This window comes from Oncorhynchus mykiss, chromosome 2 (assembly GCF_057628025.1).
Source record: "Oncorhynchus mykiss isolate SJ-2025 chromosome 2, ASM5762802v1, whole genome shotgun sequence".
NCBI lineage: Eukaryota > Metazoa > Chordata > Actinopteri > Salmoniformes > Salmonidae > Oncorhynchus > Oncorhynchus mykiss.
This window is the reverse complement of record NC_143023.1, coordinates 40,473,804-40,732,500: the sequence shown is the minus strand read 5'-3', so window position 1 is coordinate 40,732,500 and position 258,697 is coordinate 40,473,804. Positions and strand designations below refer to the sequence as shown.

General features: G+C 42.5%; 3 protein-coding genes across 3 annotated transcripts; 2 read left to right on the top strand and 1 right to left on the bottom strand.

Moving 5' to 3' along the window:
* Positions 1 to 59,792: 59,792 nt before the first annotated feature.
* Positions 59,793 to 121,237, bottom strand: emc2 (ER membrane protein complex subunit 2). The gene is made up of 11 exons (XM_036948451.2): positions 121,136 to 121,237; positions 117,251 to 117,364; positions 107,532 to 107,596; positions 98,657 to 98,742; positions 90,048 to 90,105; positions 80,187 to 80,272; positions 79,760 to 79,819; positions 76,760 to 76,841; positions 76,397 to 76,507; positions 71,541 to 71,645; positions 59,793 to 60,314 (listed from the first exon to the last, which is right to left on the bottom strand). The coding sequence occupies exons 1-11, from the start codon at positions 121,173 to 121,175 to the stop codon at positions 60,234 to 60,236; spliced, it is 888 nt and encodes a 295-aa protein (XP_036804346.1). The 5' UTR covers positions 121,176 to 121,237; the 3' UTR covers positions 59,793 to 60,233.
* A 9,063-nt stretch (positions 121,238 to 130,300) lies between these two features.
* Positions 130,301 to 176,765, top strand: LOC110489806 (eukaryotic translation initiation factor 3 subunit E). The gene is made up of 13 exons (XM_021562732.3): positions 130,301 to 130,539; positions 135,212 to 135,329; positions 135,621 to 135,738; positions 142,463 to 142,505; positions 143,930 to 144,034; positions 150,059 to 150,184; positions 150,553 to 150,677; positions 161,267 to 161,393; positions 162,133 to 162,234; positions 169,409 to 169,518; positions 174,652 to 174,754; positions 175,281 to 175,415; positions 176,555 to 176,765. The coding sequence occupies exons 1-13, from the start codon at positions 130,450 to 130,452 to the stop codon at positions 176,588 to 176,590; spliced, it is 1,338 nt and encodes a 445-aa protein (XP_021418407.1). The 5' UTR covers positions 130,301 to 130,449; the 3' UTR covers positions 176,591 to 176,765.
* A 2,472-nt stretch (positions 176,766 to 179,237) lies between these two features.
* LOC110489798 (R-spondin-2) lies at positions 179,238 to 258,460 on the top strand. Its single transcript, XM_021562721.3, has 6 exons — positions 179,238 to 179,758; positions 180,057 to 180,350; positions 217,789 to 217,977; positions 225,784 to 225,927; positions 226,320 to 226,508; positions 257,184 to 258,460. Exons 2-6 carry the CDS (start codon positions 180,251 to 180,253, stop codon positions 257,297 to 257,299), a joined length of 738 nt encoding a protein of 245 aa, XP_021418396.1. The 5' UTR covers positions 179,238 to 179,758; positions 180,057 to 180,250; the 3' UTR covers positions 257,300 to 258,460.
* Positions 258,461 to 258,697: the final 237 nt, after the last annotated feature.

Sequence of the window (258,697 nt, the reverse complement as noted above, 5' to 3'; positions counted from 1 at the left end):
GAAAGTTCAAAATGTATTTTCCCAGTCGTAGATAGTTTTTCTCGAGTTCCAAGTTGTCTTGAACTCACTAAAGTCAGATTTTGCAGTTCCGAGTTAACAGTTGTTTCATGCGTGGCACAAATCTTGCTTCTTTGACAGCATGGCCAATGTTGAATGTTTATAATTTTAAACTAGGAAAAGAGACCCTTCATTTTAGACTTGTGACCACACAACCACGGCCACTCCACTGAATAGCAGGCTAATGATTGCTTTGCAATGTTTGCAGTTAGCCACTAATTCCTTCCAAGCCACTTATTGTTGAATTTGCGATCTCTAACTTGTTGTATAATGTTTATGTAAACTGGCCAATGAGCATCGTTACGTTTTATCGATCATTTCTTCATATGACAAGGATTAAAAAGAATTTGCCAGTAGATTGTCGAACTTGTTTCATGATGATGACTGCTAGCTAAGATTTTGAAAGTATGATGTTGAGTCCAATCAAAGCTTCTGTAGATAAAACGTGATTTGATGTAATTTTATCTGTGGACAATGACCTTGAGCCTTCTTGGATGGGCACTTCTAATGTAACTCTATGGCAGCACCCAAAGGGCTAGAATTTTTGATGTATACCCTTAGACTTAGCGGTGAAGTCGTGTCCCCAAGAGTGACAGAACACTGAGCCAATCAAGGCTCAACGCTCCATATTTTATGCTGGCTTGCCCCACCACCACAGAAAGCACTATGCTAGGCTGAAACACCTGCATTTTGGATTATTATTATTATTTTTTGCTAACAATGTGAGGCTCAAAACAGGTGTTGCCACTGTGTACTGTACAAGCATATGCTCTAGATTAAAGAAGACATTGACACAATAAAGCAGTCGAGAGGTCTTTGTGAAGATGCCTTTGTCCTGACATCATCGTTAAACTACTCGATATTGTATTCTGTCCCTTACCCCCGAACAATAAAAAACATCTGGGTCTGGAGCTGGAACTGCTCTCCCAGACTTTGCGCTGCCAAGATTTCATGCATAGAGTGTTGGTGTGCACTGTGACTAGCTTCTAAAGTCAATACCTCCCAAAAATAGATCCATGTTAAGTGAAGGGGCTGGCTATTAGAAAGGTTTTAGAGAGGGCCCCAACTAGCACACATGGAAGTTGTGGGAATGTACATTTTTGGTTTCCCGTTGCTTCTGGGAACGAAGCAACACATTTTAAAAAATGTTCTGAGAACAAAAGTAAATATTTTCCCTGTTCCAACTGTGCTGTGATGTTTCACAAACATTCTGAACCTTTCTATTCTCATAGTTTCTACAGATTGTAAATTAAAGATAACATTTTTTGGTAAGTGTATTATTATATTATTGGATCGATTAACTATGACTTTTCAGATCACCCAGCAGTGCTATTTGCAGAGTTACCTCCAAGTAAATGTTGCAATTCTTCAGCCATTCCTGAACCTGCGACCAAAAACAAGCTATATATGGACAGTGCCAAAATAAATTATTAGTGGAGGCTCCACAGAGGAGGAAGGGGAGGACCATCCTCCTCAGTGAATGTCATAAAAATGTAAATGGTAAAACATTTAAAAAGTTATCCTTTTTAGATAAAACTATACTAAATATAATTGCATCACCAAATAATTGATTAAAACACCCTATTTTGCTAAGAATGTCTACAGTAGCCTCAACAGCACTCTGTAGGATAGCACCATGGTGTAGCCGGAGGACAGCTAGCTGCCGTCCAATACAGTGCCTTGCGAAAGTATTCGGCCCCCTTGAACTTTGCGACCTTTTGCCACATTTCAGGCTTCAAACATAAAGATATAAAACTGTATTTTTTTGTGAAGAATCAACAACAAGTGGGACACAATCATGAAGTGGAACGACATTTATTGGATATTTCAAACTTTTTTAACAAATCAAAAACTGAAAAATTGGGCGTGCAAATTATTCAGCTTCCTTAAGTTAATACTTTGTAGCGCCACCTTTTGCTGCGATTACAACTGTAAGTCGCTTGGGGTATGTCTCTATCAGTTTTGCACATCGAGAGACTGACATTTTTTCCCATTCCTCCTTGCAAAACAGCTCGAGCTCAGTGAGGTTGGATGGAGAGCATTTGTGAACAGCAGTTTTCAGTTCTTTCCACAGATTCTCGATTGGATTCAGGTCTGGACTTTGACTTGGCCATTCTAACACCTGGATATGTTTATTTTTGAACCATTCCATTGTAGATTTTGCTTTATGTTTTGGATCATTGTTTTGTTGGAAGACAAATCTTCGTCCCAGTCTCAGGTCTTTTGCAGACTTCTTCCAGAATGGTCCTGTATTTGGCTCCATCCATCTTCCCATCAATTTTAACCATCTTCCCTGTCCCTGCTGAAGAAAAGCAGGCCCAAACCATGATGCTGCCACCACCATGTTTGACAGTGGGGATGGTGTGTTCAGCTGTGTTGCTTTTACGCCAAACATAACGTTTTGCATTGTTGCCAAAAAGTTCAATTTTGGTTTCATCTGACCAGAGCACCTTCTTCCACATGTTTGGTGTGTCTCCCAGGTGGCTTGTGGCAAACTTTAAACAACACTTTTTATGGATATCTTTAAGATATGGCTTTCTTCTTGCCACTCTTCCATTAAGGCCAGATTTGTGCAATATACGACTGATTGTTGTCCTATGGACAGAGTCTCCCACCTCAGCTGTAGATCTCTGCAGTTCATCCAGAGTGATCATGGGCCTCTTGGCTGCATCTCTGATCAGTCTTCTCCTTGTATGAGCTGAAAGTTTAGAGGGACGACCAGGTCTTGGTAGATTTGCAGTGGTCTGATACTCCTTCCATTTCAATATTATCGCTTGCAGAGTGCTCCTTGGGATGTTTAAAGCTTGGGAAATCTTTTTGTATCCAAATCCGGCTTTAAACTTCTTCACAACAGTATCTCGGACCTGCCTGGTGTGTTCCTTGTTCTTCATGATGCTCTCTGCGCTTTTAACGGACCTCTGAGACTATCACAGTGCAGGTGCTTTTATACGGAGACTTGATTACACACAGGTGGATTGTATTTATCATCATTAGTCATTTAGGTCAACATTGGATCATTCAGAGATCCTCACTGAACTTCTGGAGAGAGTTTGCTGCACTGAAAGTAAAGGGGCTGAATAATTTTGCACGCCCAATTTTTCAGTTTTTGATTTGTTAAAAAAGTTTGAAATATCCAATAAATGTCGTTCCACTTCATGATTGTGTCCCACTTGTTATTGAGTCTTCACAAAAAAATACAGTTTTATATCTTTATGTTTGAAGCCTGAAATGTGGCAAGAGGTCGCAAAGTTCAAGGGGGCCGAATACTTTCGCAAGGCACTGTACAAAACCTAGGAGGCTCATGGTTCTCACCCCCTTCCATAGACTTACACAGTAATTATGACAAATTCTGGAGGATGTCCTCCAGCCTATCAGAGATCTTTCAGCATGAACTGACTTGTTGTCCACCCAATCAAAGGATCAGATAAGTAATCTAGTGTTGAAAGCGTAAACTACAGCTAGCTAGCACTGCAGTGTATAAAATGTGGTGAGAAGTTGACTCAAAGAGAGAAAGACAATAGTTAAACAGTTTTGAACTAATTCATTTATTCCAAAATGAAGAAGAAGCAAGAGAGAAATAGAGAGAGTGATTTAGTATTTTTTTTCCACTTTCAGCTTCACTTACTTAGCTAGCAAGTGCAGCTAGCTAGTTTAGCCTACTGAAACACCCTGCTCAAAGTAACAGGGGGATGCTATGTTAGCTAGCTGGCTATGACTTTCCAACACAACAATGGAACTCTTCCAAGTCAAGGTAAGGTTTTGGTATTACTAATATATTGCCACCAGGGCCCGCCGGTGTAACTGCTTACTGACTGTACACTGTAACGTTACTGCATAATTGCATGTGTGTATCGGCTGATGTGTTGTGTATTGAAGTCCACAAGCGAAGGGAAGAGGTGAGAGGAGGAGAGATGCGAGAAGGAATACAACGTGGCTGCTATGAAAGTGAACTGTTTTAACGCGTGATCAGGGGTGTATTCATTCCAGCAATTCTGTTGAAAATTGTTTCATAAATGGAAGCAAACGGAACAAAACAGGGATAAACATACCTGAATTTGTCCAATACAAACAAACTCTCGTTTGCAACTGTTGGACTAATGATTACAACCTATATCAGGTACATGCAGGCAAGAGTGTGCAAGGCGATATTGAATGTCACTGTTTGATGATCTAATGTTTCTGTCTCTTCACAGCAAAATCTGCAGAGCTGGGATGGTTGAATCCCCATATATATATAACATTCTAATGGTTGCAAGAATTGTGTGTAATCATTTTAATTGAAAATCTATGTTTTGAATCCGGCGCCGTTTTGTGTATCGGTTCATAAACCATGTGCCATGGAATCGGTACATCAAAAATCTCTTTCCAACTATTTTGCAATCTGGATGTCACAGCTGTACATTTTTTGGTCCTTAAATGAAACTGGTATACTTTCTAACTTGACAATTTTCTTTAACAAATATTGGTCTTTAATGCAGGGCCAACATACAAGTTCCTTACTTTCTCCCCATCCCACTTGCATCTTCCATTTTTTAAAAATAAATTTGTATATTTGAGTTTAACCTTATTATTTGTTGTAATACTTGTTATGTCTTTTCTGGTGGATTAAAATTAAATTGCAACCAACCTTCTATGGCTTGTTCTAAAATTAGCAACATTTTGGAGATTATTTCATTTTTGAAATAACCTAAAGAGAGAGGTGGTAATCTGAATAAAGGGGGAAAAAGCCATTCTTGAACATGGGTGAGCCATTCTTACTAATATGCTAGAGAACCAGTTCGGATTTATGTATAGCTTTTGTATGGCTGAAGCCTTTAGTGAGAGGTCTAATGCTTTACTATGTAAACATTTATGCCCTCCGAATGCATATTCATTATTTAAATAGGCCCGTTAAATTCTGTCTGGCTTGCTCTTCCAAAAAATGTTTTTATATTTTTTGCTCATATAATTTAAAAAACAAGTCGTTAGGTGTAGTTAGGGCCATAAGCAAATAGGTAAACTGGGATATGACTAAAGAGAAGATTTGTCTTTCCATGGTAGAAGATTATTTTTAGTAACTTTCTATTAAAATGTTGTGTAGTGAGATAATTTCTTTCTTTTGGGATATGAAATCTGAGAATGTCCACTTCACCGTCAGACCATTTTATTGGTAAACTACAAGGTATTTTAAAAGTTTGATTATTTTGTGATCAAATAAGTAATATAGTACAATTATCATAATTTGGTTGTAATCCAGAGAGGCTAGAAAACGTATCTAGATCCTCTATGAGGCTGTGGAGGGATCCAAATTGTGGATTAAAGAAAACATGAATGATCAGCGTACAATGACACCTTTGTTTTTAATCCCCGGATTTCTAGCCCCTTGATATTATTGTTGGATCTGATTTTAATAGCTGATACTTCGATGGCCATAATAAATAGATATGCCGATAGTGGACAACCTTTTTTGCTCCTCTTGACAGTTTAATACTTTCTGAGAAGTAGCCATTATTTACTATTTTACACCTAGGGTTGCTCCTCTTGACAGTTTAATACTTTTTGAGAAGTAGCCATTATTTACTATTTTACACCTAGGGTTACTACAGTACATTTGGAACGTATTCAGACCACTTCCCTTTTTCCACATTTTGTTAACGTTACAGCCTTATTCTAAAATGTATTAAATACACTTTATTCCACATCAATCTATACACAATACCCCATAATGACAAAGCAAAAACAAGTTTTTAGAAATGTTTGCAAATTTAGTACGAATTTAAACAGAAATGCCTAATTTACATAGATATCCAGAACCTTTGCTATGAGACTCGAAATTGAGCTCAGGTGCATCCTGATTCCAGTTATCATCCTTGAGATGTTTCCACAACTTGATTCAAGTCCACCTATGCTAAATTCAATTGATTAAAAACTATCAAAATAATGAAAGTCGCACACTCCATGTATAATCTCCCAGCAATTTAATGGATATTTACCAACATTTCAGCGTCACTGTGCCTTCCTCAGGGTAATGTCATGAATACTTGAACCAGGTTATGTAAACACACAGTGCAATTAGTGTAACCAATGACAGTAGTGAGGGGTGTGTCATAATGATGAAGTTAATTCAAATTAATTAGTGAAACTGTTAAAAAAAATAGTATATGGCATTTTCAATATATTACGCTATTGTTATCATATAGAAACATAATGGAATATTGTACATCATATTAGCAACAACATACATTATTGTTTCATTCAATTTCAAATTTCAATTTTCATTCAATTTTGTATTTCATTTCATTTTTGTTACATGTAATCTTTTGGTTCAATCTTAATATATAATGAGCATCATCAACAGGGGGAACATATGTGTATGCTAATAAGCTGTAAAAAAAATAATTGTTCAATTTATAAGAGTTTCTTTGCACATGGGAGAAGTATATTTAGCCACACCAGTCCCTTTTCCACACAACTTAATCTAAAATTGTTGAAAGAGTTTCCTGTAAACCAAATATATTATATTAATTTGAGACCTTTATTTGCAGGGAGGTTCTGAGATCATTTAACTATGGTTCCCTGAAAGTTTTCCTGGGAGGTTGTATTAACATTTTGAGAACGGAAAGTGTACTGTAGGTTATTTGTTAATAATTAAATAACGTTCTGAGAACATTCTCTAAATGTTGTGAATGTTTTCTACAACATGTCAAGGTTATTTGGAGGTTTTTGAATAACTTCCTTAGACTGTCACTGAATGTTTCAATAAGATTTTTAATAACACTGCTAGCTTAGTTTGGGTTAACTGTTTTGAACTCCAAGCACAGATAGGTCAGATAGAAATGAATTTGCTTAGGCAATTTGCTTAATGCAAACACGTTTCTGTTTTATTGTGTCACTGTAACGGTTTTCTTTAGGTGAAGGACAGTCGGACCAAAATGCAGCGTGGTATTCTTGATACATATTTAATAAAGAAGAAACCACGAACAATACAAAAACAACAAACGTAACGTGACGTGAAAACCTATACAGCCTATCTGGTGACAACAAACACAGAGACAGGAACAATCACCCACGAAACACTCAAAGAATATGGCTGCCTAAATATGGTTTCCAATCAGAGACAACGATAAACACCTGCCTCTGATTGAGAACCACTCCAGATAGCCATAGACTTACCTAGAAAACCCCACTAAGCCACAATCCCAATACGTACGAAAAAACCCTAAGACAAAACACACCACATACAAAACCCATGTCACACCCTGGCCTGACCAAATAAATAAAGAAAACACAAATATACTAAGACCAGGACGTGACAGAACCCCCCCCCCCAAGGTGCGGACTCCCGACCGCACAACTAAACCCATAGGGGAGGGTCCGGGTGGGCGTCTGTCCACGGTGGCGGCTCCGGCGCGGGACGTGGACCCCACTCTAACAAAGTCTTAGTCCCTTTGCCCCGCGTCCTTAGATAGGCGACCCTCGCCGCCGACCTTGGCCTAGTAGTCCTCACCAAGGGCCCCACTGGACTGAGGGGCAGCTCGGGACTGAGGGGTAGCTCGGGACTGAGGGGTAGCTCGGGACTGAGGGATAGCTCGGGACTGAGAGGAAGCTGGTTCTGGCAGATCCTGGCTGACTGGCGGATCCTGGCTGAATGGCGGATCCTGGCTGAATGGCGGATCTGGAAGATCCTGGCTGACTGGCAGCTCTGGCTGCTCCATGCTGACTGGCAGCTCTGGCTGCTCCATGCTGACTGGCAGCTCCATGCTGACTGGCTGCTCCATGCTGACTGGCTGCTCCATGCTGACTGGCGGCTCTGGCTGCTCCATGCTGACTGGCGGCTCTGGCTGCTCCATGCTGACTGGCGGCTCTGGCTGCTCCATGCTGACTGGCGGCTCTGGCTGCTCCATGCTGACTGGCGGCTCTGGCTGCTCCATGCTGACTGGCGGCTCTGGCTGCTCCATGCTGACTGGCGGCTCTGGCGGCTCCATACAGACTGGCAGCTCTGGCGGCTCCTTGCAGACTGGCAGCTCCTTGCAGACTGGCAGCTCTGGCAGCATCCTGCAGACTGGCAGCTCTGGCAGCTCCTTGCAGACTGGCAGCTCCTTGCAGACTGGCAGCTCCTTGCAGACTGGCAGCTCCTTGCAGACTGGCAGCTCTGAACAGGCGGGAGACTCCGGCAGCGCTGTAGAGGAGGAAGGCTCTGGCAGCGCTGGACAGGCGAGGCGCACTGTAGGCCTGGTGCGTGGTGCTGGCACTGGTGGTACTGGGCCGAGAACACGCACAGGAAGCCTGGTGCGGGGAGCTGCCACCGGAGGACTGGTGTGTGGAGGTGGCACAGGATGGACCGAACCATGAAGGCGTACTGGAGAGCTTGAGAGCAGGGCTGGCGCAGGACGTGCAAGGCAAGGGAGGTGCACAGGAGGCCTGGTGCGTGAGGCTGGCACAATCTTCACCAGCCGACTAACACGCACCTCAGAACGAGTATGGAGCGCTGACCCAGGTGCCATCAAATCCCCGACACGCGGGGCGAATTCCGTACCTAAAGCACCAACACAGCAACTCCCTCATAACTCTCTCCTCCAATTTCCCCATTAACTCCTTCACAGTCTCTGCTTCGCTCACCTCCAACACCAGCTCTGGGCTCCTCCTTGGCTCATCACGATAAACAGGGGGAGTTGGCTCAGGTCTGACTCTGCCACACTCTCCCTGAGCCCCCCTCCAATACATTTTTGGGGCTGACTCTCGGGCCTCCGTCCGCGCCGCCGTGCTTGTCTCTCCAACTCCATTCTCCTATACCCCTCTTCGCACTGCTCCAGCGAATCCCAGGCGGGCTCCGGCACTCTCCCTGGGTCGACCTGTCTATTTCCTCCCAAGTCGTATACTCCAAACTTTGTCGCTCCTGCTGCCGCTGCCTGTCACCACGCCACTTGGTCCTGTTGTGGTGGGTGATTCTGTAACGGTTTTCTTTAGGTGAAGGAGAGTCGGACCAAAATGCAGCGTGGTATTCTTGATACATATTTAATAAAGAAGAAACCACAAACAATACAAAAACAACAAACGTGCCGTGAAAACCTATACAGCCTATCTGGTGACAACAAACATAGAGACAGGAGCAATCACCCACGAAACACTCAAAGAATATGGCTGCCTAAATATGGTTCCCAATCAGAGACAACGATAAACACCTGCCTCTGATTGAGAACCACTCCAGACAGCCATAGACTTACCTAGAAAACCCCACTAAGCCACAATCCCAATACGTACGAAAAAACCCCAAGACAAAACACACCACATACAAAACTCATGTCACACCCTGGCCTGACCAAATAAATAAAGAAAACACAAAAATACTAAGACCAGGGCGTGACAGTCACGGCATCAGTGAGATTCTTGATCTTCTTCTGTTCTCTATTCATGGAATTAGTCCACTGCGCCACCAGGATACAGCTAGCTAATACAATTGTTTTTATTTTAGTCTGTTCAAACAGCGCATTTCAATGGAAACAAGCACTGATTTAGATCAAGTGTGGCCAACACACCTGAACACACTTAACAAGATAGAGGATAGAGATTGTTTTATTGATGCTGAGAACGGAATGCATATCTTTATAAAAAAAACATTCTTAGAATGTTATTTGAACATTTCTAATGTTTCCTTGTAGTTTATATGGAAAGTTTTCTTATTGTTCTGAGAACATTACTTTAAATAGAATCATAAGGAAACCTGTAGATACGTTATGCTGAACTATTGAAATTCCCACAGAATAATGTTGTTTCTTAAATTGCCAACAGCATACCACCCTGTATCCCACTGCTGGCTTACCTCTGAAGCTAAGCAGAGTCGGTCCTGGTTGGTTCCTGGAAAGGAGATTAAACGCTTCTGGAAGTGGTGTTGGAGGGCCAGTAGGAGGCACTCTTTCCTCTGGTCTAAAAAGATATATTGCAATGCCCCAAGGCAGTGATTTGGGACATTGCCCTGTGTCGGGTGCCATCTTTCAGATGGGATGTTAAACGGGTGTCCTGACTCTCTTTGGTCAGTAAAGATCCTGTGGCACTTGTTGTAAGAGTAGGGGTGTTATCCCCTGTGTCCTGGCTAAATTCCCAATATGGCCACCGAAACATCCACAGCTTCCAATTGTTTCATTCTATTCCCCTGGGCATTGCTGTAAATGAGAATGTGTTCTCAGTCAACGTACCTGGTAAAATAAGGGTTCAATTAAGAAAACATTCTCTGCATGTTTTGAGAACACAACTTTAAATAGAACCATGAGGAAACCTGCATAAAATATTTATACTGAAATTACCACAGAAGAATGTTGTTTCTGATCTATTTGAGAACATTCCCAATGTCAAACCAGTTGCAGAACTTTCCTAGAACGTTATCAAAATTAGATGTAACCAGGTTTTAACTTGTTTGAAAAATTCAGTTAACCTTTTCATATGTGAGTTCCAAATATGTCCAACAGTTGCCCCAGAGTTGTTTTATGCACGTGATGTCAGAATGCACTCTGTTCCAAAATGTGATTGTTAATTATCTACAGGCTATGTTTCAACTTTTCAATAAATAAAAAATTCTAACAAGTTGTATTTTCTAACCATTTGAATTGAGGTGTGTTCACATAGAAGTAGCACATTTCAGTGTTGCGGACAATTTATGCTTTACTTTTAACGCTTTACTGAGCGGACAAAACTTTCCTCTTCGAGGAGTGCCCTTTTCCTTTCTAGCTGGCGCTCGCATCATTGCATTGTTGTTTTCCTTACAAATTATAACTTTGGACATGTGTGCGTTCCTATCAAAGTAAGTGCCTTATTTTCTGTATATCGTGTTAAAAATGTGCCGTTTCCAGCTACAATAGTCATTTACAACATTAACAATGTCTACACTGTATTTCTGATCAATTTGATGTTATTTTAATGGACAAAAAAAATGTATCTTTCAAAAACAAGGACATTTCTAAGTGACCCCAAACTTTTGAACGGTAGTGTATGCGTAGAGCATAAAGTATTTACAGTTTATTCACATGTTTTCAAGTACTGGTGACAAATCATGCATTCCGATTATTGCATAGATTGTAATGGACACCTATGATGTATGTAAAATAGTTTTGGGGTATTTTGTTGTACTGATTTTAATGAGTTAATGCTAAGCTATTCGCCAGCTATGTGTGACACCATGTTTGTCATTCTGGGTATCACGTAAACATCTGTCAGACCAAAAATGTTATAATGAGGTGAAGGAATTGGTCACTTATGTTTTGAATGAACTTCCAGAACTGAATGAAGGGAAGTGAATGATCATAGGTGACACACCCCCTTCAACATGCATACTGCAAACATACCAAACTCATCTCGTCTCCTCTTATTCTCTTTGGTTGACACGAAAAAACAAACATGGCGGCATGCACAAACTACCCATCATCAGAATACTTTTGATTTCTAGAAAGGTGTTTAACTCGATTATTTTGATCAATGTTGAGCTCAACCGTGATGTGAGGAATTATGATGAATTATAAATAATGTGGTTTCTCCAAATATGACTGCTTGCTGCCAATCTTTCATCAGTTAGCACTAGGGCTAACGTAGCCTACATTTTCCAATTTGGATGATTACGTATGCTGTCGCTACTTCTGTGAATGTCTGAACATTGCATCCAAAAATATACTGGACACATTCAGGACATAATTTTGTAAGGACTGTGTTTGTGAAAAAAGATAATCTGAAAAAAATCTATGTGGCTTGCTCAAATGCTGACTGTTGCGTCAATCGAAACTGGACTTTCTAAATAATCACTCTAATCACACCGGCTTGATCGTACGCTGCAGGGACCACTGTAGAATGACCACACCTGTTTGTTGGTATGTGTGAAAAGGTTCAAGTAATGAAATACCAAGAAATAAACTTTTTTTTTATCAAGTTCCTTAAACGTGCTAAGAATGTTCCTAAGCCAAGCAACAATCCTGCACTGTTCACAGTTGTGGGAAGGAAGTTCTCGGTGCCTGAGGCTTGCACCGAGGGTCAGGATAAAGATGAGTCTTTGACAGTATGAGTGAAGTTTTTGGAAAAAGTGGGCCCTTGCCTTTTGGCTGATCCATTTGTGGTTTCAGGGTGGGTGAAAACAGAGTTGGATGCTGTAGAATCGGTGAGGGTAACCAGAAGTGGTCTTGTGATAATTGTTGGCATTTCTGCTCGTCAGAGGGAGAAGACACCGCATTAAACGAATGGGGCAAGAGATGTGAATTGTTTTGCTCACAAGAAAAGGGTGCCATTAATAGGAGTGATTACTGGTGTAGCGGTAAATGTGAAAGTTGACCAACTGAAGGTGTTTGTGATGCTCGTCATTTGGTGCAACACAGACAGGGTGGCATGAGTGGTGAAACAGTTTTGATGTTGAGTCTTTGCCCGACAAAGTGATGTTAGGATATACAAGTTATCCTGTACAAGCTTTGTGCCGAATACATTACGTTGTTACAGGTGTTAAGCTTATGAGCAGGTGGCAGCAGTGTGTAGGAGGGAGGTTCCTAGGTGTGAGAAGTGAGCAGAAGGGTCAAAGGAATGTGTAGCAATGGGGAAAGTAATGATATAGAGTTGAAGTCAGAAGTTTACATACACTTTCGTTGGAGTCATTAAAACTCGTTTTTCAATCACTCCACAAATTTCCTGTTAACAAACTATGGTTTTGGAAAGTCAGTTAGGATATCTACTTTGTGCATGACACAACACATTTTTCCATTAATTGTTTACAGATAGATTATTTCACATATAATTCACTGTATCACAATTCCAGTGGGTCAGAAGTTTACATACGCCAAGTTGACTGTGCCTTTTTAAACAGCTGGGAAAAATCCCGAAAATTACGTCATGGCTATAGAAGCTTCTGATAGGCTAATTGACATCATTTGAGTCAATTGGAGGTGTACCTGTTGATGTATTTCAAGGCCTACCTTCAAACAGTGCCTCTTTGCTTGACATCATCGGAAAATAAAATAAATCAGCCAAGACCTCAGAATTTTTTTTTTAGACATCCACAAGTCTGGTTCATCCTTTGGAGCAATTTCCAAACACCTGAAGGTACCACGTTCATCGGTACAAACAATAGTACGCAAGTATAAACACCATGGGACCACACAGCCGTCATAGCGCTCAGGAAGGAGATGTGTTCTGTATGTTAGAGATGAACGTACTTTGGTGCGAAAAGTGCATAATCAATCCCAGAAGAACAGCAAATGACCTTGTGAAGATGCTAGAGGAAACAGGTACAAAAGTATCTATATTCACAGTAAAATGAGTCCTATATCGACATAACCTAAGCCACTCAGGAAGGAGGAAGCCACTGCTCCAAAACCACCATAAAAAAACCCAGACTACAGTTTGCAACTGCACATGAGAACAAATATCGTACTTTTTGAAGAAATGTCCTCTGGTCTGATGAAACAAAAATATAACTGTTTGGCCATAATGAGCATTGTTATGTTTGGAGGAAAATGGGGGAGGCTTGCAAGCCGAAGAAAACCATCCCAACCATGAAGCACGGGGTGGCAGCATCATGTTGTGGGGGTGCTTTGCTGCTGGTGCACTTCACGAAATAGATGGCATCATGAGGAGGAAAATTATGTGGATATATTTAAGAAACATCTCAAGACATCAGTCAGGAAGTTATGACCCCAAGCATACTTCCAGAATTGTGGCAAAATGGCTTAAGGACACCAAAGTCAAGGTATTGGAATGGCCATCACAAAGCCCTGACCTCAATCCTATAGAAAATTTGTGGGCAGAACTGAAAAAGTGTGTGCGAGCAAGGAGGCCCAAAAACCTGGCCAAAATGTATTCAACTTATTGTGGGAAGCTTGTGGATGGAAACATTTGACCCAAGTTAAGCAATTTAAAGTCAACGCTACAAAATACTATTTGAGTGTATGTAAACTTCTGATCTACTGGGAATGTGATGAAAGAAATAAAAGCTGAAATGAAACATTCTCTCTACTATTATTCTGACATTTCACATTCTTAAATTAAAGTGGTGATCCTAACTGACCTAAAACAGGGAATTTTTACTGGGAATAAATGTTAGGAATTGTGAAAAACTGAGTTTAAATGTATTTGGCTAAGGTGTATGTAAACTTGTATGTTAAAACTAAAGCAGGAAGTACCAGTGTCTCACTCAATATGGAAGCGGTCAGATGACGCAGATGGTACGCTACAGGACTGTTTGACTAGCACAGACTGGAATATGCTTCTAGATTCATCCCATGGCAATGAGGAGTATAACACCTCAGTCCTCAGCTTCATCAATATGTGCATCGGCGACATCCGCCCCACAGTGACCGTACGTACATATCCCAACCAGAAGCCATGGATTACAGGCAATATCCACACTGAGCTAATGGCTAGAGCTGCCTATTTCAAGGAGCGGAACACTAATCAGGACACTTATAAGAAATGCCGCTATGCCCTCAGAAGATTGAATCCATCTCTGAAGCTCGTCGGATGTGACAGGGCTTGCAAACTATTTTGGACTACAAAAGGGCGAGCTGTCCAGTGACGCAAGCCTACCAGATGAGCTAACTGCCTTTTATCAAATCAAATCAAATATATTTATATCGCCCTTCTTACATCAGCTGATATATCAAAGTGCTGTACAGAATCCCAGCCTAAAACCCCAAACAGCAAGCAATGCAGGTGTAGAAGCATGGTGGTTAGGAAATATTCCCTAGAAAGGCCTAAACCTAGGAAGAAACCTAGAGAGGAACCAGGCTATGAGGGGAATAATAAAAATAATAATCACAGTAGTTGTCGAGGGTGCAAGCAAGTCTGCACCTCAGGAGTAAATGTCAGTTGGCTTTTCATAGCCGATCATTGAGAGTATCTCTACCGCTCCTGCTGTCTCTAGAGAGTTGAAAACAGCAGATCTGGGACAGGTAGCATGTCCGGTGAACAGGTCAGGGTTCCATAGCCGCAGGCAGAAAAGTTTAAACTGGAGCAGCAGCATGGCCAGGTGGACTGGGGACAGCAAGGAGTCATCATGCCAGGTAGTCCTGAGTCATGGTCCTAGGGTTCAAGTCCTCCGAGAGAGAGAGAGAGAGAGAGAGAGAGAGAGAGAGAGAGAAAGAAAGAAAGAAAGAAAGAAAGCTAGAGAGAAAGAGAGAATTAGAGAGAGCATACTTAAATTCACACAGGACACCGGATAAGACACGAGAAATACTCCAGATATAACAGACTGACACTAGCCCCCCGACACATAATCTACTACAGCATAAATATTGGAGGCTGAGACAGGAGGGGTCAGGAGACACTGTGGCCCCATCCTATGATACCCCCGGACAGGGCCAAGCAGGCAGGATATAACCACACCCACTTTGCCAAAGCACAGCCCCCACACCACTAGAGGGATATCTTCAACCACCAACTTACCATCCTGAGACAAGGCCGAGTATAGCCCACAAAGATCTCCGCCACGGCACAACCCAAGGGGGAGCGCCAACACAGACAGGAAGACCACGTCAGCGACTCAACCCACTCAAGTGATGCACCCCTCCTAGGGACGGCATGGAAGAGCACCAGTAAACCAGTGACTCAGCCCCTGTAATAGGGTTAGAGGCAGAGAATCCCAGTGGAGAGAGGGGAACCGGCCAGCCAGAGACAGCAAGGGCTGTTCGTTGCTCCAGTGCCTTTCCGTTCACCTTCACACTCCTGGGCCAGACTACACTCAATCATAGGACCTACTGAAGAGATGAGTCTTCAATAAAGACTTAAAGGTTGAGACCGAGTCCACGTCTCTCACATGGGTAGGCAGACCATTCCATAAAAATGGAGCTCTATGGGAGAAAGCCCTGCCTCCAGCTGTTTGCTTAGAAATTCTAGGGACAATTAGGAGGCCTGCGTCTTGTGACCGTAGTGTACATGTAGGCATGTACGGCAGTACCAAATTGGAAAGATAGGTAGGAGCAAGCCCATGTAATACTTTGTAGGATAGCAGTAAAACCTTGTAATCAGCCCTTGCCTTAACAGGAAGCCAGTGTAGGGAGGCAAGCACTGGAGTAATATGATCAATTTTTGGGGTTCTAGTCAGGATTCTAGCAGCCGTATTTAGCACTAACTGAAGTTTATTTAGTGCTTTATCCGGGTAGCCGGAAAGTAGAGCATTGCAGTAGTCTAACCTAGAAGTAACAAAAGCATGGATGAATTGTTCTGCATAATTTTTGGACAGAAAGTTTCTGATTTTAGCAATGTTACGTAGATGGAAAAAAGCTGTCCTTGAAACAGTCTTGATATGTTCGTCATAAGAGAGATCGGGGTCCAGAGTAACGCCGAGGTCCTTCACAGTTGTATTTGAGACGACTGTACAACCATTAAGATTAATTGTCAGATTCAACAGAAGATCTCTTTGTTTCTTGGGACCTAGAACAATAATCTCTGTTTTGTCCGAGTTTAAAAGTAGAACGTTTGCAGCCATCCACTTCCTTATGTCTGAAACACAGGCTTCCAGCAAAGGCATTTTTGGGGCTTCACCATGTTTCATTGAAATGTACAGCTGTGTGTCATCTGTATAGCAGTGAAAGTTAACATTATGTTTTCGAATGACATCCCCAAGAGGTAAAATATACAGTGAAAACAATAGTGGTCCTAAAACGGAACCTTGAGGAACACCGACATTTACAGTTGATTTGTCAGAGGACAAACCATTCACAGAGACAAATTGATATCTTTCCGACAGATAAGATCTAAACCAGGCCAGAACTTGTCCGTGTAGACCAAGGAAGGCAGTGATTTGCGCAACACCTTTTTCTAGCATTTTAGAGAGGAATGAAAGATTCAATATAGGCCGATATTTTTTTATATTTTCTGGGTCAACGTTTGGCATTTTCAAGAGAGGCTTTATTACTGCCACTTTTAGTGAGTTTGGTACACATCCGGTGGATAGAGAGCCGTTTATTATGTTCAACATAGGAGGGCCAAGCACAGGAAGCAGCTCTTTCAGTAGTTTAGTTGGAATAGGGTCCAGTATGCAGCTTGAAGGTTTAGAGGCCATGATTATTTTCATCATTGTGTCAAGAGATATAGTACTAAAACACTTGAGTGTCTCCCTTGATCCTAGGCCCTGGCAGAGTTGTACAGACTCTGAGCATTGGAGAAATACGCAGATTTAAAGAGGAGTCCGTAATTAGCTTTCTAATGATCATGATTTTTCCTCAAAGAAGTTCATGAATTTATTACTGCTGAAGTGAAAGCCATCCTCTCATGGGGAATGTTGCTTTTTAGTTAGCTTTGCAGTATCAAAAATACATTTTGGATTGTTCTTATTTTCCTCAATTAACCTCTCTGGGATATGTGGGACGCTAGCGTCCCACCTGGCCAGAGGCCAGGGAAAATGCAGAGCGCCAAATTCAAATAAATTACTACAAAAATCAAACTTTCATTAAATCACACATGCAACATAGTAAATTAAAGCTACAGGTGTTGTGAATCCAAAACATAATTCATGCCTTACCTTTGACAAGCTTCTTTTGTTGGCACTCCAATATGTCCCATAAACATCACATCATGGTCCTTTTGTTCGATTAATTCTGTCGATATATATCCAAAATGTTCATTTATTTGGCGCATTTGATCCAGAAAAACACCGGTTCCAACTTGCTCAACGTGACTCCAAAATATCTCAAAAGTTACCTGTAAACTTTGCCAAAACATTTCAAACTATTTTTGTAATACAACTTTAGGAATTTTTTAACATAAATAATAGATAACATTGAAGACGGGATGATCTGTATTCAATACAGAAAGAAAACAAACTGAAGCATGATTTCTGGTGACGCGCCTCTATCTAACAGTACACTTCAAGTGACCCTCGTTCAAGATGGCCGTACTTCTTCATTACACAAAGGAATAACCTCAACCAATTTCTAAAGACTGTTGACATAGGAACTGGAAGCGATAGGAACTGCAAGAAGGTACCTTAGAAATCTGGATTGCCAATGAAAATCCATTGAAAAGAGAGTGACCTCAACAACAACAAAAAATCTGAATGGTTTGTCCTCAGGGTTTTGCCTGCTAAATAAGTTCTGTTATACTCACAGACATGATTCAAACAGTTTTAGAAACTTCAGAGTGTTTTCCATCCAAATCTAATCTAATAATATGCATAACTTATCTTCTGGGGATGAGTAGCAGGCAGTTGAATTTGGGCATGCATTTCATCCGGATGTGAAAATACTGCCCCCTGTCACCAAGAAGTTTTAAATTGGAAAAATAGGACAATCGAGCAGCAGTGAGGCCTCTTCGATACTGCACGGTACTGTCTTTCCAAGCTAATTGGAAGACTTCCAGTTTGGTGTGGTGCCATTTCCGTTCCAATTTTCTGAATGCTTGCTTCAGTATTTTCTGTATACCAGGGAACTAGTTTCTTATGACAAATGCTTTTAATTTTTAGGGGTGCAACTGCATCTAGGGTATTGCGCAAGGTTAAAGTGAGTTCCTCAGTTAGGTGGTTAACTGATTTTTGTCCTCTGACGACCTTGGGTAGGCAGAGGGAGTCTGGAAGGGCATCAAGGAATCTTTGGGTTGTCTGAGAAATTATAGCATGACTTTTGATGCTCCTTGGTTGGGGTCTGAGCAGATTATTTGTTGCGATTGCAAACGCAATAAAATGGTGGTCCGATAGTCCAGGGTTATGAGGAAAAACATTAAGATCCACAACATTTATTCCATGGGACAAAACTAGGTCCAGAGTATGACTGTGGCAGTGAGTAGGTCCAGAGACATGTTGGACAAAACCCACAGAGTCGATGATGGCTCCGAAAGCCTTTTGGAGTGGGTCTGTGGACATTTCCATGTGAATATTAAAGTCACCACTGCTGCTACTCAACTAACTTGTATCCCCGCACTTTGACTTGGTACCTACCCCCTGTGTATAGCCTCATTATTGTTATTTTATTGTGTTACATTTTGGAACTCGTGGACACCATTGTTTTGTCTCTGAGTTCAGTTTAAATTAAGTTGCCAACTAGCAACTTTGCTGGCTAGCATTAGCACAATGACTGGAAGTATATGGGAACAGCTAGCATGCAATCTTGTAGTCTATGGGAACAGCTACAGTGCCTTGCAAATAATTCCTATTTTGTTGCATTACAATCTAAAATTTAAATAGATTTTTTGGGGGATGTCATGTAAGGGAAGACCCACCTGAAATGGAGAAAAATGAATGGGAACATATTGGCACTGTACGAAACATATACACGATATCCAATACCACTCAAATGGACGGCATTTCATTCAAAGCTTATGGCAAATGTCTTATGGCAAATGCCAAGTGTCACACAACATAAATCCAATAGATGGCGAGCGCGCTCCACAGTAAATTTTCATATTGCAAATGCACACCAAGTCAAAACCCAAATTTGGAAAATTTGATTTTTTTTCCAAAAACTTATCACCCCCTTAAAAAAGTGCTTTCTGGACACTTTTTTTGAAATTCTTTCGATTTCTTTTGTCAAGTATATATGTATAAGAACTGTATGAACATACTTTTGTCATATTTTATTGTCATGTTTTTTTTTACTTGTCCATAAAGCATATGTAATGTCCATTTGCAAAATTGTATCATAGGAAGTCACTGGGGCACTGCTTTGGCGGACTCAAAAGCATAGTTACAGTCCTGGGACCACTTAAATGGTACTTTGGGACTAAGCAGAGATGTAAGGGGAGCTACTACCATCCAAAGATTCTTACAGAACATACAATAGTAACCTACCATCCCCAGGAATCTGCGCAACTGGCGGCGAGTTGTGGGAGCAGGAAATGCAACAATTGCTTCCACTTTACCAGTTACTGGGCGCACTTTACCTCTTCCCTAAGTCAGTCACAGTAGTCTTCCCAAACTCACACTTGGCCAAATTGAGGGTTAACCTGTTGCGTCGAGCAATCCCGTATCCGGGAGCGTAATTATAGCCTCAAGCTCATTACCATAACACAAGGTTAACTATTCATGAAAATCGCAAATGAAATGAAATAAATATATTGGCTCACAAGCTTAGCCTTTTGTTAACAACACTGTCATCTCAGATTTTCAAAATATGCTTTTCAACCATAGCTACACAAGCATTTGTGTAAGAGTATAGCTAGCATAGCATTAAGCCTAGCATTCAGCAAGCAACATTTTCACAAAAACAAGAAAAGCATTCAAATAAAATAATTAACCTTTGAAGAACTTTGGATGTTTTCAATGAGGAGACTCTCAGTTAGATAGCAAATGTTCAGTTTTTCCAAAAATATTATTTGTGTAGGGGAAATCGCTCCGTTTTGTTCATCACATTTGGCTAAGAAAAAAACCCGAAAATTCAGTCAGTACAACGCCAAACTTTTTTCCAAATTAACTCCATAATATCGACAGAAACATGGCAAAGGTTGTTTAGAATCAATCCTCAAGGTGTTTTTCACATATCTATTCGATGATAAGTCATTCGTGGCAGTTTGGTTTCTCCTCTGAAGCAAATGGTAAAATACACGCAGCTGGAGATTATACAATAATTGCAACAGAAGACACCAAGCGGAGCACCTGGTAAATGTAGTCTCTTATGGTCAATCTTCCAATGATATGCCTACAAATATGTCACAATGTTGCAGACACCTTGGGGAAATGACAGAAAGTGTAAGCTCATTCCTGGCGCATTCACAGCCATATAAGGAGACATTGGAACAAAGCGCATTCAAAATCTGGGGCATTTCCTGTTTGAAATTTCATCTTGGTTTCGCCTGTAGCATCAGTTCTGTGGCACTCACAGATAATATCTTTGCAGATTTGGAAACGTCAGAGTGTTTTCTTTCCAAAGCTGTCAATTATATGCATAGTCGAGCATCTTTTCGTGACAAAATATCTTGTTTAAAACGGGAAAGTTTTTTTATCCAAAAATTAAAAGAACCCCTGTATCGAAGAAGTTAAAGAAGCATTCTTCAACCGCTGAAACACTTTAAGGTGGTGAGATGATCAGACCAAGTAGACGAATGAATCACCACATCGTCAAGTTAAGCAATACAATTTGGCACATCCGCGAACACAATGTTAAGCCATGAATCAACCTAGATGGTCTATTTGTCATGTATGATGAGGGAGAAGTGGGACTGTTGTTTTTTAAAGATTTGTAGAAAAATGGCCAAAATGACCAGGGGCTATGGGTGGGGGGTGCTCTCTACCCAACCGTAGACCCCTTGCTCCCCCCTAAAGGCATTTAAAAAAAAAAATGTGCTCCTGGTAACCCATTCCAATGACCAGGTGCACGGCTGTCCATTTTTCCAGGCGTTGCTACGGGGTCCTTGAAAGAGCTATCGGACAGAAACATTAGGGTCTGTTTCTATAGGCCAAGGCGGTTTCAATGCACCTAGTCTTGCGACTCTGGGACTTTTCAAAATGTCGTCATTTTCGTGATGGTCAAAATTAATTTAAGTTATTGCAAATGTACGAGGCTGTTTCTCGGCCTGAGAACCTTCTAGTGCCACATAACTCACCATGCACTATCGAATTGAGCTCTAGAACAGGTTTCTAAAGTTTCAGAGCTCTAGGTCTGACGGTTCTTTGATAGTTCGAACAAAGGTAACTATTGCAGGCTCTGTGTGTCTCTAAGCCCCACACTGTGTCACTCCGTCCTTGCTGTGTGTGTGTGTGTGTGTGTGAGCTTTTCTTGGAAACCTGACGAGAGAAATGGCTGATTTACAGTTCATGAGGATTGCCTAATCACACATATTAAGTTTTGGAAAGATCTGACTTTTTTAAGCCTTCGAAGCAGCCCCTATGACCCCAATTAAAGGGACTTCCGGTTGGCACAGGAAGCTGAAAGTAAACACATATCCTCATTGGGCTAGGCTTTTACACAATCCTGAGTTTAAAGTCTTTAAGTTAAGAATTGACTGATTTACACAGGGCTGAATGCAGTGTTTTCACAAACCTTAGGTTGGGTATATCAAAACAACTTTAGGGTGAATTTAACCACTTCCGGTTGCTCCAGGAAGGTCAGAATCAACACAGGTTGAGCTCATAGTGGCTTGATGAACTGTCATTGAAGACAGGCTAATAAGACATTCATAACCCACATAGGCTTCAGGTTGAATTTAGGGGAGCGGGCAATGTATTCCTATGGGGAGAGATGTGATTGCAAACTGATTGATGAAAACACCCTGTTTTCACTGTTAAGGGTTAATGCTACACGGTCATAGTTAGGCTTGCACAGATCAGGAAGACCTTAGCAACGTTTCAATGGTTGAATTTTCCTTCTAACCCCAACGGTTCTGCCGCTGTCCCCTATAAGCATCTGAAATTTAGGGCTATACTTCATTTTGGGCCTACTTTTTTGAACGGTCGCTGCCCTCAGACCGAGTGGGATACGGTCAAGTGGGGCGTCTCGTTGAACTCGGCACGGCCTTGAGATTATGGTAATGCCATTGCAGGCTCTGTGTGTCTTTAAGACCAGCACTGTGTCACTCCATCCTTTATGTGTGTGTGTGAGAGTTTTTTCTTTGACATCTGTTGGGAGAAATGACTGATTTACAGTTCATGAGGGTTGCCTAATCACACATACAGTGAGGGAAAAAATTATTTGATCCCCTTCTGATTTTGTACGTTTGCCCACTGACAAAGAAATGACCTGTCTATAATTTTAATGGTAGGTTAATTTGAACAGTGAGAGACAGAATAACAACAAATAAATCCAAAAAAAATGCATGTAAAAAATTTAATGAATTGATTTGCATTTTAATGAGGGAAATAAGTATTTGACCCCTCTGCTAAACATGACTTAGTACTTGGTGGCAAAACCCTTGTTGGCAATCACAGAGGTCAGACGTTTCTTGTAGTTGGCCACCAGGTTTGCACACATCTCAGGAGGGATTTTGTCCCACTCCTCTTTGCAGATCTTCTCCAAGTCATTAAGGTTTCGAGGCTGACGTTTGGCAACTCGAACCTTCAGCTCCCTCCACAGATTTTAGGCCACTCCAGGACCTTAATGTGCTTCTTCTTGAGCCACTCCTTTGTTGCCTTGGCCGTGTGTTTTGGGTCATTGTCATGCTGGAATACCCATCCACGACCCATTTTCAAAGCCCTGGCTGAGGGAAGGAGGTTCTCACCCAAGATTTGACGGTACATGGCCCCGTCCATCGTCCCTTTGATGCGGTGAAGTTGTCCTGTCCCCTTAGCAGAAAAACACCCCCAAAGCATAATGTTTCCACCTCCATGTTTGACGGTGGGGATGGTGTTCTTGGGGACATAGGCAGCATTCCTCCTCCTCCAAACACGGAGAGTTGAGTTGATGCCAAAGAGCTCCATTTTGGTCTTATCTGACCACAACACTTTCACCCAGTTGTCCTCTGAATCATTCAGATGTTCATTGGTAAACTTCAGACGGGCATGTATATGTGCTTTCTTGAGCAGGGGGACCTTGTGGGCGCTGCAGGATTTCAGTCCTTCACGGCGTAGTGTGTTACCAATTGTTTTCTTGGTGACTATGGTCCCAGCTGCCTTGAGATCATTGACAAGGCTGGGCTGATTCCTCACCGTTCTCATGATCATTGCAACTCCACGAGGTGAGATCTTGCATGGAGCCCCAGGCCGAGGGAGATTGACAGTTCTTTTGTGTTTCTTCCGTTTGCGAATAATCACACCAACTGTTGTCACCTTCTCACCAAGCTGCTTGGCGATGGTCTTGTTGCCCATTCCAGCCTTGTGTAGGTCTACAATCTTGTGCCTGACATCCTTGGAGAGCTCTTTCGTCTTGGCCATGGTGGAGAGTTTGGAATCTGATTGATTGATTGCTTCTGTGGACAGGTGTCTTTTATACAGGTAACAAACTGAGATTAGGAGCACTCCCTTTAAGATTGTGCTCCTAATCTCAGCTCGTTACCTGTATAAAAGACACGTGGGAGCCAGAAATCTTTCTGATTGAGAGGGGGTCAAATTCTTATTTCCCTCATTAAAATGCAATTTATGACATTTTTGATATGCGTTTTTCTGGATTCTGTCTGTCGCTGTTCAAATAAACCTACCATTAAAAACCTACCATCAAAGATTATGGATATACTGACAAGACAGACACCTCTCTCCACTGTAACAATGGGAGTTGTTGTCCACAAAGTGGCACGGCGGGCTGTCTAGCTCCCACTCATTTCTTTGGATTGGTGGATACCTCTCATTACTGTAATCCTTTTTTAAATATTCAATGAGGGTTGTTGACGTCAACTGCCTGTATTCAACGTAGAGAGATGATATGCTACTAGCCTCATTCCAGGAATATGCATAGCCATCTCGAGATTAATCCGATATAAAGTGGGTTTTTTTCAAGTTGCCAGGGCTTATATCAGTACACCCATAACAACTTAAGCATTACAAAACTTCCATTCGATCAAATAAACTTGACATAGGCAAAACAATGAAAAATCGCCACCTACTGGAGGGAGCTGGATTTTCCGTCGAGTTGGCCCTCTCTTCCTCTTCCTCTCTGTTTAGAGTTTCTCTTTTCATTTATCCATTGAGCTGTAGGTTGATGATGATTAAGAAGTTCTTTGTTGCATCTTTAGTCTGCACCTGTGGCTAGATTCGCGGGATGCTCTTAAATGGGTACACAAAAATTAACCATCATGAGTAAGGAACTATAAAAACGCTGAAATAAAATAAATAAACCCTGTTTAATAATAAAAAATTTGAAATATAAATACATTAATAGGAACATTTTAGCCTAAACAGTGGTACAACTTGATGGGATATAAAATTCTGCGGCACTTCTAAAATATCCACATAAATGTATTTATTTAAGCTCTTTTTATTTATTAAATATGTTGATTCCATTCGTTTTTACCCTGTGGGGAGTCACTCCCCTTCTCTCTGTCCTCTCCCTCGATCCTCCCGCCTCCTCTCTCCTACCCAGCGCTGGAGTCTTTTAAAACAATGGATCTCTCTCTCTCTCTCTCTCTCTCTCTCTCTCTCGTTTCTCTCTCTCTCTCTCGCACACTCTCTGTCTCTCTCTCTCTCTCTCTCTCTCACGCGCGCACTTTCTGTCTCCAATGCCCAAGGTTAGAGTGGCGCGAGGGAGACATTCGGGGGGGGGGGGGGGGTGATGTAATGGGGGGGTCTAAATAAATCTGTGTCCTGCAGGACGTCCTCCTGCCAAGGTTTGTCTGGGGGGGATGACGTGATCCCCTTTATCCCAGCCAATAAAAGAGAGTGGCCAGTAAGATCCGGAGCAGTACGTGCCGTCAAATTCAATAAGGTAGTGCTTTAATGTTTTATTTTAATCAATTCAATTGCATTATACACCCAGTGCTACCTCCCGCTGCAAGGCTCCCTGGCAGGAAAGCAGCAGGGGAGTGTCTGACTGTGCCAGGCAGAAGGGTCCAACCGGACGCTCCCCCAAAAATTGTGTAACTGTGACATGTTGAACGTATGTCATATCCGAGTCCCATACCATACAGACGGGTGGCTACGTCATCTTGATTATGAATGCCAACTCCAGAGGATCAGCGCAGAGTGCATGTACACACACACATGGGCACACACACATGCAAGCGCAATGAGTCAATCACAACCCGTCCTGCTCCTACTCCTACTGTGGAAAGTATCACAATGTACTGTAAACCAGAGAGGATTGCATTTCTGGATCTTGTAATTGCCACTTGGAATAGCATCACGCATTCTGAGTTATTTGGATTTTAATTTGGATGTAGGTTTTGTTGTTGGATGTTTCATCCACCTGCATCAAGCAGCGCTGCTGTAGCTCATAGTTTATACCCATTCATCCACATTATATTATTATAATGATATAATAAAAGCCTACTTCATCAAATGTAATCCAATGAGGAATGAGGAGTTTACCCATTGCCTAAGGCAAAATTCACAATGGAATATTTACCAATAATGACTACACCTCAAACCTGGGTTTTCTTTTAAATACTTTAGGTGTGCTTGATTTTCAGTAGCTTGCCTGGCAACACAGAGAGTGGCTAGCCTTAGCTAGTGCCTGTCGCTCCCTGGAAAATCTATGACTTCAGCTGCAAAGTCACTTCAGCTCAGCGAATCAGGAATCAGGTAAGGGGGGGGGGGGGGGGGCATGTGATGCAATTTGTGTCCTATACCGAATTCTGTGTGTGTCTGTGAGCCGGTTGACTTCTATTATCACTGACGTGGAGGTTTCGGTTCACATGCTCGTAGTCTGGTAGGATGAGGGAGGTTACACTCAACCTCTCTTGTCAGGTTAAACATATTTACTGTATCTAGTGGGGTTCTCTGTTAGGCCTCAGCCTGGCCTTCTCCGACCCAGGCCCGGAGGGGCCCTGCACCCTTAATGGTTTCCATCCATCAGGCCCTTCCCCCCTGGCCTCTGGCCTCCCTGGCTCCAGAACTGCAGCTCTGCCTGGGCTGCCCTCCCCTTGAAATTCTGCGGCCAGCTGGGCGTCCTGGAGGACGAGGGACTGACTGGACCCAACTTCACAACCCTGCAAACACACCTCGGGAACCTTTCAAAAAGAAGGATGAGAAAAAGAGGAAGGCAATGAGAGGAGGACAGGAAAAATGAGGGGGAGAAGTAAATGAGAAAAACACAGGGAGAAATAAAGGCAGGGAGTGAGAAATAGTAATGAGAAAAAGGTCATAATTCTATACAGTTTTCAGTTGGAAAGGTCTCCCTCAATTACATGCTGTACTGGCAATGGGGTATAAGCGCTTCAAAATGACCAGAAAATCCATGATTTACAGCACGGTAAAATTGATCAATGTGTCCCCAACATGCAATGAATCAGGTTTCAAACAGATTTACACCTCATATCGCATTACAGGATTGAAGATGTGTCTGTTGTGCAACAGAAGCAAAGACTATATCTGTATTTGTCGATGGCTCTCACTTGTGGGGTTATCAATTATGCTAAAAGGAATGAAAAACAAGGCCATTTTTATTTATGTGCAATATGAGGTACTGGCCATTGGGAACACAGTAAATCTTCGATAATGCTTACTGAGAAGTCCTATCCAATGAGAGGGCACTTTTCAACAATGAGGTCATCTTACCCAAAGAAAGAATGGTCAAATCTTACAGTGAGATAAAATTGTAATCTGTATATCAAAAGATGAGGCCGTCTGTTGTCTGTTGTCTTTGTAGGGTGGGGCATCTAGGAGCTCCCTTATTGGAGTCATGGTAAACCAATTGTTTTATACCACAGACACTGTTCTAAGCATTCCATTTCCCAAGAAGCACTTGTTCTCCATTTTGGTTTCTAATTTCACGCCCCGTCTCAGTACTCTCCCCATCAGTCACATCTGGAAGCACGTCATGACCCTCTTTCTGCTATAGGTGTTATATCAAGTCTGACACCAAATAGCTCATAATGATAGAAACGTGGCAGCAGGGTGCAACTGAGCAACTAGCCTTGTGTTTTTCTCACATTCAACTATTTTACCGATATTTACACTGTATTTACACTATATTTACAGATAGTATTTAAGTTAAATGTCCTGTAGTGTATACACTGAAACCTTATATGAACAGAGTATTATAAATCATACTCCCTGTCGGATGTCTCCAGGTAAGCCAGTCTCTCGTTTAGGAAATTAGCTTTCCTGTGTCAACAGTCTAATGTTCATAAAAACTGTAGCGCACATTTAGATATCAGGCTGTAAAAGAATCACCTGCAGCCTTTTGGAACTCCTCTCCCTCCTTACAGTATATCAATCAAGTGCAAAGTTTAGTTCTCACACAGGACGGATTTTAATTTCTCTCTAAGCTTTATTGGAATTTGATTTGCAAAGATAAAGCTTGAGCTATTAATCATTTTTTTCCCCACTCCTCACTCATCCCTTCCAATAAACTCAATGAAATGGGCATAAACGTCTCTGTGCTATGCATTTCTGAGGAGGGAATGAGAAGGTCTTTTTTGACGACAGAAGTTTGTGTGTTATTAAAATGTATACTGCCAATATTGAGCAGTGAATAAAACTCTTGCAGACATTTGAAACATGGACAAAACCATGACAGTAATCACTTTCACCGTTTGCAATGTAACCGCAAAGCCTCTGGCTATATAACACAGCCCTACTCAGCCTAGACTAGACTCAACACGGGTGCTCTAGCTCTACCTTATACATATTTAATCCAGAATCGGTGAGATTGGAAAAGTGAACCCTCGATATTCTGTCAAACGATATTTCAAGATTGACCCAATACTCCACTCCTTGCAGACTGTGTCATCTCAGAGCGTGATCTCACTCATTCCTTTATATGTATAGAACAAAAAAAACGCTTCCCTTTTTGATTAACGAAAAGTGCACTGGGTTCATGTCTATGAAAACTCTGCTTGCTCTGCTCTTTAATTGTTTTTCTTAGCATCTTGGATGAGCAAGCCGATTCCACATCTGTCAACATCAATTACCCCTGGATTAACCCTGCCTCTACACAACGACTTCCTCCACTTCCCCGATACACAAACACATACACACACGCTTATATAATTGGTCATAATTCTCCAGTGCTGTCTCAACATGGCCAGAGCTCAGTCGGGACTGCCACACAAGTTGCCATTGAAAGTGCAGCAAGGACCGAGGCCCGCTGGATCGCACCGCTCACCTCTGTCTTGTTACCCGCACATTTCTCAAACAAATTCTCCCAAACTAGATTGTCTAGATTCCTGCAGCAATTAAAGAATTTCTCCCATTCCCTGCTTCTTTCTTCTCTGTCCCTTTGGCAGCAGAGGCAACCACGTTGGTCAAGTCGTCTCGGTGTTCCTGGGCCAAAGCTGACACAAACAATTTGCGGAGGCAACTGTGATTTTGACAAACAAAAGGAACAGAGGAGTACGGCTCGAAGGACGTCTGGGCTTTGAGGAGCAGTGAGAATCTCACAGGGCGTGCCATTGTTTCCCAACCACAGAGAGTTTTTGGCAGCCACCCGCCCTTTTCTATTCCTAAACTCGAGGAGTCGGCCTGCTCTGGCAAAAGCCTCATGAAAGAGACATACAGAGGTTGCAGTGAAAATGAGAAGCACTTGTGGGCTTAGAAGCTGTTGGCGTTTCAATGGAATGTCAAATCCTTTTCTGGGGGTGAAAGGGTGAGGGGGAGGGAAGGGAGAGGAGTTCTGACATATGCTAAGGCTGCTCTTCACAAAAAATGATGAGTCACTTAGACTTGAATGTACATGACAAAAACAATGTTTAACAACATCAAATACCGTATTGCTGATAGGGTGATTGGTTGCAATAACAGTGCATGTCTGTATATGTGTGTTTTCACTGTGACCCTCTGCCCTTCAAAGTTGATTGAGGCGAGTGATAGTAATATTTGAACCTATGTTTCGGAAGAAGGCTGCTCCGTGTTGCCCTCTGGCCCGTCTGGTGAGACAGTAATGACAGACTATGTCAAAAATATACCCTACCCAACAAGGATATGATGGAGCGAGATGGAGGCAGCCAGGGATAATGCAAACGGTCGACGTCAGACTATCTTTAATATCGTTAACTGCTTGTCCATTTCAAATGTCACGTGCGCCGAGTACAACCACTTACAGTGCAATACTTACTTACAGGCTCTAACCAATAGTGCAAAAAAAGGTATTAGGTGAACAAAAGGTAAGTAAAGAAATAAAACAACAGTAAAAAGACAGGCTATATACAGTAGCGAGGCTATAAAAGTAGCAAGGCTAAATACAGACACCGGTTAGTCAGGCTGATTGAGGTAGTATGTACATGTAGATATGGTTCAAGTGACTATGCATATATGATGAACAGAGAGTAGCAGCAGCGTAAAAAAGGGGTTAGCGGGTGGTGGGTGGCGGGACACAATGCAGATAGCACGGTTAGCCAATGTGCGGGAGCACTGGTTGGCCGGCCCAATTGAGGTAGTATGTACATTAATGTATTGGAAGGAAGGCAGAGGGAGGAGGGCAAGGAGGGCAAGGAGGAGAGAGGGGGAGAGTGACAGAGGACAGGACAGGAGAAGACAAATATGGCTGCCATTTTTCAGAGTGAAGATTCCTGTCTCCTGCAAGACTGCATATACAGTATAGGCCGAAATCAACGCTGGGTACTTAACTATTTTCATTACAATATCCTGTCTTATAACTTCATAAACAATTCCAAAATGATGTATTATTATTTATAGAGCCAGGTGGTAGGGTGTGTGTATGGGCATACCAGTGAAATAATATTCAATATCCTGGTAATAAACCGGTAAGGGTTTTGACGACGTGCAGGTTGGAAACTCCAAAATATTCCCACCTCATTCAGGTCAATAAAGTTCATCATAAAAGGCTATTTATTTTTGGGTTCCTGTGTTTGGATTATGTTTCTGTTTCTTGTGTGAAAGGTTTACTCTTGAAAAACACAAACCGACTTCCACTTAACGCTTGAATGCAAATTGTCTGAATGATGTTATGCCGTTTTTTTTTATGGACCTTTCGAGCGGAAATTGAAACGGACTAATGTTACCTTTTGAAAAGGATGGACACGAGTTGATCACTCATGCTCTGGAGTGGATCCTCTGAGACGTCCGTGTAAATGGACGCTGGGAGACAGGTTGTGTGGAATTGGGGAGAAATACTTTCAGCGGCAGAGCTTGCTGTGCTGACGTAACAGAACGCTCATCAGTTCGACGTCCGCGAACGGCAATATGAAAAACATCTGTTTCAATCTCCCTCTTCCCAACAGCTTGAGTGGATTGTGGCACCCTCTGACCTTGATGGCGTTTCGTTTTTTTATCCGGGCCTCTGGGCTCAGTTTCAATGGACAGCTATTTCTGCAGAAATAGGACTGTGGGGTCTCACTATCGCTATGCTATGACTGCTAACTATGGTTACAGTCATTGGATCATTTATTTTTACATTGTCGTTAAAAGCACAGTTCCAGCAAATATTTATCTGTTATTTCACCAGGTAAGTTGACTGAGAACACATTCTCATTTGCAGCAACTACCTGGGGAATAGTTACAGGGGAGAGGAGGGGGATGAATGAGCCAATTGTAAACTGGGGATTATTAGGTGACCGTGAATTTAGCCAGGACACCGGGGTTAACACCCCTACTCTTACGATAAGTGACATGGGATCTTGAATGACCTCAGAGAGTCAGGACACCCATTTAAAGTCCCATCCAAAAGACAGCACCCTACACAGGGCAGTGTCCCCAATCACTGCCACGGGGGATTGGGATATTTTTTTAGACCAGAGGAAAGAGTGCCTCCTACTGGCCCTCCAACACCACTTCCAGCAGCATCTGGTCTCCCATCCAGGAACTGACCAGGACCAACCCTGCTTAGCTTCAGAAGCAAGCCAGCAGTGGTATGCAGGGTGGTATGCTGCTGGCAAAATATTGTGGATGAATATCCATAACTGCTCAGTACAGCTTGGTTTGACTTGACTTGGTTCTGGCTCATTAGTGTGAAAAGCCCTTAACACAGACCTGTTGAGAAATGACACAGGAAGGGAGAATCTGGGATCGACTGTGCAGTTTCCTGTATGAGTCTGATGGACAGGCGGTTGAGCACGCTCGCCCCCAGACGCCACGTCCAATTCAATCTGTAGGACGAGACGTGAATGCCTAAGACTGGCTGATCACATCTACTGTATAAGAGGCTTATAGTAAACCCCCTTTCCGCCATGTTCCCGACTTTGCTACTGTATAAGTGGTTCCATCGATAACATTTTGGTGCCATCCTGCCTACCTCCACTGGATTCTCCTCATGCACGTCTTTTAGAGAAGCATAAAAGGAGGACATTCACTTCAGCAAAGTTTACTTGAGAGACTGCTTTGAGAGACATATCACTTTTTCTTTGAAACCATATTCAAATGAAAAAATGAGACATTATGAAGACACAGTATTTAGATTATTCTTCAGTAACTTCCCTCAATATCAACTAAAGTAGGTTTCCTAGGCTGTATCCAAATTACGAGTCTTTGTGAACCTAGGGTAGGGTTACGTGAGGATATATTACAACTGGCACACTCTGTTAGCTGTGCTGTACGTCAGACCTCTTAGCCTAATGAGATATGGTAGAGGGGAAGCAGGAGTAATGCCCAAGGGGATGGTCATACTTTCTTAAACGCTGTTGCATCCTATTCTCCATTTTCACACGCTGCTTCTCTGGGATTCTGGGCCCAATGAACCATCTGTACAGAATCTTGGGTCGGGCAGGAGTCACCAGGAAGTCAAATATTATTGCAGCGAAATCCAATATGTGGGCACGACTATGACAGTTAATAACATGGCCCCCGCACTCCCCTTCACTCTGCCTGCACCACCCACAGAGAGACGGCCATGAGCAGCCCTACAGCTCCCAGCCTCTGACTGACTGACTGAATGACCTCACACCTTACAGGGTACACAAGGGTTCTTCTCGGTTGGGGCCCAAGAATTCACCCCATAACTCCCAAACAATGTTCTGTTCATTTGTCTCCCCCACTCTTTTACAATACAAACAGCACACAATACAGTTGCAACATTTTCAGTACAGGGTGCTCAGTTGTCTGAAAATACTGTTCTAGGTGTGTCCAGATTAGTTTATGCCGCGGCTGCCGGCGCCTGCATTGTTCCTTCTTTGTTATTTTAGAATTTAAAAACCCATGAAAGATGGTTTTCTCTGGCCACTGGGCGAGGGTCGTGTGAGCTCGTCTCCAGAGGCACCCACACCACACCGCCCCTCTTACGGTCATCTGTCTGGTCTGGCCTCCGGCTTCCTGGAGAGGCTCTAACTCTCTGGCCACACGAAGATATACCCATCGCCAACGATGTGTCATCGCGCTCTGTCAGCCGTAATTACAATGTCCACCCGTTTCAAAACGCAGCCTTATGAGAATGCTAGGGCCCTATTACTGCTCCGTCCCGTGCGCTAGGGGCCCATGGGACCATAAAGCGCTCATCTGTAACCAGCAAAAAAGCAGCAGCAGAGAAAAAAAATCTAATAAATCTTGGCTCTGTTACAAGATGGTATTTATTGCAATAATAATCATACCCCTTTTTGCTTTTATTGCATGTAAGCTTGATTGATTCATTGTCTTGGAAGGAGCACAGGGGAATGTATTTTTCAGAGTGTTTTGTGACCCTAGTAGCACTGTTTCCAGGGACCACGAACAGCCATGCAGTGTTTGTCTGTGTCCATGCATCTGGGATGAGAACCATAGGAGGTGAGACAGCTAGCCACATTACTGATGAAGGGGTCTACTCTACAGAACACCAAGCAGTCCTATGGTATTTCGTTTTTTTTTTTTTTAAGTCCCCATTGGCCTCATGGTGAAATCCCTGAACGGTTTCCTTCCTTTCCGGCAACTGAGTTAGGAAGGATGCCTGTATCTTTGTTGTGACTGGGTGTATTGACACACCATCCAAAGTGTAATGAATAACTTCAACCATGCTCAAAGATATATTAAATGTCCGATTTCTTTCTACCAATAGATGCACTTCTGTGAGAATCTGTGTTTGAAATTCACAGCTTGACTGAGGGACCTTACAGGTGTGTAGGGTAGAAAAATGAGGTAGTCGTGAAAAAAATAATGTTAAACACTATTATTGAACACAACGTGAGCCTTAACAAAGGGGTTGAATATTTATTGACTTTCATTTCTAATGAATTCGTAAAAATGTCAAAAAACATGATTTCAGTTTGACTTTATGGGTTAATGTGGGTAGGCCAGTGACAAAAAAATTGAATAAATTCAGGCTGTAACACAACAAAATGTGGAATAAGTCAATGGGTATGAATACTTTCTGAAAGCACTGAAACTAGATCCAACCATATGGTAGCTACAGTTAGCTAGCAATTTAACCAGATTGTTAGAACATTTTCATAAATACTTTGTGACTTTATTGTCACTAATACACTGAGTGTACAAAACATCAGGAACACCTTCCTAATATTGAGTTGCACCCCCCTTTTGCCCTCAGAACAGCCTCAATTAATTGGGGCATGGACTATACAAGGTTTCGAAAGCCTTCCTCAGGGATGCTGGCCCATGTTGACTCCAATGCTTCCCACAGTTGTGTCAAGTTGGCTGGATGTGCTTTGGGTGGTGAACATTTCTCGATACACACGGGAATCTGTTGGGCTTGAGAAATCCAGCAGCGTTGCAGTTCTTGACACTTTCAAACCAGTGCACCTAGCACTTACTACCATACACCCTTCCAAGGCACTTGAATCTTTTGTCTTGCCCATTCACTCTCTGAATGGCACACATACACAATCCATGTCTCAATTGTCTCAAAGTTTTAAAAATCCTTCTTTAACCCGTCGCCTCCCCATAATCTACATGGATTGAAGTGGATTTAATAAGTGACATCAATAAGGGATCATATTTGACCTGGATTCACCTGGTCAGTCTATGTCATGGAAAGAGCAGGTGTTCCTGGTGTTTTGTACACTCAGTAGTTTCAAAATTCCACCTCTTCTTTGGAGCACCACCTATACAAAATATTCGATTTTTGAAAGTGTCAACTTTTCTCCCATTTTTTGAGAATTTGGTTCTCCAAATTCCAACGGAGATGTGAGTAAACCTGGAACCGAGGTTATGTCAAAAGTAGCACAATATGGACTTTAATAAGACTCCTGCTTTTTTTCACAGTATATTTTACTTGATCTAAAATGTGAGGATCCTGTGTCTCTAATATTAGTAAATTAGACTAAGGACAGCTAGTCAATATTAGTCATTTTACATGATTTGTTTACCTTTCTCTGTCTTTAATGTCTATCATATAAGAACCAAATTAGACCCTCATGACCATTTCCATGACTAGCTGCCACACCCTGATCTGTTTTACCTGTCCTTGTGATTGTCTCCTCCCCCTCCAGGTGTCGCTTATTATTCCAGGTGTATATATCCATGTGTTTCCTGTCTCTCTGTGCTAGTTCGTCTTTTATGTTTTTCAAGTCAACCAGCGTGTTTTCCCGGACTCTATTCTCTTTTTGCTAGTCCTCCTGGTTTTGACCCTTGCCTGTTTTCTGGACTCCATTCCCGCCTACCTGACCATTCTGCCAGCCCTGACCTCGAGCCTGCCTGCCCTTCGGTACCTCCTGGACTCTGTACTGGTTTTGACCTTTTGCCTGTACACGACCATTCTTTTGCCTACCCCTGTTTGGATTATTAATAAACTTCAAAGACTCTAACCATCTGCCTCCTGTGTCTGCATCTGAGTCTCGCCTTGTGCCCTTATACTAGCTGCCAAAATCATTTTTATCCTGTTAAACGACTGAGGCTAAAGATGGACAAAGCGCAGGAATAATCACTCAGCAATCAGCTCATCCCCAACCTGTCTTTGGCAACTTAAACGTGACTTTATGGATATGGGGGCATGGCTCAATGAAAAGGCCAAGTTTTTGGATCTAAACACCAAGCCAACACAACATAGATCCTCACCGCAAACAACAGCCAATATGACAAAGAAACCCTTACCAAATCTATTCTTAACCACCCCAGCCAGACATACTTTTTCTATTTTCTATCCTGGGCCTGGAGAGCCTTATTTGATGAGTGACTTAGTGAATATCCCTCTGATTAGATGAAAACTCAGATGGCCCCTCCAGTAAACATGGAGTCTCTGTGCGCTCAGTCCATGCAGGCCTCCATGGGAGAGAAAGAGCGAGGCTCTGATGCAGTGGAGATGGCGTGGAGTGGTGTGTAGCGGTCACTGAAGCCTCAGAGTGGAATTGTTTAACGGGCGGAAGGATGAGCATCAGCCTGATGACCAACATAGATGGCCGACAGGATACACAGCTAAATTGAGAAGGGCACCCAGTATCGATGACGCACAAAATGCCATTCCAAGTGATGGAAATAACCCAGAGATTTCCCCTGAGAAGACAATATTCAAGGTTGACTTCATGTTTGTCATTTGTTTTCACTGAAAGGGATGGATTTTCACAGATGGATTACGGTGAACCGACGCATAGAAGTGTCAATGTTTCAGAGGCTAAATGTTTCTATGTCATCAATCCAAGTAACCAACCAATGTTGTGACTCGTCTCACATCAGTTCTACGTCATTTATGAGGAATAGCCTCAAAGTTCGAGTCATTGGTCTGAATCATCACTCAAAGTGGATTTATCAACAATTCTATTTAACAACAATGAACATAAATAAAGGAAACAGGCCAGATGAAAAGCAAGTACAGAGACATGCACGTTAACGCGCATTCTAGCATAAATCATGCATTCATATCAATGGGAGATTTGCACACAAAAATACGTTCCTTTCTAATGTTAGAATTGGACCCTAACAAATATACATTTTTACGTCTCCTCTTACACGTATGTGTATGCACAAGCATTTCGCTACACTCGCATTAACATCTGCTAACCATGTGTATGTGACAAATAAAATTTGATTTGATTTGATTTGATTTGAGTTGTAATATTGACATCCTGACTTAGCAACATAATTGAGATAATACCTACATTATTATTGTGACATTGTTATTGCACTGCTATTATTTTGTAGACAGCAGACAGACAGAAAACAGGCAGATAATTGTATTAATGGCAAAGTCATTCAATTCAGTGGAGAAAGAACTCATGCCTGTTTATCAAAATGACATTGCTAGCTACACAGTATGTCAATATTTATGATGCCTTCATAGTCAATCTCCATCATACACTGTAAAATCTAAAAAATATTGTATTTCTTGCTGAATACCACATGAAAATACATAAACTATTTGACCTTGTGTGTTCTTCGGTTCATGTCGGGATATGTGAAAACATCCCAGCAACTGAGGATTTGATCACCGCACCAGTCCAAGCTGAACTGAATCAATAAAAGAACCATGGTAGACATCCGAGATTTCTGGAGAAGCATTGAATGTAATTTTTCCTGCTCGCTCTGCTCTGTGCGAACAAATCAAAGGTTTGGGCTGAATAAGGCCCCTCTTTCACTCTCTCTTCAGTTTTTTTGACTGGATTCCACGAGAGAAGGCCTAGGCAGAAAAACAGGTCAATACCGACTGTTAAAAGCCCATGATTGGATGTTCTGTGGTCTAACCATTTAGACTGCGTACAATAACATTTTACTGGGTTCATAAACCTCTGGTGGATGTAAGAATGGCCCCTCCATAAATCCCAAAGTGTTAAAGGCGAGACAGTAAAGCCGAAGCTAAAGGAGAACAGAGAATGTATGGAGAAGCTGAACTCCACTCTCCACTCTCAGCCAGAACAGCTCACATTTTGTTATGTGATCTTAAGATGATGGTGGGACCATGAGTGCTAGGCAATCATCACAGAAAAAAAATATGTCTATGGAGACAGCCAGTGTCGGTTTACAAGTGTGCCCGGCCGGTGTGAATATGATTGTTTGATTGGCGTTGCATTGCATGGTAATGACTAATTAGATGTTACATAAACACTGTTAACCAGGCTAACAGGCCACTGGCAGTATTAGGATGGATAAAGTATCATTGCATCGTTATACTGGCTGTTGGATTGAATTCACCGTACCATGGCATCATTTGATTTGATTTGGAACGGTGGTCTCTTATGAAGGACAATATTATGGAAAAACCAATACGCTCTCAATGAACCGTCTAAGTGACAGTTCAAAGTAGACGCTCAGAGATCATTTTGGCAATAGTTATGAAATATGACTCAGTGCAGTATTCTGGATGGATATACAGCCATTTCCACTCTTTTTCCTTTTATTCCCTTTAAAGAAAACAGGTCATTTGGTTTGACCTAGGTCATGATCACAGTCTCGTGTTGTGAGGGGGCTCTCCGTCCTCTTTTTTTAACGTAACACATAACACCTGCTAATCTCTCTTCTTCCCTCTAGGTAGAAGTAACAGAAGTTAACACGCACATGTGGAATCTAGCCCCATAGTGGTTGTTGGAGGCCATCCTCTCAGGAGTTGTGGCCCAAAATGGGAGGCCCCGCTGGGACCAATATACAACCCAGCGTGAGTCATCCTGCTCTGCACCCGGAGGTTCTGGTGTCCCCTCTGTATGGCTGGTTCAGACGGGCCTCCGTGCGAGGCGCGAGCATACACCCTCTCTGATCGAGTTCAGATGTTCCACTCGCCAGGGATGTGGAGACGAGGAGCATCAATCACTAACCCGGATGTCCTGGATGTCCCAGTTTCACGTTCTTCTGAACTACTGGCCCTCTCGGATATGTTTGGGTTTGCTGGAAGACACTGGCAAAACAATACAATGAATACAATACCACAATGAATCATTTGGCATAAATGGTGAATGTATGTGTGTGCATGCAACTGTATGTAAGTGTGTTTTTATGAATACAAAAACATAAATGCAACATACATTTTTTTTTACTGAGTTACAGTTCATATAAAGAAATCAGTCAATTGAAATACATTCATTAGACCCTAATAGACTAGGAATACAGATATGTATCTGTTGGTTACAGATACCTTAAAAAGAGGCAGTGGCGTGGATCAGAAAACCAGTCAGTACCTGGTGTGACCACAATTTGCCTCATGCAGTAGCTGTGCCTGGGTAAAACCCCCGAGGAAGCCAATCCTGTCACACCCTGACCATAGTTTGCTTTGTATGTTTCTATGTTTTGTTTGGTCAGGGTGTGATCTGAGTGGGCATTCTATGTTGTGTGTCTAGTTTGTCTGTTTCTGTGTTTGGCCTGATATGGTTCTCAATCAGAGGCAGGTGTTAGTCTCTGATTGGGAACCATATTTAGGTAGCCTGTTTGGTGTTGGGTTTTGTGGGTGATTGTTCCTGTCTTTGTGTTTGTTACACCAGATAGGGCTGTTTTCGGTTTTTCACTTTTCTTGTATTTGTATATTGTTCATTTTATCATCTTCATTAAAGATGTATCTAAATAACCACGCTGCGTTTTGGTCCGCCTCTCCTTCAACAGAAGAAAGCCGTGACAAATCCAGAAAAAAAGCCATATTAAAACCTATGTGTTGTGATAATTGCGTTGTTTGCTCTGTAACCTGCTAGTTCATATGCCTTGAGACCATGATATATAGGCCTAACATGCTGACCACACCGCTCGTGTCGCGTACGCAAAATAAATGTAAACATATATGTTATTCAATAATTGCACCCACACTGCTTGCGCACGCCAACGAGCGTGGGCTAAAATAGAAGTCAGTTCTATTTGTGACGCTGATCGCCTGGCAAGTTCTGCCTCTCCCATCTCCTCATTGGTTTATAGAAGCAGATACCCACGTGCCATCTCCTCATTGGTTATACCCACGGGGGTGATTGAAAGATTAAATGAGTTCAGTCGGTCATCGTGGTATGCCAATCGCCATATAAAGTCCAAAGAAGAAAAAGCCTAGAAGGAGGAGAGATGACTAGAAACGATTCGGTTGACCAGTATATGTGTGGATTAATTGTCGGAATAGAGGACCTTGTGCATTTTCAGATAAAATAACAACTCAACGTTTTTATCAAAGAAAAGATTAGCTAGCAGCAGCAAGCTAGCTAAATAGGACAACTTAGCTAGCAACTGCAAGCTAGTTAGCTAAATTGAAATAAATGTTTAATGCTTTTCGACCTGTCCCCAAATTAATATAATTGGTTCAGAGTTTGTTTTGATATTTTAACCTGCGTGTCATGATCACGTTTGGTGTGGGTGGACAAAATCAATTTGCGCACGATGACGCACACGCGCAGTCGGTTTGAGTACGGTGTAAGGCCAAGAAAATAAGAAGACACAGTGGCAGAATAAATTCAACCACACATTTGTTTCATTACAAAACCGGAGAGCAACACCTGTCCGCAAGTCCACAAAACATATTGCATGTAACAAGCAAGGTAATGTTTCTGACATTTTCGGACTACTTTATAACTATTGATTTAGAACCACAGGGAGTTACCACAAGGCACAAAGAAAACATGAGCTGCCCACACTATTCCAACACCATTTCAACTAATCACCCATGCTTAGTCTAATACAGTAACAACTAAAAGATACCAAAATCTATTTAGTCCAATTAACGTAAGCTACATATGATGTGACTGTCCATGGTACTGATTTGTGTGTGTGTGTGTGTGTGTGTGTGTGTGTGTGTGTGTGTGTGTGTGTGTGTGTGTGTGTGTGTGTGTGTGTGTGTGTGTGTGTGTGTGTGTGTGTGTGTGTGTGTGTGTGTGTGTGTGTGTGTGTGTGTGTGAGAGAGAGAAAAACGCCAATGCCATCCTCCTCTCTTTCATGTTGCCGAAACGGTTATGTCATACAGTACACATTTTAATTTTTGTTGTTGTCATGACTTCTGCTGAAATCGGTCCCTCTCAAGGTTTTCACACACTGTTGCTGGTATTTTGGCCCATTCCTCCATGCAGATCTCCTCTAGAGCAGTGATGTTGTGGGGCTGTTGCTGGGCAACATGGACTTTCAACTCCCTCCAAAGATTTTCTATGGGGTTGAGATCTGGAGACTGGCTAGGCAACTCGAGGACCTTGAAATGTTTCTTACGAAGCCACTCCTTCGTTGCCCAGGCGGTGTGTTTGGGATCATTGTCATGCTGAAAGACCCAGCCACGTTTCATCTTCAATGCCCTTGCTGATGGAAGGAGGTTTTCACTCAAAATCTCATGACACATGGCCCTATTCATTCTTTCCTTTACACGGATCAGTCGTCCTGGTCCCTTTGCAGAAAAACAGCCCAAAAGCATGATGTTTCCACCCCCCATGTTTCACAGTAGGTATGGTGTTCTTTGGATGCAACTCAGCATTCTTTGTACTCAAAACACGACGAGTTGAGTTTTTACCAAAAATGTTTATTTTGGATTCATCTGACCATATGACATTCTCCCAATCTTCTTCTGGATCATCCAAATGCTCTCTAGCAAACTTCAGACGGGCCTGGACATGTACTGGCTTAAGCAGGGGGACACGTCTGGCACTGCAGGATTTGAGTCCCTGGCGGCGTAGTGTGTTACTGATGGTAGGCTTTGTTACTTTGGTCCCAGCTCTCTGCAGGTCATTCACTAGGTCCCCCCCGTGTGGTTCTGGGATTTTTGCTCACCGTTCTTGTGATCATTTTGACCCCACAGGGTGAGATCTTGCGTGGAGCCCCAGATCGAGAGAGATTATCAGTGGTCTTGTATGTCTTCCATTTCCTATTAATTGCTCCCACAGTTGATTTCTTCAAACCAAGCTGCTTACCTATTGCAGATTCAGTCTTCCCAGCCTGGTGCAGGTCTACAATTTTGTTTCTGGTGTCCTTTGACAGCTCTTTGGTCTTGGCCATAGTGGAGTTTGGAGTGTGACTGTTTGAGGTTGTGGACAGGTGTCTTTTATACTGATAACAAGTTCAAACAGGTGCCATTAATACGAGTGGAGGACAGAGGAGCCTCTTAAAGAAGAAGTAACAGGTCTGTGAGAGCCAGAAATCTTGCTTGTTTGTAGGTGACCAAATACTCATTTTCCACCATAATTATTATTATTTTTTTTTAATTTTACCCCTTTTTCTCCCCAATTTCGTGGTATCCAATTGTTGTAGTAGCTACTATCTTGTCTCATCGCTACAACTCCCGTACGGGCTCGGGAGAGACGAAGGTTGAAAGTCATGCGTCCTCCGATACACAACCAACCAAGCCGCTGCTTCTTTAACACAGCGCACATCCAACCCGGAAGCCAGCCGCACCAATGCGCCGGAGGAAACACCGTGCACCTGGCCACCTTGGCTAGCGTACACTGCGCCCAGCCCGCCACAGGAGTCGCTGGTGCGCGATGAGACAAGGACACCCCTACCGACCAAGCCCTCCCTAACCCGGGCGACGCTAGGCCAATTGTGCGTCGCCCCACGGACCTCCCGGTCGCGGCCGGTTACGACAGAGCCTGGGCGCGAACCCAGCTGGCGCTGCAGTACAGCGCCCTTAACCACTGCGCCACCCGGGAGGCCCCTTTTCCACCATAATTTGCAAATAAATTCATTAAGAACCCTACAATGTGATTTTCTGGATTTTTTTTCTAATTTTGTCTGTCATAGTTGAAGTGTACCTATGATGAAAATTACAGGCCTCTCTCATCTTTTTAAGTGGGAGAACTTGCACAATTGGTGGCTGACTAAATACTTTTTTGCCCCACTGTATGTGCAGATGAGGATGTGCAGGTAGAAATACTGGTTTGCAAAAGAGCAGAAAATCCAAAACAAATATGGAGATGAGGTAGGTAGTTGGTTGGAAGGGCTATTTACAGATGGGCTTGTGTACAGCTGCAGCAATCGGTAAGCTGCTCTGTAAGCTGCTCTGACTTAGCAAACTCTCTTAAAGTTGGAGAGTTTGCTAAGTAGAGTGTTGGAGGCTATTTTGTAAATGACATCTCCGAAGTCAAGGATCAGTAGGATAGACAGTTTTACTAGGGTATGTTTGACAGCATGAGTGAAGGAGGCTTTGTTGCGAAATAGGACGCCAATTCTCAATTTAACTTTGGATTGGAGATGCTTAATGTGAGTCTGGAAGGAGAGTTTACAGTCTAGCCAGACACCTAGGTATTTATAGTTGTCCACATATTTTTTTGTCCCACTCCTCTTCAATGACTGTGCGAAGTTGTTGGATATTGGCAGGAACTGGAACGTGTTGTCGATCAAGAGCATCCTAAACATGCCCAATGGGTGACATCTCTGGTGAGTATGCATGCCATGGAAGAACTTAGACATTTTCAGCTTCCAGCAATTGTGTACAGATCCTTGCGACATGGGGTCATGCATTATCGTGCTGAAACATGAGGTGATGGTGGCGGATGAATGGCATGACAATGGGGAACTCTGTTAACAATGTTGACATCAGCAAACCGCTCACCCACACGTTGCAATACACTATGTCTGCCATCTGCCCAGTACTGTTGAAACCGGGATTCATTCGTGAAGAGCACACTTCTCCAGCGTGCCAGTGGCCATCGAAGGTGAGCATTTGCCGCTGTAGTCAGTTACAACACCGAACTGCAGTCAGGTTAAGCCCGTGATGAGGATGACGAGCACACAGATTAGCTTCCCTAAGATGGTTTCAGACAGTTTGTGCAGAATTCTTTTGGTTGTGCAAACCCACAGATTTTCATCAACTGTGCGGGTGGCTGGTCTCAGATGATCCCGCAGGTTAAGAAGCCAGATATGGGGGTCCTGGGCTGCCAGGGTTACACATAATCTGCTGTTGTGAGGCCGGTTGGACAAACTGCCAAATTCTCTAAAACAACATTGGAGGCGTCTTATGGTAGCGACATTCCTGCAGTCAGCATGCCAATTGCACGATCCCTCAAAACTTGAGACATCTGTGGCATTGTGTTGTGTGACAAAACTGCACATTTTAGAGTTGCCTTTTATTGTCCCCTGCACAAGGTGCACCTGTGCAAAGATAATGTCATTTAATAATCTTCTTGATATGCCATACCTGTCAAATGGATGGATTATCTTGGCAAATGAGAAATGCTCACTAACAGGGATGTAAACAAAATCTGGAACATTTCTGGGATATTTTCTTTCAGCTCATGAATCATGGGACTAACACTTTACATGTTGTGTTTATATTTTTGTTCAGTATCTATGGTTGGGTTGTCGTGAGTCAAATACACACAGGTGAACGACTAAGGAGACAGCGTACCCAAAATGCACTGTGATGACTGCAGAGCCAAGTGGAGCAGAAAGAATACATCCATTTGAGTGTTTTTCCTGTACATGGTTGGGTCTGTCATTAGTCAGATACACACAGATGTCTCATATACAAAGCATGTACTGTATTACTTGAGGATTAATGTCTGTTGACGTGCAGGGATCGATGCTAACAGAGGTCGTATGTTTTTGATTCATCTATATGTGAAGTGGACAAGTCACTGCCCCCAACATAATGGGTTTCAGAGATAGCACTTATCACTGTGGATATTCAGAATCACAATACCAGATTGACTCAGCCCTTTGTGTTATTTCATAGCAGTCCAGCCCTTCATGGGCTCGGTTCGCCCACATGGGAGTGATTGCTGGACCTGAAGCTCTTTTCAATTCCAGGCCCGTGAGTGGTGCTAACCCCGTGCCTCCCAAAAGTCCCTGGCAGGCGCCAGTAGCTCCCCAAACACATGAAAGAGAAGTAGAGCTGTTGAAAGTAAACAAATGAACCATTGGCTTTTTTACGTGGAGCAGTTTTGCATGCATTTCATTTTTTTTTTTGGAAGCAAAAGCACCTGTGGGCATAACCCACCTGGATACAAAGAGCATTCAGTATGTGTTTAAAGTGATTTCCATTAGACCAATACGGCGCTGGGTTAGAAAAAAATACCTGCAGAGTGGCTAGAATGTGTTATTGCAGGAGTTCACAGGAGAAATCATTTAAAGAGGTTTTTAAATTTGTCTGTAAAATGAAGTACCGCCCGCAAGACTTATGCATACGATACTTATCTGAGGTCGTCTCAAACGACTCAAACATCAACTGCAGTAGCACTACTAAGTTTTGTATGTGTTGTTTTTCCAATGAAATACAATCATGTCCACAGTTCAAGTGCATGTAATAACAATGCCATGTGCGGTAGACTGAAGATGTACTGTACGTTGTCCCCTGTGTAATGATTAGACCCAGTGACTGGATCAAACACATGCAATTCACCCGCTCCTATGGACTGATGGTGCGATTTGCTTTGGTAATTTCCTGTCGAAAGACTAAACCGTGCAATGCATACCTACATTATCATCCTCCATTTCTCTCCTATACATCTGGAAACACACACATATATATTTATTGCTCTCATAAGACGTTGTCTCAGTTGTATAGCTGTTACAGTGCAGAGGGACTGTGAGGGGGAAAGAAATAGAGAACAAGAGAGAAAGAAAGAGAGGCCTAAAGAGAGAGACTGAGAAAAAGAGTCAGCCTAAACAAATTCAGTTGAAAAGGTCAGAGATATTCAAGACAGAGACAGAAACACAGGTATGTGATGTATCTAGAACACGCACATGTTTTCACAGCCTTCCCTTTCTTTCTCCTGCATGTTATCGTGTGGAGTGCGGATGGCCATGTGTCCTGAGCTTCACGCTCTCCCAGACTCCCGCCAACCCATACTGACCCCCCTCCGGCCCCCCTTGGAAGCCCATTGCTCACTGCTGTCCTGAGACCTGTCCCCCGGCCCTAATGAGCCTTTTTAGCCTTTTCACCTATCATGTCGAGCCAAGCGCTCTCCAGGAGACAAATCGGACACAGAAACCATATACACATTCCCACAGACTCCTCAACCAGAGGGCGGTTAATAGGCGCCACCCCCATTGCTCAAACCTCCTTTCCCCACGCCCAGAAAAATTGTCACAAGGAGATTTCAGGAATGTGCTGATTTTTAAATGGATAGACTGTGGGATCTATGACCTGCTGGGATCAGTATGGGAACTGACCACTGCATGGGAACAGTCACAACATTTTTCCATAAGCAAGGATGCAACAACGCAAAGATAAAACACCATAGAATCTAAAGGCCAGATAGAACATACCAAAAACATCATAATGTTTGAAAAGTATATGGTTCCAAGAGCATGTGTTTAGTGTTCTCATGAGCAGCCTTTTCCATGTGATCGGGTTTGTCGGATTGTGTGAACAACTCAACCCAAAAATGGAGTCCTGTCAATCATGCTCTGTTTTGGATGTTCTCGATCCAGAACCTCCGTTCTCCCGTTATTGAGCCATCACATTTATTGGAAAACCATGAGAGGGGCTTATTTGGAGACAGACGACTTGTGTTAATCACGATTTCACAATGTGGTTCAGGACATGACTCTAGCACGTTTCCGACCTGACTGGGCTCCACGGATGAGATCCTCTAGTAGGCGCTCCACTGGGCCCCGGTCCACGGGTATCTAAATATATCCTCATCAAGCATTCATCCATCAGAAAGCCTTGGCTCTCCACTTCACTGGCTGACATCTGAGTGACATATGAGTGCCCCCCGCCCCCAGGACTTCAAAGCAGGCTAAGATGTCAGGGAGAGCTGCGGGGAGCATGCCATAAATGAGTGTATTAAGGTTGGAAATTGGCAGGGACATACCACATCTCCTCTCCTCACATCTCCTATGGAGTACACTATCTCTCCTCATCCTCACCTTGTTCTGTTGTGAGAGAGAGAGAGAGAGAGAGAGAGAGAGAGAGAGAGAGAGAGAGAGAGATCACCTACAAGAGACTCAGGTCACAGGGTCGTTGACATGCACAGGGGAGTTGGTGGTGGCTATGACGTTAATGTCTGTTCTGCACCAAGTAGCCTTGGTCTCTTAGAGAGTTAAGTGTTAACATAAAATATGCCAAAAATGCCAAGCCTTGATCTGTCAGTGTGAAAAATGGCCGACCTGTCTGCGGGACGTTGTGGTTTATGGAGGCCGCCTCATTAATCTCCTTTGACTGATTCCCAGGCTGTGCACCGCTCTTATACCCAAACCCAACACACATGTACCAGGGCAGGGTTCTTCCAGGGGAGAGGGGAGAAGGAGAAATGGGAAGGAGAAATGGGAGAAGGGGAAGGAGAGAAAGGATAGGAGAGAAGGGGAAGTTGAGGCTTGCCTTTACTGTGCTCCCACTCTCCATTTCTGCCTCTCTACCTCTCTCACCAACCGACCCCCACCAAAAATACTTTGGCATCCACATATTCCCTTGAAATAAAAAAATAAGGACCCATATGGAGCTGACTTGAGAGGCAGATTTGAACACACTAGTTCTCCAACTTTCTGTTCTCTCGAGTTTGAACTGTGATTCGAATGTGAGAGGTTGAAGCATTTTGACTTCTCAAATCAAATTTTATTTGTCACATACACATGATTAGCAGATGTTAATGTGAGTGTGGAGTGCTTCTAGTTCCGACCATACAGTAATATCTAACAAGTAATCTAACAATTTCACAACAACTACCTTATACACACAAGTGTAAAGGAATGAATAAGAATATGTACATAAAAATATATGGATGAGCGATGGCCGAACAGCATAGGCAAGATGCAGTAGAAGGTATAAAGTACAGTATATACATATGAGATGAGTAATATAGGGTATATTATACACTGCTCAAAAAAATAAAGGGAACACTAAAATAACACATCCTAGATCTGAATGAATGAAATATTCTTATTAAATACTTTTTGCTCTACATAGTTGAATGTGCTGACAACAAAATCACACAAAAATTATCAATGGAAATCAAATGTATTAACCCATGGAGGTCTGGATTTGGAGTCACACTCAAAATTAAAGTGGAAAACCACACTACAGGCTGATCCAACTTTGATGTAATGTCCTTAAAACAAGTCAAAATGAGGCTCAGTAGTGTGTGTGGCCTCCACGTGCCTGTATGACCTCCCTACAACGCCTGGGCATGCTCCTGATGAGGTGGCGGATAGTCTCCTGAGGGATCTCCTCCCAGACCTGGACTAAAGCATCAGCCAACTCTTGGACAGTCTGTGGTGCAACGTGGCGTTGGTGGATGGAGCGAGACATGATGTCCCAGATTTGCTCAATTGGATTCAGGTCTGGGGAACGGGCGGGCCAGTCCATAGCATCAATGCCTTCCTCTTGCAGGAACCTCTGCCACACACTGCCACATGAGGTCTAGCATTGTCTTGCATTAGGAGGAACCCAGGGCCAACCGCACCAGCATATGGTCTCACAAGGGGTCTGAGGATCTCATCTCGGTACCTAATGGCAGTCAGGCTACCTCTGGCGAGCACATGGAGGGCTGTGTGGCCCCCCAAAGAAATGCCACCCCACACCATGACTGACCCACTGCCAAACCGGTCATGCTGGAGGAACGTTCTCCACTGCGTCTCCAGACTCTGTCACGTCTGTCACATGTGCTCAGTGTGAACCTGCTTTCATCTGTGAAGAGCACAGGGCACCAGTGGCGAATTTGCCAATCTTGGTGTTCTCTGGCAAATGCCAAACGTCCTGCACGGTGTTGGGCTGTCAGCAGAACCCCCACCTGTGGCCCTCATACCACCCTCATGGAGTCTGTTTCTGACCGTTTGAGCAGACACATGCACATTTGTGGCCTGCTGGAGGTCATTTTGCAGGGCTCTGGCAGTGCTCCTCCTGCTCCTCCTTGCACAAAGGCAGAGGTAGCGGTCCTGCTGCTGGGTTGTTGCCCTCCTACGGCCTCCACGTCTCCTGATGTACTGGCCTGTCTCCTGGTAGCGCCTCCATGCGCTGGACCCTACGCTGACAGACACAGCAAACCTTCTTGCCACAGCTCGCATTGATGTGCCATCCTGGATGAGCTGCACTACCTGAGCCACTTGTGTGGGTTGTAGACTCCGTCTCATGCTAGCACTAGAGTGAAAGCACCGCCAGCATTCAAAAGTGACCAAAACATCAGCCAGGAAGCATAGGAACTGAGAAGTGGTCTGTGGTCCCCACCTGCAGAACCACTCCTTTATTGGGGGTGTCTTGCTAATTGCCTATAATTTCCACCAGTTGTCTATTCCATTTGCACAACAGCATGTGAAATTTATTGTCAATCAGTGTTTCTTCCTAAGTGGACAGTTTGATTTCACTGAAGTGTGATTGACTTGGAGTTACATTGTGTTGTTTAAGTGTTCCCTTTATTTTTTTGAGCAGTGTATAAAGTGGCATTGTTTAAAGTGGCTAGTGATACATTTATTCCATCAACATATTAATTATTACAGTGGCTAGAGATTTGAGTCAGTATGTTGGCAGCAGCCACTCAATGTTAGTGATGGCTGTTTAATTAACAGTCTGATGGCCTTGAGATAGAAGCTGTTTCTGAGTCTCAGTCCCAGCTTTGATGCACCTGTACTGACCGCACCTTCTGGATGATAGCAGGGTGAACAGTCAGTGGCTCGGGTGGTTGTTGTCCTTGATTATCTTTTTGTCCTTCCTGTGACATCGGGTGGTGTAAGTGTCCTGGAAGGCAGGTAGTTTGCCCCCGGTGATGCTTTGTGCAGACCTCACTACCCTCTGGAGAGCCTTACGGTTGTGGGTAGAGCAGTTGCCGTACCAGGCGGTGATACAGCCCAAAAGGATGCTCTCGATTGTGCATCTGTAAAAGTTTGTGAGTGTTTTTGGTGACAAGTCAAATTTCTTCAGCCTCTTGAGGTTGAAGAGGCGCTGCTGCGCCTTCTTCACCACGCTGTCTGTGTGGGTGGACCATTTCAGTTTGTCCGTGATGTGTACGCCGAGGAACTTAAAACCTTCCACCTCTCCACTACTGACCCGTCGATGTGGATAGTGGGGTGCTCCCTCTGCTGTTTCCTGAAGTCCACGATCATCTCCTTCGTTTTGTTGACGTTGAGTGTGAGGTTATTTTCCTGACACCACACTCCAAGGGCCCTCACCTCCTCCCTGTAGGCCATCTCGTCATTGTTGGTAATCAAGCCTATCACTGTAGTGTCGTCTGCAAACTTGATGATTGAGTTAGAGGCGTGTATGGCCACGCAGTCATGGGTGAACAGGGAGTACAGGAGACAGCTGAGAACGCACTCGTGTGGGGCCCCAGTGTTGAGGATCAGCCGGATGGAGATGTTGTTTCCTACCCTCACCACCTGGGGGCGGCCCGTCAGGAAGTCCATGGGTCAAAACTATGTGGATTATACTTAAAGGTAACATATACACTCATGGGCTCAAGTCCTTGATAATACTCCATGAGAGAAGCAAAACTAAACACAAAGAAGCTCAACTGTGGTGATGCACAAGGTTAAAGCAAGCAGTAATGGTCTCAGAGTACTTAATAACCTCTATGGGATCGGTGTCCCTAAACCGGGACAGTTGTTGCTAATGTGTGCTAATGTGACTAGAATGATGTGGTAAACAACAGCCAACGTTCCGGGACATAGACATGTATAGAAATCTTAAATTCTTGTTAATCTAACTGCAGTGTCCAATTTACAGTAGATATTACAGTGATAAAATACCATTCTATTTTTTGAGGAGAGTGCACAACAACAAAACACTTTTAGCATGGCAACTGGTTTGATACATTCACCTCTGAAGGGATATAATGTACTTACATTCAGTAATATTTCTCTGATTTGTCATCCTGAGAGATAAAATGTAGCATAGTTTTGTTTGATAAAATCTATTTTTATATTGTAGGAACTGGGTTCTACAGTTTGAACCCCAGCTGTCTCTGAAAAAAAGGGTCCGGTCCTTTTAAATGCCAGAATCTCACAGTCTCTCTTTAAGAGTGACACTACAGTGTTTCCTCATGTGCAAGGGCTTAGGTGATGGGGGGACAAGGGGGACATGTCCCTCCCAAATAATAATAATTTGTTCGACTTTTATTTTGAAAAACTAGTTGCTAGATTCGCTGAAGTACTTTTCCCCCGCCCGTACTGACTGCTTCAATTGGACTCTCGGTTGTTACAAGCAGTGTGGCAGTGTGTGAGTGAGAGAAAATGCACTGTACAGCACCACCATCATTACTCACTGCACTGGGGAAAGTAATTGTTGTTGGCAACAGCAAAGTAAGTTCAACTACAAAGTGTATGAATGTGAATAAACTTTGATGTCAGAACATACGTCAGCAACTATGTGCAACCATATGCTTTCTCCTGTAGCTTTACATTTTTAGCTGTGCCAGGTTTTTATCTCTGGTTAATGCTGGGTGGGTAGTTCTGGCCCTGTGAAAACTGATAGTGAATGTTACAGCAGTCAAGAAGAGGAGAAGAAGAGGTCGTAAGAGTTGTTTCAAAGGAGGGCAAAGGGCTGTAAGTAAGGTACAACCCACACACCACCCCTGGCAAACTGGACGGCAAATTTTTTTTCAAGTCTTTCATTTCATTTAATCTCCGTCATGGGTCATGACGGTGTGTTCCATGTGTTAAGACTTTGTTTGGTGCTTTCATGATCATGGCAGGGGAGTGACAGCCATGAACAGACAGACAGGCAGCGAGGGAGAGAGAGGCCACAAACCAACAGGTAAGCTCATGAGAAGTGCCTCTCCAAGCTCATAGATTTCATAGACTGATGATCTGTCATAATATAGGATCTCTGATGAAATGATAGCAGCTTATGTCTAGAGGGTGTATTGCACGTGTTAACTTCATGTAGGAGAAAGGCAGCCGAGATATTTTATTTTTGATAATTGTGTAGTGGAGATAGATTTTCAGTTTGACGTTTCGTGCCCTTTTTTTCAACGTGTAATAACTGTATTATAAATTGGAAATATGAAGTTACATTTCAAACCATACAGTATGTACAGAAGCAGTAGTAACAACCTGACATAGCGGAAGTAAAACAAAATACTATCGGTAGCAGAGAACAAGGACAATTATGGTTGTTTAATTGAACGTACGGTCCCCCTTGGCCTTTGCAGATTTTGTCTGTATCATTTTGTCAACAGTCTAGCCCCCCCCCCCCCCTTATGGAGAACTCAATCGCCTCTTCAAATTCATTGTGGTGACATTGAAGCTCCACTGGATATGCTGAATGCACAACTTCTCCAACCAGAGCGCTTTCAGTCGTGTAATATTATCTCAAGACCGCGTGATGATATTACTTAAAAATATGACATTGAATTTACATTTTCTATGACTCATTGCCACTTTATGTTTTGAATCATAATTAATGATTGCTTAAGGGGATGGAATGGCCACCACAGTAAATGTGAGGCATTATACAATGCTTCGATTTTGGTGTTTTTCCAATGTTCCATGTTCCAATTAAATGTTTCCTGAGATTTTTTAATTATCATTTAATTTCAATGTTCCGTGTTTCACCCAGAGATACCCCTTGTGAAAATAATATATAATACATACATTAATTAAAGCTAATGAGAAATTCTGTAATATGATAACAAATGATCAACTAAATAGTCACCTCAAACGTCCCACAAACAAGTATTGAAGGCCAACTCTGAATGATATTCTAATAACTCAGCTGCATACTTGCATAGCATCCACTTGTTTAAAAAAAAATATATTTCTGCTAATTTCAACTCCATTTAAGTATCATTAGTGCCATTAAGAATATGCCTGGATATATATTTTGTAGTGTCTGTGCATGATTAGTATTCGTTATGTGAGCCTACAGAGTCTGGTTGAACACAATTGTGTCTATAAAAGGGTGCCATTGATAATGACTTTGAACAGTTTTTATATTCATTTTCAGACCAATGATTTAAAGTGTTCATTTGGTAGAGGACCCAACTCATAAAAAGAAGTTATTTCATTTCATTTTTCTAATGCCTTTCTATTATTGGCTCAGCATATGGCTAACCTTTCTCTTTGGACCTGCTATATTCTTTTTCTCTCTATAAATATGTTATTTTTCTCCCCTTATATTTCCCAAGACTAAAATATCCTTTCCAGACAGAACATTCCCGATCAGCAGTTCATAAAAAGTAATTGGAAATAGGAGGGAAAAAGGAAAAATATTTTGTGAAGACAACACATGCATAAAAGATCTTGCACACCCAGTCGGCACAATCACAGACAACAAATAAAATAAAATAAAATTGTATTTGTCACATGGGCCGAATACAACCTTACCTTGAAATGCTTACTTACAAGCCCTTAACCAATAATGCAGTTTTAAGAAAATAGAGTTAAGAAAATATTCACTAAATAAACAAAACTTTTTTTGAAGTAACACAACAAAATAACAATGAGGCTATATCAAATCACATTTTATTTGTCACATGCACAGAATACAACACCTTACCGTGAAATGCTTACTTACAAGACCTTAACCAACAATGCAGTTCAAGAAATATTTACTAAATAAAGTAAAGTAAATTTTTTTATCAAGAGTAACACAACAAAATACATAACAATAGTGAGGCTATGTGCAGGGGGTAGAAGGTGTTAAGGAGATAGGTGTGAGCCATGACCAGCCTTTCAAAGCACTTCATGGCTACCGACGTGAGTGCTACGGGGCAGTAGTGATTTAGGCAGATTACCTTCACTTTCTTGGGCACAGGGACTATGGTGGTCTGCTTAAAACATGTAGGTCTTACAGACTCAGTCTGAGAGAGGTTGAAAATGTCAGTGAAGACACTTGCAAGTTGGTCCACGCATGCTCTGAGTACACATCCTGGTAATCCGTCTGGCCCCGCGGCCTTGTGAATGTTGAACTGTTTAAAGGTCTTGCTCACATCGGCTACAGAGAGCGAGATCACACAGACATCCAGAACAGCTGGTGCTCTCATGCATGCTTCGGTGTTGCTTGCCATCTTAGTGAGCATAAAAAGCATTTAGCCCATCTGGTAGGCTCGCATATCTGGGCAGCTGGGCAACAATAGTATGATGGAGGTTTTAGAGTAGTATGAGTGTGTTATTGATAAGAACAAGCTTCTTAAATAATATACCATCAGTCAACATATCGTAAATTAAGAGCCAATGTGACAACAAGCACATCATCAACTAAATAAATCTTATTTAAAATCATAAAATGCTAGACAACAACAAGCTGTGAAGTTTCCAGCATAATAATTAGGGCCCTTGCTTTCATTAGTAATTGCAGCATCAGCCTGCCCCAGTGCGTAATTCTGTTCAAGGAATGAAGAGAAGAGTCCCTGCTACTGTCTCGGAGATAGAGACTAAGTTGAACCCATCACGATCACCTCGACTCTCCCCACAAACAGATGGTAGCATTTACCTCCTGCCAAGTTTACTGGGAGGAGAATGTGTGTGTGTGTGTTTGCGTAAGCGTGTGTATGTGCACCCACGCGTACACACACAGCACTAACAAAACTTTTAAAATCTCATCACTCGTCGCTCTGCTATTCATCTTGTCAGCCCAAAAAATAAATATGATTGTATGTCACCTCAATCAGAGGAACTCATCCTCTCTCAGAAGCAGATATCAGAGAGAGCGAGAGAGGAATGTTAGTTGCTATTTTTGCTACTTCTTATACACTCCCTGCCAAATATGTATCCAACAGAATATGTTTGGCAACCTTAGCATGCCATACAGTAACAGAGTGAATCAAATGCACACCATACACTGACAGAGAGTGGGGGAATTCATCACAGTCGAAGCAACCAACCGCTCTGTCATCCTAAGCTCTCCACAGTTTGTCCTGCAAATGTACAGTGAGCACAGTTGTTCGTCAATCTCGATCTTCAATTTCAACCCGATGAACAAATCACACAAAAGAGTAGCGGGTCCCGTCTGCTCAGACGAGATCTTTGGGGTTTGTCTTAAACTTTGTTGGGAATTAGCAGTGGCCAATTACCCCAAGAGACAGTGGAGGAGTTTGAATCTCTTCCACGGGGCGAGGTCTATAACCAGACTACTGATAAGTCAAACCATGCGTGTCCACAGATCCTCACGAGCCCATGTGGACGCCGTCAATAACGCTGTTGTTGGTTTTAGAGATTCGGAAAAAGAAGAAACACGTTATTGTAATGAAAAACAACAATACTCACATTTCCAGAGATGGGTGAGGGTTACTTCAGTGTGCTATTGAGGCCCCCAAAAAAGAGGTTAAAAAGATGATAAAGAAAAGCAGTCATGATGGAGGCAGGCAGGCGAGGCCTGCGACGTGTGGGTCCTGAGTGCAGCTGTCACAGTGAAATCAAAGCCTTGGGGAAGAAGTGTTCACATCAAAGGAGAAATTGGGGAAATATGGAGAAGAATTCCTGTCGTGTCCCATTGTTGCCATAAGGAATGAGGTCTGGCACACGGCCCTGGAACTCTTTTGACTCAAGCATTGTTGAAGCAGTGAAAGATATGTTACCCATACCTACCTACCTGGCTATGTTGTGTTGCGTTCTGTTGTGAGTTAAAATACTGACAAGGTGTCTGAAAAACAAAACACCCACCATGTTGGCGAGCAAACGTGTAACGGCTTGATGGCGCCATTCATAAAAGTGTTCTAGGTTACAGAAACCTCTCTCTCTATCCCCAACTCTCTTGACTATTCCATCCTCCCAGTATTTTTCTTATATCCAGCTCCGGGTACAACATATCCCTGTGGTTGCCGGCAACATTCACCCAGGAAGCTCAATCAGTAGCCGATCCTGCTTTTTCCTTATTTTTTGTAATTAGGTCTTAGGCCTTTTGTGGGGTAAGCCGCATGCCTTCTGGCCGAGAAGACGCTCTGAGAGAGGATTTGTGGTCTGCGAAGCCTGGGCTGGAAAGAACAACTGTCTACTGAAGCCAGCAGCCTGCCCCTTTCTATCTCTCTAATTCGGCACATGCCATGTGCTGTGACGGAGTGTGCAGACAGGATGCTGCTTGGGCATGGCATGTGGATGGCCAACCCATCACCACGGCCATGTGGAGCCCAACGCAGGGTCCAGCGACCAGACCAGAGCAGAGACAGGCCTCTAGAGGCCACAGAATATCTCCTGGCTGGAAGGATATGGCAGCCGTCTGGAGCCTCATGGTCAAGTGGCCTGGGAGACGAGCTGCGTTCAGAGCCAGTCTCATTTCCCAATGCAAAGCTCACAGTATCTCAGAAATGACCACACACACGCACAAAGAGATACACAAGCGCACACACATACACACTGGCTGTGAGTTGTCCTTTGGCTTTGAGAGAAAACTATTTCCCAGCATCATTGCCCTTTGAGAGTAAACTCAGTTTATTCAGAATCTGTGAATTGGCAGGGTTCTGAAAGGAGACATTGTGCAGCAACAGAGAAAGGTTAGCATTTAGTAATTTGCCAATTGACCTCACAGTTTCATTTTTGCAATGTTGCCATTTTATTATGCAATAGCGATCTCTTATTTTCCAATGTGGAAAGTTATGTGATACCTATCTTTTATACTGAAATAACCATACTCGCTACTAATGTCAAAACGCTGCGGTGTGGCATAGATTCCGTCTCAACTAGTTGAATGAGAAATTTACTCAATTCTAAACCCAACTCTGTGTTTTTCATGGCATGAAACTGGAGGGTCACTGGTTGTCAAAACAGATTTTCCGTCATATGTATTTCACCCTGGAAAACAAAGTTACTTGAAATCACAATAAGTTACTGACTTTTCAAGTGTATCTCTGTGTAAACAGATGCGCATAAATTGGGGGTAAATTTATTGTTGTGGAGCTAATATTCATAGATTCATGGCTCAGAACAATAGATTGAAAGCAGTCCTTTTTGTTGAGTTTTTGGGAGCAACATGCTGATCTTCTATGCTCTTTTCAAACGGGGTTTAAGCCTTTTCGTGTAGGTAAAACATGAATCTGATCACATCAGTAGACCAGGACCTCAAGATAAAATACTGCTTTTGATCCTCATGATAGGCCTGATTTAGACACGCAAGCCTGTGGAATCTTGGTCCGTACTGATAAGTCATTGAATAGCTTTATAGGAAAAAGTAATTCATGAATTGCGATGGCATTTGGGCATGTTTAAAAAAATATATATTTAAATGTATTTGGGTCCATCTTCCGTCTCTGAACTAATACCTTAATGACTTTACATAAAATGTACCATCATGATAACACTGTGCCACCAATAGGACTAGTAACACTAAAGACGGAAACATCAATGACACATTTTAGGTAATTGAGAAATTTCATAGGCCACAAATGGTCAAATCTGAGATCATTAACCCTTTAAAAATGATTTACTAAAGTGATATGATTAATAACTTTGCTCACATTTAAATTGAGTAACACCGATGACACTTCTTATTTAGACAGCATCTGCATCTGTGGGCATGTATGTTTCTGACAGACGAGCCCCTGACATCTCTCCACTTTGTCAGGTGTTATTTGAGCAATCCGTACTCGTTGGTCCCGGGGGTCTCCGTTCCTATCCAAACACTTTCATCACCTCGCTCTCACTCTGTGACTGGACAAGGCAGGATATAGCACCGCATGCCTCATCCATCTTTAGCAGTCCCAGCCTGCCCCCCCCCCCCCCCCCCCCCAAAAAAAACATAAAGAGGCGGATGGGCTCCCCGTTCCCCCGTTCACCCACCCCACTCCCTCACCTTGAGAAACTTCTCTCCAGACCTTACCATGGATGGCTGCTCATCCTCCACACCCTCGCCCGGCCCTCGCCTCGGTCCCAGAATCAACACGTTTCACTGCCCCGACAGATGGTTCACACAAAGCTACTCGAGAACATCCACTCATACTCATAGTTCACATTAATGATGACATCCTATTTTTTTCCTTCTCTTCAAGCCTGGCAGAAATATAATTTAGTATATGGATTTCTTTGGTTAAAAAAAAATAGATATGTATAGCATGGTTCAGGATTTTTTTTCTGAAGGTCTTCCAATCGTGTCTCTAGCTCCCGATCAAGACGTCCAATCCGTGGCTAGCGGAGTTCAGATATCATCCCGATCTTGACTGATGTTCTGGCCGAGGACGGCTAAGTCACAGTGTAAGCTCATCACAGAGCATTATCCACTTCAGCTGACCTGACCACCGTGGAGCCTGGATCCAATAGAGCCTCTAGACACTAGCAAGCCCTCTTCAAGCTAATCTCTTTGGGAATAAGGGATTACAGGCAACACTAATGGCTAATCCACTGCACTTTGTAACCCGCTGAGCAGAGCCAACAGTTTAGGGCAGACTGGGTTTCCCTTCCTGCTGCTGGTCTGTCTGGGAATCTTCACATTGCTGTGTGTGTGTGGTGCATAGCGGTGGACTGAACCTGACTCTACAGTACATGTAGAGTACAAAAAAACAAACAGAACAGGACTGTATAAGGCTGCATTTACACAGGCAGACCAAATCCAATCTTTTTCCACTAATTGGTCTTTTGACCAATCAGAACAGCTCTTTTGCACATGATCAGAATTGGGCTGCCAGTGGAAACACTTCCAAAAAAATACTTTCCGCGTTCACGTGCTAGTAGGAACTAGGAAACTCGTACATTTCTGAATTGCTATCTGGTTGTAGTTATACACGTTCAACCAGTTAGCAAGTCGTACATTTCAGTTTCCTAGTTCCGACTAGTGTGTGAACGCGGCAGCTGACTTGGTGGGAGTGCATTTATACAGGATTAGGCATTTCCTTTATGCGTCATGTAATTTCTACCTTTTGACAGACTTATTAATTAGACCATTTTCATATCCATGGGTCTGTAATTGATCTTGATCCTTACATATAAGATGTTTATCAAGATAGGCTAACACTTCAAATGTATTATAATGTGTAGGAAAGAACTTCTGATGAGAGTGTAACCTTGCATTCCGACACTCATATTCATTACTCCATATTCTCTGAACTTCTTCCTTGAACTCCCAGAAGTTCTTTAAGTTCTACCTCCAGACTACAGATGGCACTATTGCATCAGTCACTATTGGACAGTGTCTCCGTGTCAATACATTGAGGTGATCATTCACACATTACTAGGATTGACAATGAGCCTTTATGGACCATTTACAGGCATTTAATTACCCTCACCACAAGAACAGACCTAGTTGCCTGGGTCAGCAAGTAAATTACATCCTCTCTCAAATTAAACATCCCTTTAGCTCTTCAAAGGTGTCATTTACCTTCAGGGAATCCTGTAAAAGTGACCACTATCAGTTTATGCTCAGAAAAAGTCCCTTGGCTTTCATTGGTTCTGCCAGATTCGTGTTCAAAATCAAAGGCAGACACGTCATACACTGACCAGGGTATTAAAAACTGGGGGGAAAATGGCTTTCTCCACGTCGGCTTAGAGCGCCGCGACCTCTTTAAATCCCAAAGCTGTCCAAGAAAGGCAATAAACTCAACGCTCAACTTTTCCATCAGTCTGCGAGTTGAAATTATGAGACAATTGCTGCGACTTAATAAACAAAAAGCGATGGAAGTACCAGCTGACCCTGCACGGGTGAGCGAGAAACAAGACATTCATTTGGACCAGCCCGGGTCCGACAATCACAAATGAGTGTGGTATAGGAAACCAGACCTCCTTTTCACAGCATTAATATCTATTTTTTCCCCTTCAGTTATAAACGTTCCCAGTGGTGTAAAGTACTTAAGTAAAAATACTTTTAAGTACTCCTTAAGTAGTTTTTTGGTGGTATCTGTACTTTACTATTTATATTTGACAACTTTTACATTTCCCCTGACACCCAAAAGTACTCGTTACATTTTTAATGCTTAGCAGGACAAGACAATTGTCTAATTCACACACATCAAGAGAACATCCCTGGTCATCCTAACTGCCTCAGAATTGGCAGACTCATGAAACACAATTGCTTCATTTGTAAATTATGTCCGAGTGTTGAACTGTGACCCTGGCTATCCGTAAAGAAATTAAAAAACAAGAAAAGGGTGTCGTCTGGTTTGCTTAATATGACATTTTAAATTATTATTATTTTTGATACTTAAGTACATTTAAACCCAAATACTTTTGGACTTTACCTCAAGTAGTATTTCACTGGGTGACTTTTACTTGAGTCATTTTATTTCAAGGTATCTTTACTTTTACTCAAGTATGAAAATTGGGTACTTTTTTCCACTACTGAACGTTCTCAGATTCATGAATTTGATTTGTCTGTGTTTTTTAATTACTGGCAGCCAGTCCGTGTGCTCTGGGTCTCCCTAAACTGAAATGACAGAGGTGTTCTCCCGCGCCACTGAGCATTGCAGTTACAGAGCCCTTATGGTGTCTGGGTAATTGAAGGGCGGGATTCACAGCTGGATCCAGTGTGAGAAGCAAAGGCCTTTAGCCTCGCTGCTGCCCGTTTAATGACACCTCTCCCGCTCACTGGAAAATGGTTTAAGCAGACTGCTCTAGTGGTGCTGATTGCTCTGCTGTTGCTACTGGTGGGGTAGAGTGGTTAGAGTGGATGGGGCTCAATCACCATAAGTTCAGAGAAAGCTTACAGAGGATTTTATCATTATTATCATCATAAAAGTAACGAATCCGCCGTTATCATTAACAGTTGAGCCAATGTACTGATAAGATTGGTCCTATACACAAAACCTAATAGGACCCAGGAAAAACCAAAAAGACCAACCCACTGAAATGAGAAAATTTGCTCCAGACAACAAACAATTCAAACCTTTATTAAGACATCTGGATGGACTGACAGAGAAAAAAAAAAAACTATAGTTTAGATAAAAAACATTTGATTTTATTTCATTTACAGACGAGGGCCTAGCTGCATACAGACGGACCTGTCTCAGCCCTCTCATTAGCATTTATTACAGCCTCTTCTCTACTCACATCTCAGTCCCTGATCACAATGCGGGAGCATCCTCTACCTGTCGTACATCTCAAATGTCACCCTATATCTCATATAGTGCACAATATTTGCACTATATAGGGCTCCAGTCCTGCTTTAAATCATCTAATAACAGGGGGAGGGGAGGTGGTGGTCGAGTCTGGAGGGGGGGGGGGGTGCACAGCAATGAGCCAACAGAGCTGCCTTGTTGAGCCATGTAGAACAGGGAGGGGGGGGGGGGGGGGGTGTAAGAGTTGGGGGTGGGGCCTAGGACATGGTGATGGACTCCAGCATCTCCTCCACGGCCTTCACGGAGCATTTGTTCTCCTTTGTCCCGCGACCGGCCAGCTGCATGACAGAGAGAAGAGAAAAAAACATCAGCTCATCACATCTTTAAAGAGACCAAAGCACGGGGCTGGCTGAAGGAGAGCCAGCCAAGCCAAAACACTAGCGCACACTTAGTGTCACGATAACCTCATAGCCCCATATCACGCTCCACCACATCAGGTTGAAACAGACTAAACAAAACAGAGTATACCACACATTGGGAACACCTTCCTAATATCGAGTTGCCCTCAGAACAGCCTCAATTCGTCGGGGTATGGACTCTACAAGTTGTTGAAAGCGTTCCAAAGGGATGCTGGCCCATGTTGACTCCAATGCTTCCCACAGTTGTCAAGTTGGCTGGATGTCCTTTGGACAATTCTTGATTCACACGAGAAACTGATGAGCATGAAAAACCCAGCAGCGTAACAGTTCTTGACACAGACCGGTGCGGCTGGCACCTACTACCGTACCCCGTTCATAGTCACTTAAATCTTGTCTTGCACATTTATCCTCAATGACACACACACAATCCATGTCTCAATTATCTCAAGGCTTAAAAAACATTCTTTAACCTGTCTCCTCCCTATCATCTACACAGATTGAAGTCGATTTAACAGGTGACCTCAATAAGAGATCATAGCCTTCACCTGGATTCACCTGGTCAGTCTGTCATGGAAAGCAGGTGTTCTTAATGTTTTGTATACTCAGTGTATATAACTCCACAGCATAAATGGGGAAACGTTGGAATGTCACACCAGCAGCCTGACAAACCTAGAATGATAACTTGACAGAAACAAATGAAGCACCATGATGAATAAAGATTGGTCATGTGCAATTCCAGAGTGACTAACGGGGCCAAGAGAAGAGAAGCCCCACCTGGAGTCAGGGATGTTCCTGGCCTGTTGCAAAAAAGCCGGGTGTCTGTGTGTGAGGAGGGGGAGAGGTGAGAGAGAGGGAGGGCCAGGACATCCTGATGACTCATTGTCTCACGGCCCCTCGCCTGGACAGCCCCAAACAAACCCATAAAGCATTGCTACTAATCTCTGCCTCCCTCTCTCCGTGTGTGTGTGTGTGTGGCCAGACTGGACTTCCTCTGTGACTCACACACACAGCCCCTCAATCGCCCAATTAAACCACAATCAGCCCTGCTATTATCGGGACTCAGGAGGGGGTCCTCTCCTCTCAGCCCTGTCCCCAAACTACAGAGACTAAGAGAACCTAATTTAGCCACACTAGGCTAGGACATGTCCCCTGCAACAACACCCACAGGGACTTGGCATTAGTGAGTTGTGCGGTAGACTACACCTCTGTTCTCATTATAATAACTGCTACTTGGGCACAGGGACAGCAGCGTCTGTGTGTGTCTTGTGTGTGAGTGTAAGGCCACATCTGCTGCTGGGCGGAGAGCACACAGACAAGTCAGAGCAACGCATCGGAGGACATCTTTGGCCTTTTCTCAATAAAATCATTATGAAAACCACACTATAAACTGGGTGGTTCGATCCCTGAATGCTGATTGGCTGAAAAGCAGTGGTATATGACAAAACATTTATTTTTACTGCTCTAATTATGTTGGTAACCAGTTTATAACCGCAATAAGGCACCTGGGGGGGGGGGGGTGATATATGGCCAATATACCACAACTAAATGTTGTTAATAAACCCTACAGGAAACCCCTACAGTTCAGGCTATAAAATAATGTGTGTCATTTCGTACTTGCTGCCCATACGAGTCCTATGATTCAACAAAGACGCTCTCCGGATGCACTGTGTGTCGAGACAGCACATTTTAGAAGCAGGCTGAATTAATTCCGCAATCATGTCATTCATTGCTGATCAGAGATAGTTACTCCATCATTGCTAAATATCGGTTACATTTTCTTATAAATCTTTACATAGTGGCACAGCACCCCTCTTGTTTGGAGAGAACCCTGGCATACTGACCATACCTTGGTTAATATCCTGGGACTCTATTTGTTACGTTCCCCTGCAAGAAAACCAAAAATGTCACTCAAACAGAAGGGTGAACTGACAAAGAGTCACTGACAACAACTAAAACGAAACAGGTGGAGTTTTAGGAGGGGTTCTAAAAGACACTCATTGGGGTGTCCACTGAAAGTTGCATATCAACAACTGGGACCTAAAAGACACTCACCATGAGTTCCCCACTAAATTTGCCCACTAAGTGTCAAAAAAAAAGATTAACCCACACCAAAATTAAAGACAGGAAGCAAACCAAAAAGGTGGAGCAAAACGAAAATCAGGGAATTCAGATAGAGGATTGTTTGCTTCGAAATCAAAATAGGGAGAGCCAACTAAAGGTGTTAACCGTCCACATCTATCAAGACAACTGGAGCACTGGGCCAGCCACTCTTAAATAGCATCTGGGCCAGCACAGGTGAAATACCTTCCAACTAACAAGATGGCAACCAGCACAGGTGTAACAATGGCGGCAATCGATGCGCCCTGCGTGCGAACAAGCTAAAGACCAACCTCATAACATAAATGGGAAAATCAAAACCTGTAACACCTTCCCCCTTCAGACTACAAATATATCCTATAGTTGCTCACCACCAACAGAAAACAACTTCTATTGCACAACATAACCAACATAAAGGCATCACTACTAAAAATGAGTCGCCTTCTCCAATATAAACATGGCGTCTACTGACTGTCAATTAAATACAAGACAAAACAGCCCCCTCAATTTTATTTCCTATAGTTGCCTAACACACAAGTGTTTTCGAAAAACTCACATATGCTTCTATAACTCTCATCCCCTTCGAACGAGCACAACCAAAACAAAACTGGTCTCCAAAACGGCAAAATGTGCAGTCAAAATCAATTGTGAGCCGGGGCTACACACGGTCTAAACACAAAACGTATCGACTGCCCATCCTTGAAAACCAAATCAGCAACCAAGTTGTCCTGACCACGGACATTTCAAAGGGAAAGTCCTGTAATATACATACCAACTTTCCTCTCTTGATGTTCCTTAGTGGAATGGAAAAGTGTGTCAGCACACATGATCAAATCAAAATGGATTTGTCACATGCGCCGTATACAACAGTGAAATGCTTACTTTACAAGCCCTTAACCAACAATGCAGTTCAAGAAATAGATGGTTAAGAGAAACTGGTTACCAGTTGGGGCAAAAGACCAACAAAATCCACCAGAACCCTGCTGAAAGGTGAGTCAAAAGCAAGAATAGCTTGCAACCGGTACAGCTTGGTTCGGTTTACCCGTCCACTGGAAAACGCAACAGGATTTACAGTAAGAAAAAAACATCCTGTTTCAGACCAGATGTTCTTATCCAAAATACAGTCACACATCTTGTTGACCCCAAAATGGCCTGCCATACTACCATCATGAGCAGAGGGCTGCCTTAATCGAAGTTCATGTCAGAATTTGTTTTTCCGAACAAAAGGGCTTTACTACAGACAAAAATACTCCTCACTTTCATCAGCTGTCTGATTGGCTGGTCTCAGACGATCCTGCAGGTGAAGAAGCCAAATGTGGAGGTCCTCGGCTGGCAAGGTTTCACGTGTTCTGCGGTTTTGAGGCCGGTTGGACGTACTGCCTAATTCTCTTAAACGATGTTGGAGGCGACTTATGGTAGAGACATTAACATTTAATTCTCTGGCAACAGCTTTGGTGGACATTCCTATAGTCAGCATGACAATTGCACTCCCCCAAAACTTCCGACATTTGTGGCATTGTGTTGTGTGACAAACCTGCACATTTTAGAGTGTCCTTTCATTCTCCTCAGCACAAGGTACACCTGTGTAATGATCGTGCAGTTTAATCAGTTTCTTGATATGCAACACCTGTCAGGTGGATCGATTATCTTGGCAAAGGAGAAATGCTCATTGACAGGGATGTAAAACAAACTTGTGCACAACATTTGAAAGAAATAAGCTTTCTGGGATCTTTGATTTCAGCTTATGAAACCAACATTTTACGTTGCATTTATATTTTCATTCAGTATAGTTTAGGTGTAGTTTGGATGGGCCATCAGCTGTGCACTTTGACTGGCAGTGAATGACTGGGCAGGGTGGATAAAAATGACATGTCCTTTTAAAACACAAATTCTGTTTGTGATATTAAGATTCTAACAACGACAGAGTAATTAAAAAAGTTTATTTGTTTTCACTACCTCCCGGGTGGCGCAGTGGTAAAGGGCGCTGTACTGCAGCGCCAGTTGCACCACCAGAGACTCTGGGTTTGCGCCCAAGCTCTGTCGTGGCCTAGCGTCGTCCGGGTTAGGGAGGGTTTGGCTGGTAGGGATATCCTTGTCTCATCGCGCACCAGCGACTCCCGTGGCGGGCCGGGCGCAATGCGCGCTAACCAAGATGCCAGGTGCACGGTGTTTCCTCCGACACATTGGTGCGGCTGGCTTCCGGGTTGGAGGGCATTGTGTTAAGAAGCAGCGCAGCTTGGTTTGGTTGTGTATCGGAGGACGCATGACTTTCAACCTTTGTCTCTCCCGAGCCCGTACGGGAGTTGTAGCGATGAGACAAGATAGTACCGTAATTGCTGGACTATTAAGCGCACCTGAATATAAACCGCACCCACTGAATTATAAAAAAATATGTATTTTAGCCGCACATAAGCCACAGGTGCCTACCGGTACATTGAAACAAATGAACTTGGTCACTATCTTCCTCCTCCTGTGCACTGAAACCACTGAAGTCATCTCCTTCGGTGTCGGAGTTGAATAGCCTCAGAATTGCTTCATCCGATGTTGGATCGTTTTCATTGTCGCCCTCGTCACTTTCATCCAGAGGCAAATACCCCGCTGAGCTCATGCTGCCCCTTCAACATGCAGCAGTCCAGCCTTTCGAAACCCGTTGATGATAGTGGATTTTTTGACAATGCTCCACGCTGTCAGGACCCACTGGCAGACTTGACCATAAGTTGCTCTTCGCATGCGGCCCGTTTTAGTGAAGGATTTCTCCCCACTTGTCATCCAAGCCTCCCACTGAACAAGGAGCGCCACCTTAAATGCACGATTTACACTGATGTCGAGTGGCTGCAAATACTTTGGGCCATCTGCTTTTCTTCCCTCTGAAAGCTTTTATTGTCTTTTTGCACTGAGTCAGTTCCTCACGCTGCTGTTTCCAACGTCTTATCATCGACTCATTAAGGCCAAGCTCCCGTGCAGCAGCTCTATTTCCTTTTCCAACAGCCAGATTGATCGCCTTCAACTTGAAAGCTGCATCATATGCATATCTCCGTGTCTTTGCCATGATGAGGGTGACAAAATTACTAGCGTAATCAGAATGATGGGAAGTTTGAGCGCGCTCGATTTACGTCACATTATGTGACGGTGCTCAGTTTTTTGGCGGCATGAATCTTGTGAAAGCGGGAAAAATCCATAAATTAGCCGCGTCATTGTATAAACTGCGAGGTTCAAAGCGTGGGAATAAAGTAGCGGCTTATAGTCCGGAAATTACGGTAGCTAAACAATTGGATACCACGAAATTGGGGAGAAAAAGGGGTAAAAAAAAATAATAAATATGACGCTATCAGGACTTCTCTCCTCTGGGTTCTTTACATGTCAAAGCCGGACCCTTTCAGTTTTCAGTAATAAAATGTTTAACGGCCTTGCCCCAGTCGCTTTGACCCCATTGTGGCGTTTGCTTCCACAACACCACTCACTTGCCGCCTTTCTTCGCACTGTGGTATGACAATCACCAGGTACAGTGAGTGGGTAATAAAAACGGCTGACACGAGTAACCCTTTAAAGCCCCCATCAAATCAGTCAGCACAAACAGTCAGGCCAGCCCTGCGGAGGCCCACAACGTTCCACAGCGGCTCCCTTTCAAATAGCCCAGTGCCCATTTAAAAAGGAGGAGAAAAAAAACACTCAGAGTTGGAGTTAAGAGTCAAGTCAACCTTGCGCCTTGTCATTTTTCCTCTCACACGCAGGGTGGGGTCCCGCTGCTCTGCTGCCCCTGCCATTACCAGCCAACTTAAAACAAAACACAGCCCAACCGGTTGCTAGCCGGGCCCCTCTTCCTGTTCCCTGGCTGATAAGGGTGTGGCTCTGGCTCAGAGTGGAGACCAAACACACATATGGTATTTTCCCTTGTGCATTTACTCAAAAAACCAAATAGAAACACTTAAAATGTTAATACACTGCTCAAAAAAAGGGAACACTTAAACAACACAATGTAACTCCAAGTCAATCACACTTCTGTGAAATCAAACTGTCCACTTAGGAAGCAACACTGATTGACAATAAATTTCACATGCTGTTGTGCAAATGGAATAGACAACAGGTAAATTATAGGCAATTAGCAAGACACCCCCAATAAAGGAGTGGTTCTGCAGGTGGGGACCACAGACCACTTCTCAGTTCCTATGCTTCCTGGCTGATGTTTTGGTCACTTTTGAATGCTGGCGGTGCTTTCACTCTAGTGCTAGCATGAGACGGAGTCTACAACCCACACAAGTGGCTCAGGTAGTGCCAGAGAACACCAAAATTGGCAAATTCGCCACTGGCCCCCTGTGCTCTTCACATATGAAAGCAGGTTCACACTGAGCACACGTGACAGAGTCTGGAGATGCCGTGGAGAACGTTCTGCTGCCTGCAACATCCTCCAGCATGACCGGTTTGGCGGTGGGTCAGTCATGGTGTGGGGTACCATTTCTTTGGGGGGCCACACAGCCCTCCATGTGCTCGCCAGAGGTAGCCTGACTGCCATTAGGTACCGAGATGAGCTCCTCAGACCCCTTGTGAGACCATATGCTGGTGCGGTTGGCCCTGGGTTCCTCCTAATGCAAGACAATGCTCGACCTCATGTGGCTGGAGTGTGTCAGCAGTTCCTGCAAGAGGAAGGCATTGATGCTATGGACTGGCCCGCCCGTTCCCCAGACCTGAATCCAATTGAGCACATCTGGGACATCATGTCTCGCTCCATCCACCAACACCACAGACTGTCCAGGAGTTGGCGGATGCTTTAGTCCAGGTCTGGGAGGAGATCCCTCAGGAGACGATCCGCCACCTCATCAGGAGCATGCCCAGGCATTGTAGGGAGGTCATACAGGCACGTGGAGGCCACACACACTACTGAGCTTCATTTTGACTTGTTTTAAGGACATCACATCAAAGTTGGATCAGCCTGTAGTGTGGTTTTCCACTTTAATTTTGAGTGTGACTCCAAAACCAGACCTCCATGGGTTGATAAATTTGATTTCCATTGATCATTTTTGTGTGATTTTGTTGTCAGCACATTCAACTATGTAAAGAAAAAAGTATTTAATAAGAATATTTCATTCATTCAGATCTAGGATGTGTTATTTTAGTGTTCCCTTTATTTTTTTGAGCAGTGTACATTTTCCACACCCACGATGTTGAGCTTAATATTGTAAAGTGTGCCTGATTGATTGATTGACAACACTTAGTGTTAGAAAACCAACACAGTTAAGTGTTCTTGATTAATCAACACCCCAAGTGTTAGATACTAGTGATGCACCGATTACATTTTTGTCTGATAGCGATATCCAATATTTTCCTTGCCAAAAGAAAAACGATACCAACACCCGATATTTAAAATTATAGCGGCCTTATAAGCATTCTAGTACAGTTAAATAGTTAACATACACACATGGACACAGCGGTCTAAAGCACTGCATCTCAGTGCAAGAGGTGTCACTACAGTCACTATCTGGCCGTGATTGGAAGTCCCATAGTGCGGCGCACAATTAGTCCAGCGTCGTCCGGGGTAGGCTGTCATTGTAAATAAGAATTTGTTCTTAACTGATTTGCCTAGTTAAATAAAGATTAAACACACACTGACCAAAATGTTATTTTGTTGGCATTTACACATGTCCCCATTACCAGTGAAACATAATCAAAACCTATTTCTTTCACTTACTTGCTGTGCTGTTTCGTTGTTCATTTGTTCAGTCCTTTCATTCTCAACCAGGATTTCTATGGAACGTCGTTTGGGTCTTTGCGTGTCAAAAAATATACTATCTAACACTAATTGACATGTCAAATAAGCCTGTTGACCGATCAGGACCTGAATATGACTGTACGTCACATTTAATGAGTTCATATATTTTTTACATAGTTATTACACTATCACTCATATCACAACAATTCATCGATACGCATGTTATGATGCTGGTATGATCTTCCCCAAAAACATAGCAAAACCACAATCTGTTTCATTAGCTATATAATAAGCTAAGTGCCACCTAAAATAACCCTAATTTATAAGACTGTTCTTATTTGATTAATGGTGGTCGGACCCATCTATGTGAAGCTAGCCAAAATAGTGGACTTAGCAGTTAGCCTTCAAAATAAAAGCACGACATAATTCTACTATTTGTATTCATTTGCATCACTGTCAATGACATACTTTTATATTGAAGGCAAACCGCACATTCCACTATTGTGCCTAATCCTGTGGCTAGCTTCACAACACATAACCCGGTCTGGTCGAGCCTCACTAGCCAGATTAAGCTAGCTGGCTGCTTATAATGTTAGCTTGAGACAACAGAGTTAAGTAGCTGGCTAGCTATTTATTTTCATGAACTGAAGTACAATTTCAATAGCCGAAACAACAAGTGGCAACCTAGTTAATACTTACTCACAAGGATTCCTAAATCATTGCTAATAATAATAATAATGACTTTTACTGGTCATTTAAGTTCCACTCAAATCTTACATGATTCAACACAGGCACAGTAACAAAAAAAGATATCAGAGCGGGCCTTGTGGTCTTAAGTCAACACATTAGCTGAAATCTACCCAAACAGTAAGAGACTGAATTGAGGTGCAGTGTCTGCCCCCCCCCCCCCCCCCCCCCCCCCGGTCAAAACCATTCTCAGTACAGCCGTGGCCTCAGAGGGTAAGTAGGGTGGTTCGCATAGACCAAGGGGAGGATACAGTAAGGACTCAAGGGTATGCAAGGGATTAAGTTATTGCATAGCATGGGTAGGTAAACCTGGTCCTGAAGTGCCACTGCAGGATTCCGTCCCAAACAGTCATGCACCACTAGGGCTGTGGTGGTCATGACATTTTGGCAGCTGGTTATTGTCAAGACTGCTGGTCTCAAGGTAAATTACCGTTAATTAACAAACATGTTAGGCATCCTCCAGGACTCCATGCATACAAGCCGCTGACCTTTGGAACATCTACATTCTACAAAAAGTCAAATCAATCCATTTAATATACCCCAACACAAATCCATTATTTATTTTTGGCAGGTCTAAAGAAACATTATGATATGAACAAAATGTATTTCAGAAGAACCGAATATGAGTCGGCCTACTGTATGTTATCTGGCTGTACGATGTTATGATTTTATTGTAAGTATAATATAATTGAACTAAAATAGAAAGGACAGTGCGCATATGAAGTGGCTATGTTGGGCGTAAAAGTGATAATTGAAACAGGTCCTAAACTCTATATTTAGAGTTAGTTGTGAATGATTCAAACCTTAGAAATCAAAACATCTATGGGCTGCATGATGAAACTACAGGCTATTGAATATATATATATATATATATATATATATATATATATATAAATTTATTTTATTGCTAAAAAAACTTTGCCATTCCTTGCCTCAGGCTGAACACCCTGTTCTCTCATCAAGTGATCATATATCACCCATCAGACTTTTCTCAATTAAATCTTCACTAATATGTCAAATTGGTTTTGACTTAGAATGGCCCATTATCAAATGGGTAGTGGAAGGGGGGAAAAAAGACAAGTCACCCATATGCACTTGGATAGCGAATGGAGGCCGCTTTCCCGCAGTTAAATCATGCCGGGTAGGCTACTCCAGTTTAATAGTGGAGCAGCTGAGCAATGCGCCTAAATACAGTAGCAGCTGGGATCCTCCTCTTTTTAGTGGCAACCATCAAAACTCTGCTTTCACATGGGATTGCATATAGAAATGTCTGGACTTATAAGAACACGCATCAACCATTGTTTGAGGAACATACAGCCTCTCACTGCGTGACAGGTAATACTCCGCCCAAACCCTGTATGCCATGGGATCTCCAACTTGTGTTCCTGCAGTTACTAAGTGTTCATTTGGGAAAACAAGTGAAATCAGTTCGAGAACATCGATAGTAACATGTTTTCACAACGAAACATATTTAATTAAACTGTTGACAGCTCCCCATTTCTGCTCGTTCGAGAAAGGAATGAAGGAGAGAAGAGGACATGGAAATGCACAGTGGTGAGATATTCTGTAGCTAAAAAAGGTAAATGTACCAGCCAATTGATTATGAAAATAGAAGAAAAAAAAAATCAAATTCACGATAATTGTAGGCTAACTCTGTAAGCCGCCCTGCACAATCAATGAACCAACACCATCGCCTAAGCCTATACACTCTCTCCCAGACTCATGGATAGAACGTTTGGAGCACCGCAATGGTAACCAGTCCATCCAGTATGCATAATAATACAGTCCACACTCAGTGGATTTGTTTCAATTTGGGAAGAATCGGCTAGAAAAATGTACAAAAGACATAAAATCCTATGCTTTTCATTTTTTAAAATTCTGCCTTGCATAATATGCGGTAGGCTATGTCTTGTATAATGGCACAATCATTATTTTAATTCAGGTTTCTTTTTCGGGCATAGGCTCATACATAGGCAAATGTTTATGCATAAGCTGTAATATATGTATGGGTGTCTTACATGTGACCTCTTAATGCTTTGAATTAATCATCACCTTAGAAAGCGCTGTCCATTTCGTTGTGTTTGGCTTTGAAACAACATCCACAACGACCATGTTTTCACTCAGTTTCAACCTGTTGTTAAACTTCTTTCTTCAAATTGACCATCACAGAGGTGAAATATTTTTCCTAACAGTGCGTTTTAAAAGCATGACTGTTTTGATGAATATGGTCTCCGCAACAGCCCTAGGCACCACACCTAATTCTGCCAATAACCTCACCAACAGTGATTGGCTAGATTAATCTCAATCAAATACATGAAGTGCCTGTGGCAGTACAGAACCAAGATTGACTACCCTTGTGGTATAAGAACAGTAAAGTGGTAAAGGCAAGTGGGAAAGGTCCCATGTGGCTCAATCGGTATAGCATGGCGCTTGCAACACCAGGGTTCTGGGTTCGATTACCACGGGGGACCAGTATGGGGGAAAAAAAGTAGGAAAATGTATGCACTTTACTGTAAATCGCTCTGAATAAGAGCTAAATGACTAAAATGTAAATAGTGTAGCTTTCATTATTAAAGTAGACACCTGGCATAACTCACCTGATAGGCTCGGTTGATTTGATTGGTGGCCCAAGTAGCATACTTCACATTGGCCTTTTTCACCGTGGCGTTCACTTTGGGGCTGGCAGCAATGTGGCTTGCTGACTACACAGGGGAAGAAGAAGGGAGTGGAAAGCAAGGGAGAGAGGAAAGAGGAGAGGAAAGAAAGAAAGGTGTCGTCATATCAAAATCGCAATAAAAGCATAATTGAGATGAATGTGCAACCAATTCCACCGTGGGCAGGACGAGAAAAAATTGGCCCGACGACACGTAAAAAACGTGAACAGAAGAGGAAAAAGTGAGTGCTTTATTTAATTCCCCAGCCCCCAAGGGCAGTATCACCTAATGGGCCCTAATTTCTCCAACACCATAGATAGCCGGTGATGACAGGGCCCGGCATGTCTTCAGTATGTCTTCAGAACCCGCGGTGCTGTGGCGAGCGAAGCGCGATGTGAATCATGCTCTCTGCCCGCCCTAGCTCCCCTCAGAACCACAAAACCCATGTCTTTCCCATGCTACTGCCATCGTCTCCGAAGTGCAAACCCCACTAGGCTTGAACGGGCAGCACTTCAAAGGAGTCCCCATGGTCATACTGAAACTTTAACTACACCCCAAATCAACCTTGCTCCCCCCCTTTTATTTTTTAAAAACGCTTTTGCTTCTGGATTTCTTCCTAACCTCCGGCTTACGATGTCAGCTCCGACAGACTACCCCAGAATGATGTCGTCCTCCGTGTGAAGATCCCCGCTAGTGCAGAGACACAGCACTGGCTAACACTAACCTCACAGTGGTCACGACTACCAACGACTCAGGTGTAATCAGGTGCTCTGAACGACTAAGCTGAACCAATCAAATAGCTCTTCGGTGAGGAGCTGCCCTTCGGTGGTGTTCACGAATCTTCACTGTCAGCCAGAATCAGATGAAATGGTCAGAAAGTCATTGCCTTGGCACAATCCCATGTCAGGAACTAACTTGCACTTGTCAAGGATTTCAACTCTGGACCTTGTGGACACTAACTTTTTTTATGATCAAATTTAAACCTGAAACCAGCGTTAGGCCAAAATAGTGGCAGTGGATGATTTGACAGAGGAACATAAAGTCCTCTGCGTAACTATGTATGCCTTTCCTATGCACTTCAGTAGTTGGCATTCAGACTTACCTTATACAGGTGCATAACGGGCTTTGCAGGCGTGGTTCCCTTGCACGCACTGAATACATTTAATTCAAACCTTCCCACTTGCTGGACAACAGATTTTCTCGTGGAGTTTTCAGTACATTTATCTAAAGCCATCCCTTTAAATGTGGTGTACCTTTATCCTGAATTGTCTCGACAGATTCACTAAAATATATAGAGAGAGAACGGTTCAGAATATTAGGGATCAATGAAAGAAAGCATTGTAGGCCTAAATACATGCATATTTGTCGCATTTTCAACACCAATTGCTAGATTTAAAAAATATTCTGATCTTGTATATTATTTACGGTTAGGAAAGTATTTATGAATCATTTTTAAAAACCACACGCACAAACTATATTGGTGAATCAAAAATACAGTGGTTCGATTCATCTTGAACGCTGACATATTCAAATGGTTCAATCCATAAAATATTGGAAGGTAAGAAAAGTGTACCGCAGTGGTTGAACAGTAGTCATTAAGTCCACCCTAATAATCCACACTAATCATGGAACTGTGTTGAGAACAGTCCAGTCGTTGCGAACCGTGCATGTCCCAAATGAGTGCGCAACTTGCAATACGTTAGCCCAATATGATCCACAACTACTAGCGATCCTCAGGAACTACCACACAAATGTGACAGAGGAAAGAAAGCTAAACTAACTATGGAATAATGAAAAATCTAAGGAAAGGAACACTAGAGTGACAATTCTAAATGTGGGTAAAACTGAGTGGCATGGTGAAATAGATCTAAAACAATTGTCATTTTTATTTACAATCCCCTTATCCGAATGGCTTACTCATCTACCTAGCGCTTACCAACGTGTCGAGAGAAAAGTGCATACAAAGATAATTACGTTCCATTTACGTGCGCCTAACTCGGGTCGGAATTCCCCCATAGGTGAACAGGAGGAATACATTTGGAGGTTAAGGGATCTGAAGGTCTTGAATTGATGCTGCTTTTTTAAGCATGTTCTGCGGCTAGCTAGCACCTTGAAGACCTTTTTTAGACCTACCTCTTTCTCCATTTACCCTGAAAGTAGTCTATGGGCCTGGAGAGAGTCATTTACAGTTTGAATTTGTTTAACCTCTTGAACCTAGGGGCGCTGTGTCATTATTGGATAAAAAGACGTGCCCGTTTTAAGCGCAATATTTTGTCACGAAAAGATGCTTGACTATGCATGGAATTGACAGCCTTGGAAAGACACAACTCTGACGTCTCCAAAACTGCAAAGATATTATCTGTGCGTGCCCCAGAACTAATGCAACAGGCGAAAACAAGATGATGTTTCATACAGGAAATGCCCCGGATTCTGAAGGCGCTGTGTTCCAATGTCTCCTTATATGGCTGTGAATGCGCCAGGAATGAGCCTGCACTTTCTGTATATTCCCCGAGGTGTCTGCAGCATTGTGACGTGTTTGTAGGCATATCATTGGAAGATTGACCATAAGAGACTACATTTACCTGGTGTCCCGCCCGGTGTCCTGTGTGCGTAGTCAGTAAGTCCATGCGCGATCCATTTCTTCAGAATTGAAAGTAAACTGCCACGATGGATTTTATCGTCGATAGATATGTGAAAAACACCTTGAGGATTGATTCTAAACATCGTTTGCCATGTTTCTGTCGATATTATGGAGTTAATTTGGAAAAAAGTTCGCGTTTTAATGACTTTTTTTTTTCTTTTTTTTTTTTTCTTACCCAAACGTGATGAACAAAACGGAGTGATTAGTCGACACAAATAATATTTTTTGTAAAAACGGAACATTTGCTATCTAACAGAGTCTCCTCATTGAAAACATCTGAAGTTCTTCAAAGGTAAATTATTTTATTTTAATGCTTTTATGGTTTTTTGTGGAAAATGTTGCATGCTGAATGCTAGGCTTAATACAATGCTAGGCTATCAATACTCTTACACAAATGCTTGTTTAGCTATGGTTCAAAAGCATATTTTGAAAATCTGAGATGACAGTGTTGTTAACAAAAGGCTAAGCTTGAGAGCAAATAGATTAATTTCATTTCATTAGCCATTTCCATGAATAATTAACGTTGTGTTATGCTAATGAGCTTGCTGATAGATTTACACAATCCTGGATACAGGGTTTTTTTCGTAGCTAAACGTGACGCAGAAAACGGAGCGATTTGTCCTAAACAAATAATCTTTCAGGAAAAACTGAACATTTGCTATCTGAGAGTCTCCTCATTGAAAACATCTGAAGTTCTTCAAAGGTAAATTATTTTATTTGAATGCTTTTCTGTTTTTTTGTGTAAATGTTGCCTGCTGAATGCTAACGCTAAATGCTACGCTAAATGCTACGTTAGCCATCAATACTGTTACACAAATGCTTGTTTTGCAATGGTTGAGAAGCATATTTTGAAAATCTGAGATGACAGTGTTGTTAACAAAAGGCTAAGCTTGAGAGCAAATAGATTAATTTCATTTCATTAGCCATTTCCATGAATAATTAACGTTGTGTTATGCTAATGAGCTTGCTGATAGATTTACACAATCCTGGATACAGGGGTTTTTTCGTAGCTAAACGTGACGCAGAAAACGGAGCGATTTGTCCTAAACAAATAATCTTTCAGGAAAAACTGAACATTTGCTATCTGAGAGTCTCCTCATTGAAAACATCTGAAGTTCTTCAAAGGTAAATTATTTTATTTGAAGGCTTTTCTGTTTTTTTGTGTAAATGTTGCCTGCTGAATGCTAAGGCTAAATGCTACGCTAAATGCTACGTTAGCCATCAATACTGTTACACAAATGCTTGTTTTGCAATGGTTGAGAAGCATATTTTGAAAATCTGAGATGACAGTGTTGTTAACAAAAGGCTAAGCTTGAGAGCTAGCATATTTTTTTCATTTCATTTGCGATTTTCATGAATAGTTAACGTTGCGTTATGGTAATGAGCTTGAGTCTGTATTCACGATCCCGGATCCGGGATGGGGAGATCAGAAAGGTTAAATAACATTAGCTAACTTTAACCCCATTGACTACTTTCAGAAAAATGAAAGGGTAGTCTATAAAAGTGAAGCTATCCCTTCAAAGACCATGAACGGATCCAGTGGTTGTGCCCCTTTCCGGATATGAGATGTTTTACCTGCTTGAACCCCTGTTGCAATAGAGAGAAAACACTGGAAGGCCTGTGTCGCTGCTTCTCTCTGCTCTGGCCATCCACCCACCCTTATTCCTGCACTCTCTGTTTGTGTTCTTATGTCAGGACTCACTTACATATGATGCATTGGTGCTAACGGACAACTTCCTGTTTAAATAAATATGGAGATGAAAGGGGGGCATTTGGCTCAGACGAAATCAAAACGTTAACCTGGGCCGGGGGCTGCCGGGACTGACAGAGCGTGGGAGGGAGGCAGTCGCCCTCTCTTTCCTTTTTTTCATCCTGCCACTGATCTTTATTTATTTTTGTCATTTTTGGTCATAAACATGAAAAAAGTCCCGTACGAAAGCTTAGAGGGGTAATATTACCAAAAATAGAGAGCTTGAAGGGGCAGACTTTTCCAAGCATTGACCTGACCTATCTGAAAGCTGGGCTCTATGGTCGCTACACAAAGGCAGTAGCAAGCCTGCACAGTTTGACAAACAACAGGAGAAAAAGGATGAGTTGTTGCTCTTTCACCCCCCTCCCTCACGTCTCTATCATGCGACGGTTAGATGTGCAAACTCACCATATACAGACCGAACAAGGCCCTCATGTTTCTGTTGTTCAGCTTCAGAGCCTGGGCAAAATACTTTCTGGACAGCTCCAGGTTTTCCAGCCCCCCCTGGGTGTACTTCACCTGTGAGACAAGGCATTCAAATATGGGTATGAGGCGTGCCGGCCGGGGGTCTTACGCAATGCCTACACGGCATCTGAATAAGCATGACGACATGACAAGCCGTGTAAACATTGTGACATTCATGAGCGTGTATTCCTGCTGACCGTTAAGTGCAGCGGCCGGCTCCTCCATGTGAGAGAGAGCATGGGCTGGGAGAAAACCTTATTCCATCGTTAGGCCGCTTGATGACGGACATGCAGAAGTCATACCTACCTCAGCGTACTGCTCACAGTACAAGTGATTGTGAGGGTTAGTCATCATCAGCTCCTCCAGACAGAAAGCTGCTTTTCCATAGCTGTGGAAACAAGGGAACAATGAATAGATTGATGACCACTAGCGATGGACATTTAATCTTTGAGCTTTTAAATAGTAAGGGGGGAAATGTGCTCTATTTCATCTCTGATGTAGTTTACCTATTCCAATCTAAGTGTAAATTTGTTCGGCAGAAAGTTATACTGCTGCCTTGGTTTACTGTCCATTTTGGCAAGTTTGAGTCTAGGAAGATGCATCCAACAAACTAAGTTTATTTGCAGACTAAGGGGATCTGGTGGCCTATGTGGTTATGTCTATATTGGTGAAACTCTTCAGTTTTGGAAAGTGGAACATTGAAAAGGAGAGGAGCGGGGGTCTCCAGACACACAGGATCAATCTGTCTGTCTGGCGATGTGTTTTTCACTCTGGTAATGTCTAGTTAAATACCTTCCTGAGGTCAGCGCTACAGTAGAAACTGGCACACTGTGCCCTACTCAGATGAGATCACTTCTCAGCAGACTGCTGAGCTGTTGACCTCACGCTAATCTACAACCATTACACATCTAATACACAGTTTCTCCTTCAGGGGACCCATCCAAGGGAATGCAAGTTTATCTCTCCAGCACACACTCAGAATTACACAGTCCACACACACACACAATTTCCCACGCCTTGACAGACTATATGAACCCAGTAAAACAGGGCTATTAAACCAAAATCGGACAAAACACAAAACCCAGCACTCAATTGTAGTGTAGAGAGAGACTGTACGTGATCCAGCATATGCTGTATGTGCTTGGAAATGTGCAGAAAAACCAAAAATGGTGCTTGTGGTGGTGGGATCATAAATGACGCAAGATAAGGATGCAAATTTGTAGCCATTTTACTGACAGAGGGAGAAGTGGAGGGGAGGGATACACGCTCTGACGCACGCTGGGTGTATTGGCGGGAACAGAAACGCCCAAATGCTGCCCTAGCACGACATGAAGAGACTATCGGCCCATTTAGAATCTGTCTAAAGGACTTCAAAAGCCAGAGAGCAGCAGCATTAGAGTGGTAGGGGAGAGTGCGGGGCAAGTTCGAATGAGAGGGAGAGAATGGGGCGGGGTGGGGGGCGAGGGAGATCGGGCTATTTGGAAGGTTGGGGGGCTGTTTACAATTACCACTTCCTCCCCATAAAGACTTTCAGATGTGCTCCTGAAGTGGCCCCAGCCTGCAGCGGCGAGAGGAGAGGCAGCCTCCATCACCAGGCAGAGCCCTGGCTGACTGCAGTACCGCACCCTCCAATCTTCACCCTCCGACCATCATCACCACCACTCAGCTCCAACTCCCTAAGCCTGGGCTCAGAGACCACGCTGCTAGCTTGTGGTGGTGGCACTTTTAGTTTGACTCGCACATTGGCTTTGTTTTCTTTGAACACCAAACAATGGTTGGTTTTTGGTGCTACCAACTGTAATACCAGTTTGACTGAATTCCAGCCCAAAGCTTTTTCCCAACTAGACTGGGCAAACGGATCAAGATTCCTCCATTAGACTGTGCAAACTCACCACAGAAAGTCATCATGCGCCATTGGATGACCAGGCAAATCTGAACCGATAGACAGTAGTTAAATAAAGACTAATTCAACAGCACTACAAGCTCAGATGATTCCCAATGAGTCGAAGCGTCTCAGCGGTTCAATGCAACAATAACAGAAAGGCACAATCTCAACGTTTGAATATCACTCAGCGGTATGAGGATTATTTTTAAAAAAGGTTCCCACTGTGTTGGGCTATTAATTACTGTCAATGTTTGAACACTGATGCCTGTAGAGCCATGTAACAATGTCAGGTGAGAAACCATGAGTGATTTGTATATTTTTAGCTTGCGGTGCGCTACACAGTGAGGGCAGAGGCGTTTATTTCTCTTCCCCATCAGCCTCTGTTTTTTTCTGTCTCTGGAAAGAAAGTGCCATCAACTTCTCCTGGGAATCTCTCTGCAGCCACTCTCCCTCCCTCTCCCTCTGTGGAAAATAGAGGCGATAATGCGATGCTGTCCGGAAGAGGGTGAGGGAAAAAAGGGAGTTTGTAACCCAAAATAAAGAAAAGAAAGAAAAGAAATGGACACGCCTGTAGATAAGGGGCTCGGGAAGTGAATGGGGTGATATTACAAAAGTTTGGCTAAGCTGGGAGATAATCCGCTCACCCCTGGATGTCCTCCCTCTACTACAGCAATAAAGTCCCTCGGGACAAAAACATGAAATATCCAATAAGAAGCTCTCTCACTGCGCTAAACATTCCTGCAGACACTGCCCTCCTGCCAGGGTGACCACAGAGCTGGTGTGCTGCTTACACACAAACACACCTCCGTGAAAGACGGCTGCTTCCCTGACTCCTAATTCCCCAAGACAACTAAGGAGGGATAAAAAGTGACACAAAAAAATATATATATATTGCAATGCTCTTGTCTTGGGAGGCTGACAATTACCCCTGGCAACAGAGATATCAGTAGGGGGTTGACTTCACCCCATATGTATGAGTGGGGGGCTTAGGGTCAAAATCCTATTACCCTCCTCTCCATGTGACAAACATAGACAGGGGCCCAATGCGGACCCCTGGCTGAGTTAGGTATTTCAACGCCCCCCTCCATTGTGCCCATCCTAATATATCCCCTCTGGGATCCAGCCGTCAGTTCAGCCACCGAGACTGGGAGAGGAGAGGAGTTACTGCTTACAGACACTCCCCACTCTCGTCTCTCCCCCCCTGAATCTGTTAGAAGCTGACAGATGCCCCTGGGAGATATGATAAGGTGCTGCCTCAAGGTCTTGACACCAGGGAGTGCTGGCACAGCACTAGAGTGAGAACACACTCAAAATCTGGAACGATCACAGGTTCTTCTCACCACTGGAGTAAGTCAGTCAAAACGTCACAAGTCATGTAGATAATGAGTTAAACGAATGCGATAAGGAAATGCCATGCTCACTCGTGCTCGTTGATGTAGAGTTCCGACAGCTCGTGCCACGCTTCCTGGTCACCGACGAACCTGTAAAACAGTGAGAAATTTAGGGAGTCTCCCATTGAGGAAGCTTTTCAGCACCATCACACCATGCTATTTAGAACCCTTCTTTAGCAAAATGATCATCAACAATAACCACTCTAATGTAAAGTACAATAGCTGAAATCGCCATGTTTCAAATCAATCCAAATCGTGGCATTGTATAACTAGGCTAACATAGACAGACAGGCAGAGCTCCCAAGATGGGGGGCTAAGTAGACTTGAGGGGGTCTCATGGACAGGTTGTGGCCCAGCCTGGCTCAAATCGAATGCAAACCCCCTTTTAATTAAAAAGACCAGGGGAGGTGTGCGTGAGGAGGAGGGCGTCCAAATCTCCTTGTAAAACACTACTCACTGCTCCAGATACTCGTTGAGCTCGCGGATGGCCTCGGCACTCTTCCCCTGGGCCTTCAGAATCGAGATCTTCCTCTTCCTCGCCGCCTGTGGAGATCAGCATCCACAGAGGATTAGTAAGGTCTTAGCTCCTCAAGTGTTTGACCGAGGAGAGGCGGTCTCATCAGAGCTCACACAAATAAAAGGGAGAGGAGAGAAAGGAGGAGGGTACGTGTTAAATGAGTTTGGGAGTCTTGAAACTGTGCTCAGGTGGAAGTTGGGGAGGGGGGGGGGGGTTTGGGATGTTGGTCAAAGCCACCCCCCTCTGCTCCTAGCCAAGCCGCCTGGGGATAGGGATCATGAGCTACGGAAACATCAGCCAACAGCGTTGGTGGTGATGTGGTGATGTTCAGTATCAAATCATAACATTTCAGTTAAGAGATATCTTCAAATTAGGAGAGAGATATTGACTGCATGAACCAACCTAACTGAGCACTTTTCTGTTACAGTTTTTACACAGCGGTGAGAAGCCTCGCTACTTAAAATGCTGATGTCCCTACTATTATTGATATTGTTATGGGGCAACTTTAAAATTGATGTGCCAGCATCTCTTAAGAGGTAATGGTTAGCTAGGCTATATCTGTGGAAGGAAGAACACAAATTATGAGTCAACATTCAAGAGTCGGCGTGTGAGCTTAGAGTCTGAGATATAGTGGTGAGTCATCCACTAAGTGGGGAAAACAGCGCCTTAGCCCAAATCCAATGGCTAGCGCATTCAGAATGAGCTTCTGAAGCCTAGCTAACTTACTTCAGCCTCCAATTGCCTTTTCTTTCATTTCGATGTTGAAGTGACCTTAAAGTGGATTGGATTCTCATCAATCTGAATCAGAAAGTATTACGTCCCCTCTGACTTTTCCAGGCTGCATTTTGGAGGGTGTGTGTGTGTGTGTGTGTGTGTCTGTCTAACGGCGGGCTGCTGTTGCCATTAGAATGGTGCTGCCCTGCCTGCCACGGACCACTTTATTTATGGACTGGCATTTGATTGAGTGGGGCTTCCTTTCTCCCACACTCAAAACCAAAGCCATTGTGGGCTGTGCATGAGTCATGTCTGAGCTGCCATAAATCTGGGAATACACTGACACCACCGTCACAATAAATCCACTTATTCATCACCCTGGGACAGGGACCTGCACTACAGCCTGGCTATGGTGCTTACATAGCCCACACACACAGGACACACACTCACCTAAAGTCAGCAAACTTTGATAAATATCTAGATCATTCTTGACCTGTCTTATTGTTTGCCTTTGTTCTAAAATAAAGACATACCATGTGAATTTCTGTTTGAGAGTGGTCCTCACACAATTAAACACAAGCATTGTCAAGAAAATATTATTCAAAAGGATTAGGATTCATTTACAGAGCAATCTGAGTGAGTAGGGGAAGGGGGGTGACACCAACTACTTCTTCTCTTCCCCCTCTGCTCATAAAACACATATCTCCTCAAAAGATCAAACTATTCTACATGGACCATATTCTACTGGGGCTTGATGCTATGTGAGATTAAGGAATTTATACTCACTTCTAACCAAATTGCTAACATATGTATTTTTCCCCGTCCGATACCAAAACTATGTCAGAACACCAACTTTCAGTGTGGATGTTGCAATTGTTGGCCTACCCCACACCACCTCTCTTTCCCCCTTCCTCTCTTTCTCTCCCAGTCCTTTCTTTCCCGATAAAGAACCACTTGGGGCTCACTCAGAACATATGGAAGTTGGTAGCCCCGAAGGAGTCACACCCCGAAGGAGTCACACAGATCTTTATTAAATGCGGAGCTCTTCCAAACCGCCCCCCCTCCTCCAAACTAATGATCCAGACGAACCTGGCAGCAGGGATAATCCTGCTGTTGTCATGATTCTTTTTTAATTAGGGTTCTCGAGGAGCACAGGATTGTTTAAATCACCCCTGGCTCTCGCTGAGAAGGACTGACCACAACCCAGGCTCTGACTGTGAGGACTACACTGGACACCTAGATAGCCTGTGTTATAATAATGTTACATAACATACATGGGAGAGATGGAGGGGTCGAGAATGGAGGGAGGAGATGGAGAGAGAGAAGAATACAGAGACAAAAGGGAGGGACCATGAACGACGCTCTGTGCCACTGTTGTGAAATAGCTAGTAGGTGAAGGTATTAATATATTAAAAGCAACAATAATACTAAATTCAGAGTAAAACATTTGTGTACAGTAAACGAATAAGCTATTACAGATGTTTCAAATGCCTAAGAGCTTAGGGAGTTTTACTTGTAATCAAAGTATACTAAGGCATCCAGAAATCAAATACAGAAGCATTGTCTAAATAGTGCCTAAATCATATGGTTGCAAAAAGCCAATATTTTCAATTTCAACCGGATCTAGTTTCAGCTCGGTAGAAAACTGAGTGCATCTTGACCTCCGTAAAAACTATCTTGTTCTACACTCTAATTGCATACAATTCCCATTCAACCTCAGTAAGGGATTCTCAGTGACCTCAATTGCTTTCTCAATAAATACTAGCTATGTTTCTACACACCAATTAGGATGAAATGAGGGCCGGAATTCCATATATCAGATGAATCATCCACAGTGTCATTTGGACTCCGAATGAATAATAAATGAAGTTATCTTTTGTATGAAAATGTGGTAGACAGACACTAGGCTAGGCTATAGCCTTTTAGTCAAAGTTCTCAAAGAAAAAGAAAAAAAAGATGAGAGAAGCACAAAAATGCATTTACGCAAGCAAATTAGAATTTCGCCAGATCATTGCTGTAGGTATTGGAACACAATAAAACTATAGAAGGGCTAAGAGTTCGACACATTCTTTGGACACCGCCATGGCAGAGAAACCTTGAGCAATTTCTGTTGATTCAACAATTTTGGTTAATGGGTACCACATCTATTCCACAGCCTGTAATTACAACAGCTCAGTTTCCAATCTCCAGCTCGGCATGCTGGGATGCCTCACAAGTCCTTGCTGTGGTCGCCAATTTTCCGCCATTTCTTTTGAGCTCCATCCCCTCCCTCATCGTACAGAACATGTTAGAGAACATGCTGGACTGGGAGCAGTAGAGATCCTTCATTCAAAGACAGGTGACCTAAATGATGTCAGCCCCCGTCCACACCACACCCTCACCAGCCAGGACGGGTTGGTGGGAGAAAAAAAAACTGGTCTGGAAGACACCAGGGGACAGTCCGTATCTGTTTCCATTCCCGCCTTCAGGTTTAACAAAAGGGCGCTGGTGTTATGGGTGACATCCATCCTGCCAGGAAACAGACCGATCACATCCCCAGGACATTGCCTGGGTGGTGCTCTGATTGACTAGCGAGTACTAGTACCCACCAATCCCTCAAGGATACAATTCCCAAGGCACCTCCCATTTCCCATTGGAGAAGATTTCACTACCCAAAGAATGAAAAGGGCAATGCATATTTTAACTAGTTTACCCATTAAGTAAACTATTATGTGTCATAGGTAGAGCTCCTAGAAAGCCTTTGATAATTCAGGACCTGATAGACTTTCAGTGAAGTCTGCCTAAAACATTGTCCTTTGCGAAGGCTGATTTTACTCTGCCCTTCCAAGTTCAGTTTAGGTTTAAATGTTTTACGGTATACCAGGGTATTTGGAAAAGGACACGTTTTTTTAATACATTTAAATATTTGTAGTTTCATTTTAAGTAAATACTTGCAGTCAACTTGTGTAATACATTAGAAGAAAAAAAAGATTGTGTTCTTCATTTCACCTACCACATCATTGTTCCATTATGGAGCTTACCGGTAGACCCCAGTCACATGGTTTGTTAACAAGCAGACAACAATGAGAGTTGTCTGAGTCACTCACTGTTGTTGTGCAGCACGTGCCAGGTGATCTAGTTACAGGAATTCACAACTAAATGTTTGCCTGCTAGATATCTTATAATTATTAAGTTAACTGTCTAGAATGCGCTAAATGCTCTGCAGTTGTGCATGTGGTTATGCCTCTATTTTGTCAACAAAAAAAATGATTATTCTCCTTTTTGATTGTGCATTTTCAGTTTAAATTGCAGTTCTTACTTTGGCCACTAGGGTTAGTCAGTGATTTCAGGCAGTCGAAGTCATTGACTTGCGTGCTAGCAAGTTAGCGATTAGTTCTCAGCTGTTAGTAGTTTCTTACTATTAATAAATACAGATGATTACCATAATTACTTTGAGTCATTACTAAATTATACGTAAAAATACCGTTATAAAAATCCAAAACTGGACAATGAATGGATACTGGTATATAACGTAAGTCTCTTACGAGTCACCCCCCCAGCCTTAGTTCAGTTTGCAGCCATAATACTCAAATATAGTAAATGGCACGAACAACTAAGCACAATTAGGCTAATTGACAGAACTATCAATGCTAATGCTAGCTAGCTAGCTAATGGGCTTACAAAAATACTGGGTGAGAGATACAAATTTGATGTCCCTTTTTAATGTATCCATTAGTTAATCTGACTGGGGAAATAGATAAAAGGGCTTCATTGCCAAAAACCCAAAGTATTCATTTAAAAAGAGTTCAGTGTTTCCCAACTGGAAAACAACTATCTAAAGTTAGCTTGAAAGATTAAATCTAGCTACCATTATTACTTTTGTAAATATAAACCAGATGGTGGAAACATACTGAAATCTCACTTCCACCGGTCACAGACACTTGTGGATTGGAGTTCGCCAGAGGAGTTCAGCAAAATATGTAGGCTGGGCAATCCACGATTGAACACATTTGACAAACACCTGACTTGATTTTTATGCCATTTTGTTGTTTAAAGCCAGCGAACAAAACCATTTCTAAAACTTTAGACCCTAGGGAAATCAGTCAATTGAAATAAATTCATTAGGCCCTAATCTATGGATTTGACATAACTGGGAGGGCATATGCCCACCCACTGGGGAGCAAGGATCAGCCAATCACCATGAGTTTTTTTCCTCACAAAAGGGCTTTATTACAGACAAAATACTCCTGTTTCATCAGCTGCCCGGGATGGCTGGTCTCAGACCATCCCGCAGGTGAAGAAGCCGGATGTGGAGGTCCTGGGCTGGTGTGGTTACAAGTGTTCTGCGGTTGTGAGGCCAGTTGGTATGGAATGCCGTTTGGGTCGCGTTAAATAACATTTTAATTTGACATGTCAAATAACACAATTCTAATATAGAATGTTGTCTGTGCTGAATTTGCACATGCAAGCCAAGCGCTACCACTACTATCAGTAGCACTGTCAAAGCTGTACAAAAAAGTCTGCAAACTCCGGCCACGAACGATGAGTTTACAATACCGCGTTGGTAATAAGGTAATAAGGCATTATATTTGTTCGACCGCTACATCTGTGGTAGCTTGGTACCTAGCTAGCACCAATACAACCAGCTTTGCGAGTAAGTATTAGCTAGGTAGCCACTTGTTCACGTATTGAAATTGAACTGAAGTTCATGAAAATAAATAGCAACTACTTAACCCTGTTGCCCAAAGCTAACGTTAGAAACAGCCAGCTAACTTAATCTGGCTAGTGAGGCTCGACCGGACCGGGTTGTTGTGAAGCTAGCCACAGTAAGGATTAGGCACAACAGTGGAATTTGCGTTTTGCCTTCAAAATAAAAGTACCTATTTGAATGTGATGCAGAAGGTTACAATTGGTGGAATCATGCCATATTTAGACTAGACAACGTTAAACAAGGTTGGAAGGTGTATCAGTCTACTCGGTGACACCCACAGAACACAACTGTGAAGAGTTTACGCAAATATTAGCGTTGTAGCTCTTATCGTGGGACTGTGACTGTGAAATCACCTACCCAGTCATCCTATTGTGTGTATTGACATTCAAATTGCACTGAACAGCTTTACCTAAGGATTGGGGATCAATGAAATGGGGTATCAGTCTACTCAATCCTCAATTTTATGAGAGTTTTCAGACTCCAAAACATCCATGCAGTATTGTTTCTCCTCTGGAATAATGTTTAATACACATAGTAGGTTGACAATAAACGTGGCTCAATTCAGTTGTTTCAGAGTCCCGCAAGAAGAGCTACAACACTAATGTTCTCTGGGTGTCACTGTGTAGACTGATACCCCGTGTCATTGATCCACAATCCATAGGTAAGGCTGTACAGTGAAATAAGTATGCCCCTAATGCAATTCTAAAGTCTAATACATCCAGTGTGATTTAAACAGATTTTTGTCAAATTAACAAATTGTCTTTTGTTGATTTCATATAACATTGTAACCTTGATTATTATGATCTATTCAATTATGGCATAATTCTACTATTTGTACACATTTGCATCACTGTCAATGCCAAAAAAAAAATGTTTGAAGGCTAACCGCAAAGACCACTATTGTGGCTAATCCTTATTGTGGCTAGCTTCACATAGATGGGTCCGACCACCATTAATCAAATAAGAACTTTTAGAAATTAGGGTTATTTTAGATGACGATACCTAGCTATATAGTTAGCTAGCTCTACTATAGCTACTGAAACAGATTGTCATTGTGCTATGTTTTTAAGGAAGAACATTGTTTGCATCCATTAGCTTTTTTTCTGACCAGCACTGTAGGTGAGCGAGGCAACTTTACCATCATCATAGCATACGTAAATGGATGAATCATTGTGACATATGAAATACGAGTGATAGTGTAATCAAAGTATAATAACTACGTAAAAAAATGTATGAACGCGTTAAATTGTTGTGAAGTGCAGTCATATTCAGGTCCTGATTGGTCAACAAAGTGTTATTTGACGTGTATCTTTTTTGACACGCAAAGACCCAGAGTTCCATAGGTTGGACGCTTGCCAAAAACTAAAACATTGGAGGCGGCTTATGGTAGAGAAATTAACATTCAATGACATGTCAATTGCACGCTCCCTCAAAACTTCAGACATCTGTGGCATTGTGTTGTGTGACAAAACTGCACAATGTAGAGTGCAGGACAAGGTGTACGTGTCATGATCATGCTGTTTAATCAGCTTCTTGATATGCCACACCTGTCAGGTGGATGGATTATCTTGGCAATGGAGAAATGCTCACTAACAGGGATGTAAACACATTGGAGAGAAATACGCTTTTTGTGCATATGGAAAAAAATGTTGATCTTTTATTTCAGCTCATGAAACGAACACTTTACATGTCGTGTTAGCAATAAATATACTGAACAAAAATGTTGAGGTTGTGGAAGTGCCTGCACTGGTAACTTGACGACCAAAAGCAGTTGCTCTGGAGGCATCACGGCCTATACAAACTAACTTGAGCTTCCCTTCCCACCACCTGTCTTGTCTTCCATGACAGAGTATTCAATGTGCTTATAATTGAAATAGGACATGGTGGATCTAACCTGTGTAAAACAAATAGAACTCTCATTTTAATAGAAGAACGGTGACTGGTTTGGTCCAACAGAAACAGAGAAAAATAAAGAATGACTGTAAATGACAAAGTGAAGGTGAAAAGGGGTCTGAACGAGGGGGAGAAGACCGTTACACTCCAGGGAACCGATAGAGATGAGGGGGCAATTCTTCCACACCAGAAAGAAGGGGAGGTGACTGCATCAGAGCATACCCAAGTTTATTGATTTTGTCAGCAAGGCCTCCGTTTGTTTGAAACAGACAGTCGATGAGGTGCAGAATCCTCACAAGGTGTCCAAAAAACAAAATGTTTACGCTTCGTTTCTCGCACTTTGCCAGCCAAGAGAAAATGTTTAAGCAAGACCATGTGTCGGTGCAATGCAGAAACTTGTTGAATGTCTACAGGAGGACTGCCAAAACAAATAAGGTCATAGTTTCTTTTGAAAACCCTTTAAAACATGTATTTTCTTGCGTGGCCACATGTCCTTATGGAAACAATTAACAGCAGGTACAATGTGTTTTGGGTTGGTGGTCGGGGATTGGCAGAACACTGGATAGACATGGTCTTGCAAGTCATTCAGCTGAAATTCAATATAAATTGAGAGAAGATTGTATGGAATTTAAGGCAACAATAGTGCATATCTAAAGGCTATACTCGTTTATAATATGACGGACTCAAATGGTAAACTGCTGCGTAAACCAGAGGGTTGCATTTGTTGGAATTGTTTTGTGTTAACAGTTTTGCTACATCACTATGATAATGCAGCCTAATTGGCAGATAGACAGAAATACAGATGACAGACAAAAGACAACATGTGGATAGAACTGACGATCAAGATAGTGGGAAAGTAGCAGCCTTGTCAGAGCCCAGATACTCTACAAATCTCACAGTGCATAGTGCATGGGCTTAAGATATAATATAACAAGAACACAAGTAAATACCAAAAACGGCTTCCTATATCTGTTTCTACTGTTCAGAAGTGAACGCTGGGCTTTACACCTGAAGAGATGCACATATCAATGTCGACTAACCGACCCTCATTAACCGGTCAACAAACTGTAAAAAATAAATTTAAAAAAATTTAAAAAATCCAGACAGTAAAATTGTGTGACTAACAGAAAATACTATGCATGCATACAAGAAATATACAACCTTCTTTAAGAGAACCATGCAACAATAGCAAGCCTATCATCTTTCAGTCAAAAGGTTTTAGCCTTATGGAACATGGAACTCCTGTAATGAAGCAGCTCATTTTCAAAAATCAATTTGCAGGAAAATCCTGTTCTAAAACAGCACACCTAATGCAAGCAGTTCCATGTGACAGATGAAAATCTCAGTTAGAAACATAGAACGAGGGGGACTCGAATAGCAACAACTAAGATGGCCACTGGCTTCTGGACAATGAAATAAAGTTGATATGAATAATAATAATGAATAAATCAGGAGAGAAATGCTGGTTAACGGCATGATGAAGTCAAAATAATTGCCTCCACGTTTCTATGGATGGATTTTGGCTACTGGGCTACTTTGAAGCAAGGTAAGACATGCCTCATTATTTGAGGTAAAGTAAAACTTTCAGGTTTCATACAATCATAATGCCTCATGCGTACATTGCAAAGTGGTGTGTGACACACTGATACCCTACCTACCGTTGCACTCAAATGATGAAAGGGAGGTGCATTTTAATAACGAGTTGAGATTGAGAAGCAAAAATATTAGCACTTTTTAATGGGCTTACAAAAGCATGTTTCACTCAAGCTCTCGCAGTCTCACACGAGTCGTGGGATTAGGCACATCCTCCATCCTCGTCCACAAAGCCCTAACAAAACAAAAACTTGGTAATAGCGCTTACTGTTGCCCCTAGTGGCCGGTTTTGAAGGTATTTCCCGACATCCCCAGTACATTGATAGACGTCCAATTTCAAAGTCAATCTTGAACGATCTCCCTGGTTTCACTCAAGTACCAGCTTTGAGGAGCTACTCTCACGCTGTTTTTAAAGGTGATTGGCTATTCCGCTCCTCCAACAAGGTTATGTATGCTGTGCACGTGTAATAAATAATATGCATAATGACTAACAAAAATACACAAGTGCCAATTTAATACCACTAAACTATGAAAATGTACTCATAGAGACTGATAAGCATGAGCGGTAAAATGCCTTTTCATTAACACCCCTAACCTGAAGCCAGGAGAGGTCTAAGGACTACCTATATATCACCGTCTTCAAAGAGCAGGCCTTAGTTCCACCACACATGTCCAACACTGCCTAAGACCATGAACCACTCCCCCCTCTCCCACTCCCTCAAACACTTGTCATTTGTGTGGGTGAGAGCTTGATCAGCAATGTGGTTGAGGTCAAAAAGGCCAAGGGGAGTTTAACTATGCAAACTCGCACCACTAATACCAAAGCTTTTCAGCAGATTCAACGCTGTCCAAAATGTTTGGACCACAACTGTAACAAAATAAGAATTAAGTGTGTGTTTTTCCTCTCTTACCGTATTGGTGGGATCGTCTTGCAGTATTGAATCATACTGCTTGTTGGCATCCTCGTACCTTCAAAGGCAGAAGAAGAAAGAAAAAAAGACTGACCAGTCAAGACAAATTAGGTGGTGTTGAAATCAAACAGAGTTCAAGGCAATCAAGTTTCTGTACACAATGCAGCCGGTCTCTATGGTTACACAGTGAACCCTTGCCGAAATCAGCAGCGATCTAAAAAGAGGAAATAAACAGTCATTACTGTTGCTGCTCAAATAGCCTGCATTGTGAGAGGCTTACACCACTTCACAATGAGTCAAGAAACCAACACAAAGAGTAGGGAAGCACACTGATTTGAAGAGTGTATAGACAATTATTGCCTGTGATTTGCTCAAAAGGTGATTCAAATCAATCTGTTTAGTTGCGTTTTAAAAGGCCTTTCTTTTGAGCCGTGTAGAATAATAGGCTACCTTCTATTACATACAAGTCTGATCAGAGCTATATTCAATACAATGTGTGTTTTAAAGTTACGGAGCAAAGGGGGAATCCATACGATTCTGTTTAATATTAGTGAGTTATGAGCTGTAAATATCAAACCATGCAGAAATTTCCTGGCAACAGGGAGGTGGGGAGGCGTGTTCACTTCACTTGTCATGTCAAATCATGGGTCTGCAGGGATGATTTTGAACTTTTTTTTTTATTAGAGGTGAAATGCAATGCTAACGGTTTAGCAGCCAAAAAGCCAGGGCTCCATGATCAAAACCTGTTCTGCTCACCACAACCTACAACAGAAGCAACTCTGTTTCCCATTAGCAGTGAGCAGCCCCACTTCCAGTGCCACTCCTTCCCTCACATCCACTTTATTACTCAACTGCACTCTGGGAGATTTCAGATGGAACCAGGCAACCACTCACGAGCCACTTTAATATGCTTTATTTACTGGGGGGGCTCAACGAAACACAGTGTATGTGTGTCGGGGGTGAGGGATAGTTAGTTGTTTGAAGCTGTGTCATTCCAGTGTACCTCCGCCTGAAGCCAATTAGAGGCCAGTGTGTGCCATTTATTTAATCTGACAGTGCAGGAATTCAATTATCACATCAACTCCGACATAACCGATAAACGAGTCATGGTGATCAGGGGTGGTAAACAAATTGAATTACCCTTACTCCAGTTCCAGTCAAAAATACTGCGGTTATCTTGTTCCCTTACATTCACTCCCTTTCGGTTTTTATTAATCACAATTGCAGATGTACAAATAAACAGTGCTGAGAAGAAACAAAGCTGAAACTGTGGTGACATGCAAATATTTACAGCCAGGCAAGACCTCGTCTCTCAGCTCAGAGACGAAAAGCACAACAAGATAATATATATATTTTTTTTAAACAGAAGATTGAGGGACCCCCAGAATAGCAGTGGGAGCAAACCACTCCCTTCCTGGGGAATCCCTCGCTCAGGCTAAAAGGGCCGAGCACTGAAGCATTCACTTATTTTTTCTCCCCCTTTTTGCCAGCGGAATGGTTGTTTCCAACCCAAACAGAGCCCACCACACACACTCACACACTCACCCAGACCATCGTACCACTTAGGATCTACAGTACACCCCCCTTTACCTCAGGCCTATAGGGTAAATTCAGTTTAAGTCAATCACTTTTTGACAGCATCCCTTTTGCTTTAAACTAAACTTTCCATATGTTCACCCATGGAAAAAGTGGTCGGAAAGTGACTTGGACCTGAATGCCAAAACATTCAGGAGATAGAGGTGCTCAAAGTGCAACCATTTCCCATTCCCTACCATGCGACATCCATGCCTTCATCACTGGAAAATATAAACTGTTGAGTTATAGACAATTTAAAAGCTTCCAAAAAGTGGTCAAACTTGTATTATTTATTGGAAGAAAAAAAGGTTCCATAATAAATAAAAACTTTAATGTCAATTATCTAAAAACACACATTTTTTTCCATATTCGCATGTGTTGTAGCTTAGACCCTATTTCACATTGTTAAAATTGTTAAAAATTGAAGGCACACAAGACACCTGTCTGATTTGTGCAAGTCTCAGTGGACTAATCCATTGCGGAGACCGTTGGGATGGCACAGTCCATCACCTTAAGACAGTAGTTCCCAACCAGGGGTACTAGGATCCCTGGGGGGTACTTGGCCTATCCACAGGGGGCACTTGATTAGAAACATGAGACCATAGGCGCTACTGATAAAATGCTCATAGGGGGAGTGCCTCAGGGGTACTCCAGGAAGAGAAACATGCAATTGTTGGTTCAGTAAATGAAAAAGGTTTGGAAACATTGCTGTAAGACATACAATGCCTTCGGAAATACCAATTCAGACCCTTTACTCAGTACTTTGTTGAAGCACCTTCGGCAGCGATTACAGCCTTGTCTTCTTGGGTATGACGCTACAAGCTTGGCACACCTGTATTTGGGGAGTTTCTAACCTTTTCTGTATATCCTCTCAAGCTCTGTCAGGTTGGATGGGGATCGTCAATGCACAGCTATTTTCAGGTCTCTCCAGAGATGTTCGATCGGGTTCAAGTCAGGGCTCTGGCTGGGCCACTCAACAACATTCAGAGACTTGTCCCGAAGCCACTCCTGCGTTGTGTTGGCTGTGAGCTTAGGGTCGTTGTGCTGTTGGAAGGTGAACATTCTCCCCAGTTTAAGGTCCTGAACAGGTTTCATCAAATATCACTGTACTTTTCTCCTTTCATCTTTCCCTCTATCCTGACTAGTCTCCCAGTTCCCTGCCACTGAAAAACATCCACACAGCATGCTGCTGACACCACGCTTCACCGTTGGGATGATAATTGTCCAGGTGATGAGTGGTGCCTGGTTTCCTACAGATGTGACACTTGGCATGCAGGCCAAAGAGTTCAATCTTGGTGTCATCAGACCAGAGAATCTTGTTTCTCATGGACAGAGATCTTTAGGTGCCTTTTGGCAAACTCCACGCAGGCTGTCATGTGCCTTTTACTGAGGAGTGGCTTCTGTTTGGCTTAATTGGTGGAGGGCTGCATAGATGGTTGTCCTTCTAGAACGTTCTCCCATCTCCACAGAGCAACTCTGGAGCTCTGATAGAGTGACCACTGCGTTCTAGGTCAAATTCATGGCCAAGGCCCTTCTCCCCCGATTGCTCAGTTTGGCTGGGCGGCCAGCTGATGGAAGAGTCTTGGTGGTTCCAAACTTCTTCCATTTAATAATGATGGAGGCCACTGTGTTCTTTGGGACCTTCAATGCTGCAGAGGTGGTACCATTCCCCAGATCTGTGCCTCGACACAATCCTGTCTCTGAGCTCTACGGACAATTAATTTGACCTCATGGCTTGATTTTTGCTCTGACCTGCACTGTCAACCGTGGGACCTTATATAGACAGGAATGTGCCTTTCCAAATCATGTACAAACAATTGAATTCACCACGGGTGGACTCCAATCAAAATTGTAGAAACATCTCAAGAATGATCAATCGAAACCGGATGCACCGGAGCTCAATTTCGAGTCTCATAGCAAGGGTCTGAATACTTATGTAAATAAGTATTATTCTTTTTTATTGTTAATTTGCAAAAGTTTCTAAAAAAAACAAACCTTTTTGCTTCGTCATATTGGGGTAGTGTGTAGATTGATGAGAATAAATTATAATTTTATCCAGCTTAGAATGTGGCCACTGTAATGTAACAAAATATAGGGAAAAAGGGAAGGGGTCTGAATACTTTAAATGCACTGTAGGGTACAGAACAGATTAATACAAAAGAATGCCCTACCCTATTCTAAATTCACAATTGGTGATTACATAATTATGCATGGCATGCTAATTAGCAGCTTATGTGGCTATCATAAAGAACCACAAAATGTCATGATGATCTGGACGAGACTGACAAATCGAGGCAAAGTTAAGCATCTCTGGATTAACCATTACATTTTAGCAAAATTTAGGAATGAATAAATAGGCAACATTTCTTTAAATTGGACAATTCTGTGAACTGTTGACATAATATCTATTAGCAAAGGTATCAGCTAGAGATGACGTGCAGGACCTTGAAAGGATTTGTAGTCTTGCATGATGTCTACTTTGTGGCTAATTAGCATTTTTTAAATAATAAATAGAGCTGAATATATTGATAAATAGTCAACTTGTCCGAGAGAGATTTACACGGCTCACCAAGGTAAGCCTATACTAAACACAGCCCTTATTTCAGTGTTCCAAAAAATTCCCTATGGGAAAAATGTATGGTGGAAACCATTTCCCCAAATGACCGCTAGGTTTTATGGGTATTATGACACATGGGGCGGCAGGGTAGCCTAGTGGTTAGAGAGTTGCAAGTTACCGAAAGGTTGCAAGTTCAAATCCCCGAGCTGACAAGGTACAAATCTGTCGTTCTGCCCCTGAACAGGCAGTTAAACCCACTGTTCGTAGGCCGTCATTGAAAATAAGAATTTGTTCTTAACCCACTTGCCTAGTTAAATAAAGGTAAAATAAAAATAAAATAAAAAACATCCACTGTGGGGCTCTTTTAAGCCTAACTTAAGACAAAATAACGAACAAGTCTGCAGTACGGCAGCATTTCATTGTAGTAAAGGATGTCGGCAAAAAAAAGAGTTGCTTACCATAGTTGGACAATAAACAAGACACAATACTTGAAAACAGTAAATTAGTCTACTGTTTTTTGAGTTGCAGATTCTAGTTGACAGATTGAAAATGCTTGACAGAGGCCGCTGCAGTGGATGGAGCTCTCCAAGGTGATGAACTGACTCTTTAGTGAGCGCTTTCTCCTTCATTGGATAGCAGTCGCTCTCCTCCATTCTGAAACAATCTTCGGTGCGCTGTTGAATTGGCGCAATGCTGGTTTGCATGTTAACTTCTTGATGCACCCATCCCATTAGCGGGATCATTTTTGTCAACACCCGCTGAATTGCAGAGCGCCAAATTCAAATTAAATTACTAAAAATATTACATTTTCATGAAATCACAAGTGCAATATAGCAAAACACAGCTTAGCTTGTTGTTAATCCAGCTGGCGTGTCAGATTTCATAAAAGCTTTTCAGCGAAAGCATACCAAGCGTTTATGTAAGGACATCTCTCAGCAGACAAACATTACAAACAGCTAGCAGCCAAGTAGATTGGTCACGAATGTCAGAAAAGCAAAATGAATCACTTACCTTCGATGATCTTCGGATGTTTGCACTCAGGAGACTCCGTTACACAATAAATGTTCCTTTTGTTCCATAAATATTATTTTTATATCCAAAATACCTCCATTTGGTTGGCACGTTATGTTCAGAAATCCACAGGCTCAAGCGGTCACGACCGAGCAGACACATTCCAAATAGTATCCATAAAGTTCGTAGAAACATGTCAAACGTTTTTTATAATCAATCCTCACGTTGTTTTTACAATATATAATCGATAATATTTCATCCAGACTGTACCTTCTTCAATAGGAGAGAGAGAGAAAATGTCTGCTCCAAACTGTTGCGCATGCAAAACACTGCTGGCACCCAGCCATACAATGACGCGATCTTTCTCGCTCATTTTTCAAAATAAAAGCCTGGAACTATGTCTAAAGACTGTTCACAACATGTGGATGCCATCGGAAAATGAATCTGGTTGATATCCCTTTAAATGGAGCGAAGGCAGGCAATGGAACAGAAAGCTTTCAGGAAAAACAGCACTTCTGGGTTGGATTTTCTTCAGGTTTTCGCCTGCATTATCAGTTCTGTTATACTCAGACAATATTTTTACAGTTTGGAAACTTTAGAGTGTTTTCTATCCTAATCTGACAATTATATGCATATTCTAGACACTGGGCCTGAGAAATAGGCAGTTTCAGTTGGGTACGTTTTTCATCCAAACATCAAAATACTGCCTCCTACACTCAACCTCTTGAAGCTAGGGGGCACTATTTTATTTTTTGGGAAAAATAACGTTCCCAAAGTAAACGGCCTATTTCTCAGGACCAGATGCTAGAATATGCATATAATTGACAGCTTAGGATAGAAAACACCAAAGTTTCCAAAACTGTAAAAATATGGTCTGTGAGTATAACATAATTGATATTGCAGGCAAAAACCTAAAGAAAATTCCAATCAGGAAGTGACTCATATTTTGAAACCGTTGTGTTCCTATGCATCCCTATTGGCCATTGAAAGGGATATCAACCAGATTCCTTTTTCTACGTATTCCCTAAGGTGTCTACAGCCTTTAGACGTAGTTTCACGCCTTTATGTTGAAGAATGAGCGTAAAGGACCACATTGCGTAAGTGGCCAGCTGAGACCTCTCAGAGTGATTCTTGCGTAAAAGACAGAGGTAGCCATTTTTCCTCTCGGTCCTACTGAAAAGCCAATTGTCCTGGTTGATATATTATCGAATAGATATTTGAAAAACACCTTGATGATTGATTATAAAAAAACGTTTGCCATGTTTGTCGATATAATGGATATAAATTTAGATTTTTTTTCCCCCGGCGTTGTCGTGACCGCTATTTCCGGTGGATTTCTCAACATAACATGACAAACAAACGGAGGTATTTTGGGTATAAAAATTATCTTTATGGAACAAAAGGAACATTTGCTGTCTAACTGGGAGTCTCGTCAGTGAAAACATCCAAAGATCATCAAAGGTAAACTATTAATTTGATTGCTTTTCTGATTTTCGTGACCAAGCTTCCTGCTGCTAGCTGGACATAATGCTATGCTAGGCTAGCGATAAACTTACACAAACACGTGTCTTGCTTTGGCTGTAAAGCATAATTTCAAAATCTGAGACAACAGGGTGATTAACAAAAGGCTAAGCTGTGTTTTGCTATATTTCACTTGTAATTTCATGAATATTTTCTAGTAAGATTATTTGGTCGTTGCGCTATGCTAATTAGTGTAGTTGATGACAATTCTCCCGGATCCAGGATGGGTAGTTCCAAGAGGTTAACCTAGTAATAACCATGTGTAGTTAACTAGTGAGTATGTGAAGATTAATTGTTATTTATAAGATAAGTGTAATGCTAGCTAGCAACTTACCCTGGCTCCTTGCAGCCACAAGGTGCTTTTGACGCTGCACTCGGTAACAGGTGGTCAGCCTGCCACGCAGTTTCCTCGTAGATTGCAATGTAATGGGAATCCAAAAAGGCTGAAAACCGATTATGAAAACTCGAAATCGGCCACGCGATTAAATCGGTCAACCTCTACGTGTAACCCCACATCAAACATAATGATCACACATTTTGACACTGTTTATGACAGGAGTTTTGAGTTTGGAAATGTGAAGTACACATTTGGACTGACGGGTGTTTGGCTAGCTTGTATGACATCAATGTGGTATTTATTATAATTTTGAATGTCTCATGTTTCAAAATGCATCGAGTCATCTTAAATTTACAGCATTTCCCTCCCTCAACACAACACATTTTTTTTGCAAAAGTTGCCCAATTACTGGGAGGGAAGAGGCAACTAATTGTCGTGCGAGGTGCTCAAATTCAGAATGGCTATCAGTCAGAGCTCTAGCTAGTACAGCCACTAGGTTCCAATTTAGGCACTTATTAGTGCCCAAATCTTCAATTTTAAACCTGTATACATACGGGTACGAGTGTAAAGGTTTAAAGCATTAGACAAGCTCAGTACATATAGTTGATTTGATTAAAAACACATAGGGTGTGTCTATATGGGAAAATACACATTTAAAAATTATGACCAATCTTTTTGTAGTGGACAGCCCTAGTGTTATTTCAATCACAGCAATATAATTCATATAATGGACAAATCCCTTCTGACCACTGCAATTTAGGCAGTACATCATTGAAATGTAAAATGAATTTACATTTGTATTTCTAATTACAACCACAAATATGACCGCCGGTCTACCCACCAGCGAATTTCAACTTAAAAATGGTCATGCCTTTTCTATTACAGTCTCTACATTTCTATGATTTCAATAGGTTTCCTATGAAGGATTGACAGTATCATTTAAAATAACATATTCCAATTCAAGTCAATATTCTGTGATGTGTGGACCTCCAACCATCTTTGTGGTACCATTTGAAATGTCATTCCCATTTTAGTACATTTATCAGCCAAAACATGACAACCAACCTGTGTTCAAGAGAAAGTTGTCTCTCAACTGATGGCGTGCACAACACAAAAACCTTAGATAATGTAAAATAGGGCCTAAGCTACGACATGATTCATTCTTTTTAACTAGGCAAGTCAGTTCAGAACAAATTCTTATTTACAATGACGGCCTACACCGGTCAAACCCAGAAGACGCTGGGCCAATTGTGTACCGCCCTACGATTTTTAAAATAGTTTGACAATCCTGTTTGTAAACTTTGAAATTATATAAATCTCAACTGTTTTTATTTTCCAGTGATGAAGACATGTCTCAATGGGTCAACTTTGAAAGGGAAAGGGGATACCAAGGCAGTTGCACAACTGAATGCATTCAACCGAGCACCTTCATCTCTTGAATGTTTGGCATTCAGGCCATAGTCACTTTCTGAGCACCTCTGCAATGGGCAAATATTTATGGAAGGTTTCGTTCAAATCAAATGGGGTGCTGTCAAAAACTGATTAAAGGGTAAAGCCATTTGAATTCAGTCTTTCAGCCATGTTACAGTGAGAGACTCTGAAGCTTACTTTTCTAAAGCCTCCAGCCGCATGCCCGCTAATCGCTTCACTCGTTGGCTACCTGGAAACTGCCTCTTCAGTTCCTGTAGACAAGTCTGCAAGGGAAGTGGGCAGAGGGAAGGTGCAATTAGAGTTGACTGGGTGCAACATGCTACAAACAGTCAGGACACATACACTTTCTTTTACTTAAAGCCCCCATGCAGTCTTTGTAATTGTATTTTTTAAATCACTGCAAATGATCACTCTTAATTTCATGAAAATAACATTTTGCATTTACATTCTAGTCATTTAGCAGACACTCTTAATCCAGAGAGACTTACACAGTTAGTGCATTCATTTTAGAGATTCTCCGCTACTTTTGTAAACCTTTTTGCCAGTAGTTCTGAAACTAGCACTCACGAACCAAAAGTGGTCCCCTGAAAATTGCGTACTTCATCACATATGTGCACCACGTCATTGCTCGCTCTATAAATCGGTCTCTGCGGCTTCCACTGTGCCATTGGGTCCGCCCTGCAGATAACGCTGGGCAGGCCTCCTGATAGCTGTCACTCAAATATGAGGGGCTAAAGCTCTGACAAGAACTCTAACTGTTAAGGGATTGGACAACGTGGGGGGGAAATGTAGGGAAAATGACACAATGGCACAAACTAGGGATTTCATGACCACCCCTACGTAAAATGTATTTTTTTATTTAACCGTAAAATGTATGCACGTATTACTTTGGATAAAAGCATCTGCTAAATGGCATATATATTATTATATTATAGCTAATTGAGGTAAAACAGTAATTCTGCTCATAGATTATGCATATATGAACTACACATTGACACATCCAGCCCTTAGTCACCAAAGTGCCAAAGCATGTCTTACAGCTAGTTAGGTGAGAAATGAAATGTACATTTTAGTCATTTAGCAGATGCTCTTATCCAGAACGACTTACAGGAGTAGGGCACTTTAAAATCTGTTATATTTTGTGCCTGATTCCAATACATTTTTTCCAAAATTCCATTTTCTCCTTTCTGTTTTTCCAGGTTTCAGTTTCCATGTTTATCACACTTAAAAACAAAAACAAGTCCACAACAATGCTTAAACCACATCAGGACACCACTTTTGAGGTTTGGGGGAAGAAATGTAGCATTTTGGGTGTAGTTACCCTTTATTACAAGTGTGATTGCAGAGTTTGCAAAACAAATGGCCTCTGAATTGATGCAAATAATGATGTAATTCTGCCAGGTAGGCATAAGCTACTTTGTAGTTAACATTCAGTTTAAAAAGGTTTTGGGGAAAGCCTTTCATTTATCAGCAGACGATTATCATTATCATTACCGCTAAGGGCTACACAAAGTGCAGACTAGACATACTGCGCAAACATGGGCATTCCTGTGCCCATGGTTGCAGGAAAATAAGTATCACTGATGTATATTCATATCTTATGATTCACTTCAACAAATTAATACATTTTCTAATACCTTTAGTTGATTTCCTACTAAGTTAAATAAATATTTGAATATTTCTGAATTACTTTAGACAATCTGGATTCCGTGATTCCGTCTGCGTTTTCCGTAACACAGATTTTATATGCCCTACAGAAGAAATTAGGGCTAAGACCTTCCGGTTACCGGCCCAACACTTAACCGCTAGGCTTCCTGCCGCCCAATATATTTTTTTATAATTTATTTCCCTGAGCCTCCTTTCGCCATTGAAATACTCCGCCTGATCGTCTGGGCATGTTGATGCAAATTTGAATATATTAACATACACAGCCCGAGTGACATGCGTGCGGTCAGGGTAAGCAGGGCCTACTCTGTGAAATTAATAAAAATAGAACTAATGAAAAATAAATATGTTTGATCAATAATCATTTTGGTCGTGCTTTTTATGCATGATATAATCGATTTCTGAACATGTACTTACTTCACAAATTTGCGCAAGGAGGCCTGGGGAAAGGCAGCCTCGCTGTGCCTTTCTCCCGCCCTTCAAACTCATTGACATGACTTGTGCATCGGAGTTATTTTTTTTATTTCACCAGGTAGGCTAGTTGAGAACAAGTTCTCATTTACAACTGCATCCTGGCCAAGAAAGTAAAGCAGTGCGACACAAACACAGAGTTACACATGGAATAAACAAGCGTACAGTCAATAACACAATAGAAAAAAAGAAAGTCTATATACAGTGTATGCAAATGGCGTGAGGAGGTAAGGCAATAAATAGGCCATAGTAACAAGTAATTACATTTTAGTAAATTAACACTGGAGATGTGCAGATGATGATGTGCAAGTACTGGTGTGCAAAAGAGCAGAAAAGTAAACAAAAACTATATGGGGATGAGGTAGGTAGATTGGGTGGGATATTTACAGATGGGCTATATACAGCTGCAGCAATCGGTAAGCTGCTTGGATAGCTGATGTTTAAAGTTAGAGTGAGATAAGACTCCAGCTTCAGCGATTTTTGCAACTCGTTCCAGTCATTGGCAGCTTGAAACTTTAAGGAAAGGCAGCCAAAGGAGGTGTTAGCTTTGGGGATGCCCGGTGAGATATACCTGCTGGAGCGTGTGCTACGGTGTTGTTATCGTGACCAGTGAGCTGAGATAAGGCGGAGCTTTACCTAGCAAAGACTTATAGATGACCTGGAGCCAGTGGGTCTGGCGACGAATATGTAGCAAGTTCCAGCCGATTAGAGCATACAGGTCGCAGTGGTGGGTGGTATATGGGGCTTTGGTGACAAAACGGACGTCGGACGGGCGGGTGCGGGCAGTAAACGGTTGAAAAGCATGCATTTAGTTTTACTAGTATTAAAGAGCAGTTGGAGGCCACGGAAGGAGTGTTGTATGGCATCGAAGCTTGTTTGGAGGTTTGTTAACAGTGTCCAAAGAAGGGCCAGATGTATACAGAATGGTGTTGTCTGCATAGAGGTGGATCAGAGAAACACCCGCAGCAAGAGCAACATCGATGATATATACAGAGAAAAGAGTCAGCCCGAACATTTAACCCTGTGGCACCCCCATAGAGACGGCCAGAGGTCCGGATAAAATTGTCCCTCCGATTTGACACACTGAACTCTGTCGGAGAAGTAGTTGTTGAACCAGGCAAGGCAGTCAATTGAGAAACCAAGGCTGTTGAGTCTGCCGATAAGAATACGGTGATTGACAGAGTCGATGAAGACGGCTGCACAGTACAATCTTTATCGATGGCGGTTACGATATCGTTTAGTACCTTGAGTGTGGCTGAGGTACACCCGTGACCAGTTCGGAAACCAGATTGCACAGCGGAGAAGGTACGGTGGGATTCGAAATGGTCAGTGATCTGTTTGTTCACTTGGCTTTCGAAGACTTTAGAAAGGCAGGGCATTTTGCCTCCCGGTTGGGGCAGTGGTCTAGGGCACTGCATCACAGTGCAAGCTGTGCCACCAGAGACTCTGGGTTTGCTCCCAGGCTCTGTCACAGCCGGACGCGAGCGGGAGGTCTATGGGGCGACGCACAATTGGCCTAGCATCGTCAGGGTTAGGGAGGGTTTGGCCGGTAGGGATATCCTTGTCTCATTGCGCACTAGCGACTCCTGTTGCGGGCCGGGCGCAGTGCACGCTAATCAGGTGCACAGTGTTTCCTCCGACACATTGGTGCATCTGGCTTCCGGGTTGGATGTGTGCTGTGTTAAGAAGCAGTGCGGCTTGGTTGGGTTGTATTTCGGAGGACGCATGGCTTTCAACCTTCGTCTCTCCCGAGCCCGTATGGGAGTTGTAGCGATGAGACAAGATAGTAACTACTAACAATTGGATACCACGAAATTTGGGAGAAAAAAAATCACAAAAAAATAAGAAAAAGGCAGGGCAGGATAGATATAAGTCTATAACAGTTTGGGTCTAGAATGTCTCCCCCTTTGAAAATGGGGATGACCGCCGCAGCGTTCTAATCTTAAGGGATCTCAGACGATATGAAAGAGGTTGAACAGACTGGTAATAGGGGTTGCAACAATGGTGGTGGCTAATTTTAGAAAGAGATGGTCCAGATTTTCAAGCCCAGCTGATTTGTACGGGTCCAGGTTTTGCAGCTCTTTCAGAACATGTGCCATCTGGATTTGGGTGAAGGAGAAGCTGGGGAGACTTGGGCAAGTTGCTGCTGGGAGTGCGAAGCTGTTGGCCGGGGTAGGGGTAGCCAGGTGGAAAGCGTGGCCAGCCATAGAAAATGATAGTTGAAATTATAGATGGTCGTAGATTTATCGGTGGTGAAAGTGTTTCCTAGCCTCAGTGCAGTGGGCAGCTGGGAGGAGGTGCTCACTTGACAGTGTCCCAAAACTTTTGGGAGTTAGAGCTACAGGATGCACATTTTTGTTTGAAAAAGCTAGCCTTTGCTTTCCTGACTGACTGACTGACTGTGTGTATTGGTTCCTGACGTCCCCTGAACAGTTGCATATCGTGGGGACTATTCAATGATATTGCAGTACGCCACAGGATGTTTTTTTTTAGGCAGGAAGGATTCTGCCTGTGGATGTCACATGTCATCTTCCGCCTTTTGGCAGTTGCATTCGTTTATGAAGGCGCTGTACATATTCTGCTTCTACTTTAAAATCGCTCTGAATTACATAGTATCTGATCAGGATGGCTAACATACTGCATCTGAAACGGTTTTCAAAATGGATTTTCTAGCAAAATGGGATATTAATGGATGGAAGACCAACACCTGCGCTTAGGGACTTACATCAAAGCTAGGGAGAAAATAACATGATCATTTCAACCTGAATGGTATCAAAAGAAAGACTGGCTCTGTGGCTGCGATGCTATCAGCCGACTACTGCTTCCCCTGCCTGCTGTTCTCCACCAGCGACAGCGTATTACATGCACTGCATCTTTAAACACAAACAAATATACTGTATCCATGTAAAACATGAATGGTTTTGAGATGTCATATGCAGTGTTGTGTTTTTTTTTGATGACGCATTCCTGTCCGCCCAGACAATTGAGAGCAGGGCATGAGGGATAGTTGATGGTTTCCATTCATGGGATCCATGATAAAAGATAAACAACACAGTCCTGAAGAACTTATGTGAAAATCGGCAGTTTACGTGGTTGAAGACCATGTTGTCTTGTGTTCACCAGTTCACCACTTTTTACTATAAAAAGGAGAGGCAGGATGCTCTTTATGGTGAGTTAGTTTTTTTCCTCTATGGAGGGAACTGTAGTTTGTTTTTTCACACACTCATGACAGAGGTGAGGAATCGTTATCGTCATGTCCAACGATATCCTGGATGAGATGGAAAGTCTGTCCTGCAGCCCGGATCTTTTGACCTGTCCAACAACAGTCATGGTATTTCTCACTGGGAGCAGGTGATTGGACAACTTTCCGTAATCTAGTTGTCTTAGCCAATATTCTTTGCAATGCATAGGGAATCGTTGCAAAACATCCTCATATACTATTCCCATCACCCCAAAAATTATTTGTTTATGTAATCACTCAATTTTAAGCAGATATGAGCAAAACTGACAGGACATTAACTAGGCTTCAATAGTACATTTAGCCAGATTCAAATCAGTCTAGAAGAGTGGGGAATGCATGTTTTGATTTAAATCAAACTAAGCAGGAACAATGTTATATTTCCACAATGCGGATTTGATTGAATTCCAATCCAAATGTCTACGGTAATGCCATTGGTTCCTGCTCTTTGCAGTGAACATGCACCCTTCAATTTAAATCAAACTGAGCAGGAACAAATGTTATATTCAACAACGCAAATTTGATTGAGGGACAGAAGATGGCCCTAAGTGATGCCTCAACAGGAATAGGCCCCATCTGCTCTCCTAGCATGCTTCTTTTCAACTGTGGGCATTCACTTCAAACGTTTCACTTGCGTTTGCATATGAGAATATCTTGAATAGGAAAAAATGATGAATTTCTGCTATCTAGGCATGGTTTCTTATCAACCCAGAAACTCATAACCCGCTCAACCACCATTTGGTACTAAAATAATGTCTGTTTGCTATCTAGGCATGATTCGTCATCAACCCAGAAACCCATAAATTACGATTCAGTACTAAAATGAGTAAAACAGAATAATCTCATTTTATCATGTGCTGGATTTGCAAATAATCAGATCTTAAAAATAAACTGGATAAAAACACTCATTAGAAATAACTTTGGTTTTAAATTCCCAATGTTATATTAGAAAAGTGTGGTGGTCTTAACTTTTGCTCTCGTCATATTAAAATGTAAAACATTTTCATAAAGCCCTTGAATCCTGAGAAATTGCTTTCAAGTACAATTTCTGTAATCAAGCCTGACACTTGTATTATTAACAATAATCAATATGTGCTGTTTAGAAATAAAACCATGTACAGTGCCTTGCGAAAGTATTCGGCCCCCTTGAACTTTGCGACCTTTTGCCACATTTCAGGCTTCAAACATAAAGATATAAAACTGTATTTTTTTTGTGAAGAATCAACAACAAGTGGGACACAATCATGAAGTGGAACGACATTTATTGGATATTTCAAACTTTTTTAACAAATCAAAAACTGAAAAATTGGGCGTGCAAAATTATTCAGCCCCCTTAAGTTAATACTTTGTAGCGCCACCTTTTGCTGCGATTACAGCTGTAAGTCGCTTGGGGTATGTCTCTATCAGTTTTGCACATCGAGAGGCTAAAATGTTTTCCCATTCCTCCTTGCAAAACAGCTCGAGCTCAGTGAGGTTGGATGGAGAGCATTTGTGAACAGCAGTTTTCAGTTCTTTCCACAGATTCTCGATTGGATTCAGGTCTGGACTTTGACTTGGCCATTCTAACACCTGGATATGTTTATTTTTGAACCATTTCATTGTAGATTTTGCTTTATGTTTTGGATCATTGTCTTGTTGGAAGACAAATCTCTGTCCCAGTCTCAGGTGTTTTGCAGACTCCATCAGGTTTTCTTCCAGAATGGTCCTGTATTTGGCTCCATCCATCTTCCCATCAATTTTAACCATCTTCCCTGTCCCTGCTGAAGAAAAGCAGGCCCAAACCATGGGATGGTGTGTTCAGGGTGAGTTGCTTTTAAGCCAAACATAACGTTTTGCATTATTGCCAAAAAGTTCGATTTTGGTTTCATCTGACCAGAGCACCTTCTTCCACATGTTTGGTGTGTCTCCCAGGTGGCTTGTGGCAAACTTTAAACAACACTTTTTATGGATATCTTTAAGAAATGGCTTTCTTCTTGCCACTCTTCCATAAAGGCCAGATTTGTGCAATATATGACTGATTGTTGTCCTATGGACAGAGTCTCCCACCTCAGCTGTAGATTTCTGCAGTTCATCCAGAGTGATCATGGGCCTCTTGGCTGCATCTCTGATCAGTCTTCTCCTTGTATGAGCTGAAAGTTTAGAGGGACGGCCAGGTCTTGGTAGATTTGCAGTGGTCTGATACTCCTTCCATTTCAATATTATCGCTTGCACAGTGCTCCTTGGGATGTTTAAAGCTTGGGAAATCTTTTTGTATCCAAATCCGGCTTTAAACTTCTTCACAACAGTATCTCGGACCTGCCTGGTGTGTTCCTTGTTCTTCATGATGCTCTCTGCGCTTTTAACGGACCTCTGAGACTATCACAGTGCAGGTGCATTTATACGGAGACTTGATTACACACAGGTGGATTGTATTTATCATCATTAGTCATTTAGGTCAACATTGGATCATTCAGAGATCCTCACTGAACTTCTGGAGAGAGTTTGCTGCACTGAAAGTAAAGGGGCTGAATAATTTTGCACGCCCAATTTTTCAGTTTTTGATTTGTTAAAAAAGTTTGAAATATCCAATAAATGTCGTTCCACTTCATGATTGTGTCCCACTTGTTGTTGATTCTTCACAAAAAAATACAGTTTTATATCTTTATGTTTGAAGCCTGAAATGTGGCAAAAGGTCGCAAAGTTCAAGGGGGCCGAATACTTTCGCAAGGCACTGTATTTAACGGACTGGATGGACAAGGTCATTTGTATCAATCTCTCCCCTTGTTCAATCAACAAAATATATGGGAGGAAAAATCATGGTGCCTTCAGAAACTATTCACACCCCTTTCTCTGACGACGACCTCATGTCTGAAGGAGACGACACCGGCGAGGGTAAAAAAACACACGCCCTGTTAAGAACTCTTTTTTTATATATATATTGACTTTCAATTAAACTATTCACACCCCTTGAAATCTACACTGGAATTGCTTACCAAGACGACACTGAATGTTCCTGAGTGGCCTAGTCTAGCAATGATTTTTAATTTTTTTATTCTCTCAAGTTGTTTGTGTTTTTATAATAATGTGCAAATACTGTACAATCCAGCTGTGCAAAGCTCTTAGAGACTTACCCATTAAGACTCTTTTTAAAATCACTGCCTAAGGTGATTCTAACATGTATTGACTCTGGTGGATGGATACTCATGTAATCAAGCTATATTAGTGTTCTATTATTCATAATTATTTTACAAATTTACACATTGTTCTTCCACTGACATTACAGATTACTTTGTGTAGATAATTGGCAAAAATTACAATTAAATACATTTGAATCCCACCTTGTAACAACAAAATGTGTAAAAAGTCAAGGGGTGTGAATACTTTCTGAAGGCACTTTCAGTAACATATCTATTAGTTAACTCTGTGATGGCAGATGACTCAACAAGGAAAGGGGGAGTTAAACTCCATAAAGGTTTACAGCTAACACTGTGTTCATCTATAGTGAGTTTTTTTACCCTCCATTATTCCAACACTGCTCAGCAAATGTTTTTTTTCCAAAGTACAGACAAATGGGATAATATTTTTGGCCAAATAAAAATATTTTCACATTTGGCAATGGGGGGTGACGACGTAGAAATGACTGTGGGAGATGGGTTGAGGTCGCTGGGTGTGTGTGGCAGCTGTCGGTAGTTCACTTACCCAAGCCAAATCATCCCGACTGCAGTCCAGCGCAGCGATCATCACCTGCTCATAAATTATCCATACTGGGCACAGGAGAAAAAGCACTGTTTTAATATTCCAGTACAGTGTCAGGCGGGAACATCAAAACATGATCAATTGACATAGAACTAATACTGTATTAACAGTCTGACTAACAAAGTGCTTTCGTATTTTTCTACTGGATCATAGGAAGGACAGGAGCTGGCCCTAAGTGATGCCTCAACAGGAATAGGGATTTAGGCCCAATCTGCTCTCCAAAAGCATGCTTCTTTTGGGGCACTGTGGGCATTCACTTCAAACTTTTCACTTTCATTTGCATATCACAATATCTTGAACAGGGAAAATGTCTGCCTGCTATCTAGTCATGGTTTCCTATCAACCCAGACACTCATAACACCACTCAGTCCTAAAATAATGTCTGCTATCTAGCCCTTGAATCCTGGGGAATTGCTTTCAAGTAGAGGTCGACCGATTAAATCGGAATGGCCGATAAATTAGGGCCGATTTCAAGCTTTCATAACAATCGGTAATCTGCATTTTTGGACACCGATTGTGGCCGACTACATTGCACTCCACAAGGAGAATGCGTGGCAGGCTGACTATCTGTTAAGCGTGTGCAGCAAGAAGCCAAGGTAAGTTGCTAGCTAGCATTAACCTTATCTTGTAAAAAACAATCAATCTTAACATAATCACTAGTTAAACTAGTAATATCATCAACCATGTGTAGTTATCTTGTCCTGTGTTGGATATAGTCGATGCGGTGCCTGTTAATTTCTAATCGAATCACAGCCTACTTCGCCAAACGGGTGATGATTTAACAAGCACATTCGCGAAAAAAAGCCATGTATACAGTGCCTTGCGAAAGTATTCGGCCCCCTTGAACTTTGCAACCTTTTGCCACATTTCAGGCTTCAAACATAAAGATATAAAACTGTATTTTTTTGTGAAGAATCAACAACAAGTGGGACACAATCATGAAGTGGAACGACATTTATTGGATATTTCAAACTTTTTTAACAAATCAAAAACTGAAAAATTGGGCGTGCAAAATTATTCAGCCCCATTTACTTTCAGTGCAGCAAACTCTCTCCAGAAGTTCAGTGAGGATCTCTGAATGATCCAATGTTGACCTAAATGACTAATGATGATAAATACAATCCACCTGTGTGTAATCAAGTCTCCGTATAAATGCACCTGCACTGTGATAGTCTCAGAGGTCCGTTAAAAGCGCAGAGAGCATCATGAAGAACAAGGAACACACCAGGCAGGTCCGAGATACTGTTGTGAAGAAGTTTAAAGCCGGATTTGGATACAAAAAGATTTCCCAAGCTTTAAACATCCCAAGGAGCACTGTGCAAGCGATAATATTGAAATGGAAGGAGTATCAGACCACTGCAAATCTACCAAGACCTGGCCGTCCCTCTAAACTTTAAGCTCATACAAGGAGAAGACTGATCAGAGATGCAGCCAAGAGGCCCATGATCACTCTGGATGAACTGCAGAGATCTACAGCTGAGGTGGGAGACTCTGTCCATAGGACAACAATCAGTCGTATATTGCACAAATCTGGCCTTTATGGAAGAGTGGCAAGAAGAAAGCCATTTCTTAAAGATATCCATAAAAAGTGTTGTTTAAAGTTTGCCACAAGCCACCTGGGAGACACACCAAACATGTGGAAGAAGGTGCTCTGGTCAGATGAAACCAAAATTGAACTTTTTTGGCAACAATGCAAAACGTTATCTTTGGCGTAAAAGCAACACAGCTCATCACCCTGAACACACCATCCCCACTGTCAAACATGGTGGTGGCAGCATCATGGTTTGGGCCTGCTTTTCTTCAGCAGGGACAGGGAAGATGGTTAAAATTGATGGGAAGATGGATGGAGCCAAATACAGGACCATTCTGGAAGAAAACCTGATGGAGTCTACAAAAGACCTGAGACTGGGACGGAGATTTGTCTTCCAACAAGACAATGATCCAAAACATAAAGCAAAATCTACAATGGAATGGTTCAAAAATAAACATATCCAGGTGTTAGAATGGCCAAGTCAAAGTCCAGACCTGAATCCAATCGAGAATCTGTGGAAAGAACTGAAAACTGCTGTTCACAAATGCTCTCCATCCAACCTCACTGATCTCGAGCTGTTTTGCAAGGAGGAATGGGAAAAAATGTCAGTCTCTCGATGTGCAAAACTGATAGAGACATACCCCAAGCGACTTACAGCTGTAATCGCAGCAAAAGGTGGCGCTACAAAGTATTAACTTAAGGGGGCTGAATAATTTTGCACGCCCAATTTTTCAGTTTTTGATTTATTAAAAAAGTTTGAAATATCCAATAAATGTCGTTCCACTTCATGATTGTGTCCCACTTGTTGTTGATTCTTCACAAAAAAATACAGTTGTATATCTTTATGTTTGAAGCCTGAAATGTGGCAAAAGGTCGCAAAGTTCAAGGGGGCTGAATACTTTCGCAAGGCACTGTACCTAACCATAAACATCAATGCCTTTCTTTAAAATCAATAGACAAGTATATATTTTTAAACCTGCCTATTTAGTTAATATTGCCTGCTCACATGAATTTATTTTAACTAGGGAAATTGTGTCACTTCTCTTGCGTTCAGTGCAAGCAGAGTCAGGGTACATGCAGCAGTTTGGGCCACCTGGCTAGTTGCGAACTGTGTGAAGACCATTTCTTCCTAACAAAGACCGTAATTAATTTGCCAGAATTGTACATAATTATGACATACCATTGAAGGTTGTGCAATGTAACAGCAATATTTAGACTTAGGGATGCCACCCTTTAAAAAATATATATCTTTATTTAACCAGGTAGGCAAGTTGAGAACAAGTTCTCATTTACAATTGCGACCTGGCCAAGATAAAGCAAAGCAGTTCGACACATACTCCATGTGTAACTCTGTGCTGTTGTAAAACAAACATACAGTCAATAATACAGTAGAAACAAGTCTATATACGATGTGAGCAAATTAGGTGAGATAAGGGAGGTAAAGGCAACAAAAAAAAGGCCATGTGTCAAAGTAAATACAATATAGCAAGTAAAACACTAGAATGGTAGATTTACAGTGGAAGAATGTGCAAAGTAGAAATAAAAATAATGGGGTGCAAAGGAGCAAAATAAATAAATAAAATAAATACAGTAGGGAAAGAGGTAGTTGTTTGGGCTAAATTATAGGTGGGCTATGTACAGGTGCAGTAATCTGTGAGCTGCTCTGACAGTTGGTGCTTAAAACTAGTGAGGGATAAAATTCAATAAAAAATACGGAACGGTTCCGGATTTCACTGAAAGAATAAACGTTTTATTTTCAAATTGATAGTTTCCGGATTTTACCATATTAATGACCTAAGGCTCGTATTTCTGTGTGTTTGTTATATTATAATTAAGTCTATGATTTGATATTTGATAGAGCAGTCTGACTGAGCGATGGTAGGCAGCAGCAGGCTCGTAAGCATTCATTCAAACAGCACTTTCCTGCATTTGCCAGCAGCTCTTCGCTGTGCTTCAAGCATTGAGCTGTTTATGACTTCAAGCCTATCAACTCCCGAAATTAGGCTGGTGTAGCCGATGTGAAATGGCTAGCTAGTTAGCGGGAGGCGTGCTAATAGTGTTTCAATCGGTGACATCACTCGCTGAGACCTTGAAGTAGTTGTTCCCCTTGCTCTGCAAGGGCCGCGGCTTTTGCGGAGCAATGGGTAACGATGCTTCGAGGGTGGCTGTTGTCGATGTGTCCCTGGTTCGAGCCCAGGTAGGGGCGAGGAGAGGGACGGAAGATATACTGTTACACTGGCAATACTAAAGTGCCTATAAGAACATCCAATAGTCAAAGGTATATGAAATACAAATGGTAGAGAGAGAAATAGTCCTATAATTCCTATAATAACTACAACCTAAAACCTGGGAATATTGACTCATGTGAAAAGGAACCACCGCTTTAATATGTTCTTAAGTTCTGAGCAAGGAACTTAAACGTCAACTTTCTTACATGGCAAATATTGCACTTTTACTTTCTTCTCCAACACTTTGTTTTTGCATTATTTAAACCAAATTGAACATGTTTCATCATTTATTTGAGGCTAAATTTTTTTTTTTTAGGTATTATATTAAGTTAAAAATAAATGTGTTCATTCAGTATTCTTGTATTTGTCATTATTGCAAATAAATAAATGTAAAATTTTAAAAAATTGACCGATTAATTGGTATCTGCTTTTTTTGGTTCTCCAATAATCGGTGTCGGCGTTGAAAAATCATAATCGGTCGACCTCTAGAATTTCTCTCAATCCTCACTCGTTTTTATTAATAATCAACAATATGTGCAGCATATAAATAAAACCATGTATTTACAGGACTGGATGGAGAAGGGAAAATCTCTCCCGTGTATGTTATATGCAGTTCAAAACAACAACAACAAAAAGTTATATTAAGCTTAATTTAGAGAATCAATCATGGTGAAAGACCACTGACCATCTTAAGGCTTTATAGAGCAAATTCTGCTGGTATTCTAAGATTTCGTTCTTCATAGAAAATGTTCTAAACATCATAAGATGTCCATATAAAAGACAATGTTACGCAGCCCTTTCCTAAAACACAGAGAAAGAAAGCTTACACAGCTGTTATCCAGGGCAACAGAATATTATGTCATTTCCCCCCCACTTCGCTGTGATACCCCTAACCAGTTACGGTGCGACGCCTTATTCACAACGGTTATCAACATTGCCCGATACATTTCATCCAGTGGTTTTAAAATAAAGAGGAAATGTTTATTGAAGTGCTTATTCAATCAATCAACTGTAACAGTAAAAGACAGTGATTAATAATAGGCTTGGCTAATGGATCCAATTAATGGAATTAATGCTAAATGTCTGTTTTGACAAGCACGCCAGACGTCCTCTGCCAAATGCTGTCTAACTGTAAACTGAGAAAGGACAATAAAACCCAACAAGAACACTGATATGCCAAAACAAACAAAACGCCTGAAGTTTCTTGCCTTTTTATGATTCCAACTCTTGTTTGATAATTGCCATCTTGTTTCACAGCCAATTTAAGAACTGGTTTCAATAAAACCGGGGCATGTTAAGTGTTTACCCTGCTCTATAAAGACTAATGAATGAATCATAATGAGTACAAGGAAAATAGACTTTCACAGAGTCGTTCAGCAAGACTACATAGAGAGATACTAGCAGGCTTTCACATAGCCAAAATGCAAACCTGAGTGCACCGCTACCAACCATCACATATGGGTTATTTTTTTAATCAAGAAAAGGCTTACCAAGCTTCTGCATCCTTCAATTTAAAAAAAGTTGAGTCACATTGGTAAGCCTACTAAAAATACTGAATAGGCCTAGACTTCTGAGAACTGAGACACATTAAAGCTGGAGGTGAATAAGGTGAAACACCACTGTTCGACCCAGCGTCTTATCATTTTTGTTTTGTTGATGAAACGGAGGAATGTTCATCATCATCGCAAAAAAAAAAAAAAAAAAAAAAAAACGCAGTACATATTCTGCAGAGGGGTATACTACAAAGTAGGATCAAGGAGTTAGCTAACTAGCCTAAATATTTGGATAACTTAACATTTTTAGAAAGAAACTTAAAAATGGGCATGGTCTAATTGATTCAATGGACAAAAACACAAGTTTGGCTTTTTTAATGAACAAGAAATGTGTCATTTTTGGTTGCTTTTCAATGATAGCTGGCTCACTTATTGATCCTGCTTTGCAGTATACCCCTCTGTTCTAACAGTGTCTCAAGTGACTATTTGTTGTTATAACCCAAACGAATGTGGCGGTTTCAAACGGATTACAGCTTTAAAGATACTAGCCTATACTGTTTGCCTTGAGGTGGAAATTTATTATTTTGGATTAAAAACAACAACTTGAGGCTACACTAGTGCCTTCTAAGTAGTCATACCCCTTGAATTACACATTTTATTAGTCTGAATTCAAAATGGACTAAATAGATTTTTCTCCTCACCTATCTACACACAATACCCCATAATGACAAAGTGAAAACATGTTTTTAGAAATTCTTGAAATGTATTGAAAAATAAATACAGAAAGCGCTATAGGCTACAGTCAAAGACAGCAGAATGATTTTTTTTGACAGGGGGTGCAGAATTTTGTTTTGCCTGATTTTCAACATTTTGGTTGGCCATTTGTTAGTCAACTTGTCTATAATTAGATACATGTAGCTTCTCCTTTGTCATTTTATGTTGCCCGAGAAGACTAAATAAACCCTTGCTCAACAGAATAATGTAATAGATCGATAGAATTAATGCTTCAATCTAGTTGACATCAGTCAAGTTCTCTCTGTCATTCACGGAACAAATACATTTCGGGACTGGGGAGAAAATAGAATAATGTTAAAAAAATAAAACTAACGCTAAATGTCCAAATGACATCAGTTTGACTGGATTTAAGGAAAAAGAAAGCTGTGAAAAAGACTTAAGATTTCAGTTCAGCTTTGGTGCATATTTTATGTGATTGAAATACTATCAGCTTTTATGATAAAGACAGCACCTCTACAGATGGTATATAATTGAGCATTGCATTCTCTCAAGACAGAGAAATAAATAAATCATATTTCTCACTCCTGTTCCCAAGTTCAAATTTTGCCTACATTTGGTGTATAATTGTACAGCAAGAAATGCTTAATTCTGTACGCGTTATTAATAAGGTTATGTGGTGAGGTTATAGACTTACAGTCAGTGTCCAGATTTCAGTTTCCATTCAACACATTTAAACAGTAGACCACAGTTTCCTTGACATGCCATAGGCCTATTTGAACTCCCATCTTGTGTTGAATTTATGTAGTGCTTCAAAATCCTCACAACATAGCTGGCACTGCTATCATCCTGTTACCACTTTACCAAATATTTTCCAAACATTACATTTCTAGCCCTCCCTTCTCTTCATTTTAAACTTCGACAACATTCTTTTTGCCTCTGTAGAAAGAGCACCCGGATGTTCCACAGCACTACTGGTAAAATATTCTGTGGACAGATGAAACTAAAGTAGAATTGTTTGGAAGGAGAAAAACAATGGCACAGCACACCAACATCAAAACCTCATCCCAACTGTAAAGTATGGTGGAGGAAGCATCATGGTTTGGGGCAGTCTTGCTGCATTCTTTTTGCATTCTTTTTACAACACCCCTTTTTCTCCCCCAATTTCGTGGTATCCAAGTGGTATTAGTGGTGCTTGGTCTTGTCTCATCACTGCAACTCCCGCACTGACTCAGGAGAGGTGAAGGTCGAGAGGCATGCGTCCTCCGAAACACAACCCAACATAGCCGCACTGCTCCTTGACACAACGCACATCCAACCCGGAAGCCAGCCTCACCAATGTGTCGGAGGAAACACCGTACACCTGCGACCTGGTCATCGTGCACTGCGCCCGGCCCACCACAGGAGTCACTAGTGCGAGATGAGACAAGGATATCCCTGCCAGCTAAACCTTCCCTAACCCTGACGACGCTGGGATAATTGTGCGTTGCCCCATGGACCTCCCGGTTGCGGCCGGCTGCGACAGAGCCTGGGCTCGAACCCAGACTCTCTGGTGTCACAGCTAGCACTGCCATAGACCACTGCGCCACCTGGGAGGCCCCAGCTTGCTATCATTGACAGAAAAATGAACTCCCAAGTTTATCAAGACATTTTGCAGGAGAACGTAGTGCTATCTGTCCGACAATTGAAGCTCAACAGAAGTTGGGTGATGCAACAGGACAACGACCCAAAACAGAATGGCTTCAAAAGAAAATATGCCTTCTGGAGTGGCCCAACACGATTGAGACGCTGCGGCATGACCTCAAGAAAGCGGTTCACACCAGACACCCCAAGAATATTGCTGAACTGAAACAGTTTTGCAAAGAGGAATGGTCCAAAATTCCTCCTGACCATTGTGCAGGTCTGATCCACAACTACAGAAAACATTTGGTTGAGGTTATTGCTGCCATAGGAGGGTCAACCCGTTATTAAATCCAAGGGTTGACATACTTTTCCCACCCTACACTGTGAATGTTTACACGGTGTGTTCAATAAAGACATGAAAACGTATAATTGTTGGTGTGTTCTTAGTCTAAGCAGACTGTGTTTGGATTGTTATGAATTAGATGATCAGATCAAATTCTATGACCAATGGTTCACATACTTTTCCTTGCCACTGAATGTGACTTGTTAAGCAAACTTGTATTCCTGAACTTATTTAGGCTTGCCATAGCAAAGGGGCTGAATACTTATTGACTCAAGGCATTTCAGCCTTTTTTGAAAAACATAATTCCACTTTCACATTTTGGGTTACTATGTGTAGGCCAGTGACCAAAAATCTCATTTGATTCCATTTTAAATTCAGACTGTAAAACAACAAAAAGTGGAAAAAGTCAAGGGGTGTGAATACTTTCTGAAGCCACTGTATTGAGGCACCAACTGCCCCATTTCTGGACCACAAATTGATTTTCACAAACAAATCGATCAAATTACATGAGAAATGTATCAATATTGTGGCATTTTGGGTGGGAAGTATAAGCTTTCCGAGGTGAGAACTAGGCATTCAAAGTGCCAGAGACAGACACGTTACCAATGCTCCAAAAAGAGCTACAAGAAGAAGTGCATGACTCCAACACCATCATTACGTTTGCTGATGAAAACAGTGGCGCAGTGGTTAAGGGCGCTGTACTGCCGCGCCAGCTGTGCCATCAGAGACTCTGGGTTCGCGCCCAGGCTCTGTTGTAACCGGCAGCGACCGGGAGGTCCGTGGGGCGACGCACAATTGGCCTAGCGTCGTCCGGGTTAGGGAGGGCTTGGCCGGTAGGGATGTCCTTGTCTCATCGCGCACCAGACACCTGTGGCGGGCCGGGCGCAGTGCGCGCTAACCAAGGTTGCCAGGTGCGCGGTGTTTCCTCCGACACATTGGTGCAGCTGGCTTCCGGGTTGGATGCGCGCTGTGTTAATAAACAGTGCGGCTTGGTTGGGTTGTGTATCGGAGGACGCATGACTTTCAACCTTAGTCTCTCCCGAGCCCGTACGGAAGATGTAGCGATGAGACAAGATAGTAGCTACTAAAAACAATTGGATACCACGAAATCGGGGAGAAAAATAGGTAAAAATTCAACAACAAAAAATAAAACAGTGGTAGGCCTGATCACCGTACTCCTTGATTCCATACTGAATTAATCAATCATTGGACAACCAGTCACTTCCTTGCTTTCATGAGCAGAGAACTGTGACAAGACCAAATCAGTCATAGGCCTACTGTACAACCTGTTCTAGCAATCATGTTGCAGTGAAACCTCAATATTAAAACTAGATTGCAGTATTTGCATGTTTTCTGCCAGACTGAGAATACAGTCTATTAATTAATTTCCCCTTCTGCCACTAAATGTTGTCTATATTGAACATGCTGCCTGACTGTAAATGTTGGCTTTGTGTATGTCTTTGATGCCTGAAAACACTATACGTCTAGGCTACATCAAAGTTTAAATCCTTCCTATTATAATCCTCCTTTTTCTTCAATTAATAAAATAAATGAAGAATGAAACCAAATTGACAAATCAAGTCCTTGTCTCCCAAACATCTTGTGATGGATGGCTAGTGTTGTGGATCATTGTGTACAAACAGATTCTGCCTACTACAACAGCACTATAAATTGTTCTGCTGTGACTCTTGATTTAATGCATATGTACTTACTGTCATCTCCAAGTTTGGACGCATGCTCATTTATCAATTCTTCACCAACATCCACGATTTGCTCACTGTTTCTGTGGTTATCCTCCCTCCACTTCCGCAGCTTGTCTCTCATTTCTGTGAACACAATTATCAAAACGTTTCTCAGGATTCAGGCAATATAAAAATGACATGCTTTCCTATAACATCATATTGAATCAGGTAGAGAGCGCGCACACACACACGAGAGTGAGCAGCACACCATCAGCCCCTGGAGCAATTGGGTTAACTTGCTCAATAGCACAAAGGTAGTGGATGGTAATGATCCTGACCCAGCAGCCTTCTACTCTAGTATGCAGTTCAGTGCACACTTTTTCTGGTTACTGGTCCACCTCTCTAAAAATCTGGGCTACCTACTGGTTCCTGACATACAGTGTCATCAGAAAGTATTTCATGAGTTTCATGAGTGTTTCTGGGTAAGCCTATAGAGCTTTGCACACCTGGACTGTTCAATTAGTTTGGCTGAGATAATGGATGGGCTGGACATGCCGGGAGATGAGTTTGGATTGGTCGGCCATGTAGCATGCTTCTGTCTATAACGTGAGCTGTGACAGTCCTCTCTACCGTGCCGTTTTTGAAAGATATAACATTTGCCATCGAGAACTACAAAAGTTTTGCTACTTTTCTCAACAACATTGATGACCCAAATTTAGCAGGCGCTATCGACAGATCAGTTGGATACTTTCTGCACACGCCAGTCAGTTTGAACCGGAGTGACTTGACACAACGCTGACCGAACAAGGGGTGTGTTCGTAAATTTACTCTGGCTATCCATTCCGACAGAATAACTGATGAATTTACGAACGCTCAACACCCGTTGAATATGGCCGGTGTCAGTAAACGTTGGTAAAACGTCAGTAAACGCTGGTGAAGCACAATTAAAATTGTTGCCAGCAGCACAGTTACCAACGCTTTCGATAACATCCAAACCAGGTCTGCTAGGGCAAGTAAAATGGTCAGAGTGAGATTCTCATTTGTGTCTGGAAGTAGCCAACGTTAGCTTGGGTGCTTGACTGCCGTTGTGAGGTCAGAACGCTCGGAGCAACCCTACTCAGTCAGAGTGTCCAGTGTACGCCCTGAACGTTCCAATAGCGAAACGCTCTGAAATTACAAACAGAAATTCTGACAACGCTTTAGCTCCATTCTGTTTCTTTTTATCCTGAAAAACTACCCAGTCCTTAACGATTACAAGCATACTCATAACATGCTGCTGCACAACAATGCTTTAAAGTATGGTTCGTGGTACTCAGTAATCTGTTGTATTGGATTTGCCTCAAACATAACACTTTGAATTCAGGACAAGAAGTTAATTACTGTGCCACATTTATTGCAGTATTACTTTACATTAGTTTTTTTTCTGTGAGCTCAATGCGCACATCGCACAGTTTCTCTAGAGATACATCGGATCATGCCCGAACTGTGTGATGTAGTAGGAAGTTGTAGTTTCCAACAGGCCCATATTCTACATAGTTTAGCGTATTAAAAGTGGTAATTAACAACAATGACCATAATCCATTGTGCATCTACTTGTCCGGTTAGTTTATTTTTTGCCTGCTACGGAAGACAGAAGAATGTGCGATTGTGATAAAGCGCAGTTGCTCCTTTGTGAGTTCTCTAACTGATAATACATGATCTAAGTGATTGATAGCTGGTATTCAGCTGTCATAAAAGTATGCCTTATTTACTTTGAAGTACAAAAAAACATATTTTGTCAGACAGCATAGGCAGCAGCTCTATAAAGATGAGATGAATTGAAAATAAATAAAGTCATCAAATAAAACAAATGTAAAATACACAACTGAAATATTTTAAGTAATGTAATGTGAATAAATAGTTCATATGTGGTAAGCAGTAATGGGCAGTCACTACCATCATGGGAGTTGTATTAATTGTTTTATTCTGTGTTACAGAATTCAACCCACATAATGCATAATGATTTTAAAGTCTAAAACAAACAAAACCGGAATGTGATCATTTTTTAATAATCAAACTCAAAAAGCCCTAATCGTTCAGCACTACGAACAGGATGGATGTTTTGGAATATTTTTGTCATTCTGTACAGGCTTCCTTCTTTTCACTGTCAATTAGGTTAGTATTGTGGAGTAATTAAAATGTTATTGATCCATCCTGTTCTCTCCTATCACAGCCATTAAACTCTGTTTTAAAGTCACCATGCTCAAATGGATATTCAATATCTGCTTTTTACCCATCAACCAATAGGATCCCTTCTTTGCGAGGCATTGGGAAACCTCCCAGGTCTTTGTGGTTGAATCTGTAAGACAATTGTATGTGTGGGGTACAGAGATGAGGTAGTAATTAAATTTTTTTTAAATCCTGAGGTATTGTGTGAATTTTAAATTCAGGCTGTAACAAAATGTGGAGAAAGTCATATACTTTCTGAAGGCACTGTATATACATGTAAAACAAAGCTCATTAGCAATGTATATAAATATCTACCTAGCAAGCAAGCTTAAGTAAACTCTGGAAAACTTGCATAACAATGCCCTGTCCTTCCGTGTCAACACGCAGGCTTTGATTTTAGCTAGCTAGTAATAGTAGTAGCTATCTATTAGTAGTAGGGACATCACACTTCCAGCCTGCTGCACAGACCCTATGGACACAGTGGCTGGTTAAATTGTGCTTAGGAGCATTTTTTTACATAAAAAAATGGTAGTGAGAAATGTGATTTTTTTTAATCTGAGTTTCCATGATGTGGACAGTATGCATTACTGCTAGGGGTAATCAAGGAACAGAAACCGGAAAATAACTACATTTAGTTAAGTGCGGATGTTGCCTGTAATCCATGGCTTCTTGTTGGGGTATGTACTAGGGATGCACGATATATCGTAAGCATTTCGGTATCGGCCCAATGTCTAGTTTAACATCGATGTGCATACCTATATAACGTAGGTAGATGAGGGCCTTGTCGGGTGTCAGGAGTAAATCCCTCACGTCCGACTTGTTAAATAAAAAAGTATTTATATACACAAGGTGAGTAATCGCTGTCCTGATTTCTAGAAGCCCTTTTCGTCATGAGACAGTGGCAGAGACAGTAAGTACAAAATAAGTTACAAATAACGCACGTCAAGGATAATTAATACTTTCCAAAGGCAACTTAACACTGTTCCTGCATATTGATTTGGACACTTTAAAGCAGTATTTTGGCAAAGTACTAATTATCAATATCTCTAGTCAACAGGAAGCAGGTACAGCATAATTGTAAATGTCATTTTTAGTTACACAAATTACATTTACAACATTAATTTCCAATGGCATTGTACTTAGCTTATCAGTTAACTGTTGAAAGATTACAAAAACGTGCTGTGATTTACTTTGATGATGGACAAGAATCACCAAAACAGGTTTTCCCTGCATATTAGTAGTATCCATTGCAAGACCGTGTATTTTAGCAAGCCATCTAATGAGGCAGAACCATGACAGCAGGTAGCTAGCTAGCTAACTTAGTTATAATCAGCTGACAGACGTTAGGTACCTAGGCTGGCTAGCTAACTTAGCCTGCTGTGCAATCCTTGTAAACTCACACATGCTGTGGACTGTTAGCTACGACAATGGGATACAACATGACAACAATAACAGATTAATCAATGCTTAACGTTAGCTATCTAACGTTGCTAAAAAAATAAAAAATAGGCAGAAATAATGTGCTAGCCAAGTGGCTCTCGTGTTAGCAAGCTGCGCTAACAAGTTAGCAGTTGGCTTGATGAGATGGACATACACAGCTACATCCCTTGAACGATAGTTAAAATGCACTACGTCGAATTATACAAGGATTTAACAGTACACTTTCAGTCATACAGTACATTAAAACGTTTAATCGTCTGTGTTTACCTTCCCAGGTTACATCGTACATTTCTGATACCGACGCCATCTTTCTTGGCAGCACAGGTTCAGCGTCATTGAACTGGGTGTGGCTTGTTTATTTTGCTCACTGAACCTTTACTCTAAATAGTGTAAAAACAATTGATCATTCAATCTACGTACAAGCTCGAGAATAGTCAAACATATTTTTGAGACATGTTCAATGTATTTTATTCATTTCTATGGACTTTAATATTTCTGCTGTTTCTATTGTTTTGTCTGCTATTAACATGAGTGTAATGTGATTGAGTGGTGGGGTGTAAACTGTCAGTTTTTATTGAAATGAGTAGATTCATGAAAGTCAAATAATTTATGATGAAGGGGAATGGTAAGAGAGAAGGACAAAATGTTACTTTATGCATGTCTTGCTCACATGCCATCTTCAAACTGCTGTGTGTAATTGAGCAGGCAAGGCTATCATGGATGTTTCCTTTGAGGCAACTGTTCAATCATTGGGGTAATTGAATCCTACTATCTGATGCATAGATACATCAGGTCCCTGTCTATTTAATTTAACAATTGACACTCAGAATCAGACCACAGTTTCAACACTTCCAAAATATCACTTTAATCCCTGTGGAGAGGATCATAACAGACTGTTTAGCATAAGAGTTATTACAGAGCTGGATGTAGGACCAGATGTAAACAAAAGCAATGTATGCACTTGCTCTGACCCTTTCCCCCATCATACACAGGTACTAGATCTGACAGCGCTGATTAACACACTGCCTCCAGTTATTATTTATGTAACTGGGCCTAAAATTACCTTGTTTTAACTGACCACAAAACAGGGCCTGAACCGTAACGCTAGCCCTCTCCAGAGGTTTAGGGCTCCGAGCTCTGCAATGCTGCTCACGCTAAATTTATATTCATCTTACACCTAGCTTTCATGAGGCCTGGTTAGATTTGTGGTTGTTACCAGGGAGGACTGGAAAGGGGTTTTGAGATGCTGTGTTGTCCCTTTCCTTTCTTGATTTCCCTCTCAAGGGGCCTCTGACTGTCGATCCCATGTCTCTGACTTTGTTAGTTACATGCCACACTCCTCTATCACATTAGGCACTTGTTGAGGTGGACTCAACACAAACTCACTTACAGAAACATTTCAGAATCCTGATGTCATCCCCAATACCGATCACTGCAATGTAGATACTTTGTTAATGTTGTATTGTCTGAGATCAACAGGACTATGTTTTGTTACAGGACACTGCCATTGTATAAAGGCAGAGCATGGTCGTTATTGGGCAAGTACAAGTGCACAAGAGGACTATAAAATGTCATCATCTCTGTCAGGGATACAAAAAATAACATTATGTGCGGTTGAACTTACGTTCAGCTCAAACGATCCGTGGACTTGTAATTTTCAAGTCTGCACATGGCAGTCAGTTGATATATGGTCGGGTTTTTGCTGGAAACCAAAATACTGAGGCGACCACATTAAAACAAGCAAACACTGTCCTTCTGGGTAAAGGGCCTTCCCTTCTCTGCCAGGGTGCTGTTAAAGGCCAGGGCCCTGCTCTCTTCCCGACCCGCACCAACGACCAGAAAAGACGGTGGGGCCTGACTCAGAGGATGAGGCCAGGATGGTAAAGGCCCTCTGTACTGTGCACAGGTTTAACAAGCTGTCTTTAACGTTGTCAGCATGAGATGCAGGTGTATCTGGAGGTAGTGAAAGAAAAATTATTAAATCTCAATATATGGCTGATGTTTACTTTGGAGAGGGTCACTCAGCTAGAATGTCACGATGAAGAGAGCTCAATAGCAACCGTTCTGAAAACCCAAATTGTGCTCCTTGACTGCTGCTTACGTAGGTTTTCATGCTCCGAGAGCCCCACATACGGCACATGGGACAGTCAATACACTGAGTGTCAAAAACATTAAAAACAACATCCTAATATTGAGTTGCACCCCATCCCCCACTTTTGCCCTCAGAACAGCCTCAATTCGTCAGAGCATGTACTCTACACAGTGTTGAAAGCGTTCTACAGGGATGCTGGCCCATACTGACTCCAATGCTTCGCACAGTTGTGTCAAGTTGGCTGGATGTCCTTTGGTGGTGGACCATTCGTGAGACACACAGGAAATTGTTGAGCATGGTAAACCCAGCAGCGTTGCAGTTCTTGACACAAACCGATGTGCCTGGCACCTACTACCATTCCCATTCACCATCTGAATGGCAAACATACACAATCCAAGTCTCAATTGTCTCAAGGCTTAAAAACCCCTCTTAAATCTGTCTCCTCCCCTTCGTCTACACTGATTTGAAGTGGATTTAACAAGAGACATCAATAAGGGATCGTAGCTTTCACCTGGTCAGTCCATGTCATGGAAAGAACATGTTCATAATGTTTTATCCGCTGTACATATTATTTTCCTTTCAGTCGCCTTTCCTTGTCTTCAAAAAGACAGGCTTACAGTAGAAACACTGCACAGGCATTATATTCTGATTTCTGACAGAAGCAATCAGAGTTGACAATCACTAAAATGAACAGTTACGGCCTGAACATTGATGTGGCGTTTAGGTGCTCTGCGGTTTTGAGAAGGTTCCTGTTAGTTTCCAGCCTTTTTCTTTATTTTTCACCGGTGTCATACAGTTGTCGGGAAATGAAGACAGACGCAATTAGCAACGACGTTTGGGCTTAACCCTCTGGAGCCAGCTGTGCTGTGTCTGCTTTGAAAGCTGACTACGACCCCTGTCTGACCAAGTTGCTTTCATCTCACTGAGAATCACTCTCTACAGATGACTTCAGCACACGTTGCCGCTGATGATCTCCTCTCCGTAGCACCCTTTGACCTCACCCTTAGCCTGCGTGAGAGGCCCAGAGCAGGAAAACTGTGGCCCATCACCTCACTCTCTCACTCCCTCTCCTTAGGTTTCAATGCCAAGAACAATATTCAGCTCAATGTCAGCCCCCGCACAAGTAATTGACATTACTCACACAGTTAGAAGCTCAGGATCTATGGTTCCCCTGACACCTAGTATAGTAGCGTGATTGCTCACAGTAGAGTAGTGTATTACCACATGCAGTACATTATGTGTTGCTGGATTGAATTTAATGTCACCGTTCTTTCTCATTCAATTCATTTTAAACAAGTTTAACATCACCAGGCAAGAGAAGACTCTCAAAAGACTCATTCCCCGTGTGTCCAGGCGTGTTCACCCACAAGTAACCCACTGCAATTTAGGCAGGTATGAAATGTCCCATCAAGATATGGGTTGATTTTAAAGGTACAAAATCAACTAAATCCCTGATTAAGTATGAGGCTTGAAGGTGTCCATTTTAATTCAACAATAGTGTGAGAGAAATGTTTCATTATCTTTCAATGCCAACCTTTGTTAGCAATAACAAAAAAAAGGTGCTTGATATTATGCCGCAATATGGAACATTATTTCTTCTTTATCAATGACTGTATTCTTAACGAAAGGATACAGATTCACTTTGAATGTTGACTCCTCACGCACAAATGATACCCCATACAGTGACCAATCTGTCATCTACTGTAGAGAGCCTCTCATGTTTGGATGTTGATTTCCTCATATAACTTTATACTGGAACTGATTAAGATTAGGAAAAAAAGTTTACTCTGAGTAGAGCCTAAATTGGAGTATCCTTAAAGAGGATACTTCTCGGTAACGGTATCCTGAGCAGTAGCGGTCTGACCTTTAGCCCAAAGCTATTGTTACAGCTTGAAACATGGATCACTTCCACCTCCTCCCAGGGGTCTGAGTTGAGGTTTACCATTTAGAGAAGTTATGACTCTTGTTCACTCTCATAACTACTTTCCTCCAATTGTTTTCTGACTGGTTTTCTTCTGAGCCTTCAACTAACTTACATAAATATATGCAACTGCAATCATTCCAGAAATTCTGAATCCAGATGAAGAAGTATAAATGAATCCTATCCCTTCTTTGGCGGAAGCCATTGCTAAATGGCATGATCATGGAGTTATTGGATTTCACATTTCTTTTCCAGTAAGAATATCCATGACCACACATTTGGAGATAACTGCATTCCCTGTAATGTCATGTTTTCAGAGATAATTCTAAATGGTAAATCAAGCTATGCATATCATGAGGACTGAGCATGGGAACAGGGTTTGGTGAGGTACTGTAGGGTTGGGGCCGAGGGGGTGAAATATTCTCTACTAACTACAGGATTTCAGCATCATATGAACATACATCCTTACAACACACACACACACACACAACTTCTCCTCTGTTTCCTAAGACATAATGACACATGGCCATGTGAGGATTCTTTGGGGTTAGAAAAGTATTTACATGTTATTCTTGGTGTAAAAAGTGGACATGTGCTGTGCAGATGTTCTGCCATGCTTGGTGCAACTGGGTGCCTTGCCTGTGAGTTTGTGTTGTTTTCTGGCCCCCTGGCTCGGTGGATAACCCCGATCCCACTGCCATCGAATTGGACTCTGCTGATGTCAGCATTGGGCTCTGGATTAGGAGTGTGGGCTGCTGATTTATAACCTGACACAGACTGCGCGCGAGGTGATGCATATCTAAAAGAATAATTGAAATTCATATGAGATACTGGCATTCAGATTGAGAGGAGATGCTTGGCTTTGCAACATCCAGCACAGAGGCATTTGTCTTCAGATCGTTTTGATTTATTTTTTGACAGATAATAGAGAGAAGAGAGGCTGGCGGTGGGTGTCTTTGGCACTGTCTGCCTTTATCCCTCTCTTGGAATCGTTGACTGAGGAGGCGTTCAGAGAACTACAGAGCTGAGGTTTTTCATGGAATCCCTAGCTTATCACTATTGGCCCTTTAAGTTGATCCAGTTAGGAAAAGCTGAAAAGTATTTTTCCTCTGAAAGACACACACATCAAGAGATGGATAATTTATCTGCATGCAGGAATATATTGTTGTTTCTGACAGCATCCTTTTATTTGACTGGGATATACTGACGGATGGATCATGTGTGGCCACAAACCCACACAGTCTCCAAAGGCGTTCACAACCTTTTAATTTTAATTGAAGGAAACAGAAATGAGCAAGTGGGTCTGTGTATTTACGTCAGTTATTCGTGTAGTGTTTTACAAGGCTCCACTCTGGATCCCTTTCTTCATTAGCATGCATGTGTGATATTTCTGTGTCTTGTTGGGATCTCCTCATTAGTTATGTGTTTTTTCTTTTCCTACATGGTTTGGTTGACCGAGAAGCACCTTAGCAGGGGTCGACTAGACTGAGGTACAGTCAGAAATATAGCCCAGCCGCCATCACTAATTTGGAGACCACCCTGCCTCCCCCACAGAGATTGAGTGTGATGCAGAACAATGGGGGAGGGGGAGGTTCAACTTTGTGCTTCAACAGTAACTCCCCACAGCTACAAGCTGAACTGAGGCGCATGCAGCAGGGCCTTGCAATACACAGACAGAGTGTGTGGTGTCAGGCCCTCCAGCTGGAAAGGTCTGCTTTGGGTTGACCCCAACCTCCTGGTGCGGTCTCCAGAGTCTGGCACCAAGGTTTCAGTTTCTATTCTAATCTGTCAAGAACTTGGACTAGGCCCTCCAGTTCTGGACGGTCCAGACTGGAACCCATCTAATAAGAGAACAAAATGTAATAAATTAGAGGTAAATAATGATGTGTGCACGTTATGTATGCTAACACTTCTCGGGGTCAAAAAGGGGCAGAGTGCGTAGGTGTGCATTTTGCATTCACAAAGTACACTCTGAGGAATCCGCATCAAAGTTTCCAGACAGAAGAAGTAGTAAAAAAAGTAGCAACATTCGGTACTACTAGGGCTACTATTGAAAATAGTTCTACCTTCCGCAGTCACGTTACCACCCATTTCCATACACAGTGAGTAAACACAACATTCAAGAAGATTCCAATGTGATAGGCAAGACCACCTTAGTTTTGGGCAGTATAGCACTTTAAACCTTTGTCGCAGCCAGCCCGCCATTGAGGGCATATATCTTTGTATGTCAACTGTGCACCCATGAGCATGGGCTGTGAGCTATGAGCTCACTCGGTGCATTAGTAAAGTACAGTAGCCCTATAAAAGAACAACATTCAAAATGTGGTCTGCCCTGAAGTCTATAGACCTCAGAGCAGTGTTCAGGTCCAAGAAAGGCTCCGGTTCAGTAACCTCAAATGACTAACGCGGGCAGGTCCCCTATTTGCTGTGTAAGTGTTTCCCTCTAGTTGGAACCTCGATGTGTTAATCACCTTAGCTCTCACAGTTTCCTAAAACTTCCACCAAGCCACAATTGGGTATGATTCACTGTAAAACACATAGGCCTAATTCTGCTTTTCAGAGTAGGGAAGTAACCCTCTGAAAGGGTCCAGCAAGGGAAGGTGATCACAGCTTTTAGTGTGACTCTGAAACCTGATAGATGTTTATTTGGGGTAAATTGTGTAGTTTGTATGATGACTTTTATGAAATGAAATGTGCATGCCACATAATTCAAATCCAGCACAGTATCCCCTTAGTGTTCTACTACGGGGAAATGTAAAAAGCTTCTGAAATAAAATGTTTTCCCTTCAACAGAAAACTGATGCAATCTTAAGAGGAGCGAGTATTCCCTTACCTTGATTTTTTCAACATACTTCCAAGGGCACCTTCATTAAAAACAGTGGCTGGTTGAATTAAGAGAAAACAAAACAATTTAGTGTTTGAATCACTTTCAAACACAAGATTTTTTGTAAATTATAATCTAGCTTGTGGTATTTAACCTATGGTTGAAACATATTTATTGGCTGTTGTTCGCAAATGTTAGGTTTTGCCTTCTCCAGATTAATTTGTACATTTCTGAACCATGGTGTGTTTTGTTGGGTATGTTAACAAAATAGGTCAAATATAAAATCTGCTGTCAAAGCACCAATCGTATCAGGGTTGGTTGTCATAATATTTACACGTTCACTTGGCAAAATATCTCTATATCTTATGATTAAAAAAACTGAGAAAGACAAATCTTAACATAAAAAATATAAAAGACTAAACAGTCCACTTCTTCTGATAAAACCAAACCACTTAGTAATAGCTGGTAATTTCTTCATAATAATCCATTAATAATAATTTCACAGGCATTTTCATGGACGGACTCCCAAGTAGTAAAACTGGCAAATACGTGAATAGGCAGAATTTGTCAAAGCAGTAAGCAAAAGTCATTTTGCCATTTTCACAAAAGGAACGCTGTTCAGTCAGTGGTGATCCAAATGCTAAAAAGGTTAGGCTATATCATAAAACAAAAAAAGCAATTTTCATAGTGAAGTCACTGCTAGGCCTACAAGTACGTGAGCCAAATGGAGGCGCGTGGCTGCCAAATGGAGGCATGTTTGTCTTTTTGAAAGATGGATCTATTCTTTGGCAAATGTTTTATCCACCTCAGAACTGGCTGGGTAAATATAGTTTACCATTGGCCAAAATAATGCAAAATGATCTGTGTGTCAGTTATTGATGATTGTGAGAGCTCAACATAAAATATTGAAGGAAATTTAAGGTTTAAATCACTCCCTGGACAAAATAACAAACTAGAGAGCATCTAGAGATCAAATTACAGGGACATTAGTGAAATTAGCGCAAAAACAATACAATTAACAATACAATTAAAATATCTGAAAGATCCTTCACTGAAACAAAAGCCTCACTCAAAACTCTTGGGCAGAGGACACAAAGGAGCAGTGCTATTGTTTTGCTGAATTTTTTCTTCTTCATCTTCTTCTTCGAGTTTTAAAGAGTACTGGATTTATGCCAGGGCTGGCTGTGTCTGAAGCCTCGGTGAAATAACATCGGCCATGGTGAGTGGTGTCTGTTTATGACTAATTTCTACCTGCAGTCGGAGGGCAGAGAGAGAGAGAGCGAGAGAACTTCTGAGTAACAAGGGGACAATTGTTTGGTGCTATAAAACAGTGCCATGTGGTTGTCAAGCAAACAAGGTTGTAGTGGAACCTATTAGAGATGTGCCCTGTAGTATCTGATATTGGCTCTTCACTGCTAGGTATGGCCAACACATGAGCATCTTTATGAGGCATCTGCTGAAGTGAGGGGAAAAAGGGTTTGCTTTTCAAATCAAATCAAATCTGGTTTGCTTTTAAAGGCTCGTCAAGACAACCAATAACTTTTTAGACAGACAGAAAAACAAAATGTTTAATTTGCCTTATTATTATTATTATTTAATCATGTCTATGTTTATTTGAATCTCTGTGTTTTCCCATGTGCTTTATTTCCTTGTGAAGAGTCAGTCTTTGAGCTTGGTGAACTCTATTAGATACTTCTCTGTTGGAGAAATACTGGTGGGTTCTGGGGAGGCCCAATGTTTTCACTTGGCAAAGAACTCTCTCTTCATAAATGAAATGTTTCATTGTATCAACACTACAGTGAAATGATGGTAGTCTTGAATGGTTTACTACATAGTCATGCTTTCTTTTGAGTGGGCCTATGCAGGAGAAAAGCTGAATACACATTTCCATATGAACAGACCACATTATACAACATCTTCATGAGACAGCCCTGCGAGTCACAAGAGAAGGAGGTGTACATGTAACAGATGTGAAACGGCTAGCTTAGTTAGCGTGGGCGCTAAATAGCGTTTCAATCAGTGACGTCACTTGCTCTGAGACCTTGAAGTAGTAGTTCCCCTTGCTCTGCAAGGGCCGCGGCTTTTGTGGCGCGATGGGTAACGATGCTTCGAGGGTGACTGTTGATGTGTGCAGAAGGTCCCTAGTTCGCGCCCGGGTATGGGCGAGGGGACGGTCTAAATTTGTACTGTTACATACACTCACAACAAAAGTGAAGCAATATTAACAAATTGGTTGCCAAAGGGATGACTTAATAATACGCTGATTGCAAGGTCCAATTAGGAGAAAATGCTTTCATGCACATGCCATTATCAGGAACAATTCAAAATAAATAGACTAAATTAGGACTTGAAAATTGTGAGACAAATGTGTTTGCACTGACCCGCGAGGTACTTTATCAGTGTTGGACATTTGTTTTATCAGTTGAAGGCTACTTAATCCACTCATTTGTTTTATCTTGTCTACAAAACTGTCTAAGAAAAAAAAAACATCTTGAATGTGAATCTTGAACGCTACAATTAATCTTGAATGCTACCAATATGCCTCCAATTCGCTTTGTTGGAACCGCCAGGTCAGATAATGTACAGTATAATTAGACATGGTCATAATCGTCGTTATGCTCATTAAAATAGTAGAATTGTTATCAATATGGCCAATCCGTGCAGGTACTGAAGCTTAAAGTGACGCTGATTGGCCATTTACGTAACACGTTCTCGAATCTACTTCCTCCTCTCTCGCAGTGAAAATGGCGGAGTACGACCTCACCACCAAAATTGCCCATTTTTTGGACAGACATCTCGTCTTTCCTTTGCTGGAATTCCTTTCTGTCAAAGAGGTAAATGCGTGTGTTGTGTTAGGTTGCACATACAATCTAGATTTTCGGTAGAAGTGTGTAAATAACCCATGTAAATGCCACGTGTGTGAAAGAGTCGCCCATGAATTGGGGCCTCGCGCTGTTTCAGGTCCAGCAGCACAGACAATAGCACGAGCTAGCTTGCTAACTAGCATATGCTTCTTCTGTTAGCTATATATGTGATCTAGTAAACGCTTTGTTGGGTGTCAGTTTGCTTTATATTAACGTATGGCATAGCGTTAACTGCAGCGCGCTACATAAACTAGCTAACGTTAGCTAACTTTATTTTAAAACCTAGGCTAACAGTAGTTAGTTGCCAAACGTTAACCGGGTTTACTGTCGGCTGCTGCATCTTAAATTAAACGTTATCTGGCTAGTCTAGTGAACAAACATTTGCTACATGTATTGAGCTTTTACTTTTCAACATTGAGAGATATATATATATATATATATATATATATATATATATATATATATATATATATATATATATATATATATATATATATATATATATGAAGATCTTAGTTACATGACTCCTAGATGCTAGCTAGATCCTCGCCTCGAGAATGTATTTAACTAGTGTCCTTTTCAACTAGCTAACGCATTAACTCTTATTGTTAGTTAGCTAGTAACGTTAACGTTACCTAGAAAGGTTGATGACTAGTTAACTATAAACACTAGATATGCCTTAAAGTAATGTCACCACAAGGCAATAACAGAAATTCACGATGCCCAGAGCTTACCCATGACGTTGCACAACGATTGAAGTCAATAAAGGGCTATTCACACCAATAACTATAAATTATACATAGCTATAAACCTTGGCGAGCATCCACACTAGAACGAGTCAAAATAATCCCAATGCTGAAAAATGGGCGAAGAACGTTGGCTAAACTGGAACACTTTCGCGAGTTCATAGCAAATGAACGTTCGCGGAGTCTGTTTTAACTGGAGTGACGTTTAGAATTCCGTTACGCCTAAATGGATCCCTTTTTATATTACCACAATCTGTTTTTAGGACTAAACTGAAAAATAATAACTCGTGTAGAAGGTAAACATCATGTTATTAGTCACATGCTCCGAATGTAGTCGACCTTACAGTGAAATGCTGACTTAGGAGCCCCTAACCAACAATGCAGTTTTAAAAAATACAGTTAAGAATAAGAGGTAAAAGTAAGACGTGATTAAAGAGCATCAGTGAAATAACAATAGCAAGACTATATACAGGGGGGTACAGAAACGGGTGTACCGGTTATTTGAGGTAGTATGTTCATGTAGGTAGAGTTATTAAAGTGACTCTGCATCGGTAATAACAGAGCGTAGAAGTGGGGTGGGGGGTGCACAGCAAATGGTCTGGGTAGCCATTTGACTAGATGTACAGGAATCTTATGGCTTGGGGGTAGAAGCTGTTTCGAAGCCTATTGGACCTAGACTTGGCGCTCCTTTAAACATCCACACCTCGATTGTGCCAAGTGAGCTTATATCTGCATTCTTTATTTGACCTTTATTTAACTAGGCAAGTCGGTTAAGAACAAATTCTTATTTTCAATGACATGACAGCCTGCAAAAGGCCTCCTGCTGGGATGGGGGTGGTATTATAAATAGGACCAAACACATCACGGCAAAAGCGACAACACTACATAGAGACCTGAGACAACATAGCAAGGCAGCAACACATGACAACACAACATGGTAGCAGCACAATACATGATACAAACGTTATTGGGCACAGACAACAGGACAAAGGGCAAGAAAGTTTAACGAAATATACCGGCATCCTTTCCATAGGAAAACAATGGGGGGAGCTCAGCGTTCCAAGGGCAAAAGGTATTTTTTTGCTAGCATTTGATGACAGCGGAGTATGCTGCACAGCCTTAAATAATCAGAAAGAGATTCTCATGTTTAAAATGGTGTACAATTTTGAAAATATCCAATATCCAAATATCCATACACATTGCAAGATATTTGGCTAAATAGAAAGACATGTATATATTTCCCTATAGGAAACAATGGGACAACCTCAGAGTTCCACAAGTAATTTTTTGTTTACATTTTAACAACCAGCAGGTTCCATTGTCAACAATGGCAAAGCAGGCATTGGGACGTAGAACATTAGGCTGGGAATAGAACGTTCGGAAGGCGAGTTGGTACTCAATAGAACTAATAGGAGCTGGCAGGGTGAAAATGCCCAAAAATTAGGCCTGCTTTTTTTGTGTGTGATTACTTCAAAACTATGGCAATGTAAGGTGTCCAACCTAACAGCAGATCATTTATCATTCTGCAGGACACCTGCCAATCAATCAATGCATCCTACAGCACCCTGTAGGCCTATTAACAAGACTTTTCAGTGCTTCAGGGTGTGTTCTTAGTCACTGCACAAAATACACATAATACTTCAATGTACATGTTATATAGAAACTCATATTTAAATTTAGTAATGGGGCAAACAGTTTAGCCACTAAAGCGTGGTTTGCAAGTGAATTCCATTTTTCGAATGACTGTCCATTTGTTTGGCTTTTTTTCGCTGTGCTCATGTCTGACCATGGCGACAGTTCATTTGGCCTAGGACTATTTTACATTTAGCAAGGGCAAGCCTCCTTCACTCAAGAGAAAGGCTGTTAGGCTTAGTATAAACAATTAAATAAATAAATATCCTATGGCTTTTCCTGAGATTTCACACGAAGAGGAATGGCGGAGAGGCTTGAATAGCCTATCGCGCACAGAAACAGCTGGAAGAGAGGCTAGAGATGTGTAGCTGAAGTAAGAAGCTAGATATTTTGAGAGTTTACCAGGTCCAGAAAGGCATATTAGCAGGACAGTCATAATGTGTATTTTGTCAGGATGTATCGGCGTTAACAGGTGGGGTTATCATCGGAAAATATGGCCTTCTGTTTGTTGTGGCTCAGTCTCCCAAATCGTACTAGAATTAATGTGGCCACAAATATGCTCAGTTATTCAGGAAAGCATACGGTGCGCTCTGCTTCATCTCCTCTCCGGGCAGCCTCGTGCACCAAGAACGCTTCGATTTTATGCTTTATCTTGGCCAGGTCGCAGGTCGTTGTAAATGAGAACTTGTTCTCAGCTAGCTTACCTGGTTAAATAAAGGTGAAATATAATTTAAAAAATAGAAGCCGTTTTTGATTGTTTTGTCATTGGATGGACAGGGAAAAATTAGCTCTGAAAGTGGATCCAAATGATAGCTATCATTATCGTTCTCAACTCTTTTTGTAGTTGTAGTGTGAACTCTCCTGTTCATTTGAATTATTATAACAAAAAATAATATAATTATGGTCCTTGGTGTGGACAGCTCTTAAAATTGAAGTTATTGTTTTTAGTCAAAGTATGATGTATTTGGGCTTGAAGTGGGAAATCCAAAGTGGGGACATAGGATTTTTTTTTCTGTGTTTCTCCTATGATATGATATGCTAATATTTTTCAGTCCATGTTAATTTTCTGATCTTGGCTTTTATTTGAATGTTACCACCCACCAGCATGGCATTGTTTTTATTAATCAGCAACACCTGCAAGTTCTTAATCTTCAAGTTGCAACTGAGCAAAATGCTTTTTGAAGTAGCATGCACTTGGCTGCCTTAGCCATGGAGCAATAAGGGGTGTAAACTTGTTTGGTAAAGTATCCATTTATTTTTTTGCTGCTCTGTATTCCTCAAACATATATGACCATTTTATAAATGCGTGATATGATTTCATTTTACAACCCTGCTCCCCTGGTCGCCCCAAGATGAATGGTTTTAACCACTAAACTATTGCTTCACGACATGCTTCGCCACTTTGATTGGTGCAGCTAAACCACAAGTGTCTATACTATAATGAACAGGCACCCGCAAAATAAATTCAAGGAACTTGTATCTATTTTGTTGGCCTGTTAAATCTGTATTGGTGTTTCGTGTCCGATGCTCCTCAAGGTATTTGCGATGTGCATCAGTCATTGTTGCCTATCAGTTCACTTCCCCTTTGAGAACCATGAGCTGATTTTGATCTGCTGTCCTGCAACCTACCTACCAAAGGTTGCACCGTGTGCAGTGTAATGTAAAAAAAAATATGCATGTCTCTTATTGAAGAGGCCAAGAGAATCACAATTGATGGTGAAGTCAAAGATGCTAGTTTCCATCTGTGGCAAAGATTTCAGCCTAGACAGCTGGTTAATCTTTTGAATACGGTGTAGTTAACTTTTTTTTTTAAAGTGTTTTTTTTAAACGAGCAACCGATAATGTTAGCTAGCTAGATAAGATTAGCAAGATGTCTAGCTATGGTTAGCATGCTAGCTAGCTACACTAACAGTGATCTATTTGTTAATGTTTCTCCACTCCGTGTGGAAATCACCACAGCGTTCTTTCCCAGCTCCAATTCGTGAATATGTACAGGTAGCTTTTAACCAAAACAAGCATTTTACCCTCTAGGGCAGGAATTGCTTCAAAATGAGGGTGGCATTGCCCTCTGGTGGCTGCCTTTTAACAACCAGGCATCCATTACAGCTAAACATGTTTTCTAACTTTGTTAGTCAGCTTGGTAGCTGAACTCCTGAACTTGTCATTGTCAGCAGTTCTCTTTAACTGGGTAGGTAAAGTTAAGAATTTGAAACTGTACATGACAAAATAACCCCATTTACCCCTTTAACTATTTCCACTTTCAGATCTACAATGAGAAGGAACTGCTTCATGGAAAATTGGATCTCCTTAGCGAGACCAACATGGTGGACTTTGCCATGGATGTTCACAAAAACCTCTTCCCTGAGAAAGAGATCCCCGCCAGTAAGTAGACTGCACACTGCGTAGTCTACCTCCTAACATTTTTGTTAAAGAAAGCTGTACAGTAATAATGATTATGTATTGTTCAGTGTTTACACTGTTTCAGCAATAAATCACAAGATGGCGGTGAAACTGATTGCACACCATCCCCCTCACATTTTAGTCATGCTTAATACAACACTGTTCCAAAAACTAGCATAAACAGACACAAATCTTTAATGTTGCATGTAATGGTATTCTCCCGGGTATTGCCTTGGTCAAAGCCTCTAATGGTTTCTCTCTGTCCATGTGAAGCCCTAAAGGAGAAGAGGATCACTGTGGTGGCTCAGCTGAAGCAGCTGCAGGGTGAGACGGAGCCCATTGTGAAGATGTTTGAGGACCCAGAGACCACAAAACAGATGCAGTCAACCAGGTGAGTTTGATCCTCCTGTCCCACCATTTAACCAATGGATGGTTTTGGAGTTGTCGTTTGCATTTTATAGATGGTCAATCATGGACAATGCCTTTTTTATTTTTTGCAATTCATGATTTCCCAGAGTAGTGGTCTTGCTGTCTGACTTTGCAGGCTTAATGAATGACGTTCAAGTGGTGTTAAATTGAGATGGTAATCCAAAAAATAGATATGCCTACTTTTTGGATCAATTTCCCTGGAGTTGCTTTAGGGTTACATTAACTCAGCAGATGAGGAGACCGATACACAATGCTGCGGTGAATGTTAAGGATGGCGCTGACTTTGCCGTAATTAAAATAGTTTGGTTAAATTCAAGTCCTCATTCTTTACTTGGCTTATTGGCAGGAGTGAGTTCAGTACATCAAATGACACTTTTCATCCACTTGCCAATCTTGAATTGTTTATTAAAGGTTTGGTTTTGAGACATGTTTGTTTATCAAAGCAGGCATTTTATACTGACCATTGTAATGGGAGTTTGAAGCCTTGTGAATGTAACTTCAAACTTTTTGTGCTACAGCTATTTTCTATTCCGAATCGGGGCGGCAGGGTAGCCTAGTGGTTAGAGCGTTGGACTAGTAACCGGAAGGTTGCAAGTTCAAACCCCCGAGCTGACAAGGTACAAATCTGTCGTTCTGCCCCTGAACAGGCAGTTAACCCACTAGGCCGTCATTGAAAATAAGAATTTGTTCTTAACTGACTTGCCTAGTTAAATAAAGGTAAAATTAAAAAAAATTAGGTGCACTGTTTGCCAACATGCTTAATAGGAGGCCTGCCCTCAACTTAATATCTCCAGGAAGCAAATATAATTTAGGCCTAGCCAAATTCTGTCACTCACTTTCTGGATTATTGCCTTGTTTCTGATGATAGGTTAAGGAAATTAAACAATTCAATGGGTCTTGAGTTTTTCAATTTCCTTTGCTTCTTTGCTCTTTTTGGTCCCAAAGTTGGTGCTAGTAATATAATGCTGTGTCTCTTTTGAAAGGGTTTAAGGCACAATGTAGATCTTTACATTTGAATATGTGGGGTTTCTTGCCATTGTTCCTGTATCTTGCAAGGCAGTTGTGGATGTGAGAACCTGGGGTAGGTCTTGGTGAAGACTAGGGCTGTTACGGTGACCATATTACCACCACACCGGCAGTCATGAAGGCAGTCAAATTCCATGTGACCGCTTAGTCACAGTAATTACGCTTCTCCAAGCTCTGATGCTGCTGATGGTCATTAGTAGCCTACCAAACTTGCTAATTGCCTGGTACTCGGCACTCTATTGCCTCATCACTCTGACATCTAATCGAACACTTCATGAGGGCTCATGTTGCTCAACATTTCTATAGGCTATGCAATTGTGAGAAAACAGTGATGGCTTCTATAAAAAAGGATCCCACCAGCTTTCTATAGGCTAAGCCTATTTATTTCTCAACTTTCCTATTATTAAGCACATTACTTCGCTTTACAACAGGTGTATTACCTGGCTGGGATGAAAATGAACCACAGGAAAAGCGTTCGCTATTTAAGTGCATAGATGACATGTATTTTTTTTGCCCCTGTTTTAAGTCGGGTGCACGATAATGGTCCATTCTAAATCAAAACAAATTTCAAACAATTAAAAAAAAAAAAACTTTTTAACTAGGAAAGTCATTTATATGTATAGATAAGATTAAATCAAAATAGTATGATGGGTGAAAATATTAGCCTTTTTCTTGTGAATTATACATACTTTTGAATGATGCCCAGGTTAAGGCAAGAAACAATGCATACTTTTTCAAATCAGTCACACGCACACCATGTTTTTAAGGTTTGTAATCACAACTAAGGTGGCCAAATAACTTCTTAAAATTAAGCACATCAATTGGATAAGGACGCGTTCAGTTACGTCCCCAATGTGTCTGTTTTCACTTGTAGCCTGTGAGAAAGACCCAATCAGTGACAGTGGTCCATGAGAGGTTCTTCGGAGCAAGCAGGGAGAACGGGATTATTGTTATTATGTTCACCCCGAGGCCACAATGGCTGCAAACGGCATGACATTTTTTTGGTGGGGTGTGGGCAATACGACTACACGGGTTGCTGTCGGGAAATTCGAGGCATTAAGTGCTTGTCAAATTATGAATGATAGACTGATGAAGTGTGTAGCTCCTACAGAAAAGAAAAGAGGCAGAGCTCATACCTTTTTATGTAACTTTTTCCAAATCATAATTAGTTGCATCATGTAGCCAGAGAATGTATTAACAAGCCAAACGTGTATATAGCCCAACCTTTATCATAACTAAAGTTACATAAATAACTCTAAGCATATAGGATTAGCTGTTTCTTTGTTAACCGCTCATAACAGAACAGCCTCGTGTGCACTCCTTCATCGTTTGGAGAAAATATCCTTTCTATTGTATTCCTCATACTATAAAATAATGCCATGGACTTCTAAGCGAATCTTGCCTGAAATGATCTACTGTAGCCTACAGCCATATAGCACAGCCAGATCAGTACCTAACATAAGGACAAATCGGAGTATGCTATTCTGTTTTGAAATACATTTTATTCATCTTGTTTAGACCCGTATAACATAATGGCTTTATTGTGAAGGTGTAAGGTAAATTACATGGATTTATAAGACTTGTTAAATTGTAGAGGTTCCAAAGGTCTGCATCAGTGGCTTGTAAGCTGTGTGGAAGCCAGAAGATGTTAAATGTTTGTTAATTAACGGTCAATTACCGTGATATCAGCAGTTATTTGCTTGACCATCACTGGCTGACAAAGTGCTCTGGAGCAGGTTTTCATCAAGGATCTCCTATATTTCTCTGTTCATCTTTCCCTCGATCCTGACTAGTCTCACATTCCTTGTCGGTGAAAAACATCCCCACCGCATGATGCTGCCACCGTGCTTCTCTGTAGGGATGGTGCCAGGTTTCCTCCAGATGTGATGCTTGACATTCAGGCCAAAGATTTCAATCTTGGTTTCATCACACCAGAGAATCTTGTTCCTCATGGTCTGAAAGTCATTTAGGTGCCTTTTGGCAAACTCAGTGGGCTTTCATGTGCCTTTTACTGAGGAGTGGCTTCCATCTGGCCACTCTACCATGAAGGCCTGATTGGTAGAGTTCTGCATAGATGGTTGTCCTCCTGGAAGATTCTCCCATCTGCACAGAGGAACACTGGACTTCTGTCAGAATGACCATCGGGTTCTTGGTCAGTTCCCTGACTAAGGCTTTTCTACTTCGATTGGGCAGCCAGCTCTAGGAATAGTCTTGGTGCTTCCAAACTTCTATAATTTAAGAACGATGGAGGCTAGTGATGCATATATCGGTGAGCATATCGGAAGATATTAGCTAAAAATGCCAACATCGTCCCGATGTCTAGTTTAACGCCGATGTGCAAAACTGATATGAAAGCTGACATGCCTACCTATATAAATATATGTACCTACGGGTAGATGTAATGACGCCACAAAAAATACAGCGCTACACAGAACAAAAGCTGAAAAATACTAAGCGCACACTTCCAAAAACTAAACAAATTCGGGTCGAGCAGTCATTTGAAAGATCAAGAAAATGTCAGTGTGACAATTCAAAGGCGAAATCCGTTAATGCCAAGATAATGGAATTCTTTGCCCTTGACGTTCAACCTTTCTGTTGTGGATTGTGGCTTTCGCCAACTGGTCGAGCACCGGTGCACATTACCAAGTTGGCGCTATTTTTCAGCTGTTGCCCTACCGGAGTTGCACAGTATTGTTGAAACTCATCCATGAGCTACTTGCTATGGGTGCCATTGCTATTAGCTTCACGACTGACATTTGGACCAGCGACTTCAGCACCATGAGCAAGCTGAGTTTGACAGCACAGTGGGTCGACAAGATTTCATACTGAGGAAAGTCGTATTGCATGCTTGAATGTGCTGGTTCTCATCCTGCTGCTGCCATTTTCAATGGCATTTGAGAACTTGTTTGAAACATGAACACACTCCAAGCGCCATTTGTAAAACTGACTCAAAATAAGCTAATCAACTGGGTCTGCAGCCAAAGTGATACCCTGCCATGGCATTGAAATGCCTGCTCAACATAACCCCACAGTATGTCTGCAATAAACTTGGAAAAGTACTCAAGGCTGTGAACAAGCGATTCGGTGTCATTCTCTCTGAGCCTCTTTACTGTTGCCACCATGCTCAATGCTATCTACAAGGACCACTACTTCGATGCAGACAAAGGGTTTACGTGAAATGTTACATACACCGCTGGACAAGATAGAAACTGACACGGTGACCATGCGCACCGAGGAAGAGGGGCCACAGACAGACAGAGCTGGAACTTCACTGTTTCACATGTATGATGAAATCCTGGCTGAGAATGAAACGACTGAACGAACAAATGGGTTTTGATTATGTTTTACTGGTAATGGGGACATGTAAATGCCAACAAAATAACTTTTTGTGTAATATTTAACTACGCAAGTCAGTTAAGAACATATTCTTATTTACAACGATGGCCAAACCCGGACAATGCTGGGCCAATTGTGCGCCGCCCTATGGGACCCCCAATCACGTCCGGATGTGATACTTGCTGGATTTGAACCAAGGACTGTAGTGACATCACTTGCACTGAAATGCAGTGCCTTAGACCGCTGTGTGTGTTAACTATTTAACTGCACTACAATGCTTATAAGGATACATTTTTTTTATTTTAATATTGGTGTTTTTGGGCACGGAAAATACTGGATATTGGTATCGACTAAAACATGTCGGTACATCCCTAATGGAGGACACTGTTCTTGTGAATCTTCATTGTTAGACACTTTTTGGTACCCGTCCCCAGATTTGTGCCTCGACACAATCCTGTCTCGGAGCTCTACGGACATTTCCTTCGAACTCATGGCTTGGTTTTTGCTCTGACGTGCACTGTCAACTGTGGGACATTATATAGACAGGTGTGCCTTTCCAAATCATGCCAATCAATTGAATATACCACAGGTAGACTCCAATTTGTAGGAACATCTCAAGGATGATCAATGGAAACAGGATGCACCTGAGCTCAATTTCGAGTCTTATAGCAAAGGGTCTTAATACCTATGTAAATAAGCTATTTTTTTAAAATTACTTTTGCAAAAAAGTCAACCTGTTTTCGCTTTGTTATTATGGGGTATTTAAGATTAAGGCTGTAATGAAACGGTGTCAAGGGGTCTGAGTACTTTCTGTGGGGGGTGTATACATATATCTGAGCACCCCTTCAAATTACTGGGTTCGGCTAGTTCACCCCACCCTTTGCTGACAGGTGTATAAAATCGAATGCACAGCCATGTAATCTCCATAGACAAACATTTGCAGTAGACTGGCCTTACTGAAGAGCTCTGTGACTTTGAACGTGGCACCATCATAGGATGACACCTTTCCAACAAGGATGTTACATTTCTGCCCTGCTACAGCTGCCCTGGTCAACTAAGTGCTGTTATTGTGAAGTGGAAATGTCTAGGTGCAACAACTGCTCAGCCACAAAATGGTAGGGCTCACAGAACAGGACCGCCAAGTGCTGAAGCATGTAGTGCGTAAAAATGGTCGGTCCTCGGTTGCAACACTCATTACTGAGTTCCAAACTGCCTCGAAGTCTGCACAAGAACTGTTCGTGAGGGGTTTCCATGGCCGCAAGCCTAAGATCACCACGAGCAATACCAAGCGTTGAATGGAGTGGGTGAAGCTTGCCAGCATTGGACTCCGGAGCAGTGGAAATGCGTTCTCTGGAGTGATGAATCGCGCTTACCATTAAGCAGTTCGATGGATAAATCTGGGTTTGGCGGATGCCAAGAGAACAGCTAGCTAGCTACCTGCCCGACTTGCCTAGTGCCAACTGTCAAGTTTGTTGGAGGAGTAATATGGTATAATGGTCTGGGGCTGTTTTACATGGTTCGGGCTAGGCCCCTTAGTTTCAGTGAAGGGAGTTCTTAACTCTACAGCATACTGACATTCTAGAAGATTCTGTGCTTCTAAGTTTGGGGAAGACCCTTTCCTGTTTCAGCGTGACAATGCACCTGTGGAAAAAGCCAGGTCCATACAGAAATGGGTTGTCTAGTTCAGTGTGGAAGAACTTAACTGGCCTGCTCAGTGCACAGACTTCAACCCCATCAAATACCTTTGGGATGAATTGGAACATCAAGTGTGTGACTGGCCTAATTGCCCAACATCAGTGCCCGACCTCACCAATGCTCTTGTGGCTGAACATTAAGTGGAAAGCCTTCCCAGAACAGTGGAGGCTGTTGTAGCAGCAAATGGGGGACCAACTCCTATATATGCCTGTGATTTTAGAATGAGATGTTTGTTGAGCATGTTTCCACATAATTATAGTCATGTAGTGTGTTTTTGAACACCATAGATTATGACTAAATAAGACTGCATTTCCAGTTTTGTAAAGTCAGATTGATTTCTCCCCCCCCCCCCTGAGTTTAATGGTGTCAGTGTTGAAGATGAATGTTTTAAACAGCCTGTGAATGTTCACACAAAATAAAAGTACTTTTGCTTCCCTGTCAGACTCTTGAAGGCCAAAAGGTGCAGCTCAAAGCTTGAAAATGAAAGGCCCTTGATTTGCCCTGAACTCTAGACCTGCTACATTCCAGAAATTGAAAAAGTACATCTGAATGGGGCTCAAAACACCCAACCTGCATCAGCCAACTCTAATGAAACAAGGCCACTAACTGTGAAATAATTTTTCTTTCAGGGATGGACAGGCCCTTTTTAACTATCTGGCGGAGAAACACAGCGTAAGTTTGGACCACTTTGCTGACATTTCACTTCTAAACTGCGTTTCTCATGACTCCTGTGTGAACCTGCTATTTAGGGAAGGGGGGGCGGGAAGGCCCAAGCAGGGAGACATGTAATGACTTCCCAAACGTTAACTTTTTTTTTTAGGGGCTTTACAGCTTGCAGAAAAATCTGTGGACATTTTACAGTCTGTGGTGAATTGTTAAGAATATACAGAACAGCTCGAGACACATTGGTCTACCCGCAGAAATGCTGGTTGTCTAGATTTGGCGTGACCCCCCCCCCCCCCCCCGGAATCCTCCCACCCTGGCATCCCGCTGACCTGCACTCTGTCCTCAATGCACCTCTGCAGCGCGAAGGCCACTCGGCTGTTGGAAAGGGCGGTCTCCCTCCGCTTCGCAGTGGCTCGCAACCACTGCCTGTCAAAGCCACACTGCATCTGAGACTGGCCTCGGTTCCCAAACTGACGGCAGCACGCTGTGATATGTCCTGAGTTAGCAGGAGTGTACCGTTCAGAGATATTCTACCCCCCATGAACATGTACCCGGCCCCCACCCACCTAATGGACATTTATCATTGTTACGGCGTAAAGATGGGGATGACTCTTTGCGAGGGTATCTGATTTCATTGGTCCTCAATTAGTGGCTCACACTAGATTCAGGATAAATGGAGTTGGCTCTGAGTTAGCCTGCCCCAGAGTAGGTTCGTTCTGAAGGATTTGTACTCATAGAAATTTTTCTTGGCTAAAAGGTTAGCCACTTAACTCAAGTTGAACTCAGACTTGACCAAAGTTGACTCCTCATACCTTATCCGTAGTATAGGGCTCAGGTCGGTTGTTGAAGACTTTTCCCAAATAGCCACAGGTGACAAAAGTAAATAGGCCTACGTATGGTAATGTTGTGACAGTCCGTATGGGATGTTGACATGGAGCTCCTTGTACACACAATTACACAGTGAAATTGCTCAAGTGCAGCAGATAACGGTATCAAGGATGTTACCAGCAAACCTCTGGTTGACCGTGCACTCTGCACCATATTTTACTGTCTGAGCAGGGATTCGAACCAGCAACACTCCCACTTGTGTAAATGGTCTAGGCAGCAGCTAATGGGGATCCATAATAAATACAGATATGAACTGCTCGGCTACATGCTGACCCCAATAATTAGTGATGGTAATCAAACAGAATGGGCGCTGAAATCGAACATGATTCTAGAATTGCCCTCCTTAGTTCAGCCATTCTGTTCCCTGTGGGGTGGTCTGGCATTGACTGGATGTAACACCATGGCTCTCATCTTGGACTAATCTTACATGAGGCCTGTGAGAAAGCTGACAATATGGTCATCATAAACAATTGCTGGTGTCATGTGTATATGCTCTAAATAGTTATCGGACGAAACCATTGATCAGCCCTCTTCTCTTCCAGTTCCGTCAGGAGTACCTGGACACTCTGTACAGATATGCCAAGTTCCAGTACGAGTGTGGAAACTACTCTGGGGCTGCCGAGTACCTCTACTTCTTCCGTGTCCTGGTAAGTCTAGTACCCCTTATTTCAGTGTACTCTTATGAAATATCAAACTGGCGACCTTGGATACTAGATGTTCACAGCAAGTTAATAGATCTAGAGACATTTTCTTTATTTGATATTACAGATTTGTACCCTTGAAACTTCATCAGTAGTTTTTGGAATAATAACTGGACCACTGACAAATGGACCCTACTGGGCAGTGCTATATATTAGCAAGCTCTTTAAGGGCAAACAGACAATGATTGAAGCTTCATTAAGAAGTATTAGTTTCTCAGGAACGACTCCCATTTTGTGCATTAATCACTTGTTCATGTGATTTGTATTTTTTTCCCCAGCAGTGGACAGTGTCAAACGCCATAAATTATGAGCAGTATACATCCACTTAACATTGCATTTTTGGAATTACACAATGTTTCCGTTGATGTATACTTTTTTGGCTCGACTCGTGTTATGAAAAATTGAATTTCCTACTTCACTGCTCGGTTGTTTGGCCAGGTTCTTTAATTTTTCAAAGGGCTAGCAGGTGGAAGAGAACACCCTCCGTTAATTGCATGTGAAAAGCTGCCGTCATTCCCTCATTCAATTCTCCACACGTCTTCAGTATTAGGATGAGTTGACGTTCAAGGACAAGGGTAGGATTTTTTTTTTTTTTTTTTACTGTGCCAAGTGTTCAGCAGCAGACTTCATAATCTTTCTTTGGTCCTCTCGCTGGGCGGGCTGCAGTGGACGACTTATTGATTTTATAACACTGATAGCCAGAACTCCTTGTTAGGCTTATGAGTTACGTAACGTGTTCTGGTGGGCTTTGAAAAAGTGTGTACATGCGTACATACAATAGGCACACTCAAAAATAATCAACTGACTGAGAGAACAGGTTTACTAAACAAAGAACTGGCCTACCAGTTAGGCTATACATTTACAAAGTCCACTCATTTAGGCCTATCTTGTTTGAATTAGGGATGTACATTTTTTTTTGCCTACTAACTAACCCCGGTTAATTAGTTCCAAACAGTAAAATTGACGTGACCAACAGAAACTACGATGCTGTTTAAGTGACTCAACTCTGTTTTCACTCTAATGTACAATTCTAAATGCAAAGGTCTGAATTTTGCTTCAAGCGGCAACCAGCTGTCTGGGGAGCTGCTAGGTAATATTCCTCTCTAACTATACTTTATATGCGGTGCCAATTTAATTCCACTAAATTCTGAAAAAGAACCCATAAACCGAGCTTGACCGGTCAAATGTATTTTCGGTTAACTGATAACATTGCTGGTTTTTTAATGTTTTGCAGCTAATTCCATTGCGTTCCTCAACCTGTGAGGCTATACACAGTATTTCCTTTTTGTTGTTTTGGCTAACATACGAGAGTCCGTGGTGCATGGAGGAGGGATTAAATCATTTTCACCAGCAGTAAAATGCTTTGGAAATCAGATAATACCAAATAGGGTTGGGGTGGATAGTAATTACAGTTCACTGAAAGTACTGGCAGTATTCTCGTTACACATGCGTACATCTTATTTCCTCTAAACAAAGGGATCATTGCGCTGGTGTTTGTGGCTTCTCTCCCGCTGCCCTCAGAAATCAGTGAAAGATGAACTACACAGAGAATGGGAAAGGTGCAGTAGGACTGTGTGCACTGCTGTAAAGAGTTGGAAACCTCTTAGGCCAAGAGAGGTGGTAACCTGACTGAGAGGGGAGGCCAGAGGAGTGTTTTGTGTCACAATAGAGTGGTGTAACACTAGATAAGTCCTGGGAATGGACATCCTGTGACCTCAGTGGAAGGTGCCACCAGATCTTCAGTGCTGCCTTTGTTAGTCTCTCTCCAGGACCAGTGGCATCTAAGGGCTACTCATTGTCTGAATGCTCGGCTGACCTTTTGCGCTATCGTTGACTTTAACGAGTTAAGTCGCCTAATGTTCTTCAGAAAGCCTTGGCGTCAAACCTAATTTCCAAACAAAAAATAATCTGTTGGCCAATGAGGTTAATTTCTACTGTAGGAACCACCAGACCCAGTGTTGGTGCTTTTAGTCTGAGGTATGTTTTTATGGTCACACTGACCATGCACCATCACTACTATTACCTTGTGTTTCCCCTTTCAGAAGCCAATGTTGTTTTTTGTGAAGCTGTTTGCAAATTTGACGATAGAACTCGCCTACGTTTTTGGTGGTAGATTTCACCATTGTTACTCCAAAGCCAGGGTTTACCATTTCGTTTCTACTATCAGTGTCCTGTAATTCCTTCAACCAAATGAGCACAACCAGTGTTTTCCAAGTTTTATTCAATTGTTTTATTTTTGGGGGGTTGCGTCTGTCATTTGAGGTCTGGGGTATAGCAAAGACCTTGTGCCAAAGCCAGTCTCGAAAAAATGCAAAGAATAAAATCAACACTTTACATGTTCATCAGAATGACAAATATTACAACCAACTTAGGTTTCCCATTGTAATTGACATTTGATACTCTCTCCCTCTGTCGTGAAGATGTCTGTGACTGGTCATGCACATTGGTGATGCTGGTGTCCTCTCCTGATAAACAGGCTTAGCAGGAACTCTGAGCAACGAGCTCTACTTTCTGTGAAACACCCTCTTAACCCAAAGCAGTTGGGCTCTTCTTTTTTTTGTTTTGTTGATTGATTCTATGTGATGCACTCACATTTAAGTATGCTAGTGAGAGACATTGAAGACCAGATGATGGCGGCTCTTGATTAAACATGAGCAACCCCCCCCCCCCACACACACATCAAAAGCATGCAATCGATGCGCTCCCTCTCCGCACAGTTCTTTATGGTTTTTAGCTCAGTCTAAATAAGTTATGTAGATTATTTTCCAGTTTTGAATTTACTCCTCAAATCATTAGCCATTCATTTTCAATTTCAGCCAGGGCAGTTATTGTTACCAGATAGCCGCTGCCTCCTCTTGACAATCCAAAGGCTCATTTATTTAAAAAAATATATATTTTTTTTTACAAAAAATGCCTACATGTCCGTCTTTATACTTCATACCTGCTGCCCTATTTCCCCCCCCCCCCCTATTGTTGTGGACCTCCCATTTTCTCAGACTGCCCCATGGTATGTGCACAAGTATTCAGGCTCCGTAAGTCATCAAACGTGGGAAAGCCAGTCAATTAAACAGAGGAAGCCAGGCTTGCAAAATCCAGGCCTCGGGTTCTGTTACAGTGTGGCGTAGCGCGAAAAGAGCAACTTATTCATAGCATCAGTGAATGTAGGTATTGGATGTTGCGAATAAAGATTGAGTGTCCCGACGGCTCTTCAGCACAGTAAATTTATTGTTGCTGGTCAGTAAGTGAAAATGTGCCTCTTTTCGCCAACAAATGGTTTGAAACTATTGAAACTATTGTTGCGTGGCCACCAGTGAATGTCAGGGAGTGTGTAGAAAGCTGCCATAATGACATGGAGATCGGCCAAACCTAGCAGGCAGGGACTTCCAAGGCAGAAAAAACAAACAAACTTTTTTTATATATATAATTTTTTTTGACAGATGAAACAACAAGCTTTAAATTGGCACCGTGGTTGGCTTTTCTCCTAAATTATAATGCTTAATCTTTCTTATGAGGTCTCTTTTTTAATTTTTTTTATATATATAAAAAAAAAAAGTAATTTAAAGCAGTCCCAAGTTTTGTTTTATGATCAAAGGACTCTACTGTTGTGAGTGGATGAATGGGCTTCTGCTCCTCTTTGTGTGTTTTACTCTGGAAGACTACCTTGCTGCTGACTTTCCCCACTTGTTTTTTCCTTACCAGTATTCTTTTCCACCGATCACCCTTTTTATGTCGCAGTTCATTTGAAAAGTTACTGTGTAGCCTAATAGTCTTCATGTAGCCTAGCAGGTAGCCTAGCAGGTAACCTAGCGGTTAGAGCGATGGGCCGCTAACTGGAAGGTTGCTCGTTCGAATACCCGACCCGATGAATTGAAAATCTGTTTGCCCTTGAGCAAGGCACCATAATTTGCTCGGGGGCGCTGTACTGCTATGTCTGACCTTGTAAAACAACACTTAGGTGAAATTATCTGTTGTATGTAATATAAATATGTATTAATCCTTTCTTGATTATGTTTTTCTTAATCACTAAGAGATCCCAGCTGGTTTCCTTCTCCATCCATGGATCATTTGTGTCTCACAGTCCACTCTGGCCTTAAAGCAGGCACCCGCCCTCACTTCCTGGTTGACTCTTGTCACTGACTGCGTTTGGTGTTTATCATAAGCTACTGTGGGCCGGTGGTTCCCATGAGCCATAGGGTGGAGGCCTAGCTTTGATTAAGCACAATTGGTCCAGGTTTTGCCGGTGTAGGCCGTCATTCTAAATAAGAATTTGTTCTTAACTGACTTGCCTAGTTAAAGGTAAAAACAAATTAAACTGGAACTCATGACTTTGAGGATGGCTATCCCTTCAACTGTTTCTTGTTAGCATCATTTCATATATCAATACATTTAGCCTGTGATAATGGAAGAGTTGTATTAAGACTATAGATGGCATGATTCAACATGAGGTTTTCCTTTTGTGTTAATGGTAGGAGGTTATCGCAATTATATTTTAACATGCTTGAAAAGCTGTAGAAGTTATTGAAACATTCCTCAAGACATGCAGTTTGTACAGCTAAACGAAATTAAGTGTCCTGGCAATGTACCAGGCATAGACTTTGGAAAAGCATTTTATCTGGTTAGGACTTTTTTTGAAAAGCTTGATAGCCAATCGGGGACATTTTCTAAGGGCATTAACAGATTTGTCTTCGATGCCCTTTTCCATCAAATTAAGCATCCAAACGCTGTCATTTATCTAGATGGATTACCCTGGCTCGGCATAAATTATGAACACCTCCCAGATGGTGTTGAGAAACCCAGGCTGTTGCTGGTCACAGTGCATCAAGGTTTCTGTGGCTGGAGCAGGACCTCTGTTGGTGAACTCCAAGTGATAGACATTTTGGTAACTCTGCCTCTACTGCATGCTTCTCCTTGTAGCCTTGTTGATCAAAGTTATCAGATGTTGCACAAACCACCACCAGAAGTAGTAGCACCATACACACTTCATTAATGTCCATTCAGAGAGGGGCTGAAGGCAAGAGGGGATTGACCGGAGGTCTGAGAAACAGCGATGGAGTTTTCCCTCAAAGATGCTAGATGTGCCCTCCATTCCATCTACTCTCATTTTGCGTGTATATCTTCAATGTTCTCTCCAATTGCAACTGCTAATTTAAATATCCAATTGAGTTATTTTAAGGGATTAATATCTGAACCCAGTTGTGAACTCAAGGTTTCTTCAACCATTTCCTTTTAGATAGAATCTGAACCATGTAATTGTGGTATGGAGATGTTACCGACAAGCTGACCTTTGACCTGCAGACCCTGCCCCAGAAACGTCACAACCACAGGGACCAAGGTGGTAGCTTGAACTAGGCAGAGCTAAATTTAAATGACACATTCCTTTCTTGACTACAGAGTAGGGCCAAAGCTGAAATGCCCTATGTCCATCTTTAGTGATGTGTGTTGTCTTCCCAAGGCTGTGTGCCACCCTGCACATTTTTCAAGAGTTGCAGCATTAATTAAATAACAGTAACAATGTTTTGGCACATTGTACGGAGAAGCTCACATATGCTTCAAATGTGCTTCTAGTTAGGGTGGTAATCTGAAAGGATTGCGGAACATCTGCAATGCAGCGGTTATCGTATCACAAAGTGCAGCAAATTAGGTTTTATAAAAAGCTAAACATTCATTTCTCTTTCTGTCAAGTCCCATTCCCTCAGGATGACATAATTTAATCAGTTTATCCAGTATAAATAAGAAAAGTAACTCCACCGAACAGTTTTGCTTGCCAAAGCCAAGCGGCGGTGGCAACAGCCACTACTTCACTGACTGTCCCTGAGCGTGCGTGTGTGCGAGCACACGGTTTGTACACTGAGGCATTTATCGGGATTAGATCTGCCAGTGCCTGGTCATTTTGCAGGTGGGTTGAGTTCTGCTGCTGTGTGAGGTGATGCTTTGTTTATGTTCTAACAAGTATGACATGTCTTTTCCCAGGTCCCGGCCACAGACAGGAATGCCCTGAACTCCCTGTGGGGGAAGCTGGCCTCTGAGATCCTGATGCAGAACTGGGAGGCTGCGATGGAAGACCTCACCCGCCTGAGGGAGACTATCGATAACAATGTAAATGCCCCACTTCTCAGAATTTGACACTGCACTCTGATTCCCTTATGTAGATTCGACTCCCTTATTGACCGCTTCGTGTTTTAACAAAGCGCTGTTGCGGCTTGATGCCCCACCCCATTTCAGTCCTGACTCCAGAGGATCTGGAAATGGGGCAGTTATGTGGATCTAGTTTTTAAAATTGTATTTTTTGGATGGATAGCTGGGAAGGATGCAGGTGTGCGGCCTCTGGCTTACAAGGAAAACGTTTGAAAGGGAACTGAGACCTCACGTTCTTAAAGTACTCTGAACTTTTTAATTGTCTTCAAGTATACTGTATTGTCACCTCAATCAGAACTAGTAAATAATGACAACTCTCTCCTGTCCAGTCGGTGAGCTCCCCCCTCCAGTCTCTTCAGCAGAGGACCTGGCTGATCCACTGGTCCCTATTCGTCTTCTTTAACCACCCCAAAGGCAGAGACAACATCATTGAGCTCTTCCTGTATCAGCCACAGTAAGTATTTTCATCTCTGACACACTGGAGTTCTGTAAAACACTGTTGGCTCATTTAGACCTGATGACTAACCCTCCTTAACATATTGCTCTGTAGAAGCTGCCATCTCTACAGTCTGAGGCGCAGTGTCTTCACTGATCCACACTAAACCCTTGAGTGACCCAAGAGGTGATTGTTAAAATGTGGCCTGCTGGTCGTCCTTGGTAGGGATAATTTCCTTCCATTCTCCCCAAAGAAGAGGCACAGTAGAGGGCTGAACCTTGGGCCCCAGGGTTTGCTCCTGGCCCAGGAGAGACAAAAAGTGGTTCAGCTGGCAGCCGCCTGGGTCAGGTCCTTCTAACTGTGGAGAAAGTACACGTTTTTATTAGACTAACTTGATTTTGAAAAGGAAGCCATTTACTCTTAACTTTGGGAAGGGGGCTGCTTCAAAAACCTACTTGGGGTATTTTTTTAAAAAGTAGTTTCAGTCCGTTTGTTTTTGTGTGGTCTCTTTACTCTCGAAGCTGCAAGTTAGTCCATGTGTATTGCAGATCAGAAAAACTCAGAACTGTGTAAAATGTATACACAAACTATTATAATGCATCCCCTCATTCTGATTGCCGGTTTGTGTAATTGAACCGATGATTGTAGTCAACTGAAGGTATGACATGCCACCACAACATAGCAGATATGGAAGTCTGGTTCTGAGTTTTACTTAGTTTTTACATTTATTTTTTAAATTAAATTATTTAACAAGGTTGGCAAGTTGAGAACAAGTTCTCATTTACAATTGCAACCTGGCCAAGATAAAGCAAAGCAGTTCGACACATACAACAGCACAGAGTTACACATGGAGTAAAACCAACATAGTCAATAATACAGTAGAAACAAGTCTATATACGATGTGAGCAAATGAGGTGAGAAGGGAGGTAAAGGCAAAAAAAGGCCATGGTGACAAAGTAAATACAATATAGCAAGTAAAACACTGGAATGGTAGATTTGCAGTGGAAGAATGTGCAAAGTAGAACTAAAAATAATGGGGTGCAAAGGAGCTAAATAAATAAATAAAATAAATACAGTAGGGAAAGAGGTAGTTGTTTGGGCTAAATTATAGATGGGCTATGTACAGGTGCAGTAATCTGACCTGCTCTGACAGCTGGTGCTTTAAGCTAGTGAGGGAGATAAGCGTTTCCAGTTTCAGAGATTTTTGTAGTTTGTTCCAGTCATTGGCAGCAGAGAACTGGAAGGAGAGGCGGCCAAAGAAAGAATTGGTTTTGGGGGTGACCAGAGAGATATACCTGCTGGAGCGCGTGCTACAGGTGGGTGATGCTATGGTGACCAGCGAGCTGAGATCGGGGGGGACTTTACCTAGCAGGGTCTTGTAGATGACATGGAGCCAGTGGGTTTGGCGACGAGTATGAAGCGAGGGCCAGCCAATGAGAGCGTAGCGGTCGCAATGGTGGGTAGTATATGGGGCTTTGGTGACAAAACGGATGGCACTGATTGACTGCATCCAATTTGTTGAGTAGGGTATTGGAGGCTATTTTGTAAATGACATCGCCGAAGTCGAGGATTGGTGGGATGGTCAGTTTTACAAGGGTATGTTTGGCAGCATGAGTGAATGATGCTTTGTTGCAAAATAGGAAGCCAATTCTAGATTTAACTTTGGATTGGAGATGTTTGACGTGGGTCTGGAAGGAGAGTTTACAGTCTAACCAGACACCTAGGTATTTGTAGTTGTCCACGTATTCTAAGTCAGAACCGTCCAGAGTAGTGATGTTGGACAGGCGGGCAGGTGCAGGCAGCGATCGGTTGAAGAGCATGCATTTAGTTTTACTTGTTTTTAAGAGCAATTGGAGGCCACGGAAGGAGAGTTGTATGGCATTGAAGCTTGCCTGGAGGGTTGTTAACAGTGTCCAAAGAAGGGCCAGAAGTATACAGAATGGTGTCGTCTGCGTAGAGGTGGATCAGAGACTCACCAGCAGCAAGAGCGACATCATTGATGTATACAGAGAAGAGAGTCGGTCCAAGAATTTAACCCTGTGGCACCCCCATAGAGACTGCCAGAGGTCCGGACAACAGACCCTCTGATTTGACACACTGAACTCTATCAGAGAAGTAGTTGGTGAACCAGGCTAGGCAATCATTTGAGAAACCAAGTCTGCCGATGAGAACGTGGTGATTGACAGTCGAAAGACTTGGCCAGATCAATGAATACGGCTGCACAGTAATGTTTCTTATCGATGGCGGGTAAGATATTGTTTAGGACCTTGAGCGTGGCTGAGGTGCACCCATGACCAGCTCTGAAACCAGATTGCATAGCAGAGAGGGTATGGTGAGATTCAAAATGGTCTGTAATCTGTTTGTTGACTTGGCTTTCGAAGACCTTAGAAAGGCAGGGTAGGATAGATATAGGTCTGTAGCAGTTTGGGTCAAGAGTGTTGACCTTTGACGAGGGGGATGACTGCAGCTGCTTTCCAATCTTTGGGAATCTCAGACGACACGAGAGGTTGAATAGGCTAGTAATAGCGGTGGCAACAATTTCGGCAGATAATTTTAGAAGGAAGAAAGGGTCCAGATTGTCTAGCCCGGCTGATTTGTAGGGGTCCAGATTTTGCAGCTCTTTCAGAACGTCAGCTGACTGGATTTGGGAGAAGGAGAAATGGGGAAGGCTTGGGCGAGTTGCCGTGGAGGATGCAGTACTGTTGACCGGGGTAAGGGTAGCCAGGTGGAAAGCATGGCCAGCTGTAGAAAAATGCTTATTGAAATTCTCAATTATAGTGGATTTATCAGTGGCGACAGTGTTTCCTATCTTCAGTGCAGTGGGCAGCTGGGAGGTGTTATTTTTCTTGCTAAAAGCAATGAGAATTGGTCGTCTAGAACGTCTGGAACAGAGAGTAAAAGGTTTCTGGGGGCGATAAAATAGCTTCAAGGTATGATGTACAGACAAAGATATGGTAGGATGTGAATACATTGGAGGTAAACCTAGGTATTGAGTGATGATGAGAGAGATATTGCCTCTAGAAACATCATTGAAACCAGGAGATGTCATCGCATGTGTGGGTGGTGGAACTAATAGGTTGGATAAGGTATAGTGAGCAGGACTAGAGGCTCTACAGTGAAATAAGCCAATAAACACTAACCAGAACAGCAATGGACAAGGCATATTGACATTAAGGAGAGGCATGCTTAGTCGTGATCAAAAGGGTCCAGTGAGTAGTGAGGTTCTTTGGGGTCACGGCGGTTCAGACAGCTAGCATTGGATGGAGGTCTGTTTTTAGCCACCTTGTGCGTTTCCGTCGGTAGGATTAGTGGGGTTCCGTGTGCTAGAGGGGATCAATCCAATTCGAAGAAAGAAAAAAAATAGATATAGAGCAGCCAATAAGACAGCTAGCGATTAGCGGACCGCAGATGGGCGTTCAGGTAACCTCGCGACGGAGGAGCCAGCTGGATAACTCCCTCGGGCAGATAACGTCGGTAGTCCAGTTGTGAAGGCCCGGTGGGGCTCCGTGTTGGCAGTAAAACGGGTCCGGATAGGTGATTGTAGCCCAGGAGTGACTGATGGAACTCTTCAGCTGGCTAGCTCCGCAATAGTTGATGTTTGCTCCGAAATCGACGTAAGCCGATAGTCACACGGATAGCAGCTAGCTAGCTGCGAGATCCAAGTATAAATGTACAGAGCTTGCGGTTGAAATCCGGGGACATGGAGAGAAAAATAGGTCCGGTATGTTCCGGTCCAAGCCGCACAAAACTGCCGATAGATTTTCGAGTTAAAGGATAGCTGATGACCACAAACCGTGGTTAGCTGAATACTAACGATTAGCCAGTAAAGAAGCTGGCTAGGGAACACTTAACCTGTTAGAGCTCTAGGGGCACTATTTCATTTTTGGATAAAAAACGTTCCCGTTTTAAGCGCGATATTTTGTCACGAAAAGATGCTCGACTATGCATATTCTTGACAGTTTTGGAAAGAAAACACTCTGAAGTTTCAGAATCTGCAAAGATTTTGTCTGTAAGTGCCCCAGAACTCATTCTACAGGCGAAACCAAGATGATGCATCACCCAGGAATTAGCAGAATTTCTGAAGCTCTGTTTTCCATTCTCTCCTTATATGGCTGTGATTGCGCAACGAATGAGCCTACACTTTCTGTCGTTCGCCCAAGGTCTTAGCAGCATTGTGACGTATTTGTAGGCATATCATTGGAAGATTGACCATAAGAGACTACATTTTCCAAGTGTCCGCCTGGTGTCCTGCGTCGAATTCGGTGCGCAATTGCCAGCTGCTTCTACTTTACCATTTGATTCAGGGGAGAAAGCATGTGTCCAAGAACGATGTATCAATGAAGAGATATGTGAAAAACACCTTGATGATTGATTCTAAACAACGTTTGCCATGTTTTCAGTCGATATTATGGAGTTAATTTGGAAAAAAGTTTGCGTTTTGAGGACTGAATTTATGGATTTTTTTTGGTAGCCAAATGTGATGTATAAAACGGAGCTCTTTCTAATACACAAGGAATCTTTTTGGAAAAACTGAGCATCTGCTATCTAACTGAGAGTATCCTCATTGAAAACATCAGAAGTTCTTCAAAGGTAAATGATTTTATTTGAAGGCTTTTATGTTTTTGTTAATGTTGCGTGCTGGATGCTAACGCTAATGCTAACGCTAATGCTAACGCTAAATGCTAACGCGAAATGCTAACTCTAGCTAGCTACTTTTACACAAATTATTGTTTTCCTATGGTTGAGAAGCATATTTTGAAAATCTGAGATGACAGTGTTGTTTACAAAAGGCTAAGCTTGAGAGATGGCATATTTATTTCATTTCATTTGCGATTTTCATAAATAGTTAACGTTGTGTTATGCTAATGAGCTTGCTGATAGATTTACACAATCCTGGATACAGGGGTTTTTTCATAGCTAAACGTGACGCAGAAAACGGAGCGATTTGTCCTAAACAAATAATCTTTCAGGAAAAACTGAACATTTGCTATCTGAGTCTCCTCATTGAAAACATCTGAAGTTCTTCAAAGGTAAATGATTTTTTTGAATGCTTTTCTGTTTTTTTGTGTAAATGTTGCCAGCTGAATGCTAATGCTAAATGCTACGTTAGCCATCAATACTGTTACACAAATGCTTGTTTTGCAATGGTTGAGAAGCATATTTTGAAAATCTGAGATGACAGTGTTGTTAACAAAAGGCTAAGCTTGAGAGCTAGCATATTTATTTCATTTCATTTGCGATTTTCATGAATAGTTAACGTTGCGTTATGGTAATGAGCTTGAGTCTGTATTCACGAACCCGGATCCGGGATGGGGAGATCAGAAAGGTTAAACAGCACAATGTTTATTTTATTTATTTTATTTTACCTTTATTTAACTAGGCAAGTCAGTTAAGAACAAATTCTTATTTTCAATGACGGCCTAGGAACAGTGGGTTAACTGCCTGTTCAAGGGCAGAGTGACAGATTTGTATCTTGTCAGCTCAGGGGATTTGCAACCTTCCGGTCACTAGTCCAACGCTCTAACCACTAGGCTACCCTGCCGCCCCAATGTAACTCCAAGTCAATCACACTTCTCTGAAATCAAACTGTCCACTTAGGAAGCAACACTGATTGACAATAAATTTCACATGCTGTTGTGCAAATGGAATAGACAACCGGTGGAAATTCTAGGCAATTAGCAAGACCCAGCAGCAGGACCGCTACCTTCGCCTTTGTGCAAGGAGGAGCAGGAGGAGCACTGCCAGAACCCTGCAAAATGACCTCCAGCAGGCCACAAATGTGCATGTCTGCTCAAACAGTCAGAAACAGACTCCATGAGGGTGGTATGAGGGCCCGACGTCCACAGGTGGGGGTTGTGCTTACAGCCCAACACGGTGCAGGATGTTTTTCTTTTGCCAGAGAACACCAAGATTGGCAAATTCGTCACTGGCGCCCTGTGCTCCTCACAGATGAAAGCAGGTTCACACTGAGCACATGTGACAGACGTGACAGTCTGGAGACGCCGTGGAGAACGTTCTGCTGCCTGCAACATCCTCCAGCATGACCGGTTTGGTGGTGGGTCAGTCGTGGTGTGGGGTGGCATTTCTTTGGGGGGCCGCACAGCCCTCCATGTGCTCGCCAGAGGTAGCCTGACTGCCATTAGGTACCGAGATGAGCTCCTCAGACCCCTTGTGAGACCATATGCTAGTGCGGTTGGCCCTGGGTTCCTCCTAATGCAAGACAATGCTCGACCTCATGTGGCTGGAGTGTGTCAGCAGTTCCTGCAAGAGGAAGGCATTGATGCTATGGACTGGCCCGCCCGTTCCCCAGACCTGAATCCAATTGAGCACATCTGGGACATCATGTCTCGCTCCATCCACCAACGCCACGTTGCACCACAGACTGTCCAGGAGTTGGCGAATGCTATAGTCCAGGTCTGGGAGGAGATCCCTCAAGAGACCATCCGTCACCTCATCAGGAGCATGCCCAGGCGTTGTAGGGAGGTCATACAGGCACGTGGAGGCCACACACACTACTGAGCCTCATTTTGACTTGTTTTAAGGACATTACATCAAAGTTGGATCAGCCTGTAGTGTGGTTTTCCACTTTAATTTTGAGTGACTCCAAATCCAGACCTCCCAAGGGTTGATAAATTGGATTTCCATTGATAATTTGTGATTTTTGTTGTCAGCACATTCAACTATGTAAAGAAAAAAGTATTTAAGAATATTTCATTCATTCAGATCTAGGGTGTTATTTTAGTGTTCCCTTTTATTTTTTTGAGCAGTGTATGTATAAAAAGGTATTTGAAGAAAGTTGGATATATATATATATCACACACACAACAAGACGAGGACAAAAGACGTCTGACTGCTATGCCATCTTGGTGACACATGAATGAAAGGCTGCCCAATAATTAGTCATGAAAAGCTCACACAAACATCTGTTTGGACAAACTTGACTGAAATTGCAACGCAAACACTCCCTCAAGACACCACTTAATTCCACAGTGAGGCTTGGCCTCATTCCCTCACCCCTTGACCATTACTTCCTTTGGCCAAAGTTGGTGGCTAGGCCTTAGTTTAATGTTTGACCTCTGTTATCCACAGTCAGCAAAAGTTGCATCAGGCCTTCCTAGTTTGTGTTATTGAAAACCTCTACTGAGTTCAAGGGCACTCACGGTGAGAATATTATCATGAGGTGATCTATGATGTAGGTGCAAAGGGGGAAACTAATACTTTAGTAATGCTATCCAAGCTCTCACCATTGGTTTACATTGTTCTATCAATCTCAGGTGGTTAATGAAATCTCGCTCTCTACCCCTCATCTCCACTCTCCTATCCCGTCTCTCTCCTCATTATTCACGCTCACTCACACGCACTGGGTTGAAATCCTTCCTTTTTGACTCTGTTGTGGAAAGGTAAACCCTAATTGTTTCAAGCTAACGTTAGCGAACATAAGATGGACATTCAGTGGGCTCTAAAGTGCCAGCAGTTCACTCGCATTTGCCAGTGAAATACATTAAATGCAAATACGAAACTAACTGGTCGCATTTGCGAGTGTGATACTTTTAATTCTGCGTCTCGTTAGTTCTATTTTCCATGTAACATTACGAGGATCACACAACCTGATGCACTGTAATTAGTATGTACAGTGGGGCAAAAAAGTATTTAGTCAGCCACCAATTGCGCAAGTTCTCCCACTTAAAAAGATGAGGCCTGTAATTTTCATCATAGGTACACTTCAACTATGACAGACAAAATGAGAAAAATAATCCAGAAAATCACATTGTAGGATTTTTAATGAATTTATTTGCAAATGATGGTGGAAAAAAATATTTGGTCACCTACAAACAAGCAAGATTTCTGGCTCTCACAGACCTGTAACTTCTTCTTTAAGAGGCTCCTCTGTCCTCCACTTGTTACCTGTATTAATGGCACCTGTTTAAACTTGTTATCAGTATAAAAGACACCTGTTCACAACCTGTCACACTCCAAACTCCACTATGGCCAAGACCAAAGAGCTGTCAAAGGACACCAGAAACAAAATTGTAGACCTGCACCAGGCTGGGAAGACTGAATCTGCAATAGGTAAGCAGCTTGGTTTGAAGAAATCAACTGTGGGAGCAATTATTAGGAAATGGAAGACATACAAGACCACTATCTCTCGATCTGGGGCTCCACGCAAGATCTCACCATGTGGGGTCAAAATGATCACAAGAACGGTGAGCAAAAATCCCAGAACCACACGGTGGGACCTAGTGAATGACCTGCAGAGAGCTGGGACCAAAGTAACAAAGCCTACCATCAGTAACACTACGCCGCCAGGGACTCAAATCCTGCAGTGCCAGACGTGTCCCCCTGCTTAAACCAGTACATGTCCAGGCCCGTCTGAAGTTTGCTAGAGAGCATTTGGATGATCTAGAAGAAGATTGGGAGAATGTCATATGGTCAGATTAAATCAAAATATAACTTTTTGGTAAAAACTCAACTCGTCGTGTTTGGAGGACAAAGAATGCTGAGTTGCATCCAAAGAACACCATACCTACTGTGAAGCATGGGGGTGGAAACATCATGCTTTGGGGCTGTTTTTCTGCAAAGGGACCGGACGACTGATCCGTGTTAAAGGAAAGAATGAATGGGGCCATGTATCGTGAGATTTTGAGTGAAAACCTTCCACCCGCAAGGGCATTGAAGATGAAACGTGGCTGGGTCTTTCAGCATGACAATGATACCAAGCTCACCGCCCGGGCAACGAAGGAGTGGCTTCGTAAGAAGCATTTCAAGGTCCTGGAGTGACCTAGCCAGTCTCCAGATCACAACCCCATAGAAAATCTTTGGAGGGAGTTAAAAGTCTGTTGCCCAGCAACAGCCTCAAAACATCACTGCTCTAGAGGAGATCTGCATGGAGGAATGGGCCAAAATACCAGCAACGGTGTGTGTGAAGACTTACAGAAAACATTTGACCTCTGTCATTGCCAACAAAGAGTATATAACAAATTATTGAGAAACTGTTATTGACTAAACACTTATTTTCCACCATAATTTGCAAATAAATTCATTGTAGGATTTTTGATGTGATTTTCTGGATTTTTTTTCCCTTCTCATTTTGTCTGTCATAGTTGAAGTGAACCTATGATAAATTACAGGCCTCATCTTTTTAAGTGGGAGAACTTGCACAATTGGTGGCTGACTAAATACTTTTTTGCCCCACTATGTCACAAAAAGCATTACAAAAGTATTATCAAAAATAAGTATCTTGGCATTAAATGGAGTCAGGAGTTTAGAAGACTGCGCAATGAAGAATGAATCAGTGTCCGGTATTAGCTATAGAGGAAATGCTTCTAAAATCCCTCTGCACTAGATTTGAGATTTTATCAATTTTGAAAATGTGAAACTGCTAATAGATCTTGTTTGTGACTTTTACCATATGTGTAAATGGAATGCTGTCAAAGTATTCCAACCTTTTTTATAGACTTGAGTTGGAGTCTGATCGCAATTATAGAACTTTACCAACTGCACGCACTAGCTTGCGGGGGTCCAATTCGGCACACAAGTTGAATCTCCCAATTTGCCCTGCGCGTCTGGTACTCTAAAAAGTTGGACAGGGTTGGCAGGTCTAGAATTGCTCTCTATTGGAGACCCCCTTGAGAGAGAGTAGGCATATGTTCATCGGGAACAGAGCATGGGGTGTTGTGGTCTGCCACGAAGTCCGACAACTACAAAAGGAGAGGAAAGGGGGCTTCTCCAACCAGGTGGAGGATCGCTCACCGCCTAGCCCGCCTGCTTACTGCTGATTTTAGACCCCAGCATCACAAGTGCCACAGGCCCACTTGTCCCTGTAATTGTTTCAACTAATTTAACTGTCGTCTGCGGTGTTCCCTCCCTCTGAAAAACACGTTTCTCCATCCTAATCTATCAGAGCTGAAGGAGCCGGAAGTGGCAGGGAAACCCCACTTCCTCTTTAGAAATGTAATTTGGTCTGTGGATTGAATGGGGGGGGGTCAATGGTAGCTATTCAGATAAGGATGAAGAGGAGTTATACAATTAACTCATGTTGAACACTGTATGTGTGCAAGTTTTTTGTACGGAAGTGTGTTGGGAAAGGACTTGTAACACTGTCTGCAGAGTAAGAATGTTGTCTAGGGTTCTAATTGGCTTCTAACAAGGCCCCCTCTCGTGCTCAGCCCTTAGCAAGTTGACCTGTGGCTGAAAAACAAGGCCCTGAAGGATAGGGTTTCAGCTACTGGGCAGATCCCCTGCTCGGTGATCTGTGTCTACTGCGGAGGCCAGGGTTTCCTTTCCTCCCCTCTGCCTATACAGGGGGTAATGAAAAGGAGTGCTTAAACCCATGTCATGCAGAGAATGCGCTATTACAATGCACATGTCTGTTTGGTTGATAAGGTCAGAAGTCCTAAATGCATGGGCCTAATTGCTTAGTTAATTGTGTACCAAAAATAGACCTTTATGCCCTTCAACCTATGCATACACCAACAGTTTATCAACTTCGTATAGCCTTCACCTCCATAAATATCAACTTGCTTTTTTTTGTTGCCATGTAGTTCCTCCAGTCCTTAAGACCCCTGATTATTTGTTCTTGTCATAACCTTTTTGTTTTGTGATTTCAGGTACCTCAACGCCATTCAGACCATGTGCCCACACATCCTGCGTTACCTGACCACTGCTGTCATCACAAACAAAGACGTTCGCAAGCGGCGGCAGGTCCTGAAAGATCTGGTCAAGGTCATACAGCAGGTATAAACAATCTGAACACATTCCTTACCCCAATTTCTCAAAACACATTTCTTACAAATTTTCTATCACAGTAACATGTTAGCCAACCTCAGTGTAGGATTGGCCATTTTGATACACGATGTCACCAACTATTAGGGAAAGGGGTTGTACAACTGAATGCATTCAACTGAAAAGTCTTCTGCATTTAACCCAACCCCATTAAAGGCCAGAATCCACACATCTATGAGCAGTGTAAGGCCTTGGCTGATAAACATGCTTCTCTTAGAGTATACTCTATCAGAGATCTGGTCCTGGCTAGAGGTCTTGAACCCATTACATTTGATAAATAGCAGCAGACGGTCTGATTGTAGAGTACCGATTTCTTCCCAAACCCAACATCGGTAGCTTCTTCAGAGATCAATGGCTCTGAAAGCTAAATAAGCGCCGTCTCGGTGGGCTCTGTGTAATCACTAAAACATGTGCTCTATGCTTGTTCTGTCTTTTTGGTCTTCTTGGGTCTCTCCCCCTAGCATTGGTTTGGAATTGTTTAGGGGACTTTTTGAATCTGCTTTTATTCACTGCCTTGTAAATTCTACTGTTTGGTTAGCCATGGTTCTCCACATTTGACTTTTGTTTTTAGTAATGGGTTGGAGGCATGCTGCCTTGCCTAGTCGAACCTGTGCTATGTCCACTGCTGAACAATAAAGAGAGCACACACCGGCATGTGCAAATTGTTAGAAATCTTCTTTTCCATTTCCAGGAGTCCTACACCTACAAAGATCCCATCACAGAGTTTGTGGAGTGCCTGTATGTAAACTTTGACTTTGACAGCGCTCAGAAGAAACTGAGGGAGTGTGAGTCGGTAAGTCCCAGCTTTCCCCCGGCACGCACCCACTCATCAATGTGCAATAGATTTTGAGTAATTTATCCTTTTCAGAATGGTTGTTCTGTGTCCCGCTCTCTATATAGTCCTTGATTTGGATTGGCCAACCAGTCCTTCCAACGTTCCCATGTAGCTAGCACAGACGTAAACGCCGCTAGTTATCATGCAAGATTAGCCAACCTCTCATGCTTTCTCACAGCGTTGGGCTTTTTTAAAATGTATTTTTAAACATGGGCTTATACATATTGTCCGATGGTAGAATTGTATTAGGTCACTTGGGTGATACAGAAGTCCTCTGGGAAACCCTATGACTCATTGGTCTGGACAGATTTTTATGATGGCGTGTAATTGTCCATCAGCCTGGTAGTTAACAGTAAAAGCTTTATAAGCAAAGGTCTATGCAGAGGCGTTCAGACACTCAAGAGATGTGTGTCATAGACAGCCATTGGGATAATTTATTTTCGTTTTGGTGTGTAATGGCTTGATGTGTACTACCATTGAAGTGACTGTAGTGCATCAGCTAAAAATAAAGGCTGCACTTTACTTCCAGCAACGCCTTTGTCCATCTAGGCCTGGTCCTCAGTGCCAAAAATGTGGTAATAATAACGAGCCAGCTATTCGTCAGAGGTGTTGGCTCGCGGTGGACTGTGAAGAGGACATTTTTCAAAATGTACAAAAAAGACTCTGGGCAACGCCAACCACCATTTTGTGATGGGTCAAATTGAATGGTGGGAGGGTTACCGGTGGTTGTTGCCTTGGCTGCTTCTAGCAGAACTCTTCACTCGTGCAGACTGTAGTAGGTGGTGAACTTAGTTAATCTCTGCATACCAATCTGAACTAATGACCTATCTCTGGTTTATGTTCACACAGTTAGTTTCCATAGTGATTGTTAGTGTGCTTTTATGCTAGCTAGGTATAGCTAGCTAACAAATCCAGTTAATTTCTAAGAGTTACGTGCTGACCAGACCGCTCGTTCATGTGCCGTTACGCACATGTTGATAAAAAGGGTAAACCGAGTTTGTTTCTAGTAATCTCTCCTCGATGCTTCTTCTTTGGACTTTATATGGCGGTTGGCAACCAACTTTGCTTGAATAAAATGTGTAATTTTATTTTGCGCGGCTCCCGATGCGAGTGGTGTGGTCAGCGTGTTAGTTTAACAAAACCAAACATGCATACAGACACACTGAACAAAAATATAAACTCAACAATTTCAATATTTTTACTGAGTTAAAGTTCTTATAAGGAAATTGAAATGCATTCATTTAGGCCCTTTTCTCTATGGCTTTCACATGGGTGGGCCTGGGAGGGCATAGGCCACCCAATTGGGAACCAGGCCAAGCCAATCAGAATTAGTTTATCCCCACAAGGGCTTTATTACAGACAGAAACAATCCTCAGTTTCATCAGCTGTCTGGGTGTCTGTTCTCAGACGATCCCGCAGGTGAAGAAACCAAAAGTGGATGTCCTGGGCTTGTGTGGTTACACGTGGTCTGCGGTTGTGAGGCTGGTTAGACGTACTGCCAGATTCTATAAAATGTCGTTGGAGGGGGCTTATGGTAGAGAAATTAACATTACATTTTCTGGTAACAGCTTTGGGGGACATTCCTGCAATCACCATGCCAAGTGCACACTCCCTCAATTTGAGACATCTGTGGTGTTGTGACAAAACTGCACATCTTAGTGGCCTTTATTGTCCCCAGGACAAAGTGCACCTGTGTAATGATCATGCTGTTTAATCATCTTCTTGATATGCCATACCTGTCAGTTGGATGGATTATCTTGGCAAAAGAGAAATGGTCACTAACAGTGACGTAAACAAATGTGTGCTCATAATTTGAGAAGCCTTTTGTGTGTATGGAACATTTCTGGAATCCTTTTATTCCAGTTTATGAAACAAGACAGACATTTTACAGGAAGGCTGTTTCGTTTGTGTGGACTAGCCAGAGACTTGATTTGAATTGAAGCCCCTCATTAAGAGTAGATTAGTACTACAAAATAACGTGAGGTACAAGGGAAGACCCTTCGGCAAGAGGAATTACTTCTCTAGTACATGTGGATGGCAAGATAGAAATGATATACTTAGTCTGTTCCCACCATGGCTGATTTTTTTTTTTTAAGCCCTTCGGCTCAAAATGTTTCACCTTTTATTTGAAGTACGTTGTGGCGCACCAGCAGAAGGATGGATCCTTGCATCTACAGAAGGCTTCTGTTGTGAAAGCAATTTTAGAAAGGTTGCAGTTTGTAGACAAAAAGCTGTATGCATGGGAATGGATTGTCTCTCCTTTTGTAGCAAAACTCAAATAAGTGTTCATGCTAACACTTGAAGATATTACATTTAGGCATAATTGTTCATAGCTTGAGGAGACTGAGTTAGACAACTGTGGTCAAACAAGGGAAAAAGCATCCAAGGTAATGTTGAAATGTTAGTATTTGTTTTATTTTAATCAGACGCTAGCTGCCCATTTAGGTCATTTCTGGGAGTAGTTCTGTCCAACGTATCACTCAGTTCAGAATCTTCGAGTGTAGGTCGAAGACTAAACCACTCAGATTGAAATGCTGTGGAATAACACTATGAACTAGTAATACACCATTGGTATTAAGATTTCCTAGGTGTGAGTGTTGATAATGTCCCTGTGAACATATTTACAGATTGTGGTTTGTTTCATCCACTCCTAACATAGGTCAGAAGTTCATAATTGTGTGAATTTGTCAATCATTTAGGGTCAATTATGTGGTGCTTTGATTTAATATTCCCAGGAGATTGCTCATTTACTGAAGAGGGGCTGGACATGTTCTGGAGACCGAGCAGGTGTGCTAATTGGTGCAGTGCTCTGTGTGGATTTCAGAGAATATAATCTCCCAGCCTCATTCTGTGCATACAAGGGTATAATTGAGATTTCCCAAATTATTTGTTAATTTCGACTTGCAGATATATCAAAGGCTAAACTTTGGGCTATTCTGCCCCCTTTGCTTCTTGATGATAAACGCTCAATGGAAAAACATCTGGCCTGATCAAATGGCTCTTTCACAGAAGTAAATTGTCTAGGCTTTACTGAAGGTCCCATTTCATCTTATTTTCAGCTAATATTAAGAGCCTCTAGCTCCCCCAGTCTGATTCTTAACGAATGAGGAACCCATACCTAAACTAACTTGTATAGATATATTTGTTTTATTTGATCGTTTTTCTCTGACAAATTTGTGCTCTGACAGTATCCAAAGCACTGCCTCCAAAAATGAGATCTTTCTATCTTTCCTGTGCAAATGCCTCGGTGGGTGGGGGCGGCAGCAAGATGACGTACAACCAACAATATTGGAACTGTATCCCATTTCAGCGAAGACTTTACACATGCCCTCAATCACCAAGCTCGTTGAACACTCGCACACTTTTAAAGAGCCCTCTAGGTTGTTCTCAACTTCCCTGCTTGGGGTCTTGTTTAGAGACTTCATGTGGTTGGAGCAGATGCTGCTCCCTGTTACTCCTCAGGTTGGAGACCAGTTCTCCTTAAGGTGCTTCAGCAGCATTGCCTTGGGAGTAGTGTCCTGTCAGTCTTCTCAGAGCAGGCCCAGCACACACACACAAGCCTTCATCTTTTTCGCCCATGAGTTCCAAATATCTGTAAAAGTCGCCCCAGCGCAAGTTTTTTTTGTCAATGTACTGATTTGTTACGCAGCAGGACAGTTAACCCCCGCTGCCTTCAAACCAAGGCATGCTGCCTGCTAATTATCTATAGGCTATGGTTGAACTTGTCAATTGCAAATTATTTTCGAGAAGTTTGAGTTAGTGTGTAAATTAATTCACACATGAAGTAGCCCATTTCACTGTTGCGCACAATTTGAGGTTTTACTGAGTCAGATAGTGCCCAAGCACTTCCCCAGTGTTTTCCCAGATCAAGTATGAAGACATTGCGCATCTCTAGTGAGAACAGGCCTTGCACGGCCTCCCGAGTAGTGCAGTGGTCTACGGCATTGCGGCGCTTGAGGAGTCAATACAGACCCGGGTTCGATCCCATGCTGTCACAGCTGTCCTTGACTGGGAGACCCATAAGCCGGCACACAATTGGTCCAGTTTTGTCCGGGTTAGGCTAGGGTTTGGCCGGCCGGGACTTCCTTGTCCCGTCGCGCTCTAGTGACTTCTTGTGGCTGTCAGGGTGTCTGCAAGATGACGCTGTTGCCAGCTGGACAGTGTTTCCTCTTACACATTGGTGTGGCTGGCTTCCTGGCTAAGCTAGCGGTTGATCAAAAAGCAGTGCGGCTTGGCAGGGTCTTGTTTCGGAGAACGCATCTCTCCTGATCTTTGTCCATAGGGGAGTTGCAGCGATGGGACAAGATTGTAACTGCCAATTGAGGCGAAAAAGGGGTAAAAAAAATAAAATAAAAATAGACCAGGCCCAACTTTTTTTTCCCTCTGGCACCTTTTCTGGTTGTCCTATGCATTGCCTTCATTGTTTTCCTTACCAATAATAACTTTGGACATGTGTGCCTTCCTATCAAAGTAAGTGCCTTATGTTCTGTATTTCGTCTTGTCGTTTCTACTGCAGCATACCGTATGTATGGAGCCTAATGTGTTCACATGTTTTTAAGTACTGCCGACAAATCATGCATTCCAAATCTTGCAAGTCCTCAGTTGTCTGGGGAAGCTCAGAAGCTGCAAATTTCCAAGTTCCCAGTTGTTTTTGATGCGGTATCAGAATGATATCTATGGTATTCCATTTCCAGGAGTTATATTTTAATTCTTGCATCTACTTGTGTTTGCCCCCCCCGCTAAAGTTAGGCTTGGCGGTAGGCTTGTATTTGGTGATCTATTTGCTTTGTGTTTTGTCAAAAGGTTAAAAGTAATGTGCTTCGGTCCTTGAATACACTAACAAGTACATAAAAGATTTGTAATATGCTAAAAAGTGGCCAAACTAAGTTTTTCATGCAATGGGCACAGCCATATTTGTCTGTAATTTATTTGTCTTACAGTGAATGGGATTGGAGTTTTCGCTTGTCAAATATAAACAAATATGGCTGCCATCAAAGAATTTAGCTGCTGTTAGCTAGCTGACACGTATCTTGTTTTCAAACTATATTTCATTTTTCCCTTGTAACCCCTCTGAGCAAATTTTAAACAAATCCAGCTGTTAGGTAGTTTTTTTTGGGGGGGGGGTGAAATCTGTTATTTAGACTGGTTTATGGAATGAGTTTGGATGTGTTCTGTGTGATGTTTGGATGATGACGTTAGCATTTCTTACAATAAAAGGGGAATTTGAGGAATACGATTGAAGACCTTTATTTCCCATCAGTACATGTTGTTTAGATGCTTTACAGACCATGCTGTTTTAGCATCATATGTTATGTTGCTACTGTTCCAATCACATTTTTGGGATGGTTTGCTGCAGGGACCACTCAACAATTATCGCAAATATGTGGTTGTACACGCCAAAGGGTTAATCAGAGCGCGCTCCGTTCACATGCAGGACCACCTGTCTGTCGAGGTGGGTGGCTGTGCAACAGTTAAGCTGCTGCACTCCACCTTTAAGTGCATTAAGTGTGGTGGGTCTGCAAACATTTTCACGAACTGGCCTCATTTGAAAGCAATAAAGGCAGGGGGGTTTTGCAGACAGAGACACACGCCACAAAAAAGAACATCCAGTCAAATTTGTGGAGTGATGGTTGCATGTGTAATGCATCAGTTTGGTGTCATTGAAGAGAACAAAAGGGATACATTACTGGGTGATACTGATTGCTGTAATAGTCAGATACCGGTACTGTTTCCCAACTTCCCTGTCTTCACTGCAACCTTCAACAGTGAGTGGCAATTGATTTGAAAAGTGAAGTGGAGAGACCAGTCTTATTTGAATCCGCCCCCTGTCATGTAAGTAAGCGCCCGGTGTTTTTTCTCCTAGCAGCAGCCCCCCCCCCCCCCCCCCCCCCCCGACTGGAATCGCTGTCAGATGTTGGTGACTTTTGCATGTTGAAAGCGGAGGGGGAACCTACCTCCAAGTTGAGCTCATCAGATTAGGCATAAAAGGCCACTTCTAGCCCTTTCAAAACTTGTTTGAGGATCTTGGGCCGAAATCCCAGATGACAGTGATTAGGACACTTAGCTGTTCAAAGTTTATCATGCTTAGATAAGCATTGTCATAGCTGAAATGTGGTGTTGCCTGATAGTGCTGTGTAATTGAGTTTTCTTCAAGCAGAAATGGAGGGTGGAAACAGCTCTAAGCTTTAGGCAAACAGAGTTTTGAGTTCTTGGAGAACTTATGAAGACTGAGGTCTGTGATGTGAACTAGTACTCAAAGACAGTAGGAACGCAGTAATGACCACAAAGGAATGTATGCCTTTTGAAGCAATGTTTGAATGCACAATGGGTTCATGAACACTTAAAGTAGCTCTCTGACTGCTATTTTATGGCGGTGTAAACTTTGCAATTTTTCTGTAGCCCGTCTGTCAGTGCAGCTAGACCTGGAAGTGCCCCTAGCCCATGTGTTCTAATGTTGAGCAGAGGGTGTTCTTGCCCCTATGGTGGCTGTAGAACCCCTGAGAGTTTGGTGTATAAATTGGTTTCTCCCGCACTGCACAATTGACCCTGCACCCCTGGGCACAGATGAACGGTGCAGTGGCTGTGGTCATTCTTGTTTCCCGTTTTCATGTGGAGGCAGCTGAATTAAAAGATTTGTGGTTGATTTTTGGAGCACCCCGAGTGGCCTGGGCTTTAAAAAAAAAACATTTAACAGATGGGGGTTTCTCCTTTTTGAGACTTTTGCCAAAGTAAATCGCTTGGTTACTTAAATGTGGCTAGAGCAAGACCCCCCCCCAACCCTCCCTGCATGTATGGAGAAAAAAAAAAGCTTTCTTCTGCTCCATTTTAATTTGACGGTGACTTGGGTTTTCCCACAATTTAAATTGAGGCTTCAATCCCAAATATGGACTGCAGGGGGGAAACCTGTTGCTCCTGCACTTTTATGGCTCTCCAGGGCCACTCAGTCAGAACCCAGTCTTGATTGCAGTAATGAGTTTACAAATTAGCTTACCTGTCATTTAACTCTGTCCTCAATTTAACTGCTTTACTTTCCTGAACACCTGCAGTGGTATTTTATAGAAATGCATACACAGACAAATACTCACTAATATTTGTGTTACTGTTAACTTTTATTTCCCTCCATCTCTTCCAGGTGCTTGTGAATGACTTCTTCCTGGTGGCTTGCCTGGAGGACTTCATTGAGAATGCCCGTCTGTTCATCTTTGAGACTTTCTGCAGGATCCACCAGTGCATCAGCATCAGGTGAGACCAAGGGAGTGACGTAAAGCACCAGTTGGGGAACTGACAGAAAGGAAAGGTGCTGCAGGACTTAAGTATGGTGAACATTGCAAGAGATCAGTCTTTGCTGTACCGTTATTCGCCATCACTGTCCAAATGCTAAGATGTGCACCATGCACTGCAGTGGTCAGCTTAGACTAGCTAAAGACTTACACAGGAAGGTCATCACCAGCCAATGAGCTTGCTAAGCAGACCAACTGCAGGAAGAGGGTGGATATGTGGAGTGATTACAGGAATGCCCCCCACAGAAGTGTTTATTGCCCCCTTCCCCAGTCAAATACTCATCTCCACATATACATTTTATGGATTAGGCAATCGAGCGTTAACTGCTTCCTGGTTGTTCTGCTCACTAAACTTTAAAGACCACCTGAGTGAGAGACCAAACCAAGGACAAGTTTTTCTCAGGGAGAGGTCAGGTTCTTGATGGCTTCAGATTTTGCCAGCTGCTGATGGAGAGGAACCGCGAAGCTCCACTTCTGAGTCTTGCTGGGTCAGGGTGGCTGGTGTTCAGAGGGTTCTGAAGTTCTTCTTTTCATTTGCTTCCTAAGCCTTGTCACATCCAGTATAATAAATTTGCCTTGGATAGTCCTCAAAACAATACATTTAGTCAATGCTAATTATGGTGAGCATTAGGGGGAAAAGATAATGGTCCACAATTAAGGATTTGGCTACCTCTTGTGCATCAATTCTAGAAAATAACGATTTATTTTTTACCTCGATGCTTTTAGTCTACACTGGACATTTGTGCTTATGGAAATGCGTTCAGAAAGATATAGTAACAGTACTAAGGCAAAAATGGTTAGACTCAAACTTTGAATGGAATATTTGGAATTTGCTGTAATGGACATTGAATGGAAAGGGTGAATGAATTGTAACTTTTGACAAATGATTGCACTGCCTGTTATATTGAGCTGTGGGGGTCTGTAGTCAAGGTTGAACCATGGAACACGATAGGGCTCTGTCAATCTCCAGATTGTCTGGAATTGATTAGGAGTCCCGGCTCTTTTTTTTTTTTTTTTTTTGGCAGACTTGCTGCAATTGGATATATTTACTTGTTAAAGACCACAAAGGTTAGTGGTAACAGTAGGAAGTCGAATTGTGACTTTTCCCAAAAAATTTCTCCTGTGTTTGTAGGTCTTTGTTAGCTGAGGTAACAAGCTGAGTTGAGGTGCAAACACAGCGGCGATCGGCAGTGTCAGGGATTTCCGTGTTTATTTAAAATCGTTGCGATGACGATGGACAGAACACGTAGTTTATTTTTGACAAACGCTCAAATTCCATGTCATTAGTCGGCTACCCAGAAGCTCTCTGCATCCAAGCATGGACTCAAGTGAATCTGATGCCTGATTTTAATGAGACATTTTTACAGCTGTTGGCTATGAAGGTTTCACAGATTTAGCTTGCTTTTTTTGCCCATGGCATGGGACAAAAGTAGACCAGAAGTGCGGGTAATTTAGTTACTTTATGCAGAAAGGCTCATGTAAAAAAGGAGGCAGTGAAAATTTGACCCCACGATTTGATCTTATGCTCCGTAATTGCATCCACATATCCTTTTGTCTAGACTTGGGTATGTTTTTACAATTTGGTTTTCATTTTTTGAAGTCACAAACTTAATATTACCATATTTGACTTCCTTTGAATGTTGATAGCCAGTCGTATTTCATTGACCCCAATTGGTACACTGTCCAGTGACTTTGTCAGTACGTACATAAGACGGTCTGTCAGCTGACATTGAAATGTGGCACATGGAAAGGTAGTGGATGTCTTTTCCCATCACCCATCACTGTTTTCCTAACACTTAAGTTCTCTGATAGTTGGAGTAGTATTGTTGTGGACTTGGATGTAAACTGGAAGATCTTTCCACTTCACAATTGAGTCATTAGAAAGACCACACGGTCATTTTCCGTTTCCCGAAAAATTTATTTTACCCCAACAAGCTGAAATCGGGGGTCGTTCCAAATGGCTCGGATTTACTTAATGCTATCATATGGTAGTGTTTAACAATGCATTCGTCTGAGCCCAGCCACTTTAAGAAGGGGGGCACTTCTATGGGAGTTTTCCCTCTCTAATACAGTTATCCCCCCCCATGCCTAACCTCTCCCCGAGTGTGAGGGTGGTTGAGAGACTCACAGGAGTATTTCCGTCTCCCCAGCCCCAGCCTGAAATTGAATGCTGAGAAGCCAGAGTGAGTAAGAGGTTGTAATGAAAGCGAGACCCCCCCCCCCCCCCCAAGGAACAGGGCTATGGCTGTGTAAAACAAAACCAGTCAAGTAGGCTGTCTAGTTGGCTTAAGGGCCAAGGGATATGCCTGTAGTTGAGTTTGTAGGTCTGCCCCCCCCCCCCCCCTCTTCCATTCATATCCCCTTCCCCATCTTCTGGAGCTCCAGGTTAAGATAAAAGTTAAGACCTGGGGCACTGCGTGTTGCTGGGGAGATCACATTCTGCAGGGAGTTAGGGCCAAGGTGAACTCCCTGTGAGGAAACAGGATCATGTTTGTCTTGATCTCGGATCTGAGTCTGGTTTGACTGACATGTGCCCTCCACTTGATGGAATTGCCAAACAAACACTCTATTCGTACCCCTCTGCGGCAATCGCAAATCTCTGGGGTTACATTTTGAAACAGATCATTTAATTAAATTGTGTCGAGTGTCAGGACTAGGGTGTAGACTCAGTTTGTCCACCTACCCTGTTTCTTGGCTGACTGTTTTGTACAGTCTTCAACGGAATTAAAAGTTGGATAACGCCTACTACCGTTAGACTTTGTTAAACACAGATTGTCTGTTAAATGAATTTGCTTTTGCTGTGAAAATTGCTGTAATTATCAATCAATGCCGAGTTTACACTTCATGAACATTTATTATAGACCTACACCAGAGTCTTTTTGCCCCGACTGGCGCGGCCTGTCTCTCCTTAGTGTTTGTGTCACTCCTGAATGGCAGACACATGTTAGCCATCACAACCTAAACTCATGTGAGTGGACAACTGATAGTGTTCCTGCTTGCTAGGTCCTTCATAATGAGCCGTAAGTGCAATTTTGCTTTCCACAGCATTTTGCCGTAATCGGCTGTCCGGCCGAGGCATTCGGGGGGGGCAGATTTAGTTATTTGGGTGTGAGTGACAGGTTGATCGTGCCCCACCAGCCCGTGGGGATTCAACGTTAATCAATGCTTAACTGGTGTTTTTCTCTTCTGGTATCCCACCTCCTTCAACACTGCTGTGGTGAAAGTGGTGATGGATCATCACGCTCTTGTTACTTGGAATGCCCCGAGGCAGTGCCTCTTTATGCTGAGGTAATGCTGTTTATTATTTGTTGGGGGTTTTTTATGCCCCTTACAGACGTTGATGTAATTTCAACCCCCTCTGTACGTGGTTTTGCTACGTTTTTCAAAAAAGATGCCAAGCTGGGTCAGAGTGACGAGAATGTGTTTTTGCTGTCGGGCCTTGAGGAAAGGCAAACATTATCCCAAATGAGGTTATTTCCAAATGGGAATTTACGAGGGAGAAAGTCTTTAAAGAAGTCAGCATTTGGGAAGTGACCGTTGAAACGGGCCTGCTGGTATTGGCGACTATTGTGGACTGGGTCTGAACCCATAGCGTGAGAGGTGGTTTGGGGCAGCGAGGATCTGGCTTACTCACAGGTCTGTCTCTCTGATCTCCTCCGTGGGGGAGAAGGAACTTGATTAATGGAGCATGAAATTATATTTAGTGGGGTGCACTTTTCAAACAGAACTCACGGTCTCTCGCACACTAGTATCTGTTGTTAAACGAGCGTATTGATGAGGTTCATTCAAAGCGGAGTGTGTTCCATTTGTGTGTTAGGTGACTGGGTTTTGGGATGAGAATGAACTGTACTGCTTGTGGTGGTGGAAGAAATGGGTATATTTATAGGCCCCTAATATGAAATGGGGGACCAGCAGGAAATGTGGAAGGCAGGAAAGAGTGGGTCTAGGTGGTGGTGGTGGTGGTAGTATCAAGGGGGTTTAGTTATTTTCAAAGCCGCAAGGGAGGCCAGCTGCACTGGAAGAGGCTTTGGTTCAAAGAGCGCCAGGCGCCCCCCCACCTCTCTCTCTCGGTGACACATCCATGTCCCACCGCTCTATCAAAGAGCACCCCGGCAGCAACCTGGCTTTCATTTGGGGGACAGTAGCAGGTCCCGCTCTGTCATGGCAGGCTCTGGGCCAGGTGGGGAGAATGTAAGTGTGTGTGTCCAGGAGAGAACATCAAAGAGTAAAGTGACTGGGGGAGAGAAACCCGGGATTCCAACGGACTCCTAATTGAGTTAGCCTGGGGAGTCATTACATCCTCTATTCTAGTTCACGTAAGACTATTTGCTATGTTCCCCTGATCCCGTTGCTTTGACATGTCATTATTTTACTTTATATGCCTTTTAGCCTAAGAATGTGTATGACTTAGTATTGTATTAGCGTTGTCCTGTTAGCTTTGTTACGGTCCTAATGCAGCCCATTCATCATATTGGGTAGTGTAGCAAATGTGGAGGTATGGCATCAGACATCCACTGAAAAGGATTGTCATATACACCGAGTGCACAAAACATTAGGAACACCTTCCTAATATACAGTTGCACCCCCTTTTTACCCCCAGAACAGCCTCAATTCATCGGGGCATGGACTCCACAAGGTGGCAAGTGTTCCACAGGGAATGCTGACTCAACATGCCGCCCCTTAATCTACACTGATTTGAAGTGGATTTAACAAGTGACTTCAATTATAGATCATAGCTTTCACCTGGATTTACCTGATCAGTCTCATGGAAAGAGCATGTTTTGTACACTGTTAATCTTGGCTTTTTTTTCCTTGAGTGGATGAGTGGACTTTTCTACGGTCTGCTTCAGTACATTAGAGGCTGTACTGAACTTTATTCCCCTAAAGGGACAAATATTGCCCAGAAATGGCCTCATTGGACAGAGGGGTACACCTTTCCACGGCCCAATTGATTAATGTGACGTCTTATGTGTGTATATTAACTTTTCTTTAAACAATTAGCAACTAAACGTCTGTACCACCTATTTAATCGGCGAACACGTGTATTGTTCCACTCGGCTTCTAAAAACCCAGTTTCTCCTCTGCTCTTCCTCAGCATGCTGGCAGACAAGCTGAACATGACCCCCGAGGAGGCGGAGAGGTGGATTGTCAACCTTATCCGCAACGCCAGGCTGGATGCCAAGATAGACTCCAAACTGGTAAGACTGACACCCTGCATCTTCCTCGTCAATCAATGACCTCGGCTCCCACGCAATTGATTAGTATATATTTAAAAAAAAAATTAAACTCCTTCCTAATCGGGGAGCTTATTCTGCGGTGTACCTCAAGATGCAGTATACGTGCATAACTGTAGAATGATTTTAGACTAGAGTACCAAGGCATGGGATTTGTCTGCCATTAGCATAATAGGAGGGAAATCAACACAGTATGAAGTAAGCGACCACAATACCGTAACCTTTTTATGTCCTTGTTTTCCTCCACATTGGGTTTTGCATGTTTTGGCATACCCGTCACGGCGCAGAGTTTTCTGTAATCATCAAATCATACCCTAGCCACTCAGTCTGGAATGACAGAATTACCTTGATGTGTACTGAGATTTACATAAATGTGTCCCGAGAGGCTGGCGGTTGGTGGTACGGTGTCTGAGACCAGATGTGATTGGCTCTCCCCGCTGTGTGTTTAGGCCTAACTGTGCGCGCCTCACCCTGTCCTGTTCTTATCCAGGGTCACGTGGTGATGGGGAACAACGCTGTGTCGCCGTACCAGCAGGTGATTGAGAAGACAAAGAGCCTGTCCTTCAGGAGCCAGATGCTGGCCATGAACATCGAGAAGAAGATGGCCCATGCCAGCAGGAACGAGGTAAGCGAGTTGTCACCACTACCCATCCCTTGTCAAAGACTAGACTACCTATTCCCTTTTCCAGCTGACTGTGTCTCTTACGTGGGTGACAGAGTTCAAAGCCCTCTTGAAATGATCAGCTCAGAGAACGGGGCTAGAAGAATGTTGACGAACCAGCTTCAACAAAACGTTCCACTTGACACGGAATCAGCCAGTAAGAGCAGTTTTTAACGGAGCTAGTGGGCACTTTCATCATCCCTTTGATCTTCATAGGCCTAATGACAAGGTAGATGTCAACACCGCTGTAAAACAGGGCTGTGACTCAGCTACCTCTGTGTAAATAAGGTTGATTCTCACACTAGCCTCACTGAACATTACTCAAGACTACGGAGTTCCCTCCACTTAGTACAGGTCCCCACAGATGTTTGGCTTGGGGTCCAAATTTCGGTCTGTTTTGATCTTGACTGTGTATGAATGGTATGTAAGACTATTCCACGAAGGCAATCTTCATTGATCGCGCACATCCCTGAGCCCAACCCTCTCCCCATGCCAGCAGTGCTCCTTGAAGTTGGGGAGAGAAGGACATGTATGTAAAACCACAGTCAAACAGATTCTTAACCTTTTTTAAATGAGTCAGTCCACCGCCTCATCGACCCTCTCAGATTATATTTATAATAACTATCTAATCACGACGGGGCCAACTAGTGTGCTTTAAATGTCCCCCCTTTTAAATGTCCAGTTCTGAGTAGGTATCTTTTGATGTGTTTAGTTACCACCTCCCTTTTGTTTGAATATCTGCAGTAAGAGAGCTGCTATAACTCTGTTCAGTAAAAGCAGAGGCCCTCATTAAGTGATTTCTGCAATTAGACAAGAGACCGCAAACAACAGTGTCATTACATCCTCAGGGCTACAAATCACTTCTAATACATTTACTGCCTGCTGTCTGGATGGGCTGTTTGGGGGTTCGGCATGCATTCCATTTTAAGTCCACTTCAAGTGTACAACTACATACACTCATGGGGATTTCTATGTTTCTAATTCGTCACATAATTTATTTGTAATGTGGACACAGAATTCATTAAATCTCAAACAAAATAATGTATGTCTGTCAACTGGTAGTCTAACCTCTCCTCCCTTTTCTCTAACTTTTTCCCCCCTAGACACCCAACTGGGCAGGTCAAGAGACTGGCTTTTAGCAAGACACCACCGAGAATGTTTTTATTCCTGTTTCTACACAGCATTCCCATCCAGCAACAACATCCTGTTTTTTTTTCTGTTTTTTTCTGCTTGTCCCTCAAGGAGCAGAGGATTTTTTCCCCCCCCCTTGGTTCAAGTCATCAGTGATTCAATAAAACAGACGTGCAAAAACCATTTCCACCAATGATTGCTTTATTTCTGGACATTACAGATGGCGGTTGAGGCCTAAGTGGTCTGACTTTGCATTGGTAATACTTGGAAGTTTTAATGTGCGCATTAAGTCACTGAGTGGGACAGTTAATACTGTTTTGGGTGATACGGCTCATGTATGCGCTGTAATGATGAATGACTGTTTAGTCTATTGGGTTTTATGGTGTTTTAGTGGCCCAGTTCACCATGGCAGTCACACAGCAGGGGAAGTGGGAGGAGGGGGCAGACAGAGGTGATGTACAGTTAATAGTGGTCATATTCTCTGCCAGTCATCTTTCCCTCCGAGGACATGAGGGACTCGTAAACCTCCATTAGCCAGACGAATCAGTTTAATGTGCCTCTAGCGCTCCTCACCTCCTGCTCTCACCAACTCTTCCTTCAGCTTCTGTGTTCTCATGTAACTTTCTTTCCCTTTACCTCAACTTTACCTTGTTCTCGACGGGGAGATGGTTTCAGGTAGGTGACTACTCTTGTGTGTGACTGGTGGTCCTTCGGTAGACTGAAACTTCCATAGGCTGCTGCATCTCTGGAGAGAAAGGAAGAGGTGCTTCCTGCTTCCATGGCACTCGGGGCTCGGAGCCAGACGATTCAAACACTGACGTCACCTTGGACCAGGCCAGCGGGGAGGATAAAGTGATTGGTTTACCGGTCCTTCGCCATGACTCATCATGAAAATAAGTTATCCTAGCCCTTAATTATCGTTCACCTTACCAGTGCACTCTCCTGTGTTGTTTTAGTCGGATGTCCAGACCAATACCAGACTTGCCGCAAACAACCCTTTGACCACAATGTCTGTCACTGCACGAGAATAAAGTAATAAACAGGCAGAAGTTCACTATTGGTTTTGGCAGGGATGCTTCCACGATTTTGTTTTTACATATTGTCTGAGGTTTTCCTCCCACAAAAGGTTTGCAAGCGGATCCTCTGCTGAAATGGAAAACGTGTATTGTGTTATTGCTTGAGGTTAGAACACTCTCCCCTTTTCTCCTGTGTCTTGTATAAAACCAGTGTGACAATGTGTAAAAATGGTAAATGTCATGGAAGGTCTCTGGTTTTGTCTGTGGGTTGATATTCCTATATGACACAGCTCCTCCCTCCATTGTCTACAATAAATCATTTTTAATCGTGCTCTGTTTGAATGTTTGTTATATAACTCGAGCAGGGTATTGTAAATACAAATCATTAATGGTTTTCACTACAAAGCCTTTGGTAGTGATTTAAAACATTCATTCCAATTTTTTTTACGGACCTTACTGTTCATTTTCTTGTTGACTGGTCAGACTGAATTGACCTCTGGCTTTTCAGAAAACATCCAAGGTTTAGACGTGTGCTTTCTATACAAGGACTACGTATTGAGCGTAGCAAATGCTTTACACCAATCTGTAACCCCTGGGCCTCAGTCATTTCCTAAAACACTTTATTTTGAGTAGGATATTGCTTCCCATTTGGTAGCAGACAGTTGTCCTGATAAGCACCTGACAAACTAATTTCCTAGAATAAATAAAAGATTAAGTGCCACACCTAGTGGTCCAAACGGGGTACAGCATTTACATCCCATTTCTACCAGAACAGGAGGTGAACACTGGACCTTGTGGGTATCAGGAAATCTGAAGTAAGGCCTAACCTGAGATTTTTTTTTTTTTTTTTTTTCAGGACCGGTAGTAGGCCTATCCTAAGGTATTTTGAGGTGATGCTAATGGTTTGTTAATTATTTTTAGTTTTGTGTCAATTGATTAGGTAGATTGTTTAACCGTTAAAGTTACTAACGTTATCACATTCATTAGTGGAGCAAATAGTTGTCCAATCACATGACATTCTCCCAGAGTAAGGCCTTTGCAGCTTTTGAAGTTCATGCATTCTTGTTTCTTGGGAGCAAATGGCAATGACGGCAACGACGATGAAGGTAAAACATTGATGATGATCAGTCTTCCCAATTTATCCATTCAAATTAGACTATTAAATACATCCGAGTCAAAGCCATACAGCAATATGTTTTCTTTGAAATCCTAAAATGAGAATAACTTGCACTGCAATTCACTAGCTTTTTGAGGCATGAATAGACATATTTGTCATATGGTGGAAATAACAGTTTAACCATGCAGGTACTACTCCCGACAAGATATATCGTTGAGAAGACGTTTCCTGTTGGTGTTAAATGTGAAAGAAAGGGTGCACACATGTCGGTGATAGGCCCATTTTGAGCAAGACCACTTCTCATTGGTCAATGGTTCATAATTGAACGACCAAACAAACTCCGTTTCCGAACCACATAGAAAAAAACGTAAAGTTTCATTTGGAATTTGAGAGAGAGTGCCTATAGGTCATTCAACTTCCAAACTAGGGGTGATGATAGCTTACAACAATACCCCACTCAAACGTCACGTGTTGTGCCTCATTTCACACGAGAATCAAAACGGCTGCGTTTATTTATTTCCTGCACTAGGACCCTGAGGGAGCCTCGGTGTTGTGTGAGAGGACCTAGGCAGCTAAATAGCATGTGTCATCTTCATTATCTAAAATAATAAGAAAAAATACTTCACTCTGGTCAAGGGGCTTCTAATTCTGAGCAGCCCCACAGATCTAGAGATCTCCACGTGACAGGAGCAGCTATATGAGAAAGCAACCCAAGCATCAGGACCAGTAGTAACCTACCACTTCACCTCGGCTCGAAGCGCAGATGCAGACAATCTAGAGGAGAATCTACTGGGTTTATATCCTTTGCTTTAAACCCCAAGGTAAAACGAGACGTCTGAATGGTGTAGACAAGTTTGTTGAAGTGAAGAAGGACACGCTTTCACCGGGGAAGCAGGTATTATCGGAATAAAACTCGCGTGCATCTCAGGGAGATCACTCGGACCTCTGTTCTCTTCAGAATAACTTTTCATACAAGAGGTGATGCTGTATGCTCCAAATCCACTGTGGCTTTCTGAAGTGGATTTAGACTGTCACATATGCAGGTATGTTTCATGTTGTGTTCATTGTTAAACGCAGCTTCTTGCGCTCATTATATTGGAAGGTTATTGCTTGTTTGAGAAGCGTTACAATGTTATGCATTAATTTCATACCAAGCTCTTTTGTCGAGAATTGAGAATAAATTAACACGTGGGGCAGAATTTTTTTTCATTATTGCAGTGTATTTAAATACAATAGGCTTAGCCTCCTAAACTCCATAGATCAAGTATTCTTCCCGTGTTTGGATAGATGTTGATATTGTCACATTTGTTATCACAATAACCCATATCTTTATTTTTACAGCACTCAAAGGGACACTTGTGAATGAAGGGTAAACTTCATAAAATGATATTATTCAGTGGTGAGATATTATGTTGTCGCTGCTCGTTTAATGTGTGACAAATTGGAATCATTCAAGAAACTGGAGGACACGAACCAGATAATTCATCCCAACACCACTGGCACTTCTTATTCGAGTCGGAACACCAGCCGTCCAGATGCAGTTTCGACTTTTCTCATTGGCTTTAATCGTGTTGCACTGTATGGAGTACAGCAACTGTCAAACGCAGTCAAATCGCTGGAGGAGGAACAAAAGAGGTAAGTGAAAAATCGTCTATATATGCATATATCATCCTTGCCAATGTGACAGTTCAGAGCGAGAAGTTTTGGATAGTTTCTGAGCCAGCAACATTATAAAAATAAAAATAGACATGGTCGAACAGCTAATATGAAACATTTTGAGACCAAGAGTTGACTCAACATTTGTTGCCATTGTATATCCGGTTCTGCTTATTGATTAGATTGCCAGTTTATTCAGACATAACACGTCGCCTACAAGTTGACACTATCATCGCCCTGAGCGTAGTTTATTGATCAGGATACAGTGACCGTCCAGCATCCTGTAGACTAGGTCTGGGGTATTTGATTGAGGTGATGCATTTCTGGTAAGTGCGTTCCTGGATGAGTTTTATGCACTCTGATATTATCAACCAACTGCCACTAGAAGATTAAAAGCGCAGAAAAAAATGGATTCGAGCCACCTAATATATCCATCCTGCCAAACGGATAGTGAAACCAGTAGCCGAGTCTGCCCAGACTGTGGGCATATTTTACAAGGCAACTGTTCGCGACTTCATGAGTTCAACGTGGAAAATATTTTACTAAATTGTAACAAATTGGCTAGACTTCACCACTCAAAGACATAGTTAGTTGTATTACTAGATTACAGGTAATTCTTGAAGTTATGTTTTGGGGACATTTTGGCAAATGCGCAAAATGTGCGTTTTGGACACATAACGGTCATTGTTTGCTGCCAACCCAAGTATGCCTGATAAGATTTGTGATATTGTTATCTGCTTCGCGTTTCTTACATAGTTGCGGTTGGTGAGTCGTTTGGTCAAATAGCCTAGGCTACCCCACATTGCTTCGGGCTCTCTGTGCTTTTACCTGTCCGACTGTCCGTGCCAACAAAGAGAGGTCTGTGTCTTTAATTAAATGTGGTACTGCTTAGTAGGCTACAGCGACTAGACGGTGAAAAGATGGCAGTGCGGCTCTGTATCTATTGTCGAGCGCAGCGGCTTAGGGGGGCGTATTGTGGGAGTTTTAATGAATAGATGCGGAACCCCCTTCCCCTGTCATGAATTCGTCCTCTTCAACCTCCTAAGCTGGATTTAATTGATCTCATAACCGCAGAGTTATCTTTGAACAGTTGGTACACGCATAACAATCGCCTCTGGGGATTTAGCCCATTGGTAAAAACAGCAAGGTGGAATGAATGAGCAGACTGTGACATCAGTGTGCCTGCTGTTAGCAGCAGCACCCCCCCCCCCCCCCCCCCCATAAGCAAGGTCCTTACTCCAGTGGTGGCAAGGGAGAGTGGGAACACTGCTTAATCTGAAGTGTGTGTGCTGTTTCTTACTGACCCCTGGTTATAGCACAAATGCCCTAAACTGAACATGTTAGGTCTATACGGTGTGGTGTGGAGTACAGTACTCTTCTCAATGCATGTTTTTTGGGGGTTGTAAATTGTAAGGCAATCACACATTTAATCATATGCAAGGCATGCCAGGGGGAACCTCCACTCCTGGCTGCAAGCCTTCCACTGCCCATCTGCAAATAATCAAGCAATCACTGTAGGGTACTGGCACACACACTTTTCTCCGCTCCTCTATTTTTCTCCTAGGATTGGTGATCTCAGATGCTCCATACTATAATGTTCTTAATGGGATCAAACCTTTTGGCACGGAGTGGAACTGGTTAAGTTTGAGATGCTTGTAGGGAGAGAGGAAAATTGATAATGGCATAGGTGTGTGTGTTTGTTTGTGTTTCTGTGTTTGTTGTTGATAGAAGTGGCTGAAATGCTTTCGGCTAGCAGGCTAGAGAGGTTTAACCCTTGTGTGTGTGTGCAAGAGAGAGAGAGAGGGAGGGAGGGGGTGGTGGCTGAAGGTGAGAGCAAAAGGTTAATTTATACATTTGACCCTGAGGGTGGGATTAGGCTGAGCTGTACACACATTACCGTAAACTCTCTGAACATCTCAAACTGGATGCTCCAGCCCTCAGCAATGTATGGGTTTTGTACAGATAGTTCTTTGGCGGGAGGTGGAGGATTGGTTCCTGTTGTTTTGGAATGGAATGGCCCAACTGAGGCCAAAAGCGACATTTAGCACACTGGCAGGCAGCAAAGCTTTAGGTTTTCACTTCCTTCCTTTATTTATTATGGTTATTGAGAGAAGCATGTGAGAGAGAGATCACTGTTCAATGTGCTCTTAGAGGGCTGAATATTTGTGCCTTGCCCTCGAGGTTCACTATGACAGCTCTACATACAGTATGTCTGGCAAGCAGCAGTAACATAGTGAGGTTTCCAAATCAGTCTGGAATGTTCTGTCCCAGACACATTTTAAAAACTGAATATGGAATTGGTCACGTTAAGCTCCCCAGGCATATATATTTTATGGGTAAAGAAAAATATCCTGTGTGTAGAGGAACAAATGTCTTTACCTTTCAGGCTGAAATAAATTCAAATAAGTTGGCTGAAATAAGTAGTAGAGCCTTTGCCGTTGACATAGAGTATATGATTGGATTAGCTAGGGAAGTGTATGGGAATGCAAGGGTGAAAAGCAGGACAGTTCTCGTCGGCAACAGTCTGTGTTCAAAGGCAAACTGTAAGAGAGTCAGGCTAAGGCTAAATTAAGGGAATCTGTGGTGTAAATGGTTTGATCATGTCTTGCAAGCAACTCCTATACTCTACTACATGACTCAATCCCCTGTTCCACTGTAGTTATTGTTTTTTCTCTTCATATTAAACCAATGATTTACACCTCCTTACTCCTCTACCCCGCCCACTAAAAAAGGGGAACTCATGCCAATGAAGCCTCCTATGATATCATTGCTACACTCAAGGATATTGGTTTTCATTTTTATTCTCTGGCTAATGATGCCACCTGCTGACTACATAAAAACAGACTCAAGTACCAATGTTGCCTGGAGGAAGAGATGCACCATGGGTCAGGGGAGTTTGTAAATCCACTACTAGGAAATGGCTATAGTAGTGAAAGACTGTACAGCACTAGGGTTGCACATTTTGGGGAATATTCAGAGTTGGAAACTTTCCGTGGGAATTAACGGGAATATATGGGAATGAACGGAAAGATATGCAAATTAATATTAATACCATTTAAATGTAGATGTTTTTTGCATTGAATATATTTACCATATATGGAGACAGAAACATAAACCTTTTACCTTATCATAAGTAGACATAATTGCAAATGATTAAATCTTTCCAATAGAAATGTAAAAAAACAATTTAGTTACGAATTGAACTTGAATTAAATGAGTTCTCTTCACATGGGATGATTTCACTGAACAACAAAAGAAAGGGAATATTGAATGATCCCCAATGATCCATCACATCTCCCAAAACCGTTTTCAACATACATCTGTAAAATGATAGTCTAGAAACTAAAGCTTTGGTTGTCTTCCTCTCAGGCTTCCATGTCTTCTCCCTGGACCTCCTCAATGTCCACCTCTTGAACATCAGACTCTGAGGCCTCATCTACACTGTCACTTTTCAACCTTGTTGAGGATGGCTCATTGTCAGGCTTAAAAAGCCAAAAAAAATTCCGGATTGCCACCAATTTTTCAACTGTTGTATTGGTCAGCCTGTTGCGTGCTTTGGTGTGTGTGTTCCCAAACAAGGACCAGTTGCGCTCTGAGGAGGCTGATATTGGTGGGATTTGGAAGATGATGGAGGCAACAGGGGAAATAGCCTCAGATCCACAAAGTCCCTTCCACCAGGTGGCTGATGAGATATGCTGGCACTACTGCCATATTGCATCTCCATCCCAAAGCCCTTGCTTGGAGGTGTACTTCGCCAGACTGCTAAGAACCTTACCCTCATCCAGGCCAAGGTGGCAAGACACGGCAATTATATCACATTATAGGCCTTGTTGATCTCTGCACCAGACAGGATGTTCTTGCCAACATACTTGGGGTCCAACGTGTACGCTGTAGTGTGTATGGGCTTCAGGCAGAAGTCTTCACGCTTTTTGATGTATTTCATAACTGCAGTTTCCTCTGCTTGGAGCAACAGTGAAGTGGGCAGGGCAGTACGACTTTCTTCTCTTACATCTGCAAGCGGCGTCGAACATCAGACAGGATGGCATTGTCTCCCTTAATCCGTGCAATGGCTACTGCTATAGGTTTCAGGAGATTCAGGCTGCTTACCACTCTCTCCCAAAATACAGTGCCTTGCGAAAGTATTCGGCCCCCTTGAATTTTGCGACCTTTTGCCACATTTCAGGCTTCAAACATAAAGATATAAAACTGTATTTTTTTGTGAAGAATCAACAACAACAACTGGGACACAATCATGAAGTGGAACGACATTTATTGGATATTTCAAACTTTTTTAACAAATCAAAAACTGAAAAATTGGGCGTGCAAAATACAATCCACCTGTGTGTAATCAAGTCTCCGTATAAATGCACCTGCACTGTGATAGTCTCAGAGGTCCGTTAAAAGCGCAGAGAGCATCATGAAGAACAAGGAACACACCAGGCAGGTCCGAGATACTGTTGTGAAGAAGTTTAAAGCCGGATTTGGATACAAAAAGATTTCCCAAGCTTTAAACATCCCAAGGAGCACTGTGCAAGCGATAATATTGAAATGGAAGGAGTATCAGATCACTGCAAATCTACCAAGACCTGGCCGTCCCTCTAAACTTTCAGCTCATACAAGGAGAAGACTGATCAGAGATGCAGCCAAGAGGCCCATGATCACTCTGGATGAACTGCAGAGATCTACAGCTGAGGTGGGAGACTCTGTCCATAGGACAACAATCAGTCGTATATTGCACAAATCTGGCCTTAATGGAAGAGTGGCAAGAAGAAAGCCATTTCTTAAAGATATCCATAAAAAGTGTCGTTTAAAGTTTGCCACAAGCCACCTGGGAGACACACCAAACATGTGGAAGAAGGTGCTCTGGTCAGATGAAACCAAAATTGAACTTTTTGGCAACAATGCAAAACGTTATGTTTGGCGTAAAAGCAACACAGCTGAACACACCATCCCCACTGTCAAACATGGTGGTGGCAGCATCATGGTTTGGGCCTGCTTTTCTTCAGCAGGGACAGGGAAGATGGTTAAAATTGATGGGAAGATGGATGGAGCCAAATACAGGAAACCTGATGGAGTCTGCAAAAGACCTGAGACTGGGACGGAGATTTGTCTTCCAACAAGACAATGATCCAAAACATAAAGCAAAATCTACAATGGAATGGTTCAAAAATAAACATATCCAGGTGTTAGAATGGCCAAGTCAAAGTCCAGACCTGAATCCAATCGAGAATCTGTGGAAAGAACTGAAAACTGCTGTTCACAAATGCTCTCCATCCAACCTCACTGAGCTCAAGCTGTTTTGCAAGGAGGAATGGGAAAAATGTTCAGTCTCTCGATGTGCAAAACTGATAGAGACATACCCCAAGCGACTTACAGCTGTAATCGCAGCAAAAGGTGGCGCTACAAAGTATTAACTTAAGGGGGCTGAATAATTTTGCACGCCCAATTTTTCAGTTTTTGATTTGTTAAAAAAGTTTGAAATATCCAATAAATGTCGTTCCACTTCATGATTGTGTCCCAGTTGTTGTTGTTGATTCTTCACAAAAAAATACAGTTTTATATCTTTATGTTTGAAGCCTGAAATGTGGCAAAAGGTCGCAAAGTTCAAGAGGGCCGAATACTTTCGCAAGGCACTGTATATAATCCAGTAGGATCCTCTTGATATGAGATCCTCTTGACTGTGATATGGCCATTTCCAGGAGACTGTCAAACATGATGACAACACCCCCCCAAAGGGTGATGCTGGGCAGCTTCAATGTGGTGCTCTTATTCTTCTCACTTTGCTTGGTGAGGTAGATTGCTGCTGTAACTTGATGACCATTCACATACCTAACCATTTCCTTGGCTCTCTTGTAGAGTGTATCCATTGTTTTCAGTGCCATGCTGTCCGTGAGGAGCAGATTCAATGCATGAGCAGCACCGCCAATGGGTGTGATGTGAAGGTAGGACTCCTCCACTTTAGACCAAGCAGCCTTCATGTTCGCAGCATTGTCTGTCACCAGTGCAAATACCTTCTGTGTGTCCAAGGTCATTGATGACTGCCTGCAGCTCATCTGCAATGTAGAGACTGGTATGTCTCAGACACAAGAGCACTTGTGTCTGTGCTCTTGTAGAATACTGGTTGAGGGGTGGAGATGATGTAGTTAATTATTCCTTGTCCACGAACATTCGACCACCCATCAGATATGATTGCAATACAGTCTGCTTACAGTCTGCTTTCTCTATGATTTGCTTGACCTTCACTTGAACTCTGTATCCAGTAAATGAGTAGATAAAGCATGTCTGGTTGGAGGGGTGTATGCTGGGCGAAGAACATTCAGAAAACTCTTCCAATACACATTGCCTGTGAGCATCAGATGTGAACCAGTTGCATACACAGCTTGAGCAAGACAGTCATCAGCATTTCTTTGACTACGTTCCTCCATTGAGTCAAAAAAACATCTGATTACAGGAGGACCATGAGCTGTTGCTATTGATAAGGTGTCTGATTCATCATTTTCACCTCGAATAGAAGTAGAGGGACTTTTGTCAGAGGTTGCTTGTTGTGAGCGCTGAGGGAAGTTTAAGCACTTGGCCAGATGATTCTGCATCTTTGTTGCATTCGTCACATGATTTGGCATAGTATTTGCAAATGTACATAGTTCACTGCAGCTAACGTAGAAGGAAAAGCCACACATCAGATAGTGCCCGTGGCATTTTCCTGTAAAGATTAAATGAGAAAAAATAAAATAAAAATACAATTCTATGGACATATACATAGTTAAGCAGTTACATTAAACAACTCCTTTGTAAGATAAATGTTTTAAAATGAAACATGTATGGAAACAGGTGAATTAACACTCCTCAGTTAGCAGGCTCAAGCAAGCTAAAACCCACATGGTAGCTAACTAGCAGAAATTGTTAAATTATAAATGATTTAAAACACACTTTGCTGTAGGCTACTATTTACTATTTAACAAAAAAATAATGTATGTCATAAAATATATTCACCCCACCCATTATTGTAATCAAAACTTAACAGAAAGCAGGTAGTCCTTTGCTCAGACATTGTAGTTGTGTGGGCTCAATAGCATCTCATTGGTGTGCAAGATCTTGAGAATCAGCTGTACATGTGACGGAAGAGTGCACTGCACATGTGATGCACATGCAGAGGGATGCAATTCCATTAAATTGGGGATAGTTTAACCAAAATATGCCACAAGACCTAGAATTGCCTTGTGTATCCCACATTAAAGGTTTACTATTATAAGCTAACTTTTTTTAAATGAATTTAAGCAACATTCCCCAAATTCCAGGGATTAACTTCCCATTGAAAATTTTCCCGAAATTCTCATCAGCCACCTGGTGGAATTGACTTTATGGATCCGAGGCTCTTTCCCATGTTACCTCCATCTTCCAAATCCCACCAACGTCAGCCACCTCAGAGCGCAACTGGTCCTTGTTTGGGAACACACACAACAAAGCACGCAACAGGCTGACCAATACAACAGTTGAAAAATTGGTGGCCATCCGGGAAAATTTTAGGCTTTTGAGCCTGACAATGAGACATCCTCAACAAGCTTGGAAAGTGACAGTGTAGATAAGGCCTCAGAGTCTGATGACATGTTGAAAAGGGTTTTGGGAGATGCGATGGATCATTGGGGATCATTCGATATACCCTTTATTTTGTTGTTCAGTGAAATCATCCCATGTGAAGAGTCAACTCATTTAATTCAAGTTCAATTCGTAACTAAATCGTTTTTTAAATTGGAAGGATTTAATCGTTTGCAGTTATGTCTACTTATGATAAGGTAAAAGATTTATGTTTCTGTCTCCATATATGGTAAATATATCCAATGCAAAAAACATCTACATTTAAATGGTATTAATATTAATTTGCATATATTTCCGTTAATTCCCATATTCCCGTTAATTCCCACGGATAGTTTCCACCTCTGAAAATTCCCAAAATGTGCAACCCTACTTAGAAGGATATGCCTTACATTTACATTTGAGAAATTTAGCAGACACTCATTCAAAGCCCTAATTGCTCCTTTAAGTAGCTAAGTGCCTTGGTCAAGGGCACATCAGCTGATTTTTCACCTAGCCGGGTACTGGCCCAACACTCTTAACCGCTAGACTACCTGCCGCCCTGAAAGCACTCAGACCGCACTTGCTAATTCTCTGTATTTTCTGTGAGAGAAATGGATACAAATAGCATGACTGTAAGTCGCTTTGGATGAAAGCATCTGCTAAATGTCATATTATTATATATAAATAGTATGACTGTCTATTAAATAGCTTATTGTCCCTCTTATTGTTTGGTGGACATGAAGCCATTTTAAACCGACTCCACGAGGCCACTCTTAAAGCAGCTTTGCCACTCTGTCTTTGGAAAAAGTGAAAAGGGGCCCGCAGACGGCATGTCTTTTAACAAGGCCTTTTCACATAATGCCACTCTAATCCACGGGATGGGCGCCCTGTATCCTGTTTGTGTGCACGCTCTCTCCTAAGCCAGGAGCACTGTGTGACTTTTTTATTCCACAGCAGCAGTGCGTTTCTCCTGGCTGGTTATGAAGGAGCCCTGTACGTTGTGCACCGACGTGTCTGCGCAAAGCGGCACATGGAACGATCACTTTACAGAAACGCTGAAAAGCAATCCGGGGTTCGTGGTGTGGAATAGCAGTAACCCCCATCCTCCTAAATGTTGCTCCTTGCCGAGGGGGTTTTTAAAGATGAGAGGGGGTGGAGGGACAGGAGAGAACATATTTAAGCAGATCAGCTAGATGTGGCTGAATGTGAGCAGCATCACCTGAGAGGGATTACTGCTCGCCAAGTCTTGACCTGAGCCCCGGCTGCAGCGTGGAGGAACCGTGTTCCCTTTCTCTTCCCAGGACCCATCAGCCAAGCAGTTAATGTGGGTGTGTGTGTGTGCATGCATGCAAGTGTTTATGCAGGTGTGTTTTTGTGTTTGGACAGTGCCAATTTTGTGGAAAATCATGGCAGGTAATTCAAGTTTTCAGCATTGACAAATAAATTCAGTAACTTTTGCGGCGAGGTCAGTCTGGTGGGACCCACTAACCCAAGCATGTCCATCCTGTCTGTAGTGTAGCAGACCTACTAGGTCTCATTCACAGCCGTATCAAATGAAGCCGGTGAAAGGGTCCTCAGTCCTCAGTGCACCGATGCCATGCTACACTGGTGGAAATCCCCCAGAGGAAAAAAACAACACAGGTGTCATGAACTTGTAGTCAGGCTCAGAGAGATTCCTCAGGACCCACGTGACAAGCTGTGGGTTATCTGTTTCTGTTTTGTCTTCATTTTCTCTCACCACAAAAAAAAAACATTGTCTATTCACCATCTGCCTATTCACCCTCTGCCTATTCACCCTCTGCCTAGGCCCCTTCACCCTATAAACTCAATAAGCCCTAATTCATTTAAATGGGCACCGACACGTAGCTTTCTGATTTCGATGGTGGTGTAGTAAGTTTGCGAACTAGAGGGCTTAGGTTTTTCCACTTTCTCTCTTCTTTTTTTTTGTGCGCTGTTTCGTGTCTGAGCGAAGACTGAGGAAGATCCATTTCACACAGAGGAGAAGGCTGGTTTTATACACTTCTACACGTTTCCATTTATCAGGTCACTGCAGAGAAACAGTCATTGTGTGTAGATTTGGTTCCTGTTTTTTTTTTTTTTTTTTTTTTCTCTCTGGGAAATACACAAGATCTTCTCTTCCACCCTCAATCATTGTCATCAGAGGATCCCATATGTTGGCAACACTAAATGCCAAACAGATGTTTTTCTTTCGGGCTACATTTTACCACACTGTGAAAGTTAATTTTCGGAAATGTGAAGTAAAATGGACTTATTATATGAATCTTGTAATACAGTCCATATTTCCCAGTGGTGATTGGAAACTCCAGAGCTGGAGACAAAAGGTCCAGTGTCCCTTTCGAGTGCGAGGGAAATTTTGCAACCCTCACCTATGTTATTCTCACAATAGCACGCCTGCCTAAAGCAATTATACCTTAATACGTTTTCCTATAAAGCTACTAAATATGGCCAGCCAGTTTGGTTCGATACTCTTTGAGTTTATTGGGCCATAAAAGTCATCATGTGGGGATCGTTTCTAAGTGGTGCGAATAAAATAACAAAAAATAAGCATTTAAACACAAAAGTGAGTCATGCGAGGGCTTCGGAGGTAGGTGAGAGGACCAGAGACAGAGAGAGGGAGGCCCTCGTCAACTAACCTCTCACTATACTCATGTGAAGACACTCAAGCATTTACTCAGCATTTACTCAGAACAGTGCATTGATAATATGGTCATAATTGGTGTGATTCTTAAGTAATACTATAAGCATTTTATAATTGTCATAGACTCCAGCCACCCCAGTCATAGACTATTCACTCTGCTACCGCACAGCAAGCGGTACCGAAGCGCCAAGTCTAGGTCCAAGAGGATTCTAAACAGCTTATATCCCACACTCCTGAACATCTAATAAAATGGATACCCTATTTGCTTTGCCCCCCCCTCTTTTACACCGCTGCTACTCTCTGTGTTGTTATCATCTTTGCACAGTCACTTTAACAACTCTACCTACATGTAGATATTACCTCAACTAACCGGTGCCCCCACACATAGACTCTGTACCAGTACCCCCCTGTATATAGACTCACTGTTGTTATTTTACTGCTGCGCTTGAATTACTTGTTACGTTTCTAATTGCTTATTCTTTAAACTGCATTGTTGGTCAGGGGCTCGTAAGTAAGCATTTCACTGTTGTATTCGGCACATGTGACTAACATTTTGATTTGAAGTATGGGGGATCACTATAAAAAATTAGGGCATATGTTAAGAGGTTGAAAGCTGGAACTTGATTGGCCAGCAGTTTAGCAGCCGTTGGGCTGCAGGTGATTAACATCACCACTCCTAGGGACATAGGCAGGGAGGGAATAGGGATGGTCCAGTGTTGTACTACTGCAGTGAGACACATATCTGACTCTTGTTTGCCATGTCTGTGTGTGTTTGTCTCCGTGTGCCTGCAGACTAGTACCTACTTTGGATCGATCTCTGCAAGGCCCTGGTAACTTGAGATCAGGAGCCCCCCCTCCCCCTGACAAATACAGAGGCAGGCAGACAAGCGTGTGGGGTTGGCCTTTGGCTCTGCAGAGTATTTACATCCACGCCTGCTCTAATGGCTGCTACAACAACAGACAGGGAGGCATGGTGGAGCTGAGCAGGGCTCTCTCTACCCCCTCCCCACCCTTTATTAAGACTCGACAGAGGACATGCCTCCTTTTTCCCTCCTCTCTGCTTTTATTGGACCTCCTAATTATGCTTACACGCCACATCAAAATAAGGCCCAGCATGCAATGCCTTTGGTATGGGGAGGAAGTGAGCCGGTCAGATGCAATAAACCGTCTCACTGCTTGGAACTTGCCTGTAATTTAGGAATTTAGGAATCCGCCGGACATGATGTACTGTACTGGAGTTGATGGTGATGGTGGTGGTGCTCCCGAACCCACCAACTGTGTGAGGCTGCTGGATGGATGAATGCAGCTGGGGGTAGGGCTGGGGCTGGACCTGCGGCTTGACTGAGGCTAGGCTGGGGGTAGGGCTGGGGCTGGACCTGCGGCTTGACTGAGGCTAGGCTGGGGTTAGGGCTGGGGCTGGACCTGCGGCTTGACTGGGGCTGGACTTGCTGCTTAACTGGGGCTGGGCTGGGGCTGGACCTACGGCTTGACTGGGGCTGGGCTGGGGACAGACCTGTGGCATGGCTGGGGCTGGACCTGCTGCTTGACTGGGGCTGGACCTGTGGCTTGACTGAGGCTGGGGGTAGGGCAGGGCTTGGATCTGAAGCTAGAGCTATAGGACATGGACAGGGGCATGACTTGGGTTGAAGCTTAGGCTGGGATATTGGACTTGTGCTGTTTGGGGCTGGGACTACTCAGCTGGGGCTGGAACCGGGGCTGTATTTGTATTTATTAAGGATCTGTGCACTAGGTTGGATCTAGGATTAGGTCTCGGGCTGGGGCCAAGTGCTGGTAGTCATTACAGGGCCCTGATGCTGAGTTTAGAGAGAGAGAGCGAGAGAGAGATTGTCGAGACGAACCAATGAGATGCCTCATCAATCATCTAATTAGGCTACCTATGTTGCTTCTATTAACAATGTTGACAGTTGACAGTCCCATACTGAAAAGGACTGTCAACACAGCACCGCCATTCTGCTCTAACAGAAGTGAACAGAGCACTTTAGCCATGCCATGCACAAAACCACATGGGTGATACTGGCAGTATATACAGTATGTAGTTACAAAGTTGTAGATAGAGAGTGAACAGTGATATATTCTCACCAAGTGCTGAATATGAAATGTCCCATTTAGATGCACTAAGTTACTTTCTCTGGATGATTACCCTGGCAAGACCCAAATACGGTGAAGGCAGAGCTAGTAAAAACCATGGTTCCTAATCCTGTGTACGTGGGGCGTCTGATGCATTCTGCTGGGTGGAAGGCATCCGAACAACCGTTCTCCTCTCCCTCAGACCTTGTCAGAGATGGAATGCATCCCGAGTCATTCCACATGGGCCCAGACATAAGACTGTCTGTAATATAGCTTACTGCATGGTTGGGTTTTGGTCAGTGTGTGGTTGTGGTCATTGTTGTTGCTTGTCTTGTTGTTGTCTGTGTTGACTCAAAGTCCATGTTCATTTGTGTGCTTTGCTCTGGCTTTATGCCACACAGCCGGGACAAACAGAACAGACAGAGATGTGGAGAGAGATAGAAGGAGAAATAAACCATGTTTAAGTGTAATCTAGGGAAATTTACAAGCCGCGTTAAGATTTTAATGTCGCGTGTGGCTACCTCACATTTCCAGCTTGTTTGGTTACTGAGTATGCTTTGTTGTGGTACTTTTATGCATTCGACTCCATTCAGTTTTTTTTTTTTTTTGCTAACTTGGTTTAGGGACCAGACAGTGGAGCAAAACTGCGGTAGGGATGATTGGTGAAGAAAATGTGAAAGGAGAAAAAAAAGAAAAAACTGATTTCACATTCTTCAAATTCCTGTCTTTTTCTTACAGCTATTTGTATTACATCTTGGATGACTTCTCCTTAACTCAATATGATTTTTTTGGAACGGCAGCCAGGTCTCATGAGCACACTGTGTAAACAACTTTCACAGACAGGAGCCCTAACTAATAGGTGTAAGTAGGCAGGGGTCACATGTAGTTTACATACTAATTGGTTTCGAGATGGCAGGGCCATGATGGGGTAAGGGACAGTAGCTGGATAGGGCTGGATATCATCATTACAGCACAGTCGCTTGTACATGCGCACACTCACACACTGTACAGTATGTGTATGGTTTTAGTAAGCAGTGTTTGGTTGAAAACAACTAACACAATTTAAATGTAAGAGCCAGGAGAAGGATTATACCTAAAACCCATCAGCTTTTAAGGATGTAGAGAAGATAGCACCTTTTTTTCTAAGAGTGTATCTGGAACCTAAAAGGGTTCTTTGGCTGTCCCCAAAGGAGAACCCTTTGCAGAACCCTTTTTGGTTCCAGGTTAGGGTTGCAAACCTACCGGTAAGATAAAGGAAACTTGAGTAATTAACAGAAAATGTATGGCAATCTTGAGTAACTTTGGTCATTTATAAAAATGTATTCATATACAACATTTATTTATTATATCTGTGTCCATATTTTCCATGAGTTTCTAATAGATAGACCATATGGTTCAAGAGAAAATAGCCAAATGAATGAAAAAAAGCATTAACTCTTCCAAATCTTCCACATATTGAATCCACCAGTTTGATACCTAAACATTGACAACAAATACATATTGACATAGTCAAATAATTAAAAAGAATATAAATAATATTTCATGCTGAAACCCTCATATTTAACATCAATGGTATTCACTAAATTGATGGTTTGTATTTAGGATAATGCTTTTTCAGCTTTGTCATTATTTTTTATTTTAAAATTCTTATTTCATATGTTTTACATGTGATAAGGCCACACAGGGACAGAGATTATTACAGACACCTGTGATAATCTGAAGTACTCAAAAGGGCCACTAGATGTCTTGTGGTAGATTACATAAAAACCTTGAAAGATACCAAAATTCTAGAAGTTTACTGGTAAACTTACAAAGCTTCCAGTAGTATGCCCCCCCCTTTGGAACTCTATTCCATGTAGATCCCTTACAGAGGGTTTACATGGTCTATCCACTTGAAACTCAAAGAAAATATGGAAACAAAAAGGGTTCTAAATGGAACCATAAAGGGTTCTCCTATGGGGACAGCAGAAGAACTGTTTTGGAACCCTTATTGTTAAGAGTATAGTTTTCTAAGGATGTATGGTAACCCTACCACAACAGGGCTAGGAATTCCATCAGGCAGGATTGTTTAGACAAGAGAAGAGACTCCTGTGGTTTGAGTTATCATAACTCCTTAGCACAACCAGTGGCTTGGGTAATAGCAGCGGCTCTTGCATGAAAAAACAATTTGTTGTTAATTTGTAATAGTAATTAGTGTGGCATGTTGACACCTGCCAGGTAGGGACTTAGCCTACTCTAGGCCATTGACTTCATTGTAGTAAGACACTAAGGTCTTACATGCCACCCATGTCTTTGGATGGAAGCCACCCCCTAATTCACACGTATCGCATTATTTATCCTATCTAACACGTTTTGTTTGTTCGTTTTTTTAGGAACTCGGTCCGGGTCTCAACTTACTTTTGAGTTAGAATAGTAGAATACACAAGGTGCAATTTCTAAATTTGGTCGTGCATCAGCAGTTTTGTTCTTGTCATGTCAGTCACTGACAGTCACTCACCTGTCAGCAAAAAAAAAAAAAAAAGATTGATAAGTTAGTCTAGCCAGCTATCTAAACTAATCATGGTCGAATTACTGACCGAGTGGTCCCCATTGGTTTTGTTAGTCACTCTCACTCAGATATCATATTCAAAGCTGCAAATATTTCTCTCCAAAATATGGCAAAATGTGATAAATTGCTGGAAATTATAGCTGTAAAACTGCAAATGTTTCAAATTTTTTTCACTTAGGGCCCTCAAAAGGCATGACTGCATGTGTGGGAATGCAGACCCGCTAGCCACTGCGGCCCCTCATGATTAGTTCCTATTTTTTGTGGCCCCCAACCCCATCAAATTTGCCCATCCCACCCATCCATGTGAATTAGACATATGGTTCACTATCCTAATTTGAACACCTATTGCCCCAAGAGGTGCAGTGTTTAAAAATGTTTCTCTACTTTGCCATCCGATTTCATTACTTCTATCGGAAATGCTCTCTAATAGTCTTATACACCTTTCAAACCAATATGTTTTCCCTCCAACTTTAGCATCCCACCAAGTTTTTTGCTCAATTTTCTTTATATGTGAAAGGTATTGCCAGCAATAAAGCCTCTACTTTTATTTTCCGCCAACCGACCTAGTCATGATTGCAGTAAAGTTCTGCCTACGGTATGAAATGTAGCCGTAATGCTGAGGCGTCATTGACACGCACTATGCTCTTAATGTTTGCTCGGCAGCGCCGGTTACTACCATTCTCCTGCCAGTTTTAAACTTTGCGAGGCATGTCACTTCACCCATCTTTTCTCATAGCCCACCGCATGCAGTGTTTTTCTTAACCACAACAGGATGTATCCATAAAGAATTACTGTTCCACTAAATAACGGAAATATTGGAATAAAGTAGGCTAATGCAATTTAAATCATCACATTTTTTGCTGACTGAAACTCAGGATGAGAGTCATCCAATTGTTAGAATACATTTGAAGCAACAGCCTACCCGCCAGCGTGTGTTCAGGATGAGAGTCATCCAATTGTTAGAATACATTTGAAGCAACAGCCTACCCGCCAGCGTGTGTTCACTATTTCAGCACCGTTTCACGCTTTTTTTTTTGAGACAAGCGTGGAGACTCGTGTTGATAAATCCACATTTGAATGTTGGTTAGGCTACAATTAGGCTGTAGAAATGTTAGCTATGTTGAGGTCAACGCTGCTGATGATCATCTTGTCTAGTTGGCTCATGTATTAGCACTGGCGAACATTGGCCAGCATGTTATGTAGCTTAACAAGTGGATTATGTTGCTCTTCACTCGCAGTTGCTTAGTAGCCTACTCCCGACCAAAAGCCTATGACTCGTCTTAATCAATCAATGTGATTTTGTTTCATTGAATCAGCGTCTGTGTTGACTGTGATCAGGGTAGCCTAAGTGTCTTGTCTGTTTTAATTAACACAATAACTATTGATTTCATGTGCATGGCACAGCCATGTAGCATATAGGCTGCACAGACAAGCAACATAATTCAACTCAAAATATGTCATTTCTATTCTTTCGAAAATAAATTATTAGTCTTATGTTTCTTAGGACCTGCCTAAAACAAATTAATAATGGATTTCGTTGTGATGGTATATATTCAATGGATTTATTAAAATAGAAGGTCGCCCACATTGGCAAACGACTACTCAAACTCATGTGCACGGAGAGATAAAACGCTTATCTCAACAAGAATGTGGTAGAAATGGGACATATTTATTTTTATTTTTTACAGGTAACATACCATGAAGTCTATCTGTTCTGCCCCTGAACAGGCAGTTAACCCACTGTTCCTAGGCCGTCATTGAAAATAAGAATTTGTTCTTGCCTAGTTAAATAAAGGTTAAATAAATACATTTAAAAAAGGGTAAGAAACAGTCCTCAATTACTAAAGTTTGAAAACCCAAGGCAGTGCAATTCTCTCTCTCTCTCTCTCTCTCGCTCTCTCTCGTGAAAGGTGGTGGTAGGATTGGCGATATTGGAGCCGGGGAACAATGCTTTGAAGTTGGCTTTTTGTGGCGTGGACCATGTGTGAAAGTAAGACCGTGTCTCAGCCCCCCCCCCCCCCCCCCCCCCCTGTGGAGCGCTCCACTTTTGACCCTGTGGATCACCTCAGATCTCCCTCCAGGCCGCAGGGCCGAGCGGGGGTGTGAGGTTGTATCTTGTTAAAGGGTTAATGAGGTAAAACTGTGTGGCACGGTTCATGTTCACCCAGTGGAGAGAGGGAGGGCCGTAGTGATAGTCAGTGTGACTATGTATACAGTGTGCGTGCAAGGCTCTAAAGTGCAACCATTTTGGTCGCATATGCTCCTAAATATTTTGCACAAAAAATGTTTACCAGAATAATTGTTATGATTAGGCTTTGATGTACCACTGCCTCCAAGTGCCATACCCCTCGGGCCCGGAGAGCAAATCAAGTGCACCTATAGGCCTACGGCTGGCTAATCAGATAGCTCAGATTACCTTGTCTGCAGCTTCCTCGAGCGACGATACTATGAGATTTCAAAAGTTGTATAACCAAGACTAGAGACCCAGCTAGCACATTAGGTTCCTTGGAAGATGTGGGAACGTAATTTTTTTTGGTTTACCATTGGTTCTGGGAACGAAGCCATACGTTTCCTGACCGGTTAAACGGAAGTGAACATTTCACCTTCTTGGAACGTTTATTTTTTAGGTTGATAACATTTTACTCTTGTTCCTTGAAAGTTTTCCTGGGAGGTTTTATTAATGGTCTGAGAATGGATATTATAGATTATTTGGAGGTTTTTAACTTACTTCCTTTCACTGAATGTTTCAGTAAGCCTTTTAATAACACCGCTAGCTTATTTTTGGTTAACTTTTTTTGAACTCCAAGCACAGATAGAACATGGAAACTCCATTTGCTTTAATCATGGAAACATTAATTTATTATTGTGACACGGCATCAGTGAGATTCAAACCTATAATCCTCTGTTCATGGATTTGGTCCACTATCCCACCAGGATGGAGCTAGCATTCCATGTTTGTTTTTTTACACATACAAAGCTGTTAATTTTTGTCTATTCAAACAGACCCCATTTCAAAGGAAACAAGCACTCATTAAGATCAGGTGTGGCCAACACACCAGAGCACACTTAACAAGATAGAGGATAGAGAGAGTTTTGTTAATGCTCAGAACGGAATGGATGTTTTTAAATAACATTCTTAGAACGTTCTCTGAACGTCACTAGTTTTCTTGTGGTTTTTATGGAACATTAACGTTCTCGGAACAATGAGAACATGACTTTAAATGGAACCATGAGTAAACCTGTAGGAAACATAATGCTGATGTACTGAAATTCCCACAGAATAACGTTGTTTCTTATGTTCTTGGAACAATTTGAAATAGAACCATGAGGAAACCTTTAGGAAACGTTATGCTGAAAGTACTGAAATTCCCACAGAAGAACTTTGTTTCTTTACATTCTCTGAACTATTTGAGAACATTCTCAATGTCACACAAGTTGGAGAACTTTCCTAGAACATTATCAAAATTGAAATGAAATGTAACCATGTTTGAATTTTTACTAAACATTCTGTTAAAGTAATGAAATACCAAGAAAATAACTATTCCCAGAAAGTTGTGGAAAGGTTGTATGCAAAATAATCATAGGACAACCACGCTCTAAGAAACATATGGTTCTCAGAATGTTATATGTACTAAGTGGGGAGAGACTGTCAGGAATACAGCAAAGAGCTGCTGTTTTTAAGAGCAGTTCATTTTAATATTCAGAGCTGTCAAATCTTTTTAGTCAACACTTTTATTAGCCATAAAATGAGCTTCTCTCTTCAGCCACTCGCACTTTAACCACCACTGCAATGAACGAATAGCAATATGTATTGAAAGTCTTGCATTGTTAATATTAGCGCATGAGGCTGAAATAATGGGGTGCGACTCCAGTTCCACCATCAGCTAGAAGAGCGTGCTCACTGGGCACAGACGTCAATTCAACGTCTATCCCACGTTGGTTCAATGTAATTTCATCGGAATTACTTGGAAACAACGTTGATTCAACCAGTGTGTGCCCCTTTTTGGTCACGGTCAGTCTCGGCGGAGGGATGGTGAGAGGCGGACCCTCTACTGCTCCCTCCTTCTGCTGAAACTGACCATGTTGTCCTTCTGCTGAAACTGACCAAAATAAACCCTCCAACACTTTCTTCGCAATAAAAAAAAAGGAAAATTAGGAAACGGTTGCTACTCTATGCAGCAGCAATATGTTTCAGCAGAAGTCCAGTAAAATAACTTTTTTTTAAAACCTTTCATTTAACTAGGCAAGTCAGTTAAGAACAAATTCTTATTTTCAATGACGGCCTAGTGGGGGGCAGAACGACAGATTTGTACCTTGTCGGCTCGGGGGTTTGAACTTGCAACCTTCCGGTTACTAGTCCAACACTCTAACCACTAGGCTACCCTGCCACCCAACGATTTAAATGACACATCTGACACAGCTGTGCTTCATGAGTAATACAACACCTGATCTGTTAACAGTCTGATCATATACGGTAACTGCCCAAATAAAGGAAACACTTGAATAAATGAGGGATACAAAGTAAAATGAAAGCAGGTGCTTCCACACAGGTGTGGTTCCTGAGTTAATTGAGCATCTAATGTCCCCTCGTGCTTAGGGGTCATGTATAAAAATGCAGTTTCCCATTATTTTGGCTACCATGGCTAGAAGAAGAGGTCTGTTACTTTGAAAGAGGGGTCTTAAAGGAGCATGTGCAAGCGTGTGTCACCAGATCTCAACCCAATTGAAAATGTATGGGAGATTATACCACCATCAAAACACCAAATTATGGAATTTCTCGTGGAAGAATGTCGCATCCCTCCCATAGAGTTCCATACAATTGTAGAATCTATGCCATTTTTTTTTTATCTGCAGTAAATCTTAGCTTGCAGGTGTTTGTATAAACATTTTAGCTTTATTAGTGTCTAGGGCACATCATTGTGCTTCAGAAGTAGATAGAATTCATATAGACCCAATATAGGCTTTATCTTAATCAATTAAAAAAAATCTGCTTTTCTTGTCTTCCTAAATGTTATGTTGTGCTCCTAAATTTTTTTAGGTTGGAGGCATCAGTGCTACCAATTGATGTTAATTTAGAACCCTGTGTGTGTGTGTGTGTGTAGCGTGTGTTCATTTGTGTGGATGTTTTTGCTTGTTTGGATGCCTCAAATAGACCCGAGCCCTCAGGGATGTTTATTTTCATGCTACAATAGCAGGGAGAATCTTGGTACCCATCCACCTTTTCCTTCAGATGTGAAGAACCTAAAGTATCCATGGCTGGTAGAGTAAAATATGCCAGACTGAGCCATGCTACACGTGGTGCAAAAATGCCAAGCATGTATGCCCATGTCCACTCTTCATAGGCTGTCATGTCCCCTCTCATCTCATTCCGAGCCGGGCGTTGCGGAGAAACCCAGGACTCATACACCATGTGCCACACTCAAACACCATGTGGGAGTGAATTACTGGGACAGCACATTGAGCTACAGGTGTGAAAATTAGGTGTGAGGTTTATGTGTGATAAATTACCAACAGGTGTGCTAATTTAAGCCACTTCCCCTCCATCCATCTCATTCTATTTCATCCCCTTTTCAGAGAGAGGAAAACACATTTCACTCGCAGCTTGAGAGGAATTCTGGGAGTGGAAAATACCAAATATAAAAAAATTCCCCCCCAAAAAAGGGCGAAAAGAAAGAGAAACATAAACCACAGGGCAGAAACATAAACCACATGTTTGTGTCTTCGAGCAAGGCCAGAGAGTGATAAGATCCATTGTGTTGAGTCACCCATTAACTCTCTGTTATCCTGCTCTGGAGAGTAGTAAACCCTGTAGCACCTGCACAGACCTACATATTGGGCATACTGGCATCTAAACAGCATAGCAACATGACAGAGGCAGATGCTGTATAGAACAAGAGCACCGTGCCAGTCAGTAGCTGGAAGATCATTCAGAGTGATAGGAATAGAAGTAGATCACAGAGCATGCTCTTGAGGAGATGTTCCACAGAGGGACAACTATACATGGTTATAAATGCATCATGTAATGAAGTTAGTTTAATCGAAATGTCCAAAATAGTCATGCTTTTTAATGGGATGTTTAAGTAATGTGATTAATGACGTTAAATAGTATTGCTGTTGCTTCTACTTTCCTCTGCTGATTGTACCATAAAGCATTTGATGGGACCTCATGTAGAGATGACACTGACTTGTCAACTGCACATCAAGGCAGTTCTCACTGCTTTTCCTTTTGCAATTCAGTTCAAATGAAGCTATGAGTCTTTTCAGTCCTTTAAAAGGCACAATCCTTCATTCATTTTCTTTATTATGCTAGAGGTATTCTTTTGAAGCTATACGTTCTGAGTTGACAACGACTATTGTTAACTAGAGTAAAAAAAAAAAAGATACATTTTGGGTTAAGACAATTGTACTAAGTTAATGGGGCTTTATAAGTTATATTCTTATAGAATCAAATGGGTATATATTATTAATTCATTGAAATGACCACATCTGTAGGATATTGCAAATTGCACCTTTAATGTGACACTTCCACCGTACAGCAGGATCTCAACCAACTAGCCGACTGTTCAGAACAAAACAAGATGAGGCTCAACCCAGCAAAGTGCATGTATACCTGTTTCAGCCATAATCCTGACCCACCTCTGCCATTACCCGTCGCCGACCACACACTTGAGGTGGTGTCCAGTGCCAAAGTCCTCGGTGTGACATTCCAAGCCAACCTAAAACGGGAAACACACATCTCCGACATTACCACCAAAGGGATCCGAAGACATGATGAACCGTCTTCGCCACTTCAACCTTCTCTTGAAGACCTTCTGACAAACTACATCTGCTTTGTCAATCCAGTGCTATAGTACATCTCATATTTTTCTATTTTATATACACTTACGTAGGCCTATGTATGCTGCAATTGATGTTTTTAGCTGCAAATGTGTACAATCCAAAATAAAACACACACACACACACACTACCGTTCAAAGGTTTAGGGTCACTTAGAAATGTCCTTGTTTTTTAAAGAAAAGCTCATTTTTGACCATTAAAATAATATCAAATTGATCAGAAATACAGTGTAGACATTGTTACTTTTGTAGCTGGAAACTACAGATGTTTTATGGAATATCTACATGGGCGTACAGAGACCCATTATCAGCCAACATCACTCCTGTCTTCCAATGGCACGTTGTGTTAGCTAATCGAAGTTCATCATTTTAAAACGCTTAATTGATCATTAGAAAACCCTTCTGCAATTTTGTTAGCACAGCTGAAAACTGTTGTTCTGATTAAAGAAGCAATAAAACTGGCCTTTAGGCTAGTTGAGGATCTGGAGCATCAGCATTTCTGGGTTTGATTACAGGCTCAGAATGGCCAGAAACAAAGACATTTCTTCTGAAACTCGTCAGTCTATTCTTCTTCTGAGAAATGAAGGCTATTCCATGTGAGAAATTACCAAGACACTGAAGATCTCATACAACACTGTGTAGGCAGAGTTCCTCTGTCCAGTGTCTGTGTTCTTTTGCTCATCTTAGTATTTTATTTTTATTGGTCAGTCTGAGATATGGCTTTTTCTTTCCAACTCTTAATAAAATGGTCACCCAGATTAACTGTTTCTAATACAGCAAACAAAAAATTCCAAACATTTCCACTCAACTATGTCGAAGGCCTTTTCGGCATCGAGAGAGACAATGAGTGCAGGGCCTTTAACTATGCAAAGGTGGTTTATTATATTCAAAGCACCTCTCACATTGTCCGTTCCAAATCTGGATTTGACAAAGCCAGTCTGATCAGGTTTAATGAGGTCTGGAAGTATGACCTCCAACCTGTGCGCAAGTGTCTTAATGATTATTTTGACATCAACTCCCAGCAAACTGATAGGTCTAAACAAAGAGCAGTTTAATGTGTTTTTGTCATTTTTTTAGTATCAGGATGCAGATTTCCACGACTTTTGAACATATCATTTAGAGCAGCCATATCTCAGGCCAGAACTTCTTGTAAAACTCTGCAGAGAAGCCGTCTAGGTCGGGTGCCTTTGCCAGGAGGCATGCCCTTAATTGCCTGAGGCGGCAGGTAGCCTAGTGGTTAGAGAGTTGGGCCAGTAACCGAAAGGTTGCTGGCTTGAATCCCCGAGCTGACAATATAAAATGTGTCGTTCTGACCCTGAACAAGGCAGTTTACCAGGGAACAGTTGGTTGTCTGTCATTGTCGATAAGAATTTGTTCTTAACTGACTTGTCTAGTTAAATAAAAGGTAAAAAAAAATACTATTAAAACATTAAATTTTTCACAAACTAGGTGTAAAGGGGAGCATTTACTCTATTTCTATGCTCATCTGATATAGTGGGCAAGATGATCTTATTCAGATATTTTGTCATTTTTGTTGTTCGATCTTGTACATTGTGAAGTATAAAGAGATTTATAGAAGTCGCAAAACTTATTATTGACAAGCAATGGATCATAAGTGGAGCCATCTGCCATCTTTATAGACTTAACAAATAACAGAATGAAAGATTGATTAAGTTGGTGTGCAAGTAGACGTCTTGGACGGTTACTGAACTCATAATATTTTTGCTTGGTGAAAATGCTTACATGCTTTGTATGCTCTAAATTGAGTTTGGCCTTAGCACAAGCTAGTGAATTCCAGTTCGCCTGGGTTGGTTGTTGTTTATGAAAATATTCTAAATGCTTTACTTCAGCTTCCAATTTTTCCCTATTTTCAATTCTAAGCTTCTTGATCAGAGGGTCTTGAGAAATGATATTAACCCTTATGGTTACTTTAGCAGCATCCCAGATTGTTGCAGCTGAGACAGGAGAGAGAAGATTGTCGAGCCAATAATAGTGATCATTTATCTTTTATCACAGAGCAGAATCCTTCAATGTTAAGCAGAGATGTATTAAGTCTCCAAAATCTCATTTTGGGGATTGTTTTGCAAATGTCAATAGTTATATACACTGGGGCATGGTCAGAAATAACTACAGAACCAATAGCACATGACTGGACAACATGCATGTAAGTAGAGGGCATAAACAAATAGCCCAATCTAGAATATGAATTATGGGGTCTTGAGTAAAAGTATAGTCTCTGACATTAGGATTTAGCTCTCTCCATACATCTATTAAACCAGATGAATCACGAACACTTCTGAGAGCATTTGAGGCTCTATTATTTGAGACTGGAGCAGTTGATGATTTATCCAATTCACCCAAAGTACAATTGAAATCTCCTGAAATAAACGCAAGTCCCCCCTTAATCAGCAGTGCTGATTAAATAATGAAATAATGCCAGACATACATTTGGGGGAGTCTGTATTCGGGCCATATACATTTAGTATAGTAGTATGTTGTATATTACCTGTAATCAAAATAAATCATGCTTCAGGGTCTGCTTCAGGGTCTGCTTCAGGGTCTGCTTCAGGGTCTGTATCTTGGTGCTCCAATATAAATGGGACATGTTTGGTTTGAACTAAAGAAGAAAAGTACACCTGGCCCACCCAGTCCCACTTCAGCTTATCATGTTCTGTTAAATGGGTCTCCTGTAGCATAGCAATTGAAACCCTTTCCTTTTTTAAGAATGTTAGAATTTTCTTCCTCTTGACCACAAGAGGACTGGTTTAAATGAACTGTTTATGTTACAGTAGTATTAAAGAATAACTTAACCCAGACTGAGTAGTGCATAATAAAAACAAAACATTTGTGTAACCCTAAACTAAAATAACACATAAAAATACAATTTAGAAAAACCCCATTGCTGAGTCCCCAAATGACAGACCCCAAAAACAGTACCTACCGTGTTTTCTGTCACATTACTAAAATCCCACTAAGAGTTTTTAATAAAAAATACAGTTTCACTATGTCCTATGTTGAATAAAGGGGAATTAACATAGGTCTGTGGACATGTGGAGGAAAAATGAAAAACCTAAAACGTTCAATTGTCCTAAGCATTAGCGCTATTGTACTCACATGCACTTAACCGAACACACACACACACACACCATAGTCACATGTAGCCTAGCCTATATAATACATAAATAAAAATACAAATTGCGGTCCTGAAGTAAAATGAACATAGCCTAGTAATTACGCCCCTTTGTCTACCTTGACGCCCAACTAAAGGAGCAAATGAACAGGAACGTCATAGGGATTTGGCTTATTCATTCATGAATTAAAAAAATGAAAAAGAACCTCAGTTCTATAAATGAAAAGCTTAGTTACATTACACCATAACACTTATTAACTATTACTTTGTATAACATGGCATGGTAGACAGTTCCATTCCGAGGTAGTCAGCCTATCTATATGCGGTGCATGGACTGCCCAAATAGGGCAAATAAAAGTTACTCACGTTCACGTCCCATAAACTGACCATGTGTGCACCCTAATAACATACCTTGCAGCGGACCAGCATTGCTCTGGGAGGGCGACCGGGCTGTGGGTTTGCCGCTAAAGTGTGATGCGCCCTGTCGATGACTGGGGGCCTGTCAAACGTCTCTCCGCCGAGGACGTCTTGCAGGAAAGAGGCCATGAACTCGGTAGGATAGCGCCCTTCCGTCCCTTCTGGGATTTCGACTACACGTATGTTCTGTCTCTGGGAATGGTTTTCCTGTTCATCTAGACTAACCTTTAGCTTTACGTTCTCGGAGGTAAGCTCGTCGTTTTTGGTCTCCAATTCGGTAAGCCGCTTATTGATGACGGTCTACGACATTTCCCTATCCTTTATTTTTTGTGTTTGTGTCGCGAGTGTTGTTTGTAGTGTCACCATAGTTGACTGGACTTGTGTCGTAATTTCAGCTCGTAGACTTGACCACAGAAGAACGAAGTTGAGTCATGAAATCAGAGCGTAGTGTAGCCATATCTGCGCAGATGGTGACTAGCATCTCCATATCATTGTGTTGCTAGTCTTCGTCATGTCTTCTTGTTTACCGTTTTGTCTCGTTTTCCCAGTTGCAGACATATCCAATAATGCCACCCAAATGTTGCTAGAGCCAGTAGGTGTGCAAAATGTGTTCTCATTTTGACAGATAAAAAGTTCAAACATAAAAGCATCAACCCTTAGTGGAGAGGCCTCGGAACACGTCTTTACTTAGCCATGTTGAAACCGCCAAGGAGTTCTCATCAATCTGAGAAACCAACTGTCTGTGTAACTGAGCAGTCCGTTTTTACTATATCTCTGCCATGCTCACCTCTTGACAGGTCGCCATTGCAAATAACAATCTGTTGTTAAATGTCTTACCTGTATACAAAAGTTTAAAAAATCAAAGTATAGGGTTAGGGTTGCCTTGAGTAAAATATGCTTTTCATTAATGAGGACCAATGGCCTCTTTATGAAGAGTATGTTAATAAAATCTGGACAGTTGTGTGGGGACACAGTTTGAATTCTAAAAGGGAAAGGGCTTTTAAGGACTGAGTGGACTTGGTCAAGGGAGTGGCTTCAGAGAGATGAGAGTATTTGATTAAGTCATGGTTTGTTTGAGTAATTGATTGATTGATTGAGGGAGGGAGGGAGGCCAAAGCCAGAAAGAACCTGTGCTGAGGCCTACTGTAGGCCAGGAGTCTTCAACTTGTGGCCTGCAGGTCAAATCCGCCCCACAAGCCAATTAATGTGGCCTGCCAAGGATGTGTATCCACCTGACATTGAGTCAGTGATTGTTTCTGCGTCATTTTTCTCTGCATGGAAATGGGCACACATGCTAGGTGCCTCAACTCTTTATGCCCACCCTATTCCCTATTATAAGCTCTAGGTTCCTACTCCTATAGCTGCCTGTTTTCCCCATTGCTTTGGAGATCTCTAGCTCCTTTCAAGTGATGTGATCAAATCTCTCCGCGCCTGCCTTGTCTTGCCTGCCTTGTCTTGCCTGCCGTGTCTTGCCTGGTGGGTCTGTGTCACAGGAACACTTTGGCTATAATAATAAGTCTGAAAACAAATGTGTTTGCTCAGACACATGCTGCAAAATCATTATAAGCAGCAGAATTGTCCTAAATTATAAACATGTGCATACAGTACGATCTGTTAAAGTAAACTCTGAAAAAAACATAGATCCTAAATCCTGACTGTTTCCAGCTGGAAAGGAGTCGGAGCCGAGTCCAACATATTTTCTGCTAAATTGGAACAGAAATGTGCCTTCAGCGCATAGGGCTGGTGTGTACCCCCCCCCCCCCCTTTCCATGTACCGACTTTAACAAGCTAGAACAATGTGTAGCCGTTCCGGGGGCTGGTTAACATTGTGTGGATGGTCTGTGAGTTTTACAGTGTAGAATTGGCTGTTCAGCCTCTCGCTGCTACAGCGTAAGCCTCAAGGGTTACGTGGTTTGAAGAGGGATACAACGAGCGGTCGTGTCTCCAAGTTCGATACGAGGCCAGCCTGTTGGTGGTTGTGATGGTGTCCCGCACATCTCTCGCCCAGGGGTGGCACATCCAGACCCACTGAAATGAGAGGGATATGACTTCTCTCTCTCTCTCTCTCTCTCTCTCTTAGACTGAATAACAGTAAGCTTATACCATCATTGCGGGTATTTTTTTTTTTACAATAATCGCCTAGTTGCTATGAAGAAAAGTCCACATATATAGTTCTGTTGGCGAATGTTCTTCTCACCACATAAGAAGAGAGAACCTCCTAACCAGGCTGCGGCTTTGTGACTTATGAGGCCTGAGGTTTCCCTGCACCATGTCCTCCCTCGCCATTTGCATCCAATATCAATGAATCCATACATTAATGTAAAGTAATGTAAACTCTTTCAAAACTCTGGTTAGCTACTAGAGATCTTGTTATCCTAGTGTTATTAGATTGACATACCAGGGCCCTCCTGGAGTAGATAAGGAGACATATAAGAATATAACCTCTTGTGTTATGTTTGGTGCGTTTGACCCTGAATCCCCTGTACTGTATCATTAGCACAAGCTTCCCAGTCACAACAGTTCTAGTAAGGGTTTTCCCCCTCTGCAGAGAAACATTAGTCATTAATCAGACCCTGAGTGAGTTTTGATGCATAGCAGCTTTAGTTACTCACTTAAAGAAAGCCTGATGATGAGAGAGAATGGACCCTGGCACCGGCAACCCTCTTCCTCTGCCCTCTCATGACCTCCCATCTATCCCTGCCTTTACACAACTTCAACAAATGGGATCAACAGTAAATGAGCCCTAGTAATGTGGGCGGGATGCTCCCTTTTACTTTTCCAACCCGGGCGGTGGATGGATCGAGGGGTGAGTCAGGGTGTGATTCCTACAGGGAACAATCAAAGTTCTCACATAAAAGAAACACCAAAAACGGATCTGCAATTTGCCTTATTATGGTTTATAAGTTGCAGAAAGTTATAATGAGTCAGTGTGGTTGATGATGTCATGGAGAGCGGTAGGTGCGTGAGAGGCATGAGGTGGTTGGCTCAGACCAGGCCCGGCTAACTCCCCTGCCTGCATATGGGGCTTTGGCAGCTGCCGGTGATACCCATTACGCTTGTTTCAGTGTTGTTAAACATACCTGAGACAGACTGTGTTCCTGCTGGATCTCACCGTGGGTCTAATTGCTCCCGAGCTGCGTTCCAAACAAACCTCCCAACAACAGCACCGCTGCCCTGCTGAATGAAACCGCTACCCTCCAAACATGTTGTCATAACTCACATTATGGGCCTGTGTTTTGCATGAATGGAGGACCAAAGCTTTGTGTTCGGATCTGCAATGAACTAGAATATCTCTCCCCAAAGTGGGCAGTGCAACTGGAACACTGTTGGAGGAACATGTTGCCTATCAGTTTGAGTTTGTTCCACCAGAACTGTTTGTAAAATGTAAAAGTCTCATTGAAGCCCAGAAAGAGAGAGTCAAATGAAGAACGATTATTACTCAACCCAAGCAATTAATTTGTAGAAACTTATCAGGGCTTCCCAGCAACACAAAAACACAGCACATATTGTTTCAGTTGAGAAACTTAGCAGAGTAGAATTGAGGCTGCCAATACAGTGGAGGACTTCAGATATATGTTAAATTGCTCGCTGCATATCTCACACTGGCACATACAAGGAGAACCCTCAAACCCACTACCACAAACAAATAGATGTCTGTGGCAGGGGGGTTTCTCACATGATCTATTGTATGTGGTGTCAGTAGAAAACCAATATTAACTAGCAGCTACAGTGCCTTGCGAAAGTATTCGGCCCCTTTAAACTTTGTGACCTTTTTCCACATTTCAGGCTTCAAACATAAAGATATAAAACTGTATTTTTTTGTGAAGAATCAACAACAAGTGGGACACAATCATGAAGTGGAACGACATTTATTGGATATTTCAAACTTTTTTAACAAATCAAAAACTGAAAAATTGGGCGTGCAAAATTATTCAGCCCCTTTACTTTCAGTGCAGCAAACTCTCTCCAGAAGTTCAGTGAGGATCTCTGAATGATCCAATGTTGACCTAAATGACTAATGATGATAAATACAATCCACCTGTGTGTAATCAAGTCTCCGTATAAATGCACCTGCACTGTGATAGTCTCAGAGGTCCGTTAAAAGCGCAGAGAGCATCATGAAGAACAAGGAACACACCAGGCAGGTCCGAGATACTGTTGTGAAGAAGTTTAAAGCCGGATTTGGATACAAAAATATTTCCCAAGCTTTAAACATCCCAAGGAGCACTGTGCAAGCGATAATATTGAAATGGAAGGAGTATCAGACCACTGCAAATCTACCAAGACCTGGCCGTCCCTCTAAACTTTCAGCTCATACAAGGAGAAGACTGATCAGAGATGCAGCCAAGAGGCCCATGATCACTCTGGATGAACTGCAGAGATTTACAGCTGAGGTGGGATACTCTGTCCATAGGACAACAATCAGTCGTATATTGCACAAATCTGGCCTTTATGGAAGAGTGGCAAGAAGAAAGCCATTTCTTAAAGATATCCATAAAAAGTGTTGTTTAAAGTTTGCCACAAGCCACCTGGGAGACACACCAAACATGTGGAAGAAGGTGCTCTGGTCAGATGAAACCAAAATTGAACTTTTTGGCAACAATGCAAACGTTATGTTTGGCGTAAAAGCAACACAGCTGAATACACCATCCCCACTGTCAAACATGGTGGTGGCAGCATCATGGTTTGGGCCTGCTTTTCTTCAGCAGGGACAGGGAAGATGGTTAAAATTGACGGGAAGATGGATGGAGCCAAATACAGGACCATTCTGGAAGAAAACCTGATGGAGTCTGCAAAAGACCTGAGACTGGGACGGAGATTTGTCTTCCAACAAGACAATGATCCAAAACATAAAGCAAAATCTACAATGGAATGGTTCAAAAATAAACATATCCAGGTGTTAGAATGGCCAAGTCAAAGTCCAGACCTGAATCCAATCGAGAATCTGTGGAAAGAACTGAAAACTGCTGTTCACAAATGCTCTCCATCCAACCTCACTGAGCTCGAGCTGTTTTGCAAGGAGGAATGGGAAAAAATGTCAGTCTCTCGATGTGCAAAACTGATAGAGACATACCCCAAGCGATTTACAGCTGTAATCGCAGCAAAAGGTGGCGCTACAAAGTATTAACTTAAGGGGGCTGAATAATTTTGCACGCCCAATTTTTCAGTTTTTGATTTGTTAAAAAAGTTTGAAATATCCAATAAATGTCGTTCCACTTCATGATTGTGTCCCACTTGTTGTTGATTCTTCACAAAAAAAATACAGTTTTATATCTTTATGTTTGAAGCCTGAAATGTGGCAAAAGGTCGCAAAGTTCAAGGGGGCCGAATACTTTCGCAAGGCACTGTATATGTCAGTCCCATTTCACTTTACAACCGTCACATTTCAAATGATTTGTAATATTTGTCTTGTCTGCTTGGTTAGCTTGCTGTGCTAAGGAACCATTGTGGTGGTGTCTTCTCCAGTGATGTTCAAAGGGGCCCTGGTTTTGTAAACACAATACTTGAGGCACAGAGGGATCATTAGATAACCATCAGAAGTGGAGACTGCAGAGATGTTTTTTAAGTCCTATTTATTCTGTGGTTGAAACTGTAAACTATGTTGGTTGATCATGGGGAGGGAGTAGCATTTCTAATGGTGTGTTCACTGCTCACATTCTCTCTCTCTACACAGTAAAAAAAAACAACAAAAAAAAACAGGGTGTTCTATGGCATCCATAATCTCACGATGACCATTTCGGCTAGGCCTATGTTCTGGTGATGAAAGATGAAATGAAAGAGCTGAGCTACTACAGACGCCTTGAAAAAGTCTAGCATGTGAACATGTCAAAATATGGTTTGCATAGTTGATTGGTTGGTTTCAAATGTTTCTGCTGTTCGGTAAAACTATTTATGTACAATGTCAACTGCTGCCTATAACTTAGAGCGCTGCAAATTCACACAACATACCATCGCTGTGTGTTTAAGAGTGCACATGGGTGCCAAATTAGGTTATGGTGCTGTAATTTTCAGAGAGCCCGAAATTCCTCCAGACCGATGCACTTTTGATCGTCTCCTCTCTAGTGTGACTTGAAAACATGTCTATAGATGCTGTTTACACACCAGAGCCAAATGGCTTTCACTGTTTCGGTTGGAGGCACTGTAGCATGCGAGCTAAGGTAGTAGAGGCTTCTCTTTTGATATCTATCTGATCGCTTCACCATGGATCGATCTCCCCATTGGCACAGTGTCTCTGTCTACAAGGCACTGAACTGGTGGTGGTGGAAGCCATAGTCCTCTAGAACAGTGGTTCCCAAACGTTTTATAGTCCCGTACCCCTTCAAACATTCAACCTCCAACTGCGTACCCCCTCTAGCACCGGGGTCAGCACACTCCCAAACGTTGTTTTTTTGCCATCATTTTAAGCCTGCCACACACACTACACAATACATTTATTAAACATAAGAATGAGTACGTTTTTGTCACAACCCGGCTCGTGGGAAGTGACAAAGAGCTCTTATAGGACCAGAGCACAAATAATAATATAATAATAATACTTTTGCTCTTTATTTAACCATCTTACATATAAAACCTTATTTGGGGCGGCAGGTAGCCTAGTGGTTAGAGCAGTGGGCCAGTAACCGAAAGGTTGCTAGATCGAATCCCCAAGCTGTCGTTCTGCCCCCAAACAAAGCAGTTAACCCACTGTTCCTAGGCCGTCATTGTAAATAAGAATTTGTTCTTAACTGACTTGCCTAGTTAGATAAAGGTTAAGAAATAAATTGTTAATTGAAAATTGTGAATAACTCACCACAGGTTAATGAGAAGGGTGTGCTTGAAAGGATGCACATAACTCTGCAATGTTGGGTTGTATTGGAGAGAGTCTCAGTCTTAAATCATTTTCCACACACAGTCTGTGCCTGTATTTAGTTTTCATGCTAGTGAAGGCCGAGAATCCACTCTCACATAGGTACGTGGTTGCAAAGAGCATCAGTGTCAGGATACTCTGAGCACAGACCAATCCAGGAAGAGGATGTCTTCTTTAATTGTCCCCCCCATAAACATAACGGACATCTACCAGGAGCTGTGACAGGCCCGCCACGTCTGTTGACTCATCCAGCTGTAATGCATAGAATTCACTGTCTTGTATGCGAGGCAGTAATTGTTTCAAAGCATCTCCTGCAATGTCACTGATGCGTTGTGAAACAGTGTTGTTTGATGAAGACATTGTCTGTATAGTTTTTGGGGCCTTTTCCCCCAGTGTTGTCCAAGCCATATCCACAGCAGCAGGAATAATTAAATCCTCCACAATACTATGGGGCTTGCCTGTCCTAGCCACTCGGTAGCTCACCATATAAGACGGTTCTAGCCCCTTCTTATTAACGGTATCTGTTGCTTTTATACACGTCTTAATTCTCACTCAAAAAACTTGTGTGGCTTATTTTTCAAATTGGTATATTTTGTTTCTAAATGTCTGCGCAAGAGTGAAGGTTTCATCGAGTTATGAGATAGAATTTTTGCACATATAACACACTGTGGCTGAGGAAAGGCACTACTCCCAATACAAGTGAACCCCAAATCAATATACTGTAGTTCTCATCATTTTTGTTGTTCGGTGTGTTCCCGGGTAAGGGGGCAGTAGCTCTTCAGATGCATCAGATTCACAACTGTCAGTGTCCATGCTAGCTGGGCTAACAAATGTAGAATTACTGATGCTAGCTTTGGATGTGCTCGTGGGAACAGAACAACTTGTGTCATCGACAAGTGCAGGTGTAGTATTGCTGGTAGTAGCAGTACTACCAGTAGAGCTGTTATGTGTCTCTATGGATGCGGGTCTTACTTAAAAAAAAACATTTATCCATTTTCGAGCAAACGGAATGAGCAGCAGCTAAGTTTGGCTACATTCGGACCGTTTGTGGTATTCCCTCTAGAGAGTAACGGTTAATGTGATTGGATGTTAATTATTTTTGACTAGGCTACCTGTATTTGACATTGTGTTGTTATTTCGCTGAATACTAGATGGCTTCATTTTATTTTTGGCAGTGAAACGAGGCTACTCAGGCGAGAGAAAAAACTCACCCAAATGTAAATATATGTTTTTTAATTAACAAAAATGAATCACATTTTTATTTGGTGTACCCCCGACGGCATTGCTCGTACCCCTGTGGTGTTGATTTTCTAACCTTTGTTTATTGGAATTTTTGAAGGATATTGTTGGTTTTCTGGACGAATATTGTATCTTGACCATATGTTCCTGCTAAATATCCAGGTCAATGTAGGCATGAAATTGGCGAGAACTCGTTTGGACACCTTGTCGTCCAAACTATTTTCCTTCTTTGAGCTTGTTTCATGTTTGGCTCACATCGATGTGTCTGAGAATTGATGAATGACTGAAACCAGCTGGTAATATTGATGTTTGAATGTGTTTGACACCGCTCCAGTAGGTTTAGTTGAGTTGGACAGGGCCACTCCAAACAAGCAGACGGATGGACAGACTTAATAATTGCCTCCCTTCTGACATACCTGTGGGCTGTGCTTTGAATGCGCTCCAGACTTCGACCTGATCCAAAGAAGTCTCCAAAGAACAGTTACCAAACAAATTCTCACTCGCCTGGAGAGTGTTTCCTTCCTTCTTTCCATTTCTAACTGTAGGATGTGGGATCTGCATCGGATCCGAACAGTGTTGTTATCCTTCATCAGCATGTGTTGCAAGATTAGCAAAGAGGAAAAGCATGGAGTGTGAGCCAGAGATGTGATGAGGCGATTCACTGACGACGTTCTCGCTGATTGATTGACCAGTGGGCTGAGGTGATCAGGCATAATGAACGCACAGTTAAATGGCAGCTAATAGAAGGCAGCAGGCATATTAGTTATCAACCACTAAAAAGAGGTGAGCCAGAGGCACCGCTGGTCAGATCAAGTGAGTAACTAACCCGCCCAGATGCCGAAAGATCGGGACATGCTTTGTGATAGTAGTGCCCCGCATTCGCCACTGTTAGATCCCAGAACCCCTTCTCTCCCAATGGGTGGGAAATGAACTCGCTAACTTCTCACAATTTTCATCTTCATTCCAAGCCCGGTTTCCCCTGCTCTCAACGCTGTGTGTTAGCAATCATGTTTGGATGGGGTTTGGGAAAGGGGAGTACATTTGGCCAATTTACAGTGGATGTCAGGTCAATGTAAACATGCCCAGAGTGTATATTCTACATTAATGTATGGCTGTGTGAGGCGATGAAGAAAAATACCCCCGTTTATTTTCTCTTTATGGAGAGATTGACAGCATGAAGCCAGATATACAGTGAACATCAAAAGTACTGGAACAGTGACACATACATATTTTTGGTCTCTGTACTCCAGCACTTTGGATTTGAAATTATACAATGTCTATGAGGTCAAAGTGCAGACTGTCAGCTTTAATTTAAGGGTATTTTTAATCCATATCAGGTGAACCGTTTAGAAATTACAGCACTTTTTGCACAAAGTCCCCCCATTTTAGGGGACCAAAGTATTGAGACAAATTCACTTATATATGTATTAAAGTAGTCAAAAGTTTAGTATTTGGTCCCATATTTCTAGCACGCAGTGATTACATCAAGCTTGTGACTTTACAAACTTGTTGGATGCATTTGCAGTTCGTTTTGGTTGTGTTTCAGATTATTTTGTGCCCGATATAAATTAATGGTAAGTAATGTATTGTGTCATTTTGGGGTAACTTTTATCGTAAATAAGAATAGAATATCTTTCTAAACGCTTTTACATGAATGTGGATGCTAACATGATTGTGAATTGTGAATAATTATGAGTGAGAAGGTTACAGAGGCATAAATATCCTACCCCGCAAAAAAATGCTAGCCTTCCCTGTTATTCTAATGGTGAGAGGTTAGCATGTTTGTGCTTCTGTAACTACGGTATCTCACTCATCATTATTCACGATTCATTCAGGACTATCCATAATCATGGTTAGCATCCACATGAATGTAGAAGTGTTTAAAAACATCATGTTTTCTTATTTACAATAAAGGGGATTCCAAAATGACACAATACATTATTTACCATTTAATTTCTATTGGATAAAAAATTATCTGAAGCCCAATCAAAAGAAACAGAAAATGCATCCAACAAGCTTGTGGAGTCAGAAGCTTGATGTAATCATTGTGTGCTCGGAATATGGGACCAAATACTAAACTTTTGACAAATTTAATACACCAATAAGTGAATGTATCCCAATACTTTTGTTCCCCTAAAATGTGGGGACTATGTACAAAAAGTGCTGTAATTTCTAAACAGTTCACCTAATGTGGATGAATACCTTCAAATTAAAGCTGACAGTCTGCACTTTAACCTCATAGTCATTGTGTCATTTTAAATCCAAAGTGCTGGAGTACAGAGTCAAATAAAGAACACAATTGTCACTGTCCCAAGACTTTTGGAGCTCGCTGTATATTGTCCAATAATATTACTTTGAATATCATTACGTTATCTTTGAAAATGACATCAACTTCCCATATCATTTCTCCGTCAGAGTACACAGAAGCAGGTTGGGTTTTAACGTCCTGAAGCGAAAGAAGAAAAAGAGGACGGCCTGTTTAGATTTGGATGTTACAGTACGTGGCTGCAATGAATCCGATCTTCTCACAGTTCGGAAATATCTTGAAATGTGCTATCTGTCTGACGTATTGAGGTCTCTGTTCGTTGCTGAGTGAGTAGTCGTGCAGTATGGAGATGAGCAATCAGTGATGAATAGGCCACTGAGTACATTGGGTGCTAATGTGGACGTGATCGACGAGGTGTCGGGGTGAACTTAATCCCTGGAGACGATCACAGACACACTCTGATTAACACTAAATCTCAGTGTCTCTACTCTCTCCATCTCGCCACTCTCCAACACAGAGAGTGTGTGTGTGTGTGTGTGTGTGTGTGTGTGTGTGTGTGTGTGTGTGTGTGTGTGTGTGTGTGTGTGTGTGTGTGTGTGTGTGTGTGTGTGTGTGTGTGTGTGTGTGTGTGTGTGTGTCGTCTGCCAGGCGGGTCTTCTCTGTAAATCCTCAGTACTCTGCTTCAGTCTTCGAACACTGTGGTGGAAGAGTGAACCCCATGTCAAGCACTGACATCTCCTTGCTGCTGCTTCTCATATGATTACACACTGCTGTTATAGTTCCACTTAGCAATTTCTTGTTGTCTTTAAACGGGTTGGAGAAATGTAATATGCGAATTCATGGCCAACGGAGAAACATGCTCTGCTCAGTCTCCCACAGTTGACTTCTCCTCTATGATGTGTTATTAAGCACTGTGGTAGGTTGCCCATTCGGTGGGAGCTGTTACCCTATATCTGCCTGTGATATTTAAAAACTTGGCTCCGATCGATAGCGGTGTCTCTCGTTTGCAGCTATTGTGTTCGCCCAAGGACATTTTCTTGTAAACGGGATCGCTACGGAGTTTATATTAAGAGACGCTTATTGTGGAATGGACTGGCTGTTACTGGCTCCTTTGTCCTCCGCCGGCAACTCGATCCGGGCCCAGAGTCAATGTGGTTTGGGGCTTTCATCGGCTGTCTCAGCACAGCGTCAATGCAGTTCTTAGAAGGGCCAGTTCTGACCAGAATTAATGCAATATTCACGTTCAAAACCAATCACGATTCAAAGTTGCAGAGGGGATCCAAAGAGTGCATGAATGACAAATTGCTGAATCAGACGGATTTCCTACAAATTAGAAAATATATCTGTTACTATTGTTTGGCTTATATTGTGTGATGGACTTTTCAACTGCTGACTTTTCCCCTCTGGTTTAGTCTGTTGCCTCAAGTGTACCTTTGTCCTCAGCTCTGAGGCCATCCACAGTTCTGTCTTACCACCGTGACAGGAACATGTTGTTGTTAGGCCCAGTGAACTCAGCTGCACTACCACATGTTAGTTACAGTAGTTCCAGTGGAATATACTATCAAAGGCAGTTTTCATTCATACTGACGGTGCCTGTGTTCCACACTCTCTCTAACTCAAACATTGTTCTGTTTTTTGTTTTTTTCATTGCCACTGTGCTCTAAGGCACTTTATGACCTGCTGATGTAAAAAGAATGTATAAGATATTTGATCGACTGATTGATTGATTGATTGCTTGATTGGATTGCTTTACATGTCGTTGAAACTAATCACACTTCCTGTTTGTGCCTTCTGTCTCTCGTCTCTCTCCTGCAGCTAGCTATGGAGTGTACCCCATCTGCAAGGGCTGCTCGGTGTGCTCCAAGGACAATGGCTGCGTGAACTGCCAGCCCAAGCTCTTCCTGTTCCTGCGGAGGGAGAGGATGAGACAGTACGGCGAGTGTCTCCACGCATGTCCGACGGGATACTTTGGCATTCGAGCTCCTGAGATCAACACGTGCTCCCGTAAGGCCTCCCTCCTTCATTCCTCCATCCCCTGCTCTCTCTTTTCTATCTCCTCTCTCGTCACATGATTTATTGTCTCGTTACGTGCTCCTTATGCAGGGAAGAGGGAGACACACATGCATCACATTTTGAACGGCTGAACCATTAGCACAGGTGGATGTTAGTGCCGAGACAAGACTTTATTAAGAAGGGCCTTTCCTCCAGTGGCGACCAGTATAGGCCTGGACGTGGGATCTGAGGCTGTAGATGTCCGATGAATCCAGCATCTCAACCAACAGTCCCGCTTGGTGAACATTTGGAGGCTTGTTAGAGCGTGTTGTGGATGGGCTTCAGAACGAAGGCTAGGAAGGATATTCAGACGTACTTAAATGGGCTGTTATTCAAGTTCTAGGCATACCTTGGTGCTTTGTTCTATGGAAGATTAGTAACGCTTACCAAATGTTTGTAGACCTTGCACAAACAGAACGCCGCCATGTGCAGATTAAAGCGAGTGGAATAGGCACTCACAGAGGGCTGGATGATGTCATTCTGAGGAAGAACAATCCTGATGATGATGATGTAAGGAAAAACATAAATCATATTAGATACTTCCATTCATCGATGTCAATCGTATAAATGTATATCATTTTGTGTGGGCTTTATGTGCTCCTGTGTTCAATGGGAAAAATTAAAACCCAACGATTTCTGTCAGCAAAAAATATATATAAATAATAATAATATTACAAAATCCAATGAATTAAATGTATCCCTCTCCTCTCCTATTGGACCAGGCTGCGCCCCCATCTCATAACCTTATTTTAACATGGAGTCTGGCTTGAGAGAGGCAGGCTTTATAGGTTTAGAGAGAGCCCGTGGTGTTGGCTGAGTGTTTCATGTGAAAACTGAGAAAGAACTTAAACCCATTGGGTTCTGTTAGCTAAACTCCTGACAGACATGCTGAAATGAGGCCCCAGAGGAGCGTGTCAAGGACCTCTAGGCCCAATAATCCAGACGCGCAGCAGACACCGGAGGAGAAACCATTTTGCTGCTTACTCCCTCGCTCGCTCTCTCCAAACCTCCATGCAAATACGTCCGCTGGTTTTGTCAGTCAGATAAATTGACTGAAATGCCTGGCTTGTCGTAAACTGCTGGTATCAATTGGATTTTCCCCTCGCTGAGACACCCGCTCCCCCTGCACACACATGCTCATCTCTCCATTCCCCACAATAAAAGAGGAGGAGGAAGGGCCTGCAGTCATTTCACCCTATCTTCACAAGTCAGGGAAAATTTGAGGAGAAAGACATTTTGTTCTTCAGCGGATAGTAATTCTTCCCCATCCCTCACCACACCGTCTCTCTGTCCTGCGCGAAGTTTGATTTTTAAGTATTACTGACGTGCGGCACCAACGTGTGGCAAGTTAATCTGAGTCCTTTTCAGAACAAACTGATCCCAGAACAAAAATCTTACCATTGTCAAGTAGCATTACATCTCGGCGGTCAGGCCTACTTTGATGTGATCGCAATTGGAGCCGTAACTTTGTAATCCCACTTCGCATTTGACCTTCCTCCTTAAGTTGCACTCTTTATGTAATTTCCACTAAACAGTTTGGGTCTGTCGGCCATAACGGGCCGTTCTATCAGGTCGGCTCTACGAAGCTAATTGTCGGGTCACTGGGAACGATTTGTGGGCTAACAAGGCAGCTGGATTCTCCTTCTTAGCTCAAAGACACCGGGGTTCCTCCCCACCACCAGTGCCCCAGACCCAGAGCCAGTGCCTGCCCCTGCTCTCTAAGAGGCCTGGAACGTGGCATTACATCTCTGTTATCATGGTCTTTCAAAACAGCCTCTGAAATCACTTAAGGAGCAGCTGCTTATTATTACACCAGAGTTTGTCTGTGTGATCTTATCTCATTCAAGAATGTTTTGTGGACTGCCTGGGTAAAGGAAAACCAAAGCCACACGGGAGAGAGAAAGGTTTACACACTCACTCCCAGGCCCAGCCGTGATGAGGCTGGAACCCCGTGGCTAAGTTCCTCACTCTCTTTCAGCCTCCACTTGACAGCTTGGCATTAGGAGAAGAAAGAGTGTTGCCACACACTTTAACCTGTGTGCCAATGTACAGTAAGACTAGGTGACTGAAGCTAACCAGGCAACTGAACCAGCCAGTGGCTGAATTTAAAAAAGAGAGGGGGGAAGTTAAACCTTGGGAAATGCGAGGGGAGGAAGATGCCTGATTCCGTGTAGTTTTTTTCTCAAATTCCGTTTTCTCCATTTAGTTTTTCAAGATTTCAGTTTTTAATGTTTAATGTTTAATGTTTTTTTTAGGTTTTTGCTCTCTAAATCACACTTTTTTAATAGAGAACACACAAAACTGGATGTTCCAAGTCCATAACAATATTTTACCACACCAGGAGAACACTTCTGAGGTCTGGGAAAAATCTAAGAATTATTGAACTTTTGGTGTAGTTACCCTTTAATGCAAGTGTGCACCATCCAGAGACCGTTGTTTGGTTAGCTGTGTTTCTGTAGCGCTCATGTGATTGCAGAGTTTGCAAAACAAATGGCTACTGAATTGAAGCAAATCATCATGATATCATTCTGCCAGGTGAGCATAGGCTACTTTATAGTTAACATTTTGTTTAGAAGGTTTTGGTGAAAGCCTTTCCATCTACCAGCAGACAGTTAGCATTAACGCTAACGGCTACCCAAAGCACACTGTATACACCACACAGACAATGGCATTCCTGTGCCGTTTCAGAAAGTGCCAGGAAAATACAAATCACTGATGCATTTTGTTCATGGATTTTCTAGAAGTCCAATAAATGTTGTTAATTTCCTACTAAATTCAATAAATGTTTGAATATTGCGGAATTACGCTTTAATGTCTGGCTTACGTGATTCCGTCCACGTTTTACACATCTCTCTCTCTCTCTCTCATGCACACATACACTCACACACAAACACACACCTTTCAGCAGCTAATGGTGAAGAGTTTGATATGATCCATAACTCCATAACAGCTGCAGTCATGGAGGCACTTATCAGCTCGGCAGACTAATACGGCTCTCTGCTCTTCTGTCTCTATGTCAACCTCCACCTCTACCAGGGAGATTTGTACGGGTAGATATTCACATATGGTTTATATACAGCCCAGTCCTGATAAGTGCACATATATACTGTAAGGGATGTGTAAGTTAGCAAACTGTGTGTACGTTTGTGGCAGTTGCACTAGTGCTAATGCAAACTAATCTGTCTACTTGCCTGGGACATCTATCTGCATGCTTTAGGTGTAACGCAGGCTTTTACATCATTATTTAATTCCCAAGCTATGGCATAGACTGTATCAGACATCAACTGTACTTTCATATGGGTTGGGGTGAATGGTGGATAACAGTGTGCTGAGTTTAACGGGAGGGAAAGTGTTGACAGGGACAGCATGTGAGTAATACTCCGAGCAAAACATCCTCCCAGGGGCTGTGTAATGGTTTTAAACACTGCTGAGGTGGTTGGAGGGTATCCTGGTGGACAAGACTTGAAGTCTGGCATAGACTGTCCCTATGTGCACCCCCTTCAACAAACACACAGAGCACACACAGCCACAGCCGGCCCTTAGCCGCACGCACGCGTGCACACACACTCGCACACACACGCAAACACAGCTCTCCCTCAGCCACAGCTCTCCCACAGTCACAGCATGCTGTAATGCTCACAGAAACCCCAGCAACGAGCATTCCCCTGCCAGGATGAAAACCCTGTCAAGCTGAGGTCATAGATATGGCCAATATTCTGGAAGTGTGGTTCAAATATCACAGCTCATCCAGTGCCAGTATATATGCCACTCGAGACTCCCCTTGTCCGAGGTGATTTTTAAAACACAATTTCTGATTTTATTTTATTGCCTCTCTCGTACTAAAAATTGGTTACGGAATATCATTGTTGCTTTTTGTTTCTGGTTTGTACCCTTTTATGTATTTATTTCAATGCCAGAGTTTTGGATGATTGGTTACACCTTTGTAAGATTGTTCATTTTTAAAGTGCATCACGGGAGTTTGGTGGATTCTGAGGTGGACAGTAGCCACACGCCAGTTCTCCGGGCCAATTGAGTACCGAAGTATGAGGCTCTGTAAAGGAACTAACTCACAATACCATGAGCTTACGTTGGCAGCACAGACAGAAACAGGCTACTCTGCATCTCCGTCTTCCTATGTGTATTTCCATTGCACATTTTCACCAGAAAAATACCATTTGCTTTTGGCCTTTGCACCTTACCAAGGGACAGTTGATCGTCACAGCTTTTACAAACCACAGTTTAGACACACTGCGAGACAACACAATGGACACAACCAACTGACAGGCCTGTCGTGTCTCTTCTCGACCGGCCCGTTCTGACTGACAGGAACACCGGCACTGTCTCCCCCAGCAGCCCCATGCCAGGGTGTTGAAGAGCATCCACGTAGAAAGAAAAGAGAATGTCAGAGGGGAGAACATGCAGCCTTGTCTGGTGCCACGAACACCTTCCATCCATCAATCCACATGACATGGCTGGGTGGCAGCTAGCAAGCCAAGGGTTAAATGTCAGCCAAACCTTCTGATTTAGAGAGTAGGTCAAAGCGCTATTAGGTGAGTACTAGGCTAGCTGCTTCCCTCAGACCCGCTTGGAGAGGAAGGCTGGAAAAATGGGGTTTGTTTTCCCCTGCTTCACTGCCAGAACTTCTTTCTGTCTGATCATGGACATGGACACTGCCGCTGCCTGCCTGTTCAACAGCAGGCCTGGTTAGCATCCTGGAAGACTCTTCAATAGACTGATGATTGGCTTGACAACCTAACCCCCATAGCTTACAAGAAAGGCCCTCTCTGGGCTCACAACATATTCTCCAACTTTTGAAAAATTATTTACATTTTTTTTTTTTTTTTACATGAATACTCATATAAATAAATCAAGTGATGGCATATGTCCCATCTCAACCCAATCTCACACAGAACACCTCTGAAATGAACAGTTGCTTTGAGTGTCCCTGATGCAAAATTAAACACACAGAATGACGGTTTGTGGCATCGTTCTGTTACCAAACTTTGCATCAGCACTGTTCTTCATGTGTTTTTGTCAAATGTTCAGTGGAAATTGTTATAAGTAGTCCTTGTGCATAGAGTTGAATTATCTGTTTAACTTTGCAGCCATTGTTTTTTGTTGGACATACATTTTAAAGCACAGCTGCCGAGTCTCAGCATCATTCTGTTACTGCGGAATTGCCCTACAGTGTGCCCTAATGAACACAACACAGGAGTGCAGTGAGGTCTTACAGGCTGCCTCAGACCACCTCTTGAATCGGAGAGTGTCTGTTGTATGCCTCCATTTACCACATCCGCACATCCGTTCCAGTAGCACTGAATTTACACCGTTCCTACCCCAACATCCCGTTTCTGCAAATCACAGCTGGTTATCACATATGGTTGTCACCTCCGGAGAGTTTCTCTCTTTTCCTTTGGATAAAAGCGTATATTAAATGGCATTATATTGCCCTAGGCTGCACTGTGCTTTTACCATTAGATAATTAAGGTTGTAGCTGAATTGTATTAATGTTCCCTAAAGTAAAAACTTTTTTTTTTTTACAGCTTTTTTGTTACATATACATACATACGACATATTACATGTTACATGCTACATGCATGGTTCTTTTATATACAGCTTTCACGTGACAAATATATTATGTATACATGCAGTACAAACATATATACATACACACATGGATACATACACACATACATATGTATATATGTGTGTATATATATATATATATATATATATATATATATATATATATATATATATATATATATATATATATATATATATATATATATATATATATATATCTCTATTGAACCTCACTGGAAATAAGCCTACAATAGGCCTATACATATCACGTCAGGAACATCATTCATTAAACTTTGATGAGGGTGATAATCAAACATTATGCCAATGACCAGCCAGATAGCCAATAGATACTGCATCTAGGTAAAGAATCAAGAACAGTGTGGATGCTGGTATTCGAACATCTTGTCACCCTGTCATCTTTTCAGAAGGTAGGCGACAGGGGTGACAGCGAGATGGGTGTGTCCCCAACCAACTCTGATTTGAGTGTGGTTAGTGTATGTGACATGTTTGTTTGTGTGTGTGTGTGTATATGGTTGTGTGTTTCCCTTATGTGTGTGTGTGTATATATGTGTACGTGTGTACTTATGTGTGTGTTTGCAGCGGGTTTGTTTAGACTGGTCAGGATTGGAAAAGCGTGAGAGACAGAGTGAGTGGGTAGAGGCCATACTTAGGGGTTCAAAGTGAAAAGGGGAGGGACCTCCATCGTGGCGGAGGAATGCAGAGCGAGCAGAGGAGGCCTGATGGTTAGCTGGAGATGGTGTAATTAAGGGGCGTGATTGTGAGAACCTTCTCCGGGCCCGCAAACGGGTCCTAGATAAAAGAGTCTTGGGCCTTGTACTCTGTATCTGTTACATGTGGATAATTACTTCAACACACACTCACATGCACACATGGTGACTCTCCGGGAGACACGGGACCAGATGCCACCACCATACCTGCAAAAGCCTAGTAGAGCGAGTGATAGAGATGACTGCTGCTAGTTGGCTAGCCTATAGGCCAGTGGAGGCTGGTGGGAGGAGCTATAGGAGGATGGGCTCATTGTAATGGCTGAAATGGAATTGATGGATCAGAGTCAAACATGTGGTTTCTATATGTTTGATATGCTCGATACGTTCCATTAATTGCATTCCAGCCATTACAATTAGCCCATCCTCCTATAAGTCCTCCCACCTCCTCTAATATAGATTGGTTGGCTAACCCCAATCAGGCCACTTAGGGATTCTGAGGAGTGTCATAAATTAGACAGCTCGGGTGAGGGCTTCCTTTTAATCATGCAGCCCAGTGCGTCGACCCGTCGGTGCAGCTCGTGTAATTTGGGCCCCTGCCTGAAAGTGCTAATTGCAGAGTAAAAGGCTTGATGACACATCGCCCTCGCCGCACAGTGCTGCGTTTCAGCCCAGCAGGGTGGGGCGTGGGACGATAAGTGTGGCGTTGTGTTTCTCACCAAAGACATCAGTGTTGGTTAGTTAGTTTGGCAGGGGCTCGCAATGTTTTTGTTCCCCAACCCAAACTAACACAAAACCGAGGATTCTATCACAGCTGTATGCCAGCTTCCTAATCACAAAAAGTTCCTTCTTACCCCCATCAATGATGCAATATCTGATAACACTAAGCTAAGAATAAACCATATCAAACATAAGTTGAAGGCATGGGTAACACTAACGTGCTTAAAAAATGTATTTAAAACCAAAACAAAATAGAATCCCTCAAACCCATGTGGCTAGAACATGACAACCAGGCCCAGACCTCTGTGTTGTCTCCAGACTGTTGGATGTCAGGCTTGTGATCTGTTTTCCTGCCTGTGTTGAAAGGGGTCACAGTGAGGTAATGTTTCGCTAACTTTGCTGTTGTTATTTCACAGTTCACACTCTTCCCCCGCTCACACTGAAAACCGAGTGTGCTGAAATACAGCACAGCCCTGGAGAGATATGATTATATAATTCACAGGACATCAACACAGAGGCTTTCTTTTGGGCGGGGGCGGTTATCCTTTCAAAAACTCCATCTCCTTCCCCAAACCCCCTTACTCTTCTATCAACTCCAGGTGGTATGAGTGTATACTGTACTGTACTGTACCTCTGCCTAGCCCAGGCCTTGCCGAGACCTCTCCTCTCTTCACTTCCCCTCCTCTCCCAGCATCTCCTCTCATCTCGTCTCCTTTTCCTCCCACAGGGTGCAGGATAGATAACTGTGAGTCCTGCTTCAGTAAAGACTTCTGCACCAAGTGCAAGGCAGGGTTTTACCTGCACAAAGGGCGCTGCTCTGAGAAGTGCCCCGAGGGCTTTGCGCCCCTGGAGGACACCAAGGAGTGTGGAGGTAAAAGGGAAAAAGACATATGTGCATCTGAAATAGCTCCCTATTCCCTATGTAGTGCATTGCTGGGCTCTGTTCCAAAGTAGTGCATTATATAGGGAATAGGGTGCCTTTTTGGAGTAATTCATACTGTGTTTGAATTGTGGAAAGTCAACCATGTGGATCACATTGAGGCAGGATCTCCTAGAACTGATTTGACTTTACCCAACAGTCTTTAACCTTCTAACCTCTTGTATATGTTTTTAAATGAGACAGTATAAGGATGGAAAGGACCACACACCAGGAGGTTATGGCCATCCTAGTCTTTTCACTATGTACTGTAGTCAACCTTGATTTCGACCCTCCATCGAGTATCCCCGGTGTTACCCTTTAATGACTCATGTCTCTCCACGCAGAGGGCTGCGAGGTGGGCCAGTGGAGCGAGTGGGGGTCCTGCACCAGGAGAAACAAAACCTGCGGCTTCAAGTGGGGTCTGGAGACGCGGACGCGGCACATCGTGAAGAAGCCTCCCAAGGACACGATACCCTGTCCCACCATCGCCGAGTCCAAGAGATGCAAAATGGCCATTAGGCACTGCAGGAGAGGTAAGACGTAACACCGTATTAGCAGACAGCTGTTTGGGTGGGAAGATGGATAATGTGTGCGCGTGCGTGTGTGTGTGTCATCCATCTCTATCTTTATGGTGTTTTTGGTCTGTGGTGTGTTTGTCATGTGCAAATCTAGCCTCTCCTCAAGGATTATAGTGCTTTAGAGCAGGGGTGTCAAACTCATTCCATGGAGGGCCTAGTGTCTGCAGGTTTTTTGTTTTTTTCCCTTTCAATTAAGGCCTAGACAACTAGGTATGGGGAGTTCCTTACTAATTAGTGACCTTAATTCATCAATCAAGTACAAGGGAGGAGCGAAAACCTGCAGACACTCGACCGTCCGTGGAAGGAGTTTGACACCTGTGCTTTAGAGACTTGTATCTAGGGTATGGGGCCAGAACCCCCTCTTGGGAGAAACCATTTCCCCTTTCTGGTCTCTGAGACCCACCAGGTATGTCTGCTGTTCTAGCCCACATTAACTCTGCGTGTCCCTCAAACACAAACCCACCACTTTCTGCCTTTTTTTTTTTCCTTTTGGTTTTTAGGTGCACAGTGGCATTTTCATGCATGAAATATCAGTATTTTTCCATGGCCGCCCCATTCAAGCCAGCTCACCAGGTTTTTCTGGGTATATTTTTCTCTCTCTCTCCCTCTCTTCAGTGAAATTCTTCAAAGTATGAACTGCAGGTTTCCTCAATGGCACTCTCTGTTTCCTCCCGTCCATTTGAAAGTTATTTGCGGTACGCACAGCATGTACGTCGACCATTAAATGAGAAGTCAGATCTGGAAATATTTTTTTGTGTAAATACAGCTCAGAAAATATTTTTCCTGAAAGTATTCAGTTCTTCACAAATGATTCAAACACACCATTTAGAGTGATGGCCTCATTCAAGTGTGCTTATTGACACAGTGATGACAGAAAAGCTGTCCCTAACTCAAATATGTCCCTAACTCAGTCAATGGGATTTTGGTTTAGGATATATACACTTCTTTAGGCAAAACAAGGAGGTATAGGAGTTATAGTGACAGAATGGCAGATTTGGTTCAAGCCTTCCTGAAAAATGATGAAAAATAACATTGTTCAACAAAAGCAGGAAAATATCCTCCTCTCTCTCCAGGATTTTCCTCCATTTTTGGTATTGCATGTTAAATCAGAGTACCGTTTAGTGAGAGACTAAATAAACTTGAAATAAACCATGATTGTCTCTCCTGTTGCAGCAATATTGAGGCAGGCAGTGCTTTCTGGCTTGGAAACTGTCCCACTGGGAAGTTTCTTGACTCTAGCTGGGAATAGACGTTGAATTAACGTCAGTGAAAATGACGTGGAAGCATTGAAATAATGTGGAAACAAAATTGATTCAAATACTGTGTGCCCAGTGGGGTGATTATGTGTTCCTGTCCTGTTTTTTCTTTAGGAATTTCCCCCTCCTAATTTAGCACTGCTTGCTTGACCTTTTCCAAAGTATTTTATGGTCTTCTTGAATTAAAACCTGGCATTGTTGATCCTGTGTTACTGGCATCAATTATCTAGTCTGAGGTCAGTTATGGGGAGTTTTGTGAAAAGTCTCAATTGAATGCATAGCAAAGCTATTTTTCTGCTTGCCTGTATAAACCAAGTCTAACGTCGACCTCCCTTATCACTCCTGTCTTATCTTTGATACGGTCATCTATTAGTGTCTTCACCCCATTCAATGTCCACGGGAATGGTCAATGGCCTAAATTGAGTTGTGTAGGTAAATGTTGTCGTCTCTGTGTGATCTTTTTTTGGTTACAAGAATGGCAGAGGTGGCTTGTGTCATAAAGTTTAGTTTTAGACCTAAACGGCACTGTTAACTCCCCGACCCTCAAGCCGCTTAACCCCAAGTGGTAGTGAAAAATCCTATCCCCCAAAACTAAGCTTGTGAAACGAAAGACTTGTCCATGTCAAGCTGTTTAAATAAATACTATGTAAAATGGAAGCCATTTAAGTCGGGCGGGATAAGGGAATGCCAAGAAAGCAAAGAAGAAGAAATACTCAGGGTTCCACACAGCAGACATTTGTTTCAGGCAGGCAGCATGGACCCAGTCCCAGTTCCAGACCAACTGACATTGTAAAATAATCACTTCCCATAAGTGATAATAAAGAGTAAAATCCAATGGGAGGAATGTTTGTATTTCCCTTTGGTGTGCAGGTGACCAGGAAGTGGTCCAAGCCGGTGGATGAAGATCAAGAGGTTCATGGAAAGGCCTCATTACGCCCGGGTTCATTATTAAATACCTCCCAGTTAACGCTTAAATTACAACAGATTCCCGGGACTTTGGGCAGTAAGGCCCTCCAATGCAATCTAATACACCATGGCTTTGCTCCGCAATATAACAAATTACGTCTTAAGACGTAAATAGGATTATTCCCAGGCTATAACCACAAAGAATGTTTTTTCTTCTAAATATACATGTACAAGAAGAAAATAAGTCCCCAACAAGAAAATACCCAACAAGAAAATAAGTCTGAGTGTAAACTAGAGTAGAATCTCGATTGACACGAAAGAAAGAAAGGATGGGTTTAAAAAAAATAACATTTAGACTGCATGTCATTTCTTCCCATTGAGTATTGGATTAGATTGCTAAGGATTAAAATGAGACAGGAAATATATATACTACCGTTCAAAAGTTTGAGGTCACTTAGAAATGTCCTTGTTTTGGAAAGAAAAACAACATTTTTATTTCCATTAAAAAAAAACATTAAATTGATCAGAAATACAGTGTAGACATTGTTAATGTTGTAAATGACTTTTGTAGCTGGAAACGGCAAATTTTTTATGGAATATCTACATAGGCGTACAGAGGCCCATTATCAGCTACCATCACTCCTGTGTTCCAATGGCACATTGTGTTAGCTAATACAAGTTTAGCATTTTAAAAGGCTAATTGATCATCAGAAAACCCTTTTACAATTGTTAGCACAGCTGAAACTGTTGTGGGTAGTACACGGAGTTGTTCGAGATCTTCAGTTTCTTGGCAATTTCTCGCATGGAATAGCCTTCATTTCTCAGAACAAGAATAGACTGACGAGTTTCAGAAGAAAGTTCTTTGTTTCTGGCCATTCTGAGCCTGTAATCAAACCCACAAATGCCGATGCTCCAGATACTCAACTAGTCTAAGGGCGGCCAGTTTTATTGCTTCTTTAATCACAACAGTTTTCAGCTGTGCTAACATAATTGCAAAAGGGTTTTCTGATGATCAATTAGCCTTTTAAAATTATAAACTTGGATTAGCTAACACAACGTGCCATTGGAACACAGGAGTGATGGTAGCTGATAATGGGCCTCTGTACACCTATGTAGATATTATATTTAAAAAATCTGCAGTTTCCAGCTACAATAGTCATTTACAACATTAACAATGTCTACACTGTATTCCTGATCAATGTTATGTTATTTTAATGGACAAAAAATGTGCTTTCCTTTCAAAAACAAGGACATTTCTAAGTGACCCAAACTTTTGAACAGTAGTGTATATGTATATACACTGCTCAAAAAAATAAAGGGAACACTTAAACAACACAATGTAACTCCAAGTCAATCACACTTCTGTGAAATCAAACTGTCCACTTAGGAAGAAACACTGATTGACAATACATTTCACATGCTGTTGTGCAAATGGAATAGACAACAGGTAAATTATAGGCAATCAGCAAGACACCCCCAATAAAGGAGTGGTTCTGCAGGTGGTGACCACAGACCACTTCTCAGTTCCTATGCTTCCTGGCTGATGTTTTGGTCACTTTTGAATTCTGGCGGTGCTTTCACTCTAGTGGTAGCATGATACGGAGTCTACAACCCACACAAGTGGCTCAGGTAGTGCAGCTCATCCAGGATGGCACATCAATGCGAGCTGTGGCAAGAAGGTTTGCTGTTTCTGTCAGCGTAGTGTCCAGAGCATGGAGGCGCTACCAGGAGACAGGCCAGTACATCAGGAGACGTGGAGGAGGCCGTAGGAGGGCAACAACCCAGCAGCAGGACTGCTACCTCCGACTTTGTGCAAGGAGGAGCATGAGGAGCCCTGCAAAATGACCTCCAGCAGGCCACAAATGTGCATGTGTCTGCCCAAACGGTCAGAAACAGACTCCATGAGGGTGGTATGAGGGCCCGACGTCCACAGGTGGGGGTTGTGCTTACAGCCCAACACCGTGCAGGACGTTTGGCATTTGCCAGAGAACACCAAGATTGGCAAATTCGCCACTGGCACCCTGTGCTCTTCACAGATGAAAGCAGGTTCACACTGAGCACATGTGACAGACGTGACAGTCTGGAGACGCCGTGGAGAACGTTCTGCTGCCTGCAACATCCTCCAGCATGACCGGTTTGGCGGTGGGTCAGTCATGGTGTGGGGTAGCATTTCTTTGGGGGGCCACACAGCCGTCCATGTGCTCGCCAGAGGTAGCCTGACTGCCACTAGGTACCGAGATGAGATCCTCAGACCCCTTGTGAGGCCATATGCTGGTGCGGTTGGCCCTGGGTTCCTCATAATGCACGACAATGCTAGACCTCATGTGGCTAGAGTGTGTCAGCAGTTCCTGCAAGAGGAAGGCATTGATGCTATGGACTGGCCCGCCCGTTCCCCAGACCTGAATCCAATTGAGCCAATGGGACATCATGTCTCGCTCCATCACAGACTGTCCAGGAGTTGGCAGATGCTTTAGTCCAGGTCTGGGAGGAGATCCCTCAGGAGACCATCCGCCACCTCATCAGGAGCATGCCCAAGCGTTGTAGGGAGGTCATAAAGGCACGTGGAGGCCACACACACTACTGAGCCTCATTTTGACTTGTTTTAAGGACATTACATCAAAGTTGGATCAGCCTGTAGTGTGGTTTTCCACTTTAATGTTGAGTGTCACTCCAAATCCAGACCTCCATGGGTTGATAAATTTGATTTCCATTGATAATTTTTGTGTGATTCTGTTGTCCGCACATTCAACTATGTAAAGAAAAAAGTATTTCATAAGAATATTTCATTCATTCAGATCTAGGATGTGTTATTTGTGTTCCCTTAATTTTTTTGAGCAGTGTATATTTTACATGTATATAGATTTACACTATTTATGTTAAAGTTTATCTGATCGCCTCCGGTTTGCATTTCTATGTGCTTAAATAACACTGGAAGTCATTTACAGATTAATTTCCCCCAGCTTAACCCTGACGCACATTGCCCAGAGTCGAGGATCTTTCTTCCTCCGTGTCTTCGGTGAGACATAATCCCTTATCAAATAAACATACATGGAGAGAGATAGTCAAAGCCCAGATAATGTCAAGGACGTCAAGAAACAAAGCATTTCTCAACGAAATGCGAAGATGCGTCTAAATACAGTGCCTTGCAAAAGTTTTCATCCCCATTGGCCTTTTTCCTGTTCAGGTCATTACAACCTGTAATTTGATTTTCATTTGGATTTCATGTAATGGACATACACAACATAGTCCAAATTGGTGAAGTGATATGAAAAAAATGTAGTTGTTTAAAAAAAAAAAAACGCAAAAACAAGAACTGAAAAGTGGTGCATGCATATGTTTTCACCTCCTTTGCTATGAAGCCCCTAAATAATATCTGGTGCAACCAATTATCTTCAGAAGTCACATAATTATTTAGATTGCACACAGGTGAACTTTATTTAAGTGTCACCTGATCTCAGTATATACAGCTGTTCTGAATGGCCCCAGAGTCTGCAAACACCACTAAGCAAGAGGCACCACCAAGGACCACTTTAAGCCCTACACTTCACAGAGCTGGGCTTTACGGAAGAGTGGCCAAAAAAAGCTATTGCTTAAAGACAAAAATAAGCAAACAAGTTTGGTGTTCACCAAAGGCATGTGGGAGACTCCCCAAACATATGGAAAAGGTACTCTGGTCAGATGAGAATAAAATTGAGCTTTTTGGCCATCAAGAAAAACGCTATGTCTGGCGCAAACCCAACACCTCTCATCACCCAGAGAACACCATCCCCACAGTGAAGGGGATGTTTTTCATCGGCAAGGACTGGGAAACTAGTCAGAATTGAAGGAATCATAGATGGTGCTAAATACAGGGAAATTCTTGAAGAAAACCTGTTTCAGTCTTCCAGAGATTTGAGTGGGATGGAGGTTCACCTTCCAGCAGACAATGACCCTAAGCATACTGCTAAAGCAACACTTGAGTGGTTTAAGGGGAAACATTTACATTTCTTGGAATGGCCCAGTCAAAGCCCAGACCTCAATCCAATTGTGAATCTGTGGTATGACTTAAAGATTGCTATACACCAGCGGAACCCATCCAACTTGAGGAGTTGGAGCAGTTTTGCCTTGAAGAATGGGCAGAAATACCAGTGGCTAGATGTGCCAAGCTTATAGAGACATACCCCAAGAGACTTGCAGCTGTAATTTATGCATAAGGTGGCTCTAAAAACTATCGACTTTGGGGGGTGAATAGTTATGCACACTGAAGTTTTCTGTTGTTTTTTTTGTCTTATTTCTTGTTTGTTTCACAATAAAACATGTTTTGCATCTTCAAAGTGGTAGGCATTTTGTGTAAATCAAATGATACAACCCCCCCAAAAAATCAATTTTAATTCCAAGTTGTAAGGCAACAAAATAGGTAAAATGCTCAGTGGGGTGAATACTTTAGCAAGCCACTGTATATAGTCATGACATCTCACCGTACTGTATAAACAATATGATATAGTTTTCCCTTCCAGCACCTTGTTTCAATATCTTTTCCATACTGATATTGACCTAATAGCTAGCCACTGGGCATAAACTGGCATCAACGTTGCTTCAACGTAATTTGTCAACATATTGTGACGTGGAATCTACGTGGAAAATACATTGGATTTGAAAAAAGTTATCAAAGTAAACTGTTGTTTTGAGGGTGAGACTTCATTGACAGGATTATGTGAACATAGTAACCACATTTCAACAGAGACAAACCTTGTTTAAAATAAGTTGAATTTGTACCTTTTTTAAAACAACATCTTCAACGTTATATCCAGTATGAGAAAAAAACAATATGCTCAGCAGCACCTCTTACTGGAGAATGTATCTATCTACAGCTAGCCTTTGGTCTCCCATTCAGGATTTTAACCAAGCACAGCCCTACTTTGCTCCGATGTTTATCACGGACTATTATCAATGTGCTATCGTGAGAATGATTGTTGATTAATCTCCACTTAAAAATTAAATAGATTCACTGTTGCTATCAAAGTCATTCCAAAGGGTAGGTTTAGTTTAGTTTATTAAGGATCCCCATTAGCTACTGCACATGCAGCAGCTACTCTTCCTGGGGTCCATATAAAACTAACAAATACATGACAACCTCCAGAACTGTAATAGACAAGAACAACATAAGATATTACATTAAATAATACATTTTTATAAGAGTTATATAGGAAAGACACCAAGAGACAACAAAATACCATTTACACACTATTCATATATTCAAATTCTTATATCCAGTACAGTAAAATTAGATCTTTAGAAAGAGGAGAGGTGTCGTGACACAATATTCTTTTTTTATCTGTTTTTAAAGCTACATTCTGCATGAGTAACCTCAGGTGGCAGAGCATTTCACGATGACATGGCTCTATACATAACTGATCGACGCATTAAATCTGTTCTTGGTTTGGGAACTGTGAAGAAACCTGTAGTGTCGTGTCTGGTGGGGTACAGTATCTATGTCTGTTTACCAGAAATGTTAGTTATAGAATAGGAATGAATCAATTCAAACTTAATTTGATTAAAGTGCATTTAAAGTTGGATTTGATTTTGTCCTATAAACTATCCATGTTGAAGATAACTCTCCTTCAAATGTTGATATTTGGTTGCGTTGACAACCAAACAATTCAATATCACTTTTGAAATCAAATAAATTGCCTATTAACTTGTCGACGATTAACAAATAACATGTTGGATTCACGTCTTCAACTCAAAGAGGCTGCGATGGAACTATCCAAGCAGTAAATGCATCTCCTTTAAACGTAGATCCTTTTTGCGTTGTCAACCAAACACAATTCAGTATTACTTTTACAGGAAACAGCCTAAAGTTATCTTACAAACGAATGTAACATTCAACCTCAAAAGTAGCCACATTTTGAGGTTACTATTACTACACATTTCTTATGTAATTATATAAAGTGTGCATGTTTAAGATAGCATGAATAGGTTGTCGCAGGTTTGTGAGATCTTCACAATCGCTGTAATAATCTGTGCAGAATCTGCACTCCGGGTCATTTGGTTGTGCTATTAGATGAAGCACAGTGTCCTGGATTTCTGTTTGATGTGTTATGTCTAGTCTATGAGACCAGCCAGCCTGGAGTTACCAGAAAACCAAAGAGTTGATATTTTTGCTCGGCTGTTTCTCCCTGTTGGGCAGTGGTGTAAAATACTTAAGTAAATAGACTTTGAAGTACTACTTAAGTCGTTTTTTGAGATATCTGTACTTTTATTATTTATATTTTTGACAACTTATACTTTTACTTCACTACATTCCTAAAGAAAGTCATGTACTTTTTACTCCATACATTTTCCCTGACACCAAAAAGTACTCATTACATTTCGAATGCTTAGCAGGACTGGAAAATTGCCCAATTCATGCACTTCTCAAGAGAACATCCCTGGTCATCCTTCCTGCTTCTGATCTGGCAGACTCACTAAACAGATATGCTTCATTTATAAATTATGTCTTAAGTGTTGAAGTGTGGCCCTGGCTATCCATAAATTTAAAAAATCAAGAAAATTGTGGCGTCTGGTTTGCTTAATATAAGGAATTTGAAATGAGTTATACTTTTATTATTTTTATTATTTGATATTTAAATATATTTTGGCAATTACATTTACTTTTGCTACATAAGTATATTTAAAACCAAATGCGTTTTGACTTTTACTCAAGTAGTATTTTACTTGGTGACTTCACTTTTACTTAAGTCATTTTCTATTATGGTATCTTTATTTTTACTCAAGTATGACAACTGGGTACCTTTTCCACCACTGCGTTTGGGTGCCAGTTTTCTTCTCCTCACCTCTTCCCTCCCTCAGGGTAGGTAGACAGACTGCTGTTCTGTTGCTTCCATCTTCTCCTCTCTCCCCAGGGTGGTCTGCTGAAAGGGTCATAAACATGCCTTATTAGTAGCTGTTCCATTGGCCTCTGCAATGAGACACTGTCTTCTCCCTCTCTCTCGCACGCGCGCGCACGCTTTCGCAGTCTCCAGCTTTCTCTCCCCTCTCTCTCCATCGCCGTCTCTTTCTATGCACTTACTCTCTGTCTCTGGAGTCCGAACCTGCTCAATATTGAAGCTATTAGGATTCTCCCTCAGGAGATTTCCCAGCAATCCTGTCATCAGATTCACTGGTTTACAAACAGGCATGTGACAAGTACATCTCTCTCTCTCTCTCTCAAATTCAATATGCTTTAATGGCATGATGACAAGGTCAATGTTGCCAAAGCAAAGTGATACACAACAATAAGAATTGAAAAAAAATTATGTTCAGAAATCGAATTCAAGAAACAAAATTGTCTATTAAAGTACTTGGAGAAACTAGTACAAACAAATGTAATGTTTCTTCCCTTCGCTTGTGGCAAGCTGTGACATATTGTGCTGCACACTCATACACATCAGACCTTTCCCCCAAAAGTATAGAGTATAAGTTTCTCTTTGTTTGATTGTTCTGTGAATGTGGACATTTAATTTTTTCATTTGTGGAAGAAGGAATCTCTAACCAATATATGTATTTGGGGCAGAAGATTAGAAAGTGTTCTTCAATTTCTATTTCTCCCGACCCACAGTGATGACATAGTCACTCTGGCCAGCCATGTTTTTTTTTTTATGGCGTCCTGTTTCAATTGCCAGGCTATGATGACTAATTTTGTATTTAGTTAAAGATTACATCTGCATTAGGCGGAAACAGCACAATGTTCACCCCACCACTGTTGTTATTGTTTTTGTTGCCAAGCTGAAGAGACGTTGGTAGAGAGAGCATGGTATAAGCAATTGCTGTACATATTGTGCTCTTGCAAGGATTTCAGTGGGGGGTGGGGGGAAAAGTATTTGTTGTTTGCAGTAACTTCTTTGTTGTTGTAATATTGCAAATGTGCGTGGCAGTGTCACCATTAAGGATTTCAGCTTCAAGGTTTTGCTTTGTTTGGGGTATTTTAAACAGGTTAAGTACAGTGGCTTGTGAAAGTTTTCACCCCCTTGGCATTTTTCCTATTTTGTTGCCTTACCACCTGCAATTAAAATGTATTTTTTTGGGGGGGTTGTATCATTTGATTTACACACAGGTTGTTATCTTTGGTCTCTTTGTTGCTCTGATTAATGTCCTCCTTGTCTGGTCCGTGAGTTTTGGTGGGCGGCCCTCTCTTGGAAGATTTGTTGTGGTGCCATATTCTTTCCATTTTTTTATCATGGATTTAATGGTGCTCCGTGGGAGGCTCAAAGTTCTGGTAATTTCTTTGTAACCCAACCCTGATCTGTACTTCTCCGCAACTTAGTCCCTGACCTGTTTGGAGAGCTCCTTGGTCTTCATAGTGTCGCTTGCTTGGTGGTGCCTCTTGCTTAGTGGTGTTGCAGACCCTGGGGCCTTTCAGAACAGGTGTATACAGTGGGGAGAACAAGTATTTGATACACTGCCGATTTTGTAGGTTTTCCCTACTTACAAAGCATGTCTGTCATTTTTATCATAGGTACACTTCAACTTCAAACTTCAAATCTAAAGCAAAAATCCAGAAAATCACATTGTATGATTTTTAAGTAATTAATTTGCATTTTTTTGCATACATAAGTATCTTATTATTTCACCTACCAACCAGTAAGAATTCCGGCTCTCACAGAACTGTTCGTTTTTCTTTAAGAAGCCCTCCTGTTCTCCACTCGTTACCTGCATAAAAGACATCTGTCCACACACTCAATCAAACATACTCTAACCTCTCCACAATGGCCAAGACCAGAGAGCTGTGTAAGGACATCAGGGATAAAACTGTAGACCTGCACAAGGCTGGGATGGGCTAAAGGACAATAGGCAAGCAGCTTGGTGAGAAGGCAACAACTGTTGGCGCAATTATTTGAAAATGGAAGAAGGTCAAGATGACGGTCAATCAACCTCGGTCTGGGACTCTATGCAAGATCTCACCTCGTGGGGCATCAATGATCATGAGGAAGGTGAGGGATCAGCCCCAGAACTACATGGCAGGACCTGGTCATTGACCTGAAAAGAGCTGGGACCACAGTCTCAAAGAAAACCATTAGTAACACACTACGCCGTCATTGCTTAAAATCCTGCAGCGCACGTACGGTCCCCCTGCTCAAGCCAGCGCATGCCCAGGCCCATCTGAAGTTTGCCAGTGACCATCTGGATGATCCAGAGGAGGAATGGGAGAAGATCATGTGGTCTGATGAGACAAAAAAAACTCCACTCGCCGTGTTTGGAGGAAGAAGAAGGATGAGTACAGCCCCAAGAATACCATCCCAACCGTGAAGCATGGAGGTGGAAACATTCTTTGGGGATGCTTTTCTGCAAAGGGGACAGGACGACTGCACCGTATTGAGGGGAGGATGGATGGGGCCATGTATCGGGAGTTCTTGGCCAACAACCTCTTTCCCTCAGTAAGTGCATTGAAGATGGGTCGTGGCTGGGTCTTCCAGCATGACAACGACTCGAATCACACAGCCAGGGCAACTAAGGAGTGGCTCCGTAAGAAGCATCTCAAGGTCCTGGAGTGGCCTAGCCAGTCTCCAGACCTGAACCCAATAGAAAATCTTTGGAGGGAGCTGAAAGTCCGTATTACCCAGCGACAGCCCTGAAACCTGAAGGATCTGGAGAAGGTCTGTATGGAGGAGTGGGCCAAAATCTGCAGTGTGTGCAAACCTGGTCAAGAACTACAGGAAACGTATGATCTCTGTAATTGAAAACAAAGGTTTCTGTACCAAATATTCAGTTCTGCTTTTTTGATGTATCAAATACTTATGTCATGCAATAAAATGCAAATTAATTACTTAAAAATCATACAATGTGACTTTCTGTATTTTTGTTTTAGATTCCGTCTCTCACAGTTGAAGTGTACCTATGATAAAAATTATAGACCTCTACATGCTTTGTAACCAGGAAAACCTGCAAAATCGTCACTGTTGACGATTTTGTATATTTTGTATACTGTCACCATTGTATATACTGAGATCATGTGACACTTAGATTGCACACAGGTGGACTTTAACTAATTATGTGACTTCTGAAGGTAATTGGTTGCACCAGATCTTACTTAGGGGCTTCATAGCATTTTTTGAAGTTTTTGAAACAAGTTATTTTTTTTACTTCACCAATTTGGACTTTGTTGTGTATGTCCATTACATGAATTCCAAATAAAAATCCATTTAAATTACAGATTGTAATGCAACAAAATAAGAAAAATGCCAAGGGGGTGAATACTTTTGCAATGCACTGTATTCAGTGAAGTCTCTTTCCAATGCTCGATATCATTCCATCTTTCTCTGACCTTTGACCTCACTCCGCCAATAGTCAATGTACAGTTGGAGTCGGAAGTTTATATACACCTTAGCCAAATACATTTAAACTCAGTTTTTCACAATTCATGACATTTAATCCAATTAAAAATCCCTGTCTTAGGTCAGTTAGGATCACCACTTTATTTTAGGACTGTGAAATGTCAGAAAAATAGTAGAGAGAGTTATTTATTTCAGCTTTTATTTCTTTCATCACATTCCCAGTGGGTCAGAAGTTTACACACACTCAATTAGTATTTGGTAGCATTGCCTTTGAATTGTTTAACTTGGGTCAAACGTTTCAGGTAGCCTTCCACAAGCTTCCCACAATAAGTTGTTTGAATTTGGGCCCATTCCTCCTGACAGAGCTGGTGTAACTGAGTCAGGTTTGTAGGCCTCCTTGCTCGCACACGCTTTGTCAGGTCTGCCACACAAATTTTCTATAGAATTGAGGTCAGGGCTTTGTGATGGCCAATCCAATACCTTGACTTTGTTGTCCTTAAGCCATTTTGCCACAACTTTAGAAGTATGCTTGGGGTCATTGTCCATTTGGAAGACCCATTTGCGACCAAGCTTTAACTTCCTGACTGATGTCTTGATGTTGCTTCAATATATCCACATAATTTTCCAAATCATGATGCCATCTATTTTGTGAAGTGCACCAGTCGCTCCTGCAGCAAAGTACCCCCACAACATGATGCTGCCACCCCCGTGCTTCACGGTTGGGATGGTGTTATTTTGCTTGCAAGCCTCCCCCTTTTTCCTCCTAACATAACGATTGTCATCATGGCCAAACAGTTCTATTTGTGTTTCATCAGACCAGAGGACATTTCTCCAAAAAGTACGATCTTTGTCCAAATGTGCAGTTGTAAACCGTAGTCTGGCTTTTTTATGGTGGTTTTGGAGCTGTGGCTTCTTTGCTGAGCGGCCTTTTAGGTTATGTTGATATCGGACTCGTTTTACTGTGGATATAGATTATGTTGTACCTGTTTCCTCCAGCATCTTCACAAGGTCCTTTGCTGTTGTTCTGGGATTGATTTGCACTTTTCGCACCAAAGTCCGTCCATCTCTAGGAGACAGAACGCATCTCCTTCCAGAGCGGTATGATGGCTGCGTGGTCCCATGGTTTTTATACTTGCGTACTGTTGTTTGTACAGATGAACGTGGTACCTTCAGGCATTTGGAAATTGCTCTCAAGGATGAACCAGACTTGTGGAGGTCTCCAATCTTTTTTCTGAGATCTTGGCTGATTTTCTTTTGATTTTCCCATGATGTCAAGCAAAGAGGCACTGAGTTTGAAGGTGGGCCTTGAAATACATCCACAGGTACACCTCTAATTGACTCAAATTATGTCAATTAGCATACCAGAAGCTTCTAAAGCCATGATATCATTTTCTGGAATTTTCCAAGCTGTTTATAGGAACAGTCAACTTTGCGTATGTAAACTTCTGACCCCCTGGAATTGTGATACAGTGAATTCTAAGTGAAATAATCTGTCTGAAAATTTAAAAAGAAAAATAAAGTAACGAAGTAGATGTCCTAACCGACTTGCCAAAACTATAGTTTGTTAACAGGAAATGTGTGGAGTGGTTGAAAAACTAGTTTTAATGACTCCAACCTAAGTGTATGTAATCTTCTGACTTCAACTGTATGTGTTCTTATTATTCACTTCCAGCTGTCTAAATTCTACTCTTGGGGCCTCTCTCTCTCTGGAGTCTGAGGCTGCTCAGTATTGACGCCATTAAGATTCTCCCTCAGGAGATTTCACTGCAATCATAAAAATATATAAACACTAATCCTGTCATCAGACTCTTGTTTACAAACAGGGATGTAACAAGTACATCTCTTTATATCCATCTCTCTCTATTTCTCTCTCTCTCTCTCTCGCTCTATTTCTCTCTCTCTCTCTCTCTCTCTCTCTATTTCTCTCTCTATTTCTCTCTCTCTCTCTCTTACTCTCCCTCTTTCACTCTCTCTCTCCCTCTTTCACTCTCTCTCTCTCTTACTCTCCCTCTTTCACTCTCTCTCTCTCTCTCTTACTCTCCCTCTTTCACTCTCTCTCTCTCTCTCTCTCTCTCTTACTCGCCCTCTTTCACTCTCTCTCTACCTCTCTCTCTCTCTATTTCTCTCTCTCTCTACCTCTTTCTCTCTCTCTCTCTACCTCTCTCTCTCTCCCTCTCTCTCTCTCTCTCCCCCCTCTCTCTCTCCACTTGCTCTCTCTCTCTCCCCTCTCTCTCTCTCTCTCCCCTCTCTCTCTCTCTCTCTCTCACTCTCTCTCTGTCTCTCTCTCTCTCTCTTACTCTCTCTCTCTCTATTTCTCTCCCTCTTTCACCCACTCTCTCTCTCTCTACCTCTCTCTCTACCTCTCTATTTCTCTCCCTCTCTTTCACCCTCTCTCTCTCTCGCTCTCCCCCTCTCTCTCTACCTCTCTCTCTCTTTCTCTCTCTCTCTCTTACACTGTAACTTCCTCTTTCTGCTTAAGTTCATTACAGTCAGCCCCCCTTTCTCCTAACCTCCAAGTGATGGGTTATTTCATTTTAATAGTATTAGATGTTGTGTAAACAACCTTAAAATGTTTAAGCTCTAAAAAAGCCTACTTGATCTTTCTGTAATCCCTGGTTTTTTTATTTAGACTGAGTAGTAAGGTCTTACACAAACACGCCATTGAAACTCATTGCCTAATTTTCTACTGCTCGGCAAATCCGCTTTCAGATTCACAGGCGGCTCCAAAGTCACTAGTTGTCATTGACAAGCGTGCCATTTGTGGAACTCTTGTTTGCGTTTTCCCTGTCGAAATAGGCAAAATAAATATTAGTCAGCCCAGAGTGGATAATTTCTAGCCACACAAAGACGGGAGAGATGAGATGAGCAAGACTCCCAGGCACCATGGCGACAGGGTGGAGGGAGCGAGTGTATGGCAGACTGTTAGAGAAAGAGAGACCCCATAATGATTATCTATGGTCATTGGATTAGGTACCTGTGCTGGAAGCGGAGAGGAGCAGAAGTAGTAGGCCAGTGTGGTGGGGGATAATTATCTCCCCTGTGTGTAAGAGGAGAAACCTTCTCTGCTGTAGAGCACATCTGAGGCCAAGCCCTCCATCGCACTATCAATCAATCATACACTTAGCTAAACTTTTCAGAACAGGCCCGAGCACTTGCCTTGCCTTGCCTTGCCTTGCCTTAGCCAGGCAGCAAATGTTTCTCGTTGGAAAACCACGTGTGTGTGTGTGTCCGTGTCTGTACAAGTGTGCAATGCATACTGTATGTGTAGTGTACATTTTTTCCCCCGTAGAGAAATCATCACAGCCTATGAAAAAAGTATTGTTAACTTTTTTAACTTGTTATACAGTATTAGTATTTCAGAATTAGTAGTATTTAAGTATTTCAGTGTCCATATAAAGTAACATGGCTAGATGAAAGCTAGAAGGCCTGTGAGGTCTTCGTCAGCTGACAGAGAGTGATAGGCAGCAGCTTGGTGCTCAGCAGCCACCTCAGTGTGTCCACAGGTTCTGTCTAACCCTGTGTGGTTGTGAAATAAACACACAGGGCTGTGGACCAGGTTCCGTCTAACTCTTAGTCTGGGTCTTATAGATTTTTGTCTACCCCAGTGTGGTTCTGCAGTGTGGTTCTGTAGGGAACACACAGCTCTGTGGACCTCCTGGCCGTCTCCGTCTGGGAACCATGTGTGGCGGTCGGTTTGGTCCTCCTGTAAAACGATGCACTGAGAAGTGTGACTGCCCCAAATCCGTTTTGGGAGGAAGCGCGGCCGCCTGTCTGTAACACACACCGTCCGTGACACCAACAAGCTCAAGTTAGGAGTCGCTCAGTTTGTGTGTGTGTGTGTGTGTGTGTGTGTGTGTGTGTGTCGAATCAAATCAAAGTTTATTTGTCACATGACAGAATACAACAGGTGTAAGCCATACAGTGAAACGCTTACATGCAAGTTCTTCCTTACAAACTCTAGTGTGTGTGCGTGTCTGTGTACTGTGTCACACATAATTTGCCTGTTTAAGGTCAGAAAGCCAAGAGATGTAGGTACTAGTAAAGGCTATCCGCTGATCGCATCTGACTCTGGCCCGTATTTGCTGGTTTGGAAAACCAATATCCCCCAACTCATTTCTGGATGTTTGTGTGCCTGTCAGACATACTCCGCTCCCTCTCCTGCTGCCATCATCACGCCAGTTTGCGGAACACAGGCTGACAGACTTTTACTGGAGAGCTAACTCCTCTCTTACGGAGTGCGCTCCTTTTCCTCCACAGAGAAGTTCATGGGACAGGCCTCGTCCAAACCAAACAGCAAGTGCTTTGCCTCTGCCACCACACTCAACCAAACCTCTTAAATGCTCTCAGGAAAGAAAAATAATGATTTGTAGATGATGATTCCTGAGTCCTGATGATTCCGTGGCAGATCCGGAATGGGGCCGATGATTAACAGGGGAACTCCGGCCCGGGTAATATCACGGAAAATCCAGATAAATGTATTTCCCGCCAGCGGGAGTGGGCCGCCAAGTGCTTTCCCAGGGCAGACAGAGAGCTCTAATTGGCTGCTGGCCTGTCAGAGTGATTATGCGCGCCCCCACGCGGCATCCTGTTGTGACTGCGAGAGCCGTGGCCTAATCTTCATTTAATTAGTCCGCTCGGCACGGCCGACACCGTAGCTACGAAGTGGGGCCTTCAGGAGTGCCCTTGATGCTTCCCGCCTCCCCCTCTCCTCGCGGACACAGGGGCAGCTCTGTCCACCTCTGACCTCTACCAATTCATCGCTGTTCTTCAGAGCTGGGGACATGCAATGTATCTCAAATGATTCATTAAGATGATTCATTAAGACGTGATGAGTCAGGGTATTCAGGGAACAGGTAGCTCTCGATGTTTTACCTCTGAGCTTGAGATTTGAAACATACTAGAATGGAGAGGTTAGAGAGGGTTTACTGTTGTGTTTCTGAGACTCAGATAGAGGATCACGGGTCAGAAGGAAAGACATCAACCTGTCATTGGATTGGCCGGGGCCTCTGCAGCCCTGGGCCAATGGCAGTTGTAGCCAACATTGCGGTCGCACTCACAAATGAACACAGAGGTTCTGCTTCAGTCATCCTCAGTGCCCACCAGTCGCTGCCATAGATCATTCCTTTTCCTATAAGCACTTATTATATTATTCTTTGCATCTCCTAACCGGATGGAAATTGATTATCCAAGCGCATGTCTGGACAGCCAATCAACACTTGATTTATACTGACGGTTCCCTGACCAAACTTCGGGTTTATTTTTCTGCCTCTCGAGCATTTTCGCAGTGTTAAATCTTCCACAGGAGGAGAAAGTCATTACCAGTAGTCTCCGCTCCTTCTCTGCCGTGGTTGCATTCCTCAAAGGAGGCTTCAGAGGAGGGAGTCTCTGATTAACTCCCCACAAAGTGCCCTGCTCCCTGACCAAAATAAATATGTCCACTGTCATTTTGTCAGCAACTGTCTTCGGAGAGCAATATTTGAAACACCCCATGATCCTTGCTGGCTTTTATATGGAGAATCCATCGTCATACCACAGGCATGAGCCATAAACATGTGGAGGCCTTTCAAAGACCAGGGGGGTGGAGGAGAAGGGAGGAGGAGGGGGTGCATTATTGCTCACTGGGGCTCCATACTCCACAATATTGTCATCTGGTCGGTTCCAAGCAGGAAGAACAGGGGAGGGGGGGTGGGGGGGCTTTTTCCTCCCACTCTCTGGCCCGACAAACTAGTAGTTTTACCGAACAGCCTCTCTAGGCGCATGTAGTCACATTACATGATTACAACATGGAAATCCCAGGCATTTTTTTTTCTTCATCCATTTTAACGGCAATGACCATATTAATTATTGCTTGATTTTCTGCCATAAGGTCGATAACATTTAGGGTTCGTGTTAAGATGAAATCTGATGCGTTAAATGATGAAACATCCATGGAACAATTCGTGGGTTTAATCAAGATGATTTGTATGTCACGAAGTAGCCCAACCAAGTGTCTGATTGTTTGTCCGTTTGTGAAAGTGTGTATGTAAGCAAGTATGTGTGTCTGTCCATGACAGTGTGCATAGAGCATTGTAACACTGTTCAAGAAAGCCTCCCTGTCTGAGGTTCTGGCTGGGAGGAAATGAGGCGGCATATGCCCAAACAGCGACAGCCCCATCAAAAACAGACGTACACAAACAAACAAAGTGGCTGCACACTGGAGGGGGAGCAGAGCAGAAGGAAAACGTTTCAAGTCCCCATCAACATGTTTCACAAGTGGGAGAAGTGTACTGTCACAGTGTGATATTGTCCATGACATCGTTAGGGCTGTAAAGCCAGGTTCTTTGCTGAGGGTTCATTGGGGGTTTTAGGGCATTTGGTGGTTTGTCAGTGGTTTCTGTATCTAGAGCTGAGATCTGAGGCAGTGTTCGGTGCTTCAACAGACTCTCATTGAGTTGATGAGTTCAAATGTGGCCCCTGTGAGGGCCCTAAAGGCCCCAGTGTGGCCCCTGCCCGGGATGCATCTCTGCCTGCCAGACCTCTGGCTCTCTGACTGTGGCCCGCACACGCTTTAATTGCCACATACAGACCACACATAGCATACCAACACACACACACACACACACACACACACACACACACACGTATTAACAAACACACATAGACACACACACACACACACAAACACACACACTTGCCTACGTACAGAAAAGGACATACAGTGGGGCAAAAAAGTATTTAGTCAGCCAACAATTGTGCAAGTTCTCCCACTTAAAAAGATGAGAGGCCTATAATTTTCATCATAGGTACACTTCAACTATGACAGACAATGAGAAGAAAAAAATCCAGAAAATCACATTGGTGGAAAATAAGTATTTGGTCAATAACAAAAGTTTATCTCAATACTTTGTTATATACCCTTCGTTGGCAATGACAGAGGTCAAACGTTTTCACAAGGCTTTCATACACTGTTTCTGGTATTTTGGCCCCTTCCTCCATGCAGATCTCCTCTAGAGCAGTGATGTTTTGGGGCTGTTGCTGGGCAACACGGACTTTCAACTCCCTCCAAAGATTTTCTATGGATTTGAGATCTGGAGACTGGCTAGGCCACTCCAGGACCTTGAAATGCTTCTTACGAAGCCACTCTTTCGTTGGCACGGTGGTGTGTTTGGGATCATTGTCATGCTGAAAGACCCAGCCAAGTTTCACCTTCAATGCCCTTGCTGATGGAAGGAGGTTTTCACTCAAAATCTCACGATACAGGGCCCCATTCATTCTTTCCTTTACACGGATCAGTCGTCCTGGTCCCTTTGCAGAAAAACAGCCCCAAAGCATGATGTTTCCACCCCCATGCTTCACAGTAGGTATGGTGTTCTTTGGATGCAACTCAGCATTCTTTGTCCTCCAAACACAACGAGTTGAGTTTTTACCAAAAAGTTATATTTTGGTTTTATCTGACCATATTACAGTCTCCCAATCTTCTTCTGGATCATCCAAATGCTCTCTAGCAAACTTCAGACGGGCCTGGACATGTACTGGCTTAAGCAGGGGGACATGTCTGGCACTGCAGGGTTTGAGTCCCTGGCGGCGTAGTGTGTTACCGATGGGAGGCTTTGTTACTTTGGTCTCAGCTCTCTGCAGGTCATTCACTAGGTCCCCCCCGTGTGGTTCTGCAATTTTTGCGCACCGTTCTTGTGATCATTTTGACCCCACGGGGTGAGATCTTGCGTGGAGCCCCAGATCGAGGGAGATTATCAGTGGTCTTGTATGTCTCCCATTTCCTAATAATTGCTCCCACAGTTGATTTCTTCAAACCAAGATGCTTACCTATTGCAGATTCATTCTTCCCAGCCTGGTGCAGGTCTACAATTTTGTTTCTGGTGTCTTTTGACAGCTCTTTGTTCTTGGCCATAGTGGAGTTTGGAGTGTGACTGTTTGAGGTTGTGGACAGGTGTCTTTTATACTGATAACAAGTTCAAATAGGTGCCATTAATACAGGTAACGAGTGGAGGACAGAGGAGCATCTTAAAGAAGAAGTTACAGGTCTGTGAGAGCCAGAAATCTTGCTTGTTTGTAGGTGACCAAATACTTATTTTCCACCATCATTTGCAAATAAATTAATTAAAAATCCTACAATGTGATTTTCTGGATTATTTTTCTCATTTTGTCTGTCATAGTTGAAGTGTACCTATGATGAAAATTACAGGCCTCTCTCATATTTTTAAGTGGGAGAACTTGCACAATTGGTGGCTGACTAAATACTTTTTTGCCCCACTGTAGTGTAGTTTGTTTATCTACTCAACTCTACCCTTGTCTTCTCTCTCTCTCTCTTTCTCTCTTTCTTTCTCTCTCTTACGCAAACATACACACATCTTTCAGACATGCAAGCACCATATGACAATGACAATCGGAATGACAGACAATGTGCAGTGCACACAACACAGGAGAACATTTTAGCATGGTGGTATTGGTGCACATTTTCGAGGGGAATATCGGCGTGCCCGCGTCCGCCCCCTTGAGTGTGCTGGCTGTAAGGAGAAGGGAAGGTTGCCGGCTAGGAACATCTGGTGCACAGTGGCACCGGCTCAGCCACCAGAAGCCCCTCTTCCTCTCTCTTTCTCTTCCTCCCCCCTCTCTCTCTCCCCCCCCCCCCCCCCCCTCTCCTTCTCTCCATCCATCTCTGGCGGGCCTGGTCTTCATAGAGACATCACAGCTTTTAATTAGAGCCTGATGATTCACAGAGAGAGGCTGCGGCTTTTGACCCACTCATGTCCAGGAGCTTGGACCCAGGGAACAGACACACAGACACAACAAAGCAACAAGTACAGGCCTGCCAGCTGCGCGTGTGTGTGTGTGTGTGTGTGTGTGTGTGTGTGTGTGTGTGTGTGTGTGTGTTCGTGCGAGCATACTTGCGTGTGTGTCAGTGTTTGTGAACACAGACAAATACAGGGAAGGAGAAGCAGAGCACTTAAGTAGAGGCCCGCTCATAAAGGTTGTACTCAACTCAACACACCAAAGCAATAGTGGGCTCTGAGGAGACGGCAACCGTTTGGGCTGTCTGTAACTGTAATACGTGTTTTATTACACGGAGGTGAGGGGATGGCTGTCGTTTACAGGCTCCTAACCAATTGTGCTATTTTGTGTGTTTTTTTTTTTTTCCAGTATCCCCTGTATATAGCCTCGTTATTGTTATTTCATTGAGTTACTTTTTTTACTTTAGTTTATTTAGTCAATATTTTCTTAACTCTTATTTTCTTAAAACTGGATTGCTGGTGAAGGGCTTGTAAGTAAGCATTTCACGGGAAGGTCTACTACACCTGTTGTACTCGGTGCATGTGACAAATAACATTTAATTAGATTTGAAATGTGATTGTGGATATCGAAAAGGAAAAAACTTGAGAAACCATAGATTCTATGGTTCATCCAACCTCTCAGACTTCTATGTGAATTCCTCAAAAGGGAGTTTGACCAATCCCAGGTGCCTATCGTTGCTGTTTTAAATCCCCTGTAAAGTGCACCTAGTTTGCTTCGTTGGTGGCAGGCTTTGGGATCATAACCCCACCCCAATAGGCCTTGAGGCTGGGTATTGCAGTTGAATGGGATCACAAGTCACTCTATGAGCCTCATACAAATCTACCTACCGTCATACCTCTTTGGAAGGATGTTGGTGCCTGAAATACACGACTCTCTCTCTCTTATTCGAGGTGAGACCCTGAAACGGCCATCGAAATGGACATTTCACTGTAATTGAAGGAGGCCAAAGAACAAACCCATCAAATATTTTCCCTATGTTAAGACGTCAGGAAATCCCCCTGTTTGAGTGAGTGGAGGGGTATTGGGATTATTATTGACAGACAGGGAGATAGCTGGTGCCTGGGTAGGAGAGGAGAAGAGACTACAACAGCAGCCTATAGCTGGATGATACAGGATCTGTAAGATCTGTCCGCTTCAGTCAGCTGTCTGCTTGACTGGCGCTTGACAGGCTTCTGATCGAGCTCAGGCCTTAGTGAGGATCAGGGACTACTGAGAACTGACTGCTCTGGGTCTCTAATGAAAACATACACACAACAGGAGCTCCGCTAGGACATCAAACAGACTGACTTCTCGGCTCAAATTAGACTTTGTCTAGTCGAAAATACAACATTTTACAAAATGGTTTGCGGTGTTTTCAGTCTTTGTAAGTGCATTGTCGAAGGAGATGGGGTGAAAACCGTCCAGACTTATGCAAAACACAAAAACAAAGTTATATCCTGGAGTCCCTTGTCATCCGCTATAGCACGGGGATTGTGCTGTGATCCCCACAGCCCCTCTCTCTGGTTTAGCATCTAAGCCCGTCTGACTTAGCATGGCTCCTTCGTTAGGGCCTAGTTCCTCTTTACGGGACAGTTGTGCTCTGTGTCCAGACACGGAGGGGGGGGGGGGGGGGATTTCCTCCCCTCCCCTCTGTTTTCCCAGAGGAGAAGGGGATGAAGTGGAGGATAGGGGGATGAAGGGACATGGTGGAGAAATTAGGTATAAAGCAGTGAATCATGCTGGACAATTTCCTCTTAGACCCCCCCCCCCCAAGGCCCCAGGGGGAAGTTGTGGTGTGTGTGTATGCATGTATGTGGTGGGGGGGGGGGGGGGGGAGATAGACCAGAGGGGCTGTTGTAGGCCAGGGAGCCAGGGAGAGGAGAGCACACACACATGCCCCAGACAGCAGACAGACAGGCTGTGTGTGGCAGACTCTGGGTCGCCCGTTATGCCCCCTTGGCGTCCTCACAATGCAGACATGATGTTCTTTATGTATGTATGATGCACTGTTGACACAGCCTTGTTATTTCAGTGTATGTGAGCCCCTCTGTCTGGAAGAGGATACACTCCATCGTGTGTGGGTGCGTGCGTGCGTGCATGCTTGTGTGTGTGTGTGTGTGTGTGTGTGTGTATGCACCATAATGCATACATACTCAGCGAGGCTCACGATAGTGTGAGTACAGTATATATTACACAATTTATGTGTGTGCGCGTGTTAGGAAGGGTCTTCCAGACGGCACCGTGAACGTTAGCAGAAGAACCCTCCTCCTTGTGGCCCCACAAAAGGCTCCAGAGATCCAGAGAACCTCCTACCATCCAGAACATGTATTGCCTGCCCCCTACCTGCTCTGCTCCCCACCTTGGGCCCCCTACCCAGGCCCACTCAACACACCCCAACAGGAAATGCATCTTCACCATCCTGAAATGAAAAACAAATGTTCCATCCAGTAGTTTTGTTTAATCCTTAGTGTGAGGAGGTCACCTCCATGGCAGGACTACGTGTGTTTTGTCTCTCGGCGCTAGCGAGCAAGCTTTTGAAAGTGTACAGTTAAGACTGGGTAGGTGGGGTTTTACGAAGGGACAGAATTGGGGTGCTCTGGAGTGGGAGTTCTTCACTCTCCTCAGTTAAAGGGTGCCAAGGCTGGTTTTAAAAGGCAAAGGCAGAGTGTGTAAAAGTGAACTGCCAAGTCCTGTTTTTATTGGCTTTTACTGTTTAATTGCATGGCGTAAGATAATGAGTCGCAGAGGCAATCGACTCCAAACAAAGGGAGAGTCAAGAATGCGACCAAGTCAGCACCATGTTTCCCTGTTTAAAATGGTTCATTTCATGAGGGAATTACCCTGCACCTATCAATTGATATGTAATCTGTGCGATGGAATGAAGATCAATGATTCTGTTTCTACCCCCCCCCCCCCCCCCCCCCCCCAGCACATTTCTAAGGCTTGCAGGAAATATTGACATAAAATTGATTCAATGAAATGAATGAGTGAGATCAAATAATTTGATCTGATGATGGAAGACACCCCACAATGGAAGCATGAGAATGAGAGCCCCACCCTCTCCTCTGCTATGTGACTGAAGTAGAACGTAATTGACACCTGCCCTATTATTCCAGACAGGATGATAAATGTGTAATATTCCACCCACTTGACTGTTTAATTGGACCCCCGGACTCCTTTTCCACCACCCCCTGGTTTGCTACAGCTATCCGCAGCTTGCTAACACTCTCACACACACACACGCCCACTCGCACCAGCACACGCACTAGCAGAGCCACACACAGGCACGCAAGCAAGCATGTACACAGGCGCACAAGCACGCTCAACCACTGACAGACACACACACACACACACACACACACACGCGCATAACGACAGAGCTTTTTATTTTGCTCGTCAGAAATGAAACCCAACATTTCGCCATTCGTTAAAGTTAACTAAAGCTAATTATTCCTCCTTTTCTGATGGTTCCGCGGGGTAGTAGCTCCATGTATTTAGGCCCAGATGTGTGTGCGTGTGAGTCAGTCGGGGGAAGATAGCAGACCGTAGATGGTGTTGTGCAGCTCTTTTTTGAGTTTCAGGTGTATCAGACACAGCGGCCTAGTCATCACACCTGCGCTCTGCGTGGCCCTCTGACGTTGCCGTAGTGACACCATCCGTAAAGTAGAGCCAGAGTTGGTGGGCAAGCGCCAATTTAACCCGGAGAGGGGGACCATTTGAGGGGAGCAGAGTTGCGAGTGACTCTGCAGAGGTTTGTTTTGATTTCCAAAATTGGGGCCGGGTCTGCTGGCTTGCCTATGTTAGCGATGTGGTGGTGGCGGTTAGCCACATATTGACCAAATATTTACCGGTAGCCTTCTCATTTGCAAAGTCTCAGTATGCATACTCAGTGTTGACAGATCAGAAACTGACTGAGCGTTGACTGAAAGTTTGCTGAATGGTTCCATCGTCAGACAGTGGCCTTCCCTCAACACCGGACCATTTCTGGATACCGGACCCTTCCTGTATAGCGATCGTGGATTAACGTTCCATCTTTGTCACAGTCATTCAGCAGCTCGACGGAGGGAATAAAATCCAACTCTATATTACCCACCGGGCAGATTAATCACGGTGTCAGTCATGCATTATTTGCCGGGGCTTCTCCTTGCTCAAGACGCTAATCTCCAAGTTGGGTTTTCGATTTGACTTATTGTCAGCGAAATGGAGCATCAAAAGGCGGAACCGGTGGACTAACCTGCTGCTTAATCTCCCGACAGAGCCTCCGCCGCATAGATGAGAAAATAATGACCCACCTAATCCCAACATTAGCTTTTTAAATCGGAATGCAGATGTTTTAAATCATCCCTGCTAAGCAGGATGGGTGATTGTAAGCAGAGCACTGGGGGAAAGAGAATGAGAATGAGAAAGAGAAGAGAGAGAGAAGAGAAAGTACGATTCAGAGTAATCTTGTTAGGCTAAATGACGCTGTGCAGATAGGCTCTTGTCATCCGGTTGGCAAGATGGACTTGTTCTCATAAAAGATTGTACTCTCTGGACAAAGAGAGTGTTTTTTCTTTCTCATTTTCGCCGAGCACATCTCTATCTTTCCCAATTCCCAACTCTTTTTTTTCCAAATGTCCCTCCATCTTCATCTCTCTCCCTCTCGCCCCTCTCTCGCCCTCTTTCCTACCTCTCTCTCTCTCTCTCTCTCATACACTGTCACTCAAAAGCCCCCCCCGCTACATTTCTTCATGTTTCTTCATTATCCTCCTCCTCCTCTTCTCTATTACTCACTCTCTCTAAACTCCCTGTCACTATTAGATCATATCTTTTCATGTGAACATCTGCAGACCTTGGCTCACCACATGTCCTTAACCATTTTACATACACTCCATGGACAGTGTGTGTATGTGGGTATCTTCTTCCGGACAGAGGAGCTCGTCGGTGTGAGTGAGAGGAGTTGGCTACAGATACGTTCCCCTTCACGGTATTATAAATGTATGTGTGAGGAGGCCTTTAATGGCTGCTAATCCAATTTCTGCCACTGAAATCAAATCTCGCTGGCGCCAGTAGTCCCCTCCTTCCCTCACAAATAATGGCTTTCGATTTGGCATGTTTATGAAGCAAAGTTCCAGCTTTTCCGTACTAAATCCACCAGAATCTTCTTCGGAATTGTTTTGATCCCCTACCCTCAACCCCCTTCTCCTAAGAAACATATTAATTGATGGTCTCGGGATGATGGCGGCGTTTACTGGCGGGATGAGGTAACAAAAGGAGTGGAGAGGGTTCACTTCAAGGGGAGGAACACATTTACCGTTCGTCTTAATGCCTTCTCGAGGTTGGTGCCATCGATTTCCTCCAACCACAAGCGGAGCAGATAAGATTAGGCCTTCGATTGGTGCACTGCCTGCTGGAGCCCGAGCTCTGGGTGGATGAAGTCACTTGGCCGTGCTGCCAGACAGTCAGTACACACACACACACACACACACACACACACACACACACAGTGGTCATGGCCTCAGCGATTATAGATTTGCATGCAGGTACACACTCCCACAGTGGCAGCTACCAGGTCTGTATTTCGAAATAATCATCCCTTTTCTTTTCTCTCTCGATCAAGGTCTGTTTTTGTCAATGTCCTCATTGAACTGAGCCCATTCTTGGCAGCGTGAAGAACAGAACATTAACCTAATGATGGAAAAACAGAACGTTATTTATTACATAATTCAAACACTCACTCATCGTAAGGAATACATTTTCTCTGGTTTATTCGGTTCTCAAAAACAAAGATATTGGATTTGGAGATAGGTGAAGGGAGTTTTGGCTCCGTCCTTCTCCCCTGTGTAAAATGCTATTCAATTAGACAAGTTGAATGGACCGCAACTCAGAGTGCCATGGGCATATCTCCTGAGAGAGAGAGCATAGTGTTATTGTTACTATACAACAGGCCTACAGAACTGCTTTCCTGTTGGGTATCTGGCTATGTCTCAACCACCATCAGAGATATAAAGAGAGAGATGTGAATGAGAGAGAGAGAGAGAGAGAGAGAGAATGAAAGATAGAGATGTGAAAGAGAAATTGTAAGTGATGGATCTCAACCGGACTTGTCCTGGAATGTCCCAGTCAGCGGAGGTCAGGGTGGAACTCCCACCCCAGTGCATGCAGGGAAGTCTAATCTGCCTCTCCCAGGTGCTTTGGCAGCTGATAAGATTGTATATGACATTAGAGGGTCCAAGACACATTTGTCAGACTTTGAGCTGATATGGAAGAGCGTACACACCCAGGCACACATGTACATAGCCTAGTCTTAAACAAACACACAGATACAATGCAGGCTTGGAGGGCACTCCAGAGCTTTCTTCAGGTAGCAAGAACTTTACCAGAACCAGACCTGGCTCATGCAGTGAGACCAAGATTGGGCTTACTTACACACAGGCACAAATACTAATGTACACACACACACTATGTCTATAATACACACACAGTGATAATGGTGGGGTCATCCTCTGCCACCACAACAGCTTCTGCTCTTGATTCAAAACTACAAAACATTTTGAATTGCTTATAATGTTTTGTTTGTTTGTTAAATTTACTCTGACTATGAACCCATCCACATGCAAAGCTTTAGATGGCAGATTTTTTCTACAAAAAAAACATTATACAATTAAGGATTGCAAAAGTGATGCGAAATGTGGCCAAAACTGAAAAGAAAATGGGGAAAAAATTGTGAAAGTATTTTCTGAAATGAAAGCCATTCTTCAATTTTGGCAGTAAGTTTAAATTCTGGGTCAGTGTGGGGTAAAACAAAAATAGCTCAAATTATTTGAAGATTTCTGTTCCTTCCAAGACAAATGATCTGTACTCGCTCTAAGATTTATGAATTTGTTCCTTGTTTGGAAAGTAATTGAGTTCACTTCTTAATAATTTATTTCCTGGTAAATAAAAAATAAATAATTCTAAGAACTCTGACTTGCATAATCAACTTAAGTGTTTACATTGATTGTAAATATACCATCATAAAAGCGTTGTGTATTCACTCTGTGTTACGTCCTGGTAAATGCTAAATGTGAAAGAGACAGACCCTGAGATGATGTGCCATCTCATAAGCCTTATATCAGATGCAGAGGGGGTAAGATCTATGTTCTCTTGGTATTGGTTGCCCTCTAGCTGTCAGCCTAGAGAACTCTGATTATGAAATAGAACCCAGCGTAGTCCATGCTTTCATGGACACAGGTCAAACAGAGACAGAAATGTTCATCAGCTCACTTGGACAGTTCTGATGACATTCCGGGACGTTTGGTTTTTACAGTTCACATTGTCCTGGAATAAATGAGATATGACGTGAGGCAGATAGACCTCAGACCTGGGACAAATACATAATATGTCACGGTAATACTTTGAGGGGTGCTCGATTTATTTAGCTATTTTGGGACTCTTCCTTCTTTTTTTTATCCGTTGGTTACATTGTACTGGGGCAAACCAAATGAAGCACAGCTCAAGCTTTTGTAAGTGTTTACTCACACAATTTACTTACGTCTTATGAGATGAGCAGTTTCTGTGACGTAGAATCCCGGTCTATATAATGTCATGGAGATGTGCAATCCCTTGTTTTTCCAAGAACACGCTGTAGCCGCGTGGTGTAAGACAAGTGTCATGTAGTTCACAAACATCTTAAAGCCGTGTGGATTATATCCTTTCTGTGTTCGTGACTATCCAGGAAAGCTATACTGTCGGTCTTTAAGTGAGCTCTCACACATTTATTTGCACTACACGCAAACTCGCACAACACGCAGACAGCCTAATGGTTCCATGGAATGGCCCATATGGGCCTAGCCCAGCTACAGAGGCCTTTTCAATACAGCAATGTTTGCTTTATTGCCATCAAATGTAATTAGTCTTGAGCGCAGAGCAACACTGTTTCAAATGAAAAGGACCTCTTTTAAATGGCAATTAGGAAAAGAAACCTATGGTCCGGATTGACTTGAGCGTTATGCGTGCACTAACAGTCGTAACCATACTGTAACTCACCCAAAGAATCGAAAGCGACATTTACTAAACGAGCATAGCAACTTTGCTGTTAATGTTTTTCAATTGGAGGTCACGGAAAGTTTAGAGCAAGATGTATGTTTTCCCCATGAGATGTGATTTTAAATCCTTTTATGGTCTGAAGAGGGGATTTTTTTTGAATAAGATATTGCGTGTCGGCAACGTAATTTCTCGCCCTCGGAATGGCCGATGGTGACCACAAATAGCTAGCTAGATTGAATTGATTGCAGGAAATGGCTCTGAAATGTGGAAGTGAAATTGGTTGATATTTGTGCAACTGTAACATGACTCTCGTTTAAAAGAGCTAAAACAGAACATTTTATATGTCCCCATTTCTTGGAAATATTAAAAAATATATTTTACAGTGTGGTGCTGAGATGTTCAATTGAACCAGACTTTTTTTGGGCGGCTTTAAATGGCTGGCATTTGGCCAGGCCATATGAGAAGGTAATTAGAGGTAATTCTGCCACATATTACACACTTTAGCCTTATTTTCCTTAGTGAAATGGCATGAACAAGTGCAATAATAGGACACGGAGCCAGGTTTTGTAAACCTACCGCTGAGACACCCATTTATGTAGCATTTTTCAGTGTTTTCCCCCCTCGGCGAACCATAGCATGCCTTGTTTCTTGCTGTGCCAAATCAGGATCCAGATAGCATCTCATCATCCAAGCCTGACTCTAGTTTTCCCCCCATCAGATTTTATTTTTCTTCAGATCACTGACCCACTCAAAACCAGCAGAGCTATGCCACTGGGCAGAGGGGTTGGCAGCAGGATTGTGCCCCCACCACCACCACCACCCGAAGCCAACCTTCATTCAGCCCCATCACTTCTCCCTCTCTTTATTTTTCTCTCTCTCTCTCACACTCACACACATACACACACCTCGTTAAATTATGTGTGTCTTTTGGCAGCCAAACTGTTGCCTTTTGGTTCAGTAGCCTCTGTCATAGGGAACCATGGGTACCGAGGTACCGCCGCACACGGTTCCATTAGCACAGATTCCCAACATGCTTTGCCCACACCAATGACAACTGGGATACATTAAGATACATTAACCCTGGGCTTATGAACGAGGACCTTTCCAGTTCTGACAGAGTTTTATGCAATTTCCCCAGAGAGAGAGAGAGGTGATGGGGCTGAATAAAGGCACATTTTGCTGCCAACCGCTCTGCCCAGTGGCATAGCTCTGCTGGTTTTGAGTGGGTAAGGAGGGGACCAAGATATATGGTATATATGTGTGTATATATATATATATACATATACATTAGCTGGTTTTAGAGAGACACCAAAGGGATGGAATAAAGGTTTTTACTGTGTTCCTTTTTTACATTGATGCACTGCTCTTCTAATAGGCTCTCTCTTGTCTTTCTGCTTCAGGAGGATCAGGGAAGCAGCGACCCAAAGAACCAAAGAAGTCCAACAAGCAGAGGCTCCGGTTCCAGGCCCAGAATCAGCATAGTGACCACCTGGCCTCCATGAGCTCCAGCCAGTAGAGGACTGAGTCCCCCCCACACACCCCACCCCTTGGAACCTAAACAACACAAAGCTGCTAGCTGCTGCTCCACAAACCTCCACCCCACCCCCCCACCCCAGCACACAGTCACACTACACCATATTAATGACCCTACACATGTCTATGGTTGTAGTAAAGTACACATATGCCCTCTGTCCCTGTCTCTCTCTGTCTTCTGCTGCTTCCCTCGTACCGCAGAGTACCGCATCGTAGTGTGCCGCTGACAGATCAGCCAATCAGCTCCCCCCTTTTGACCCCACTGTGACATCATAGAACTCCTAGAAACACTCGTTCCTTTTGCTCACACGCCATGTACGTCTGGGGAGAACAAACCAACGAGGGGAAACCGACACACACCGACTGACAGACGGAGGACGCGAAAGAGCAGGAGAATGAGGAATGAGATGGATGTTGATAATAGTGGTGACGGTCCAGCTATGGGGGCAATGAAAGACGCCAAGACGACGACTCTGACGGAGAGAGGAAGAACGTGCGAAGAGAGAGAATGAGAGGATGATCAAGAAAAGAGGAGAGATTTGGCAGAAGCAACAAGGGTGACGGCTATTAAGTGACATCTTGAAATAATTGAGACTCTTCTGTATTTATTTCAAAGCAAACTCTTATTTTCCCTCATTGGAGGCGGAGTGTTCCATGTATGGCCTTCTTGTTCATTGTGTACATTTTTTGAGAGTCATGTTAAGAAATACCATGCGTAGTTGCAATGTATTTTATTCTCAGCACAAAATGTTTACGTCCAGAACCCGCTTTAATGCTCTAACTGTATGCTGTGGATAAAGACATGTTAGTTGTTCAAACTTAGCATGGCAACAAACTCATGTGTACATAGTTGATGAGTTCATCTAATTATAAAACCTATTACTGTATTTTCGGTATTGACTCCTCCCAGCGTTCTAAATGTTTCAGAGAAAAGGATGTAATACCAAGCTACAGATTCAAAAAAGACTGAAAACGAAATAATAAACATAGCCAACACATAGCTATTACATTTATATGGTATATATTTGATTTATTTATTGATTCTATTTTGTACTTTTGTGTTCGGTGACAATTTTGTCTCGTACTGTTACTCCTCTGTGCTGAAATATGATTTGAATCCCACAATACAGATATCTTTAAAAGAGCCTCTTGTTTGTGTCTGGTCATGCGAAACAGTTTGAGTGTTGCATCGCGTTCATGTGGTCTCATCTACTGATTTCAAAGTTTCAAAAACGGCAAAACTAAAGTGCGTACTTTGTTTGACATTCTTTAGGTTTGATATTTAGGGTTCGACAAATATATGGTCATAGGAGTACATATGTGTTTGATTAAAATACATTTCATGTGACTGTTGATGTAGCTTTTCAGTCTTACGGTTCAT

Excerpts from the sequence above, each read along its gene's own strand:
- emc2 (XM_036948451.2), bottom strand. The coding sequence starts at position 121,175 with ATGGCGTCGGTATCAGAAATGTACGATGTAACCTGGGAAG. Across the intron at positions 79,820-80,186 it reads CTCAACGAGTATCTGGAGCA|GTTCGTCGGTGACCAGGAAG; the intron begins GTGAGTAGTGTT and ends ACTGTTTTACAG. Across the intron at positions 71,646-76,396 it reads CCTTGTTCGGTCTGTATATG|TCAGCAAGCCACATTGCTGC; the intron begins GTGAGTTTGCAC and ends TCCCCTGTGTAG.
- LOC110489806 (XM_021562732.3), top strand. The coding sequence starts at position 130,450 with ATGGCGGAGTACGACCTCACCACCAAAATTGCCCATTTTTTGGACAGA. Across the intron at positions 135,739-142,462 it reads AAACAGATGCAGTCAACCAG|GGATGGACAGGCCCTTTTTA; the intron begins GTGAGTTTGATC and ends TTTTTCTTTCAG. Across the intron at positions 142,506-143,929 it reads ATCTGGCGGAGAAACACAGC|TTCCGTCAGGAGTACCTGGA; the intron begins GTAAGTTTGGAC and ends CTTCTCTTCCAG.
- LOC110489798 (XM_021562721.3), top strand. The coding sequence starts at position 180,251 with ATGCAGTTTCGACTTTTCTCATTGGCTTTAATCGTGTTGCACTGTATG. Across the intron at positions 180,351-217,788 it reads CTGGAGGAGGAACAAAAGAG|CTAGCTATGGAGTGTACCCC; the intron begins GTAAGTGAAAAA and ends TCTCTCCTGCAG. Across the intron at positions 226,509-257,183 it reads CATTAGGCACTGCAGGAGAG|GAGGATCAGGGAAGCAGCGA; the intron begins GTAAGACGTAAC and ends TTTCTGCTTCAG.